General features: G+C 44.4%; 3 protein-coding genes and 1 long non-coding RNA gene across 8 annotated transcripts; 2 read left to right on the top strand and 2 right to left on the bottom strand.

Annotated features, from left to right (window-relative positions):
• The first annotated feature begins 36,032 nt into the window (after nt 1-36,032).
• On the top strand, nt 36,033-47,336 carry LOC122931862. 2 transcript variants are annotated; one of them, XR_006388245.1, is made up of 7 exons: nt 36,033-36,298; nt 37,908-38,023; nt 38,282-38,438; nt 44,664-44,754; nt 44,839-44,964; nt 45,049-45,138; nt 47,223-47,336. It is a non-coding gene; the product is annotated as an uncharacterized LOC122931862 (long non-coding RNA). The 2 variants fall into 2 exon arrangements; XR_006388246.1 differs by having other exon boundaries at nt 36,033-36,319.
• A 10,084-nt stretch (nt 47,337-57,420) lies between these two features.
• On the bottom strand, nt 57,421-105,752 carry LOC122931853 (SOSS complex subunit C). Its single transcript, XM_044285910.1, has 4 exons — nt 105,607-105,752; nt 65,955-66,057; nt 61,621-61,711; nt 57,421-57,765 (listed from the first exon to the last, which is right to left on the bottom strand). Exons 1-4 carry the CDS (start codon nt 105,629-105,631, stop codon nt 57,670-57,672), a joined length of 315 nt encoding a protein of 104 aa, XP_044141845.1. The 5' UTR covers nt 105,632-105,752; the 3' UTR covers nt 57,421-57,669.
• Nucleotides 105,753-174,521: 68,769 nt separating this feature from the next.
• On the top strand, nt 174,522-262,951 carry LOC122921111 (sorting nexin-30). 4 transcript variants are annotated; one of them, XM_044271072.1, is made up of 9 exons: nt 174,522-174,993; nt 209,529-209,717; nt 212,361-212,471; nt 217,761-217,919; nt 225,371-225,566; nt 230,098-230,309; nt 240,877-240,963; nt 242,238-242,390; nt 262,302-262,951. In XM_044271072.1, the coding sequence occupies exons 1-9, from the start codon at nt 174,823-174,825 to the stop codon at nt 262,467-262,469; spliced, it is 1,446 nt and encodes a 481-aa protein (XP_044127007.1). In that variant the 5' UTR covers nt 174,522-174,822; the 3' UTR covers nt 262,470-262,951. The 4 variants fall into 4 exon arrangements, with proteins under 4 accessions (XP_044127007.1, XP_044127017.1, XP_044127026.1 ...); XM_044271082.1 differs by having other exon boundaries at nt 174,523-174,993; nt 230,110-230,309; nt 262,302-262,949; XM_044271091.1 differs by lacking the exon at nt 262,302-262,951 and adding an exon at nt 243,534-244,624 and having other exon boundaries at nt 174,525-174,993.
• Nucleotides 262,952-265,785: 2,834 nt separating this feature from the next.
• Nucleotides 265,786-286,359, bottom strand: LOC122931847 (thymic stromal cotransporter protein-like). The gene is made up of 5 exons (XM_044285899.1): nt 286,253-286,359; nt 276,745-277,793; nt 274,640-274,723; nt 273,369-273,525; nt 265,786-266,734 (listed from the first exon to the last, which is right to left on the bottom strand). Exons 2-5 carry the CDS (start codon nt 277,766-277,768, stop codon nt 266,665-266,667), a joined length of 1,335 nt encoding a protein of 444 aa, XP_044141834.1. The 5' UTR covers nt 277,769-277,793; nt 286,253-286,359; the 3' UTR covers nt 265,786-266,664.
• Nucleotides 286,360-288,358: the final 1,999 nt, after the last annotated feature.

Genomic DNA, 288,358 nt, shown 5'->3' with positions numbered 1-288,358 from the left:
AGTTGACAGAGTACAGATCAATGTAATCTGTAAGGTGGAAACTAAAATAAAAAATACGAATATTCGTAAATCGAATTTTACGAAGTTCTAAGTATTCGCGAATATGGTGCTATACTATATGAATGCACAGGCCTTTGCCTCTCTGTTCTGGGGACAAGTGTAGATATTCGCATGTGCGTTAATAAAATCGCCTTACAAAGATTCGCAACTCAATTCAATCACTAATGTATGAATGCAAAGCCCTGTGCCTCTGTTCTGGGACAAGTGTAGATATTCGCATGTGCGCTAATAAAATCGCCTTACGAAGATTCGCACCTCAATCACTTTCTAGGCAATGTGAGACTTTTGGGAATCAATCGAGATACAGTGGGGGGGTGATGACAGTAGTTGACAGAGTACAGATCAATGTAATCTGTAAGGTGGAAACTAAAATAAAAAATACGAATATTCGTAAATCGAATTTTACGAAGTTCTAAGTATTCGCGAATATGGTGCTATACTATATGAATGCACAGGCCTTTGCCTCTCTGTTCTGGGGACAAGTGTAGATATTCGCATGTGCGTTAATAAAATCGCCTTACAAAGATTCGCAACTCAATTCAATCACTAATGTATGAATGCAAAGCCCTTTGCCTCTGTTCTGGGACAAGTGTAGATATTCGCATGTGCGCTAATAAAATCGCCTTACGAAGATTCGCACCTCAATCACTTTCTAGGCAATGTGAGACTTTTGGGAATCAATCGAGATACAGTGGGGGGTGATGACAGTAGTTGACAGAGTACAGATCAATGTAATCTGTAAGGTGGAAACTAAAATAAAAAATACGAATATTCGTAAATCGAATTTTACGAAGTTCGAAATATTCGCGAATATGGTGCTATACTATATGAATGCACAGGCCTTTGCCTCTCTGTTCTGGGGACAAGTGTAGATATTCGCATGTGCGTTAATAAAATCGCCTTACGAAGATTCGCAACTCAATTCAATCACTAATGTATGAATGCAATGCCCTTTGCCTCTGTTCTGGGACAAGTGTAGATATTCGCATGTGCGCTAATAAAATCGCCTTACGAAGATTCGCAACTCAATCACTTTCTAGGCAATGTGAGACTTTTGGGAATCAATCGAGATACAGTGGGGGGTGATGACAGTAGTTGACAGAGTACAGATCAATGTAATCTGTAAGGTGGAAAGTAAAATAAAAAATACGAATATTCGTAAATCGAATTTTACGAAGTTCTACGTATTCGCGAATATGGTGCTATACTATATGAATGCACAGGCCTTTGCCTCTCTGTTCTGGGGACAAGTGTAGATATTCGCATTTGCGTTAATAAAATCGCCTTACGAAGATTCGCAGCTCAATTCAATCACTAATGTATGAATGCAAAGCCCTTTGCCTCTGTTCTGGGACAAGTGTAGATATTCGCATGTGCGCTAATAAAATCGCCTTACGAAGATTCGCGCCTCAATCACTTTCTAGGCAATGCGAGTAAGATCTGAGCTTTTGGACTTTTGGGAATCAATCGAGATACAGTGGGGGGGTGATGACAGTAGTTGACAGAGTACAGATCAATGTAATCTGTAAGGTGGAAAGTAAAATAAAAAATATGAATATTCGTAAATCAAATTTTACGAAGTTCTACGTATTCGCGAATATGGTGCTATACTATATGAATGCACAGGCCTTTGCCTCTCTGTTCTGGGGACAAGTGTAGATATTCGCATTTGCGTTAATAAAATCGCCTTACGAAGATTCGCAACTCAATTCAATCACTAATGTATGAATGCAAAGCCCTTTGCCTCTGTTCTGGGACAAGTGTAGATATTCGCATGTACGCTAATAAAATCGCCTTACGAAGATTCGCGCCTCAATCACTTTCTAGGCAATGTGAGTAAGATCTGAGCTGTTGGACCTTTGGGAAACAATCAATTATATGTGTACTGTAATTTTGTGGGGGGGAAAAAAAAAATAAAAAAACGAATATTCGTTTTTACGAATATATAGCACTATATTCGAAATATTCGCGAAATCGCGAAGTTGCGATATTCGCAAAAAAAATTCGCTTTTCGAATATTCGCGCTCAACACTACTAATAAACTAGCAAACAATAAAAAATAGGACAGTTACCCTTTAACCTCTTCAGGACACAGGGCGTACAGGTACGCCCTGATGTCCTGGTACTTAAGCTTAAGGACACAGGGCTTACCTGTACATCCTGTGTATTTCCGATCACCCCTGTGACCCTCCATGTCGGCGATCGACGCAAACCGCAGGTCTATTCAGACCTGCGGTTTGCGGCTTTTCCTGTTGCGGGCGGCGACCGTGCCATCGGATCCCTATGGGGCTGTAGGGGGGACCTGATGGCATGGAAGGCGGCGCGATGCCTTCCTAAGGAATCGCTTCTGCCCCCTGGATCTCACAGGCCGGAAGCTGTATGAGTAATACACACAGTATTACTCATACAGTCAATGCATTCCAATACAGTATTGGAATGCATTGTAAAGGATTAGACCCCCAAAAGTGGAAGTCCCAAAGTGGGACGAAAAATAAAGTGAAAAAAGAATTTGAAAAAATAAAGTTTTCCCCCAAAATATTAAAAGTTTCAAGTAAAAATAAACAAAAACGTCATTTTCTCCAAATAAAGTAAAAAAAAAAATATATTGGTAAAAAATAGGATTTTTTTTTTTTTTACATTTTAGGTATCGCCACATGCGTATCGACCGGCTCTATAAACATATCACATGATCGAACCCCTCAGATGAACACTGTAAAAAATAAAAAATTTAAACTGTACTAAATAAACAATTTTTTGTCACCTTACATCACAAAAAGTGTAATAGCAAGTGATCAAAAAGTCATATGCACCCCAAAATAGTGCCAATCAAACCGTCATCTCATCCCACAAAAATCGTACCCTACCCAAGATAATCACCCAAAAACTGAAAAAACTATGGATCTCAGACTATGGAAACACTAAAACATGATTTTTTTTTTGTTTAAAAACTGAAATCATTCTGTAAAACTTACATAAATAAAAAAAGTATACATATTAGGTATCACCGCGTCCGTAATAAGTTACTCGATACAAGTATCACATGACCTAACCCCTCAGATGAACACTGTGTAAAAAAAGGCATTTTTTGTCATCTTACATCACAAAAAGTGTAATAGCAAGAGATCAAAAAGTCATATGCACCCCCAAAATAGTGCCAATCAAACCCTCATCTCATCCCGCAAAAATTGAGACCCTACCTAAGATAATTGCTCAAAAACTGAAAAAACTATGGCTCTCAGACTATGGAGACACTAAAACATGATATTTTTTTTGTTTAAAAAATGAAATCATTGTGTAAAACTTATGCAAATATGTACCCTAAACTAGTACCAACAAAACTGCCACTCTATCCCGTAGTTTCTAAAATGGGCTCACTTTTTTGGAGTTTCTACTCTAAGGGGTGCATCAGGGGGGCTTCAATTGGGACATGGTGTCAAAAAACCAGTACAGCAAAATCTACCTTCCAAAAACCATATGGCATTCCTTTCCTTCTGTGCCCTGCCATGTGCCCGTACAGCAGTTTACGACCACATATGGGGTGTTTCCGTAAACTACAGAATCAGGGCCATAAATATTGAGTTTTGTCTGGCTGTTAACTCTTGCTTTGCAACTGGAAAAAAAATAAAAAATTAAAATCTGCCAAAAAAGTGACATTTTGAAATTGTATCCCTATTTTCCATTAATTCTTGTGGAACACCTAAAGGGTTAATGACGTTTGTAAAATCAGTTTTGAATACCTTGAGGGGTGTAGTTTCTTAGATGGGGTCATTTTTATGGAGTTTCTACTCTAGGGATGCATCAGGGCGGATTCAATTGGGACATGGTGTCAGAAAACCAGTCCAGCAAAATCTGCCTTCCAAAAACCGTATGGCATTCCTTTCCTTCTGCGCCCTGCCGTGTGCCCCTACAGCAATTTACAACCACATAAGGGCTGTTTCTGTAAACTACAGAATCAGGGCCATAAATATTGAGTTTTGTTTGGCTGTTAACCCTTGTTTTGTAACTGGAAAAAAATTATTAAAAATGGAAAATCTGCCAAAAAAGTGAAATTTTGAAATTTTATCTCTATTTTCCATTAATTCTTGTGGAACACCTAAAGGGTTAAAAACGTTTGTAAAATCAGTTTTGAATACCTTGAGGGGTGTAGTTTCTAGAATGGGGTCATTTTTGGGTGGTTTCTATTATGTAAGCCTCGCAAAGTGACTTCAGACCTGGGCTGGTCCTTAAAGTTGATTTTTGAAAATTTCTGAGCAATTTCAAGATTTACTTCTAAACTTCTAAGCCTTCTAACGACCCCAAAAATAAAATGTCATTCCCAAAATGATCCTAACATGAAGGAGACATATGGGGAATGTAAAGTAATAACTATTTTTGTAGGTATTACTATGTATTATAAAAGTAGAGAAATTGAAACTTGGACATTGGCAAATTTTTAAAAATCTTTGGCAAATTTTTTTTTTTTTTATAAATAAAAATGATATTTTTTTTACTCCATTTTGCCAGTGTCATGAAATACAATATGTGACGAAAAAACTGTCTCAGAATGGCCTGGATAAGTCAAAGCGTTTTAAAGTTATCACCACTTAAAGTGACACTGGTCAGATTTGCAAAAAATGGCCTGGTCCTTAAGGTGAAATAAGGCCAAGTCCTTAAGGAGTTAAGCTATGGTGGGAGTTGTAGCTTCCTTACAGCTATACATTATAGTATATAACATACAGCGGGGACAGTGGGGACACAGTCCACGCCGATTAGGGACAGCAGTCATGCCAGTAAAGGACAGTTTTGGGGTCAGTTAGGGAAAATATGAACTACAATTAGCGAATGTATCCACGCCTATTAGGAACACTATTTATACCAATTTGGAATACTAGCCACCCGCCAATTAGAGACAATATCCATGCCACTTATGAACACAGTCCACGCCAATTAGGGACACTATCAACACCATTTAGTGCCAGTATCTACACCTGTTAGGTACAATCCCAGGTCAGTAAGTGACACTATCCACACCAATTACAAACCCTTAGGGACACTATCAATTAGAGATGGTATTCACACCAATTAGAAACACTATCTACACAATTAGGGACACAATGGACCCCCATGAGGGACACCACTACACCAGTTAGTTTCATATCCATGCCAATTAGGGACAGTATCCATGGTAATTACAGACCATACAGACTATGCCTACACCAGTCAGGGACACTATCACACCAATTACATACACTATCCACAGCACCTCCATGGCCTAATAGCACTTAGTACCTTTTTTCCAGATGTGCCTTTGTTCTAGCAATAGATGTTTTTTATCTTCTGAAAATCCAGTTTATTTGGTATACAAATAAACCAGTAAGGTGCCCAGAGGAGCGTCATTCTTACAGGAAGGAGCCAAAGCCCGCTATCATGCTGGGAGCAGGGAACAGGGGAGCAGAGTTATGGCTGGAATGTGATTTAGTAGGGTTGGGAGGACACATTGTGGCAGAAGGCGTGCCTGTGCTTCTTCCTGAAAGCGTGACGCCCTCTGGGCACCTTACTGGCTCATTTGCATACCAAATCAACTAGATTTTCAGAGGATAAAAAACATCTATTGCTAGAACAAAGGCACATCTGGAAATAAGGTACTAAGTGCTATTAGGCCATGGCTTTACTTCAATAGCGATTATCCTGGCGACAGATTTCCTTTAAGGTTAAGGTTTGTTTTATGGAGAGCTATACAGTTTAAGTATTATGTGGCATTAAAGGGGTTGTCCCACAAAAAATATTCTACAATTTTCAAAGGAGCACTTGGATCTGAATAGTTTTGTAATTGCATGTAAAAATTTACCATAGCTACTGAGTTATTCAATGAAATGTATCTGTATAGCGCCACCTGCTGTTTGTGTTTTCTTATTCCTTTGTCCAGCTCACTGAGATGGCCGCACATGCTCAGTTTCATCCTTCAACTGCCTCCTGAGCTGTGATAGGGAGAGCTGAGACACGCCCCCTAAGCTGTGATAGGGAGAGCTGAGACATGCCCCCTGAGCTGCAGCAGAAAAGACACTCCCCTTGAGCTGTCAGCTTGATATAAATTTAGCAGAGCAACGAATGAGGAGATCTCTGGATCATTGTGAGGTGCAGGGCTGGTTCTAGGATTGTTAGAAAGAGATTGTCATGTGCTATATGATGTCAGATTTTTTATTTTTACAATAGTTATGGAATAACCCCTTTAAAGCATAATGCATCAGGAGGGCACACACTATTTTAACGGAACGTGCACTGTGACGAACACATGATCTGTTGAGTCTTATATTCAGTGGAAGACCTTAAAGGGTAACTGTCATGCTTTCATAAAAAAATAAAATAATTTTAGTATATGTTACCGCTGCAGCAGCATTATGCATAAAGCAATCTTTAGTTTCTTCACATGCCACTGTTTTCCTTGAGTTTTTCCCTTAGTTACGGCTGTTTAAACATTTACAATGAGGACTGTAACGGACCGTTTCAGCAGACAAGGGGTTAAAATCCGTTTAGGCGATATGCCCCTTTCTGAGAGACAGGCACAGCTACTGCAGAACACCAAACTCCCGAACTGGATACAAAATAGCACTCCAAACTGGAACCTCGCGAATAGCTGCTAGCAGACGAACAGGAAAAGCATACAATCAGCTTACACTCCTGGCAATCAGTCTCTAACAGCATACAGGGAATCCCCCAATAACGAGACAAGGCTCCGTGTTGAGGGTCAAGCAGTGGTCTGACTATACTTCAAGTACAGCCTCTTTTATTCATAAAAAAACAAACATAGTACTGCCCACAGGGTTTTGAAATTCAACCAATCAATATCTTACAACACACACAATGCAAGTACAGCAACCAATCGTTCATGCCCCCCAGAGGACCAGAAGGAAGACTGCGACACAGAACAGATACAACACATCCCCACAATGCATCATGGTTTCCTCCTCTCTGTCCCGGAGACAACCGAGGGCAATCCAATTATCTCTCAGGACAAAGGGAGATCGCCAATACACATGTGGAGACAACAGGACAGACATCACCATTTAAACACACAATGGGACAATGGCACAATGGGATAATAGAAACACACCCAGCATATTCCTCCCAAGCTGACAAGTTACACTTATTATAAATTGTTACAACTTTGTGAGGTTACATTGTCCATACATATAACTTACATCAATTTAAACAGTATAACTTGGGGGACAAACCTATCCAAAATTCCCTGGAATAGGTTCAGGGGTTTTTAAAGTTAGTATGGGCCATAATCCTGAGGCAAGAGGCGTTTAAACAGGCCTCTCCAAAACCCAGTGGCGAGGTTGGTTTCGCCACAAGGACCTTCTCAAGATGGCTCCTCTGCCAGTTCTCTGAGGCCAAAACTGCTTTCCCTCACTTCCCATACACACTTGCTGTAGTCAGCAGCTCCCTGCCAGCCAATCAGATTGGATTACTGAGACACACGCCTCCTCACTCTGAAGCCTAATGCAGGCCTGCAGTGTGAAGGACCGCCCCTCTTTCTTCTGTTTATACTTAAAGGAAGACAGACAAGCCCTAGCAACGGTCTTTTAATGGAGCAGTGGAAAGGGACAGAGGACATTAATGAAAGCTGTTATTATAAGGTAATTACAGATCTTTTGACAATCATTGACAGACTAGCTCAGGTCTACATGCCTAGCTCTAATAAACTAACAAATAAAATAAATGTGACAGTTATACTTTAAATAAGCTAAAAGGTGAGAGTTAATCAAAGAAATACAATCTGTAACCTAAAAGGTGAAGTGAAAAAGTAATTAATGACATTCACATTGAAAACTATGGAACGCATCTGAACTTTTAAGAACTTTGTGAAAAGATCTATGCACAATTTTTAGGACGTAAGAGATAATTGGGAAGAGAAGAACGCTGAGGCTCCTGTCACACAATATAGCAGGCGTCACAGACATCTTTGTCAGCCGAGCAGCCAGCAACATAATGAAGAAAATTGGAAACAAAACCACTCATGAAAACTGTAAGTGACGTGTGAAACAAGAGACCTCGGCTGATGGGCAACTAATAGGGAGTAGAACTGTCAATCACTGTGTTATCTTTCCAAAGCTTTTCCATTACAGATCAGGAACGAGGGACAGAATCTCATCTTGAGAGACCTTAAGGCCTTGTTCACACGTCAGTTATTTGATCAGTTATTTCCATCAGTTATTGTGAGCCAAAACCAGGAGTGGAGCCTACTCAGAGATAAGGTATAATGGAAAGATCTGCACCTGTTCTATGTTTTTGACCCGCACCTGGTTTTGGCTCACAATAACTGATGGAAATAACTGATCAAATAACTGATGTGTGAACAAGGCCTAAGAAGTCTCGGTCTCTGTGCAGGGGAGTGAAGACAGAAATGATTCACATAAACAGCCATAAGCCAAAGCAATTCCCGTACATCAGAGCGTCTCTTCACTTTTACCAGAAGTCAGCGAAGACAAACTTGGAGAATGGCTGCCAGCTTCACAGAAGCTAATAACGTGCTTGAGAATATGCAGAAACCTTAATCTCCAAAAAAACTGAGGGTCAAGATGTGAATCTCGGCAATATAAAAATAGATGTGATGAGCAATCATCGTCTCTTAGCAAAGGTGCCGAAGCTCATTGGAGGAAAATAACAAGATCTTGGCAAGAGCTCTCCTGTGCTCAATGTCGCCCCGTGCTGTCTAATGTATGTATTTTGTATGAGATGCCAAGAGGAGCAAGGAGCTTGGCAAATGATGTTGGCATAATTATGGCTTGCAAATGTGCTTTTTAATTTTGAAAAACTATTTTTCTAAAGAAGTAAGCTGAACTAACTCACCAAATTGACACTGTATTGGCCTGTCTATTTGCCATATGAATTTTTGCCTCTAATGGGTCTTTATACATACTATGGCATAATGGTTTTCAGGCTGCATGAAACAGCATTGTCTACTGCTCTATGATATGTAGGTATTCCACTAAAAAGACTTATACAACACAATATACACTTTTAAAATAGGGCCTGAGTCAATCGATGATGTATACTACTGTATGTTTAAAAAGTGGCATACATCAGAGGCAACTGTCACATAAAACCTCTAACACACAATGCAAGCAGTGTGAAATGGCTCTAAACAGGACTTTAGGTTTCTAGGAATATAACTACTGTAATACTGCTCCTATGTACAAGAAAATAACTACTACAATACTGCCTCCTATGTACAAGAATATAACTACTATAATACTGCTCCTATGTACAAGAATATAACTACTATAATACTGCTCCTATGTACAAGAATATAACTGCTATAATACTGCCTCCTATGTACAAGAATATATCTACTATAATACTGCCTCCTATGTACAAGAATATAACTACTATAATACTGCTCCTATGTACAAGAATATAACTACTATAATACTGCTCCTATGTACAAGAATATAACTACTATAATACTGCCTCCTATGTACAAGAATAAAACTACTATAATACTGCCTCCTATGTACAAGAATATAACTACTATAATACTGTTCCTATGTACAAGAATATAACTACTATAATACTGCCTCCTATGTACAAGAATAAAACTACTATAATACTGTTCCTATGTACAAGAATATAACTACTATAATACTGCTCCTATGTACAAGAATATAACTACTATAATACTGTTCCTATGTACAAGAATATAACTACTATAATACTGCCTCCAATGTACAAGAATATAACTACTATAATACTGCTCCTATGTACAAGAATATAACTACTATAATATTGCTCCTATGTACAAGAATATAACTACTATAATACTGCTCCTATGTACAAGAATATAACTACTATAATACTGTCTCCTATGTACAAGAATATAACTGCTATAATACTGCTCCTATGTACAAGAATATAACTACTATAATACTGCTTCTATGTAGAAGAATATAACTACTATAATACTGCTCCTATGTACAAGAATATAACTACTATAATACTGCCTCCTATGTACAAGAATATAACTACTATAATACTGCTCATATATACAAGAATATAACTACTATAATACTGCTCCTATGTATAAGAATATATCTACTATAATACTGCTCCTATGTACAAGAATATAACTGCTATAATACTGCTCCTATGTACAAGAATATAACTACTATAATACTGCTCCTATATACAAGAATATAACTACTATAATACTGCTCCTATGTACAAGAATATAACTACTATAATACTGCTCCTATGTACAAGAATATAGCTACTATAATACTGCTCCTATGTACAAGAATATAACTACTATAATACTGCTCCTATGTACAAGAATATAACTACTATAATACTGCCTCCTATGTACAAGAATATAACTACTATAATACTGCTACTATGTACAAGAATATAACTACTATATCAAGACCTTGCTCCGTCTACTTTGGCCAAACGGCGCCTGTTGCGGCCCCTTCTGGATATCTTGAAGAAGTCATCGATTCCATTCCGATGGTTGTACCCTTTCGGTCTGGCAATTTCCAGAAATGGTAAATTACTTACCGTACGTTCTCCTCAAGACCTTGCCTCTGTCTGGGAATCGCTTGGGGTACCTCCTGTCGACATTCCTTCATGGCTCCCGGCTGACCAAGATGGCCCCCTACCTGCTCCACCTCGTGTCGCTAACTGGCAGAAGGTTTCGGCTGGAAAACCCGACCGTCTGGGAAGAGGCAGGATGGATAAGAACCCCACCTGAACGCCATTTTCTTCATGCACGTATGATGACCTATGAGGTTCCTGTTCGCTCTCTCCAGGCCTGGAGGTGACTGTCTTCCATTTTCATGTTTTTCAGTTTATTATGCAGGAGTTTCTCTCTTTTACAGTTTTCTGTTTACTGCTCTGTTTAGCATGACAGGACGATAAGGAAGCACTCCTTTGTTTTTTCTGGACATTACTCCTGTAGCTGCAGATATTGCCACCCCTATGAAGGGTAAAGACCGGCGAGTTCCCTGTGCTGGACATATTTTTGTTGGTCCATTGTTAGAGACCGCAAGGTGCTTTACTTGCCCCCTCGCCAGCTCAACCCTGTCTGGGCTGACGATAAGTGAAGCATTTACTTCTCTCCAGATCTCATGTTTTCTGTACTGGTTATTTACCGGTTTGTTTTATCACTGGTTCATTATTTTGTTCTACTATGTCTATCCCTCTTTTTTCCCTTCCCTCTCTCTGCTCTAGACTACTGTATGCTACCAAGCGTTTCCATGGATATTTTGTGCTGGCAATTCTGTGACCTGATATTGCAATGGCATCTATTGTAGTTGCTTCTTTAAATGCGCATGGGTTGAACGAGCCATGCAAAAGGTCCCAAACTCTCTCCCTCCTTTTGAGGGACAAAGTTTCAGTGGCTTTCTTACAAGAGACTCACTTTAAATCGGGTAAGGTTCCTAACCTTCCCCCTAGGAAGTTTGCCCAATGGTTCCACAGTACCTATAGCACTGCCAGCAGGGGGGTTAGTGTGGCTGTGCACAAAAGCCTCCTCTTCAAACACTCTGCTACTACTGTGGATCCAGAGGGCAGATACATCTTCGTATAGGGTGTACTAGGTGATTCTCTTGTGACTTTTGCCAATCTATATGCCTCTAATAGAGGCCAAGTCCCATGGCTCGTTCAAACCTTAAGCCTTCTCTCCTCGTTCACAGAGGGATTGCTTATTCTGGGGGGCGATTTCAACGTTGCCTTAGACCCTGCCATTGATACCTCCACAGGCAGACCTTCTGTTTCCTATAGGCTCCTGAGACGGTTAAAAATCTCTCTGAAGAAATTGAAGGTCTTAGATGTATGGCGCTCCCTAAACCCCAATGGTCGTGATTTTTCTTATTATTCCCATGCCAAAGCTTCCTTTCACAGATTAGATTACTTATTCCTCTCTGAGTCACATCTGCGCAACGTCTCTAAAGCTCGAATAGGCTCCATCACACTTTCTGACCACGCTCCTGTTATCATCCACTTTTCCCTTTCTGACCCACAGAAAAAAGAACGTTTATGGCGTCTAAATGACACTTTGATTTTGGACCCCATTCACGCTTCTAAGATTAAAGCCTCCATTTCTGAATTTTTCACGCTTAATGATACACCGGACTCCCCTCCCTCCCCTTCCATATTATGGGAATCTCATAAGGTAGTGTTAAGGGGTGAACTCATCGCCTTAGGGGCTTATGTGAAAAAACAAAGGACGCAGGCTCTAGATGCTCTATTGACAAAAATTGCCCGCCTTGAGTCCTCGCACAAGGAATCACTGGCCCTTCATACCCTAGCAGAACTCACGGAAGCTAGGACACATCTAAGAAATATGTTAAACGTCACGTCAGCAAAGCTGGTACTGCGCTCAAGGTTTAAGGCCTACGCCCATGGAAATAGAGGAAACAGATTGATGTCAGCCATAGCTAAGAAGCAGTTCTCTGACTCCTTTGTTTCCTCTATTAAAGATCCAAAAGGGAATGTACATAAATTCACCCCTGATATCACCAAGGCTTTCTGCGCCTTTTATGAGGCTTTATATAATTTACCTCCCCCAAACGGGGCCACCTCTAGTGACCTCTCAGATGCCACGGATAAATTTTTACAGTCTCTAGACCTTCCTTCCATATCCCCAACAAAAGCGGCTCACTTAGCTAGACCCATTACTGACTCTGAAATCCACAAAGTGCTCATGTCCATCCCCTCAGGTAAAAGCCCGGGCCCGGATGGTTTTTCCATCATTTACTACAAATCCTTTCAGGATATATTAATCCCCCGCTTTAAGAATCTATGTAATTATCTTCTCACTGGAGGTTCCCTTGCTCCCCACTCCTTATTGGCGCACATTACTGTCCTGCATAAGGAGAATAAAGATCCGACTTGCTGCTGTAACTATAGGCCGATCTCCTTGCTCAATACTGATGTGAAGTGGTGGGCGAAAATCTTAGCTACAAGGCTTCAAGATGTCCTTCCTGACATTGTCCATGGAGAACAAGTGGGCTTTGTCCATGGCAGACAGGGGTCGGAGAACACGATACGGCTTCTCCACCTTATACACTGGGCCAAGAAGTCCTCGAAACCTTTAGTATTAGTGAGCACAGATGCGGAAAAGGCCTTCGACAGGGTCAGCTGGCAATTTATGTCTCGGACCCTGGCGAGGTTTGGCCTCTCTGATCAGTTTATTGCTGCCATCTACACTTTATACTCGGCCCCCTCTGCCATGGTCAAAGTTAATGGTGCATTGTCCCCTCCATTTCGCATCACTACTGGGACAAGGCAAGGGTGCCCCCTGTCTCCGGCACTGTTTGTATTGGTGATGGAGACTCTTCTATGTAAAATCAGGGCGGATCCAGATATAAAAGGCCTCCAGGTGGGCACTGGCACTCATGTTACTGCAGCATTTGCGGACGACCTCTTAGTTATAACATCCAACCCTAGAGAGGCCCTACCTAAGTTATTAAATATATTTGAGGACTTTGGGTTCGTATCCAATTTTAAAATTAATTATGGGAAGTCTATGGCACTCAACATTTCGTGCTCCCAAGCTATGATCAACACGCTTAAACGTGACACTCCATTTGTCTGGGCACCCAGAGACATTACGTTCCTAGGGACGCATATTTCGGCCAATGTCCAGGAGTTGGCCTCACTTAATTACACACCGCTACTTCAATCAGTCCGTACCCACCTCCAGAATCTAAAACTGCCTTTTGTATCTTGGGTTGGAAGGAAAAACTACCTTAAAACTTTTATCCTCCCCAAATTGCTGTATCTGTTACAAACCCTCCCTATTTGGTTACCAAATTCATATTTCACAGAAGTCCGCCGAGTGTTCACACGCTTCCTTTGGAATGGCAAATCTCCTCGTATTGCCTATTCAGTCCTCACTAGGGATAAGAAGCTTGGAGGCTTTGGGATGCCAGATATTAAGGTATATTACACTGCTGTACAACTCTGTAGATGCGTAGCTACTATGTCTTGTCAATCTGGCTCCCTTTGCTCTCGCCTTGAATCTACACTGCTCACCAACCAAGATCGGCTCACTCTGTGGGGTGTCCGAGCCTTCTCGGCTAACCATTATGCCTCTTCACCGGTTTGGAAGGGTATGCTGGTAGAGTGGTCTAAAATGGTCCAATCCCAAACATTTAACTTCCCTAATCCATGTATGCCACTTAAACTGCTACAAAGCTACTTCCACCCATCCATTTTAAACCCCTCCGGTATTTGGTCTAGGCTCGCCGACATGTCTTTGCGTGATGTCCTCTTACCGGATGGCAGTTTGAATTTGGATTCGCTATTGGACCTCCCCGAGGTTAAGACTGCGCCATTTTTCCACTTAGCTAATTTTAAGAGAGATATTACAGGAGGTATTAGGTCCCTTCCTGGTAGCAGCTCTTTATCATGGCTCGAGAAGAAGGTTGAGGCCACTAAACCCACTCTTAGGCCGCTATCCCAGATGTACAAAGAAATACTCTCCTCACTCCCTCCGGAGCTCCGTTTTGTGACCTCCTGGGAGAAGGAGCTCTCTTTGAGCCTTACGGAACCAGAAAGAGCCTTTATCTTGGCACATTCGCACGGCTTTAACCGCTGCGTGAGGATTTAGGAGAATTCCTTCAAGCTCTTTAGTAGGTGGTATAAGACACCTGAATTCTTACATAAATTGAACCCGGAAGTTCCAGAAGCTTGTTGGAGGTGCGGCTTGGAAATTGGCTCTTTGTCACATATTTGGTGGTCCTGCCGGAAAATTCAGCCGTTTTGGAAACTAATTGAGCCTTTGATTAACCAAATATGCAATTCCAGGATTGTCCTGGATGCTAAACTTATTTTATTATGGTGCCCCAATACTACCCTTACCCCTGCCAAAGATAACCTTCCGACCATGTTGCTCACAGCAGCTAAGCTGCTTATTCCTTTCCTGTGGAAAAATGACTCTCCCCCGACTATCCTTATGTGGACAGACAAGGTAGACCAGATCTACCGTTTTGAGGAGCTAGCTCATTGGGAAACTAACTCACGTCCCCGCTTCCTGAAAATGTGGTCTTCATGGAAAACATATAGAAACTTTGCTTAGAAGAGCAGAATTCCCTACTTCCCTGTTCTCCCCCGTTCCATCCCTTCTTGTGTGTTCCCTCCCTATGTTTCCCGTCCCCTTGCTAACTCTTATTTTATGTTTGATAAACATGATTGTATATAATGTTTGTACATGATGTATATGTCTGACTCATATTGTGATTCATTGTCATTGAGCTGTAGTCATGTATAGGCATTTAACCTCTGCTTTTTCTTTCAATAAAAAGAAATATGGTTAAGAATATAACTACTATAATACTGCTCCTATGTACAAGAATATAACTACTATAATACTGCTCCTAAGTACAAAAATATAACTACTATAATACTGCCTCCTATGTGCAAGAATATAACTACTATAATACTGCTCCTATGTACAAGAATATAACTACTATAATACTGCTCCTATGTACAGGAATATAACTACTATAATACTGCTCCTATGTACAAGAATATAACTGCTATAATACTGCTCCTATGTACAAGAATATAACTACTATAATACTGCTCCTATGTACAAGAATATAACTACTATAATACTGCTCCTAAGTACAAAAATATAACTACTATAATACTGCCTCCTATGTGCAAGAATATAACTACTATAATACTGCTCCTATGTACAAGAATATAACTACTATAATACTGCTCCTATGTGTCATGGTACCATGAACCAGACGTACAACAAGAGATAAGTGGAAAATAAGAAGGTTTTATTGAAGAGCAAGCCGTAGCAAAGTCCGAACGGATGGCTAAACCGAAGCAGGGTCTTGCGGAGACAGAGGTCAGGAACCAGAAGGGTAGTCAGACGAAGCCAGGAACAGGAACCAACGGGGTAGTCAGACGAAGCCGGAATCAGGAACCAACGGGGTAGTCAGACGAAGCCGGAATCAGGAACCAACGGGGTAGTCAGACGAGGCCAGGATCAGGAACCAGAAGCAGCAGCAGTCTTGGGAGCATGTGAACACAGGAGGACCAAGCAAGGAACTGAAGCCACAGACCTCCTATATATATGAGCTAGGCATCCAGCTCCTCCCAGTGGGAAGGAGGAGCCGCAGGGTGGGAGGCTACAAGAAAACCCAGAAACCAAGATGGCCGCCAGCACATGTCAAACGAAGGGAACAGCAAGGAGGTAAGACCATGACAGTACCTCCCCCTCAAGGGCCCCTCCTCCGCGGAGTAAGGAACGGTTTCTGAGGGAAGCGTGCGTGGAAGGCTCGGAGCAAGACAGGAGCATGGACATCTGCGGAGGGAACCCAGGAACGCTCCTCTGGACCATAACCACGCCAATGGACCAAAAACTGCACCCGGCCGCGGACCAGGCGTGAGTCCAGGATATTGCTCACCTCATACTCCTCACGATTGCCCACTTGGACCGGACGAGGCCGAGGAATCGAGGAAGTGAAACGATTACACACCAGTGGCTTCAACAGGGAGACATGAAACACGTTGGAGATCCGCATGCCAGGAGGAAGCGCAAGGGCATAGGCTACCGGGTTTACCCTGCGAAGCACTCGGAAGGGACCAACAAAGCGAGGCGCCAGCTTGGGAGTGGGCACTCGAAGGTTGAGGTTGCGGGTGGACAACCATACGCGGTCTCCGACCTGGTAGGAAGGAGCGGGCGCTCGTCTGCGATCAGCCTGGAGTTTCTGGCGCTGCGCAGAGACCTCAAGGGACCTCTGGATCTGTACCCAAGAAGCACGTAGGACGGAAAGGTGATCCTCCACAGCCGGAATATCCTGGGGAGAGAATACCTCCGGTAACACGGCAGGTTGGAACCCATAATTGGCCATGAAGGGAGACGTCCCAGAGGAAGAGTTCACCGCCGTGTTCCTGGCAAACTCAGCCCAAGGCAGGAGGTCAACCCAATTGTCTTGGTGATCGGAGACATAGCAACGAAGGAATTGCTCCAAGGCCTGATTGGATCGTTCTGCGGCCCCATTGGACTGAGGGTGGTAGGCCGAGGAGAAAGAGAGATGAATCCCCAACTGGGAGCAAAAGGCGCGCCAGAACCTGGACACAAACTGACTCCCCCGATCCGACACAATCTCCTTGGGCAAACCGTGCAACCGGAAGATCTCCCTGGCAAAAATCGAGGCCAACTCTTGTGCAGAGGGTAACTTCTTGAGAGGAACACAGTGGCACATTTTGGAAAACCGATCCACAATCATGAGAATGACCGTATGGCCTCGGGATGCAGGGAGGTCCACAATGAAATCCATCCCCAGGTGTGACCATGGACGCTCCCCGGTGGCTATGGGTTGCAAAAGGCCCAACGGAAGGTGCCGAGGGGACTTACTCTGGGCACAAACGGAGCATGCCGCTACATATGCGGCGATGTCGGAACGTAGAGAAGGCCACCAGAACAGACGTGAAACCGCCCAGGACAGCTGATTCTTTCCAGGGTGCCCCGCGGCCTTGGAGTTATGGTAGGTTCGCAACAACCGAGTGCGCAACTCCTCAGGCACAAAACATCTACCGTTGGGTCTCCCACAGGGAGCACCAGATTGAGCCGCCAAAATCTGCTCACCCAGAGGAGAAGTCAGGCTGGTGCGAATAGCGGCCAGGATCTGATTCGGGGGTATGACCGTAGTCGGAATCGACTCCTCCCCGGACAGCTCGGAGTACTGCCGTGATAAGGCATCCGCTCTGATGTTCTTGGAGCCGGGTAGGTAGGAGACCACGTAATTAAAACGTGACAAGAACAGAGCCCATCTGGCCTGACGTGGTGTCAATCTCTTGGCCTCAGAGAGGTAGGTCAGATTCTTGTGGTCCGTCAGGATGAGAACCGGAACCACCGAGCCCTCGAGCAAGTGCCTCCATTCTTTAAGGGCCTGCACGATGGCCAATAACTCCCTGTCACCAATCTGATAGTTGCACTCCGCGGAAGACAGTTTCCGGGAGTAAAACCCACAAGGAAGCAGAGGACCCTCTGGTGTTCTACGCTGAGACAGGAGGGCGCCTACTCCCGTCTCAGACGCGTCCACCTCGAGGACAAAAGGCAACCCAGGGTTGGGATGCGACAGAATCGGAGCCGACACAAAGGCGGACTTTAGAGCCTCAAAAGCTCGGATGGCCTCGAGCGGCCAGACCTGAGGATTACTGCCCTTCCTGGTCAGATCCGTGAGAGGCTTGGCTAGCATGGAAAAGTCCCTGATGAACTTCCGATAATAATTGGCGAAGCCCAAAAAGCGCTGCAGGGCACGAAGCCCACTGGGCTGGGGCCACTGTAAGACAGCCGAAACCTTCTCAGGATCCATGGAGAACCCCTCAGCGGAAATGATGTAACCTAAGAAGGTTACCTGGGATCGGTGAAATTCGCATTTCTCAAGCTTACCGAACAGCTTGTTCTCTCGTAAGCGTTGCAACACTCGTCTGACATCCAGAATGTGGGCCTCCATGGATGCAGAATATACCAAGATGTCATCCAAATAGACCACCACACACTGCTGCAACAGGTCACGGAAAACATCGTTGATGAATTCCTGGAAGACTGCGGGCGCATTGCACAACCCAAAGGGCATAACCAAGGATTCATAATGACCGGTCCTGGTGTTAAACGCGGTCTTCCACTCATCGCCCGCCTTGATCCTTACCAGGTTATATGCCGCCCTCAGGTCGAGTTTGGTAAAGACCGTGGCCCCTTTGAGGCGATCGAACAGCTCGGAAATCAAGGGTATCGGGTAAGCGTTCTTGATCGTGATGCGATTGAGACCCCTGTAATCGATGCAAGGCCTCAACTCGCCGCCCTTCTTTTTCACAAAGAAAAATCCAGCCCCTGCCGGGGACGAGGATTTGCGAATGTGTCCGCGTGAAAGCGCCTCCCTCACGTACTCCTCCATGGCCTCATTCTCCGCTACCGACAGTGGATAGACTTTGCCACGAGGAGGAACGGCACCGGATTGTAACTCTATGGCACAATCGTATGGGCGGTGCGGAGGTAGGGCAACCGCGCGCACCTTATCGAATACATCCCGGTACTCTTCGTATTCAGGAGGCAACAGAGAGTCCGAGGAAGTACACAGCAACTTGACAGGCCCATGGATGCAACTAGCCCCACACTGCGGTGACCACGAGAGGATCTCGACCGATCTCCAATCGAAAGTCGGATTATGCTTCTGGAGCCAGGGGTACCCCAAGACCACCGAGTAGTGTGGAGACGAAATAACCTGGAGACAGACCGACTCTCTGTGAACGGCACCAATGGCTATCCCCACTGGAAGGGTCTCATGAGTCACGTGTGGCGGCAGAAGGGGTCTGCCGTCTATCGCCTCAAGAGCCAGTGGGGAACCTCGAGGCTGCAGAGGAATGGAATTGGCGGCAACGAACACTCTATCAATGAACAAACCACCAGCACCAGAGTCCACCAACGCCTGGGTCGTCACCGAGCCCCCGACCCAGGAGAGGACAACCGTGATCAGTGGTTTGTCAACACGGGAAACCGGGGACGAGGAGACTCCACCCAAGATCTGCCCCCGACAGGACCTCAGGTGCGAGCGTTCTCCCGGACGGTTCGGACATGCCAACCGAAAATGCCCACCGAGACCACAGTACATGCATCGGCCCTCGCGTCTCCGGAGTACCCTCTCCCCCTCAGACAGGCGAGCAAACCCCCGCTGCATGGGTTCACCCCCAGACAAGTCATCCCCAGGAGGCGTGGGAGGAGAGGGAGGCACGGGTGGGACAGCAAACGTAGGCGCCAATCTGTTAGGAGACCTCCGCAGGCTCTCCTTAAAGGAAGGTCTCTCCCTGAGTCTGGTGTCAATCAAAATCAGGAAAGAAATAAGAGACTCGAGCTCCACTGGTAGGTCCTTAGCTGCAACCTCATCCTTCAAGGCATCCGAGAGACCATGAGAGAAAGCAGCGACCAGAGCCTCATTATTCCAGCCCACCTCTGCTGCCAGGGTACGAAACTCAATGGCGTATTCAGCTACGGATCGTGAACCCTGTCTGATGGACATAAGGAGCTTCGCAGCAGAGGCAGCACGAGCCGGCACATCGAATACCTTCCGAAGAGAAGCAACAAAACCGGAAAACTCGGCAACCACCGGATTGTTGTTCTCCCATAAAGGGCTGGCCCAGGCCAAGGCCTTGTCCGAGAGCAGCGAGATCAAGAAGCCCACCCTTGATCTCTCAGTAGGAAAGGCATGTGGCAGCAACTCGAAGTAAATGCCCACCTGGTTAAGGAAACCTCGGCACTGAGTTGGCTCTCCCCCAAAGCGCTGTGGAAGGGGGGCAGAACCGGTCATACCCTGAAACACCACAGGCGCAGCAACAGGTGTCAGGGTAGACTCTGGCGCAACAACCGGAGCGGCAGTAGGAGCGGGCCCAGGAGCGACAACCGACCCATCGGCAACGGAAGCTAAATGAGCCGTGCGTTCAAGCAGGGTTTGCAACGCCACAGCGAACCGACCCAACAGGTGATCCTGCTGATCAAGTCTGGCAACCAGCGTAGGTAGCGAGGGTGGCCCTGTACCGTCAGAATTCATGGCTTGGTCCTAATGTCATGGAACCATGAACCAGACGTACAACAAGAGATAAGTGGAAAATAAGAAGGTTTTATTGAAGAGCAAGCCGTAAGCAAAGTCCGAACGGATGGCTAAACCGAAGCAGGGTCTTGCGGAGACAGAGGTCAGGAACCAGAAGGGTAGTCAGACGAAGCCGGAATCAGGAACCAACGGGGTAGTCAGACGAAGCCGGAATCAGGAACCAACGGGGTAGTCAGACGAAGCCGGAATCAGGAACCAACGGGGTAGTCAGACGAGGCCAGGATCAGGAACCAGAAGCAGCAGCAGTCTTGGAAGCATGTGAACACAGGAGGACCAAGCAAGGAACTGAAGCCACAGACCTCCTATATATATGAGCTGGGCATCCAGCTCCTCCCAGTGGGAAGGAGGAGCCGCAGGGTGGGAGGCTACAAGAAAACCCAGAAACCAAGATGGCCGCCAGCACATGTCAAACGAAGGGAACAGCAAGGAGGTAAGACCATGACACCTGGGGGCAGCAGACATCACAATAAGGATGCCAGGGGGACAGTATCCCAGCATTCACTCTCATCACAAACCACGGAATCACCACTGATTGTGTTAACTATAGAGGGTCGTCCTCTCCCTTTTCTTGTGGATTCTGGTGCTACTAGTAGTACTATATGTGAGGATTATTATAGTGGTCCAAGAGAGAATGCTGAGCCCTCTGTGGGAATTAATGGGATACTGACCAGATCTTATAAAACTCCTCCCCTCTCGATCCAACATCCATGCAAGCACCAGTCAATGTTCACACACAGTTTTAGGATCATTCCAAATTGTCCTGTGAATTTATTAGGGAGAGATTTGTTTGTTCTGTTAAGGTTGCAGTTGGGGATTAGCAAGACGGGACACCTACATGTCACATCCTCAGTTATGCCAAATTCATGTACCAAAGGGTAATTGTTTTTTATATTTGGAATGCCAACCTAGGATCCGCTACTTGATCCGATTCCTCCTGAGGTTTGGGCAAATACTGACCAAGATGTTGGCCTTATCTCTTGTACACCATATAATGCAATGCTTAAGCATGCTGCACCTGCTTATATTAAACAATACCCCCTTTCCCCAGAAAAAGAAAAGGGGATTGAGTCTATGTTGATGGAATTCCTAGAGGCAGGGGTTATTGAGGAAATTATTTCCCCCTATAATACACCTATCAACCTTGTGAGAAAGGCAGATAATACCTTTAGGTTTGTCCAGGATCTTAGAGCGGTAAATGCACAGATCATACCCATAGCCCCTGTGGTTCCAGACGTACCATCTCTGCTATCGGCTATTCCAGCCCATGCAGAGTTTTTCTGTTATTGATTTAAATAATGCATTTTTTTCTGTCCCAGATGACAAGGAGACACGGCTACTCTTTGCCTTCACATTTAAATTTCGCCAGTATACTTGGTGTAGAATGCCTCAGGGTTATGTAGACTCCCCAGTAGTCTACTCCATTGTCCTCCAAGTTACACTGCGCCCTTGGACTGCCCCTCATGGTTCTGTCCTTCTACGATATGTGGACGATTTCCTCATATGTATTTCTACTCGGGAGGCCTGCCAGGCAGACTGTGTTAGTTTATTACTGTGGTTATTTGAATGTGGTCACAAAGTTTCTAGGAAGAAATTACAATAGTGTATAGAAAGTGTTGAGTATTTGGCCTTTGTTCTCGGTAAAGGTGAGAGGAAAATCAGCCATGACAGAATTACCTCCGTTCTGGGTCTGCCCCGCCCACAAACCAAGAAAGACATGTTGTCCTTTCTTGGCATGATTGGTTACTGCCGCCAATAGATTGCTGATTGTTCCTACTATGATAATATTCTGAGACAAGCCACTAACACTGATATGCCTGACTTCATTAAATGGTCTGATGAAATGTTACAAGCTTTTAGTCATTTAAAATGTGCAATGGTTTCAAGTCCTGGTTTGGGCCTACCTGATTATGATGTGATGTTTCACTTATTTGCCAGGGACAATTGTAAAACCATGGCGGGAGTCCTGGCGCAAGAACATGGAGGCAAATACCGCCCTGTTACTTTTTTCTCAAAAGTGGTTCCCGTACAGGTTTAGGGCATGCCTGCGTGTCTCAGGAGTTTGGCAGCCTGTGCTCTGGTCGCTGAGATGGCCACGCCTATCACCCTAGGTCATCCCACCACTCTGCATAGCTCACACAATGTTCAGGCCCTATTGAAGAACATACATACACAACATATGTCAGCACAAAGACTGAGTGGATAAGTTTTGTTGGTAGCTAATCCTCAAATTTATATCAAATACTCAGAACCCACATTCGGTCCAATGGCTATACTGAATGCCCTACTTGGCTCCAAGGGAAAGCAGGGTGATTTGCCTCCTCCACAAGCATGTACTGAACTTATACATGAACATACCTCACCTAGGCCTAACTTATAGTCCACATCCATTGAAGGAGCACCTGATATTTTTGTGGATGGATCCTGTTCCTGCCCTAATGACAACATTTATCATGCAGGATACGCTGTGGTTCGACTCCCTGATATTATTCTAGAATCGATTCCTATACCTTTTCAGTCAGCCCAAGCAGCTGAACTGATTGCCCTCACTAGAGCTTGTTGTCTTTTGAGGGGAGAGATGTAAATGTATACACCGAACCCCCTTTGGGGTTGTACATGATCATGGGGTAATCTGGCAGAGAGGCTTCATAGCTGCAGATGTGAAGCAAATCTCACATTCCACCCTACTACATGATCTCCTGGCCGCCATCCAATTACCAAGCAAAGTTGCTATTATCCACTGTAAGGCACATACTGGTCTCCAAACGCACATAGCTAAAAGGAATGCCCTAGCTGATCAGGCAGCAAAAGAGGCTGCTATTAGAACGGCAGCAACAGTTCAAATGCCTTTCCTAGTTCCAGACATTCACCCATATCCCAAAAGACAGGAAGAAAGCAGGAGTATGCCCTTGTAATTGTGGATATGTTCTCTAGATTGCCGGAGGTTTTTCCTACTACCAATGAAACCACCCCCAGATGGGGGTGTCCTGTTCAAATTAACTCAGATAATGGCCCAGCTTTTGCGTCCAGGGTATGTAAGGAGCTTTCCAAAGCCCTTAGGATTGACTGGAAGTTCCAACTCCCTTATCACCCACAGAGTTCCGGGGTAGTAGAAAGGATGAATAGAACAATTAAAGAAAAAATAAGGAAAATTACTGGAAGCACGTTCACTAATTGGAAAAAGTTCTTGCTTATAGCCCTAGCAGAAATTAGGATGCAGCCTAATAAGAATACTGGTTACTCACCATTTGAGGTCCTAATGGGAAGACCCTTCCCCACCCATTGGGGTCCAAAGGCCCCCGTGATAGAAAAAGGGGATCTAAAAGTAGTACAGGCAGAATATGTGAGGAAACTTGTAGAACCTTTAGATCAAATTGAACAAGATGTTGCTCGTGCCTCTCCTTTCTCTCCACAGGAACCTACGCATCCTTTCCAACCAGGAGACGTGGTGATAGTCCAGCACCTGGCAAAAGGATGAAAACAGACTGAGTTCCCGTTTGGACCACTTACCCGAGTGGTAGCAGTCACCAGAACAGCGATTCTCATAGAAGAGGCTCCAATCTGGATTCACGCTAGCAGAGTGAAAAGGGTCCCTGAGGCTTCTTCTCCGGTGACAGACAAAGACAAAGAGGGTGAAGCAGTTGTGAAATCCCTGAACCGAGAGGGGAGCTCAGAAGAAGTTTCCCTGAAAAGTGCCTTGCCACAGGCTGAAGATGATGACCCCACAATATTCTGGGAGATTATTTGTCTGCTGACAATTATTAATCTTTGTGTTTTCTTGCCAGTCCGGCTTAATACTATATTAATTTATCACCCAGAGGAGATGAGTTTCTTCTGCGGTGCACCAAATAATCAGTCCTTTTGCTCCCGTCCCCTTTTTTTTCTGAACAGAATAGTAAAGTCAGGATGGCAAATGCCCTAAATGTTAGTTCATTGTGCCTTAAAGACTTACAGAGCCCACGGGATCTTATACAAACATGTGTTATTGCCTACACTCGATGAATCCCTCCTTGAAGTCTGGTCGATGGCTAACAATACACAATCTTTTATTCCCCTGTATGACTTCTGTGGGGAGTGTCAGAAATTAGGAACTAGCAGGGATAATATTAGAATAATTACTGTTAATGTGACTACAGCAGAGACTTGTTTTACCTTTTCCCAGGATATGACTTTATATTGTGATAGTAGAGACATAAAAAGTGGATTACCTAAGACTAGTGTATATGATTATATTGACGACACCTGTAAAAAGAATAGTAGGCTTGCTATCTCCCTGAATAATTCCATGAGTTGTAATAAGACCATTGTGACTCCCAGTTTTATCTATAATATAATGCTCCCTAAGGGATGGTTTTTGTCTTGTGGTAACAGCACTTACAATTACATTCCTGCTAATGTTATTGGAGGTCCCTGTGCGTTATCCAGGCTGACTTTGGCCCTTCCCAGTCAACCCCATATCAGGAGAGCTTACAGATCGGTTACCAAGACTTTATCAGAAAACTGTGACTCTACCTTACCCCTTCTCAGCCGTGCAGAATATACAAGTTTGGGCGCCTCTATATTAGGAGTGCCTGGACTGGCTATATATAATACTCGTAATATAAATTCTATTGCATGTGACTTGGCTAAATCTCTGAATCATACCTCTATCGCCTTATCAGACATGCTTTTAGATCTACAAGGCGTAAGAGGAGCAGTGCTAGAAACTAGATTTGCTGTGGATTATCTGTTACTTAAACATAATATAGGATGTCAAGATTTTAAAGGAATGTGTTACTTTAATTTATCTTACCATTCCAGATCAATCCAGTCCCATATTTAAGCGTTACATGAAATTGCCAATAATATCAAGAAGGATGTTGATTCATCCTCTTGGTGGGACTGGTTATTGAGCTGGCTGCCGGATTTGAGTTGGTTAAGAACATTATTTATCAGTATTATAATTATAATTGCTTCCTTGATTATCATATGTTGTTGTATCCAATGTAACCTTTCCCTCATACCAATTTTTTGTGTAAGTAGCATAAGTCATATTCATGACTTAAGAGGGGATTGAAGGGTTAAATAGAATAAGCTATATGATCTGTATTAATGACAGGATGTTGGGTGACATCATACTAGAGGGTGAGTGTATTTAGATAAGCCTTATTTACATATAAGGAATTGTTTCTACTCAGCACCATTGTATATGTGATTTCCTATATGGATGTATGTATAGGGACCCGTAATTGTCTAGATAAAATCAGAGCTGTTACAGAGACCATACTGTGTGTGTGTGTGTGTGTGTCATTGACAGCTCTCCAGGTGCCTGTCATTGGGGATGAAGGAGGAATCAGGGTGCATCCAGAAGCAGATCCCTTTCAAGAAGTAACCCAAGTAAACGGGTAGGCCCGTGACAGTGAGAATATGGCCTTAGTTGGCATGTTAACTCCCATGGCAGAGCATTTGGGGAGGTTAATTTTGAAATTAGACAGTTGTCCAAATTCTTCCAATAAGTTGAGGATCTCTGGGTCTGATAAGATCAACAACATGTCATCAGAAAACGCTGCCACTGTATGGTGCATAGAACCTATTTTAATGCTTTTGATGTTATCATTTTGTCTGATGGCTTGGATGAGGGTTTCAAGGCAAATTATAAAAATGGTGGGGGACAATGCACAACCTTGGCGGGTGCCATTAGTGATGTTAAAACAAGGGGAAAGGATTCCATTAACTCATACCCTAGCGTGTGGGGCAGAGTACAGGGACAGCACCGCTCTCACAAACTCAGATGGGAAGCCAAATTTGTGTAAGGTAGCGTCCATAAACCTCCAGTCGACTCCGTCAAAAGCTTTTTCTGCATCTTATCCTAATAAGGTGAGGTGGTTGTTGGTGCGTAAAGTATATTTAATTAGCATCTGTATTCTAAAGGTGCTGTGCCTACACTCCAGTCCACCCACAAAACCGGATTGCTCAGGAGAGATAAGATCTTGTAGAAAAGGGGAAATCCTATAAGCCAGTAATTTTGTCCAGAGTTTTGTATCAGTGTTCAAAAGGGAGATAGGTCTGTAATTAGACGGATATTCTGGGTCTTTATTTGGTTTTGGAAGGACCACAATGTGTGCCTCCCACGCCTGCTTTGCAGGAAGGGTACCACCAAGCAGTGAGTTGAAATAAGACAACAACTAGGGACCTAATATGTTGAAGAAAAAATTATAATATGTTAACGGCAGGCCATCAGGGCCAGGACTTTTGCCTGAAGGTATTGGGCCAAGTATTTTTTGTACTTATCATAGGGTAACAGGGGAGGTCAAGGACTCACCATCTTCTTGTGATAGCTTTGGTAGGTTAAGGGCGGCTAAAAATCTTTTAATGTGGTCTAATCCAGCCTGTATGATTTCAGTGGACTCATTAGTGCGGATGTTATACAGAGAAGCATAATATGAGTTAAATAACTTGGCTATACCACGTGTATCAGACAGTATTTCACCTTTGTTATTGTGCATCTGTTTGATGTAGGATTGTTCGTTGCGTTTTTTGATAAGTGCCATTAATATTCTATTCCCTTTATTACCATGGGCATATTATTTGTGCTTAACTTTTAAATAGGCTTTAGCTGCTTTTATATTTAGTAGTGCTTTCAGGTCCGACCTAAGGGTAAGCAGAGCATCATGATCTTTTATTGCCAGGGATCTTTTATGAGCCTGCTCCAATTTAGCTATCTGGGACAATAGAGTGAATAGTCGTTCCGAACGCATTTTCTTTAAATGAGAACCCAGGGCAATAAATTCACCCCTCATGACAGATTTATGTGCTTCCCATATAGAGGCAGGGGATGCTTCTGAAACGGCATTAAGAGTGAAGTAATTTAGCATTTTATTAGATAAATCGTCAATATGTGACTGGGTATCTAAGAGCGTGGGGTTAAGTGTCCAAGACCATTCTTTTCCAGATACAGCAGGAATGGCTAAGGAAAGGGACACAGGGGCGTGGTCTGACACTGTTATACAATGGACCTCCGCTTTGTTCACCTGTGCTAAAAGTTTATCAGATATGAGGAAGTAGTCAAGTCGCTGATAAGACTTATGTGGGTGGGAATAGAAGGAATAATCCCTTTTGTTCCCGTGTAAGGAACGCCAGGCGTCACTCAGACCCATACCCTTAATTCTTCTCTGTACATCTCGCAGGGCTCTGTAGGAGATCGCAGACCTACGAGGGGACAAATCCAAGAGAGGGTCAAGGACCAAGTTAAGATCACCACCTATAACCAATAGGCCAGAGGCAAATATAGAGAGTTTATTAAATGTTTTGTTCAACCATTTAGACGTATTATTATTAGGAGCATACAGATTACATAGTGTGATCTCTTTGCCTCCTATACTGCCTTTTAAAAGTAAATACCTCCGCCAAGGCAGAGAAGGGTGCTCTCTTATGCATTCCAATACTAACCCCCCTAGTTGAGGAGAGGTCATAACAGGAGTGATACCAAGTTTGGAATAAAGAGTGCGAGAGATTAGGTATATGACCTTTTTTAAAATGTGTCTCCTGTAATATTACTTTTTGTATCCTTTCCTTTTTCATAATCTGGAAATTGCGACTTCTTTTTATAGGACTATTGTACCCGTTCACTTTGAATGTAGCCACATTCAAATTTAAGGCAACCATCCTAAATATATGCAAGGCTGGCCTAAATGTTTACTATATGCTCTATGATCTAACAATAAGAACAACACATAACCTCAAAAGGACATATTCAACCAGCTATAATGTAAGAAGACTCCGCAGGGAGTCATTAGAGCTCCTCCTCATTGTATATTGCCTGATCTGCCCAAGCTTCATTGTTAAAGCCCAATGGGCGTAAGAAGAAGCAGATGGACTAGCTAGACTAAGGACAAATTGGAAACTTAACATAATAACCCAAAAAAACATATAGCACTTATGATCATAGTATGTAAAAAACATAGGAGGGCTCACATTATAGAGTGGAAACGTCTGTTCCCAGAATTGATAAGGAGGCCAAAGGGAAAGAGCCAGCGGTACATGATCTTAGAAGATCACAGGAGATCTGTGAGTGGCTTCAAAATCCTCCTTTTCTGGAGGGTTAAGGAGGCGAGGTCTTGATAGATCAGAATTTTGGAACCCAGTAATTGAACGTCACCCATGGCTCTGGCTTTTTGCAATATAGCTTTGGTGTTGCGGAAGCTTAATAGGCCACATATTATGTCTCTAGGGTTGTCAGAAGGGAGCGGTTTAGGGCATAATGCCCTATAAACTCTTTCAATAACAACAGACTTAGCTCGGCTTGGGCCCAGTAACATCGAAAACAGCTCAAACATAAGCGCGGGTAAGTCCTCCTTTTCTGTCGCTTCGGGGAGATTTCGAATTCTTATATTTCTCCTACGGCTCCTGTTCTCCTGCTCTTCCAGGAGCAATAAGGAGTTGTTGATCGCTTTACGATGTGTATCTAAAGCGGTTCTGACCGCTGAGTTAAAAGAAAGCAAAACATCTTGGTTGTGCTCCAGGGTTTCCACTCTCTCTCCAATATGACGCACCTCTGTTTTAATAACTGCAAGGTCTACAGCAATCGGGGCTAAAGCGTTCTGGAGAGCCTCATCAAGGTAACCTTTGGTAAGTATAGCTTGTTCGCTCACCTCCTGGCGGATGGAGGTCTCCTCAGCAAAGTCGGAGCTCTCCGCTTGAGTCTCAGGGAGCGAGTGCTCTGCAATTGAAGCTTGTAAAGGGGAAATATTCATCACCAATATTTATGCAAATATCGATAATTAATATTCATAAATAGGAGGATTCGTCTATTGATGACTCTGCCTATTTATACCTTTATATAACAATAACACAATACTTTCACTATACTTTACGCTAACCACTATGCTAGCTGCATGCGCCTTACTAAACTATCGTTAATAAGTGCACGTTACACAGATAGTTGTACATAAAACACAGTATTTATTAATACCTAATACACTAAGCACGCAATGCACTAACAATACAACACTAAATATACAGTACTAAACTATACTACACGTTCCCAAATTCCACCCATAAACTAACTATACAGTTCACACATACAAGTATTAGCAGCCCACCCCCTGGCTACTTTCTGTCCCTATGGGGTACAATAAGGGTTAACAGTGGCGCTGCAGGGGCGAGTGCAGGCCACAGACACAGACGGAGTAGCGGACAGCGATGCAAGGGTTAATACCTTGCAAGTGAGTGCTGAGGTACACAATGATGGGGGTGATAAACAGGGAATCAGGGGTGAACGTTGGTGGGACAGGGTAGGTAAGAGTTATTTATATCGTTGGTGGGATAGGGTAGGTAATGGTTATCGTTGATGGGATAGGGTAGGTAATGGTTATCGTTGATGGGATAGGGTAGGTAAGGGTTAATCAAAGGGGTGATCGTTGGTGGGATAGGGTAGGTAAGGGTTAATCAAAGGGGAGATCGTTGGTGGGATAGGGTAGGTAAGGGGGTGATACTCAGTGCTTGCTTGTTCATCCAGGGGTCCGCTCGTTAGTCTAGGGGTGGTCTCCTTCTAAGGGGGGGGCGGCACGGCTCTTCTTCCTGAGTGCAGGATGCGCTCTCCTTCAAGGTGGGGGGTCCCGACCCTCCTCCTGAGTGCAGGGGCCGCCGTATATTTATCCCCGGCGGCCCGCACTCCCGCACCGCCCACCAGGTGGCGCTCGCGCGCGCCCGCCCATCAGAGCAACGTGGGCCGGCGCAGTGATATGACGTCACTGCGCCGGCCCGCACATCGGGGACGCGCTAGGTGTGCTAACAGGCGGGAGATGCCTTTGATCTCCCGTCTGTAGCCTTTAGCATTCCGGACAGCGCAATGGTAATCGCGCTGTCGGAATGCGCATAATAGTAGGAGGGGAGATTTCTCCCTCCCTTCTATCATGCATAATTATCTCCAGCAGCGCTGGAGATAATTAGAACAAAGGACTCAGATTCTATTGAACCCGAGTCCTTTGTAGCCATCAGGATGACCTTTGGGGCACATTCACACTGATGCACCTTGTTGCAGATATTGGGGCCTATGGAGGCATACATCTTATATTATAAGGGGGATATCTTATATTATAAGGGGCACATATTTTACATTATAACGGGGCACATATATAAGGGGGCACATTTATATTATAAGGGGGTACAGACCTTACATTATAAGGGGGCACTCCTTGCAGGGACCACATATTTCCCACAGGGGCCACCATGATGTGTGCAGATGTTGGGCACATCTGCGCACATCCTCCTATAAAGTGACCATTAATGCATGCATATATATCATACATGCATGCACGTGTTTGCATGCATATATGTATATATATGCATGCGTCTCAACCCTTCCTCAACAAAGCTCAACCTATACAGTGAATAACCCCCTTTTTACTTGCTATCCCATGTATAAGTTTATGGGGACAATTACCGCTGCCACTAAGGGACACAGAACCCTAACCTGCAGTCAAACCCCATCTTCTCCAGTAAATACGTCCACAGATTCTATGATGGATACGTCAAAGGCGACTGCTCAGGCTATTGCTACTAATGCCAACTATCGATACTAGGTTGGCGGACTTTCAGTCCTCCTTAGATCTTATTGTCTCTCAAGTAACTGCCCACAATACCCGCCTCACAGAAGTCGAACAGCGGGTTTCTGATTTGGAGGACACTGTCCACTCCTGCCACAAACAATTGGAAGAAAAGGAGCAACTGCTTATCACTTTGCAAAACAAGGTGGACGACTTTGAAAATTGATCCCGGCGTAACAACTTATGCCTAACTGGAGTTCCTGAAAGTGTCCCCCCCCAATGAATGGTTGCCCCAGGAATTAAATTTGGGGGACTCCACATACAAAATACCAGTGGAATGCGCTCACAGATTGGGCCCCCCGCGTGCAGACAGCTCATCTAAGCTGAGGCCTGTTATTTTTTGAATCCTCAAATACCAGGATAAACTTAGAATCATGGCTGTCTTTCGCCAAGCTTCTAAAGTTAACTATGAGAATTCCAAACTTCTACTTTTTCAGGACTTTTCCTTAGCAGTGGCAGAAAAACGAAGAGCCTTCAACCCAGTCTGTAAGCTCCTGCTAGACAAATCTGTCTGTTTCAGCCTCCAGTATCCCGCCACTCACCGATTCTCCATTGGCGACAAAATGTGGGTGTTCAACGATCCCCAGAAGGCTTTAGCCCATCTTCATGCTTCAGGTCGAGCTACGCCCTCTTCGCCATCTGCAACTACTTGAACTCGCGGTCACGAGATTTTTGGTGTAAAGTTACTATTTTATTTGCTCTACTTTGTAAGCACATTCTGAACTCCGGTTATGTATTTTGCCTTACTGTATGTTCTGTTTTCTGTTGCCAGGATGCTGCATAGTGGGGGGATTTTAATTATGTTCATGATATGCTTTTAGATAGGTCTCAACAATGCGCTTCTTCCCCCACCTCTGTATCCAATGCTATTCAAACCCTCATGGATCATCTAGATGTGATAGATCCCTGGCGATTATTGCACCCCACAGACTCTGAATGTACTCATTACTCACATGTACATAACTCTCATGTCAGAATTGATTAATGATTGATTCCACATACTTCCATTCACCTTTTGAAATCGTCCCGAATTATGGATATTTATATTTCGGATCATGCACCAGACTTTCTAGAGTTGGCCTTAATTACGCCCATTCCTCTCTCTAAGAGATATCGTTTTCCATCATATTTATTCCATTCTGAAGATTTTAAGGCTATGCTTTCTGGGTACTGGATGACGTATGCCTCCGACAATGAGAGACATCGGGAAGATATTAATCTTTTTTGGGCCACTTCTAAGGCTGTTATTCGAGGTCAGATCATTTCTTATGTCTCTCATAAACGGAAAAAACTAATGGCCTCATCCTCAACCCAAAAAAACTCTTACTCAGGCATACAAGAAACTTAAGCTTTGTAATACTCCTAAAATGAAACAATACCTAAATTCCAAATTGGAAGCCGAGGCAGTTGCACATGAGCGAGCTCTATTAGATGTAATCTACCAAAAACATAGATTCTTTCGTTGGGGCAATAAACCCGGAAGACTACAAGCTTCCCTCACCAAAGCCTTTCGTACTACCACGAAAATCCCCAAGTTGAAGCTACCTACGGGATCTTTTATATATAATCCCATGGAAATTGGGGATCAATTCAAATCTTTTTTTGAATCTCTATATTCTGCACCTTCAGAGGAAATAACTTCCAGCCCACTTTTTCTCAATGCTAATCTTCTCCCCGCCTTGTCAGACGATCATCGCCAAATATTGAATTCCCCTATCAGTCAAGAGTAAATCACTGTCACTATTAAATCACTTAAGCTTTCTTAGGTACCAGGTCCCGATAGCTTTGGGAATGAATATTATAAATTATTGAGCACAACTTTGAGCCCATAGCTACATTCAATGTATAATCATATTATTACCTCTAAAATTATTCCTGATGGATTTAATGATGCTTGCATAACAGTTCTCCCAAAACTGGGTAAAGATCACCTACTGGTAGAGTCTTACTGTCCCATTTCACTCTTAAATGCGGATTTTAAAATATTCACTAAAATACTGGCAAATAGACTTCAAAACAATTCTTTCTGATATCATACACCCTTCACAAACATGCTTTATGTTAGGGAGATCCATCACTTACAATATCCGAATGGCTATTGGGGCGATATCATCTAGCAGAGTACATCGGCAAACTAAGAATCTCCTGGTTAGCTTAGACGCTGAAAAGGCTTTTGATCGAGTGTCATCGAGATATCTTCAGGAAATTCTCTGTTTACTACATTTTGGCTCCATGTTTTGTACTGCTGTCCAGATGATGTACCACAATCCCTGCTCTACCATATGGGTCAACTCCATGTGCTCCTCCTCCTCCTTTAATGTGAGCAGAGGAACAAGACAGGAATGCCCATTATCCCCTTTGTTATTTAGCCTAGCCCTAGAAACATTAATTAGAGTTCTACAAACTCTCCCCTCATTTCATGGTATTTATATAGGATAAGTCGAAACCAAACTATTAGCCTTTGGTGATGACATATTACGGTTTATCTTAAATCGGCTTCAGGCTATCCCGGAGATGGTGCCAAAAGATGCTATAACTGACATTATCTCCGGATTGAAAGTTAATTTCCATGAATCAAAAGTGCTTCCTATTTTCCGCACGGCCAGGAACCATTGGGGTACCTCACTTCCTTTTCAATGGCATCCCGAATCCATAACGTATCTGGGGGTTAAACTGGCATTCAATCTGACAATGCTATATAGGCTGAATTACCGTCCTCTCATTGCCTCGGTCATTTCCTTAATTAAGTCTTGGCAACATTTCACATAGTCTTTCTGTGGCCGATGTTGCCTGCTTAAAATAGTGGCCTTCCCTAAATTGCTATATTTGATCCAAACTCTCCCTCTATTGCTCCACCCATCAGACATCAAACTTCTTCAGAGAACTTTTAGGAGATTCATTTGGAACTCTTCATGGAGGAGTCGTATTATCCTTTACAAATTGCAGCAACATCGAATACTAGGGGGTCTTAACTTTCCCGACATTTCACTGTATAACATGGCTGCCAACTTTAGATATGTTGTTGACTGGATGCGAGGTCAATCCCATTTAGCCAATGTAGATATGGAGAAACAATTTTTCCCTCACATCTCCCTTTTAACACTATTACATTTCCCGACAGCCGTACTACCTCCCAACATAAGATATTTTCCTATTCTATGGAACACGATTCAGGTATGGCATAAAGTGAAAACATTTAGTAAACTAGATGGCATACACACCTTTTTTCTGCCATTTTTTGGTCACCCAGGGTTTTTGGGAGGTAAACCACCCAGGATATAGAACACCTTAGCATCACAAGGCTGCATTTTGATTATTGACATGTTAGATTCCAATTACTTGGTTCTCTCTTTCACAGGAGCTTCCCAACGATTTCCGGCATTTAATCATAATCAATTTATATACCTACAGGCCCGTATCTTTGTTCAACGTTCTATGAACCATATTCCGGGGGACTCGAGAGGGGCATGCTTAAACATATTTCTTAAAAGAGCTAGAACTCAAATATATCTTCCACTAGTACTATCTATAGATTCCTTAAACCAGTGATGGTGAACCTATGGCACGGGTGCCAGAGGCGGCACTCAGAGCCCTCTCTGTGGGCACCCACACCCTGGAAAAAGTCTATGGTGTACCAATATGCCTTAGGGAGCATTCACACAACCGTGTTTTTCTTCCATGTCCGTTCCGCAATTTTTGCGGACAATGCACGGACCCATTCATTTCTATGGGTCCGCAAAAATTGCGGAATGCCTTTTCATTGTCATCCGTGTGCTATCTGTTCCGTGTGTCCGTTCCTTTTATTTTAGAACATGTCCTATACTTGGCTGCAAATTGCGGTCCGTGGCCTCATAGAAAGTCATTGGGTCCGTAAAAAAAACAGATAGCACACGGAAATACGGAACACACGGATCCGTGATTTGCGGACCGCAAAACCAACACGGTCGTGTGAATGCTCCCTTAGACTTTTCCTGCCATTCAGCAGCACAGGGCGCACTATGAACAGCACAGGCAGAGCATTGAATGTAGACAGGCTATTGTAAATAAATGATAAAGAACATGGAAGATATACTATATTGGACTGTAGTATTCAAGGTAAATTGCTGTGTTGGCACTTTGCGATAAATAAGTGAGTTTATGTCTCAATTTGGGCACTCAGTCTGTAAAAGGTTCGCCATTACTGCCTTAGACCATTGATAGATTGGGATACAGTCACCACAGGCCCAAAGAAATCGATCAAAGACTTGCCAAATCTCAAAGACAAGACATTATTAGAGGCCACACTGAAAATACACAAACATTCCCCAGTCAGCAGCTATACGGACATGGCCTTGATGATTTTTTTATAGAGCTTATGCGACACCATGCATTACAAATTACATGTCTCCTCCTTATTGTTCAAAATGCAATACACCCAATACAGACCTATTCCATCATTTATGGGAATGCACATATGTTCAAGAATTATGGGAGCAGGTGCAATCTCATATATTAACTACTTACAATTTTACTGCTATTCCTCAGTGAGCTTTAATCTTTTATCCGAGGAACAGCAACGTCTCCCCAGACGAGATAAAGCTTTATTACACATTTAGGCGGCAGCTATTAGAAAGAGTATATTCAGGCATGGGATCCAGCCGGTTCTCTCCGGTTCTGCCGAACCGTTTGTTAAAATTACAGGCGGTTCGCAGGACCGGTGAGAAGCAGGGATCCCGACCCGGTCCTGCAGCTGCGCCTGCACCCCTGTATTTTTCAGCCTGCGGCTGTTACTTACAGTCAGTCAGCGTGAGCGTGGCTGTGTGTGTGTCAGCCAGTCTTCCACAGTGCTGCCGCCCTCCCCCCGCCCCCAGCCTCGCAGTCATGGCAACAAAGGGGAGTGTCTTGAGAGTGAGCAGCGCCGCGAAGCTGCCAGCCCAGAACAGAGAAGGAGAGAGGAGTCCTCTCACTGTCTGCAGAGTGCCCTAGTTGCTGACAGTCCACACCCCACACACAGCCATGAAAGATTGAAGAGCCGGCCCCTAGCCTAACAGAAAGGAGTCTGGACAGGTCAGGACTCAGGACAGCCTGGTTGGTTGAGTGTGATTTGTGTGACACTGACAAGTTGGCATTAAGGAGGGGACCACCGACCAGGGGCTGAAATTGAAATGTGACAACATAACAAAAATGGAGGGGGCCATGAATCTGTGGGGAGAAGCTATATGAGAAGTTTGAGAACATGGAGGGAGCCATGAATCTGTGGGGAGAAGCTATGTGAGAATATGGAGGGGGCCATGTGGGGAGAAGCAATGTGAGAACATGGAGGGGGCCATGAATCTGTGGGGAGAAGCAATGTGAGAACATGGAGGGGGCCATGTGGGGAGAAGCAATGTGAGAACATGGAGGGGGCCATGTGGGGAGAAGCAATGTGAGAACATGGAGGGGGCCATGTGGGGAGAAGCAATGTGAGAACATGGAGGGGCCATGAATCTGTGGGGAGAAGCAATGTGAGAACATGGAGAGGGGCCATGAATCTGTGGGGAGAAGCAATGTGAGAACATGGAGGGGGCCATGAATCTGTGGGGAGAAGCAATGTGAGAACATGGAGGGGGCCATGTGGGGAGAAACAATGTGAGAACATGGAGGGGGCCATGTGGGGAGAAGCAATGTGAGAACATGGAGAGGTCCATGAATCTGTGGGGAGAAGCAATGTGAGAACATGGAGGGGCCATGAATCTGTGGGGAGAAGCAATGTGAGAACATGGAGGGGGCCATGTGGGGAGAAGCAATGTGAGAACATGGAGGGGGCCATGTGGGGAGAAACAATGTGAGAACATGGAGGGGCCATGAATCTGTGGGGAGAAGCAATGTGAGAATATGGAGGGGGCCATGTGGGGAGAAACAATGTGAGAACATGGAGGGGGCCATGTGGGGAGAAACAATGTGAGAACATGGAGGGGGCCATGTGGGGAGAAGCAATGTGAGAACATGGAGGGGTCCATGAATCTGTGGGGAGAAGCAATGTGAGAACATGGAGGGGGCCATGTGGGGAGAAGCAATGTGAGAACATGGAGGGGGCCATGTGGGGAGAAGCAATGTGAGAACATGGAGGGGGCCATGTGGGGAGAAACAATGTGAGAACATGGAGGGGGCCATGTGGGGAGAAACAATGTGAGAACATGGAGGGGGCCATGTGGGGAGAAACAATGTGAGAACATGGAGGGGGCCATGTGGGGAGAAGCAATGTGAGAACATGGAGGGGGCCATGTGGGGAGAAGCAATGTGAGAACATGGAGGGGGCCATGTGGGGAGAAGCAATGTGAGAACATGGAGGGGGCCATGTGGGGAGAAGCAATGTGAGAACATGGAGGGGCCATGAATCTGTGGGGAGAAGCAATGTGAGAATATGGAGGGGGCCATGTGGGGAGAAGCAATGTGAGAACATGGAGGGGGCCATGAATCTGTGGGGAGAAGCAATGTGAGAACACAGAGGGGCCATCTGGGGAGAAACAATGTGAGAACATGGAGGGGCCATGTGGGGAGAAATGTGACATTGAGGGGTGATGGCTGACATGGGGGTCTGATCTGAGGTCTGATTAACAATAGGGGTCTGATTGCTGGTCTGACCTGAGGTGTAATGGAAAAAATGTATTTCTAATTGTTCTCCTCTAAAACCTAGGTGTGTCTTATAAGGCGGAATATAGGTTCCTCAAGCCAGCGATTGTTTGAGGCAGAGAGAAGATAGGAGGACCACACAGAGGAGAAGCCAACTGCTGCTGACGGGACCAGGGCCAGGTGAGCGGCGCGGGAGTGTGTGTTTTGGTTGGGGTGCGCCAAAATGTAGCTTCGCTTTAGTTTGCAAAGCCAACCTGCAGTGTGCTGTCTTCTGCCTCCCCGGTGCTGGCCATTTTCACTCAGCGAGTGAGCACACAGTTCAGTGAGGAGGAGATTCACTTGTCACTGAATGACCTCCCATTCTTTATCAATTTTATCCTTCCCTTAATAGACTGTGCACATGGCTGAAATTATTATTTTTTTCTTTTTTTTATATAGGCACATTACAGGCATTTGCTCTTCTGCATTCTTTGAAACCTATGAAGGATCTAACTACCACTGAGCAATATAGTCCATTTTCCAACGTCATTCGTCATCAACTCCAACCTGAACAGTTCTAAGGACTCTGACCTAATCATCGAAAGCAGTACATGAGGTGAGTTTTAATTTGGACTCTTTTAGGCCAGCATTAATAATTTTTGTTGTTTTTCTCAGTTACAGATGCTGAACCGTGAATTAATGTCAGTGCCAGAAGCTATCTTACATTTAGAACTGGCACTGGATGCATTGAAGTTATGTATAGGCCAGAACCTTTTCATAACTTCGGCGGATCCACCGCCAGCTTAGGGGTTTATTAACACCGGCATCTAAAATGCCAGTGTTAAAAATTGTGTGTCAGAGCTTTTGTACCACTACCTATTGCATAGTCTTAGTCACACAGTCAGCGTTTGTTCATTGATTTTAATCAGTGATTTTCAGCCAAAACCTGGTTAAGGTTTCCACTGTTTTCCACTGCAGAAACAGTTTGACATTGAATTGAATGGAGAGATTCTCACACAGGAAATCAGCAACAAAATCTGCACCATACTTTACACTCCAAAAATCCAACTTTGTAAAAACATGTACCTGTGGGTTTTCTGGTGGAATTTTCAACTATATTTAAAGTCACCTAAGGATTGGCTCAGCCTCAGCTGCATCTCTCAGAGACGTGTGGTTCCTGACACAGACTGAGTGCATGATGGTTTCTATAACATCAGGAGTCTAATTTACTGTGCTCATCACTAGATCCAAAATCAGATATGACATGGCTGTATCCCAAATCATAAATCACTATGATGCAGTCAGCTTTGGTCAGGGGAACCACATAAGTGGCTGACACATGGGGCTGTGTTTCTCTGTTGTGAGAATCAGCCTTTAGTGGTTCAGTTCTACCTTCTCCTGGGTGTAGTCCCCCGGTCAGTAGTGGGGGACCCCGGTCAAGAATCACATAGCAAAAATCCAGCAGTTTAATGACTCTGTGTCATTTGTGTGTGTGATTCTCCTTGACTATGGTGGACTACACTCAGTAATTAAAAGGTTTGTCTGTAACTAATTAACCACTTCAGCCCCGCTAGGTGAAACCCCCTTCATGACCAGAGCACTTTTTACACTTCGGCACTACACTACTTTCACCGTTTATCGCTCGGTCATGCAACTTACCACCCAAATGAATTTTACCTCCTTTTCTTCTCACTAATGGAGCTTTCATTTGGTGGTATTTCATTGCTGCTGGCATTTTTACTTTTTTTGTTATTAATCAAAATGTAACGATTTTTTTGCAAAAAAATGACATTTTTCACTTTCAGCTGTAAAATTTTGCAAAAAAAACGACATCCATATATAAATTTTTCGCCAAATTTATTGTTCTACATGTCTTTGATAAAAAAAAATGTTTGGGCAAAAAAAAAAATGGTTTGGGTAAAAGTTATAGCATTTACAAACTATGGTACAAAAATGTGAATTTCCGCTTTTTGAAACAGCTCTGACTTTCTGAGCACCTGTCATGTTTCCTGAGGTTCTACAATGCCCAAACAGTAGAAAAACCCCACAAATGACCCCATTTCGGAAAGTAGACACCCTAAGGTATTCGCTGATGGGCATAGTGAGTTCATAGAACTTTTTATTTTTTGTCACAAGTTAGCGGAAAATGATGATGATTTTATTTTTTTTATTTTTTCTTACAAAGTCTCATATTCCACTAACTTGCGACAAAAAATAAAAAATTCTAGGAACTCACCATGCCCCTCACAGAATACCTTGGGGTGTCTTCTTTCCAAAATGGGGTCACTTGTGGGGTAGTTATACTGCCCTGGCAATTTAGGGGCCCAAATGTGTGAGAAGAACTTTGCAATCAAAATGTGTAAAAAATGACCGGTGAAATCCAAAAGGTGCACTTTGGAATATGCGCCCCTTTGCCCACCTTGGCAGCAAAAAAGTGTGACACATCTGGTATCGCCGTACTCAGGAGAAGTTGGGGAATGTGTTTTGGGGTGTCATTTTACATATACCCATGCTGGGTGAGAAAAATATCTTGGTCAAATGCCAACTTTGTATAAAAAAATGGGAAAAGTTGTCTTTTGCCAAGATATTTCTCTCATCCAGCATGGGTATATGTAAAATGACACCCCAAAACACATTCCCCAACTTCTCCTGAGTACGGCGATACCAGATGTGTCACACTTTTTTGCAGCCAAGGTGGGCAAAGGGGCACATATTCCAAAGTGCACCTTTCGGATTTTGCAGGCCATTTTTTACACATTTTGATTGCAAGGTACTTCTCACACATTTGGGCCCCTAAATTGCCAGGGCAGTATAACTACGCCACAAGTGACCCCATTTTGGAAAGAAGACACCCCAAGGTATTCCGTGAGGGGCATGGCGAGTTCCTAGAATTTTTTATTTTTTGTCACAAGTTAGCGGAAAATGATGATTTTTTTTTTTCCTCTTTTTTCCTTACAAAGTCTCATATTCCACTAACTTGCGACAAAAAATAAAAAATTCTAGGAACTCGCCATGCCCCTCACGGAATACCTTGGGGTGTCTTCTTTCCAAAATGGGGTCACTTGTGGCGTAGTTATACTGCCCTGGCAATTTAGGGGCCCATATGTGTGAGAAGTACTTTGCAATCAAAATCTGTAAAAAATGACCGGTGAAATCCGAAAGGTGCACTTTGGAATATGTGCCCCTTTGCCCACCTTGGCATCAAAAAAGTGTCACACATCTGGTATCGCCGTACTCAGGAGAAGTTGGGGAATGTGATTTGGGGTGTCATTTTACATATACCCATGCTGGGTGAGAGAAATATCTTGGCAAAAGACAACTTTTCCCATTTTTTTATACAAAGTTGGCATTTGACCAAGATATTTTTCTCACCCAGCATGGGTATATGTAAAATGACACCCCAAAACACATTGCCCAACTTCTCCTGAGTACGGCGATACCAGATGTGTCACACTTTTTTGCTGCCAAGGTGGGCAAAGGGGCACATATTCCAAAGTGCACCTTTCGGATTTTGCAGGGCATTTTTTACACATTTTGATTGCAAAGTTCTTCTCACACATTTGGGCCCCTAAATTGCCAGGGCAGTATAACTACCCCACAAGTGACCCCATTTTGGAAAGAAGACACCCCAAGGTATTCCGTGAGGGGCATGGCGAGTTCCTAGAATTTTTTATTTTTTGTCGCAAGTTAGTGGAATATGAGACTTTGTAAGGAAAAAAGAAAAAAAAAGAAAAATCATCATTTTCCGCTAAATTGTGACAAAAAATAAAAAATTCTAGGAACTCGCCGTGCCCCCCACGGAATACCTTGGGGTGTCTTCTTTCCAAAATGGGGTCACTTGTGGCGTAGTTATACTGCCCTGGCAATTTAGGGGCCCAAATGTGTAAGAAGTACCTTGCAATCAAAATGTGTAAAAAATGGCCTGCGAAATCCGAAAGGTGCCCCTTTGCCCACCTTGGCTGCAAAAAAGTGTCACACATGTGGTATCGCCGTACTCAGGAGAAGTTGGGCAATGTGTTTTGGGGGGTCATTTTACATATACCCATGCTGGGTGAGAGAAATATCTTGGCAAAAGACAACTTTTCCCATTTTTTTATACAAAGTTGGCATTTGACCAAGATATTTCTCTCACCCAGCATGGGTATATGTAAAATGACACCCCAAAACACATTCCCCAACTTCTCCTGAGTACGGCGATACCACATGTGTGACACTTTTTTGCAGCCTAGATGCGCAAAGGGGCCCAAATTCCTTTTAGGAGGGCATTTTTAGACATTTGGATCCCAGACTTCTTCTCACACTTTCGGGCCCCTAAAAAGCCAGGGCAGTATAAATACCCCACATGTGACCCCACTTTGGAAAGAAGACACCCCAAGGTATTCAATGAGGGGCCTGGCGAGTTCCTAGAAATTTTTTTTTTTTGCATAAGTTAGCGGATATTGATTTTTTTTTTGTTTTTTTCTCACAAAGTCTCACTTTCCGCTAACTTAGGACAAAAATTTCAATCTTTCATGGACTCAATATGCCCCTCACGGAATACCTTGGGGTGTCTTCTTTCCGAAATGGGGTCACATGTGGGGTATTTATACTGCCCTGGCTTTTTAGGGGCCCTAAAGCGTGAGAAGAAGTCTGGAATATAAATGTCTAAAAATGTTTACGCATTTGGATTCCGTGAGGGGTATGGTGCGTCCATGTGAGATTTTATTTTTTGACACAAGTTAGTGGAATATGAGACTTTGTAAGAAAAAACAAAAACAAAAACAAACAAAAAATTTCCGCTAACTTGTGCCAAAAAAAATGTCTGAATGGAGCCTTACCAGGGGGGGGTGATCAATGACAGGGGGTGATCATGACAGGGGGTGATCACCCATATAGACTCCCTGATCACCCCCCTGTCATTGATCACCCCCCCTGTAAGGCTCCATTCAGACATCCGCATGATTTTTTACGGATCCATGGATACATGGATCGGATCCACAGAACGCATGCGGACGTCTGAATGGAGCCTTACAGGGGGGTTATCAATGACAGGGGGTGATCAGGGTAATCAGGGTGATCACCCCCCTGTCACTGATCACCCCCCCTGTAAGGCTCCATTCAGACATCCGCATGATTTTTTACGGATCCATGGATACATGGATCGGATCCACAGAACGCATGCGGACGTCTGAATGGAGCCTTACAGGGGGGTTATCAATGACAGGGGGTGATCAGGGTAATCAGGGTGATCACCCCCCTGTCACTGATCACCCCCCCTGTAAGGCTCCATTCAGACATCCGCATGATTTTTTACGGATCCATGGATACATGGATCGGATCCACAGAACGCATGCGGACGTCTGAATGGAGCCTTACAGGGGGGTTATCAATGACAGGGGGTGATCAGGGTAATCAGGGTGATCACCCCCCTGTCACTGATCACCCCCCCTGTAAGGCTCCATTCAGACGTCCGCATGATTTTTACGGATCCATGGATACATGGATCGGATCCACAGAACGCATGCGGACGTCTGAATGGAGCCTTACAGGGGGGTTATCAATGACAGGGGGTGATCAGGGTAATCAGGGTGATCACCCCCCTGTCACTGATCACCCCCCCTGTAAGGCTCCATTCAGACATCCGCATGATTTTTTACGGATCCATGGATACATGGATCGGATCCACAGAACGCATGCGGACGTCTGAATGGAGCCTTACAGGGGGGTTATCAATGACAGGGGGTGATCAGGGTAATCAGGGTGATCACCCCCCTGTCACTGATCACCCCCCCCTGTAAGGCTCCATTCAGACGTCCGCATGATTTTTACGGATCCATGGATACATGGATCGGATCCACAGAACGCATGCGGACGTCTGAATGGAGCCTTACAGGGGGGTTATCAATGACAGGGGGTGATCAGGGTAATCAGGGTGATCACCCCCCTGTCACTGATCACCCCCCCTGTAAGGCTCCATTCAGACGTCCGCATGATTTTTACGGATCCATGGATACATGGATCGGATCCGTAAAAATCATGCGGACGTCTAATGGAGCCTTACAGGGGGGTGATCAATGACAGGGGGGTGATCAATGACAGGGGGTGATCAGGGAGTGTATATGGGTGATCACCCGCCTGTCATTGATCACCCCCCTGTAAGGCTCCATTCAGACGTCCGTATGCTTTTTGCGGATCCGATCCATGTATCCGTGGATCCGTAAAAATCATACGGACGTCTGAACGGAGCCTGACAGGGGGGTGATCAATGACAGGGCGGTGATCAATTACAGGGGGGTGATCAGGGAGTTTATATGGGGTGATCAGGGGTTTATAAGGGGTTAATAAGTGACGGGGGGGGGGGGGGTGTAGTGTGGTGTTTGGTGGGACTGTACTGACCAACCTGAGTCCACTGGTGGTCGATCCTAACAAAAGGGACCACCAGAGGACCAGGTAGGAGGTATATTAGACGCTGTTATGAAAACAGCGTCTAATATACCTGTTAGGGGTTAAAAAATTCGGATCTCCAGCCTGCCAGCGAGCGATCGCCGCTGGCAGGCTGGAGATCCACTCGCTTACCTTCCGTTCCTGTGCGCGCGCGTTCACAGGAAATCTCGCGTCTCGCGAGAAGACGCGTATATGCGTCCAGGAGGAGTAAAGCAACCACCTCCCGGACGCATATATGCGTACAGCGGTCGGGAGGTGGTTAAAATTGTCTGTTCAGTTGGGGAAGGCTTTAATAGCAACTAATCATTGGCTTCTTCAAAGGGGTCTTGCAAATTATTTTTCTTACACCAAACTGACATTAGTAAATTACCTTATTTTATATATATATATAATTTTTTTTTTTTTTTTTTTTTTGCAGTTCTGCACTACAGACTGTTACTGCAGAGAAGGACCTACAGCTATAGATGTCACCCTAGGTCATAATTCAAGCTTGCTTAGCTTTCCTATAGGTGTGTATTTCTTGCTACTCCCTCCAACTTACAATCTATTCTTTGTTTATGGTGTGTTTAATAATGTCTACCTCTGTATTCCAGGAGACATCACCATCTGTATCACTTCATTAATATTGTGTGAAATTGGACCTTATTTCTGAATTAACATCTGATTGTAGCTGTCAAGAGTGATATGACTGGTTGTGTTCAGCATTACAGATTTTTCAGGTTCATTCTTCTATTTTAATTTATATTCATTTGTATTAAGAAAGCTATAAATCAGTTTTTAATACTTTTTTTATATCACCACAGGGTCATCGAATGTATACCAAGACCTACATGGCAACATTCAGCATATGTCATTCAAGTTCCAGGATTTGGGCTACTTAAGATTACCATTTGGTGAGTTTTATTCAGTCTATGTAATTTCCTGATTCTGACAGCTAGGTTCAGAAACAGGCTACTTTACCACTGTCTGGCCCTATCAATCAAAGCATTGAGGGAGGGGCTGGTCACAGAAAGAAGTTGAGCTTGGGTGCCACAAAAGCAATGGTGACACCCTCATTGCACCAAAGGCCTAATCTTCTGTATTTAAAAAAAAAAATTCTCATAATTTGGAAAGGGAGTCGTAGATCAACAAAAGAGAAAGTGTTTTAATCAGGTGAACAACAACTATGTGTCTATGACAACAGTAGGATAGGAAAGTTGCTGGTAAGAGATTTGGCCAAGCATTAACCAAAAAGTATTTACTTTACAAGCAGTGGAAAAATAATCACGTTCTACTAGGGTATTCGAGCGTTATTTTAGGTTTACTTTAACTGTATTTTTGGTACATATACAGACGTGGACAAAATTGTTGGTACCCTTTGGTCAATGAAAGAAAAAGTCACAATGGTCACAGAAATAACTTTAATCTGACAAAAGTAATAATAAATTAAAATTCTATAAATGTTAACCAATGAAAGTCAGACATTGTTTTTCAACCATGCTTCAACAGAATTATGTAAAAAAATAAACTCATGAAACAGGCATGGACAAAAATGATGGTACCCCTAGAAAACACAGAACATAATGTGACCAAAGGGACATGTTAATTCAAGGTGTGTCCACTAATTAGCATCACAGGTGTCTACAACCTTGTAATCAGCCATTGGGCCTATATATATGGCTCCAGGTAATCACTGTGTTGTTTGGTGATATGGTGTGTACCACACTCGACATGGACCAGAGGAAGCAAAGGAAAGAGCTGTCTCAAGAGATCAGAAAGAAAATTATAGACAAGCATGTTAAAGGTAAAGGCTATAAGACCATCTCCAAGCAACTAGATGTTCCTGTGAGTACAGTTGCACATATTATTCATAAGTTTAAGATCCATGGGACTGTAGCCAACCTCCCTGGACGTGGCCGCAGGAGGAAAATTGATGACAAATCTAAGAGACGGATAATCCGAATGGTAACAAAAGAGCCTAGAAAGACTTCTAAAGAGATTCAAGGTGAACTTCATGCTCAAGGAACATCAGTGTCAGATCGCACCATCCGTCGTTGTTTGAGCCAAAGTGGACTACATGGGAGACGACCAAGGAGGACACCATTGTTGAAAACGAATCATAAAAAAGCAAGACTGGAATATGCCAAACTACATGTTGACAAGCCACAAAGCTTCTGGGAGAATGTCCTGTGGACAGATGAGACAAAAATCGAAGTTTTTGCCAAGGCACATCAGCTGTATGTTCACAGACGAAAAAATGAAGCATATCAAGAAAAGAACACTGTCCCTACTGTGAAACATGGAGGAGGCTCTGTTATGTTCTGGGGCTGCTTTGCTGCGTCTGGCACAGGGTGTCTTGAATCTGTGCAGGGTACAATGAAATCTCAAGACTATCAAGGAATTCTAGAGAGAAATGTACTAGCCAGTGTCAGAAAGCTTGGTCTCAGTCGCAGGTCATGGGTCTTGCAACAGGACAATGACCCAAAACACACCGCTAAAAACACCCAAGAATGGCTAAGAGGAAAAAATTGGACTATTCTAAAGTGGCCTTCTATGAGCCCTGACCTCAATCCTATTGAGCATCTTTGGAAGGAGCTGAAACATGCAGTCTGGAAAAGGCACCCTTCAAACCGGACACAACTGGAGCAGTTTGCTCATGAGGAGTGGGCCAAAATACCTGCTGAGAGGTGCAGATGTCTCATTGACAGTTACAGGAAGCGTTTGATTGCAGTGATTGCCTCAAAAGGTTGCGCAACAAAATATTAAGTTAGGGGTACCATCATTTTTGTCCATGCCTGTTTCATGAGTTTATTTTTTTACATAATTCTGTTGAAGCATGGTTGAAAAACAATGTCTGACTTTCATTGGTTAACATTTATAGAATTTTAATTTATTATTACTTTTGTCAGATTAAAGTTATTTCTGTGACCATTGTGACTTTTTCTTTCATTGACCAAAGGGTACCAACAATTTTGTCCACGTCTGTATATCTTTACAGCTACTACTATGTATTGGAAGAAGCTTACACAGTGCCAGCACACACTGAAGACACCTCAAGGTTTGATCAAACCTTTTATTATCTGAAGAATATAAACAAAATGAAGAGACAAGCTACACGGTTTAGTTTTTTCGATTCATCCAGAAAGAAAAAAACAATACAGTCTCAGGAATTGGACTTGTGTGTAAATGACATTAATAATAATGTTGTAGCTAACACTGAGAAGGATGCTGTTCTTAATGAAAATACTATATATGAAATTGACCATGAAGTTCCAATGGAACTGGTTGATAGGCATGATATTGAAAGTGTTGTTGGCAATAATGATGGTACAGTTTCAGATGTGTTAACAGTTGAAGAGGCATGTACAAGCACTATATCATGTTGGTCCAAAAAACAATTTGAATATTTTAGCAAGTTGTTTCCATGGATCCAGGTTAAAAATTGAAAATTAGGTTGCAATGTGTGTAGTAAGGTCAGAGGGTCTTTGGGAATAGAAAAAGCTAAGGCATGCCATGTTTCAGAGGAGTGGAGTAACTTTTTAGTAAAACCAAGTGGCACCCTCAAATTGATTCAGCAGGCCTCTGTTCGCAAAAAAATTAGAGAGCACAGTGTTTCTAAATCTCACAATAAAGCAGAGAAACTTCAGAATACCGCCAAAATTGGCATATTAACAACAGCAATGGACAGGCTCAATGAGAAAGCTATAGCTGCGACAATTCATATTTTTAATATAGTATACAGTTTAGCTTTAAATAATAAGCCTATGGCTGACATAGAAGGAGAAGTTCAATTGCAGAAAATTAATGGTGTGGATGTTGGAGTAGGCCTTCACTCAAGGAAAACTGCCATTACGATAATTCAACATATATCCTCACAAATAAGGAAGGCTTTATTTTCTAAAATTGCCAGTTGTAAGAGCAAATTATGTGTCATAATTGATGAATCCTCAACTGTGGCCAGTGGCGTACCGCCAATATAGGCAGACCACGCCGTTGCTATGGGGCCCGTGGCACAGGGGGGCCCGGAGCGCACGGAAGGCCCCGCCCACACTTAGTTAATTAGGTAATATGCGGCGCAGCGGCACTTGTGTGTTCTTCCGAACCCCCTCCCCCCCGTCGGAGCCACTAGCCAATCACTGACCTGAAGAAGCGAGACTCCGGGCTGCATTTCACACTGGCCAATCAGCGCAAAGAGGCTGCTGCTGATTGGCCATACATACAGTCCAGTGAGGCGATGCGGCGCATGATCCTCTGGAGTCCCTGCGCGTTGCTCACATGTGCTGCCCGCCTGAAGTTATCAGCACTGTCAGTGCAGTGGCAGACACCCCCCCTCCCTTCCCGGACTAAAGGACCGCTCCTGACCGGACCTGGGGCCGGTTTATATGGTTGGTTCATCATGTAGTATGCATCAAGGACTCATAGGGAGCAAGAAGGGGGGAGGGGGGGGGTTCTCATAAAGGACAGTGTGCTTTCCTCCTACTTCCCCATCCCCTGGGCATTTTTGGGGGGCTTATAGAGGACTCAGGGGGGGAGGCTCATATATATGTACAGATGGTAATAGCTGTACATATATAATCATATACAGGAGATGCCCAGGTTACACAAGAATGGCCCATATCACTATATACAATAATATGTATACGGTATAACATCTTGTATATAGTGATATGGAGCATTGAGGTATAACATGGGGATCTGCTGTATATAATTATATATGTACATATTGTAACGTATATGGTATAAGTTACAGATCTTTTGGTATATTATATAGCAGAAGATGTATAACTTATACCAGCTGTACATATATAATTATATACAGGAGATGCCCAGGTTATACCAGCATGCTCCATATCACTATATACAAGAAGATGCAATACCATATAAATCTTCTTGTATATAGTGATATGGAGCATGCTGGTATAACCTGGGTATCTCCTCCTGTATATAATTATATATGTACAGCTGGTATAAGTATTGCCCAGGCCAATGCACTGCAGCCTTTCCCGCACTGGCTGTTCTATTGCGCCCCCATCTGCCTGCAGTTCTTCACCCTGTGTCTCCTCAACCTCTATTTTTCACAGGGGCGTCTGACTGCTGACTTTTATCATCCGGGGAAATGCTGTTCTGCTTGTGGCCGTCAGGGGGGCGATGTTGTCGTCTTCCCCCTTCCTGTGAATCCAGTTTTCAGAAACGTTCTTGTTTTGCAGAAGGAGGTGACGTCACTGCTTTAACTCTTTATTCTCTGGGGCTGTGTGTAAGTAAGCTTGTACCCACTGTGGCCTGCGTGCTTAACGTGGGGCACAGGGATGGGCCAAGGGTTGGCTAGTGGGCGGAGTTAGGGGGCCCAATTCAGATTCTTGCTATGGGGCCCAATGATTTCTATGTACGCCCCTGACTGTGGCACAGAAAAGTGTTTTAGTCATCTATATTCGTTGTGAGCTTTCAACACATCAGGATCCTGTCAATGTATTTGTGGATCTTAAAGAGCTTGACTCAACCACTGCTGAGGTGATAACTGAAACACTTTTCAACTGCTTAAGTGAAAATGGATTTGATAAAGATTATTTACAAGATAATCTGATAGGATTTTGCTCAGATGGTGCTAGTGCAATGCTAGGTAGCAAGTCTGGGGTTGCATCTAGAATTGTAAGAGAATTTCCAAACATAGTCATATGGCACTGTTTGAGCCACAGGGTTCAACTTGCTCTTGATGATGCAATTAATTCTGTATCCCAAGTTAATCACTTTAAAATGTTCCTAGAAAAAATATATAGCATATATCATGTATCTAACAAACATCAGTTAGAGCTTCATAACATAGCAGCAGATCTAGAGTTGGAGATAGTAAAGATTGGTAGAATCCTAGGTCCTCGGTGGGTGGCTTGTAGTGCTCGTGCTGCCAAGGCAGTATGGAGAGCGTATCCAGCTCTGTATAAGCACTTTTCGAATTATAAGAATTTCTTGGGAATGAAGAAAAAAATGGAAAACTTGTGTTTCCTAAAAGATCTCGCTTTAATGATCGAAATTCTTGAGGAGCTCTCCCTTTTATCCCTTGCTTTACAAGACCGGGATGTTTCTCTTGTCAAAGCAGACAGACTTCTTTGTCGGTGTATTAGGGCCCTTAAAAACATAAAAGAAAATCCAGGGAAGCATGAAGTTCAGATTGATACAATGATTAGAACAGAGCCATTTAAAGATATTCCTTTCCAAGTGAGTGCTAAAAACACTGGTCTTCCAAGAGCACAGTTAATTCAGAGCGTAATAGACAATATGAAAAGTAGGTTGTTTTCCACTGCAAATACAAGACAAATGGACAGTGGTACAGTTGTCCAAAACGCAAGCCGCTACAAAAAGTTATTGTCCTTGTTCTCTTTACTTGAACCCAATTCTTGGCCATCTGACCTCACACTATCTCCGTGGCCAGAAGGGGAATGTCAATTAAGACAGTTAAATGAACTGATAAAATGTAACATTCCAGTTAATGATTTCCGGGATTACATAGACAACAGATATTTTTCAGATTGCAGCCTGCCACCCTCTATTCAACAAGCCAAGAAAATTATTCGGGTCATAGCTGTCAGTAGCTCTGAAGCTGAAAGAGGATTTAGTATCATGAATAACATTGCCACACATGAAAGAAGCAGACTTACAGTTTCTAATATATCACATCTTATGACAATCAAAATTCTTGGCAAACCAATATCAAGCTGGGGTCCGGAAATATATGTTAAGTCTTGGTTACGGAGAAACCACCACACTGCCACAGACCTCAGAGTTAAAAAAAAGGCAGCCAAACAATACGATGAAAATTCCACAGCTATTTGGTCTTTGTTTTAATGGGATAGCAATGGAGTTTATTTGTGACACTAAAACAAGCACACCGTAGCTGCAGGAGTGACGTCACGAGCCGGCTCCAGAACGCGCGCACGCGATCCCTTACCACTAGCAGTGCAGCGCTACCGGCCAGGGCGCTAGCAGCATAAAATAAGTTTCTCCCACAGCATAGCCGCTAGTCAGCTGCAGCAAAAATCTAACCCTGAGGTGTGCTTTGATCGGGCACACAGCGTAAAATCAGGTAATACAGCTGTATAGACCAGATCTAAGCATTTGTACAGTCTTTATCTGCAGTGGTGGTTTGTTTTCCTTGTTTTTGGTACTGGTGGTTACCACGTGTGCAAATTCTGGAGTTTATTTGTGGCTTGGGCATTTCCTCATTGCCTGCTGATATAATCTCTGTAGAAAGTGGCAGGTAATAGTTCTGAAAGATCTCAGTTCTTCTCCCTTTCATTATATGCTAACACCTGACAACTTGTGTTTATGGATCACTATATTCAGCTTACCTTATGCTTGTTCATCCTTATATATGTAATCAGCGGTAGTTATCCTTCATAGGCACTTATCCTACCACACCACATTCATGTACCCAGCTTGGCCCTTGGGCAGTTCATTTCATGTATTCAGCTCAATTTTTGGGTGTGTGATTTAACCGTTCAGTTTCTTTTTACATGTATGTATTCAGCTTGGCCCTTGGGCATTTAACCTTATGTACTCAGCTTGACTTCTGGATATGTAATGTATTTTCATACATATATTTGTATCCCACCAGGGTGGTGCTTTTTCTTTCTCTGTCCACCTTGTCTCTTTAACAATGTTGATATTTAGTACCATTTTTAACATCGAATGTGCTCCAGTTATTTTACAGTTTTTTTTTGCTGTGTTTAGGGAGCATACACTCTAATTAATCTTCTTTGAGTAGTCCTGTAAGCCCGGCCACAACTATTTATGTTGCGCCATGACTAATGGCAGTTTAGGCATGTGGGTTTATTTTGCATTGGTTTTCTCTGTATTAATGACTGGGAGTAGCAGAGCTGAGACCTGGTTGTAGCTTGGCCAGTCCTCAGTTCTTCTCCCTTTCATTACATGCTGACACCTGACAACCTGTGCAGCACTGGAGAGTCCAGTAGATCTAGCTGGTGAAGTGTACTGCATGGCATGTCTGGTGCCACCAGGTAATGTCTGGGAGTAGCAGAGCTGAGACCTGGTTGTAGCTTGGCCAGTCCTCAGTTCTTCTCCCTTTCATTACATGCTGACACCTGACAACCTGTGCAGCACTGGAGAGTCCAGTAGATCTAGCTGGTGAAGTGTACTGCATGGCATGTCTGGTGCCACCAGGTAATGTCTGGGAGTAGCAGAGCTGAGACCTGGTTGTAGCTTGGCCAGTCCTCAGTTCTTCTCCCTTTCATTACATGCTGACACCTGACAACCTGTGCAGCACTGGAGAGTCCAGTAGATCTAGCTGGTGAAGTGTACTGCATGGCATGTCTGGTGCCACCAGGTAATGACTGGGAGTAGCAGAGCTGAGACCTGGTTGTAGCTTGGCCAGTCCTCAGTTCTTCTCCCTTTCAATGGATGCTGACAGATTTTCTGTATGTAATTTTTTTTTTTTTTTTAAATCAGATCATTTTTATTGTACGAAAATACAACAATGCGGCATTGTTACAAATATACGCATATCAAGTCCCACAATGTGACATATAAATTAACACCACTGTATGTAATTTTACTGTTGTTTCCAAACCATTATCTTTAACTTTCTTTTGATGATACATCATCAGCCAGCTTTAGTTTTTGATGGAATTCTGTCAATGTGTTCACTAGATCCGGCATCCATGATGGAACCCTACTGTGGCATCAATCCCCTATCTGGAGGAGCTCACGGATCTGCTGCAGGAGGTCCGAAAAGCCCCCTGGACCCTTCAGGCCTACTAGGGTCCCCACTGCTGGAATCTACTGCACTAAGGACCCCATCAGACAACCATCTGTGGCAGGCGCAGCACTATGAAGTGCCTTTTGCGCTGTGGCATTAGAAGAATTTTGGTATCTCTGACTTTTAGTCTAACCAGACTGTCTATTACTCTGTAATTGCTCTAGCACCGTTCTATGAAAATAGTAGGTTTAAAGAGCAAACCAAATGCTTGAAATAACTTATTTATTAACTTAAACTTTTCTTCATATATAACACCGCCGCCTCCGCAGCAGATAGTCCATGTACATAACACGTGTTGAAAAGATATCACAAAATGGCAGTATGCATAAGATGGTGTTCAATCTTGTCATTCAACATAAAAAGGAGTATATGCACTCTTGAGTATCTGTACTCTCACTTTAAGTTAAGCACTTTTTGATCTCTCTGAGGTCTAATAGTTCACTTGCTGAATTTGGTCACAATTTGCAATATGCAGTTAGCAGTAACTATTGTCAGATTGGTATGATCTGGTATGGTTGGATGCATATTGAAATTTGAATTGTGAACTTTGTAGTTTGCAATTGGTGGAACTGTAAGTAAACACACATAACTGGTTCAGTATACAGTTCTAAATCACTATATTAACAGTAGAAACATTATATAACTGTTTTAAATACCTATTTTGGCCTCTCTGCTTCCATAAAACACAGCTCTTAGAGGAGTGAAGGTCGGTTCAGCTTCTCTCTCTGGTGAATAATAATTTCTAGCAGCTCCTGCTAGGGAATTTCCCACACAGGATGTGTGTGAGGCTGGCTGTGATTGGTCTAGACTCCTGCCCAGCGACAACAGTTTAACTATGCTTTCTGTTTCTGCTGTCATTGACCTTACATTATATAATGAATCTTAAAGTCATACTATCTTTTCTGCTTCTGTGAACACAAAATATAAAAAAGTTATATGACATCCAAACATGAAGTCACTATAAATAACTCTGCTTTTGTCTTTAAGACACAAACATAGGAACTGTATTAAGGTTATTGGCAGGTCTAGCTGTATAAACATATAAGCTATGTTAGCAACCTAGGGCAGGTCTTAGCTGGCCAGCTACACCGCCGGCCCTCCAGGGACTCCCTGGGAAGTTCTAGATTGGTGAAAAGTATTTATTGGGTTTTGCTGGTGAGCCATACCTCCTGTAAGCCATCCAGATTAAATGGACCAACCCATCCTCTTACTCCTAACCAGGAGCCATAAAGGACTTTGTTGGACTTTATTTTATTACCACAGACTCAAGGCAGTGAACCAGAAAGGCCCAGGCTCCCAGGCAGCCATCTTTTTTTAGGCATGGACCCAAAGGGGTAACAAGCCAACCAGGCATATACTCAAAAGACAGTTAGCAATGAAAGGCAGCCAGCCTGCTAAACAGAGACTCAAGGCAGCCAGACAGGCAGATACTCAAAGGCAGTCAGCCAAACAGACAATTGTACCACCTCTTACAATCTTATAAATCCTGTACTTTAAAACCAGCACATACCCAATTAAGTGACTGGTTATACTCCACCACTTTAGCAAATAGGGGTATTTTTAGGGGCTACTAACTGCTGAAGATTCCCCCTCTTGAGCCCCTTGAGTCATTAAAAACTATTTGGCAAAAAGACAGAAGGGAGCGGTTTAGGGCATAATGCCCTATAAACTCTTTCAATAACGACAGACTTAGCTCTGCTTGGGCCCAGTAACATCGAAAACAGCTCAAACATAAGCGTGGGTAAGTTCTCCTTTTCGGCAAAAAGACAAACCTCTATTTTCCCTGGCAAATGGACGGAATCCTTCACCATTTCCTCTCTTTTAAAAAGCATCACTTAGAAAATGCTAGAAAAATGTTCTACCACTGGTACTATACTCCTACGTACCTGAATAGATTTCTCCCCGAAACTTCTACAAATTGCTGGAAATGTCATGTTTAAAAGGGAACTTACCTAAATCAATGTTAGTCTTGTCAAGTGATCCACAGTCTCTGGATAAAAGCCTTTGACCTCATATCCCATTTGTGTTCATTTACAGTCACTCCTACACCATCTCTAGCTCTTCTCGCAATTGGCCCCATGCCTTTGCATAAGAACTTCAAACAGTAATTGCTCATATACTATTTGCAACACGGCTAAAATTGCCTTCTGTTGGAAGCAGGAGAGTGTCTCTTCCCTCCAAAGAATTACTGGAGAAGTCAATAACAATTGCTGGTACAAGGGTATATTTGCATCAATTTTAGGATGTTCTATACATGGAAAGGAGGTTCTAGTACCCTGTTGGGCTGCCTATGAGATACAGTTGGGAATAGAGTCACAGGTTTCGTATGGTATCCAGTGGCAAATTTGCAGACAGATGTTGCCGCTCGGCCTGCACACTCATCACTTGTCGAAGCTGGCAGCCCATAAATCTGGGTGACTGGGCAGACCAAGGAAGTATTGCAATCTGGCAGAGACATTTAAACCCTAAGTGTCTGTGTGCAAGAATTATCCTGCTTAAAAATGCTTTGGAAGTCCGAGCACGAGAATCAACACGTGGCTGCAGATGTCGCTGAGCTGTTAGTGTCCCTCGTATCACTACAAGGGCTGACTGACTGTCGTATGTGGTGCTCCACAGCAAGGTGGAAGCCCTCACCAACAGGCCTCCATACTCAAACCCGACTGTCGTGGGATCTCAAACCTGGATTCGTGGCTAAAGATTACACAGTTCTAGTCTGTACCATTACAGGTTTCTTGCCAACTACACCACTGCAAACTAAGAAGAGGATGGATGGCTGTCAATGGCAGGACATTTAATGGGTGCCGTGACACTAAATGTCCTTGTTCTAAATGCATATATATGGTTTAGGCAAAGAGATGCAGTCTGACAACTAGGCAAAATGTCTTCAAGTGTGTCGTAAAGGCATGTCTAGCAGTCAGCAATGTCTCAACAAGAGGTATACTACCCAAAAGTAGCCTCTGAAAGCCTTTTTTATAAGGAAGCAGGGGAAACACTCTTGTGGCAAGACTTAGGCCCCTTTCACACGGACGAGTATTCCACGCGGATGCAATGCGCGAGTTGAACGTATTGCACCCGCACTGAATCCCGACCCATTCATTTCTATGGGGCTGTTCACATGAGCGGTGATTTTCACGCATCACTTGTGCGTTGCATGAAAATCACAGCATGCTCTATTTTGTGCGTTTTTCACATAACGCAGTCCCCATAGAAATGAATGGGGTTACGTGAAAATTGCAAGCATCCGCAAGCAAGTGCGGATGCGGTGCGATTTTCACGCACGGTTGCTAGGAGACGATCGGGATGGAGACCCGATCATTATTATTTTCCCTTATAACATGGTTATAAGGGAAAATAATAGCATTCTGAATACAGAATGCATAGTACAATAGCGCTGGAGGGGTTAAAAATAATTTAGCTCATCTTAAATCCACATCTCTTCTGTCTTCTTTCTTTGCTTTGTGCAGGAACAGGACCTGTGGTGACGTCACTCCGGTCATCACATGATCTTTTACCATGGTGATGGACCATGTGATGACCGGAGTGACATCACAACAGGTCCTGTTCCTGCACAATGCAAAGAAAGAAGACAGAAGAGATGCCGGCTGCGCGATCAAGTGGATTAAGGAGAGTAATTATTTTTTTTATTTTTTTTTAGCCCCTCCAGCGCTATTTTACTATGAATTCTGTATTCAGAATGCTATTATTTTCCCTTATAACCATGTTATAAGGGAAAATAATACAATCTACAGAACTCCGATCCAAAGACCGAACTTCTGTGAAGAAGTTCGGGTACCAAACATGCCGATTTTTCTCACGAGAGTGCAAAACGCATTACAAAGTTTTGCACTCGCGTAGAAAAATCGCGCATGTTCCCGAAACGCACCCACACCTTTTCCCGCAACGCCCGTCTGAAAGAGGCTTTAGGGTGTAGATTTCAGTTAGAATCTGCACCAGTACTGAAGGCAGACCACCCTCTGTTTTTATTTACTAAGCTACCATTTTAGTAATTAGCACGCCAAAGTCATTTTAATTATTTTCATCGTAATGCAGATGTGATAATGTGAGTCCTACCCTACTGTGAATTCTAGCACTAATCAATATTGATATACCTGATCCATCACACTTGAATGTTATAAAAGACTCACTGAGACTGGGTTTACAAGTTTTTGGAGCAAAAAGAGAAAAAAAAAAAAAAGAAGAAAAAAAAAAAAGGAAGAAGGAGAACTTTATGTTCTCTCCCTTTATGATCCACACCTGGTTTGGCTTCAAAAACTGTATATGAAAACGTGAAAGTGTAAACCCAGCCTTTTGTGGTTGCAATTACTTTTTTACAGCTTTGAGACTGTCAGCAACTAAACTCATGTTCTATCATTTTCAATAGATTCTGTAGCAGTTGTGGAGTAAACAGATAAGTTACAGAAATGAAAGATTAAAATGAAATTATTTCATTTTTATTGCTTTAGGCAAATAAATCTGCTGTGTTTTGTTACATTGGTCTTAAGTCTACAGTTTGGCATAGTTTATGTCTGGCACATTTTTAAATCATGACTTGTGAGGAAACATCTGTATAAAAAAAATAGCATAAAAGTAAAAAAAACTATATATACACACATAAGTTACATAACGCTTATGGACAGCTTAAACAACAGTGGCTTAAGTTCTGTCCTTGTGTGAAGTGTTAATCAGCCTCCAGGCGTGGGATAACGGGAAGAATTAGGTTTCCAAAAGCAGAGTCTTGGGTAATGAAGTATCCAGTTGAATGTGCATGTGCATGCTGCGGAGAGAAAATACATATTATTAGTTGCAATAATTGTTAGAAACTATTTGAAACTGAGCATTTGTAATCAAAAGCAAAGAATCTTCAAACGGTAAGCCATTAGTCTAAAATATTTTCAGATCATTAACCCCCATAAAAGGAATCTGTCATCATCTTGGACTATTATCTGCAGTAATACAGGAGTAGTACTGCAGATAAGGAGTTCAGATCGCTGTTATTGTTTTCCTACTGCCCCACGATACCCCAGTGTCAGTGCTCAAAGATGCACTACAATACACAGTCCTGACTGTTGTGCTAGCATTATGGAGAAGACTCCTCTCAGCATGCACAGCAGTCCCGACAATTTATTTCAGCGCAGCTCTGAGTGCTGGTAGGGTAGTATGAAAAAAATAAAAAATAAAAAATAATAGTCTGGTGCTTTTGTGTAGGGACAGAGATGCTAAGCATTTTTGTTCTGTGTATTTTAATAGAAAACAGTACTCATGTATTGCTGCAGATAATAGTTCTAGACTGTGGTGAGAAACTCCCTTTATAGTGTAATTGTCATTTGTTTATTTTTAATATTGTGTAGGAAGGGACAGAGATGTTAAACTTTCTTTGTAATATACTTCATCAGGGAAAGGTATTTAAAAGGGGTTATCCCATCTTAAACAATGGGGGCATATTGCTGATTTTTTTATTGTCTGATATGTGCGGGTCCCACCTCTGGTGGGAGCGGAGAAAGTTAAGGAAGGCGCACTGCGCATGCGCAGCCGCCCTCCCTTCATTTCTATGGAGCCGCCGAAAATAGCCAAGAGCTGTATCAGCCATTTCCGTCGGCCCCATAGAAATGAATGGGAGCGGTGGCCACGCATATGCGGTATGCTCCCATTCACTTCAATGGGAGAGGTGGGGAGCTGCGCCTGGTGGTGGATGGACCCCGGGGTCCTCCAGCCACAATAATCTCTGGCTCCGTTCTCCTTGCAGGTGCGGGTTCCAGAGGTATGACCCCATTGTCTAAGATGGGATAACCCCTTTAATTCTGACTAGAAAACAGGGTGTAAAAAGTCTCCTTTGGAACACAGAGTATTGCTAAGGATCTACTGAAAGCTGAAGACAGCTGTATGTAACATTCAGCCTGCGTTTTATCTAACTAGCCCAGGCCCTGACTCCCTATGTGTCCACTAATGATCTCTACCTATGTCTGACTTGCTGCCAGGGCTTACCTCCAGCAGCTCGGCTCCTTTATCTCTTTTCCCCAGCCTTCTCTGTTAGATACTGAGTGCAGGGAAGAGAGAGGTGAACAGGACTGAGAGCAGGTATATGGGAACACAGTTACTGTCAGCACTAAGCACTGTCAGTCCCATTACCCTTTCTCTTCCCTGCGCTCAAGTAACTAACAGACACAGATTGTTAGGGCACATATAGGGAGTCATAGGTCAGTGAGATAAGATACAAGTTGAGAAGTCTGCCTCTCTATGTTCCACATAGTTGTCTTCAGCAGATGCTGAATACGGACTATTCTTACCAACACTCAAAAGTGTTTCTAAGTAAACTGTTTTCTAGTAAAATACACGTTTTCCTAATAAACCACAGAACAAAAATGCTTAGCATCCCTGTCCCTACACAAAAGCACCAGCCTATGTGAGCTCCAACGGTACCGGCCACCAGAGGCCAGCACTTTTTTCTATAGTGTCCAAGCACGACCACTGCTGATGGACTGCAGGTTGGTCGCAACCATGGAAGCGAGCAGTGTATAAATATGTGATGGAAAAATTCATCCAGCCAGCAATGGAAGCACTATGGATAACAACAATACATTAGTAAGCGACTTGTATTAACTTTCTCCACATAATAAATGCCGTTTGCTGAGGGGAGACAACCCCTTTAATGATCTGGCACTTTTTATTTGCTACCAAAATAATATTTCACAGGGTTTTTCCTTTACACATAGGCATGTTTATTCATTTGTATTTAAATAGGTTCCCTAATTTGTGTTAGTCATTTAGATATAAAATATGCAAACTATCTTGTATACATTTGTTACATAATATGTTCTGCAAGAGTTCTTGAAAGACCTCTAGGGACATTTACACTTTTTTTTATTTTGCACTTTTCCACTGGAACTGCGGCATCCATAAATGCCCCACTTACAGAAAAAAAAAAAAAAACAACAACTCGCAGAGCTGATCTGGGGTCTGCTATGCCTACAGATACCCAGCAATCGGGATCACTGGGTCCAATTGTTGAAAGTGGCATTGCAGCTTCCTCCATTAACAGCACAGCGCTCATTGAGAGCTACAAAAGCTACGAGAAGACAAAATTGTGGGGAATTTATCAAGCCCTGCACCCCAGAATTCTACAAATAGTCACAAAATAGGGCTTTTGGGACTTTTTGGCATCATTTGTGCAAAAATGGTGGGAAAGTGGACAATGTAAGCTATATTAAGGAGTTTCACTCCAGATTGATTCATCATTGGGACCTTTTTAAAAATTTGCATAAATGTCCCAAAGTCACAGTAGGGGGTAGTATATAAAACTGCATTTCTAGACTACTGTGTTAGTTTTAAAAATGTGTAAAATTTAACAAACAACCTGCCGCATTTGATAAATTTGGTCCCCAGCAGTCTGAGGAGCAGAGCTTTAAAAGGGTTTTACCATCACATACAATGGGGGCATATTGCTAGGATATGCCCCCATTGTCTGATAGGTGCGGGTCCCACCTCTGGGACCCACACCTACAACAAGAATGGAGTTGGGAAATAAATGGACGGCGCACTGCGCATGCGCAGCTGCCATCCATTCATTTCAATGGGGCCGCCAAAAATAGCTGAGCGCTGCCATTTCCGTCTGCCTATAGAAATGAACGGGAGCATGGGGCCGCGCGTGCGCAGTGTACTCCCATACACTTGTATGGGAGTAGCGCTTGGTGGTGAACGGACCCCGGGGAACCCGGTGTTCTCCAGCCACAGCTCTCCCCGCTCCGTTCTTCTTGTAGGTGCGGGTCCCAGAGGTGCGACACGCACCTATCACACAATGGGGGCATATCCTAGCAATATGCCCCCATTGTATGTGATGGGAATACCCCTTTAACATCACACCATATATTTTCAGCAGTCTTTTATTACAAACTTGAAGCATGTACTGGTAACTTCCAACATAAGCAAATCAATGCAAGGCCTGGGATGATTTTTCATGTGAAAGATTATTCCTATGATTGTTGTAGAGTAAGTTCAGTAAGAGTTTAATTGGCTTTAATATGCATTTATGTCAGTAATCAACTATTTACTGTACCTAGTCTAGTTTGTAGACTGTAAGATGGTTAACATCATTAGGCTACATTCACACATAAGTAGTGCACTGGTCCAACGACTGTTAAAAACAGCTACAAGGGTCTCAGGAGTTAAAATACAAAAAACTTGCCTCATCCACTTGACCGCTCGGGGACACTCTCTTATCAAAACCTTGCTATTTACTGAACGCAGCAGGACCAGCGTTGTGAGGTTACCAAGCTGGAAACGTAAGGTTCTGCTGGTTTATTACTTTTTTAGGTCGGCACACGGTCAGTTTTTCATGGCCATTTTGTGCATCCATTTTCTGTAAAATCATGAGTTATAAATAGAAAATGGATGCACAACCGTTGAATAGAGTGTCCGTTTTTACCAGGCTTTATTTTCATTGTTGTGTGAATGTGGCCTTACAATGGATCCTGGAAATTATGTTTATTTCTCCCTCTAACACCTGCCAATAGTTCATGAAGAAATGAATGAGTAGACCCTACTAAAGTACTGCTGTGGAGGTTGGCCATTAACAGGTCCCACATCGTGTGCCGCAGACAAACTCAGCTGATATCCTTTTAAACACAGAACGTACCTGAAGTGCAGCTTTTTGTTGGGCAGCTATATGCTGCTGCTCTGCGTGGTCACGGAAATCCTTGTTAACATTTGGCCTTGACAGGGCTACACTGTGAGAAGATACAAGAAATACAAATAATAAAAAGAGAAGTAATTTTGCACTTTATAATACAGCCTGTAAAACATAGCCCCAGTCAAAAGGTACTTTCATTTCCTATGACATCTATACTCAGCTAGTGGGCATGGTCCAGCTATGGAAGCATGAGGCTGTGTCTTCTAGAGCTCCTCAATCTCCTCTGAGCAATTCTTCTGCATCCTACTGCTAACAATGGGGAAATATCCCCCCCAAAAAACGGAAGAGCTAAGCCTGCCTGCTGCTCTCTTTATATCTTGATTAGGTGGTACATATAGGTGTGCGTGCGCCTCCTCTCACTGGATGCTTGATGCACACACAGAGGTAACTAGGAGCAGCACACTATATGTGCAGGGTCCGCGCTCCTGAATGTGGATGCCCAACGGCATAGGTAGGACCTGCATGACTGAGACCACTTTGGCGCTGCACAGATGTGTTTTGATCACAATATATTGGCTGAGACAACGGCAATAAACCTTAATTGACTTTTGCGAAAGAAAGAGCTTATAGCAGAGATAACTGAAGACCACATATATGCTTTCTGCTCTCCTCCCACATTTCTTTCCAAACAACTATCTGCACTAGTATCGCTCATTCTTCCCCTTCATTATTTTCCCTCCTCTCTTTTCCATATTTTTATTTTCTGTATGCTTTTCCTTTCTTTTTTCACTCTAGGTTGCAGTGATGTACCTCATCACACCATGCTAGCTTTTGGTCACTGTTACTGTATCTATTTGTTGACTATTTTTGCCATTTGTTTCATTAGAATGCTTAGCTATCCTGTGGATCGGATCAGATGGGCTAGCCTCCACCCCCATATGCATCAGTGACCCTGTGAATGCTCACTGGTGGTCTTTCCTTGGACTACTTAATGTAAATCAAGTACTAACCACTGGATACCGGGATTACCCCACAAAACCTGCCAGTCATATAGCTAACACATGTTGGCCCTTGTCAGCGTTAGGCCTCTTGCACACGACCATATGCCCTCCGAGAGATACGGTCCGTGAGCAGGCCATATGTCCCGGCGCGGCATTGATCGTGCGCACAGCATCAAAGATTACAATAATGCTTTGAACGTCGGGCCGCCCGCCACTCATAAGATCGTACGAGTGTGGAACAATAGCCCCGCGGGCGGCTCGACAAGCACAGCTTAATTGTAATGCATGATACTGTACACTCCCGTGCGCACAATCAATGCCACTCCGGGACATATGGCCCACTCACAAACCGTATATCTCGGGGGAGGGGGGTGTCATTACTCAGATCTTTACGCTTGCCCATTATTTTCTGCTTCCAACACATCATCTTCAAGAACTGACTGTTCCCTTGCAATGTAATATATCCCAACCCTTGAAAGAAGTAATTGTCACAAGATGAATGTTATTCACAACGCCTGTGGTTTTGATGTTATATTAACTGAAGCAGCCTCAGAGTGCAAAACTTGGACGTGGCTGGAACCCAGTGACATTTATCAAGCGTTTTACTCCACCATTGTGGCACAACTCATACCTTCACCGTAATTTGTGACTCCAGTTCTCTGACCACTTTTTTCAAATCTAATGAGAAAAATGCGTTGGGCTTAGCAGGGCGCGGGGCCTCCCATGGCCCGACAGATTTACTATCATTTAACGACGACCTTTCACCGATTTTTACACTGTGAACTAAGTATACAGACATGGAGAGCGGTGCCCGGGGATCTCCCTGCACTTACTAATTATCCCTGGGCGCCGCTCCGTTCTCCTGCCATGCCCTCTGGTATCTCCGCTCACTTAAGTTATAGTAGGCGGAGTCTGCCCTTGTTCTGCTCTAGCGCTGGCCAATCGCATTGCAGAGCTCACAGCCTGGGAGAAAATAACCTCCCAGGCTGTGAGCTCTGCGCCGGGATTGGCCAGCGCTAGAGCAGAACAAGGGCAGACTCCGCCTACCATAACTTTGTGACTGAAATCTCTGCTTACTATAACTTAGTGAGCGGAGATACCAGAGGGCATAGCAGTAGAACGGAGCGGCGCCCGGGGATAATAGTAAGTGCAGTGAGATCCCCGAGCGCCGCTCTACACGTCTGTATACTTAGTAAAGTGTAAAAAAAAATAAAAAAAACCACACATTTTAAAAATCGGTGAAAGGTCCTCTTAAAAGGGGTATTCCCATCTTACTAAATCATATCTGATAAAATTGTTTATTCCCCTGTGTACTTTTCTCTAAATATATGTTATAAAAGAAAAAAAATGTAGCAGAGCTGAATATGCTGCTGTTCTGCCATAGTTCTAGTGGGGAAGGCAATAGACGGATTTAGCAGAGATGTATATGTGGCGGTTTAGAATCAATGCATGTGAAAAATAGAATCACATGTAGCAGAGCTGAATAAGCTGCTGTTCAGCCACAGTACTAATAGTGAAGGAAATAGATGTATATGTGGTGGGTCAGCATCAATGCTGATGGAAGAGAGAAACAGATGTAGCAGAGCTGTATATGAGACTGTTCAGCCACCGTGCTAGTGGGGGAGTAGAATAAAGATGTAGCAGAGCTGTATAGGAAGCCATTTAGCCAAAGTGATGTTAGGGGACTGGAGTAGCCACATGTAGCTGAGCTGTATATGCATCTATACAGATACATAGTGTAAGGTTTATACACAACTGGAGTACAGCTGTAATGGAAACAAATCTGCATCAGTGCTGGGGAATGGGGGATGGTCGTGTTTTACGGGAGACAAAGGCACAGATTAGAAGTCTACTAGCTGACAAGCTTTTGAGCCAATGTATAATATGGAATTATAGTTTTTGATAAACAAAATGGGTTTGTAAGAGATCAGACAGAGATTTTGTGTGTAAAACTGCAGAACAGCCACATGTTCCTGTACACTGAGCTCACTTCACATGGCTCTCTGATTCCCCAGCAGGGGGAGGGGCCTCAGACACTGCAGGCTGCCAGACTGATGACTCATTCTCTTCACATGAGCTAGCATATAAGAATAAGTGCGATGTCATAAGGTGGTGTGGCCGGCCTTCACTCTAGCTGCCTAAGCCCACCCAGCCTTATCTGCAGAAAACCAGGAAGTTACCAGCAGAGTGACTGCAGGGAAGGATGAATAAGCGAGATGAGAATACCCCTTTAAGCTAGAAGGTTCATTATGACTGTGGTCTATAAAAGGGAAACGGTCATCCACTTTATGCTGCCATTATTGAGGGCACTATAAAGTAATGACAGGCATGCCGATTTCATTGGGCTGCCACTTAAAGCAGCACTGCAACAAAAGGTTTTATTATTTTGCCTATTAGTTACAGGGCATTTTGTAAACTGTGTCAGTCGAATGAAAGGCACCAGGATTGGCATTTGGTCGATTGTAAAGTTACAGTCCATAGTGCTCAATCACACGGCCCAGTCAATGAACTAATAGCAAAACAATATTGAGGTAGTAGAAAGGGTATAAAGCATTATTTTTAGGCCAGCATTCCATTGTTACCACTATTTAATCATATCGGAGTGATGCTGGACAGGCCGCAAGAGGGGGAGGGAAGAGGATCTCTTGCTAAAGGTAGGCACTCACCAGCATGTATAGCTAGATTCTTAAATAGACAGCAGAGGTCTGTTAGGAAGAAAGCATTCCACCCAAGGTGTGCATATTTAAGAATTGATCATGACGGTCTGCTAAAATAGAGGTCAATTTTTTGCTGACCACATAAAAATCTATGGGGTCTTTTATCAAACTGGTGTAAAGTAGGATGGCTTAGTTGTCCATAGCAACCAGATTCCACCTTTTATTTTGGACAGCTCCTTTGGAAAATGAAAGGTGGAATCCGATTGGTTGCTGTGGGCAACTAAACCAGTTCTACTTTACACCAGTTTGATAAATCTCCCCACTAGTCTGCGCTTTACTTCGGAGAAGTCCAGAGAGGGTTTTTTCCAGGCCGCTACAATAGTCTGGTGGTCAAGAAATAGAAACAGTCGGGAGAGTGGAGGGATTCTCAGGATTCTCTTATTAAGTAATGCCTCATACCTGTTCATCTGGATATTAGAACCCATTACTAAGTTAATAAGGTTATAAACTCTGATCCAAAGTCTTTTCACCAGAAGGCAGGCCCACCAGATATTTTGTTCAGATTTAAAAACGCACACATATGCCTTGTATGTCTATGAATTTCTCTCCATACTAATCATCAAGGTGAAGAAGACAACCACAAACCGTAGTCATTCTATGTCTCAAATTTACTTTTTCTTACCTTGCCCCTGGATTGTTTGTTGAAGACTGATTTTGCAGGAGCAATTTTCTCTTCTCCTTGTCTAGTTCTGCCAAAATAGCAACTCTGTTCTTGCTTGCAAAGCCTATGGACAAACAAATGGATATGCAATAACCCTTGATAAAAATTATCTTGATTTTTAAATAAAAAAAATAAAAAATACATTTTAATTGCATGTTTAATTGCGGTTGTCTGGTTGTGGATGTGAATCACAGAAAAAAAAAAAAAAAAAGATACAGAACATCCTGCACGATACGATAATGAATGTTGCGGGTGTACATGGCTACATTTATACAGTCACAGAAAATAATGCACTATAGTAATAGATGCAAACACAACATATGGACTAATGTAGCGAGAGAGCAAGAAATATGCGGCACTCACCGGAGCACGTGAATATCTTGTATCTTTATTCAGTCCTCAGCATTCGGACAGATTGGTGGGGTGGCGGGGCGGACACGCTCCTGCAGATGCGTGGCGGCTACGGCCGTTTCGCGCAATGTATAGCGCTTCTTCTGGCCGCTGATCGTCAGGGCGCAGTACTGCGCCATATATACGCGACGCCCGTCAGCTGGCATCATGTGCAGCAGCTGTGCGCCATAAAGGGAATGACGTAAAAGCAAATGAATGTGATCGAGGGGGAGGAGGAATATATCCAAATACAAACTTAGAAACAAAAGCACATTTAACATGTTCGGCAGCAGTTACTGATTATATAAACAGAAGTTATTCCTAAGGACATCAATATTAGATTAAAAGGAACATGGATGCAGACGGGACAGAGTACACAGGGAAGGTTGTCTTAAAGGGCCATGGGATCCAAGGAGGATAAACAGCCCATGATGGTTATATTATAGTATGCCCCCGTTATTGAAGAAATACGGACATGTCATTCCTATCGTTGAGACCGGCAGTGCCAGTGGCTTTGGTGCGGAGAATCCATCTTGCTTCCCTCTGCAGGAGTAGCAGGTGCCGATCCCCTCCCCTAGGGATGGGTCGGACCTGTTCCACTCCCGCAAAGGAAAGACAACGGGGATGACCGTTATGCGCGTCCCTAACATGCTCGATAAGGCGGGGACACCCTTTACCAGAACGAATGGAATTTACATGTTCCCGTATCCGTTCGAAGAGCGGGCGAATGGTTTTACCTATATAGTACCTTTTGCAAGGGCAAAATACGGCATACACGACGTATGGCGTGCGACACGTTATGAAGTCCCGCACCGTGTGCTGGACCCCTCCTATCACTAACCATTTGCTGCACGTGTTTAGTGCGCAAAAGGAACAATGCCCACATTTATGATTACCCTCAGGTTTTTTACTGGTGAGCCAAGTCTCCGCCTTAGGGGTGCAGAATACACTGTTCACCAGTTTGTCCCTGAGGGTTGCGCATTTTTTGAAAGTGACCAATGGTCGCTGACTGGAGAGGTTGCTTAAGGCTGGATCTCCCTTAAGGAGGTCCCAATTATCTTGTATTACTCGCTTGATGATATCTGCAGCTGGACTGTATTTAAAAGCAAAAGCAAAGCGGGGTGATTCAGTTTTCCTATTCCTTTCTACCAGCAATAAGTCTAGCGAATCACCCCCAAAATTGAGGGTGAAGCGCATATTCATCCTGTTGTGCGTGTTAAGGTGCTCTACGAAAGTGCGACACATCTCCTCGCTGCCTGACCAGACCAGGAAGATGTCGTCCACATAACGTAAAAATAAATGCATGAACCGTAGGAAGGGGTTACCCACCGAGAATATGTATGTATCTTCAAATACCGCCAGGTACAGGTTCGCAAATGTGCACGACACGGGTGTGCCCATCGCGGTACCTAGTACCTGGCGGTACCATTGGCCGTCAAACTGAAACACATTGCTGGTGAGGATGAGGTCAAGTGCATCAATGACAAAGCTCTTAAACATAGGGTCTTTGTCACTTCTATTCAGGACAGTATTGACAGCCCGAAGTCCCAGATTGTGCGGGATTCTGGTATATAGACTCTCGACGTCCAAGGACACCAGGCTGAACTCCCTCCGCCACTCGAAATGTTGGAGTGCTCGGAGGAAGTCCCCGGTGTCCTTGAGATACGTCGGAGTCCCCAAAAGAAGAGGCCTGAGGAGCCAATCCACATACCCAGACAGTGGTTCGGTCACTGACCCGACCCCGGCTACTATGGGGCGGCCAGGGGGCCGGGTCAGTGATTTGTGGATTTTTGGTACAAAGTACCAGACCGGAGCTTTGGGATGAGGAGGGATGAGTCGATTGGCCATGCCTTTAGGCAGGAAACCAGCTACTATATACTTCTCAATGAATGCCCGAAGTTTTTCTAATATAGCTGGTACCGGGTCTCCCTTTAATCTGCAATATACATCGCTGTCCCCCAGTTGCCTCCCCGCCTCCTCCAAGTAATATTCCCTGGTCATCAGGACCACATTGCCTCCCTTGTCGGCCGGCTTAATAATAATGCCATCCTGTTGTCTTAAAAACAAAACACAAAAGGGCCCGATATTCTTCCCCGGTAACATTCGGGGGTGCTGCTGGATAAATCAGCGCACGTATATCTCTAAGCACCCGTTTGTGGAACAGGTCAATGGCAGAGCCGGCCGGCATGGGAGGAAGGAAGGTGGACCCGATGCCACCGGTATATGTATCCACCTCGTGGCCACCACTGTCTAGGGTGTCTGTCTCTATGTTGGCCAAGAAGTGGATGCACTGTATCTCCTCTTCACTGAAACGACCCTTGAGATGAAAGTCAGTCCCTGTGATGGTCGCCGGGATCTCTCCAGGCAAAGGTGCGGCACTTCTAAGGGGAGATTCAGCAAACAGTTTCTTCAAAAATAGCTTACGGATCGACAAGAATAGGTTGACTCGAAGTCCACAGGGCAGAACTGCTCCGCTAGGCTGAATCCCAGTCCTCGATTGAGGAGTGAGATGCAGCCCGGGGGGAGTTCAATGTCCGTGAGGTTCACCACTAAGTCAGCAGTGTTGGTGCGGGTGTCATGTTCTTCTATTGTCGCCACGAGACCTGGCGTCTCCGTCTCGTAGACTTGCGTGGTACTTTTAGTTCTTCCTGTGCGCCTGCCACGCCCCCTTCTCGTTCTCCTTCTAAAGGGGAGGGTGCTCCAGATACCGCAGGTAGCTTGACACAGGGAAGAGAAGGGGCGGACACGTTCTTTGCGGTGTGTGATGAGGGGGATTACACACATACCATCAGCACGAAAGCCTTGGAATTGAAAATCTTCCAGCTGGCAGACAGAGAAGTCCGTCTATTTTGGACAATTAAGTCCCTAAAATCCTACCAGGACTGTGACCGGGTCCCAAGAGGCCTGCGTTTATTTAAAGATATCGTCCAGTACGATGACGACCCTGTATTTGTGAATGCGTGGAAGGATGCACACCAGCAATTTTCCATGCAACTTATGGGTCTCGTATTGACAAGGGACGAAGCGGAATACATCGCAGTAACAGAGGAACTTAGCAGAGCAAGAGAGGAATTACAGAGGAGATTGTTGGAGTCTCAATTTTCCAACTTTGAAAAACGACTGAATAAAAAGTTGTTGGCCACCCAGATGGAAGTTAAGGAAAAGAAACGAGACAAGTTCATTAGAGACAAGAATGACTATGAACTGGATCGAGTTTTTGATTGGGGCAAAAAGAGAATACGCCCTAAACGGACCCCACGACGAGGACGCAACAATTTTTGGGCAACCGATTCAGATTCAAGTCTCTCAGAGGGAAATGGGATCCATTCATCCACTAACCCCTCCCCTTTAGAAGGAGAACGAGAAGGGGGCGTGGCAGGCGCATAGGAAGAACTAAAAGTACCACGCAAGTCTACGAGACGGAGACGCCAGGTCTCGTGGCGACAATAGAAGAACATGACACCCGCACCAACACTGCTGACTTAGTGGTGAACCTCACGGACATTGAACTCCCCCCGGGCTGCATCTCACTCCTCAATCGAGGACTGGGATTCAGCCTAGCGGAGCAGTTCTGCCCTGTGGACTTCGAGGTCGACCTATTCTTGTCGATCCGTAAGCTATTTTTGAAGAAACTGTTTGCTGAATCTCCCCTTAGAAGTGCCGCACCTTTGCCTGGAGAGATCCCGGCGACCATCACAGGGACTGACTTTCATCTCAAGGGTCGTTTCAGTGAAGAGGAGATACAGTGCATCCACTTCTTGGCCAACATAGAGACAGACACCCTAGACAGTGGTGGCCACGAGGTGGATACATATACCGGTGGCATCGGGTCCACCTTCCTTCCTCCCATGCCGGCCGGATCTGCCATTGACCTGTTCCACAAACGGGTGCTTAGAGATATACGTGCGCTGATTTATCCAGCAGCACCCCCGAATGTTACCGGGGAAGAATATCGGGCCCTTTTGTGGTTAAGACAACAGGATGGCATTATTATTAAGCCGGCCGACAAGGGAGGGAATGTGGTCCTGATGACCAGGGAATATTACTTGGAGGAGGCGGGGAGGCAACTGGGGGACAGCGATGTATATTGCAGATTAAAGGGAGACCCGGTACCAGCTAGATTAGAAAAACGTCGGGCATTCATTGAGAAGTATATAGTAGCTGGTTTCCTGCCTAAAGGCATGGCCAATCGACTCATCCCTCCTCATCCCAAAGCTCCGGTCTGGTACTTTGTACCAAAAATCCACAAATCACTGACCCGGCCCCCTGGCCGCCCCATAGTAGCCGGGGTCGGGTCAGTGACCGAACCACTGTCTGGGTATGTGGATTGGCTCCTCAGGCCTCTTCTTTTGGGGACTCCGACGTATCTCAAGGACACCGGGGACTTCCTCCGAGCACTCCAACATTTCGAGTGGCGGAGGGAGTTCAGCCTGGTGTCCTTGGACGTCGAGAGTCTATATACCAGAATCCCGCACAATCTGGGACTTCGGGCTGTCAATACTGTCCTGAATAGAAGTGACAAAGACCCTATGTTTAAGAGCTTTGTCATTGATGCACTTGACCTCATCCTCACCAGCAATGTGTTTCAGTTTGACGGCCAATGGTACCGCCAGGTACTAGGTACCGCGATGGGCACACCCGTGTCGTGCACATTTGCGAACCTGTACCTGGCGGTATTTGAAGATACATACATATTCTCGGTGGGTAACCCCTTCCTACGGTTCATGCATTTATTTTTACGTTATGTGGACGACATCTTCCTGGTCTGGTCAGGCAGCGAGGAGATGTGTCGCACTTTCGTAGAGCACCTTAACACGCACAACAGGATGAATATGCGCTTCACCCTCAATTTTGGGGGTGATTCGCTAGACTTATTGCTGGTAGAAAGGAATAGGAAAACTGAATCACCCCGCTTTGCTTTTGCTTTTAAATACAGTCCAGCTGCAGATATCATCAAGCGAGTAATACAAGATAATTGGGACCTCCTTAAGGGAGATCCAGCCTTAAGCAACCTCTCCAGTCAGCGACCATTGGTCACTTTCAAAAAATGTGCAACCCTCAGGGACAAACTGGTGAACAGTGTATTCTGCACCCCTAAGGCGGAGACTTGGCTCACCAGTAAAAAACCTGAGGGTAATCATAAATGTGGGCATTGTTCCTTTTGCGCACTAAACACGTGCAGCAAATGGTTAGTGATAGGAGGGGTCCAGCACACGGTGCGGGACTTCATAACGTGTCGCACGCCATACGTCGTGTATGCCGTATTTTGCCCTTGCAAAAGGTACTATATAGGTAAAACCATTCGCCCGCTCTTCGAACGGATACGGGAACATGTAAATTCCATTCGTTCTGGTAAAGGGTGTCCCCGCCTTATCGAGCATGTTAGGGACGCGCATAACGGTCATCCCCGTTGTCTTTCCTTTGCGGGAGTGGAACAGGTCCGACCCATCCCTAGGGGAGGGAATCGGCACCTGCTACTCCTGCAGAGGGAAGCAAGATGGATTCTCCGCACCAAAGCCACTGGCACTGCCGGACTCAACGATAGGAATGACATGTCCGTATTTCTTCAATAACGGGGGCATACTATAATATAACCATCATGGGCTGTTTATCCTCCTTGGATCCCATGGCCCTTTAAGACAACCTTCCCTGTGTACTCTGTCCCGTCTGCATCCATGTTCCTTTTAATCTAATATTGATGTCCTTAGGAATAACTTCTGTTTATATAATCAGTAACTGCTGCCGAACATGTTAAATGTGCTTTTGTTTCTAAGTTTGTATTTGGATATATTCCTCCTCCCCCTCGATCACATTCATTTGCTTTTACGTCATTCCCTTTATGGCGCACAGCTGCTGCACATGATGCCGGCTGACGGGCGTCGCGTATATATGGCGCAGTACTGCGCCCTGACGATCAGCGGCCAGAAGAAGCGCTATACATTGCGCGAAACGGCCGTAGCCGCCACGCATCTGCAGGAGCGTGTCCGCCCCGCCACCCCACCAATCTGTCCGAATGCTGAGGACTGAATAAAGATACAAGATATTCACGTGCTCCGGTGAGTGCCGCATATTTCTTGCTCTCTCGCTACATTGTTACATTTGATATCGCCTCCTATCCTTTTGCTGAGCACCACGTACGAAGCACTCAGCTACACTGCCGTCACTCCAGCCTGCATCTAGGACCGAAGTCCACACCTGTTGTCAGCAGTGCCGCCGTGCTCTACTCTTGTTCAACATATGGACTAAGCCCTCACTCTAATGATAAAAATCTGAGACTCTTAGGCCCCTTTCACATGGGCAAGTATTCAGCGCGTGCACCCGCATCGAATCTGGACCCATTCATTTCTATGGGGCTGTGCACACGAGTGGTGATTTTCACGCATGACTTATGAGTTGCGTGAAAAGCGCAGCAAGCTCTATATTGTGCGTTGCAGTGCGATAATCCACGCAACGCAGGCCCCATAGAAGTGAATGGGGTTGCGTGAAAATCGCAAGCCAGTGCGGATGCGGTGCGATTTTCACACACTGTTGCTAGGAGACAATCAAGATGGAGACCCGATCATTATTATTTTCCCTTATAACATGGTTATAAGGGAAAATAATAGCATTCTGAATATAGAATGCATAGTAAAATAGCGCTGGAGGGGGTTAAAAAATAAATAAATAAAAAATAATTTAACTCGCCTTAGGGCTCTTTCACACTTGCGTTCTTGTCTTCCGGCATAGAGTTCCGTCGTCGGGGCTCTATGCCGGAAGAATCCTAATCAGGATTATCCCAATGCATTCTGAATGGAGTGAAATCCGTTCAGGATGCATCAGGATGTCTTCAGTTCCGGAACGGAACGTTTTTTTGGCCAGAGAAAATACCGCAGCATGCTGCGCTTTTTGCTCCGGCCAAAAATCCTGAACACTTGCCGCAAGGCCGGATCCGGAATTAATGCCCATTGAAAGGCATTGATCCGGATCCGGCCTTAAGCTAAACGTCGTTTCGGCGCATTGCCGGATCCGACGTTTAGCTTTTCCTCAATGGTTACCATGGCTGCCGGGACGCTATTAAAGTCCTGGTTGCCATAGTAGGAGCGGGGAGCGGTATACTTACCGTCCGTGCGGCTCCCGGGGCGCTCCAGAGTGACGTCAGGGCGCCCCAGGCGCATGGATGACGTGATCGCATGGCACGTCATCCATGCGCATGGGGCGCTCTGACGTCATTCTGGAGCGCCCCGGGAGCCGCGCGGACTGTAAGTATACCGCTCCTCCGCTCCTACTATGGCAACCAGGACTAATAGCGTCCTGGCTGCCATAGTAACACTGAAAGCATTTTAAAGACGGATCCGTCTTCAAATGCTTTCAGTACACTTGCGTTTTTCCGGATCCGGCGTGTACCTCCGGCAAGTGGAGTACACGCCGGATCCGGACAATGCAAGTGTGAAAGAGGCCTTAGTCCACTTGATCGCGCTGCCCGGCATCTCGTCTGTCTCATTTGCTGAACAGGACCTGTGGCGACGTCACTCCGGTTATCACATGGTCCTGTTCCTGAAATGAATGCTCACCACAGGTCCTGTTCAGCAAAGGAGACAGAAGAGATGCCGGGCTACGCGATCAAGTGGACTAAGGCGAGTTAAATTATATATTTTTTTTTTAACCCCTCCAGAACTATTTTACTATGCATTCTGTATTCAGAATGCTATTATTTTCCCTTATAACCATGTTATAAGGGAAAGCCGGAATTAGACTTATCGGTAATTCAGTTTCCACAAGATCACCATGACGGCTACTAGGAGATTGACCCCTGACCTCTGTAGGGGCAGGAACAGAGAGAGGGTTTAAATCCCCCCCCCCCCCTCCCACCACCAACACCAGTCTGTCCAAAATTACAGATAGAAAATAGGTGGTGAGAACACAAATAAAATAAGTAGAGATGGTATTACTTCATAACCTCTCAGCTAAGGCTAAATAAAGGGTAGCGAATATATGTGCCGTCGTGGTGATCTCGTGGAAACTAAATTACCGGTAAGTCTAATTCTGGCTTTCCACCTCATCACCACGACGGCTACTAGGAGATATAAAAAATTACAACTTAGGAGGGGCGCGACCGCCTGAAGGACTTTATGTCCAAAAGACAAGTCTGAATTAGATAGGTCTAGCCTGTAGTGTTTTGTAAAGGTGTGAATGTTGGACCAAGTAGCAGCTTTACAGATATCCTCAAGAGAAGCTCCAGCCCGCTCGGCCTGGGAGGAGGACATAGCTCGGGTAGAATGAGCTCTTAGATCTGAGGGGCAAGACAAGCCTTGGGTCTCATAAGAGATAGAAATGGAATCCTTAATCCAAAGTGCTAAGGAGGACCTGGAAGCTTTTAGACCCTTATTCCTACCTGAGTATAAGACAAACAGGTTGTTGGATTTACGGAATCCTTTTGAAACTTCAAGATACCGTAAGACTGAGCATCTTACTTCTAGCGAGTGGAAACTAGATTCTCTATCATTAGAGGGATTACCACAAAAGGAAGGCAAAACTATCTCCTGGTTACGGTGGAAATCGGATACTACTTTAGAATAATTCTATTATCGGTGATACGGAGATAGGGTTCTTGTATCGATAGAGCTTGAATATCGCCTAGCCTTCTTGCTGACGTGATGGCCCCCCAAAAACGCGGTCTTTAGAGATAGATGTTTCGTGGAACAGTTTGACAGGGGCTTAAACGGGGCAAGTGTTAGGCCTGTGAGGACCGTATTGAGGTCCCGGTTGGGGATCCGGGATTTTAGAGAGGGGCGTAGACGGGCGAGAAGCTGCTTTCATAAATCTTCTGATCCAGCGATGATTGGCTAGATCTTGATAAAAATTAAAAAAAACACAAGCTAGGACAGAGACCTGTACCTTCAAGGTGGAAGGTCTAAGACCTAATTCGAGTCCCTGCTGGAGGAAGTCCAAGATTTTCTGAAAGTTGGGCGGCTCTAAGTTTGGGGCAGGGTTACCGATCCAAGAACAGAATCTCTTCCAAATCTTTAGATAGATGGAGAAGGTAACCTTCTTCCTACACGCTTTCAGGGTAGATATTACTTTGTCAGAAAGTCCTTGTGACTTCAACCTCTGGACCTCAGGATCTAAGCTGATAACTTGAGGAAGCTCGGGTTTGGGTGTAGGATTGGCCCTTGATGAAGCAGGTCCCTCCTGGAAGGAAGAGGCCATGGGTCCTCTATTGACAGGTTTTTTAGGGAAGGGAACCAGCGCCTTTTCGGCCAATAAGGGGCTATTAGTATTAGAGTCGTGTCCTCTAGGTCGAGTTTCTGAATTATCCTGGGAAGTAGAGGCAGGGGTGGAAACGCATAACAGGTCCCAGTCCCAATGTATCGTGAGCGCATCCAGCGCCCAAGGATTGTCCCGTGGGTTCAGTGAACAGAATGTTGGTACCTTTGTGTTTATCTTGGAGGCGAACAGGTCCACTTGTGGAGTGCCCCATCTTTCTACCAGAACCTGAAACACGTCCTAATTTAGAGACCATTCGGTATGGTCTAATAAATGGCGACTGAGATAGTCTGCTTCCACGTTCAGTACTCCTTTCAAGTGAATCGCGGAGATGAATCTCACGCGGGACTCCGCCCAATTGAAGATCTTCCTTGCGACGGACATTAGCTTCTCCGATCTCGTCCCTCCCTTGTGAGAGGTATGCTACCGTCGTAGTATGGTCTGAAATAATTTTTACGTGCCGACTCACGAGAAGGGATTCTGCAGCCTTCAAAACTTTCCAAACCGCTTCCAGCTCTCTGAAGTTGGAAGATTGAGAGCGGGTTGTTGGCATCCAGGAGCCCTGAAAGAAATGATCTCCCACTTTCGCTCCCTATCCTTTTTCGCTTGCATCTATAAGCACTTGAATGTAGGGAGACTTCTCCCAGGTAACTCCCAAGGACAGATTGTCTGTGCTCTTCCACCAGTCAAGGGAGGTCTTCACCGCTGGAGGGATCAGAACTTTGTGATCCAAAGAAGACTGCTGCTTGTTCCAAATTCTGAGAATCCATGACTGGAGAGATCGGAAGTGGGATTGGCTCCATGGGACAGATGGAATGCAGGACGAGAGAAGACCCAGGAGACTCGTAGCTTCCCTTATGGGACAAGACCTCCTGTTTTGAAACTGTCGAACCTTCAACTGGAGGTTTCTGACCTTGTCTGGTGGGAGAAAGGTATGTTGAACCCGGGAATCCAGGACGACACCCAAGAACTGAATAGTGTTGGAAGGTACCAGATTTGTTTTCTTTGGTTCACCAACCACCGTAGATCTTGGATGAGAGACAGGAAGGTTAATAAGTCTGTTCTAAGTTTGTTCTCTGAATTTCCGATCAGGATGAAATCGTCCAGGTATGGTATAATCACCAGTCCCTTGCGCCTCAGAAAGACCACCATTTCGACCACCAGTTTCGTGAAGACTCTGGGAGCAGATGATATCCCAAAGGGAAGGGCCGTAAACTGGAAGTGACAGGTTACCCCCCCCCCCCCCCCGTGGTCTTGGATGGCAAATCTCAAAAGCTTTTGAGAGTCTGGATGGATAGGGACGTGGTAGTAAGCGTCCTGAAGGGAGGCCTCCCTCCTCCACCCCTGCCCAGCGTTAGTACAAAGACCGCAGGAGGGCAGGGGGAACACCAGGTAAGGTGTTACGAAGTTAACCATCTTCATCTCCACACAGGGAGACTCTCTGCCCCTGTCCTCTGTAGGGACAGGAAACACTGGTGTTGGTGGTGGGAGGGGGGGGGAGGGAATTTAAACCCTCTCTCTGTTCTTGCCCCTACACAGGTCAGGGGTAAACCCTCTCTCTGTTCTTGCCCCTACACAGGTCAGGGGTCAATCTTCTAGTAGCCGTCGTGGTGATGAGGTGGAAAATAATAATGATCGGGTCTCCATCCCGATAGTCTCCTAGCAACCGTGCGTGAAAATCGTACAGCAGCCGCACTTGCTTGCGGATGCTTGCGATTTTCACGCAACCCCATTCATTTCTATGGGGCCTGCATTATGTGAAAAAACGCACAAAGAGGAGCATGCTGCGATTTTCACGCAACGCACAAGTGATGGGTGAAAATTACCGCTCGTGTGCACAGCCCCATAGAAATGGGTCGGCATTCTGTGCAGGTGCAATGCGTTCAACTCACGCATCGCATCCGCACGGAATACTTGCCCGTGTGAAAGGGGCCTTAGTTTAAGCAGACTGTGATGGTCTACTGTTGTGACTTAGATGAAGATCAGATCATATTTTATGACCATTTTGTGCAGAAATCCATATCATTCCAAAGGGTTCACATACAGTTGCAAGAAAAAGTATGTTCAGGAGCGCAGACCCAGCACATATAGCGTGTTGCTCCTAGTTACCTCCATGTGCAGCAGCAACCGGTGGGAGGAGGAGCACACACACTTATATGTACCACCTTAACCCACTCTACCCCGGGCCAGTTTTCGCTCTTTGACCCAGGCCATTTTTTTGCAAATCTGACATGTGTCACTTTATGTGGTAATAGCTTTGGAACACTTTTCACTTTTACTTATCCAAGCCATTCTGAGACTGTTTTCTCGTGACACATTGTACACGATAGTCATAAATCTGAATCAATATATTTCACCTTTAAAAAAAAAAAAAAAAAAAAAAAAAAATTATATATTCCTACATACTCTACTTTTATAATAGATAGTGATACCTCATAATAGTTATTACTTTACATTTCCCATATGTCTACTTCATGTTTGGAATATTTTGAAAATTAAATTTTATTTTTTGGGGACGTTAGAAGGCTTAGTATGGAAGCAAATCTTGAAATTTTTTGGAAAATTTCCAAAAAACACTTTAAAAAAGGACCAGTTCAGGTCTGAAGTCACGTTGTGAGGCTTACATAATAGAAACTACCCAAAAATGACTCCATTTTAGAAACTACACACCTCAAGTTATTCAAAACTGATTTTACAAACTTTGTTAACCCTTTAGGTGTTCCACAAGAATAAAATTAAAATGGAGATGGAATTTCTGAATTTCACTTTTTTGGCAGATTTTACATTTTAATAAATTTTTTCCAGTAGCAAAGCAAGGGTTAACAGCCAAACAAAACTCAATATTTATTACCCCAATTCTGCGGTTTCCAGAAACACTCCACATGTGATCGTAAACTGCTGTATTGCCACACGGCGGAGCGTAGTAGGAAAGGAACGCCATATGGTTTTTGGAAGGCAGATTTAGCTGAACTGGGTTTTAGATGCCATGTCCCATTTGAAGCCCCCTGATGCACCCTTACAGTAGAAACTCAAAATAGTTACCACATTTTGGAAACTACGGGATAAGTTGAAAGTTTTATTGGTACTATTTTGGGGTACATATGATTTTTAATTAATACTTTTTTTGTGAGGAAAGGTTAAACCCCCCCCCCCCCACATTCATCTGACAGGTTAGATCATGCACTATTTTTATAGAGCAGGTTGTTACGGACGCAATTATATCAAATATGTCTACTTTCTATAATGTTTGTTTCAGTTTTACATAATAAAGCATTTTTGAAAACAATTAGGTTTTTGTATCCATTTTCTGAACGCCCTATTTTTTTTATTTTTCTGCCGATCGTTTTGTGCAGGGCCCTTTTTTTTTTTTTTTTCCAGGAAGAGTTGATGTTTTTAATTGGTACCATTTGTCTTAGGTAAGGACTTTTTTGCGGGATGAGGTGACGGTTTGATTGGTACCATTTTGGGGGGGCATACGCCTTTTTGATCACTTGCTGTTGCAATTTTTGTGATTTAAGGGGCCAGTTTTTTTTTTTACGGTGTTTATCGGACAGGGTGGATCATGTGATATATTTATAGAGCCGGTCATTACGGATGCAACGACACCTAACGTGTGTTTTTTTTTCCATTATAAAATAAGATAAAAGGGGCGTTATTTTTCTTTTTTTACTTTATTCATTTTATTACTTTACTAAAACACTTTTTTTTTTACTTTACTTTATTTCTGATGTTCATTTTTGGGGGGTCTGATCCCATCTGCATTGCAATACAATACATCTGTATTGTAATGCATTTCCTGTTGTGTACTACAGTGAATAGTACACTAACAGGTTGCCTAGGAGACGCAGCCTGAGGCTGGATCTCCTCGGCACCCGTAGATAGCAGGTCCTCTGGCTGCCTTCTAACACATCGAGTCCCCGCACCCTCACCAGACACAAAGCGCGGACAGCTGCATAGAAGGTGTTAAAAGCCAGTGCCGGCGGATTACAGCGATGCCGGCGGATTACAGCAGGGGACAGGCTACCAGGGACTGCTAGGCCCATCCGATCACCATGAGGTACTATTACGTCAAATTGCGGGAACGCAGTGGCTTCCATAATGTAATAGTACGCCATGTGTCGGGAAGGGGTTAATCAAGGTCGCCTATTAGATAGGTGGGGCAAAAGTGCACATGAATACTACTCCCAAGATAGGAGCGTATTCAGAAATAAAGGTGCCACTCCTTCAGGACAAGTTAAACAAATCACGGAAAAAATATACAGAACATCCTGCACAATATGATAATATGCGGATGTAAATGGCTACAATGTACATCATTGGTTGCTGATGAACATAGAGGTAACTCTGCAATCTAATGGGCGCAGCTTGGATCCTTTGGAGAGAAGTAAAGTCCCATGGGTTCTTTTTTTCTTCATTTGCATATTTACCAAAAACCTATTTTTCAGGGCTAAAAGAGGGTTGAGGATATAAAGGGTATATTCGGAAATTACATAAGGAATGCTACAGTGTGATGCAAATGGTGAAAAACAGGCCACACTGGAGACAGACTCCCTTAAAACACCTGCAATCAGCTGTTTCAAGTACAAACATGTCCTATACAATGTAACTATAAAAGGTTTAGATGAATTTTTAAAAGTAAATTACATTAAGGCTCCATTCACACGTCCGCAACATGTTTTGCGGATCCGCAAAACGGCAGTGTGCGTTCCGCATTTTGCAGACCGCACATTGCCAGCACTAATAGAATATGCCTGTTCTTGTCCTCAATTGCGGACAAGAATAGGACATGTTCTATTAATTTGCGGAACGGAAGTGCCAACCCAGAAGTGCAGATCCGCAATTACGTGTCTGGGCAGCACATCGTGCTGCCCAATTGGAATGAATGGGTCCGCTATTCCGTTCCACAAAATGCGGAACGAAATTGCGGACGTGTGAATGGAGCCTAAGGCCGAATGCACACTGCCGTGTTCCACGGCCGTGAGCGGTCTGTGGCATCCCGGCCTGGATTCCTGCTGACAGCAGGAGCGCACAGCATTTTTGGTTGCCATGACGCTGTGCGTTTCATGCCGCCGCACTACAGTAATACACTCGTATAAATCATACGAGTATTACTGTAGTGCAGCGGCGGCATGAAGCGCACAGCGTCATGGCAACCAATGACGCCGTGCGCTCCTGCTGTAGCAGGAATCCAGGCCGGGATACCACAGGCCGCTCACGGCCGTGTGCATTCCATCTAATGCTTATGAAAATGTGTAGAAATCTTCCTTCTTGGATTCACATCCCCACCTAACCCTTGGATGAACGTGATGGACATATCTTTTTTTCAACCATACTAACCATGTTACTATGTAACAATCCATTTGGAAAGTTTTCAGACCCTTCCACATTTTGTTATGTGCCAAAATATAATAAAAAATAAACAAAAATAATAATCTATTTTCGTCTACCAATCTGAACTCAATACCCCATTAGGAGTATGTAAAAACAGAAGTTTAGAAATTTTAACAAATTTATTAAAAAGGAAATACTTTTGCATGGACATAAGTATTCAGACCATTTGCTATGATCCATGAAATTTAGCTCCGATTTCTCTTGATCTTCCTTGAGACTGCACTTTGATTGGAGTCCTCCTGTGGTAAATTCAGTTGACTGGACAGGATTTGGAAAGAGACACCCCTGTCTATATACGGTCTAACAGCTGACCATGCATATCTCAGCAAAAACCAAGCCATGAAGAGGAAAGAACTGCCTGTAGGGCCCAGAGATGGGATTGTGTGGCGGTGCAAATCTGGAGAAGGGTACAATAACTTTTCTGTGACACTGAAAGTTTCGAAGAGCACAGTGGCCTCCATAATTCATAAATAGAAGACATCGGGACTCTTCCTAGAGCTGGCTGTCCCACCAAACCAGGGTGGATAAAAAATAAAAAAATCTATGATTTTTTTAAAATAAATAAATAAATGATTTGATTTAAATCGAATTTTTTTTATTTAAAATCAGATTTTTTAATATAAAATGCTTTTTGAGGAAAATATATTACCATCCAAAAGGTTATTTCATTATGAAATAAAGATTACTTTTTTAATTATGTAGAATAAGGCTGTATATGTTTAATTTTTTGTTAAATTCCATTAATCCATTCACAGTCATGCTCTTCCAGAGGTTTTTGTAAGATTACTGGGTAGTTTCTCTGCCTATAAGATATTATCACAGATGCTTGGTTTAAATTTTGGAGTTCTCAAAACTGAATTTATAACCTGAAAAAAGTTGAGAAAAAGATCTTAATCCTATAAATACAGAATTCAGTGCCAAGTTTAAAGTTCAGTGAATAGAATATACACAATATTTCTTCATCACTTTCACTTCAAAATATCACTTTCTTGTGTAGGCTGGGCTGACAGTTTAAGTTTCTTAAAATTATATATATATATATATATTTTCTTTAGCCAAATTAGTTAACAAACATGGATGTTTAGCAAATAACATGCTGTAATGTTATTGTTTCAGTTGAATAAATCCTATTTAAATTGTTATTAAGGTAATGAATATTTTTCTCCTTCCTAAGTACAACAGAAAAATTGTCCAAATATGAATCTTTATGTAAAAAACTATGATTTAAATCAAGCCTTACTTGCAAGTGATTTAAATCGGTTTGATTTAAATCAAATCCACCCTGCACCAAACTAAGTCAATCGGAGAAGAAGTACCTTTGCAAGCGAGGTAACCAAGAACCCAATGGCTGAGATCCAAAGATCCTGTGTGCAGATGTGAGAAACGTCTGGAAGGGCAAGCATCACTGCAGCATTACATCAGTCTGGGCTTTATAGCACACTGGCCAGAAAGAAGCCTCTCCTCAGTAAAACTGTTATAATATGAGAAACAAGATTCTCTGGACTGATAAAACCAAGATAGACCTTTTTGGCCTCAATTCTAAGTGTCACATCTGGGGGGAAACCAGGCACTGCTCATCACCTTCCCAATACCATCCCTACAATAAGGCATGGTGGTGGCAACATCACACTGTGTGGTTGTTTTTCAGCAGGTGGGACCGGGAGACTGGTCAAGGTTGAGGGACAGCTGAATTGAGCAAACTACAGAGATATTCTTACTGAAAACTTGATCCAGTGTTCTCTGGACCTCAGACTGGGCCAAAGGTTTACCTTCAACAAGACAATAAACCTAAGCACACAGCCAAGACAACACATGAGTGGCTTAGAGACAACTCAATGAATGTACTTGACTAGTCCAGCCAATCGAATATCTCTGGAGAGACCTGAAAATGGCTGTCTATCAACCATGCCTATCCAAGCTGACAGAGCTTTGAGAGGATCTGCAGAGAATACCAGAAAATCCACAAATCCAGGTGTGGAAACCTTGTTGCATCATACCAAATAAGGAGGCTGTAATTGCTGTCAAAGGTGCTTCAATTAAATACAGAGTAAGGGCTCATACACACAATGTCTGCCAGCCATGAAGGGCATTGGGGAATGCAAATTGCAGTCATCAATGCACGGGCAAAGTCCGTGTGGCCAGAGCTGACGGATGCAGATCCATTCAACTTGAATAGGTCCGTGATCCGTCCACACAGCAAAAAATTAGAGCATGTTCTATGTTGTTGCAGTGCAGAGGCATGGACAAAAATGCCAGGAAGCACTCCGTAGTGCTTCCATGGCCTTCCACTCTGTATCTTCCGTACTGCAGACCCATTCAAGTGAAAGGGTCCGCATCCGTGATACTGTGCGCACACGGCCAGTGCCTGTGTATTGTGGACGCGTTGTTTGCAGGCTGCAAATACGGGAACAGCTGACACACATTTATGTATGAACCCTAAACTGTATGAATACTTATGTCAGTTAGGGATCAACCGATTATTGGATTTACTGATATTATCGGCCGATATTTATGATTTTCAAAGTTATCGGCATTAACCTTGCCGATAAGCGACCAGCGCTGGACGCATCATGAGAAAACATGGCGCTTGGCGCGCGCTGCCATGTTCAGTGGAGAAGGAGGGATGAAGGGAATCCCTCCCTCCAATGACATGGCTGCCGCAGAGCCCAATACAATGAGTGGGCTCTGAAGCTGCCTGCACCACTGCCACCAATGAATGTCTGGCTAATATTAAAAGCAGGAGGAGGGACAGAGGAGGGTTTACCGCTGCACCATCTCAGCTAGTGTGCTCAGCGAATGGCAGTAGCCTCCCAAGTGTCCTCCCCAAAGTCAAGCAGCCAGCATAGCACTTGCCTGGCTACTGTGCCACCAATGACAATTTTTAATACAACTATAGGAGGCGGGTGCTGGCTATACCAGTTCTGATCAGAACCCCAGCAGTGTAAACCTGGGCTGCCATGGTAATCTCCCTGCTGCTGTGTGGACTATGCACAGGGCAGCAGGGAGAGTGTGAAGTCCTATTCACCTTAATAGAGCTCTATCAGAGTGAATAGGGAATATATATATTGGTATAAAAGTTATCGGCTATCGGTCTGAAAGTTCACAGGTTCGATCCCCAATGTCAGTGGAAGATTTTAGTTTTTCATTTTCAAACCTTTTGTTTTCGCTTTCTCATTATAGCAAAGTGCAGATTGATGGGGAACAATTTACAATTTTTTTCTGTTTCAGCTCAAGGCCACAACATAAGATATGAAAAAAGGGAAAGGGTCTTCCTGAATGAACTGTATGTCAGAAACTTCATACTGGTGGCTGCGGTTTGCAGGTGATAGTGACTAATGGCCAATGTAGGTGCTGTCCCACAGCTGAATATGGGTATGTCTGAGTCTACACAGAATAGTGTGGATTTTGGGGCAGAAATGCTGCCGATTTATCGCAGATTTCATCTTTGTATTGCCAAGGATGAAATTCGCAATATAAATTGATAGGCTGCAGATTTGAAATGTATACGTCAAGTTGTGATTTCATAGCGGACCCTTTCTGCAGCATGGGGACTGAGACTAAACGCTGTGGAAAATCTGCAGCACTTAAAACTACGCATGGCCATATCCTTAGGCTACCTGGACACATTATGGATTTTCACGTGGGGAAAAAAACAAAAAAAAACAAAATGAAAACACAGCGTAGTACAGCACTAGCAAAGTGAATGAGATTTAACAAACCTTACGTACACTTTGCATATTTATTGTGTGCCGATATTGACCTGTTATGTGGATTTTAAAATGGTTTGTGCGATTCTGCACCTTTATAGTGGTTTCCATAGACTTCAAGCCAACTGTTAAACAGAAAATCCACACCAAAAACCATGATAAATAGTTTGGATTCATGTGTATTTTCTGCATACAAATCCACACCTTAAGGCTGGGTTCACACTTGAGCGTTGCGCAAACGCGCGTTTTACGCGCGTTTTTGACGCGCATTTTTATGCGCGTTTTTGTAATAGTAAACGCGCGTTTGACGCGCGTTTGTGTGATTCACTACAGTGTCCTATGGCCACAAACGCCCCAAAAGTCGCTCATGTACTTTTTGGAGCGTCGGGCGTTTTACAGCGCGATCGTACGCGCTGTAAAACGCCCAAGTGTGAACCATTCCCATAGGGAATCATTGGTTTCTCCTTGTTGAGCGTTTTACAGCGCGTAGGAACGCGCTGTAAAACGCTCAGGTGTGAACCCAGCCTAAAGGGAACCTGTCACCTGGATTTTGTGTATAGAGCTGAGGACATGGGTTGCTAGATGGCCGCTAGCACATCCGCAATACCCAGTCCTCATAGCTCTGTGTGCTTTTAACTTTGTATAAAAACCGATTTGATACATATGCAAATTAACCTAAGAGGAGTCAGAGCTTGAAAATATGACTCTTCTCTGGTCACACAAGTAAGATATGACTTTTATGTTAATTTGCATATCTATAAAATCGTTTTTTTTACACAATAAAAGCACACAGAGCTATGGGGACTGGGTATTGCGGATGTGCTCAAAATCCCGGTGACAGGTTCCCTTTAAGGTAAATTTACGCAACAGATTTGTGTGTCAGTGTTCCCTATGGATTCTGCTCTGCGACAAAAAACCACCTCGCATTATGGCTGAAGATCTTTTACATGTCTATTTTTGGTGTGGTTACTGCATGGACACCACAGGGAATCTGCTCGTGGTTTAGCTTCAATCAAAACGTACTGCCGACTACCTAATGAACGAGCGAAATGCCCGTTTGTCAGGTAACAGGCTAGTTTGTGCAGGCACCCAAATCGTCGTTTGCTGGCGGCAACAGATCACGTTGTCTGATAACGCTGTGCTGCCAGTAAACAACTAGTCGGTATGGGGACTCCCCATACTGTTGAGGAGATTTACATGCAGCCGTCCCCTCCACTGACGAGCAGGTGATTGCCAGGAAGGAGCGCTTCCTTTACTTTAGTTGCCCATAGCAACCAACCAGATTCCACCTTCCATTTTCCAAAGTAGCTCTGAAAAATGAAAAGGTGGAATCTGGTTGCTATGGGCAACTAAGCCAGTTTTGATAAATCTACCCCCAAATCCTTTTTTACAGCGAACCTGACCTGAAGCAAACACATGAAATGTCACATACTATCATCCCTTAGGGCTCTTTCACACGAGCGGATCCAGTGCGTGGAACCCACTACGAGAAAGAGCCAAGCCCCGTTCCGGACTGCAGAGACATTAACATGATTGATAATACTCCGTGCCTCTCTGATCTTTTTACTATTAAAAAAATAAATAAAAAATCAGTGACAAATTTATCTCACTGCGATTTTGTAGTAAAAAGATCAGAGAGGCACAGAGCATTATTAATCAGGTTAATGTTCCGTGTCTTTGCTGTCCAGAATGGGGCTTGGCTCTCTTTTACGCAGCAGATTACCCACACAGCATCCGCTCGTGTGAAAGAGACCTTAGGCTACCTGGATTATATATAGCCAGTGCTGCTAACACTGAGCACTAATGGAAACTAGATGCAAGTGCACTCTTAACAGCGTATTTACAGCTAAGTGCTACACAACATGATGGAAGTGGACACAGAAGTATCTTAATGACATTACACTGACATGGCGCAAACATCTGACTCATATTATTGACCTTTGGGCTGTTTTCACAATATTCTTATGCAGGGCTGAATACAACACACGTCACAAATGACAGCGGGTGTACTCATCAACATAAAACCAGCAAAAGCCTACGATTTTATCATTAACCCTTTCGCTGAAGCAGTCTACACATATTGGGGCCATCATGCAGTTCTGCAACAAAACTATTTTGTGTAAAAAATAAAAATGAAAAAAAGGAATCCACATAAAAATGTATGTTTACAGCTAAAAGTCTGACCCAAGCTATGCCTTAGGGCTCATGCACACGAATGTATTTTGCGGAACCATTCATTTCACTGGGTCCGCAACCAAAAAAAATGGAAGTTACTCAGTGTGCATTCCGTTTCCGTTCCACAGAAAAATAGAACATGTCCTATTATTGTCCACATTACGGACAAGAATATGACTGTTCTATTGGGGCCAGCTGTTCCGTGGCGCAAAATACAGAATAAACACAGACTTATTTTTTGCAGACCACAAAATACATACGGTTGTGTGCATGAGGCCTTAGACACAGAGTACCTCCTTGTCTGGACAGCGTCAGAGGATGGATGGTCACTCCCCACATAGTACAGGGGACGGCATTTTGGCTAACCGGCAATGGAACTACCGGCCCCAAAACTGAAAGTAAACAGCATTGGTTTAGTCGGTAGAGAGGTACTTAGATTTAAAAGTTGGAACTGGTGACGGGTCCTCTATAAATGGAGCAGTAGCAAGCATTCAGGATTCCAGCCTTGTGATCATCCCGTTCCCGTTTACAGCCTCATTTACTTCAATTGGGCAGCAAAAGATGGGGACAGCACTTCAGTATGTTCAGCTCTGCTGCCGGAGATAGCTGAACACTTGTAAGCGATCCCCAGTAGTCCCATAGAGCTGAATGGAGCACTAGACACCCATTTGTGCCTGTCGCCCCATTCAAATGGCAGGGACCCCAGTGGTCACACCCTTGGATAGGTGATATGTTGTCTCAATGGCTTTAAAGGGATTGCCCTGCCTCCCAAATAAAAAAAAAAAAAAATAATATATTATATATACACTGGTTGCAGAGTGCGATTGCATTTGTATCTGTATTTCGCCATAGCAATGAGCACCTGCATACAAGGTTGTGCGGGCTGAACCCCCCCCACATTTTTTTCTTTGTAGTATGTATTGGAGGCGTGGCGATCTCCATGCAGTCATACACCTGACCAGTTAATCTGCCCTGGAGGCTGGTTTTAAAGTCAGTATAAAACTGAGTCTGCTTATATAGCACCTACCAGTAGCCATTTGGCTCCAGGAGAAGTATATAGTGGGCTCAGCATGCATGTTGGTACTTGCATCCCTGGATCAGATGAAAGCTGTAATGGCACCGGACGGGGTTAAAAGCAGAGTGTGCTTGGCGTCATGGCCCATAACAGGTAGGAACTAGTGTTAGGGACCACTCATGGAGGCGACCTTGACGTGGTGAGTGGCTTATTACGCTTTGGCCAAAATGTACACCAATGCCTCATTCAACATCCAGCATAGAAGCAGGGCAGAGTGCTGGTTGCAGAGTGCGATTGCATTTGTGTTTTTGCGTTTGTATCTGTATTTCGCCATAGCAATGTGCACCTGCATACAGGGCTGTGCTGACTGAACCCCCCAAATTTTTTTCCTTTATATATACACTTACCTGCTCCCAGCAGCTGCAGTGTTGCCTCCGGTGTCCACACCTGGTGCACCATGGCCAAGGTCACATGCTCCACTACATCACAGCTAAAGCCAATCATTGGCTGCAGCTGAGCATGTGACTGTACCCATGCTGTGTCGGATGTAAACACTCCAGGGACCCAAACATGGAGACACCGGAGGCAGTGTGAAGGATCGGCGTGGCACGGAGCAGGCAAGTGTGAATCCTTAGCTTATTGGGGCAGACTGCTGGCACTTGGCAAAATGTTATTACCGGAGAAACCATTTAAAGGGGCTGTCAAAATTGAGCTTGTAACGACCCAAACAGTTATGCCTTTCAAGGCCTTTGAAGTTGAGGCTAGTATGGTCGTTACAAGCTCCATTTTGAGATGGTTTTTACTATTTTATAACATCTTGTATTTTGAATAAATACAGCAGGTTTTACCTTACATATCTCTGTATAAGGTTCTGTTTCGTTGTGTCTCCATATACCTGATGCAAAACCCGCAGCTCCAGCTACTAAAAAAGGTACCTGAAAGTGTGATGGGGCTGCGGTGTGGCCATCTACAGCAACATTCTGGTCATCTATAAAAGTCTACAGGAAAGAACATCAAAGAGCATGCTACAAGGAGGCTAATAAAAGGGACAGTGCCTGCATGGTTGGTGAGAAGATCACTCCCCTTGGAGTAAAGCGAGTGCTTTGACACTAAGGCCCCTTTCACACGGGCGAGATTTCCGCGCGGGTGCAATGCGTGAGGTGAACGCATTGCACCCGCACTGAACCCGGACACATTCATTTCTATGGGGCTGTGCACATGAGCGGTGATTTTCACGCATCACTTCCCATCTGGGCCATTTGCCCCCTTCCTGACCAGGCCTAATTTTCAATTTCTCTGCTTTTAAAACAGAAAGTGATACCTCATAAAATATTTATTACTTAACATTCCCCATATGTCTACTTTATGTTGGCATCATTTTGGAAAGGTCTTTTTTTTTTAGGACGTTTAGAAGCAATTCTTCAAATTTAAGAAAATTGCCAAAACCCACTTTCTAAGGACCAGTTCAGGTCTGAAGTGACCGTGGGGCCTACATAGTGGATACTTTTTAGAAACTACACCCCTCAAGTTACTTAAAACCGATTTTACAAACAAATTTTGTTAACCCTTTAGGCATTCCACAAGAATTAAAAAAAAATGAAAAATGGAGATCAAATTTTAAAATTTCACTTTTTATGGCAGATTTTCCATTTTAATCAAATTTCTTCTTTAACACATCGATGGTTAACAGCCAAACAAAACTCAATATTTATTACCCAGATTCTGCGGTTTACAGAAACACCCCACATGTGGTCATAAACGCCCCCATTGACTTCCATTGCAAGTCTGGACGGATCCGTTTGCCTCCGCACGGCCAGGCGGACACCCGAACGCTGCAAGCAGCGTTCAGGTGTCTGCCTGCTGAGCGGAGCCCAAATGCTGCCAGACTGATGCATTCTGAGCAGATCCGCATCCACTCAGAATGCATTAGGGCTGGACGGATGCGTTCGGGGCCGCTTGTGAGAGGCTTTAAACGGAACTCACAAGCGGAGCCCCGAACGCAAATGTGAAAGTAGCCTTCGATGCCATGTCCCATTTGAAGCCCCCCTGATGCACCCTTAACAGTAGAAACTCCCAAGAAGAGACCCCATTTTGGAAACTAGGGGATAAGGTGCCAGTTTTATTGGTACTATTTTTGGGTACATATGATTTTTTGATCATTCATTATAACACTTTATGGGGCATGGTGACCAAAAATGATGATTACACTTACCGGTAATCGGATTTTCCAGACCCCACGACAGCACCATAGAGAGAGAGGGGGATCCACCCCCAGGGACAAGAAACCTACAGAAATAAAAGGGTGGAGCCTCTCCTCCTATTCAGTGGATTACAGAGCAAGAGAGGGACTCCTACACCATTAATCAGTCTGAGCTGAACAGCATATATTCACATAAACAATACAAATCTTGAAAATTAAATTATTCTTTTTTTTTTTTTTTTTTTTAAACCACCACCAAGGGAGGGAATTAGGAAGGGTGCTGTCGTGGGGTCTGGAAAATCTGATTACCGGTAAGTGTAATCATCATTTTTCCCCTCCCCCACGACAGCACCATAGAGAGAATTACAGAGGAAGAACCCTTCCTAGGGAGGGACCACCGCTTGCAAAACCTTTCTACTGAAAGAAAGATCAGAAGAAGAGTGCAGATCCAAATGGTAGTGATGGAAAAAAGTAGAGGGAGAAGACCACGTGGCTGCCCTACAAATTTGCTCGATAGAGGCCCCTGATCTTTCTGCCCAAGAAGTGGAAACAGAGCGAGTAGAGTGAGCCTTCACTGAGACTGGAGGAGACAGGCCCTCCTCCAGGTAAGATTGTATAATGCCCAGTCTAAGCCACCTAGACAGGGTACTTTTGGTAGCCTTCTTCCCTTTATTTGGTCCTGAAAAGAGGATGAATAAAGCAGAAGACTTTCTCCATGTCTTTGTAATTTTGAGATACTGAATTAGGCATCTCCGCACATCTAGAGTATGAAATGTCAATTCTCCAGAGTTTCTGGAAATGGTCACAGAATGAGGGAAGAATAATCTCCTGAGACCTATGAAATTTAGACGACACCTTGGGTAAAAAGGCTGGATCAGGCAATATGATAACTCTATTCTCCAGAATTGTAGTGAAAGGGGGGTTAATGGAAATGGCCTGTAACTCGCTTATCCTTCTAGCCGTAGTGAGGGCCACTAGCAAAACAAGCTTGAAAGTAAGAAGCTTTACACTTACAGAATCTATAGGCTCAAAGGGTACTTTGGTTAAGGAGTTAAGTACAACATTAAGATCCCACGGGGGAATTCTAGGGGATGAAACTGGCGTCATCCTATCTACCGCTTTGAAGAATCTAGTGATCCATGGATTGGAGGCAAAGTTCTGCTCGAATAGAACCGACAGGGCAGAGACCTGTACCTTAAGGGTACTCTTAGCAAGACCTAGGGAAAGGCCTTTCTGTAAAAATTCAAGAACCTGAGAAATAGGGACAGACAAGGGTAAATGCCCTGGGCTCAGTTTACTGAATTCAATAAATTTCTTCCAAGTTCTGGCATAGATGGAAATGGTAACAGGTTTTCTACTTTTAAGCAAGGTCGTAATAAGCTCCTGGGAGAAACCTTTTTTAATCAATAGGCTCCGTTCAAATTCCATGCAGTCAGATGGAGACCATTGACCGCCTGATGAAAAACTGGACCTTGGGACAACAGATCTGGTAGGACCGGCAGAATCCATGGTTCTGAGACTGACATTGTCCGGAGCAGGGTGAACCATGCCCTCTTGGGCCAAAAGGGGGCAATAAGGATGACCCTTGCCCTGTCCTCTTTGATCTTTCTCAGGACTGCTGGAATCAACTGAAAGGGGGTGGGGGGGAGGCATATGCTAGGGGAAAAACCCACTTCAGTAGAAAAGCATCCACCCCATATGGGGATTCTGTTGGATTTAGGGAACAAAAGACTTCCACCTTCTTGTTCTGGCTTGTACTGAAGAGATCTATGACTGGCATGCCCCATGACGCACTGATCCTGGAAAATACTGAGGAGTTCAGGGACCATTCCCCCTGCTTTAATGGATGTCTGCTGAGAAAATCTGCTTGAATATTCTCCTTCCCTTTTATGTGGAGGGCCGATACGTGTCTGACTTGTTTCTCTAGTAGTGCTAATAATTTTTCTGCTTCCCACCGTAGGGACGCTGACCTTGTCCCCCCTTGATGGTTCACATATGCCACAGTCGTCTGATTGTCCGAAAGAATTCTCACATGGCCTGTGCCTAGTAAGGGCAGAGCTGCTTTTACGGCTAGTCTTACAGCTACCAACTCTTTCCGGTTGGAAGAGTATGATTTTTGGACTGGGGACCAAAGACCCTGAAAATTGTATTGTCGAATGTGGGCACCCCACCCCCCAAGGGCTCGCATCCGTGGTCAGGACCATAGGATCTGGGTAGGACCATGGAACCCCCTGAACTAGATTGTCCCTGTCCAGCCACCAAGATAGACTCCTTCTGGTTGTGCCTGAAATTTTTATCCTGACATTCAACATCCCCTTGTGTTTTTTGAAAGCTGTCAGGATCTCCGACTGTAACTGACGGGAATGAAGTTGGGCCCACTCTACCGCCGGAATGCAGGAGGTAAGGGATCCTAGGACTGACATGGCCTTTCGAAGAGTCAGGGATGTGGAAGAGAGGGATCTGACTTTATTCCGGATTTTTATAATTTTTTCTTCTGGGAGATACACTTTCTGAGTCTCTGAGTTTAAAATCAGGCCAAGGAACCGCTGAATCCTGACTGGTTTTAATTTGGACTTTTTGTAATTCACTATCCAACCCAGTTCTTGAAAGGTCTGAATGACAGTCTGAACATTCCTTTCGCAATCCAGCCTGGAATCCGCTATAATCAGAAAGTCGTCCAGATATGGAACTATCAAGATGTCTTTGATTCTTATGAACGACATCATCTCCGCTACCACTTTCGTAAATATTCTTGGGGCCATAGTCAGGCCAAAGGGCAATGCCTGGAACTGAAATTGCCGAATCTGACCATCCATCTGAATCGCCACTCTCAGGAATTTTTGAAACTGCTGGTGCATTGGTATGTGGAAGTAGGCGTCTTTTAAATCCAACACCGCCATGAAACAATGAGGAAAAAGAAGCTGTATCGTATTCCTCATTGTTTCCATCTTGAACTTTTTGAACACCAGAAATTTGTTCAAATCCCTGAGATTGATGATCGTCCTGTGAGTACCATCTGGTTTTGGAACCAGAAACAGGTGGGAGAAGAACCCTTTGAATTGTTCTTCCGGAGGAACGGGAATCAAAACATTTTTCTTGATAAGGTCTGAAACTTCTTTTATTATGGGAAACCGACCTTTTACACAAAAGCTTTTTGTAATGGTGAATCTTTGCGGAGGCAAAGAATGGAATTCTGGTTTTAGACCTGAACGAATAATATCTAGAACCCAAGGCCCTGCAATCCTTCCCCAGGCTTCCTGAAAGAATTTTAGCCTTCCTCCCACCTCTAACCTGGCGTCATTGTTGGGGTTGTTTCCTATTAGTAGAGGAAGGATTTCCGAACAGGAATCCCTTTCCCCCAAAATTTCTGGATCGGAATCTCTGGTCCTTATCCCTGTTCTGCCTTCTGCCTGCATAATTTCTATAGGGACGAAAGGACTGCCTGTTCCGGGAACCAAAGAGAGCAGCAGGATTAGGGACTGGAAACCTTTTCTTTCTATCGGCTGCCTTTTCTAACAGATCGTCTAACTCTGGCCCAAACAAAAATTCTCCCTGACAGGGGATATTACATAACCTCTGTTTGGAGGCTAGATCACCCCCATTCCAACTTTTTAACCAAAGAGCCCTACGCGCAGAATTGGTGAGGGAGGCTGACTGTGCGTTAAGCTTAATGGAATCAACCGACGCATCTGTTAGAAAAGTCAGCTGCTTTTTGTAACGTTGGCAACGAGGCTAATATCTGATCCCTAGGGGCTCTTTCTTTTAACTGCACCTCTAGCTGCTGTAACCAGAGAGATAAAGTCCTAGCCGTAACTGTAGCTGCTACAGCGGGACAAAAGGACAAGGTAGAGGCCTCCCAGGCACCCCTAAGGAAGCCTTCCGCTTTTTTATCTAAAGGCTCTTTAAGCATGCCCGTATCTTCAAAAGGGAGAGAAGATTTCCTAGACACCTTAGAGATGGCCACATCAATTTTTGGAGCTTTCCCCCAAGAGGAAGAGGCCGCTTCTTCAAACGGATATTTTCGTTTAAAAGCTTTAGAGGCAAATACTTTCCTGCCTGGCTTCCTCCATTCTCTCTGAATCAAAGCGGGAAAGTAGCGACCCTTCCTTTCCTGTAACCCCTCGAACAATGAGTCTGCTACAGATTTATCCTCCTTAACATCCTCAATGTTCATGGTGGATCTTATAACCTTCAGCAATTTGTCTGTATCTTCTGAAGGAAAAAAGGTGTTGGATATAGACTCATCTTCAGATGATAAACCAGACAAAGACGACCCTTGTGATGTGTCACTGTCGTCTGGGGAGAAGTCCCGAGGCAGGCCAGATCTTGCATTCTTATCCTTAACCGCTTTTTCCTTCTTGCCTGACTTAAGGGTATTTTTAACCTCCAGTCTTAATGAGCGATCTAATGTTTTCCAATAAGGATGGGGACTCGTCCGAAATGGTCTTGTCTATGCATTTTTGGCATAATTTCTTCTCATAAGAGGAGGATAGAGAAGTTCTGCACAGCGCACACTCCTTGTTTTTTCTCTTTGCCAGCATTTTCTTTGGGGGCTGGAAAGGAGAGAGCACAAGGCATAACTTTAAAAAAAAAACAACCATAAACTGAGCCACTTACCCCCTGAAGATCAAAGAACTACCGGGATGGGATTCACTTCACCCTCAGCAAATTCCTGTCTTCCTTCTTCCTCCATGAAAAACCGGATGGTAGGAGGTATGGAGTCTATACGCTTAGTAGAGAAAAAAGAAGAGGGGGTATAAGTAATCCATTTGGCCCATGGTACCTGTTACCCATGTAACAACCGCCAGGAGGCTCCTACATGCGATATCGATAGGCGCAGACCGCTGTATAGCTCACTGTTGGTCTGGCCTGCCTCCTTTAAATACAAAAAGTTCGGCATCTCCTGCCGCTTTAGAAGCGCGTCACATCCGGTGTCTAAACCGGAAGCCGCGCTTGCGTTCCACTCGTTTTATGGAGCTGGAGGGCAGACCGGAAGTGCGTCATACCCTCCGCGCGTACGGAAGTGACCTCCACGTGTCGGAGGCGCTCGGCTGCTCCAACCGAATCCAGGTGGCAGAGCCTCGCCTGTCCAGGATACCACTCGATCGCATGTCTGGCGTTCCTCATGGGGCAGAGCTCTCCCTGAGAGTTACCCACATGGCTGCCGCAAGATACGGAGGGCCCCGGAGCACCTCCGTACCCTAGGGTCCTGTCAGCCCGCCCAGCGGCGCGATGGACCCCAGCAGCAACCGACGGCCCTCTAGGAAACTCCTAGGAAGCAAAACAAAGACCGCCGGTAAGACCTGAAAGAGAAACTGTAGGTCTCCCACTCCAGGGACAGGAAACCACTGAATAGGAGGAGAGGCTCCACCCTTTTATTTCTGTAGGTTTCCTGTCCCTGGGGGTGGATCCCTCTCTCTCTATGGTGCTGTCGTGGGGGAGGGGATTTTTTTTTTGTTGTTTTAGCACAGTTTTTATTTATTAATTTTTTATAGCGTTCACCTGAGGGGTTCGGTCAAGTGACATTTTTTCATAGAACAGGTCGTTACAGATGTGGCGATACACAATATGTATACTTTTTCTTATTTATTTAAGTTTTACACAATAGCATTTTTAAACAAAAAAATAAAAATAAAAAAAAGTTATGTTTTAATGTGTCCATGTTCTGAGAGCTATAGTTTTTTTTATTTTTTTTAGAGATTTTCTTATGTAGGGGCTGATTTTTTGCGGGATGAGGTGACGGTTTTATTGGTGCCTTTTTGATCACTTGGTTCTGCACTTTGTGATGTAAGGTGACAAAAATGGCTTTTTTTGACAGTTATTTTTTATGGTATTTATCTGACTGGGTCGATCATGTGATATATTTATAGAGCCGACCGTCACAGACGCGGCAAAACCAAATATGTCTATTTTATTTTTTCTATTGTTAACATTTTCTTATTCCTTACTTGGGGAATTAATTTATTTTATTTTATTTTTTTACACTTTTCGTCCCCCATAAGGTCATACAAGACCTCTGGGGGACATTGACTTCTTTTTTTTTTCCCACTGTTGATTTCTCCTGTAACTGGGGCTGACATAGTAGCCCCAGTTACAGGAGAAACCCCCCCCCCCCCCCCACCCCAAGAGAGGCTGTACAGCCTCAGTGCAGGGCTGATCGAGGTCTCTGAAAGACCTCACACAGCTCCTGCACTCTCCGGTCCCGGCGATCACATGACCGCTCGGTGAGCACTGTGTATGCAGCAATCCAGAAGGCAGGCACACCTGGGCACTGTCCCTGCCTTCTCTAAAGGTTGCCCTGCTGTCACTGACAGCGGGCAACCCAATCAGCGTGCAGCTGCAGTTTCTGAATGGACGTTCTTGAACGTCCATTCAGAAATAGAGAACCACCTCCCGGACGTTTATAGTCTATGGGCGGACGGGAGATGGATACTTTTTTTTTTTTTTTTTTTACAAAATGTGATGAGCTCAGTGACTTCACCACAGGTCCTGAAGAAAGAGCAGAGACCGGCAGCTATGGAGGAGGCGATTTATTTTTATTTTTTTAACCCTCAATTGACTTTCTACTAAGCACTCTGTATGAAGAATGCTATTATTTTCCCTTATAGCCATGGTATAAGGCAAAATAATAAAATCTACATAACCCAAACCCAAACCCAAACTTCATTCAGTTTCTCACGCGCGTGAAGAACGCATTGCACTCGCGAGGAAAAACTACGCAATGCAATCAAAACTGACTGAAATTGTGTGCTCACTAGCACGATTTCCCTGCCACGCACCCGCATCCTATCCAGCCCCAATCCGTAACGCCTGTGTGAAAGAGGCCTAACTGCACTGCTCCTTATTATTACCATTGCAAAGACGTTCCTACTTGGTTTATGGTTGCTCATTTATGTTGTGTTTGCAGAGAGGAGCGAGACCTGTTTGAGCAGATTGTTTGAGCTCAGTTATTACCATACTTGTGATTTTATTTATTGCTTCAACATGCTGTGCTTAGAGAACGTGACTGGAATCCAGTCCCGGAAAATGTAACAGCAGCATTTACAGGCGTAAATGTTAGCGAAAAACTAGTGTTTATGCCAGCTGCAAGGACTGCCACGTCTCATCAAAAGTTAGGACAAATCTAACATCAGTGCAAGGGGCAAACTAAGACCGACGTAAAAAGCTGGTCTTAGTAAAGGTGCCCCAGTGTGTTGTCAGTGATTTCCATCAGTGATTTTGACCCAAAACCAGGTGCGGCTCTAAACACAGAACAGGTGCAGATCTCTCCCTTATACCTTATGTCTGTGGAGGCTCCATTCCTGGTTTTGGCTCACAATCAGTGATGGAAATAACTGACCAAAACACTGACGTGTGAATAAGGCCTCTTGCCCATGACTGTATGCTCTCTGAGATATATGGTCCGTGAGCGGGCCATATGTCCCGGAGCGGCATTGATCGTGTGCACGGAAGTACATAGGATCATTGTCCTGCACTCATGATCTTAGTGCAAGACAATAGCCTCGCGGGCGGCCCGACACGCATAGCATCATTGTAATCTATGACGCTGTGTACTCCCTTGCGCACAATCAATGCTGTTCCAAGACATATGGCGCGCTCGCGGACTGTACATCTGAGCACATACGGTCGTGTGCAAGAGGCCTAAGGCATAAGTTGGTATGCTGGGAGTGATCGTTTCACAGCAGATGGCATGCCGAGGATTGCTGATCCCACTGTAGAACTTCAGCTATCATCTGAAGCTGGCGTTTTTTTCCAGCAAAATGCAGCATTTTGGTGTCCACCTCCAGAGCGACGGATCGGAGGAAAACTGATGCATTCAGAATGCATTAGGGCAAACCTGATATCCGTTTTGGACCGCTTGTGAGAGCCCTGAACGGATCTCAGAAACTGAAAGCCAAAATGGCAGTGTGCCACAGGTAGCCTAAAAAGCCAGAATGTGAAAGTGCAAGCGTTTTAGGTTTTTTAGCGGCATTTTTTTTCTGGTATGTTTTGCACACAGTGGAGCAGATATATCCGTCTCATGGTGCTTGGATTGTGCAAGAGTGTGCAGCACATGTTTGCTACACCAAATATATGAAGTGCATGCACCACAATTTCCTTTCATTTACGACATGCTAGACATAAGTTTTTTTTCTTTTAGATAACTTCTGCACTAGATTTTTGCCTAGCCCTATGGTGCAGTCAAACGAGTACTACACCAGCTCCAAGTGGTGTAACTTTCTGATAGTATAAAGCCCTATGTCGCATTGTGTCACAAGTAGGGTTTTTGTGGCGTACTACCGGTATGTCACATCTTCCCTTCACCACTTATAAAACATCACAGATTTAGGGCTCACGCACACGGCCATTGCTGGGCTGTTCCGTGAATTGGGGACAGAAACTTGCGATCCCCAATGCACGGGCAACATCCGTGCGGAATCCGCAGATGGATCCATACCTGTTCAACTTGAATGGGTTTGTGGTTCGTTTGCAAAGTAAAAAAAAATTGCGCATGTACAACTTTTTTTAAGGTGCGGGTGCACGGACAAACACCACAGAAGCAGTGTTGAGCGAACTTGTGTTTTAAGTTCGGCGTCTAAAGTTCCAGTTATCGAAGAATGGAGTTATGGATTCCACTACCACGGACCATAACGCGGTTCTTTAGATGCCGAACTGAACTCCTTTAGGACACAGCCTTATTTCACCTTAAGGACCAGGCCATTTTTTGCAAATCTGACCAGTGTCACTTTAAGTGGTGATAACTTTAAAATGCTTTGACTTATCCAGGCCATTCTGAGAGATAGAGAGAGATAGAGAGAGATAGAGAGAGATAGAGAGAGAGATAGAGAGAGAGATAGATAGAGAGAGAGATAGAGAGAGAGATAGAGAGAGAGAGAGAGAGATAGAGAGAGAGAGAGAGATAGAGAGAGAGATAGAGAGAGAGATAGAGAGAGAGATAGAGAGAGAGATAGAGAGAGATAGAGATATACACACACACACACATACATACACACACACACCGTATATACTCGAGTATAAGACAAGTTTTTTGGCACATTTTTGTGCTCAAAAAGCCCCCTCGTCTTATACTCGAGTCTCGATTTGGCCGAACCGAAAATGCCGCGATTATATATGAAGGGGCCCCGCGCACATAACTGTCTTTGTGTGTAAAGTATGTTACTCCTGTGTGAAACAATCTCTCTCCTATTGATAACAGGTCCGGCCTCTCTACTCACTGTCACGATGAATGCACTGCAGCGAGCGGACCGGCCAGCGCGTGACTGACGTCACTCCTGCTTCCTGAAGTGGGAGGAGCGTTACTTAGTGACGTCAGTCACGCGCCGGCCGGTCCGCTCGCTGCAGTGCATTCATCGTGACAGTGAGTAGAGAGGCCGGACCTGTTATCAATAGGAGAGAGCTTGTTTTACACAGTAGTAAAATACTTTACACGCAAAGGCAGTTATGTGCGCAGTTTAGGACACATAGGGCCATGAGGGGGACCAGCATAAGATGCTAGATGCGTGTCTTATGCTGGCCCCCCTCATGGCCCTATGTGTCATAGCACACATCCATCCCATAACAGCGTCCTCCACAGATCCACCACATATGCTGCTTCCCACAGATCCCCCACATATGCTGCATTTCCCACCCTAGTCTTATACTAGAGTCAATAATTTTTCCCATTTTTTGGGGGTAAAATTAGGGGCCTCGGCTTATATTCGGGTCGGCTTATACTCGAGTATATACGGTAGTAATACCTACAAAAATAGTTATTACTTTACATTCCCCATATGTCTACTTCATGTTAGGATCATTTTGGGAATTACATTTTATTTTCGGGCGACCTTACAAGACTTCGAAGTAAATCTTGAAATTTCTCAGAAATTTTCAAAAACCAACTTTTTAAAGGACCAGTTCAGGTCTGAAGTCACTTTGTGAGGCTTACATAATAGAAACCACCCAAAAAATGACATTCTAGAAACTACACCCCTCAGGTTTTCAAAACTGATTTTACAAACTTTGTTAACCCTTTAGGTGTTCCACAAGTATTAATGGAAAATAGAGATACAATTTCAAAATTTCACTTTTTTGGCAGATTTTCCATTTAAATATTTTTTTTCCAGTTACAAAGCAAGGGTTAGCAGCCAAACAAAACTCAATATTTATGGCCCTGATTCTGTAGTTTACAGAAACACCCCATATGTGGTCGTAAACCGCTGTACGGGCACACGGCAGGGCGCAGAAGGAAAGGAATGCCATACGGTTTTTGGAAGGCCGATTTCGCTAGACTGGTTTTTTGACACCATGTCCCATTTGAAGCCCCCCTGATGCACCCCTAGAGTAGAAACTCCAAAAAAGTGACCCCATTTTAGAAACTACGGGATAGGGTGGACGTTTTGTTTGTACTAGTTTAGGGTACATATGATTTTTGTTATTTACAACACTCATCTGACAGGTTAGATCATCTGGTATTTTTATAGATCGGGTTGTCACGGACGTGGCGATACCTAATATGTATACAATTTTCTTTATTGATGCAAGTTTTACACAATGATTTCATTTTTGAAACAAAAAATAAATAAAATATTTTAAAATATTATTATTATTAATGTTTTAGTGTCTCCATAGTCTGAGAGCCAGTTTTTGCGTGATTATCTTGGGTAGGGTATGATTTTTGCGGTGTGTATGACTTTTTGATCGCTTGCTATTACACTTTTTGTAATGCAAGATAACAAAAAAAAAAAAAAAAAGTTTTTTACCTTTTTTTTACGGTTTTCACCTGGGGGGTTAGGTCATGTGATATGTTTATAGAGCCGGTCGCGGCGATACCTAATACCCCTATTTTTTACCAATTTTTTGTTTCACTTTATTTGGGGAAACTGACAGTTTATTTTTATTTGAAAGCTTTTAATTGTTGGGGGGGGGGGGGACTTTATTTTTTCAACTTTTTTTTTGTCCCATTTGGGACTTCAACTTCTGGGGGGTCTAATCCCTTTAACAATGCATTCCAATACTTCTGTATTGGGATGCATTGGCTGTATGAGTAATACAGTGTGTATTACTCATACAGCTTCTGGCCTGTGAGATCCAGGGGTCTGGATCTCACAGGCTCGTCACAGGAAGGCAGCGCCGATGCCTCAGGAAGGCATCGCGCTGCCTTCCATGCCATCAGGTCCCCCCTACAGCCCCATGGGGACCTGATAGCACCGCCGCTGCAACATTGAAAAGCCGCGAACTGCAGGTCTGAATTGACCTGCGGTTTGCGGCAACCGCTGACACGGGTCCCCCCCGCGCATTTAGCCAAGGTGCCTGCTCAACGATTTGAACAGGCACCGGGTTCCGATCACCGCCCGCCGGTGATCAGAAATACACATGACGTACCGGTACATCATGTGTCCGGAAGAGGTTAAAACACAAGCTCGCTCAACACTACACAGAAGCACTCCGTAGTGCTTCCATGAAGTTCCATGCCTCCGTTCTGCACCGGACCTTCCGGATTGTGGACACATTCAAGTGAACGAATCCGCATCAGTGATGCGGGTTGCTTACAGCCGGTGTCCGCATATTGCGGACCGCAATACAGGCATGGCCAGGCAAAGGCCGTGTGCATGAGCCCTTAGACACATTTAACAACCCAAATCATAAATCTGGAGCCATTTTAAGATGCAGCATACACAACATTCTGGCGCAAAATAAATATGTGTCCGAGTGTGTCCTACCACAAATATTTTCTTCATGGCATTTTTTCCCCATGTGACACAGTGACAGGTTTGGTCTGGAAAACAGGTATTTTACTCCCATCATGTGCTGCTGAGCTGATTTACAGCCAGGTGGGGTCAAAAACCGGACCGGATTTTAAGTGCTGGTCTGGGTTTTGGCAGCTGGGCTCAGAAGCAAGGTCTCTGTGTTGGGATCTTGGAGCCTTGTGCTGGGATAAAGGCGTGCTACCTGTTTGGCGTGAAAACAGGTTGGTGCTGCTATGCTAAAGGACTCTGAGGTACAATTGCTGCATGGTGTGAATTACCACCAACACCACAAGGTGACTTTTTGTTGATTATGACTGCTTGTTTTGTCACTTGCCTGAAGTGTGAATAAAACACTGAACTGTTTGATCCAAAGAACTTGTTGTTGGCACGTCTGAAGCTGGTGTTTTTTTTTTTGTTTGTTTTTTTAATAGTAAACACGAGTGCAGAAAAGTGTGACAAAAAAATAAATAAAAATATACAGGGAAAATGTATCACTCCCCAGGGCTCCAGATGGCGACCAAAATGGTCGCCAATGCGACTTAGAATTTACAAATGGCGACAAGACTTTGCGACTAGACCCACCGCCGCAGCTCTGCCGTTGAATACAACGGCGGGGCACAGGAGCTGATAGTTCTCTGCCCCGCCGCCGATGTTCTCCTCAGCAGCACAATGGAGGAGTCTCTCCCTCCGCCCTGTGATGCTGCTGCCGCCGCCTCCGCCATGAAGAAGAGAGACGGGTGGAGGAGAGGGAGTGGCTGTGGCCACCAATGAAGATAACCGACCTGTTAATACAAATACAGGAGGTGGGTGCTGGAATCAAATAGCCGGCACCCGACCTTTATGACACGGAGCTGCGATCAGTGGCAGTTAACCCTTCAGGTGCGGTACCTGAGGGGTTAACTGCCGCGGATCCCAGCTCCCTGTCATAAAGGTCGGGTGACGGCTATTTGATTCCGGCATCTGCCTCCTGTATTTGTATTAACCGGTCGGTTATCTTCATTGGTGGCGCAGTGCGGCACCCCCCCCCCCCCAGTGTAAGAAACATTGGTGGCGCAGTGCACCCCCCCCTCCCCCGTATAATGAACATTGGTGGCGCAGTGGGAAGTGCCAATGAGGGTTAAAAAATAAAATAAAAAATTAACTCCCCTCCTCCAATTAATCGCGTAGCTGCCGGTCTCCTGTTCTTTCTTCAGGACCTGTGATGGATCATGTGATTAGCACAGTGATGTCACCACAGGTCCTGAAGAAAGAACAGAGGAGACCGGCTGCTACACGATCAATTGGAGGAAGCGAGTTAATTATTTTTTTATTTTTTAACCCTCAATGGCACTGTCCACTGCGCCACCAATGTTTATTATACTGGGGTGTTGCGGGGGGGGGGGGGGGAATAATACAGTGAATAGACTTTCATCCTAGCAACCATGCGTAAAAAAAAATAATAAAAAAAAAAAATATCGCACTTGCTTGCGATTTTCACGCAGCCCCATTAACTTCTATGGGGCCTGCGTTGCGTGAAAAACGCACAACATAGAGCATGCTGCGATTTTCACGCAACGCACAAGTGATGCGTGAAAATCACCGCTCATGTGCACAGCCCCATAGAAGTGAATGGGTCCGGATTTAGTGCGGGTGCATTCCGGTATTTTGAATGCCGGATCTGGCACTAATACATTCCTATGGGGACAAATGCCGTATCCGGCATTCAGGCAAATCTTCAGTTTTTTTTCGCCGGAGATAAAACCGTAGCATGCTGCGGTTTTATCTTTTGCCTGATCAGTCAAAATGACTGAACTGAAGACATCCTGAACGGATTACTCTCCATTCAGAATGCATTAGGATAAAACTGATCAGTTCTTTTCCAGTATTGAGCCCCTAGGACAGAACTCTATGCCGGAAAAGAAAAACGCTAGTGTGAAAGTACCCTAAAATATTAAGTTTAAATCCCCCCCTTTCCCAATTTTACATATAAAATATATAAACAATAAATAAACATATTACATAGCGCTGTGTCCGAAAAGTCCAAACTATTGCATTTGCCATTTTTTGTCACCCCAAAAAAAAAAAAATAATAGGATAGGACTGTTCTATTATGGGCCGAACGTTTCATAAAATGCGAAATGCGTTTTTTTTTTGTGTTTTTTTTTCTTTTGCAAGGTATTGAGTATTGCAATACTTTTTTATGGTGACGAAAGGGAATCAAAATTTGGGTATCGAAACAACCCTACCCCAATCTGATCGGCTTAGCATTGTCACGATACCAAAATTTTGATTCGGTTTCGATTTGGCAACTAAAAATTTGACTTGGCTCCAAAATTTTTCAGTTCAGGAGCCAATGGCTACTAGGTATTTTTTTTAGTCTGGAGCACTGCATCCACTAAGCCAGTTTCCTGGAGGGCAGGGAGGAGGCATGGCTAACAGGCCTGCCACATTTCTCTCCTTTTACAGGAGTTTTCTGGTGTAAATGAAGCGGTAGATTTCAGTTTAGGCACATAGACCCCCCCGAGGATGTCCCTAGTTTATACAAGGCCGGCAGTACAGGGGATAGCGACACCATCATAAGCGCATGCCAGTCCTGATAAATCTCCCCCATAGGTTTTATACTGTATAACAGAATCCACAACGCAGCAGCAGTTTATAACACTGTGCTTTGTTCTAATAGAAATAATACTGCAGATCCGCTTTTTGTGTCATCCGAAAGAATTAAGAATAGTTCTCCCAGCAGGACAGTCCTGGAGTGTGGTACCGATGACATGAACACGATGGTAGATGTATGTCCCACTTTAAACTGTATGTAATCCCTGAAGACACAGACAGTTGAGTGCAAGAAGGGAGCCATCAGCTCCACCATTCACGCTGCAAGTGCTCTTCCCCGAGTGGTGACCTCACTGGCCAGGGACTGACGACTATCTGCTCTTGTGCGCAGCGAATCAGGCACGGTGACGTCAGACCTGCTATTTATTTTTATTAGCAGTAAAGGCCGTCTCGCACTTTGGGGACATATCGCTAGGGTATGCCACAAATGTCTGACCGGTGCGGGTCCCACACCTAGCTCCTAGCTCTAGAATGAGGCCCCCTCAAAGCGAAGGAGAGCACCTGTTTAAGTCGTGGGAGTTCAAAAAATTGCCAAGCTGCAGCTCAGCTATTTTGGGCGCTACCACAGAAGTGAATAGATGGTGGCCACGCTTACACAATTCTAGAGGTGGAATCTGCACCTATCTGACATTGGGGGCATTTCCTAGCGATATACCCCCAAAAAAAGTGCGAGATGGGCCAACTAGTGTTGAGCAAACTTGTGTTTTAAGTTCAGCGTCTGAAGTTCAGGTTCGGATTATCGAAGTATGGCGTTATGGATTCCGCTACCACGGACCGCAAAGGAATGTAGAATCCATAACGCGATTCTTCGATAACCCGAACTTAGTTCGCTCAACACTAGGGACAACCCCTTTAAGCAGACATTCTACTCTGTGAGGGCATAACTACTGTGTGGTGGCACTAAGTGGATTAAGCAGGGTAGCAATCAATCACAAATTCCAATTGCCATGGATCGGCTGTTCTGGAGAGGGGAAGCTGCAAGAGGCCATTGCACTCATTGGAATGAGAGAAAAGCTCCACTACTACAAAGTCCCCTTTGACCCGCCCCCGCACTACGAGGCTGTACACCGCACTAGGAGGAGCCACAGCACAGACGCAGGCTGCTATGGAGCGCCTTCATTGTAGGCAGTTATTCCTAAACCGAGAGCAAGGTCCTCATATCGGCGCATTTTACCTGTAGCCGCAGGCGGTGCCGCCATCTTGCTCAACCGCTAGTAGAAGGGTAAAGATCCCATGAACGGCAAGGACCTTCTGACGTCCAGGAGGCACGTAGGGTAATGGCTAAATACTATACCCGGAAAGGACCTGCTGACGTCACAACATCACGTGGCACTCCTAGATCACGTGGGTCGGGAACAGGAGACTCGCGCGCGTTTTCACATTGATCATGAAGCTCAGGAGTGTCTGCAGCGCGGAACCTTACTAATATACTTAGTGTGTGCTATGAGAGGTTGTACACTGAGATGTAGGGGGAAATGGCGCTCTGTGTAGCACCCGTGTGATTTTATACGGTGAACGTGCTGCTGGGGATGTGATTTGAGGGATTGGACACAGCTGTGTGGAATGGATGCTGAGGGAGGGGATATCTGGTTGTATGGGGGGGCTATATTGTACTTTATGCTGAGACTGGGGGTCTTGTGTTCTCGGTAGGTGTCTGCCTGTGGGGTGTATGTGAAGGGGGCTGTGTGGGATTGTACACTGAGATGGGGGGCAGCTGTGTGGATGCCGAGTCTTTTGAGTGGCACTGTGTGGGATTGTATGTTGTTGGTGGTGTGTGTAAAGGCTGTATTACAGAGGCATATTTTCCAGGCGATAAGGAAGGAATCGCTTGCTGAGGAGACCACTCCTATTACATGCAGCGATCTTGTCCTCAGTATGTGGAGGAGCGATCGTTGTACCATCACTTGTCTCCATGCTGCCCAGTTATTTGCCAGCGGCAGATTGTAATTAGCACAATCTGCCGTTTTCGTGTTCATCGGGTAATTACCGGCGGTATTACGCTGTATTGATGATATGGGAATGTTCGAATGACTTCAGACCAGAGGTCGCAATAACACCTGTACAAGCGCTGAAAAAAGTTTGTGTATCAATACACCATAGACTTTTCCACCTGGCGGGAGCTGTAAGGAGTAGGGGCTAGCTCCCGGGGTTGTTGTAGTAAGGAGAGCGGTGGTGGAGCTGAAGACTACATCCCAGACATCAAGATGGACGCGTAGAACAAGGTGACAGCAGTGTGTGATCTATCGCTGTGGTGCAGTGTGTGATCATCACATGCTGCTCCTCACGCATTTCCCCACACGCTTCTCATACATCACGCGCTGCCCCACATGCACCACACACTGGTGTGTGTGTGTGTGAGGTGCATGTAGTAAATGCAGGCTATTAAAGTCAAGTGGTAAAGTACAGGGAGGATCCGCCACAGCCATATATTCATATATCGCTGTATAGGGATTAGAAGAAGCCCAAAAAAAAAAAGTTTAATGGGGTGACAGAAGCCCTTTAAGCATTGAATGAAAGGCTGTGGCGCACATTAATTAATGAATAATTTAATACATTTTATTCCCTGTCACCTATGCATAGCAGGTGTTTATTCACGTCTAAAATTGTATAATGTCAACCCAAGAATGTAACAGAAAAATTATTTAAATTTATTAAGCTGTCAACTAGGTAGAGGACTTGTTTAGGCCTCACCATTCGCCGAGCCGCATTAGCGCTCTCCTCATATTTCACGAATTTAGGATCTTGACCTAAATGGTTGTTTAATTAATAGAACGACAGTATGTAAAGGGTATATCTCACACAGCCTGACCCACAGTAGGCCTCAATTAAAGATTTGTTTGCCCAAAATGGCTGTATTTCGGACCTCACCATTCGCAGAGCCGCATTAGGCCCGACCAAATACCGCTGCAGGTTCTGTCGCCTACTCGCACCTGAGGAAGGGTTTTCACTTGTGCGTGTAGCTGGCACAGATCGACCACGTCCTCTCCCTGCAACAGGAGCTCCACCAGCAGCACCACGACCTGGGCCACTTCCCTTATTTGAACCTCTCCTCATATTTCATGAATTTAGGATCTTGACCTAAACGGGTGTTTAACCACCTCAGCTCCCCTAGCTTAAACACCCTTAATGACCAGACCACTTTTTACACTTCTGCACTACACTATTTTCACAGTTTATTGCTCGGTCATGCAACTTACCACCCAAATGAATTTTACCTCCTTTTCTTCTCACTAATAGAGCTTTTATTTGGTGGTATTTCATTGCTGCTGACATTTTAACTTTTTTTGTTATTAATTGAAATTGAATGAAATTTTTCTCTTTCAGTTTTAAAATTTTGCAAAAAAAAGACATCCATATATAAATTTTTCGCAAAATTTATTGTTCTACATGTCATTGATAAAAAAAAAATGGTTTGGGTAAAAGTTATAGCGTTTACAAACTATGGTACAAAAATGTGAATTTCCGCTTTTTGAAGCAGCTCTGACTTTCTGAGCACCTGTCATGTTTCCTGAGGTTCTACAATGCCCAGACAGTAGAAAACCCCCACAAATGACCCCATTTCGGAAAGTAGACACCCTAAGGTATTCGCTGATGGGCATAGTGAGTTCATAGAACTTTTTATTTTTTGTCACAAGTTAGCGGAAAATGATTATTATTTTTTTCCTTTACAAAGTCTCATATTTCACTAACTTGTGACAAAAAAAAAAAAACTTCCATGAACTCACTATGCCCATCATGAAATACCTTTGGGGTGTCTTCTTTCCAAAATGGGGTCACTTGTGGGGTAGTTATACTGCCCTGGCATTTTAGGGGCCCAAATGCGTGCAAAGTAGTTTGAAATCAAAATGTGTAAAAAATGGCCGGTGAAATCCGAAAGGTTCTCTTTGGAATGTGGGCCCCTTTGCACACCTAGGCTGCAAAAAAGTGTCACACATGTGGTATCCCCGTACTCAGGAGAAGTTGGGCAATGTGTTTTGGGGTGTCATTTTACATATACCCATGCTGGGTGAGAGAAATATCTCAGCAAAAGACAACTTTTCCCATTTTTTTTTTATACAAAGTTGGCATTTGACCAAGATATTTATCTCACCCAGCATGGGTATATGTAAAATGACACCCCAAAACACATTGCCCAACTTCTCCTGAGTACGGCGATACCACGTGTGACACTTATTTGCAGCCTAGATGCGTAAAGGGGCCCAAATTCCTTTTAGGAGGGCATTTTTAGACATTTATATTCCAGACTTCTTCTCACGCTTTAGGGCCCCTAAAATGCCAGGGCAGTATAAATACCTCACATGTGACCCCATTTTTGGAAAGAAGACACCCCAGGGTATTCAATGAGGGGCATGGCGAGTTCATAGGAAAAAAAAATTTGGCACAAGTTAGCGGAAATTGTTTTGTTTTTTTTTCTCCCCTCTCTCACAAAGTCTCCCTTTCCGCTAACTTGGGACAAAAATTTCAATCTTTCATGGACTCAATATGCCCCTCACAGAATACCTTGGGGTGTCTTCTTTCCAAAATGGGGTCACATATGGGGTATTTATACTGCCCTGGCATTTTAGGGGCCCTAAAGCGTTAGAAGAAGTCTGGAATATAAATGTCTAAAAAAAATTTACGCATTTGGATTCCGTGAGGGGTATTGAGTTCATGTGAGATTTTATTTTTTTACACAAGTTAGTGGAATATGAGACTTTGTAAGAAAAAAAAAAAAAAATTCCGCTAACTTGTGCCAAAAAAATGTCTGAATGGAGCCTTACAGGTGGGTGATCAATGACAGGGGGTGATCAGGGAGTCTATATGAGGTGATCACCACCCTGTCATTGATCACCCCCCTGTAAGGCTCCATTCAGACGTCCGTTTGTGTTTTGCGGATCCGATTCATGGATGCGTGGATCCGCAAAACACCATATGGACGTCTGAATGGAGCCTGACAGGGGGGTGATCACCCCCCCTGTCAGGCTCCATTCAGACGTCCGTATTTGTTTTGTGGATCCCATCCATGGGTCCGTGGATCCGTAAAACACATACAGAAATCTGAATGGAGTCTTACAGGGGGGTGATCAGGGGTTAATAAGTGTAGTGTGGTGCTTGGTGCTACTTTTTACAGAGCTGTCTGTGTCCTCTGGTGGTCGATCCAAGCAAAAGGGACCACCAGAGGACCAGGTAGCAGGTATATTAGACACTGTTATGAAAACAGCGTCTAATATACCTGTTAGGGGTTAAAAAAAAATCGCATCTACAGCGTGCCAACGAACGATCGCCGCTGGCAGGCTGCAGATTCACTCGCTTACCTTGCGATCCTGTGAACGTGCGCGTTCACAGGAAATCTCGCGTCTCAGACGCGAGATGACGCACGGATGCGTCCAGGAGGAATGAATAGACTGCCACCAGGACGCATCCGTGCGTTAGGCGGTCGGAAAGGAGTTAATTAATAGAACGACAGTATGTAAAGGGTAATCTCACACAGCCTGAACCAGTGTAGGCATGAATTAAAGATTTCTTTGCCCAAAATGGCTGTATTTTAATTGCCTGAATCAATCCCCTGTATATAAAGGGTGTATTTCACACGGCCTGAACCAGTGTAGGCCAGAATTATAGATTTCTTTGCCCAAAATGGCTGTATTTCAAATGCCTGAATCAAACCCCTGTATGTAAAGGGTGTATCTCACACGGCCTGAACCACTGTAGGCCTGAATTAAATATTGGCGCACCAAATAGCGGTATTTCAAATCTCTGAATCTAACCTAAATGTATTAAGGGTGTATATCACAATGACATATGCAGCAAAGGCTGCCAAATGAATTTTTTTTTGCCCAAATGGGTGTTTGTTTAATAACTCAATATAGCAGCGGTATATAACCCAGGAATTTCAAATGTGCTTATGCTGCAAGGCCTGAAATATTGTGTATTTTGCCCCAAAAAGGGTGTTTTATTAATAAAAGAATATAAGCCCTGTATATACAGGGTGTATCTCACGTGGCCTGACCCACTGTAGGCCTGAATTAAAGATTTCTTTGCCCAAAATGGCTGTATTTCAAGTGCCTGACTCAAACCCCTGTATGTAAAGGGTGTATATCATACGGCCTGAATTAAATATTGGTGCACCAAATGGTGGTATTTCAAATTTCTGAATCTAACCCAAATGTATTAAGGGTGTATATCACAATGACATCTGCATAGACGGCTGCCCAATTTTTTATTTTTTTTTGTCCAAACGAGTGTTTGTTTAACAACTGAATTTGACAGCAGCATATAAGCCTGTAATTTCACATGTGCTGATGCTGCAAGGCCTGAAAATAGTGGGGTTTTTTTGGCAAAGAAAAAGTGGTTTTAAAACCCCAGAAAATGATGGGTGTATTTCTAGCTTAAATGGCACACTGACTAATCAAGATGTTGTATATTGCCAAAAAAGTGTTTTTTTTTTGTAACAGAATATGAATGCTGTAAATATTAAACTTGAATCTAACACCTGCAGATCAGTAAAATACAGGTTTTTGGCAAAAAAAAGTGTATTTTTAAAACCCCAGAAAATGATGGGTGTATTTCTAGCTTAAATTGCACACTGACTAATCCAGATGTTGTATATTGCCCCAAAAACTGGCGATTTTCAATGTCCCAAAAGCTCAGATGCAGTGCATAAAATGGCCGCCGCCCACCTAACTAACAGACGGATAAAAGTAATTTTTTATTTTTTTTTGGTCAATGGGCTCAGGGCAGGGTAAAAAGATCGTGCCCTGCACCCACACAACTATTTGTATGTAGATCGCTGAGTTAGATTCTCTCCCTGAAATCACCAGTCCAGCAGCATCCTCTCCCTACACTAGTAACAGCAGAGTGACGTGCAGCGCTAGGTGACTCAAGCTTATATAGAGCCTGGGTCACATGCTGCTCTGGCCAATCACAGCCATGCCATTAGTAGGCATGGCTGTGATGGCTTCTAAGGTCAGACAGTTAAATGCTTGTTGATTGGCTGCTCTGCAGCCTTTCAAAAAGTGCAGAGAAATCGCCGAACACTGAACCCGAACCTGAAAAATCCTAAAGTTTGGTACAAACCTGAACTTTACAGTTCGGGTTCGCTCAACCCTATTTGTGAGGTGTTGGGGCAGCTGTATACCTAAGTATTTTAGAGATGTAGGGGTCCATGGGAAAGACGATTTGTGCTTCGCCTCCTGTAGTATTCGTGTGGGTACGTTATGTTTAGGATATCTGATTTAGAGACATTCACTTAAAGGAGGAAATGGATCCGTATTCTTCTAAGAGTGACAATAGCATTGGGAGGTCAGAGGATGGGTTGGAAAGTAAGAATAATAGATCATCCGCAAATGCTACACATACGTGTCGGGCCCATCTACCAGGCGTCAAGGTGGCTTACTTAAGCCTAAAATACTTTGGACTTGCTTAAGCCTACAATATTCAGGGCAGTGTAGGAACCAGCTACAAACATTTTCTGCTCAGAAGTCCAAGGTAGATGGGCATGTCCAGTCTAAAAGGGGTGCCACCCCCAATATATTGCAAGAAAATTTTGACTAAAACCTTCAGGATCACAGATGCATATCCATGAAGCAAACATAATTACAAAAAACAAAATGGCTGCACACCATTATATATACAAACAATAGAGCTAATAAATGGGGGTCATTCTAGATAAAAGTGGTACAATACAGACTATAAATGAGTATACATGAATAATGGAAGCTCTTAGCGCACATACGTGTCAGGCCCATCTACCAGGCATCAAGGTGGCTTCCGCAGATGGGTCCCTATCACTAAAGAAACTGCCTCACTTTGGACTTACTTAAGCCTACATTTAAGATGTGCGGTACCTTTGCGGAAGCCTTTGAATGATGTGTTTTGCCTTATGCTCAGGATCAGTGTTTCCACCACGAGTATGAACAGCGAAGGGGAGAGAGGGCAACCCATTGGTGGTTTTAAAAGCTGGGGACAAAGTGCCATTGATTTTATTACGAGCGGAGGGTTGAGAGTATAGGGTGAATATAGTGCGTATTAGGCCAGGGGGGAATTTAAATTTGTTCACTGTGGCTTCCATGTACGCCCAGTTGACCCTGTTGAGCGCTTTCTCTGCGTCTACTAAGAGCGCCAAAGGTATTTTATGTTGATGCGCTGAATATATAATGTGAAGGAGTTTACATGAATTGTCTCTGCCCTCCCCTTCACAAACCCCGCCTGTTCTGTTCCAATCAGCCGTGGAAGAAGGGGACTGATGCGGGTCGCAATTAGTTTGGCCCATATTTTTAGATCCAAGTTTAGGAGTGAGATCAGGCGGTAATTTCCGCAGGCCTGAGGATCTTTACCAGCTTTTATGTATAAGCGTAATATGTGCTTCCTGTGTTTGTGGGAATAATGAGCCTCCTTTCAATAAATAGTTACCGAGGGAGACTAGATGGGGTAATAAGATATCGCTAAATTTCCTGTAGTATAGAAGTGGGAGACCAACTATAAGTTCTTTTTCAGTAATTGGGTTTAGTAAGTTGGAGGTTTCTTCCTCGGTTATTACAGGTATGTCTAAAAAGTTCTGAATGTGTTGCGGAAGAGATGGGTCAGGGCTGGGGGTGAGATTATATAGGCTGGTGTAGTAAGCATGGAAGAATTGAGCTATTTCAGTCATGTGGGTATGAATTGTCCCCTGGGAACCTTTGATTTTATGTATGAATGTTCTGTCCCGAGTCTTCTTGATTAAAGAGGACATCAGTTTACCACCCTTATTTCCGTGCACATATAGTTTATGCTTGAAGTACTGCTGTTGCTTGGCGTGTCGAAGGTCTAGAACAGTGATGGCTAACCTTGGCACTCCAGCTGTGGTGAAACTACGACTCCCAGCATGCTCCGTTTATTTCTATAGAGTTCTGAGAGCAGCCAAGCAAGGGGGGCATCTTGGGAGTTGTAGTTTTACCACAGCTGGAGTTCCAAGGTTAGCCATCACTGGTCTAGAATATGCTGAGTACTTTTAGTTCCTCTAAGACCCTCATGTGTGATAGTGTTTATTGTTTCTTTCTGTGGTTGCAATACTGTCTAACAGTTCATCTATGTCTTTTTGTCTATATTTTTTGGTCTTAGTTCCCACCGCTACTAGCACTCCTCTAATGTATGCCTTTTGTGTCTCCCACAATAACGAGCAAGAGACCTGTGGAGATGTGTTCTCCTGAAAGAACGATTTCAGATGATTTCCAATGTACGCTTGGTTTTCCTCTGAACCCAACAAAGTTTCATTTAGTCTCCAAACCCATTCACCTCAAGGTAGCTGGGAAATTCGATATGTCGCTGAGCAAGGTGCATGGTCCGAGACTGTTATGCTACCTATTTGTGCTGATGTGAAGGAGGTGAGAGTCGACGCTGAGGCGAAGATGTAGTCTAATCTTTTAAAAGAGTTGTGGGTGGCAGAGTAGAAACTGTAGTCTCTAGTGGAGGGGTTGCAAGCTCTTCACACATCAACTAGACGTAAATCCTGTAATTTGTCGTGCAACCTCTTGATCTCTCTAGCAGAGGTCTGAGACCTTGTTGTGGAAGAGTCTTCCGCGGGGTGTAAAGGGAGATTTAAGTCAGTGCCAAGTATCACCATGCCTTCTGCAAATAGCTGTAGGGTATTTAGCGCACCCACTAACCAAGCAACCTGGCTTGCGTTGGATACATAAAAGTTTGCAAGCGTAAGTTTTTGTGAGCCCAAATCCCCTTTTAGTATCAGTATTCTGCCATCTGCATCCTAATATTGGCCTGAGCAACTAAAGGGAATGGAATTATGTATGGCAATGGATACCCCTCTGGAGACTAAGGAAGTACTGATGCTATGGTACTATTGAGTAAAAGGTGATCTGGGTAGTTTTTGCATGTTTTTGGCTCTAAAATGCATTTCTTGAAGAAACACAATTTGTGATTTGAGTTTTTCGAGAAGGAGCAAGATATGGCTCCTCTTGTTGGGCGAGTTTAGGCCCTTAACATTTAGAGTGGTTACAATGCACTCAATTGACGGCTCAGAGAGTTAAATCACTAGTGGATGGGGGGGGTATCAAGGTGTAGGCAGCGGCTTAGTTAGAAAGGGAAGAACTAGGCAATTGTGTTATAGCCTAGTTACAATGATTTTATAAGGTGACGTCTAACTGACGTTAGTATAGAGTATGCGTGTGTGTGTGGGGGGGGGGGGGAGATCAGGTAGCAAGACAACGAAATTGTCCTGACTAGCGGTGTGCAGGCTGTTACTTTGAGTATTACTATGGTAAGCTAACTGGTGGGAGTAGGTAGGCAAGGGTATAAGTATTCAAATAGTAGTTGCTGCGTGGAGATCATTGTATGGGCCGGGGGGGGGGGGGGGGGAAGACTGATACTATTACACCAATGACAATCTCATCAACTTAAGCATTGATATCTGGGGAAAAGCAAACCAAATTCTGCATACTAGATAGAGCGGCGCATTCATGAAGATGTTCTTAACACACCAGTGCTCAACTCCAAATACAGCTACTTTCATCTGACGTGAGCAAGATCGATCCGTACATTGCTAAGTAGGTGATTTCTTGAAGATAGTGCAGTCTCCAAAACCGAGCTCTGCAGCTGCCTCCAAGGCTGAAGGGATGCCAGATCAATAACCTTCAATATCTCCTGGTATAAGGGTGGAATTAAACTGTGATGCCTTAAGAGGATGGGGTGAGATATGTACTATTGTATCTATGACAATCTCAGCTACCCAAGCGTTCATAACCGAAGCATAGTGGGCCGACCCCACCCACCAGACAGAACAAAGCATTCGTACAACGGTGAATGTATAGTAGAAAATGCTCTTAGAACACAAGTATTCAACCCTAAAAACAGCGTTTTTCATCTGAAATAGGCGGAGTCGATCCACACAACATCAAGAAGACGGTTTCTTGAAGACAGTGCATCTCCAAGAATGAACTTTTTTTTCACATTTTAAAGGTCTGCGCATGCGGTTTTCCAGAACACTTGGTACAGGATCCGGCATTAATCCATTTCAATAGAAATTAATGCCGCAAGTGTTCCGGAATTTTGGCCAAATGCTGTAAGAGTGACTGAACTGAAGACATCCTGATGCATACTGAATGCTTTCCATTCAGAATTAATTAGGATGAAACTGAAGCGTTTTTTTCCGGTATTAAGCCCCTGTGACGAAACTCAATACCGGAAAACTTTAACGCAAGTGTGAAAGTACCCTTAGTTTCCCATAGCAACCAATCAGAATCCATCTCTCATTTTCCACAGGAACTGTGAAAAATGAATCTGATTGGTTGCTATGGGCAACTAAGCCAGTTCTATTTTACACTAGTTTGATGAATCTACCCCATAGTGTAAGAGCCCATTCAGATGGCCGTATGCAGAACGGGTGCGGACCCGTTAATTTTAATGGGGCCACAAAAGATGCGGACAGCACAACGTGTGCTTGTCACATCCGTGGTTCCGTTCCGCGGCTCAGCAGAAAGGATAGAGCATGTCCTATTCTTGTCCACAATAGCAGACAAGAATAGGTATTTTCTGTTATGGCTGCGCCCATGTGCAGCCCGCAGAACGCACACAGCTGGTATCTGTGTTATGCGGATCCGCAAAACACTACGGCCATCTGAATGAGGCCTAATTCTCATAGACACCAGTGCTAATGCATTGGGATGTATGAGAGAAGCAATCTAATGATCGCTTTTTCAAGTTCCCTATGGGAAACAAAAAAAACGATAAAAATAAACATCATGGGTATTATTGTGTGCGAAAAGGCCAATACTATTGAAATCTAAAAACATTTATCCCATACAGCGAAACGGAAATAAAAAAACTCTAAATGGCCAATTTGCCATTTTTTGGTAGCTTCATTTCCCCCCAAAAATAAAGTCATATAGACCTCAAAATGGTATCACTGCAAAAATTAGCCCTCACAAAGCTCTGTACACATAACTACAAAATAGTTTTAGGGGTCAGGATGTTGCGATGAAAGGAAATTTTTTCAAGGTTTAGACTTTTTTCAGCATTAAAACACCACAACAAAAAGTTTTTTCCAATTCCACCCCATCTGGATTTTTTTCCAACTTTCTACTACATCTTATGCAATATTAAATGGTGCAACTTGTCCCATAAAAAAACAAGCCATTATAAGGCTATATGAACGGAAAAGTAAAAAAGTCATGGCCCCAGAAAGGCAGGGAGTAAAAAAAAATCAAAAATTAATAAGGGATCATGCACACGAACGAAAGTATTTTCTTTCTGTGTCCGTTCTGGGTTTTTTTGTGGACCGTATGCGGAACCATTCATTTCAATGGGTCCGCAAAAAAACAGAAGTTACTCCGTGTGCATTCCGTTTCCGTATGTCCATTCCGCAAAAGAATTGAACATGTCCTATTATTGTCCGCATTACAGACAAGGATAGTACTGTTCTATTAGGGGCCAGTTGTTCCGTTCCGCAAAACAAGGAATGCACATGGACGTCATCCGTGTTTTTTGCAGACTGAAAAATACATAGGGTCGTGTACATGAAGACTTATTAAAATAAACATTTCTAAATGGCAGTGAAAGGGTTAAAATAATATAAGACATTATACTTAAGGGTGCACTCTAGCACATTATATAGCGCACATGATTAAGGGCTCATTCACACGACCGTAGGCCGTCTGTTCCCATATTGCGGATCGCAAACAGCGGGTCACCAATATACTGGCACTGGCTGTGTGAATTCCTCATCGCGAATGCAGATCCATAGACTTGAATGAGTCCACAATCCGCAAGATATGAAGCGGAGGCACGTATTAGAAGCCCACAGATGCGCTCTAGTGGGCTTTGGGGGTACGTGCCTCCTCACTACAAAAGATAGGATATGTCCTATCTCTTGCAGTGTATTGCAGATCGCGGACCCATTTAAGTCAATTGGGGATTCACATGGCTGGTGCTTGTGCATTGCAGACCGCAATTTGCGGTCCGCAGTATGGGCACGAACGGCCTACAGTGATTGGCTACAGCTGTGCTGTCATGTGCAATATACAAGCACGTTAATGCCATGAAAAGCTGCCAAGTGAACAAAGAAAGCCTAGGAGGGCTGGAGCTGACGGAGTTTGAACCCCCGTTTTATTATTTTAACCCATAGGTGTTCCTACTTTTCGCTCAGACAACCCCTTTAACCCTTTCGCTACCAGAGCTGTACTTATATGGCGCTGGGCAAACATGGCGCTCGCTCGCACATGCAGCGGCCGTCATGGTGGCTAATTGCACAATTTCGCAAGCAAGTTCATTCAGTTTTGTATGCGATCGCGCTCAGTTTTTATTGCGCGGGTGTAATGCGATTTAATGCGTTTTTCAGGCGTGTGATAAAAAACTGAAGGTATACAAACAACATATATTAACATGGAATATTTTCGAATATAGAACATGCTGTCATTTTTCTGCAACACACAAGTGATGTGTGAAAAACAACGCTCATGTACACAGACCCATTGAAATGAATGGGTCCGGAATCAGTGCGGGCACAATGCGTTCACATCACTCATTGCACCCGCACGGAATACTCGCTCGTGTGAAAGGGGCCTTACCGGCATCTTCTGCGGCCAATGAGGATAATTTAATTCAATGCCCTAGGTCTCGCTGAAGAGACTAAGGGCATTGAAGCTGCAGTTCTTATTTTGTTCGTTTTGCCCAGCAGGTGGCAGGCTAACATAAGAAATGAGCAATTCTGAGCAATAAATGGATGTAAAAAAAATCCATGTATGTTGAGAATTTTTCTTAAAAAATTTGATTTTGTATGCTCAAATACAAGATTCAAAATCATAACAAAAAAGTAAGAAAAAACTGTTACAAAATATATATAAAAATAAAAAAATATAAAAGTTTAAATCGCCCCCCTTTCCGTAGAATAAAAAAATGCATAAATAACAAAAATTTAAACATCATGGGTATCACCGCGACCGAAAACGTCCCTACTATTAAAATATTACAATATTTTTTTCAATACGGTGAATGGCGTAATGGAAAAAAGGGTCAAAACAGCCCCGCAAAAAAAAGGCCACCACACAGCTCTGTAGATATAACTATAAAAAAGTTATGGGGGTCAGAATATGGTGATGTAAAAAAAAATGTTTTTCTTAAAGTTTAAATTTATTTTTACACTATTTGGACCAAAAAAACTATACATATGTGGTATAGTTGTAATCATACTGATCCATAGAATGAAAGGCAAAGGTCAGTTTTTTTCCAATTCCACTCCATTTGGATTTTTTTTTTCCACTTCCTACTACATTGTATGCCATATTAAATGGTGTCATTAGAAAGTATAACTTGTCCCACAAAAAATAAGCCCTCATACAGCTATGTGAATGGAAGAATAACAAAAAGGCTCAAGAAAGATAGGGAAGAAAAATGAAAACGCAAAAATGTAAAAACTCCGGTATCCTAAGGGTTAAAAGGGTTTTTTTAAATTTTGATACTGATGTCCTACCCTCAGGATAGGTCATCAGTATCTGATCGGTGGGGGTCCAACACCCGAAACCCCAGCTGATCAGCTGTTTGAGAAGACACCTGCGCTCGAGTATATAGCTGTGCTTTGTATCGTAACTAAGCCCCATTAACTTCAAAGTAACCAGTAACCAAAATATCTTCTCTTATTAAAATATAACTTTTATTTCAATAACTAAAAATATTTGAAAACCCCTATTGTTATATAGAACAATAATTATACTAAACTTGATAGTTCACCACAGTCGGAGTCAGTATATGGACAGGTTATCATGAGGTGGGACTGTATTGTCCTTCTTACTCACGGTTCGATGACACGTGTATCTTAACAGCTGTACTCTCTCGTCCAGGTTTTTGGGAACAACATTCCTATCCCTGCAATGTCCCTGGAACTCACAGAGCAGCCGCCCTGAAAGGGGTAACCCCACCTCTTGGTGGCTAAATCCATGCCGATACTTGTCCGAGCCCTATTGGTGAATTGTTGTCCTAAAGAATCATAAAGATTGTAAAGTCCCGACGCTGCGTTTCCCCAGCAAAGCGACTGGTTCCTCAGGGGACAGTAATTCCAGATATGAAGGAACATGACTGGCAATAATCCTATAGTTTTGATCGCCAGCCTAGTACCACCTCAGAAAAGGCAATACTCTATGATAAGGGAAATAAACAGGGACCAAAAACACAGGTGTGGGCTACTGGATACAAGGCGTCTGTGTGAGTACTACAGTATTATAATATGTATTTTAGGGTCTGTATTACATCTTAGATGCTAGATCCTATAACTACTGCTAGTTATTCATTAGGTCTGCATGTTGGTATTGTGGGCGTGAAGGTAGGGCCACTCAGTGGCTATTACTGATATCTAGTAGTTAAACGGCTGATGCCAGTATTTGGCTGCAGTGATCACTTGGGTGTACAGGTATGTAAGAAAAGACTGGTGGGGACCACTAAAGTAACAGTGCTAGAGCAGAAGAGGATTGAACTTTTTTGTTGTGAACAAGAGAGTTTGGGACTCAAAAAGCTTATGCAGATTTCTCGCTAGTCACTGATTATGTAACCCAATACATTTTAACCACCTCAGCCCCCCTAACTTAAAGAGGACCTTTCACTAGTATATAAACTAAAAACTAACTATATCTGTGGGCAGAGCGGCGCCCAGGGGTCCCCCTGCACTTACTAGTATGCCTGGGCGCCGCTCCGTTCGCCCGGTATAGGCTCCGGTGTCTCAGCTCCGTCTGTTGTACTGGACTGATTTTTTGTAGGAGGCGTGTCCCTTGCTGCAGCACTGGCCAATCACAGCGCACAGCTCATAGCCAGGCTATGGCCAGCACTGCGATTGGCCAGCACTGCAGCAAGGGACACGCCTCCTACAAAAAATCAGTCCAATACAACAGACGGATTTTTATTTTTTTTATATACAAAGTGTTTGCCAAAGCATATGAACACCGCCGCCACCTGCCCAAAAAAAAAAGAGGGGAAAGGCGTCTGCCAGGACATAGGAGCTCCGCCCAATATCCATACCCACTTAGCTCGTATGCCCTGGCAAACCAGATTTCTCCATTCACATCAATCGATGTGGATGAATAAATCATTGCCGGGATTTATTTTTTTTTATATACAAAGTGTTTGCCAAAGCATAGGAACACCGCCGCCTCCTCAGCTCATATGCCTCGGCAAACGTATCTTTTACTGCAGAGGAGAAATCTCGTCTTGTAGCGCCGCATACACCGACTTTTGTGTAATCTGAAAGCAGCGCAATGCTTCTGTCAGAATGCACATCAGTGCTGCAGCTAGTCAATCGGTTGGTCCACCTGGAAGGTAAAAAAAAAAAACAGGCCGTAACGCAATAAATTTATTAACTTTATAATAACATTTGAACGGAACACATAAACTTTATTTAACTTTTTGAACAGAACGTTAACTTTTTGGCTTACTGGTGTTTTTTTTTTTTTACCTTTTATAGGACAAACCTCTCCTTCCCTATGGGAAAATGTGCAAAGCGCCCAAAGATGTGGTGAAGTACATTATGCACTTTGTCCCAGGTGAAAGGAGAGGTTTGCAGCAGCTCTGTGTGAATGGGCCCTAATAGCCCTGTGTGCCTGTCCTGTGAGATGCAATCCCTATGCTAAGTGTACCTGTGTGTGGTACTTCCGGAAACACTCCACAAAGCATAGGGCAGGGTGGTCAGGGCAGTCAGGACAGAAATAGCGGGTGTCACGCCTTATTCCACTCCTGCTACAGACACGACATCTTTTTCGCGGTGACGGTTGGGTTGAGGTACCAGCAACGACATTGGTCACTACACTGGTGGATGGGGCCACGGAACCTCCTGGATACAGGAGTTTCTCAACGATCTCGTCCTGAAATTTGAGGAAGGATCCTGTTCTCCCAGCCTTACTGTAGAGAACAAAACTATTATATGCAGCCAATTTAATTAAATATACAGACACCTTCTTATACCAGCGTCTGGTGCGTCGGGAAACTAAATAGGGAGACAACATCTGGTCATTGAAGTCCACCCCTCCCATGAGCGAATAATAGTTGTGGACACAGAGGGGCTTTTCAATGACACTAGTTGCTCGTTCAATTTGTATTGTCGTGTCTGCGTGAATGGAGGAGAGCATGTAAACGTCACGCTTGTCTCTCCATTTCACCGCGAGCAGTTCTTCATTATACAAGGCAGCCCTCTCCCCCCTTGCAAGACGGGTGGTAACGAGCCGTTGGTGCCACAGCAGCCAATCTGTTCTAGGAACAAATGCCTGAAGAGGGGCACACTTGTGTAAAAATTGTCCACATAAAGATGGTACCCCTTGCCAAATAAGGGTGACACCAAGTCCCAGACTGTCATACCACTGCTCCCCAGTAGTCAGGGCAACCGACCGGCTCCAGGGTCTGATCTTTACCCTCATAGATCCGAAATTTGTGGGTATAGCCTGTGGCCCTTTCACAGAGCTTATACAATTTGACCCCATACCGGGCGCGCTTGCTTGGGATGTATTGTTTGAAGCCAAGGCGCCCAGTAAAATGTATAAGGGACTCGTCTACGCAGATGTTTTGCTCAGGGGTATACAAATCTGCAAATTTGTTGTTGCAGTGGTCTATGAGGGGCCGAATTTTGTGGAGCCGGACAAAAGCTGGGTGGCCTCTGGGACGGGAGGTGGTGTTATCGCTAAAGTGCCGGAAACGCAGGATGGCCTCAAATCGTGCCCTGGACATGGCAGCAGAGAACATGGGCATGTGATGAATTGGGTTCGTGGACCAATATGACCGCAATTCATGCTTTTTTGTTAGACCCATGTTGAGGAGAAGGCCCAGAATTTTTTTTTATTTGGAAACTTGGATGGGTTTCCACCGGAAAGGCTGGGCATAATAGCTTCCCGGGTTGGCGGCTATAAATTGAGTGGCATACCGATTTGTTTCTGCCATGACTATGTCCAAGAGCTCCGCAGTCAAGAACAGCTCAAAAAATCCCAGGGCCGAACCGATCTGAGCTGTCTCAACCCGAACTCCAGACTGGGCGGTGAAAGAGGGAACTAATGGTGCGGCTGAAGTTGGGGACTGCCAATCAGGGTTTGCCAGCATCTCAGGGACTCTAGAGGGTCTACGGGCCTGTCTGTGTGGTGGCTGCGACGGGGTAAATATTGCACGTGCTACCGTACCAGCTTCAACTGCCCTTCTGGTGCTCGCCACTTCACCATGTTGTACGGCAGTGCTGGTACTAGGTCCAGGGTGGGCTGCGCTGCTGGTGTATGCCTCACCACGTAATCCGACAGCGCCAGCCCCACTCTGCTGCCCTTGAAGCGGATCCTGCGCAACCTGTGGTGTAGCAACACGGGGCCGGGTACGCCTGTTGGTATCAGGGACCTCAACCTCCTCGTCCGAACTTTGGATCAGACTGCCACTGCTTTCTACAGGTTCATATTCTGACTCGCTGGATTCGTCAGATGAGGGTTCCCATTCCTCATCCGACTGGGTCAGAATCCTGTAGGCCTCTTCAGAAGAATACCCCTTGTTTGACATTTGGACTACTAAATTTAGGGGGTATTCCCTGAGACTACCCAAGATAAAAAGCAAGCCTGTCTTACAAATGGGAGGCTAGCGAAGTACCGGAGGCCGCTGCGATTGATAAAAAATATCAAAAATGATTTTTTTATCGCCGCAGCACTTGTAAAGTGATTGTGCAGTGATCAAAAAAATATATATATTTTGTCACTGCGGCAGGGCGGGCGTGGGTGAACGCACGTGTGGGCGACCGATCAGGCCTGATCGGGCAAACACTGCGTTTTGGGTGGAGGGCGAACTAAGGTGACACTTATACTATTATAGATCTGACTGTGATCAGTTTTGATCACTAAGGCTGAGTTCACACGGGCGAGATTTCCGCGCGGGTGCAATGCAGTAGGTGAACGCATTGCACCTGCACTGAATCCTGACCCATTCATTTCAATGGGGCTGTGCACATGAGCATTTTTTTTCACGCATCACTTCTGCAATGCTTTAAAATCGCAGCATGTTCTATATTCTGCGTTTTTCACGCAGCCCTGGCTCCATAGAAGTGAATGGGGCTGCGTTAATAACGCATTGCATCTGCAAGCAAGTGCGGATGCAATGCGTTTTTCACTGATGGTTGCTAGGAGATGTTGTTTGTAAACCTTCCGTTTTTTATCACGCGCGTGAAAAACGCATCAAAACGCATTGCACCCGCGCGGAAAAAACTGAACAACTAAACGCAATTGCAGCCAAAACTGACTGAACTTGCTTGCAAAATGGTGCGAGTTTAACTGAACGCACCCTGAACGCATCCGGACCAAATCTGTCACGCTCGTGTGAACTCAGCCTTACAGATACTATAAAAGTACAAATGCTGATTAGCGATACGCTAATCAGTGACTGTGGTGCGGTGGGCTGGGCGCTAACCGATTGCTAACTACCTAACCAAGGGGCCTAAACTATCCTAAAACCTATCAGTCAATACCAGTGAAAAAAAAAAGTGACAGTTTACACTGATCACTTTTTTCCCTTTCACTAGGTGATTGACAGGGGCGATCAAGGGGTTAATTGGGGTGATGGGGGGTGATCTGGGGGCTAAGTGTTGTGTCTTGTGTACTCACTGTGAACTGTGCTCCTCTGCTGAGACTAACCGACGAAAAGAATCAGCAGAGGAGCACAGCAGCCATTTAACACACTATATTTATAAATATAATGTGTTAACTGGCTTCTGATTATTTTTTTTGAAAATCATCAGCCTGCCAGCGATGATGTAACCCCCCTCGAACTTTTGCCGGCCCGCGATGCGCATGCGCGGGCCGGCTGTGAGCGTCATCTGCGTTAGGCAGTCCGGAGGCGGTTAATGAATATCAGAATAAAGTAAGCCTAGCGCCATTAACCAGATGCTGGATTTTTGAGTAATGTTTTTTCCCCTGCTTTCAGTTATATTTTAACATATCCTGGACAAGCCCTTTAAGACAACAGAGGCATCTTTTACAGGAGCATGTTCTGTCCAGGGAACACACTCCACATGATGGCTGCATTTCTTGGACTCAACACTGCTTCTCTGACCCAAGATCACTGTATCATAATGATTTCTGATGCTGTCGGTTCCTACCTGATGAAGCTGTCAGTTCCTACCTTTTTACAGTAGACCCACTATCAGGCAGGAACTCACAGCATCATATCATTATGATGCTGTGAGGTCAGGTCAAAGGTGCAGTGTTTGGTCTAAGAAATGCAGCAGATTTACATTTCTGATTTCTTAGAACTGCTTTACATAATGTGACATGAAACATTTGACAAAGTATTATGTTTTTGAGGTGGCCCCAACACTATGCGGGATCCCCCAGACACTGTCAAGGTGTCACCATGTGTTGCTGCTCTCTGGAGGGGACAGTAAGGTGTGGTGCACCCCAATGGGAAATAAGTCCACAGAATCAGGGTTTGCAGTAATCCAGTGTGCTTCTTTACTGGAGTAACTCAAGTGAAAAATTTCCGTATGAAGGAAATGCCAGAGCTAGCAGTGCCTCTCTCTCTCTCTCAGAAGGCTGGTACCCTGGCCAAAGGGTTAGTGGCCCAGGATCGGTGGCTAAGTCATCGGGCTGGGTATCTCCGTCTCAACGTCCTTCTGGTCACTCATGCAGTCTAGCAAATTCTCACCTACTAAACACTGTTCCCTATCTAAAAACAGTTCATGGCTGCCATAGACTTGTATTGTGCCTCAATACAAGTCTGTGGGAATGACTAAGCAGTTTCCAATGGTTAACCACCACCTGACAGAGCTAAACCAGAGGGTGAAAAGATTACTGTGTCTGATTGTTTATCTCCCAAACTCAGCTCCTCATAGTCCCTAGCTTCTCAGTGTACAACTGGAAAGTCCCAAAGTCTCTTAGTATTAGTGAACTGTGCATTAACTCTTACCACAGTGCAGTGCTATAACAGTGGAAATGAATGGAATATATTACAATAAACACAAAAAATGCAGTTCTATAAACCAGTATAAGCATCAAAAACTGCATGCAAGTTAATTCTTCAAAGTGCAGTAAAGTAGGGAGATTATGGCTTTGCATAGTAGCAATAGGGGCAAATGTCACTACACAAGAATGTTTTCCATTGATATTTCTAATAAGACAGTGGGGCTGTGCAGTCTGTTGCCTGAATCGTGGGTTCTGTGTTGAACTGTAGAAAATGTAACACATGGTGAAAATAGATAAATGTACAATCTTGAAATGAGCAGACAACCACTGTGTCACGATCATTGTGGGGGTGAAACTCCACACTGAACACAGGAGGGAAGGGTAACAGTTACTGGGCCTGGAAACTAGGGAAGAAACAAGTCACCTCCTAGACAACACTAATCCGGGCCCTGTCTACCTATCAATATGAATAGACTTTGAAGGTAGGAATATTCATAAGCAGGATACCTAGGCCCTGATTTCCCTATAAGGCCCTGGAATAAGTATAGGACCAGAGACAACCTATTCCTCCCCAGATGGACGAATGGAAGTCTCTGTCTCAGGCCCAGATACAACAACATGGAATATAACAAATACAAACAAACACAACACTTAACTTCTGTAGAGATGGAAGAACAGGAACACCAGCGAGGATCTCACACCAGCTCAGCCAAACCCAAATGAAGCTATCAACCACATAGTCAGAAGGGTGGAAGTGATGACCACTGAGCAACAGCAGAGAAAATGGAAATGGTCATTAACCCTATCAACACTGAATCAAGAGAAATCAAGGAGGCTGTTAGATTCCTCCACGCTCAGCCAATCTCCTTGATTTCCTGACATCACCTGAGGGACCGTGACACACTGCTGGTCAGACCTGCTACAGTTATTACTACCAAAAGTAATTCTGTCTTCCTTCAAGACATTTAGGTATAATGTATCATGACAGTGTAGATAGAACAAGAGTGTGGGGGTGGTCAGAGGAGACCCATGATGGCTATCAATTAATGCAGAATCTTCTCCCTTTTCACTAATACCTTTCATACTATAACTGATGGGCTGCAAATGAAAACTTTTCAAATATGTTGATATTGGAAAGTGGATATTACTAAATCAGTTTGTTTTTCTCATTTGTTTTCAGTTATCAGTTTTTCCTTTAGGGTATGACCACATGACACAGTCGTGATGTGTCTGCTCTGCAGTCGAGTACTAATGTGGCCATATGTACAACCTACAAAAACATACGAGTCTACATGTAAAGAACTATGTAAACACAGTATACGTATCAAAAGGATATTTTATTAGTACATACATTCAAAATTTCTATTTACATGATTGACTGACAATACACAACAATTAAAATGAAGGTAAAAACAAAAAAAATACTGGTGGTGCATGACTGTTAACAGGATAATAATCTACTAGTTTATCACGGTCAGTAAATAAGCTACTCACTGCAAATACATATGGCTAACTCATTTAATGCCTGATGAGAACCCAGGTTAAGGCTCCATTCACACGTCCGCAATTTCGTTCTGCATTTTGCGGAACGGAATTGCGGTCCCATTCATTTCTATGGGGCAGCGCATCGTGCTGCCCGGACACGGAATTGCGGACCCGCACTTCCGGGTCCACACTTCCATTCCGCAAAAAAAGAACATGTCCTATTCTTGTCTGCAATTGCCACCCAAATCACGATTCCTATTCAACTCTCGTGGCCCGAAATGGGGCTCGATCCATTGTGGTCATTGCAGTGTGTGCAAAGTTGTGATGAAAACGGATAGTTTTTGTGATTCAACAGGTCAATAAGTTTAAACATAGTAGATTTCATTAATTGCACCACAACTGGAGTTATCTATTATGCCACTTGCCCTTGTGGGCTCATATACAGACGTGGACAAAATTGTTGGTACCCTTTGGTCAATGAAAGAAAAAGTCACAATGGTCACAGAAATAACTTTAATCTGACAAAAGTAATAATAAATTAAAATTCTATAAATGTTAACCAATGAAAGTCAGACATTGTTTTTCAACCATGCTTCAACAGAATTATGTAAAAAAATAAACTCATGAAACAGGCATGGACAAAAATGATGGTACCCCTAGAAAACACAGAACATAATGTGACCAAAGGGACATGTTAATTCAAGGTGTGTCCACTAATTAGCATCACAGGTGTCTACAACCTTGTAATCAGCCATTGGGCCTATATATATGGCTCCAGGTAATCACTGTGTTGTTTGGTGATATGGTGTGTACCACACTCGACATGGACCAGAGGAAGCAAAGGAAAGAGCTGTCTCAAGAGATCAGAAAGAAAATTATAGACAAGCATGTTAAAGGTAAAGGCTATAAGACCATCTCCAAGCAACTAGATGTTCCTGTGAGTACAGTTGCACATATTATTCATAAGTTTAAGATCCATGGGACTGTAGCCAACCTCCCTGGACGTGGCCGCAGGAGGAAAATTGATGACAAATCTAAGAGACGGATAATCCGAATGGTAACAAAAGAGCCTAGAAAGACTTCTAAAGAGATTCAAGGTGAACTTCATGCTCAAGGAACATCAGTGTCAGATCGCACCATCCGTCGTTGTTTGAGCCAAAGTGGACTACATGGGAGACGACCAAGGAGGACACCATTGTTGAAAACGAATCATAAAAAAGCAAGACTGGAATATGCCAAACTACATGTTGACAAGCCACAAAGCTTCTGGGAGAATGTCCTGTGGACAGATGAGACAAAAATCGAAGTTTTTGCTAAGGCACATCAGCTGTATGTTCACAGACGAAAAAATGAAGCATATCAAGAAAAGAACACTGTCCCTACTGTGAAACATGGAGGAGGCTCTGTTATGTTCTGGGGCTGCTTTGCTGCGTCTGGCACAGGGTGTCTTGAATCTGTGCAGGGTACAATGAAATCTCAAGACTATCAAGGAATTCTAGAGAGAAATGTACTAGCCAGTGTCAGAAAGCTTGGTCTCAGTCGCAGGTCATGGGTCTTGCAACAGGACAATGACCCAAAACACACCGCTAAAAACACCCAAGAATGGCTAAGAGGAAAAAATTGGACTATTCTAAAGTGGCCTTCTATGAGCCCTGACCTCAATCCTATTGAGCATCTTTGGAAGGAGCTGAAACATGCAGTCTGGAAAAGGCACCCTTCAAACCGGACACAACTGGAGCAGTTTGCTCATGAGGAGTGGGCCAAAATACCTGCTGAGAGGTGCAGATGTCTCATTGACAGTTACAGGAAGCGTTTGATTGCAGTGATTGCCTCAAAAGGTTGCGCAACAAAATATTAAGTTAGGGGTACCATCATTTTTGTCCATGCCTGTTTCATGAGTTTATTTTTTTACATAATTCTGTTGAAGCATGGTTGAAAAACAATGTCTGACTTTCATTGGTTAACATTTATAGAATTTTAATTTATTATTACTTTTGTCAGATTAAAGTTATTTCTGTGACCATTGTGACTTTTTCTTTCATTGACCAAAGGGTACCAACAATTTTGTCCACGTCTGTATGTGGTTAATTGTTGTGTATTGTCAATCATGTGAATAGAAATTTAGAATTTATGTACTAATAAAATATCCCTTTGATACATATACTGTGTTGACATAGTTCTTTACATGTAGACTTGTATATTTTTGTAAATAAATAAATAAAAAAAAAACATCATAGGCATCGCTGTGTACAAAAACAGCTGTACTGTTAAAATATAAAATAAGGGCGCATTCACACAACCGCTCCATGTTTTGCGGTTTGTAAATTGCGGATCCAAAAAACACGGATGCCGCCCATGTCCGTTCCGCAATTTTCAGAACGGAACACATCCGGTGTCGGGGGGGAGCCTCCAGTAGTAGGCGGGGACAGGGACGAGCCTCCCTAGCGTCACCCACGATGGCTTGTCCCCGGCTGCCATTGGCTGCTCCCCTCCGACACCTGATGTTTTTATCTGTGTACAGGGAGGAGCAGCAGCGGCGGTGCGGGCACCAGGAGTGGCGGAGGGCGCAAGGTAAAGGGCGCAAGGTAAGTATATTACCTGTGAGGGGCCCTGAACATGGGGGGTTGTTTGTGAACTTGGATAACCCTTTTAAATATTACTTTATTATAAATATATTTTCAAATACCTTTCATTAGTAATAATAACTCATTTTGTTTAGGGAGCAATCATCAGTAAAAATAAAATGGCTGCCGTCCTATTACTACACACAAAACCTGTCCTAATCACACAGGAGGACAAGTTACTTCATAACACTGAGCTAAAGAGCTGCCTCATCCTCCTCTCTGCTTTACTCCTCAGGGATTATGATCCTGAATACAGTTTAATATAATATTCAGCTGAATCTCTGTAGTAATGAAGTTCATGAGGAGACATAAAGTACAGAGAGGACGGACAGGACAGACTGTGATAATGGAGACTGCATACAAGTGCTGCTGCTCATAAGCCACATCCCCACCTTCTTCTCAGTACTTCATGTCTCCTCATGAACTCCATTCATAGTTAATACGGTTGAAAAAAGACATAAGTCCATCAAGTTCAACCAAGGGATAGGTGGGTACGCGAATCCCAGAAGGAATTGAGACTCAGATTTCTACACATCTTCATAAGCATTAACGTTGTTTACTTTTAAGAATTCATCTAAACCCTTTCTAAAACTGTCCACTGTTCCTGCTGTGACCATGTCCTGAGGAAGTCTATTGTAAAGATTCATAGTTCTTACAGTAAAGAAGCTTTGACGCTTCTGAAGACTGAACTTTTTCTTCTCCAGTCGGAGGCAGTGCCCCCTTTTCTTTTGAGGGCATTTTACATGGAACAGTTTTTCAACAAATTTTTTGTATGGCCCATTTATATATTTGTATAGGTTAATCATGTCCCCCCTTAGATGTCTCTTCTCAAGGCTAAATAAAATCAATTATTTTAATCTTTCTTCATAACTAAAACCCTCCATGCCCCTTATCATTTTAGTCGCTCTCCTCTGTACTTTTTCCAGCTGCAGTGCGTCCTTTCTATGGACTGGCGCCCAAGGATACCCAAATCCTTCTCTACAAGTGACTCACCTAGGACATATGAAGCACAGAGATTATTACTACCAAGATGCATAACTTTACATTTATCCACATTGAATCTCATTTGTCAAGTTAAAGCCCAATAACTCAGAGTGTTCAAGTCAGCTTGTAGTATATGGACATCTTCCATAGACTGTTCAGTTCTACACAGCTTAGTATCATCTGCAAAAATAGAAATGGTGGGGGGGCGGAGCTTGGCAGCAGAGCGAGACACACATGCCGCTGTGAGCTCTGCTCTGGGTCCTGTGAAAACTAGTTTCTATTGAGCGTTTACAAGCCAGAAAATGGGCAAGACGTTGAGAGATAGGTCCAAAGACACTCTGGGACCGAACAAACCCGGCACCGGGCACGGGGAAATGGACAAATTTGTCCGCAAACAAAGCGCGGCAGGAGGCAAGCAGGCTTCCAAGATGGCGCCGATAGCGGAAACTCCTGCAGCGTCGGAGGTTTCGGCAGACTCCGACAGAGAAAGCGACCATGAGCAGGAGCTGGAAGGAGAAAATCTGCCGATATTGCGGAGGTTTATGAAGGAACTCCTGGCAGACACTATTTCCCCCCTCCGTAAAGACCTGCAGGACTTTAAGCGTGATCTCAGGCAAGTGAAGGAGAAGGTGGAAGGGGTGGAAAGTCAGCAAGAGGCTATTATATTGCACAGTGCGGCGGTGGCTGGCAGCCTGGACAGAACACAGGCACACATTAATCACCTGTATGAGATGGTGGAGGCAGTGGCGTACCTACCATATAGGCAGACCACGCAGCTGCTATGGGGCCCGTGAGGAAGAGGGGCCCGCAGTGGAGGAGAGGCCCCGCCCCCGTCTATCTTCCTAATTGTCTCCCGTCTGCTAGCCCCGCCTCCTAGCCCCGCCTCCCGTCGGCTAGCTCCGCCTCCCGCCTGTTAGCTCCATTATGCCTGATTCCTCTCTGGATTGCCAGTAATGAAGTAAGTGACCGCTTGTAGGTGAGGACAGTGGAGTGGGGGGTCACTCAGCTTTCCCAGGCTATTCCTCTGCACATATGCCATTCAGAACAGGAGGAAAGCTGGGTGCTATTATGTAATGTGACTCAGCTTTCCTGATGTCCTGCATGGCACAAGTGCAGAGGCCTGAGGAGATATGAGGGGAGGTGGGAGCTGTGTCACTCAGCTTTCTCAGATTATTCTCATGTCTCTCCACATGTGCAGGCAGGACAGCAGAAAAGCTGGGTGCTATTACATCATGTCCCTCAGATTTCCTGCTATCCTGCAAGGCATAAATGCAGATAATAAGAAGATGGTAAGGCAGGGGGGAGGGGTTCACCCAGCTTTCCCAGAGACTCCTGTCTCTGCACATGTGTCATGCAGGATAGCGAGTAATGTCAGTGTCTCCCAGCTGTCCTGCATGACACAGAGGATATGGGAAGGGGGGCACTCGCTTCCTCAAACTTTTCTCATGTCTATGCGCATGTGCATGTGCCATGCTGGACAGCAGGAAAGTTGGGTGGTATTACATCATGTAACGCCCCAGATTATTGTCAATATATGCTGAACACCGCCGGGAACTATCAGATCCCATTCTCTATAAGGCGACTTTCACACTTGCGGCAGGACGGATCCGACAGGCTGTTCACCATGTCGGATCCGTCCTGTGGCTATTTCGCGCGACCGCCGCTCCATCCCCATTGACTATAACGGGGGCGGAGCTCTGGCGCAGCATGGCGGTGCACGGCGAAAGCCGCCGGACTAAAAGGTACTGCATGTCTGACTTTTTAGTCCGGCGACTTTCGCCGTGCACCATATAGTCAATGGGGACAGAGCGGCGGTCCGGCGGCACGGCGAAATAGCCACAGGATGGATCCGACATGGTGAACAGCCTGTCGGATCCGTCCTGCCGCAAGTGTGAAAGTAGCCTAATGGGTCTGTTGGGATCCGGCATGAGTACTGCCATTTTGTAGAACAAAATACTTCTGCATGAGGTGGGGCAGGGGAGAAGTTAGGGAGGGTAGTAAGAGGAGCCAGGGTGCATAGTAGGAGGGACTAGGAACGGGCATGGGGGCCCAATCTAAATTCATGCTATGGGGCCCAATGATTTCTGTGTACGCCCCTGGGTGGAGGATCAGGACAATCGCGGTCGCCGCAATAATCTCAGGCTGAAAGGCCTGCCGGAAGACATAGGGCCTGAGGCCTTGCGGGGTGCGGTGACTGAAATGTTCACAGCGCCCCGATTCTGTGGGGGATCTCACCATGGATAGAATACATAGGGCCTTGCGCCCTCCTCCGAAACAGGTGGAACCTCCAAGAGACGTGATATGCCGGCTATCCAGCTTCTTATCTAAAGACCAGATAATGAGAGCAGCCAGATCCAAGAAATCTATTCCTTTTGGAGATGCAGAGGTGCAGATCTTTCAGGACTTATCCCCGATCACCCTTCAGAAAAGAAGGATGTTGAAACCGCTCCTGGATGTTCTAAGAGGCAAGAGCATTACTTATCGTTGGCTCCATCCTTTCGGATTACTGATTAATGCGCCAGGCCGAAAGTTAACTGTGCGTTCTCCGGCAGACATTCCATTAGTGTGCGATGTTTTGGGAGTGGACTCTATGGACATCCCTAATTGGCACTCAGCGAGAGACCTGGCCGATTTACCGGACTTACCAGGAGTGGAACCGTGGATCCCGGTGAGCCGTCCAAAAGATCGCCGCAGGGGGAGGAGATCGGGAGACCCCATGATGGCGGCACCAGGAATGGATATCGAGTGAAGAGTCTCGCTACGTTCCTCACCTGATGTGGGACTTTCTTAAGGGCTTGACAGGGCCTGTATCTGGGCCTGAGTTCCCGTGAGTTGTCCGTCACTATGGACAGTTGGGAATTAAGTTTTTTATGCATAATCCTTCTTAGTTGGTTATGTTCATGTTCCATGTGCTGCGATAGTATCAGCATTGCCCCCTGGGCGTTTTCTTCCATCTTGCTGCAGGGTGAATTCACTATTGATTCTACTGACATGTGATTTTATAGATGTGTCTTACCATTAACATTTCTATACTCGTTCTTCACATTTAGGACCCGTTCTCTGGTCCTCTTTACCCCCTCTTGATGACCACAGTAGCATTTCAGGTTTTCAAATGCGCTGTTAGAATCAGACAGTGGGTCATTGAAGCTTTATCTTTGGTAATCTTAATGAGGTTTATATGTTTCGTATGTTTTGTACCTTTTTCCCCCCTTTTTCCTTTTCCTTCCCCTCCTTCCTACTCCCGAGGCAATATCCCGACGGTATATTGGTAAAATGTATTATGGGCATGTAATGATTGCTATAACTACAGTATGGCTGAGTTAAAACTGTGTACTTATAATGTGAGAGGATTGAATGCACCACCCAAGTGTACTCAAATTTGCCAGCTTCTTAATAGACAAAAAGTGAGCATCGCTCTCTTGCAGGAGACCCATTACAAGAGAGAACATGTTCCGCGTCTATCACACATGGTATACAACCAGTGGTTCCACAGTACTTCTTCTTCTGGGGCCTCGAAAGGGGTTTCTATAGCGATTCATAAAAATGTTCCGCTGGTGGTGCATTCAACCCTCCAAGATGAAGAAGGCCGTTACCTGTTTTTGAAGGGAACCTTAGGTAACCAGAAAATTACAATAGGCAATCTGTATACTCCTAATGTGGCCCAGGCAGTGTGGATGGAAAAAACTTTAGCAAAGCTGTAGGATTTTGCTGAAGGTATCGTAGTAGTAGGGGGTGACATCAATGCAGCATTGAATCCGCAGCTAGATACATCAACGGGCTCCTCGTCACTATCCCAGGTCACTATTAGGAGAATTAAGAAAAAATTAGCTGATTTGGGACTAGTGGATGTCTGGAGGGCTATGAACCCTACCTCGAAGATTACACATACTATTCAGTGGCACATGTTTCATACCAGAGGCTAGACTACTTGTTTGTCCCCCCTGGGTCTCTGGGCGATTGCTCTCAAGCGTCAATAGGTAGTATTCTATTGTCAGATCATGCCCCTGTATACTTGACGATTAGGGTTAGGTCTCTCCCCAGAACGCAGTTTACCTGGAGATTGGATGAGACTTTGCTGAGCAAACATGACTATGTTCTAGGTATACGTAAGCATCTTTAGGAATACTTCAGTCTCAACTAGACGGAGGATATGTCGCCGGGTCTGGTCTGGGAAGCTCACAAAGCGGTTGCGAGAGGGCATTTTATTGCGCTGAATTCACATATTAAAAAGAAAAGGGAAGCCTCTATTGTGTTGTTGCAGGACCAGATACAAGCATTGGAATTATTGCACAAAAAACAGATTTCGCCAGAAGTATTGGATAGATTGAATAGGTTGAGGGCGGAGCTTAAGAACATACTAAATAACCGGGTGGCCAAACTTTATTTGTCGGCGCAGTTTAAATACTATGCGCATGGGGATAAGGCATCGAAGTTCATGATGTCCAGTCTGAAAAAACGTAGAGTCAAGTCTTATATTCACTCTATTCAGGATGCATCTGCTAGATCACTTATGTCAACTGACCTTATTGCAAAGCAATTCTGTACCTATTACAGCTCGCTATATAACCTTAGGGAGAATGGTAGAGCGACGGAAATTGGAATAAGGTCAGAGGATATTAAAAAGTGTCTTTCAGGTTTGCTCCTCCCGGTTATTTCCCAAGATCAAGCTCAGTCCCTTGCTAAGCCATTTTCGTTGCAAGAATTGAACAAGGCGTTAAGCACAGTCCCTAGACATAAGTGTCCCGGGCCAGATGGATTAACCGCGGGATATTATACCACCTTTTCCTCAATACTGTTACCCAGAATGCTTAAAGTATATAATGAGGTGTATAAGGGTAACCCGCTACCGACACAAATGTTGTCTGCCCTAATTATTATCCTGCCGAAGGAGGGTAAGGATCATTCATCCTGTGCCAGCTACCGCCCTATTTCGCTTTTGAATGCAGACCTGAAGTTGTATGCCAAAATGCTTGCTCTTAGGTTACAACCCTTTTTACCCAGTCTGATCAATGCGGCACAGGTGGGATTTGTGGCTGGCAGGGAGGGAAGGATGAATACTGCTAGAATAGTCAATATTATACACCATGCTAGGGAAAAATCCATTCCTCTAGACCTCCTAGGGACAGACGCAGAGAAAGCGTTTGACCGAATAGACTGGCTTTTTATGCGTCTGGCCCTGTCTAAGTTCGGGATTCCGCCCCAGTTCATTAGTGCTACAATGGCTATGTATGCTTCCCCCACGGCCAGAGTAATAGTAAATGGCATTCTATCTCCCAGCTTTACTATTGGCAATGGTAGAAGGCAGGGTTGCCCCCTGTCCCCCCTGCTCTTTATCCTTGTGGTAGAGTGCTTGTTTCAAGCGATACGTCAGGAGGATAAAGTCCAGGGACTGAGGGTGGGAAGCACCTATCACCAGTTGGCGGCTTTTGCCGATGATCTTTTGGTTATCATAACCAATCCAGCTGAGGCGTTTCCTGCTATACAGGACCTGTTCCAGAAGTTTGGGACCATGTCCAACTTCCTTATTAACCGAACGAAATCCCAAGCTTTAAATGTCACGGCCGGTAGGGAATTGCAGTCGACCTTGGAGAAGCAATATGGATATGGCTGGACAACGCGCTCCATTAAGTTTTTAGGGGTAAACATAACCTCAGATCCAAGTGATATATTTGAGGATAATTTCCATAATCTACATAAGTCAATTTCAGCCACTATCGACTCGTGGAGCATCCCCTTCACCTCGTGGTTTGGAAGGCGTACATTGATTAAGTCCGTATTAGTCCCCAAAATACTGTACTACATGTCGGTATTGCCTGTCCACCTGCCAAAATACTTTTTTGCCCAACTGAGACAATGTTTTTCTAGATTTCTCTGGAAAAAATCCAAACCCCGTATCCCGCACTCAACAATGATACAGCCAAATAGGCTAGGGGGGGATGGGTCTTCCTGATATGGCAGAGTATTATAGGGCTATTCAGGGGACGAGATGTCTGGAATAGATTAGGGGCTCAGAGAACAGACTTGACATTCTGACAGAATCTGGTGATACGAGGCTCCCGCTGAGATCATTCCTTCTTTCGCCCCCTAGAGATATGCCTCAGCAGATCAGGCCACTTAGCCTCATGACGAAAAATACTTTGAAGCTATGGCATTCTGATTTATCTAAGGTGCTACTTTCAAGCCACAAGGTGTCGCCTGTGCTTCAGGTGAGGGATATTCTGTGGAGCTCTGGGGGAATCTTTGGCTCTACTTTGCCAGGGGATCTTAAAAAGTTGTCCTTCCAGTTAGTTGACCTATTAGACCCATCGGGTCATTTAGTAGACGGATGGGAAACTCACCCTAAATTGCAAACGTTATCCTTTATCCACAAACTGTATATTAAAGGGCTTCTGTCACCCCACTAAAGTCATTTTTTGTTGGGCTAGTTACATTCCTTATAGTGCGATATATGAGAATATAATGGTGTTACTTACTTTCATTCAGCCGTTTCTTATAAAAACGAAGTTTTATAATATGTAAATCAGGTCTCTACCAGCAAGTAGGGCGTCTACTTGCTGGTAGCCGCCGCAAAAAACCGCCCCCTCGTCGTGTTGATTGACAGGGCCAGCCGCGATCTCCTCCTCCGGCCGGCCCTGTCAGCATTTTAAAAATCGCGCGCCTCTGTTCATTCGGCGCAGGCGCTCTGAGATGAGGAGGCTCGTCTACCTCAGAACTCCCTCAGTGCGCCTGCGCCGATGACATCACCGAAAGAGAAGACGTCATCGGCGCAGGCGCACTGAGGGAGTTCTGAGGAGACGAGCCTCCTCATCTCAGAGCGCCTGCGCCGAATGAACAGAGGCGCGCGATTTTTAAAATGCTGACAGGGCCGGCCGGAGGAGGAGATCGCGGCTGGCCCTGTCAATCAACACGACGAGGGGGCGGTTTTTTGCGGCGGCTACCAGCAAGTAGACGCCCTACTTGCTGGTAGAGACCTGATTTACATATTATAAAACTTCGTTTTTATAAGAAACGGCTGAATGAAAGTAAGTAACACCATTATATTCTCATATATCGCACTATAAGGAATGTAACTAGCCCCCCCCAAAAAAATGACTTTAGTGGGGTGACAGAAGCCCTTTAACCCCTTAAGGACGCAGGGCGTATCGGTACGCCCTATTTCCCGAGTCCTTAAGGACTCAGGGCGTACCGGTACGTCCTAACTTTAAATCGGTATTCCGGCGCCACGGGGGTTAATCGGAACGGGATGGCGGCTGAAATCATTCAGCCGGCATCCCGTAACAACGCAGGGGGGGTTATTTGACCCCCCCGTATCGGCGATCGCAGAAAACCGCAGGTCAATATAGACCTGCGGTTTTCTGCGTTTCCGGTCCATTCGGGTGTCCTGTGACCCAATGAACCTGAAAAAGACTGCGATCGGTGGCGTAATTATACACCACCAATCGCAGTCCGAGGATTTGGAGAGGCGGTGCTGGCCCTGGTGCTGAACACTGCTGTCCAGGGTGCTGATTGGTGCAGGGGAGAGAGGCGCGAGATTCAAACTTCCTGCGCTCCTCTCTCCCCTCCTCTTCCTGTTCTGCACGAGCACCCGGCAGCATCGTCCAGCACCAGCTCCTGTGTCCCCCTAATCGCCATCCATCACCCTCCTGCACCCATCGCCACCCAGGTAGGTTAGGGTCAGTGAGGGAGAGGCACCGTTAGGCAGGGAAAGAAGGGAAAAGTTAGTTAGAAAAAATATATATATATTTTATTCCTAACTTTTTTTTATCCATCTATCAGACCCCAGCCTCCCCCCTGCCACTTGCCCCCCCCCCCCTACCAGATTCCCACAGTGGGGTTTACTGAAATTGACTATTTTAGTTTTTTTTTCAGTAACCCACTGGTGAATCTGATGGTGGAGCAGACGAATCTGTACGCCCAACAGTTCGTCGCTCAAAACCCAGGCTCATTTTTGTCTAGACCCGGTGGCTGGACGCCGGTCAGTGCAGCCGAAATGAGGACATTTTGGGGCCTCGTGCTGCATATGGGTCTAGTCCAAAAACCCAGTGTCAGGCAATACTGGAGTGGGGACGTCCTATACCAGACCCCACTGTACAGTATGGTCATGACACGTCCCCGGTTTGAGACCATCCGGAAATGTCTGCATTATTCCGATAATGCAGCATGTCCACCCCGAGGTGATCCTGCCTATGACCGGCTGTATAAGATACGGCCGGTCATCGATCACTTTGGGGCCACATTTCAGCAGGCCTACGTACCTGGAAGGGAGGTCGCGGTTGATGAGTCTCTCGTTGCGTTCAAGGGGAGACTCAGTTTCCGCCAATATATTCCCACAAAGCGGGCGAGGTATGGCGTGAAGCTATACAAAATTTGTGAGAGTACCTCAGGGTACACTTACAAATTTCGTGTGTACGAGGGGCGAGATTCCCGTATTCAACCCCCAGAATGTCCCCCCACTCTGGGTGTTAGCGGGAAACTCGTGTGGGACCTTATGTACCCACTGCTGGATAACGGTTACCACTTGTACGTGGATAACTTTTATACCAGCATTCCCTTGTTCAGGTCCCTTGCCGCCAGATCCACGTTCGCTTGTGGGACCGTGCGGAAAAATCAACGCGGCCTCCCTGCCTACCCCCTCCAGGTACCTATCCCCAGGGGTGAGACCCGTGCACTTACCAGTGGAAACCTGTTGCTGGTCAGGTATAAGGACAAGAGGGATGTCCTTATGCTGTCCACAATCCACGGTAACAGCACCACCCCAGTCTCTGTGCGAGGTACCACGGCAACGGTCCTCAAGCCCGATTGTATCGTCGACTACAATCGGTATATGGGAGGAGTTGATCTCTCTGATCAAGTCCTCAAGCCATATAACGCCATGCGCAAAACCCGGGCATGGTACAAAAAAGTTGCGGTCTACTTGGTGCAGGTTGCCATGTACAACTCTTTTGTACTATCCCGAAGCGCTGGCAGCACAGGGACATTCCTCCAGTTCTATGAGGCAGTCCTCAAGGCCCTGATCTTTTCGGACCGGGAAAGAGCAGGCCGGAGTACCTCGGGAATTGGAGGCGCCCGGATCGTCCCTGGCCAACACTTTCCAGGTGTGGTCCCCCATACTGGAAAGAAGGGACGAACCCAAAAAAAGTGCAGAGTGTGTCGCAGGAGGGGGATACGGAAGGACACCACCACTCAGTGCGACACGTGCCCCGATCATCCGGGCCTCTGCGTTATCGATTGCTTCAGGGAGTATCACACTTCCATGGAGTACTAAATTTTTATAATCCCCAACAGTCCACTAGAGAACATAAAAAACTATGGCTCTCAGCCTTTGGAGACACGAAAACAATTTTTTTTCCCCAAAAAATATTAGTTTTAGTGCAGGCATCCTCAAACTGCGGCCCTCCAGATGTTGTAAAACTATAACTCCCAGCATGCCCAGAAAAACCTACAGCCATCAGCAGGGCATGGTGGGAATTGTAGTTTTACAACATCTGGTGGGCCGCAGTTTTAGGATGCCTGCTTAGTGTCTCCAAAGTCTGAGAGCCATACATATTGGGCATCGTCGCGTGCGTAAAAGTCGTCGCTATAAAAATAACTTTTGACCAAACGCCTCGGATGAACGGTGTTAAAAATATAAAAAAAAACTGTGCCAAAACAACAATTTTTGGGCAAAATAACCATTTGAATCCTTTTTGCCGGTAATAAAGCAAGGGTTAACAGCCAAACAAAACTCAATATTTATTGCCCCGATTCTGTAGTTTGCAGAAACACCCCATATGTGGTCGTAAATGGCTATATAGCCGCACGGCAGGGCATAGAACGAAGGAAACTCCATACGGTTTCTGGAAGTCAGATTTTGATGGACAGTTTTTTTGACACCATGTCCCATTAGAAGCTCCCCCTGATGTAGCCTAGACTAGAAACTCCAAAAAAGTGACCCCATCTAAGAAACTACACCCCTCAAGGTATTCAAAAGTTACTTTACAAACTATGTTAACCCTTTAGGTGTTCCACAAAACTAAATAGCGAATGTAGAAACAATTTTAGAATTACATTTTTTTGTTACATTGCCTCAAAAAAGAGTAATATAGAGCAACCAAAAATCATATTTACCCCTAAAATAGTCCCAAAACAACAACCCCCTTATCCCGTAGTTTCCTAGATGGGGTCACTTTTATGGAGTTTCTACTCTAGGGGTGCATCAGGGGGCTTGAAAGGGTACATGGTGTAAATAAACCAGTCCAGCAAAATCTGCCTTCCAAAAACCATATGACGTTCCCCTTCTTCTATGTCCTGCCGTTCGGCCTAACAGTAGTTTACGACCACATATGGGGTGTTTCTGCAAACTACAGAATCAGGGCAACTCATTTTGAGTTTTGTTTGGCTGTTAACCCATTTTTTCCAGTAATAAAGTAAGGGTTAAATTGGAAAATTTTCCCAAAAATAGAAATTTCTAAATTGTTTCTCCATCTTGAGGGGTGTAGTTTCTAGAATGGGGTCATTTCTGGGAGGTTTCTATTATCTAAGCCCCACAATATGACTTCAAACCTGAACTGGTCCATAAAAAGTGGGATTTTGAAGATTTCTGAAAAATTTCAAAATTTGCTTCTAAACTTCTAAGCCTTGTAACATCCCCAAAAAATAAAATATCATTCCCAAAATGCTACAAACATGAAGTAGTCATATGGGGAATGTAAAATCATCACAATTTTTGGGGGTATTACTATGTATTACAGAAGTATAGAAACTGAAACTTTGAAATTTGCTAATTTTTCAAAATTTTGGGTAAAATTTTTATTTTTTTATGCAAAAAAATTAACTTTTTTGACCCAATTTTAGCAGTGTCACGAAGTACAATATGTGACGAAAAAATAATCTCAGAACGGCCTGGGTAAGTCAAAGCGTTTTAAAGTTATCAGCACTTAAAGTGACACTGGTGAGATTTGCAAAAAATGGCCAAGTCCTTAAGGTGAAATAGGGCTGAGTCCTTAAGGGGTTAAACAATACATGGGAAAGAAGAAAATTTCTCCATGTGCCTCTATGACACAATTCGTAAAAATGACACTTTCCAAGGTACCCCCTATGAAAAAAGTAGCGCGGTTATACTCTGTGCTTGTTTCCCAGACCAGACCCGACTCATATTGCTTCATCCGTAGGTGGGAAAAGGATTTAGATGTCCACTTCTCAGACAGGGAGGTCGCGCAGATCTGCTCTAACGCACCCAGGGTATCCAGATGTGTAAAATTGCAGGAAAACCTTTATAAGTTGATCACTAGGTGGTACTACACGCCCCAAAGATTACATCTCATTTACCCGGACTGTGATTCAAGATGCTGGAGGTGCTTTAATGCAGAAGGCTCCCTACTGCACATATGGTCCCACTCTGGATCTTATCTTTACCGGCCTCTGCTCCCGTGCACACCAAACATAGAAAGTGAACACATACAAAGACACGTTGCAGATGCAACCGCATGCCTTGACAGCGAGCTGCCTAGCAACCAGCTCAGGCTGCTACACTGCCAACAAACATCATGTTGCCAGCGGCAACCACACGTGAGACAATATACTAACTGCCCTCACCTGCGGTAGACAACAAGCAGACCACTGACAACTGCATGCGACACAAAGAGTCATGACCAAACACATAGTCGTGACACTCTCTGGACACGATCCTTCAGCCAGTTTTTAATCCAATTACAAACTATACTTTCCAAGCCTATAGACCTTACTTTACCTATTAAACGTCTATGAGGGACAGTATCAAAAGCCTTTGCAAAATCCAGAAACACTAAATGTATGTTATCACTTATAATATTGTTTACAGTAACATACATACTGTATATAGTATGTGTCCCGGATTTGCTCCGGATGCGTCGCGTGTGCATTTCGGGAAACCTGCGCGAGTAGGCACGCAATTTCAGTCAGTTTTGACTGCGATTGCGTGCCGATGTTCAGTTTTTTCAGCGCGAGTGCAATGCGTTTTGCACGCACGTGAGAAAAAACTGAATGTGGTACCCAGACCCGAACCCGGACTTCTTCACTGAAGTTCTGGTTTGGGTTAGGTGTTCTATTCATTTCATTATTTTCCTTTATAATATTGTTATAAGGGAAAATAATAGCATTCTTTATACAGAATGCTAACTAAAATGTTGCTTGAGGGGTTAAAAAAAATAAAATAAATTAAATCACCTCATCCTCTTGTTCGCGCAGCTGGCATGTCTTCTTTCTTCTTCTTTCAGGACCTGCAAAAGGACCTTTGATGATGTAATCGCGCTGACCACGTAGTTTGCGCGATGACGTCAGCAAAGGTCCTTTTGCGGGTCCTTCAAGAAGAACAAAGAAGAGGATCCCGGCTGCGCGATCAAGTGGATGAGGTAATGTTTTTATTAATTTTTAACCCTCAATTGACATTTGACTTTGCATTCTGTATTAAAGAATGCTATTATTTTCCATTATAGAGCTTCAGCAGATGAAAGATTTCCAGCACGTAGTTAAATGTGATCTTGCACAGTCTTTATTTCATATCCAAAAGGTACCTACAGTGTGGTGGACACAGACTCCCGACATCAGACCGACATGTTTCGAGCCAGCAGGCTCTTAGTCATGGACACAGAGTGATCCTCAGGCCGCAAGTTTTATACACAAAAGTAATAACCTGTATAACAAGTTTAGAGCTAGAGAATATCCCAAAAAGGTCCTACAAGAGTGTGAGGCATGAGGACTTGCTGACTAAGGAACCGGCCGCCCCCCTCCACAAAGGTCGTTAGATGTATCGGTACCTTTGATGCTCAAAATCAACAGATTTTTCAGATCTTAACAAAGCACTGGCATGTGTTGAGGGCTGATATCGATCTTAGAGCGGTTACAACTGAACATCCCGGAAGGGGAAAAAATCTCAAGGACATTTTGGTCCATAGTCTCTTTCGGTCAGAACCTCCAAAGGTAACTTGGTTGAGATCGGGGACTGTTGTCACCTTTCCCTGTGGAGACTGTGGTTTTTGTCCGTTCATCAAAAAATCTAGGACATTTGTCAACCCTGTGGACCAGGGAGGCAATCTTGGAATACATATTTATGGTTAGTTTTCAGTTTAGTGAGCAAATAAACATAGATGACAGCTAGTGGCTGGCATGGTGGGAAAGTCACAATTATGCAGTTTGTGCTGGCAGCACAATTTGCCTGAGTCATACTGTGGCAGTCAATACTAGAATGCATTTTTATATATTTGGCACCAGTGGATGATGGATGTCAATTTTTATTTTATTTTTATGGTTATTATATGGTTCTCCGTTAGTGACATTACATCTATCCCTTACCGTAGTTAAAGTGTCAGCGCTTCTATTGATAGAGAAGGCTATGCGCCACAGACCATTTCATATTGCTATCATATTCTAAGTCGTCACGCATGGGCAGCAGAGCACTTAAAAAAAAAATATATATATATTTTTTTCTTTTAATTAATTTATTTGTTAACCAAGTGCTCACGCATTGGCTGCCGGAGCAGGACATGCGCACCGGGCATGTCTTGATTTCCCGTACTTTTTAGTTGGTGCGCATGGGTAAAGGCACTTAGTGTCTCGGTTACTAGAGATTGAGTGCTCACGCACCCGCTTCCTGCGCAGGACATCCTCTCGCTGATTTTCTAAGTTGGAGCGCAGTGACAGCTTGCACATGATGTCATAAGGAGACCTCCTCTGCCCTGTTTTCATTTGTCAACAACAAAATAGGGAGGGCAAATATTCAAAATCTCTTGCGTTCTCATTTGTCACTTGGTATAGCTTGCTTAACAGTAATTGGCTACCACACAAATCAATCACAGAATTGCAGCATATATACCACCATCGTGTCTGTTGTCTTCAATTCTGCCCAAACCCCTGAATAAGCCAGTGATCTGGTTGGGGGGCAGTTGATTGTTTTAAACAATCGTTGTCCATTCCAATGTTGCTTATTACCTTAGAAGTCCTTGTGTAGGACATTTCATTAAATATAGCAAGGTTTTTTGAGCTAGGTGGAACGCTTAGCAGCGTGTGTGCAGTGTGTGAATGCGTCTTGACAGCTACTGATGTAGTGTCAGACAAGTGTGCTGTGCTGTGAACGTTTGTGTGTAGGAGCACAGTAACCTATTCCATTTAATCCGTTTTTGCAGGCAACTACAGGTAGTTTGATTACATTAGTCCATCCACACATTGCCCCCCAATGTTCAAGCTCTGCACATATAGTTGTGGTAAATAGGAGATAGTTGCTGCCAAGGTGAGGGAGATGTGCACTAAGTCGTCAACCCTTTGGGGTGGAAACAAAGTGTTTTAATTGTTTGTTATGGCTCACAGCCGTTTTATCATTATGTCAAATTAAAAGTGAAGTTTTAATATACACTTTATACCTGGGTCAAGATAGGTCTAGGCCATTCTTGGCATTAATATATATGTGTATACAAATACCTTTACCCCCCTTTTTGTAAACAACAGGCCCCAACATACTTACCTGTTCTGCGCCACTGCTACTATTCCTCGCCGGCAGAAGTTGTGCTCCTCTGTCTTCCCGGCTGGCACTGCACTGTCACCTGACATGTGCGTTCCGCATTTTGTCTTCCTCCTCCGGGGAACCCTGACACCCCCCTCTCGGAGGGAACAACGTTAGACGGGGGAATGTCTAGCAAACATGTTGGACACCAAACACCACCAGACATGTAACAACGACCAGACATAACACATACCCATACAAAAGACATGCCCCTGGCAACAGCATGCACGGCTATCGTATCATGGCGTACAGCAACAAAACTGTGACACATGTTCAATTTTTGTGAAACGGAAGTGCAGATGCGGACAGCACACTGTGTGCTGTCCACATCTTTTCCAGCCCCATTGAAAATGAATGGGTCCGGATCCGTTCTGCAACGGATTAGGATCAATTTTGCGGATGTGTGAATGGACCCTTAACTCGCTCGTCTGAAACTGGCCATAGATGACCCTGAAATTAGTTGCCCAGCACTGGTTGGATTAGTGTAGAACTAATAGGGGAAAATATGTACAAACCGGATTCCCAAAAAGTTGGGACACTAAACAAATTGTGAATAAAAACTGAATGCAATGATGTGGAGATGGCAAATGTCAATATTTTATTTGTAATAGAACGTAGATGACAGATCAAACGTTTAATCCAAGTAAATGTATCATTTTAAAGGAAAAATACGTTGATTCAAATTTTCACGGTGTCAACAAATCCCAAAAAAGTTGGGACAAGTAGCAATAAGAGGCTGGAAAAAGTAAATTTGAGCATAACGAAGAGCTGGAAGACCAATTAACACTAATTAGGTCAATTGGCAACATGATTGGGTATAAAAAGAGCTTCTCAGAGTGGCAGTGTCTCTCAGAAGCCAAGATGGGTAGAGGATCACCAATTCCCACAATGTTGCGCAGAAAGATAGTGGAGCAATATCAGAAAGGTGTTACCCAGCGAAAAATTGCAAAGACTTTGCATCTATCATCATCAACTGTGCATAACATCATCCGAAGATTCAGAGAATCTGGAACAATCTCTGTGCGTAAGGGTCAAGGCCGTAAAACCATACTGGATGCCCGTGATCTCCGGGCCCTTAAACGACACTGCACCACAAACAGGAATGCTACTGTAAAGGAAATCACAGAATGGGCTCAGGAATACTTCCAGAAACCATTGTCAGTGAACACAATCCACCGTGCCATCCGCCGTTGCCAGCTGAAACTCTACAGTGCAAAGAAGAAGCCATTTCTAAGCAAGATCCACAAGCTCAGGCGTTTTCACTGGGCCAGGGATCATTTAAAATGGAGTGTGGCAAAATGGAAGACTGTTCTGTGGTCAGACGAGTCACGATTCAAAGTTCTTTTTGGAAATCTGGGACGCCATGTCATCCGGACCAAAGAGGACAAGGACAACCCAAGTTGTTATCAACGCTCAGTTCAGAAGCCTGCATCTCTGATGGTATGGGGTTGCATGAGTGCGTGTGGCATGGGCAGCTTGCATGTCTGGAAAGGCACCATCAATGCAGAAAAATATATTCAGGTTCTAGAACAACATATGCTCCCATCCAGACGTCATCTCTTTCAGGGAAGACCCTGCATTTTTCAACAAGATAATGCCAGACCACATTCTGCATCAATCACAACATCATGGCTGCGTAGGAGAAGGATCCGGGTACTGAAATGGCCAGTCTGCAGTCCAGATCTTTCACCTATAGAGAACATTTGGCGCATCATAAAGAGGAAGGTGCAACAAAGAAGGCCCAAGACGATTGAACAGTTAGAGGCCTGTATTAGACAAGAATGGGAGAGCATTCCTATTTCTAAACTTGAGAAACTGGTCTCCTCGGTCCCCAGACGTCTGTTGAGTGTTGTAAGAAGAAGGGGAGATGCCACACAGTGGTGAAAATGGCCTTGTCCCAACTTTTTCGGGATTTGTTGACACCATGAAATTCTGATTCAACATATTTTTCCCTTAAAATGGTACATTTTCTCAGTTTAAACTTTTGTTCCGTGATTTATGTTCTATTCTGAATAAAATATTAGAAGTTGGCACCTCCACATCATTGCATTCAGTTTTTATTCACGATTTGTATAGTGTCCCAACTTTTTGGGAATCCGGTTTGTATCTAAGATTCATTGGCTGATAAGCTTAGAAGAGGTGTATAAGAAAAGAGGTACAGTCAAAGAAATGATGGTCACTTTGGATTGATTCCTCCAGATTGGCTTTCCATAAGTTGCTGAGATATCATTTGGACTTAATATAGGGTGTAGCCTAAATTTTAGTATTTGTTCCTTTTTTTCATCCATGGGCATATGGCTGGGCTTGGTGGTAGGTGGGTCTCCCTCTATGTTTGTAATATGAGAAGTACTATAGATCATTGTGTACATTTGTTGCAATGCTAATGTGATGGAAAAACGAATCAGGCCAGCAAAGGAGGCAATATGGACAATCACAATACATTAGTAAGTGGCTTATATTAACTTTCTCTACATGGTAAATGCCATTCGATGAAGTGACACAACCCCTTTAAAATATAAACTCTTGTATGGTTAACACTGTAACAAAAAATCAAATTATTTTTGATTTACCTCACAAAAAACTACAAACCGGATTCCCAAAAAGTTGGGACACTATACAAATCGTGAATAAAAACTGAATGCAATGATGTGGAGGTGCCAACTTCTAATATTTTATTCAGAATACAACATAAATCACGGAACAAAAGTTTAAACTGAGAAAATGTACCATTTTAAGGGAAAAATATGTTGAATCAGAATTTCATGGTGTCAACAAATCCCCAAAAAGTTGGGACAAGGCCATTTTCACCACTGTGTGGCATCTCCCCTTCTTCTTACAACACTCAACAGACGTCTGGGGACCGAGGAGACCAGTTTCTCAAGTTTAGAAATAGGAATGCTCTCCCATTCTTGTCTAATACAGGCCTCTAACTGTTCAATCGTCTTGGGCCTTCTTTGTTGCACCTTCCTCTTTATGATGCGCCAAATGTTCTCTATAGGTGAAAGATCTGGACTGCAGACTGGCCATTTCAGTACCCGGATCCTTCTCCTACGCAGCCATGATGTTGTGATTGATGCAGAATGTGGTCTGGCATTATCTTGTTGAAAAATGCAGGGTCTTCCCTGAAAGAGATGACGTCTGGATGGGAGCATATGTTGTTCTAGAACCTGAATATATTTTTCTGCATTGATGGTGCCTTTCCAGACATGCAAGCTGCCCATGCCACACGCACTCATGCAACCCCATACCATCAGAGATGCAGGCTTCTGAACTGAGCGTTGATAACAACTTGGGTTGTCCTTGTCCTCTTTGGTCCGGATGACATGGCGTCCCAGATTTCCAAAAAGAACTTTGAATCGTGACTCGTCTGACCACAGAACAGTCTTCCATTTTGCCACACTCCATTTTAAATGATCCCTGGCCCAGTGAAAACGCCTGAGCTTGTGGATCTTGCTTAGAAATGGCTTCTTCTTTGCACTGTAGAGTTTCAGCTGGCAACGGCGGATGGCACGGTGGATTGTGTTCACTGACAATGGTTTCTGGAAGTATTCCTGAGCCCATTCTGTGATTTCCTTTACAGTAGCATTCCTGTTTGTGGTGCAGTGTCGTTTAAGGGCCCGGAGATCACGGGCATCCAGTATGGTTTTACGGCCTTGACCCTTACGCACAGAGATTGTTCCAGATTCTCTGAATCTTCGGATGATGTTATGCACAGTTGATGATGATAGATGCAAAGTCTTTGCAATTTTTCGCTGGGTAACACCTTTCTGATACTGCTCCACTATCTTTCTGCGCAACATTGTGGGAATTGGTGATCCTCTACCCATCTTCGCTTCTGAGAGACACTGCCACTCTGAGAAGCTTTTTATACCCAATCATGTTGCCAATTGTCCTAATTAGTATTAATTGGTCTTCCAGCTCTTCGTTATGCTTAAATTTACTTTTTCCAGCCTCTTATTGCTACTTGTCCCAACTTTTTGGGGATTTGTTGACACCGTGAAAATTTGAATCAACGTATTTTTCCTTTAAAATGATACATTTACTCAGATTAAACGTTTGCTCTGTCAGCTACGTTCTATTACAAATAAAATATTGACATTTGCCATCTCCACATCATTGCATTTAGTTTTTATTCACAATTTGTTTAGTGCCCCAACTTTTTTGGAATCCGGTTTGTATAATAAAAAGTGATTAAAAAAATATGCATACCCTAAAATATTATCATTAAAAAACTGTGATGCCTGTGGTCTGTATCTCCGGCAGTCTGTGCCTGTTGGTGTCTAGCTACTCTTTGCCTGCAGCGTCTCTGTCTGCCTGTAGGGCATGCGCTACCTCCAGCTTTTAAAGGTCCAGCAAAGGTGACCTGGTATGTTACACGCATTACAGGTCTATTGTTGTCTGTCTGTGTTTCGTGTTTGTAAGGGGTCCATTTTACTGCACCTGGGATTTTTTTACTGGCATCATTAAATGTTAAGTTTAAAAACACATTGCTGCCCCCTTTAGTTTCACATCCTAATATGTCCAGCCTATGGCTAGCCTCCCTTGGGTTTTTAAGACTCTTTCCCCTGTGGAAGAGTGCCTTAGCAGTAGGTGTGACTAGCCCTTCTAACAACTTCAGTCTGTTAACTGTATTTGACCCTTTGTTGCCTGATCTCTGCCTGTTACTAGTGTTGACCCTGTGCACCTGCCCCCACCTTTGGACTGTTTACTGAGATCTGCTTGCGCTAACCTCAGCTTCTTCATGGCTAGTTTTGCCTGATCCTTTGGTCCTTCACAGTGAACTCTCTGAACAGAGACTGCTCCAAGCGGTAGCAGCCTGGTGTTTCCCCTGCAGTGTAGTCCAGATCCCTGTAAAGGGGTTGAATGGCGAAGACCATGGGGGCCACTTAGATAATACCCTTAGGAGTAGCCCCAAGCAAGATCTACAGATCTCCATGTGCTTCTGTTACAAAAACATAACAAAAGTCTAAACATTTTGTATTGCTGTAATCATACTGACCCACAGAATAAATGTAATTACCCCAAAATGAATGTCATAAAAACAAAACCTGTAAACTATTGATGCGATTGTGTTTTTTTTAAATATTTTACCACATTAATAATTTTTTTCAGGTACCCAAAACATAATATGGAATATTAAATAGTGCCGTTACAAAGTACAATCTGTTCCGCAAAAACAAGCCTTCATGTGGCTGTGTAAAAGGAAAGATAAAAAAAAGTTATGGATTTTGGAAGGCATGGAGCAAAAACGCAAATGTGGAAAATGACAGTGGCAGGAAGAGGTTAAAAGGGTTGTCTGAGATTAAAGAGAACCTGTCACATTGTTTTTTTTTAAACTCTTTTATTGATACAAAAAAATGACATCAACAGCATACAATCATATTGCATGTCATAATACACACGGGTACAACAAATGAAATTACAAAAAAAATTTAGTCATCCACTGCACTATTATAGAATTCCCCATCCCTTGTTGGAAGTTTGAATAAAGCATTGATGTGACTCAGTGGTGTATCTTGGTTTTGTGCTGCCCTAGGCAAGACTAAACTCGGGCACCCCCCTAATATACATTTGACCCGCCCCATCCTTGTTAAAAAACAATGTACAGCTAGAGTTAGTACAGTATTAATCCCTCCCTAATTCTCCCCCCCCCCTCTAACCACCCAACGGGTCCCACCCCCCTTACCCCCAAAAAAACTAAGTAATTGAATTTTTGTGAGTTACTGTAATTTAAGTACTTGCAGTTTTTGAAGACAGCAGGCTCAGGGATCAGTGCATTGGTGGCCGGGGCCTGGCCTCAGTTTTCACGGTGACCGTGTGCAGGATCCGCTCTATACTTGGAGGAGATAAGGCTCACCCTAGCGTTGCCGGCCTGTGACTCCACCTCCGTGTGACGTCACGACGGCAACGTGAGGACGCAAAAGGCAGGGGAGGTCGGGAGGAAGTAAGTTTTTCAACTCCTTCACTATGCGGCGCCTCGCATAATGAAGGATCGGACAAGGGGCAAAAAATATATTTAGCATATTGTGTAACTATCACTAAGCAAACAAGGCATTTTGCCGCCCCCTTTTCAAGTGCCGCCCTAGGCAAATGCCTTGTTTGCCTTGTGATAGATACACCCCTGATGTGACTCCACTATACCAACCGACCCCTTGTTCTCTGAGCTGCAGTCAACACCTGTCGCAATCTCGAGTCTGAGTATAATGTATTTGGAGAATTGCACCACAATACCCAGACCTTTTACGATGTTTAAATACCAGTACTAGATATGGTATAATTTGATTTATCTGTAGTTTCCACATGGATAGGGTCGGCGTATTAGGGTCGTACCATCTCAAGGCAATACATTTACGGTCTATGAACAATGACTCTCTCACAAATATTGTCATGCAGTGATCCCAGTTATCTTCATTCACCAGTCCCAGCAGACAGATGTCAGGAGTGCAATCTATCTGCACCGGCAACAGACTGGAGAGAAAGGCAGTCACCTCCCTCCAGAATGTGGCAATTGGGCTGCAACTCCATATCATCATCTCCATGTCAAAAGTCTGCTTCCAGTTCTCCACATCGTGAATACGCTGTTGTTGATGCTCTACCCATTCTGTGGAGCCTAATTGGGGTTAAATATGTTTGGTGTATAATATATAATTGTATTATTGTATTAATAACTGCTGGCGATACCTGTAAACGCGATTCCAGTAAATCTGTTATGGAATCTTCTGTGAGCGTGGGTATCATTCTTTTCCATTTATCTATTACTTTGAGAGGGCTGTTCTTGATCTTTGCTTGTACTAAATGGGAATACATTGCTGACACCAGTCCTCTGGGGCCCTGGGTTTTAAAAACCCCTATTAGTGGTAATTTTGAGATCACGCTGTTGGTGCTTGAAAATGCGGCCTGTATGGCTGACCTAAGTTGTAAATATGAAAAGAAGTGCAGGGAATGTTATACTTCTGAGACAATGCTTAAAACGTCATTAATACACCCTGATCATATACAGTGCCTTGCAAAAGTATTCAACCCCTTGATTTTTTTCGTATTTTGTTACATTACAGCCTTAAGTTCAATGTTTTGTTAATCTGAAATTTATGTGATGGATCAGAACACAATAGTCTAAGTCGGTGAAGTGAAATGAGAAAAATATATGAATAAAACTTGTTTGGAAATAGAAAACTGAAAATTGGCAAGTGCGTATGTATTCACCCCCATTGTTTGGAAGCCCATAAAACCTTCAGTACCTTCAGTAGTCACATAATTAGTGAAATGATGTCCACCTTTGTGCAATCTAATTGTCACATGATCTGTCATTACATATACACACCTTTTTTGAAAGGCCCCAGAGTCTGCAACACCTAAGCAAGAGGCATCACTAACCAAACACTGCCATTAAGACCAAGGAACTGTCCAAACAAGTAAGGGACAATGTTGTTGAGAAGTACAAGTTAGGGTTAGGTTATAAAAAAAATATACAAATCTTTGATGATCCCCAGGAGCACCATTAAATCCATCATAACCAAATGGAAAGAACATGGCACAACAGCAAACCTGCCAAAAGACGGCCGCCCACCAAAACTCACGGACCGGGCAAGGAGGGCATTAATCAGAAAGGCAGCAAAGAGACCTAAGGTAACCCTGGAGGAGCTGCAGAGTTCCACAGCAGAGACTGGAGTATCTGTACAAACATAGGACGACAATAAGCTGTACGCTCCATAGAGTTGGGCTTTATGGCAGAGTGGCCAGGAGAAAGCCATTACTTTCAACTAAAAACAAAAAGGCACGTTGTAATTTTGTGAAAAGGCAAGTGGGAGACTCCCAAAATGTATGGAGGAAGGTGCTCTGGTCTGATGAGGCTAAAATTTAACTTTTCGTCCATCAAAGAAAACACTATATCTGGCGCAAACCCAACATATCACATCACCCAAAGAACACCATCCCCACAATGAAACATGGTGGTGGCAGCATCATGCTGTGGGGATGTTTTTCAGCAGCCGGGACTGGGAAACTGGTCAGAGTTAAAGGAAAGATGGATGGTGCTAAATACAGGGATATTCTTGAGCAAAACCTGTACCACTCTGTGTGTGATTTGAGGCTAGGACGGAGGTTCACCTTCCAGCAGGATCATGACCCCAAACACCCTGCTAAAGCAACACTTGACTGGTTTATGGGGAAACATGTAAATGTGTTGGAATGGCCTAGTCAAAGCCCAGATCTCAATCCAATAGAAAATCTGTGGTCAGACTTAAAGATTGCTGTTCACAAGAGCAAATCATCCAACTTGAAGGAGCTGGAGCAGTTTTGCAAGGATAAATGGCAAAAATCCCAGTGGTAAGATGTGGCAAGCTCATAGAGACTTATCCAAAGCGACTTGAAGCTGTGATTGCCACAAAAGGTGGCTCTACAAAGTATTTTTAGGGGGGTGAATAGTTATGCACATTGGCTTTTTTTTTTTTTTTTTTTTTAATTCTTTATTTATATGTTTCAAAAGTATTACAAAGCTTGCGACATGTTACATCACATATCACAAATATGCATAGCCGAAACCCGTCCAGCATATTAATACAGGTGACACACAGGTATCCTGACAATATAGTCTTAATATACATTACCGACGGCAATCATGAAAGCAACCAAACAAAATAATAAAGGACATGGCGGACAAATAGAAACCATCCTCCAAAAGTAGCTAGTCTTGAAGAACACCTATCAAGACCTGAAAACAGTAATCAGACCGACAAAAAGGAAAAGACACACCACATACGGAGAAAAAAAAAAAAAAAGGGGGGGGAAGGGGATACGCCAACAAGGGGAGACTACATAGAACAATCAAGCATAAAGGACAGCTCAGGTAAGTAACGACTTGTACTCCGCTGAAGCTTGGAAGGTGAACCAAGGGGTCCAGGACGTAACAAAGGTCTTATTGTTGCACCTCAAGGATGCCGTGAGTTCCTCCATTCTCCGGATCTCCTCAACTTTTTGAATCCACATTCCAACGGAAGGTGGAACAGGGGATTTCCACTTCACCGGGACGCAAGACCTAGCCGCAATGACCGTATGTCGCAAACAGGAGCGTCTGAGTAAGCTCATGGGCAAATCCGAATGGAGTAGTAAGAAAAAAACAGGCGAATTCGGAATGTCGAAAGGGAAAATGGAAGACAAAGCCCTGTGAATTGAGTCCCAGAAGGGCCTAATTTTGTCACATTGCCAGAAAATATGTAGAAGCGAACCCTGAGACGATTCACAACGCCAGCACAGAGGGGACGCTGTCGGAAACATCCTTTGGAGACGTGTCGGAACATAGTACCACCGTGACAGAATTTTGTAACTAGCCTCTAGATATTTACTGGCAATGGAAGACTTATGAGCCAATTGGAAGATTCTAAGCCATTGGTCAGAGGAGATATCCAGCTGCAGATCCTGAGTCCACTTGTGTACGTAAGAAGGGCGGAAATCCTTGTCAGGCAGTACCAGTGTCTTGTATACCTCAGCGAGAGAGTGGCGATAGACACCTGAACCTATGCATATTTTTTCAAAGGGAGTGAGGGCTCTATCAAAATCCGGAGAAGATGGAATAGAAGAAAGGAAATGATGCAGTTGCATAGCTCTCCATGGACCGAAAGAACATGGCTCGAATTGCTCCAGCAGTTCGGTGTGAGTAAGCCACCGTCCCGTTTTCCTAAAGAAAGGCGCCCGACACCTCCCACTCCGTCTCCACTGCACAAAAGGGCCTCCCGAAATACTTGCCGGAAAGTCCGGGTGCCCCAAAATTGGGAACAATGGGGATGGCGTAGGCGATATCGCAGGAATGTTTCGGTATTTACTAAATTGGAGTAGAGTAGGGCCTATGATAGGGTGTGCACATTGGCTTTTTCTGTTATTTTGTCCTATTTGTTGTTTGCTTCACAATAAAAATAAAAAAACATGGGCATGTTCTGTAAATTAAATGATGCAAATTCTCAAACAATCCATGTTAATTCCAGGTTGTGAGGCACCAAAATACAAAAAAAGTCAAAGGGGTGAATACTTTTGCAAGGCACGGTATATCACCAAGAGCTTTAACCCCTGCTGCTTGCCATCTTTCAGCCCCCATGACTACTTGTACCTGTGGCAGCAATTGATTGGTCCACAGAGGTATATCTGAAACAACCCCTGTAAACTGGGTCAATGATTTGGCTTCCCTCCAGATTGTACCAGCTTAGGCTACCTTCACACTGGCGTTTCTGGGTCCGCCTGTGAGATACGTTTCAAGGCTCTCACAAGCGGCCCAAAACGGATCAGTTTAGCCCCAATGCATTCTTAATGGATAAGGATCCGTTCAGAATGCATCAGTTTGCCTCCGTTCAGCCTCCATTCCGCTCTGGAGGCGGACACCAAAACACGTCTGAGGAAACTGAGCCAAACGGATCCGTCCTGACTTACAATGTAAGTCAATGGGGACGGATCAGTTTTTACTGACACAATTTGGTACAATTGAAAACGGATCCGCCTCCCATTGACTTTCAATGCAATTCAAAACGGATCCGTTTGCATTATCAAGAACAAACAAATAATATTTTTGTTTAGTTTTTTTGTTCATGGTAATGCAAACGGATCCGTTCTGAACAGATACAAGCGTTTGCATTATAGGTGCGGATCCGTCTGTGCAGATACCAGACGGATCCACGCCTAAACGCAGGTGTGAAAGTAGCCTTATGAGGTGGCAGCAGCTGGAATTTAGGAGGCTGTCACCACCAGACATCTGAGAAGCTCTGACAAATGCCTTTCAGAACCTCCTCCTTGAGCTTCCTTTGTTTTGCTTTCAGTTCCTCATCTCGTTGGCCTCCCTCAGCTGTCATGTAGTTGTACTGATTGCATCCCTTTAAATTCCTCCTCATAGTGCATCAGTGTGCGGTTTATAGTTCTTCCTGGAGTGTGTGTGCATGCTGATCCTACTTCCCAGTCTTCTACAAGATAAGTGTTGTGCATTCATTTGTGATTTTCTGTTTGCTGGATCCCAGGTGACCCTGACTCCCTCCGTATCTAGTGTAGGGAGCCGGTGGTCGTGTCCCCTCACTATTATACGTTCTCCGGGGGTAGTGAGAATTTTGTGCGTTTTAAAGAGGCTTGCAAACTCCATTTTCGCCTTCTTCCCCATTCCTCTGGTGATGAGGAACGGAGGGTGGGGATCATTATATCGCTGCTCAGGGGTAACGCTCAGTCGTGGGCCTCTTCGCTGCCGGTGGGGGCACGGCCCCTCCGTTCAGTGGATGAATCCTTTTAAGCCCTGGGTCAGATATATGATGATCCGGATCGTATTGCTTTGGCTGAGTCTAGACTACGTCTGTTATGCCAGGGTAAACAATCCGCAGAGATATACTGCTCAGAATTTCGGAGATGGGCAGCTGATACTGGTTGGAATGATGCTGCACTCCGAAGTCAATTTTGCCATGGTCTTTCAGAGGGATTGAAAGATGCATTTGCCTTTCATGAGAGGCCTACTTCCTTGGACTCTGCTATGTCTCGGGCCGTTCGAGACAGGCGTCTTAGAGAGAGAGGAGAGATCACTCCTTCCTGTCATACTCAATCCCAGGACAGTGCAGCGGTCTCATTCTGTGCGCAGGGGTCTCAGTCGCTGTCAACCCCTTCTGAGCAGGAGCCCATGCAGCTGGGGTTGATTGCCTCTGACAATAGAAGATTCAGCCTGCATGGGAAGGTTTGTTTTTGTTGTGGAGGTATAAATCATTTGGCAAATGTTTGTCCCTCTAGGAGATTCAGGCAGTTTTTTGGGAGTAATAAAGAAACAAAAAGGAAAAAATCCTTTAAAAATGTTCCATCTGTTACCATTGGCAGGGTTGAGGCGGAAATTGAAGGTTTTCCGTTTGCTTGTAGTTCCCGTTTTGTCCTGCCTGCCAGGGTGGCGCTAGAGAGCAAGAACATTTTTTGTGAGATTTTTGTAGATAGTGGAGCAGCTGTCAATCTCATTGATAATCAATTTGCGATAACTCGTGGTTTCCAGGTATGCATTTTGGGAAAGGATATTACTGTTTTTGCTATTGATTCCGCTCCACTTTCTCAGAAATCATTAAAGGGCATAGTTCACAATATCCGTTTAATTGTGAGGATGTTGAGGATGTGTCATGTTTCGTCCTTAGCGGATTGCCTACTCCTCTAGTGTTGGGGCTACCCTGGCTCACTAAACATAACCCCACCATTGATTGGCAAGCGAGGCAAATAAATGGTTGGAGTGACTTTTGCAGAGAGAATTGCCTCATAACATCTGTTTCTGAGGTTTCTACTAAGACTGTACCATCCTTTCTCTCTGAATTTTCGGATGTCTTCTCTGAGAGTGGAGTTCAGGATTTGCCCCCGCACAGGGAGTACGATTGCCCTATTAATCTCATCCCAGGCGCCAAGCTGCCTAAATCTCGTTTATACAATCTCTCCCAACCTGAAAGGGTCGCTATGCGTGCTTATATCTCTGAGAGTCTGAGAAAAGGACACATACGACCCTCGAAGTCACCTGTTGCCGCTGTTTTTTTCTTTGTTAAGAAAAAAGATGGTTCTTTAAGACCTTGTCTGGATTTCAGGGAGCTGAACAGTATCACAATTTGTGACCCTTATCCGCTTCCTCTGATCCCGGACCTGTTTAACCAGATTGTTGGGGCTAAAGTTTTTTCCAAATTAGATCTAAGAGGGGCATACAACCTGGTCAGGGTCAGAGAAGGAGACGAATGGAAGACAGCCTTCAATACCCCTGAGGGCCATTTTGAGAATTTGGTTATGCCTTTTGGTTTGATGAATGCTCCAGCCGTCTTTCAGTATTTTGTGAACAGCATTTTTTATCATTTAATGGGGAAATTTGTATTAGTGTATTTGGATGACATTTTGATTTTTTTCTCCTGATTTCAAAACTCATAAGGAACACTTACGTCAGGTCTTGCTCATCCTGCGGGAGAATAAATTGTACGCGAAACTGGAAAAATGTGTGTTTGCGGTTCCAGAAATTCAATTTCTGGGGTTTCTTCTCTCCGCTTCTGGTTTTCGCATGGACCCCGAGAAGGTCCGCGCTGTGCTTGAGTGGGAGCTTCCTGAGAATCAGAAGGCGCTGATGCGTTTTTTTGGCTTTGCCAATTATTACAGGAAGTTTATTTTGAATTATTCCTCTGTTGTTAAACCACTCACTGATATGACCAGAAAGGGGGTAGATTTTTCTTCCTGGTCGGTAGTTGGCTTTTGAGGAATGGCGCCATTGGTTAGAGGGAGCCAGACACCCTATTACCGTGTTTACTGACCATAAAAATCTAGCCTACTTGGAGTCAGCCAAGCGACTGAACCCGAGACAGGCCAGATGGTCTTTGTTCTTTTCAAGGTTTAATTTTGTTGTCACGTTCCGCCCTGGGGTTAAGAATGTGAAGGCAGATGCCCTGTCACGTTGTTTTCCGGGAGGTGGGAATTTTGAAGACCCGGGTCCCATTTTGGCTGAAGGTGTGGTGGTCTCTGCTCTTTATCCTGAATTGGAGGCAGAGGTGCAGGTAGCCCAGTCAGAGGCTCCTGATCTTTGTCCTCCTGGGAGGTTGTTTGTGCCTCTCTGTCACGACTTTAAGTGAGCAACACACAGTAAATAGCAACTGACCAGACCCAAACTAGGGAGGATAAAGGGTGACCCCTGTCAGACCCTAAAAGCTCTCCCTAAACTGCTATGCACATGTCCTGATCCATATGGTGGATCGAGACATGTCCGCGTACCTCAGGCTGATGACCACTGAAACCCCTACAATAGTGGAAGGGGCACGGCCACCGGTGCCCTGCTCAGTATATGGACGGAACCGGGGTCGCCTCGGATCCAGTCAGCAAAGAAACAGAAACACACAATATCTGAACACTTATCTGACGGAGCTGCGGCTGCAGTGAAAACAGATCCAAAGTCAGCAGACAATATCCGAAGTACTTGCTTCAGCAGAACTCAGATCCAGTGAAAAGATATCACACAGGTGAAGCTACTCAAGAGAGAGATACAGCTCAAATGAAAAGTATAATCCGCACCTCTACAAAGGAGGAGGGGTGATTTAAAGGCAGCGAAATCAAACACAGGAGAGACAGCTGGGAGGAAGGAAACCGAAAGTAAAGACCTCATCACAGGGGCGGAGAAGCAGGGCAGAGGGAACTCCTCCAAGCTCTAGTAGTGACATCATCACAGGGGTGGAGAAACAGAGCTGTGAGAACGTCTCAAAGCTCTGGTAGTGACAGTACCCCCCCCCCCCTCTACGGGTGGACTCCGGACACCCAGGACCCACCTTCTCAGGATGAGCCCTATGAAATGCCCTGATGAGGCGAGTGGCTTTAATGTCCGACACAGGAACCCACATCCTCTCCTCAGGACCATAACCCTTCCAATGAACGAGGTACTGAAGAGAACCGCGGACGGTGCGAGAGTCCACAATTCTGGAAAACTCAAACTCCAGATTGCCATCAACCAAAATCGGAGGAGGAGGCAAAGAGGAGGGTACCGTGGGCTGGACATATGGTTTTAAAAGAGCCCTGTGAAATACATTATGTATCTTCCAAACCCGTGGAAGATCAAGACGGAAGGCAACAGGATTGATGACTGACAAGATTTTATAAGGCCCGATAAACTTGGGACCCAATTTCCAGGAGGGAACCTTCAGTTTAATATTTCTTGTAGACAACCACACCAGATCACCCACATTCAGGTCCGGACCAGGCACACGTCTCTTATCAGCCACACGCTTATATTTCTCACTCATCTTTCTAAGATTACTCTGAATCTTTTGCCAAATGGTAGACAAAGACGAGGAAAATCTCTCCTCCTCAGGCAAACCAGAGGGAGCCCCTCCCGAGAATGTCCCAAACTGCGGATGGAACCCATATGCACCAAAGAATGGTGACTTATCAGAAGATTCCTGACGACGGTTGTTCAGAGCAAACTCAGCAAGAGGGAGAAATGAACACCAATCCTCCTGGTTCTCTGCCACAAAACAGCGCAAATATGTCTCCAGATTCTGGTTGACGCGTTCAGTCTGACCATTCGACTGCGGGTGAAAAGCAGAAGAGAAGGACAGCCGAACCCCCAGGCGAGAACAGAAGGCCTTCCAGAATCTGGACACAAACTGCGTGCCTCTATCGGAAACAATATCCGAGGGAATGCCATGCAATTTAACAATATGGTCGACAAAAGCTTGCACCAACGTTTTAGCACTGGGTAAACCAGGGAAGGGTACGAAATGAGCCATCTTGCTAAAACGGTCCACCACCACCAGGATCACCGACTTCCCTGAGGAACGAGGAAGATCCGTGATAAAGTCCATGGAGAGGTGTGTCCAAGGACGGGAAGGTATGGGTAACGGGAGAAGGGGACCTGAAGGCCGTGAACGAGGGACCTTAGCGCGAGCGCACGTCTCACAAGCAGCCACAAAACCCTCCACCGACTTACGAAGAGCCGGCCACCAAAATCTCAGAGCAATGAGATCTACCGTGGCTCTACTCCCGGGGTGACCAGCAAGAACAGTATCATGATGCTCCTTGAAGAGTTTGTGACGTAACTCAGGAGGCACAAACAACTTCCCAGGAGGACAACGGGCAGGTACCTCAGTCTGGGCAGCCTGGACCTCGGCCTCCAAATCAGAATACAGAGCAGAAACAACCACCCCCTCCGCCAAAATGGGACCCGGGTCCTCGGAGTTTCCTCCTCCCGGAAAACAGCGAGAGAGAGCATCAGCCTTCACATTTTTGATCCCAGGGCGGAATGTAACAACAAAATTTAATCTGGAGAAGAACAGAGACCATCTGGCCTGTCTCGGATTCATACGCCTGGCCGACTCCAAGTACGCCAGATTCTTATGGTCGGTAAAAACAGTGACAGGGTGCCTGGCCCCCTCCAACCAATGGCGCCATTCCTCGAAAGCCAACTTGATGGCCAACAACTCTCTATCTCCCACATCATAGTTTCTCTCTGCCGGGGAGAGTTTTTTAGAGAAAAAGGCACAGGGTCGCCACTTGGCAGGAGAAGGGCCCTGGGACAAAACCGCACCCACACCCACCTCGGAAGCATCCACCTCAACGATGAAAGGTAAGGAAACATCGGGATGCACCAAGACGGGAGCAGACGCAAAACTCTCTTTAATCTTAGAAAAAGCTGCAAGCGCCTCCTCCGACCAAGAGGAAAAATCCGCCCCCTTTTTTGTCATGTCAGTGAGGGGTTTGACAACAGAGGAATAATTCAAAATGAACTTTCTGTAATAGTTCGCAAAACCCAGAAAGCGCATCAATGCCTTCTGATTCTCAGGAAGCTCCCACTCCAGCACAGCACGGACCTTCTCCGGATCCATGCGAAAACCAGAAGCAGAGAGGAGAAAACCCAGAAATTGAATCTCCGATACCATAAAAACACATTTCTCCAGCTTGGCGTACAATTTATTCTCTCGCAGAATCCGCAGAACCTGAAAAAGATGATCCTGATGGGTCTGAACATCAGGGGAAAAAATCAAAATATCATCAAGATACACCAATACAAATTTCCCCATTAAATGGTAGAAAATACTGTTAACAAAATGCTGAAAGACGGCCGGAGCATTCATCAGGCCGAAAGGCATAACGAGATTCTCAAAATGCCCGTTAGGGGTATTAAAGGCCGTTTTCCATTCATCCCCCTCTCTGACCCTGACCAGGTTGTACGCGCCTCTCAAATCCAATTTGGAAAAAACCTTGGCCCCAACAATTTGGTTGAAGAGGTCCGGGATCAGAGGAAGGGGATAGGGATCGCGAATCGTGATACGGTTCAGCTCCCTAAAATCTAGGCAAGGTCTCAGAGAGCCATCTTTCTTTTTAACAAAAAAAAAAAACAGCGGCAACAGGTGATTTTGAGGGACGAATATGCCCCTTATCGAGACTCTCAGAGATATAAGTTCGCATTGCGATTCTTTCCGGTTGTGAGAGGTTGTAGAGGCGTGCTTTTGGCAGCTTGGCGCCGGGAATGAGGTTAATGGGACAGTCAAACTCCCGGTGAGGAGGTAGCTCCTGAACACCGCTCTCGGAAAACACGTCCGAGAAATCAGAGAGAAATGATGGCACCGTTTTAGTAGACACCTCTGCAAAAATCGCTGTGAGACAATTCTCTCTACAAAACTCACTCCACTCATTTATTTGCCTTCCTTGCCAATCAATAGTGGGGTTATGTCTAGTGAGCCAGGGTAACCCCAAAACTAGAGGAGAAGGCAATCCGTTAAGGACAAAACAAGATATATCCTCCACATGAGTGTCACCTACCGCTAACCGGATATTGTGAACAATGCCCTTCAGGGATCTCTGTGAGAGTGGAGCAGAGTCAATAGCAAAAACAGGTATATCCTTTTCTAATGTGCAAACCTGAAAACCATGCATGGCTACAAATTGAGTATCAATAAGATTGACGGCCGCTCCACTATCGACAAAAATTTCACAAGAAATGACTTTGCTCCCTAGCGCTACCCTGGCAGAAAGGAGAAAACGGGAACTGCAGGTCAGAGGAAAAGCATCAATTCCTACATCAACTTTGCCCAAAGTAGCAGATGAAGCAGAGTTTGATGATTTACCTTTTGAGGTTTTTCTCTTATTATAACTCTTAGTACAGTTCAAGAATTTCCTAGACGGACAAACATTTGCCAAATGACCTATGCCCCCACAACAAAAACACACCATTCTCTGAGGACTAAATCCTCTTTTATCAGGGGCAAGTCGACCTAGCTGCATGGGCTCCTCCACAGAGGGAACCGAGAGAGGATGAGGCCCCTGCACACTGAATGAGTCCGCACCACTGCCCCTAGACTGAAAATGACTGGACAGAGAGGTCTCGTTTCTTTCTCTTAGACGCCTGTCAAGGCGTACCGCCAATGACATGGCAGACTCTAAGGACGTTGGTCTCTCATGGAAAGCAAACGCATCTTTCAATCTCTCTGAGAGACCATGAGAGAACTGACTCCGGAGTGCAGCATCATTCCAACCTGAATCAGCTGCCCATCTCCGAAATTCAGAACAATAAAGCTCCGCAGACAGTTTGTTCTGGCATAAAAAACGTAAGTTAGATTCGGCCAGAGCAACACGATCCGGGTCATCATATATCTGCCCCAGGGCCACAAAAAATCTTTCCACGGATCGAAGGGAGGGATCCCCCGATGGCAACGAAAAAGCCCAAGTCTGAGCATTACCCCTGAGCAGGGAGATGACAATCCTCACCCTCTGTTCCTCATTACCAGAGGAATGGGGACACAAGCAAAAATGGAGTTTGCATGCCTCTCTGAAACGAACAAAATTCTCACTGCCCCCGGAGAACGTTTCCGGAAGTGAGACCTTTGGCTCGCAACAGACTCCATGGGCCGGAGCAAAGCCCAATGCTTGAAGCTGAGTCATAGATTGACGGAGATCCGCTACCTCCAAAGAAAGACCCTGCATGCGGTCAACCAGGTCAGAAAGCGGATCCAAGTAAAAAAAATGACGGTTTGGCGGATTATAATGTCACGGCTGTAAGTGAGCAACACACAGTAAATAGCAACTGACCGGACCCAAACTAGGGAGGATAAAGGGTGACCCCTGTCAGACCCTAAAAGCTCTCCCTAAGCTGCTATGCACATGTCCGGATCCATATGGTGGATCGAGACATGCCCGCGTACCTCAGGCTGATGACCACTGAAACCCCTACAATAGTGGAAGGGGCACGGCCACCGGTGCCCTGCTCAGTATATGGACGGAACCGGGGTCGCCTCGGATCCAGTCAGCAAAGAAACAGAAACACACAATGTCTGAACACTTATCTGACGGAGCTGCGGCTGCAGTGAAAACAGATCCAAAGTCAGCAGACAATATCCGAAGTACTTGCTTCAGCAGAACTCAGATCCAGTGAAAAGATATCACACAGGTGAAGCTACTCAAGCGAGAGATACAGCTCAAATGAAAAGTATAATCCGCACCTCTACAAAGGAGGAGGGGTGATTTAAAGGCAGCGAAATCAAACACAGGAGAGACAGCTGGGAGGAAGGAAACCGAAAGTAAAGACCTCATCACAGGGGCGGAGAAACAGGGCAGAGGGAACTCCTCCAAGCTCTAGTAGTGACATCAACACAGGGGTGGAGAAACAGAGCTGTGAGAACGTCTCAAAGCTCTGGTAGTGACACTCTCGCTTTAAGACACAAGATTTTTAAGGAACACCACGATACGGTCCTTGCTGGGCACCCGGGGGCAAAAGCCACAGTGGATCTCATCGCTCGGAGATTCTGGTGGCCTGCGCTTCGTAAGTCGGTTGAGGGTTTTGTGGCAGCCTGCGAGACCTGCGCTCGTGCCAAAGTCCCTCATTCACGGCCATCAGGTCCTCTCCTTCCCTTACCCATTCCTTCCCGTCCTTGGACACATCTGTCCATGGACTTCATAACGGACCTGCCTCGTTCCTCGGGGAAGACTGTGATTCTGGTGGTGGTGGACCGTTTTAGCAAAATGGTGCATTTCATCCCTTTTCCTGGCTTGCCCAATGCTAAGACGCTGGCGCAGGCATTTATTGATCACATTGTCAAATTGCATGGTATTCCTTAAGACATAGTCTCTGATAGGGGCACGCAGTTTTTTTCCAGATTCTGGAAGGCTTTCTGTTCTCGCTTGGGGGTTCAGTTGTCATTCTCTTCTGCTTTCCACCCGCAGTCGAATGGCCAGACAGAGCGCGTCAATCAGAATCTGGAGACATATCTGCGCTGTTTTGTGGCGGAGAATCAGGAGGATTGGTGTTCTTTTTTGTCCCTTGCTGAGTTTGCTTTAAATAACCGTCGTCAGGAGTCCTCTGATAAGTCACCATTTTTAGGTGCATATGGGTTTCATCCGCAGTTTGGGACATTCTCGGGAGAGGGGTCTTCTGGTTTACACGATGAGGACAGATTCTCCTCGTCTTTGTCATCTATTTGGCAAAAGATTCAGGATAATCTAAAGAGCATTAGTGAGAGATATAAGCGTGTGGCGGATAAGAGACGTGTGCCTGGTCTGGACCTGAATGTTGGTGATCTGGTGTGGTTGTCTACTAAGAATATCAAATTGAAGGTTCCCTCCTGGAAGTTGGGTCCTAAGTTTATTGGGCCTTACAAAATCTTGTCTGTCATCAATCCTGTTGCCTACCGTCTTGATCTTCCTCAGACTTGGAAGATCCATAATTTTTTTCATAAGTCCTTATTAAAACCTTATGTTCAACCCATTGTACCTTCGTCTTTGCCTTCTCCTCCGATTATGGTTGATGGTAATCTTGAATTTCAGGTCTCTAGGATTGTGGATTCTCGTGTTGTCCGCGGTTCTCTCCAGTACCTCGTTCATTGGGAGGGTTATGGTCCTGAGGAGAGGATGTGGGTCCCAGTGACGGACATTAAGGCCACTCGTCTCATCAGGGCTTTCCATAGGTCTCATCCTGAGAAGGTGGGCTCTGAGTGTCCGGAGTCCACTCATAGAAGGAGGGGTACTGTCACCACCAGACATCTGGGAAGCTCTGACAGATGCCTTTCAGAACCTCCTCCTTGAGCTTCCTTTGTTTTGCTTTCAGTTCCTCATCTCGTTTGCCTCTCTCAGCTGTCATGTAGTTGTACTGATTGCATCCCTTTAAATTCCTCCTCATAGTGCATCAGTGTGCGGTTTATAGTTCTTTCTGGAGTGTGTGTGCATGCTTATCCTACTTCCCAGTCTTCTACAAGATATGTGTTGTGCATTCATTTGTGATTTTCTGTTTGCTGGATCCCAGGTGACCCTGACTCCCTCCGTATCTAGTGTAGGGAGCCGGTGGTCGTGTCCCCTCACTATTATAGGGTGTTCAGGTGTTATACAGTCGAGGTACGAGGATATGCGATCATCTACCATTGGGATTTTCGCATAGGCTGAGCAGTCAGGGAGAGTACCAGGTCTGATGCAGGGGTCTCCCTTTTTGTTCCTTAGTTTTGGATCCAGTGAGTCGTATATTCATTTTGTGTTGTCTTGTTTCCTGTACACCTTCCGTGACAGAGGCATTTTCAGGACCGACCATATTTAGTGACAATTTAGGAAACACTTTAGAAAATACTCTAAAATGGGTAGGTCTTCCGCAGTATACCAGGTTTTGATAAGCCTCAGCTGACCCGCTAAATAGTATACATAGTAGTCTGGTAAAGCCATGCCTCCATCTGTTTTTGGCCTTTTTAATGTGTCTAGACTTAGTTTAGCACGTGATCTTCCCCATATAAAAATTCTAGTCAAAGAGTCTATTTCCCTAAATATTGATTTAGGTATATGAACCTCCGAGTGTTGAATGACGTATAACACCTTAGGGAGTATAATCATTTTAATTAGATTGATGTGTCCTGCCACCGAGATGGGTAATGTTTTCCAGTTCTGGAGCTTATTTTGTATATGATCCTTTAAGGGGTAAATATTAAGACACAAAGCCTGTGAATATCTTTTAGTAATGTGTACCCCTAGATATTTGAATGTATCCACTACTTTTAATCTCTCAACATGGGGGGCACCAGTCCAACCAGCCTTGCCCAAAGGCATGTAGACAGATTTCTCCCAGTTAATTCGTAGGCCTGAATACTCCCCAAATTCATCTATTAAAGCCACAGCATTTTTAAGGGAAGAGTCAGGTGACGATAAATATAAAATCATGTCATCTGCATAGAGACCCACACGGACTTCTCTGTCCCTCATGGTGACCCTGGATATAGTGACGCTGCTCCTTATCCTAATTGCCAGGGACTCAACAGGAGCCAGTGCAAACAGGAGTTGAGACAGGGGACAGTCTGTCTCTAACCCCTATGAAGAGGACATTTTCCGGATAACTCTCCATTGATCAATAACCTGCTGATGGGTTACTGTACAGCATAGTAATCCATTTGAGGAATTGTGGACCAAATCCAAACCCCTTAAGACAGTGAATCAGATAGGCCCATTCTATATAATTAAATGCCTTGGCATCGTCTAACGAAGCCAAGGCCTAGTCCTCGTTTAGGGAGAATCCAATTTGTGTAACTACCTGAACCCGTCTAATGTTCTCAGTGGTAGATTTCCCGGGTATAAATCCTGTCTGATCCGGATGAACCAACAATAGGATTACCTTATTTAAACTAGTGGCCAGAATTCTGGTCAAGATTTTGTAATCTACATTAAATAATGCTATAGGTCTATATGAACCAATGTCACGGAAGGTGTTACAGAAAACTAGAAGACACAAATGAAGATCCGACTGACTTGATCCAAAACTAAGGAACCAAAGGGTAAGCCCTGTAACAGCCCTAGCTCTCTCCCTTACTGCTCAGCCTATTAAAAAATCTCTATGGTAGATGATTGCATACCCTCGTTCTTCGACTGTATGACACCTGAACACCCTATAATAGTGAGGGGACATGACCACCGGCTCCCTACACTTAATACGGAGGGAGTCAGGGTCACTTAGGATCAAGCAAACAGGAAAACACAAATAAATGAACAGACTTATCTGTAGAAGCATCAGTTGTAGCATCCAGCATGCACACACTCCAGGAAGTTGTATAAACCGCAAAGTGATGCAGTATGGGAGGGTATTTAAAGGGATGCAATCAGTGCAACTAGATGACAGCTGAGAGAGGGAAACGAGATGACAAAACAAAAGCAAAACAAAAGAACCTCAAGCAGGAGGTTCTGAAGAACGTCTGTCAGAGCTTCTCAGATGTCTGGCGGTGACAACCACACTCCAAAGGGTCCTTATCAGGTTTAAGTAATAGTACAGTAGTGGCTTCCATAAAAGTCTCGGGCAAGAGTCCCCTTTCAAAGGAGAATTGGAGAGTGGATAACAGTTGAGGGGCTAGTAATTCCACATATTTCACATACACTTCCTTAGGGAGCCCATCTGGGCCAGGCAATTCCCCATTATTAAGGTCTGATATTGCTTGCGTTATTTTTTCTAAGCTAATTGGTTGATCTAATTGGGCATGTTGAGTGGGAATTGGACCTTCATCGCACTTTCTCCCCAGCGGAGGTTGATAAAATGTGTACACTCTCTCACGGTCTATCGATTTCGACTCAGGCTCAGGAAAAGAATTTCAAAATACTGTCCCGATGGTACTACTGCCCTTCCACCCTCTATAAAATGTTTCCTTCAACTACTGATATTTGTTGGAGATGCAAATCGGAAGTTGGCACTATGCTTCACATTTGGTGGGGTTGCCCTAAGATAAAAAGATTCTGGGATCAAGTGCTAGACGTCTTTAAGCAGTTTTCAGGGAAAGTGGTTACTAACTCACCTGATCTTACGCTTCTCTCATTGATACCTGGCTCGGTTTCCATGGTAAAGAAAAGTGCTTTAAGATTTTTCCTCACGGCGGCCCGGATGACTATTCCGAGGCACTGGAAGATGGATCGCGCTCCCTCTCTCTATGAATGGGCTGGGGAATTAAGGTTTCTGATTAGAATGGAGGAACTAATTGCTACCTCACATGATTGGGATGATAGATTTGAGGCTAGGTGGAGGCCCCTTCTTGATTTTATTGGTTCTCCTGAGTTTCCACAAGAATACAGGATCTGGGGTCTTCAAAGTAATAGATTATAGTGTTTGGCTGGTTCCTGAGACTAGAAATACCTGGTTAGTGAGTAAACCGGGGTGTTGCACTCGGAGTTTCTCTCCCTTACCCCTCACCTTCCTTCCCCGTTTTCCTTTCCTCCCTCCTGTTTCTTTTCTATTCTGTCTATCTTTGTTATTCTTTATTAGCTCACTCAGATTGTGATTGGTTCACAGATTCTTATTTCACCGTATTGCTATTAACAGGGGATCCTATTTGGTCCTTTAAGGTCATATACTGCTTTGACTTGGATGAACACCTTGTTTACCAATTTGTAGCTACTGGCAGAGGAGTCTCTGTGTTCTCTTAATGCCTGTATATTGTTATGGCATATTTGTAAAACATGAAAATTGTTCTTTTTGCTTCTTGATTGTTATCGACTAAGGATCCTGCGTGTTCCTTAGTGACTATATTCTGCTTTGATTATTCTGAAAACTTTAATAAATTCAGAGTAAATATAATTGGGCACGTTGCGTTATAGTAAGAGTGGGTATAGATATGCAGTCATCTCTGCCTTAGTCGCTGTTATGCTAGATCTGTATAAACCTTGATAAAAGTGTGCAAAGGTGCGGAGAATCGCCTCTTGTGTGTTGTGTAAGTGTCCTGCGTGGTCTCTAACTGCTAAGATCGTTGAAGAGGGTGAATTATGACGAACTAATTGAGCCAGTAATTTAGCTGATTGATTGCCCAGCTCGAATGCTGTCTGCCTCATGAAAAATAGTTTCCTATCGGCTTTGTCCCTAAGTGTTGCTAAATATTGTTTGCCCGCTTGAAGCCAAACAGTTCTGTTGGCTTCTGTTGGGTGATTAATATATTGCTGTTCTAGTGTAGTGCATAAGGCCTCTAGCTCTCCCTCTGAACGTTTGGTAATCTTTTTTATAAAACAAATGCTGGAGTGCAAGGACCCTCGAAGAAATGCCTTTAAGGTGTCCCACACAAGTGCTAAGTTAGACTCATTTGTGTGTAATCCCAGAAACTTTCGCAATTGGTAAGAGATTCCATCCGCTGATCCCAAAAGATTCAGCCAGAATGGATGTATATTCATCCAATACATTAAGGGTGTGCTCCGCATCAGAGTGCCCAGTATTGGCGAATGATCTGATATCCCCCTGGGTAGGTATGCTATCACACGAAGGTTTAACATCACTATCTCATTACCTAACATATAGTCTATACGGGTCAGGTAGTTGTAACGGCCCAGATGAAGCAAAGGCGAAACCCGGGTCGGGCATCTACACGCGCTTTTTACCTATTGATGTTTGTAAGTACAATAAACCTTACTTAATATTAAACACCCTGGGTATTGCACTATGTTCTGTTTCTCCTGAAGGAGAGGAGGAAAGAAACTTTGCTGGTCGGTATCGGGATTGTTATTGGAGATGTGCCTGTAACATCGTGGAATCTCCATAGAATCTTCCTGTGAGTGAAAGCCTGCCTGTGGAAACATAGCGCGGACCCATACATATGTACTTTGGGTCAGGTAGTTATGACTGCTACTGTGGCAGGAGTACACCCTGTCTGTGGGATATTCAGCTCTCCAGAGGTCCAACCATCTAAATTCCATCAGAAACCTGCTGAGTCGATAGGGATTCCCTACGGTTATTGGATCTGCATTGTCCAAAAAGCGGTCAATAGAGGGATCCAGTGTCATGTTGAGATCTCCCATGCAGAGGACCTTAGCTTGTGGATACGTGGCTGCAAAAGTAGCCAACATATGTAAAACCTGCATGGAACCTAGGGGTGGGTTATAAATTCCTAATAATGCATATCGTACATTGTCAATTAGAGAATGTGCAGACATATCTGCCGTCTGAATCAGTGACCAGGTCTTTCACCTCCCAGCATAGTTGTTTGTGCACTAGCAGAGACACTCCTCGCGAAGAAAAAGTATGGTATGAGTGTGCGGCCCATTGCACCCAAGGTTTCCTTAATATGTGGGATGTGTTGGCAATAAGATCCGTCTCTTGGAGGCATACAATCTGTGGGCTAGAGTGCTTGATGGAAACAAGCACCATAGATCTCTTTTGTGGAGTCCCCAGTCCCCTAACATTCCACAATAATATTTTTAACTCAGCCACGGGCTCAGAGACAAATATATGAGATCAGAGATAGGGACTAGTGCAGTTGATATATTAGCATGCAATCTGACATGAATAACTTTGAACAATGATCAGAACATACTTATTGTAGAACCCAAGAAACAAAAGTTCACCTACATTATTTTAACAATGATAGGTCGGCAATAAATTCGTATTGCAGACTATAGGCCAGTAAGTCCGGGATGCCCCTGCCTATAATGTTTGTGGCAGAGGCATACGGGCTGCAGTCACAGAAATGGGTTATCTATTGTACATAGCTCTATACATATATAGAAGCCCTATGTCATTAGCGAGAGTAAGACGAAATATGAGGGATGAGTTATGGAAAATTACAACAAGCATATGACTCAATAAAAGCAAACCAGTCCGTGGATGTCATATGATATGATGACGGGGTCTAGAGGAGCAGGGTGTCTTAGCGTCACAGGGATCTTTGTCGTAGGGTCAGCCATTCGGAGACCTCTCCAGGAGAGGTAAAGAAGACCGCTCTGTCGCCGCCTATCACTCTGAGCTTGGCAGGATAGCCCATAGAGCAGGGGTGCACAACCTGCGGCCCGGGGGCCACATGCGGCCCTTGATATCATTCTATGCGGCCCCCATCTGGTGACAGACATGTATGTCTATGTCTTGTGGCTGCTCACACGCATTTTTCATGTATTCTCCCATTAAATGGGAATCCTGTAGGTGTAACCAGACATTTATAGTATATACAGTACGTACAATACGCCATAAATACAGTATTTCAGTTGGTAATACCCCTTTAACTTTTATTTTCGGCCCTTGGGATTACTTTAGTCTGATAATGTGGCCCCCAACCAGAAAAGGTTGTGCACCCCTGCCATAGAGTATGGGATGTTAGCTTCTCTCAACATCCATTAAAGTAGCGCGTTGTTTCTGTAATTCCATAGAGAAATCTGGAAAGATGGAGACTCTGGCATTTTCATATTTCATTTCTTGTCGCCTGCTAGCTAGCGCCAGTATCCTGTCTCTGTCCTTGCAGTTGAGGAATCTTGCAAGCATGGGGCGAGGTGGTGCCCCTGGTGGAGGAGGTTTTGCTGGTACCCTTCGTGCCCGCTCCTTTGCATATGCTGAAGAAAAATTTGCATCTGGAAAAAGCTCCTTCATCCAATTTTCTACAAATTCATCCGGCACAGCTCTTTCAGGCAAACCGATGATTCTGATGTTGTTTCTGAGGAGCCTATTCTCTAGGTCGTCTTCTTTCTGTTTCCATACCTCTGCTTTGGTATTTAGGTCAGAAATGGCTATTGGAACAGAAGCGGTGGAATCCTCTATGCGAGATATGCGTTCTTCAGTGCGCTGAACCCTTTCTCGCAGATTATGCAGGTCTTGACGTAATAGTCCCAGATCAATCTTCGTCCAGTTTTCCTGTGAGGGAAGTCTTGCACGCAGTAATGGCTTCCAGAACCTGAGCAGTTACTTGTTTAAGAGTAGGTTCTTCATGATCACCTTCATGGGAAGTTGCTTGAGTCGGTACGTCAGACGTTGTACTTGCTCTAGTGTGCATATTCCTTTGCGGTAATGGCGACTGCTCTTCATCTTCCGGTTGTCTAGCAAATTCACGCAATTTATCAGCAGCGCTCTGAGCTTTTTGTGGCCCCATTGTTGTATCAAAAAGGTAAACAGTTCTGCAGTAATCGTGGCAGTTTTCAAGGCACTGAAGGCATAGCGTACTATATATTTATAGTAAGGTTGGTAGCAGAGTTAGGGTTTATAATGGATGTCTGGCACTTTTGCACTTGTCTCAATAAGCCGGGTATATTATCGGGCAGTCTCATCCTGCCTTATTAGATTTCTAAGCAGGGAGCTATATCTAGACCGAGGGGAAGTCAGGAGGAGTCCTGTGTATATTGCCGCAGGAGTTTGTGTGCAGACTCCTGCTCTCTCTCTATTAAAACTTTATTTAATTCTTACTTACCATTTAATAGTTCTAAAGGGGGACTTTGACAAGCAATCCCTTAATCACTCACATAATACACTGTACTATTTTATAATGCAGTTTATTATGCTGTCAGTAGGACAAGGCATAAACAGAATGCAGACCTAGGGGCCTTTAACAGATCCCTGGCTGCCATGTAAAAACATTTGCACCCCGTGATCGTATTCGCTGGGATGCCCATGGATGACAGAGGAAGCCCCCCATGCTCTAAAACCACTTAGGGGTTATACCATGATTTATGTAAAATCATACAGTACATGACAATCTCTTCCTAACAAATCTAGAACCAGCCCTGTACCTCACATGGATCAAGAGATCTCCCCATTCATTGCTCTGCTAGATTTATATCAAGCTAACAGATCAAGGGGAGTGTCCTTTCTACTGAAGAAAACGGAGCGTATCCATGTTCTCCTTATCACAGCTCAGGAGGCAGTAGAAGGATGAAACTGAGCATGTGCGGCCTTCTCAGTGAGCAGGACAAAGAAAGAAGAAAAAGAACAAACAGTAGGTGAAACTATACAGATACATTTCATTGAATAGCTCACTGGCTATAATACATTTCTATTTACATGCAATCACAATAGTATTCAGATACATGTGCTGGTTTGAAAACTGTAGAATATTTTTCATGGGACAACCCCTTTAAGACACCACACTTGTTATTGCCTGCAGCATCTAAGGGCTTAAAGGGGTATTATCAGCTTAATGATCACTGTTAAATCTGTTAATGATTTAACAGTGATCATTTTTCTAAATATATTTTATTAACAAATCCCCACCCCTTAGAAAAAAAATAAACCTATACTTACCTGACTGTTGTCTTCCGTCTCCCCTGGTTACGGCCACCGCTCTTCTCAGGAATCGCGGTGGCCGTGCGTGCGCAGATGACTTTTCGTTTCTTCTCCCGGCCGGCCGCGCGCTGTACTGAACGCGCACGCCGAGTCCGCACATGCGCCCTGGTGACTTCTTCCTGGCAAGTATACTATACTGGCCAGGAAGAAGTCACCAGGGCGCATGCGCGGACTCGGCGTGCGCATTCAGTACAGCGCGCCGCCCGGGAGAAGACATCAATCAAGATGGAGCCCGCCCCCTGCCGAAACCAGGAAGTGGACGGCGCGCCCGGACCAGGTAAGTATCAAATAACCTGTTGAGAAAACCCATTTAAATGGCCAGGATCTGCGAATATGGGATGTTAGAGTTGGAGCCTGGCAGTCATAACAGAACTGAGTTCCTGCTCCTCCTTGCACACGAGACCCGTTAGGCCACCGTGAAAAGAGTATTTGCTGGGCACTAAGGGGTTAAGCAATAAATAATCATATAATATTAATTTGGAGCAACTGTTTCACTGTTTTGTCCACAACCAGATATATTTTTTTGCTCCCATAATTGGACAGACCCGTTTAGGACATGCATAGAGTTTCTTGGATTGGCCAAACGGACCTGTGGGGGAATAAAATACAAAAACAGTAGTGTGAATATCACCATTGACTTGTACGGGTCCATTTTTTTAAAACCACACATGGAAGAGAAAGAAAAGGCCATGTGAAAAGGCCCTTAAGGCTCATTAAGATGACCGTGTTTGTTTTGCGGAATAGGTCTTTTTTTGCGAGGCCATAGAAAGGAAGAACGGATGCGGACAGCATTATTAAATTGACCTATTGAAATGAAAGGGTCGGCAATTTGCGGACCCATCAATACAGTCATCAGATATAGGCCCTTAGGCTCTCTCCCACCAATGCAAATCTAGTCCTCTCTCCAGGAAGCTGGGTGGCTGTTCCTGTCAGGTGGCCATCTTGTTGTCACTTGTGGGAGGGCAACAATAGAAAAAAACTGATATGAAGAAATAAAAAATAAAAAAAAGTCAGAATTTGACAATAAGGGCCTATGTTTCAGTAGGAAGAAGGTATCCTATCCCAAAAACGTGTTCCCTGACCCCATGGGGGTATCCTGAGTGCCTCTAGCTTCCTGCAGCTGAACACTTCCTGGAACCATGGCCGAGGGTTAACTTCCTCTTAGTCACAGAGAGTGGGAGGGTGATAAAACCGGGATGGAGGAAAAAAGAGAGAGAAAGCGAAAAAGGAGGAGTCTGTGAGAAGCTGGAAGTGGCCGAGCTGTCCTTCCTCAGGACTGCACCCATTACTCCCGGGGACAGACAGCCGGTATGATGTGGGGGCAGCAATCCCGTGGGCCGCCTGCCAGCTGCTAGTTCTCCTCCGCCGTATCTAACGTTGTGGAGCCTCCGCCGCCCACCGCCTTTCTGCCTCTCTTCTGAGCTCTGGGTGGCAATGGCTCCTCGGTGCTGAGGCTCTGTTCATCATGTCAGGTTCGAGTACTCCCAAGTCCTTGCCGTCGTCTGGCCAGAAGTCGCTGCATGACATCAAGCACCCTCTGAGCTGCTCCCCTGGGGCTGAAGACGATGGATTTGTGATTGGTGACACCCCTAGCCCCGACCTAATCCACACTGAGCCCAGCAGCATAGGTGACAAGGTAAGAGACTGAGAACATGGCAACAGTTGTCTCAGGGGGTTTGGTGGCTTTACAACCATTGTCTTGGTCCGGCAGCCAAACTGCTCTGCATCCGCAGCTTCTGGCTGTGGTTAAAGGGGTCCTCTGCCTTTACCACTTTCTGACAGCTATGCTTCACTTGTTGACCCTTGTGACCATATGACACTTTTATTATGAGTAAGGCCACTGTCACACGTCGGGGATTGTGAGCCAGAACCTTGTGTCTGTGGAGACACAATCACTGACCAAAACAGGGAAGTGTGAACTACGCCTAAATTGCCCGAAATGATTGCTGACTGACACGATACCACCTTCTTACATTTAGATGGACTTTTAGGTCAGCACAAGGCCTCTTTCACATGTCTACATCCACGATGATGTCGGTGACAATATACGACATGTCTGACATTTATTCCGGCAGCCTCTCGCCGTGCCTCCACCGGAACCCCGCCCCCCGCTATAGTCAATGGGGACGGAGTGGCAGTCCGGGGGCACACGTTCACTAGCGGCAGGACGGATCCGACAGGCTGTTCACCCGACGGAACAGCCTGCCGGAGGTCCGTGTCGCTAGTGTGAAAGTAGCACACGTGAAGGATCCGGGTGTCCATTTTTACCCTCCATGTATCATCCATATTTCATGGACACTGCTGGGCTGAAAATGAGTTTCTAGAACATCTCCTACCAATGGTCCATGAAAATCTCTGAGATTCCGCTAGTAGGGGGTCATTTATTAACGGACTTGCGACTGTTTATGGAAAAATAGTTACCAGTCCCATTATTAACTGGCCATGTGACAATATTTAGTTACACGGCCAGCCGGTTTCATGCCATGTTCGACAGTTGGGTGGCATAGGGCATGCACATTTACTTAAATTTATGCCAGGCGTAAACGTTGGCGAAAAGCTACTCCAGCCAGAGTCGTTTTTACACCAGGCGTAAGGACTGCCAGAGCTGTGGCTAGTTTGTGACGAGGCGCATGCCTTATCATAATTTAGACAAATCTTATGGCAGCGAAAGGGGAAACTAAGACTAGCTTAAAAAGCTGGCCGAACGTAAGGCCTCGTTCACATTTCCGTTTTTCACTGGCGTGTGCTGTCCGCGTTTTATGCGGACACCATTTATTTTAATGTGTCTGTGCACATATCAGTTATTTTTTTTGCTGACCGTCGGTCAGTAAAAAAAAAGACATGGGGACATGTACTACTTTAGTCCATGATGTGGATCAAACACACCCGTGAAAATCATGGTATCCATGTTGCATCCGTTTTTCACTGAAGACTGAGAGAAGTTGCTTTGGAAATTAACTTTCAGCTGAGCAGTGTCTGGACTACAGATGACAGATGGAGGGTAAAAACGGACACACGGATGAAACATTGACCCCTTTTTTTTTTTTTTTTTCATGGACGTCAAACTGACATGGAAATGCGAACGAGGCCTAAATGTGCCCCATAGACTTTAATGGGCATGTTTTGGTTTTATTGCCGACAAAAGTAGGGCATGTCTTGGTGGAAAATCATTGATGTGTAAATTACCCCATCACCGTGTGCTGTCCATGGAGAACACTGATGCACATGGCCGTGTCCATGTTTGGGTCTGCCATCAGCGGATCCGCAAAAACAGTGTGAACAGCGCCTTACTCTGTATACTCTACAGGATTAGCAGCCTCCTGAACAAGCAGGCAAATATTTTTATATTCCTGTATATAAACCATATTGCTGCTTCTGGTACTGATCTTGTTTCCCCCGTGACAGATCATGAGATCACGTGGATTCTGGTATATGGGCTAAGGTGGTGTCTCTAAGGCCCCTTTCACACGGGCGAGAATTCCACACGGGTGCAATGCTTGAGGTGAACGCATTGGACCTGCACTGAATCCGGACCAATTCACTTCACCTAACCCAAACCCGAACTTCAGTGAAGAAGTCCAGGTTCGGGTCTGGGTACCGCAATCATTTTTTTTCTCACGTGGGTGCAAAACGCATTGCACTCGCGCGGAAAAAATTGAGCAACGCAATCTCAGTCAAAACTGACTGAAATTGCGTACGCACTTGCACGATTTTCCCTGATCGCAGACGCAACGCATCTGGACCTAATGCGGACACGCTCGTCTGCAAGGGGCCTAACAGTTTCGACAGATGCCTACAGAGAAGTGTTGCCTTGTGACAATATATACACACAGTATTGGGCAAAAAGGCAGGTGTGCAAAAAGTGCTGCAAATAAAGAATGCTTTCAAAAATAGAAGTGTTAATACTTGATTTATCAACAAAATGCAAAGTAAATGAACAAAAAAGAAATCTAAATCAAATCAGTATTTGGTGTGACCACCCCTCAAAACAGCCTCAATTCTTCACGATACACTTGCAAAACTGTTTTTGAAGGAACTGTGCAGGGAGGTTGCTCCAAACATCTTGGAGAACTAACCACAGATCTGTGGATGTAGGCTTGCTCAAATACTTCTGTCTCTTCATGTAATCCCAGACATGCTCGATGATTTTGAAATTGGGGCTCTGTGGCTACCATATCAGCAGGACTCCTTGTTATTCTTTACCCTGAAGATAGTTCTTAATGACATTGGCTCTATGTTTGGGGTCATTGTTCTGCTGCAGAATTAATTTAGAGCCAATTGGATGCCTTCCTGGTAGTATTGTATGATGGATAAGTATCTGCCTGTATTTCTCAGCAGTGAGGACACCATTAAGACCTCATGCACAAAACCGTTTTTGTGGTCCGCATCCGAGCCGCATTTTTTGTGGCTCGGGTGCGGATCTATTCACTTCAATGGGGCCGCAAAATATAGCATGTCCTATTCTTGTCTGTTTTGCGGACAAGAATAGGCATTTCTACAATAAGGCCGCACGTTCTGTTCCACAAATTGTGGAAGGCACATGGGCGGCTTCTGTTTTTAGCGGATCCGCAATTTGCGGACCGCAAAAAACGGCACGGTCGTGTGCATGTAGCCTAATTCTGACCAAATCCCAAACTCCATTTGCTGAAATGCAGCCCAAAACTTGCAGGAAACCTCCACCATCCTTCACTGTTGTGTGCAAACACCCATTGATATTGTTTCCACATCGAAAGTATGGCTTTTTTCTCGCAATTCGGCCTCATGCACACGACAGTTTTTTTTCACGGCCCGCAAAAACTGGGTCCGTGGGTCCGTGATCCGTGACCGTTTTTTCGTCCGTGGGTCTTCCTTGATTTTTGGAGGATCCACGGACATGAAAAAAAAGTCGTTTTGGCGTCCGCCTGGCCGTGCGGAGCCAAACGGATCCGTCCTGAATTACAATGCAAGTCAATAGGGACGGATCCGTTTGAAGTTGACACAATATGGTGCCATTTCAAACGGATCCGTCCCCATTGACTTTCAATGTAAAGTCTGGAGTTCTGTTATACCATCGGATTGGAGTTTTCTCCAATCCGATGGTATATTTTAACTTGTAGCGTCCCCATCACCATGGGAACGCCTCTATGTTAGAATATACTGTCGGATATGAGCTACATCGTGAAACTCATTTCCGACAGTATATTCTAACACAGAGGCGTTCCCATGGTGATGGAGACGCTTCAGGTTAGAATATACAAAAAAACTGTGTACATGACTGCCCCCTGCTGCCTGGCAGGTGCTGCCAGGCAGCAGGGGGCAGACCCCCCCCCCCCCTGTTTTTAACTCATTGGTGGCCAGTGGGCCCCCCCTCCCCTGTTGTTAACTCGTTGGTGGCCAGTGTGCGCACCCCCCTCCCTCCCTCTATTGTTTTAATACATTGGGGCCAGTGTGCGCGCGCCCCCCAACCCCCCCTCTATTATTTTAATACATTGGGGCCAGTGTGCGCGCGCCCCCACAACCCCCCCCCCCTCCCTCCCTCTATTGTTTTAATACATTGGGGCCAGTGTGCGCGCGCCCCCCCAACCCCCCCTCCCTCCCTCTCTCTATTGTTTTAATACATTGGGGCCAGTGTGCGCACCCCCCCAACCCCCCCCCCCCCCCCCTCCCTCCCTCTATTGTAATCATCATCGGTGGCAGCGGAGTAGAAGATTTTCATACTTACCTGCTTCTTGCTGCTGCGATGTCTGCGTCCGGCCGGGAGCTCCTCCTACTGGTAAGTGACAGCAATGCGCCGCACAGACCTGTCACTTACCAGTAGGAGGAGCTCCCGGCCGGACGCAGACATCGCAGCAGCAAGAAGCAGGTAAGTATGAAAATCTTCTACTCCGCTGCCACCGATGATGATTACAATAGAGGGAGGGAGGGGGGGTTGGGGGTTGGGGGGGTGCGCACACTGGCCCCAATGTATTAAAACAATAGAGGGAGGGAGGGGGGGTTGGGGGGGCGCGCGCACACTGGCCCCAATGTATTAAAACAATAGAGGGAGGGAGGGGGGGTTGGGGGGGGGGCGCGCACACTGGCCCCAATGTATTAAAACAATAGAGGGAGGGAGGGAGGGGGGTGCGCACACTGGCCACCAACGAGTTAACAACAGGGGAGGGGGGGGGCCGCACAATGATATTCAAACTGGGGAGGGGGGGGGGGGGGGTCTGCCCCCTGCTGCCTGGCAGCCCTGATCTCTTACAGGGGGATATGATGGGGTTAATTGTACTATCATATCCCCCTGTAAGAGATCGGGTGCTGCCAGGCAGCAGGGGGCAGTCTTGTACAAAGTTTGCAGTGTATTCTAACTAGAAGCGTCCCCATCACCATGGGAACGCTTCTGTGTTAGAATATACTGTCGGAAATGAGTTTTCACGAAGTGAAAACTTAGATCAGAAAAAGCTTTTATGCAGACGGATCTTCGGATCCGTCTGTATGAAACTAAAACCTACGGCCACGGATCACGGACACGGATGCCAATCTTGTGTGCATCCGTGTTCTTTCACGGACCCATTGACTTGAATGGGCCCGTGAACCGTTGGCCGTGAAAAAAATAGGACAGGTCATATTTTTTTCACGGCCAGGAAACACGGCTCACGGATGCGGCTGCCAAACGGTGCATTTTCCGATTTTTCCACGGACCCATTGAAAGTCAATGGGTCCGTGAAAAAAAACGGAAAATGGCACAACGGCCACGGATGCACACAACGGTCGTGTGCATGAGGCCTTCCTCTGTGAAAACCACATCTGGCCAGACTTCTCCGAACAGTAGATGGTTGTACCTGTGTCCCCCTGGCTTCTCCCAGTTTTGAGCTGCTAGACGTCTTCAGTCTTCAAAGGGAAGTAAGCATGATGTCTTTCATCTGCTGCACTAAGTTTTTAGCAAAAGGAGTTGGAGATTTGGTCAGGGCAGGGGTCTAACTCGCAGCACCTCCACCAATCGGCTGTGCTGCAGAAGCTCTGGCACCAGGACTCCACTACACTCAGGGCTGTAGTGTCAGAGTTGTGTTATGGAATTGTTGATTTATTAACCCCTTCCTTACCAGCGCCGTAATAGTACGGCGCAGCGGGACGTGACTTGCCACCCAACGCTGTACTATTATGGCGGGCTAATCAGGCGGGTGCAGGAGCTGCGCCCGTCCGATCAGTGGCATGGGTCGGGCAGTGACTAATAGCCGGACCTCTGCTGTATGCGCCTGCATCGGTGAAAACACTGGTGCCGGCGCATTAACCTTTGATGTGCCGCGGTCCGCGATGTATGGGGGGGAGCAGCCATCAGATCCCCACGCTGCTGTAACGGGGACCCAATGGCAGGGAAGGCAGCCCAATGCCTTCCTTAGGCATCGTGGCTGCCTTTCGTGACAGCCTGTGAGATCCAGCTTCCTGGATCTCACAGGAAGCTGTAAGTGTATTATAGTGACTAATACACTTACAGCCAATGCATTACAATACAGAAGTATTGTTATGCATTGTAAAGGGGATCAGACACCCAAAAGATGAAGTCCCAGAGTGGGACAAAGAAAAGTGAAAAAAAAAATAGTTTTACAAAACAAAATTAAGTTTCAAGTTAAAAAAACTAACAAAAAACATTTTTACCTAAATAAAGTAAAAAAATATTGTAAAAAATGAAAAGTAGACATATTGGGTATCGACCAGCTCTATAAAAATATCACATGAACTAACCCCTCAGGTGAACACCGTAAAAAAAAAAAAAAAAAAAAATTTTGGTCACCTTACATCACAAAAAGTGCAATAGCAAGCAATCAAAAAGTCATATGCACACCAAAATAGTGCCAATCAAACCGTCATCTCATCCTGCAAAAATCAGCCCCTACATAAGACAGTTGCTCAAAAAATAAAAATAAACTATGGCTTTCAAAAAAAATCATAAAAAAAAAAAAAGATTTATTATGTAAAACTGAAACAACCAAAAGGTGTCATATTTGGTATTGTCACGTCCGTAACAACCTGCTATATAAAAATACCACATGATCTAACCTGTCATATGAACACTATAAATAACAAAAAATAAAAACTGCCCAAAAAATTGATTAAATTGGTAAATCTGCCAAAAAGTGAAATCCTGAAATTTCATCTCCATTTTCCATAAATTCTTGTGGAACACCTAACAACAAAGTTTGTAAAATCTGTTTTGAGTAACTTGAGAGGTGTAGTTTCTAAAATGGGGTCATTTTTGGGTGGTTTCTATTATGCAAGCCTCACAAAGTGACTTCAGACCTGAACTGGTCCTTTTTAAAAAGTGGGTTTTGGAAATTTTCTTAAAAATTGCAAGATTTGCTTCTAAACTTCCAAGCCTTCCAACGTCCCCAAAAAATAAAATGGCATTAACAAAATGATCCAAACATGAAGTAGACATATGGGGGATGTAAAGTAATAACTATTTTTGGAGTAATTACTATCTATTATAAAAGTAGAGAAATTGAAGTTTAGAAATTTGCAAAAATGTGGTAAATTTTTTTTATTTATTTTTTATAAATAAAAATGAAATTATTTTAACTCAATTTTACGACTATAATGAAGTACAATGTGTCACGAGAAAACAATCTCAGAATTTCCTGGATAAGTAAAAGCGTTTTAAAGGTTTTACCACATAAAGTGACACGTGTCAGATTTGCTTAAAATGGCCTGGGCAGGAAGGTGAAAACTGGCCTGGGGTTGAAAGTGTTAAATAACAGCTTGTTGCACATTTACTTTCATAGGCAATTAGGAAAGTTTTGAAATGTTAGTGTACCTGTAATTTCATATAACTAAATAACAAGGCGCTGTGTGCACACATGGGTGTGCAATTTTATGACATGTACAGTAGCAGAGTTAGCACTCAAGCTCTTAACTCAAATTTCTTAACTCATCGCGTTATCTTCAGACAAAAGCCATTGAAAAGCAATGGAAGGTGTTTGATTAACGCATTCAGTTTAGATAACACGTCTCATAAATCATGGGTGTTAACTCTACTACATCCGTAGTAGAGAGCTATGGGGACTGGGTACTGCAGATGTGCTAGCGGCCATCTAGCAGCCCATGTCCCCAGCTCTATGCACAAAATCCTGGTGACAGGTTCCCTTTAAATGTGATGTAGGAGGGCTGGGTGGACACATTGTGGCAGGAGGCGTGCCTGGGTTCCTTACTGCAAGAGTGACGCCCCTCTGGGCACCTTACTGGCTCATTTGCATAGCAAATAAACTATTTTCAGAAGATAGAACACATCTATTGAAATAAGGTACTAGTTGCTATTAGGCCATGGCTTTACTTCAGTAGCGATTATCCTAGAGACAGATTTCTTTTACGCTGGGTTCACACCTGAGCGTTCGCGATGGAGCGCTCTGTATGCGCGATTGTACGGGCGTTTGCAATCGCTCATACAGAGACAAGCGAACGCCCATTGTCGCGCGTTCCCGGAAGTCTATGTACGGGAACGCGCGACAAGACGCCCCAAAAAAGCTCATGTACTTCTTGGGGCGTCGGGCGGTTTACAGCGCGGTCTTGCGCGCTGTAAAACGCCCAGGTGAGAACCATTACCATAGGGAAGCATTGGCTTCTCATAGTTGAGCGTTTTACAGCGCGTAGGAACGCGCTGTAAAACGCTCAGGTGTAAACCCAGCCTTAAGATTCTACTTCACTCACTCAGAATCATTCCAATGTAGGTACATTATAGAAAAGTACTAAGCAATATAGATGTAATTAAAGTACCGTAATCAGGATTAGCTATAACAGATGATGTAATCTGATTCTTAAAGGCTATATACACCTTCAGGGTGTGGTGGGCTAATGAGCAGCAGCACTTGTATGCAGTCTCCATTACCACAGTCTGTCCTGTCCATCCTTTCTGTACTTCATGTCTCCTCATGAACTAAATTTCCCAGAGATTCAGGTAAAGTTCTTATCTGTATTCAGGATCATAATCCCTGACAAGTAGGCCCCTTTCACACGGGCGAGTTTTCCGTGCGGGTGCGATGCGTGCGGTGAACGCATTGCACCCGCACTGAATCCTGACCCATTCATTTCTATGAGACTGTGCACACGAGCGGTGATTTTCACGCATCACTTGTGCGTTGCGTGAAAATCGCAGCATGCTCCTCTTTGTGCGTTTTTCACGTAACGCAGGCCCTATAGAAATGAATGGGGTTGCGTGAAAATCGCATGCATCCGCAAGCAAGTGCGGATGCGGTGCGATTTTCACGCATGGGTTCTAGGTGACAGTCTATTCACTGTATTATTTTCCCTTATAACATGGTTATAAGGGAAAATAATAGCATTCTGACTACAGAATGCTTTGTATAATAGTGCTGGAGGGGTTAAAAATAATAAAAAAGTTAACTCACCTTCTCCTCTTGTTAGCGCAGATGCCGGTCTGTTCTTTATCTGTGGGCTAAAGGACCTTTGATGACGTCAGATCACATGCTCCATCACCATGGTGATGGACCATGTGATCTGACGTCACCTCAGGTCATTCAGTCCACAGCTAAAGAACAGAGTGGCATCTGCGCGAACAAGAGGAGAAGGTGAGTTAACTTTTTTATTATTTTTAACCCTTCCAGCACTATTATACAAAGCATTCTGTAGTCAGAATGCTATTATTTTCCCTTATAACCATGTTATAAGGGAAAATAATACAATCTTCAGAACATCAATCCCAAGCCCGAACTTCTGTGAAGAAGTTCGGGTCTGGGTACCAAACATGCGCGATTTTTCTCACGCAAGTGCAAAACGCATGACAATGTTTTGCACTCGCGCAGAAAAATCGCGCATTTTCCCGCAACGCACCCGCCTCTTATCCGGGCAAAAAACATGACGCCCGTGTGAAAGAGGCCGTAGAGAGGCGGAGGAGGCGAAGGCAGCTCTTTACCTCAGTGTTGTAAAGTAACTTGTCCTCATGTGTGATCAGGACAGGTTTTGTATGTACTAATCGGACGGTGGCCATTTTGTTTCCCCTGATTATTGCTCACCAGACAAAACGAGCCATTATAAATAATGAAAGGTATTTGAGAATATATTAATAATAAAGTAATATTTAAGTATTTTCACTTTCTTAATTCCTGGAGAACCCCTTTAAGTGAGTAGGCAGCCCTTCAGTCCTGTTACACGGGCCCATTGTTGGGACTGAACATTCTTATGACTTGCTCTGCGTAAGGCCTCATGCACACGACCGTTGTGTGCATCCGTGGCCGTTGTGCCGTTTTCCGTTTTTTTCGCGGACCCATTGACTTTCAATGGGTCCGTGGAAAAATCGGAAAATGCACCGTTTTGCAGCCGAGGCCGTGATCCGTGTATCCTGTCCGTCAAAAAAATAGGACCTGTCCTATTTTTTTGACGGACAACGGTTCACGGACCCATTCAAGTCAATGGGCCCGTGAAAGAACACGGATGCACACAAGATTGGCATCCGTGGCCGTAGGTTGCTTTCGTACAGACGGATCCGAAGATGGGGACATGGTGATGGGGACGCTTCAAGTTAAAATATACCATCGGATTGGAGAAAACTCCACTCCGATGGTATAAAAGAACTCCAGACTTTACATTGAAAGTCAATGGGGACGGATCCGTTTGAAATGGCACCATATTGTGTCAACATCAAACGGATCCGTCCCCATTGACTTGCATTGTAATTCAGGACGGATCCGTTTGGCTCCGCACGGCCAGGCGGACACCAAAACGACATTTTTTTCATGTCCGTGGATCCTCCAAAAATCAAGGAAGACCCACGGACGAAAAAACTGTCACGGATCACGGACCTACGGACCCCGTTTTTGCAGACCGTGAAAATAAACTGTCGTGTGCATGAGGCCTAAAGGTGCCACTGAACACCTGATGAATGAGCTAACATGCGGTCATCGGATGAACGCATCAGAGGTGATTGCTACTTGTATTTCAGTAATCAACTCTGCTCACAATCGGACAGTTAGTGGACTGCAAGGAATCTTGCTTCTTCTGACCCGCATGGCAGTTTTTTAACCTTTCTATGGAATCAATAAAGTGAAAAGTTACATTTTTATGGGTGAGTGCCATATGAATCTTTTCTTCTGTTGGACAAATTGCGAATTAGCGGGAATGTTCAGTACGACAGTGATAATTGTCTGTGCTTCTGCCCTTGTTAAGGATCATTTAGACTAAGGGCTCATGCACACGACCGTATGCAATTTGCGGTCCGCAAAAATGAATCCGGAAAAAATACGGATGATTCAGTGTGCATTCCGTATTTTGCGGAACGGAACAGCTGGCCTCTAATAGAACAGTCCTATTCTTGTCCGTAAGGCCTCATGCACACGGACGTTTTTTTTCACGGTCCGCAAAACGGGGTTCCGTTGGTCCGTGATCCGTGACCGTTTTTCCGTCCGTGGGTCTTCCTTGATTTTTGGAGGATCCACGGACATGAAAAAAAAGTCATTTTGGTGTCCGCCTGGCCGTGCGGAGCCAAACGGATCCGTCCTGAATTACAATGCAAGTCAATGGGGACGGATCCGTTTGATGTTGACACAATATGGTGCCATTTCAAACGGATCCGTCCCCATTGACTTTCAATGTAAAGTCTGGAGTTCTGTTATACCATCGGATTGGAGTTTTCTCCAATCCGATGGTATATTTTAACTTGTAGCGTCCCCATCACCATGGGAACGCCTCTATGTTAGAATATACTGTCGGATATGAGCTACATCGTGAAACTCATTTCCGACAGTATATTCTAACACAGAGGCGTTCCCATGGTGATGGAGACGCTTCAGGTTAGAATATACAAAAAAACTGTGTACATGACTGTCCCCTGCTGCCTGGCAGGTGCTGCCAGGCAGCAGGGGCAGACCCCCCCCCCCCCTGTTTTTAACTCATTGGTGGCCAGTGGGCCCCCCCTCCCCTGTTGTTAACTCGTTGGTGGCCAGTGTGCGCACCCCCCTCCCTCCCTCCCTCCCTCTATTGTAATAATAGCATTGGGGCCAGTGTGCGCGCCCCCCCAACCCCCCCCCCCTCCCTCCCTCTATTGTAATAATAGCATTGGGGCCAGTGTGCCCCCCCCCCCGATCATCGGTGGCAGCGGAGTAGAAGATTCATACTTACCTGGCTGCTGCGATCTCTGTGTCCGGCCGGGAGCTCCTCCTACTGGTAAGTGACAGGTCTGTGCGGCGCATTGCTGTCACTTACCAGTAGGAGGAGCTCCCGGCCGGACGCAGACATCGCAGCAGCCAGCAGCCAGGTAAGTATGAAAATCTTGTACTCCGCTGCCACCGATCTTCGGGGGGGGGGGTTAGTGCGCACACTGGCCCCAATGCTATTATTACAATAGAGGGAGGGAGGGGGGGGGTTGGGGGCGCGCGCACACTGGCCCCAATGTATTAAAACAATAGAGGGAGGGAGGGAGGGGGGTGCGCACACTGGCCACCAACGAGTTAACAACAGGGGAGGGGGGGGCCGCACAATGATATTCAAACTGGGGAGGGGGGGGGTCTGCCCCCTGCTGCCTGGCAGCCCTGATCTCTTACAGGGGGATATGATAGTACAATTAACCCCTTCAGGTGCCGCACTATCATATCCCCCTGTAAGAGATCGGGTGCTGCCAGGCAGCAGGGGGCAGTCTTGTACACAGTTTGTAGTGTATTCTAACTAGAAGCGTCCCATCACCATGGGAACGCTTCTGTGTTAGAATATACTGTCGGATCTGAGTTTTCACGAAGTGAAAACTCAGCTCTGAAAAAGCTTTTATGCAGACGGATCTTCGGATCCGTCTGTATGAAACTAAAACCTACGGCCACGGATCACGGACACGGATGCCAATCTTGTGTGCATCCGTGTTCTTTCACGGACCCATTGACTTGAATGGGCCCGTGAACCGTTGGCCGTGAAAAAAATAGGACAGGTCATATTTTTTTCACGGCCAGGAAACACGGCTCACGGATGCGGCTGCCAAACGGTGCATTTTCCGATTTTTCCACGGACCCATTGAAAGTCAATGGGTCCGTGAAAAAAAACGGAAAACGGCACAACGGCCACGGATGCACACAACGGTCGTGTGCATGAGGCCTTATGCGGACAAGAATAGGACATGTTTTATTTTTTTGCAGAACGGAAATGTGGAGAAACGGAATGCACACGGAGTACCTTCAGTTTTTTTTGGCGGACCTATTGAAATGAATGGTTCCTCATACAGTATGCAAAAAAAATGGAACTGACACGGAAAGAAAATACGTTTGTGTGCATGAGCCCTAAGGGGTGAATTTATCATTTATTTTGGTGTTAGTCACAAAACCCTAGTTTTGCAACTTTTTAAATGCCATGGCAACTTTTTTAGTTGCAACTAGCATTTTTATGCTGCCCTCGCCAGTTCCCAAAAATGGGGTGGGCGTGGGCAGGGCCACTGGCCATGACACATTCCTTATTATTTATGAAAATTTGGTGTAAACGAAGACTGAAATCTACAGCAGATCTGAGTTGGCATAGATCTCAGACTGGATTGTGGGCAGTGTAGCATAGGCCAGTCTTGATAAATCAGGGCCTTAGTAGCTTCATGCTGCTGCTCCAAGGCCCTTAGTTAAACAGAACCTGTCACCTTGGTTATGGCTTTCAAACTGCCCACAGTTCCTATGTCAAGTGCTTATGGTGCTCTTTAAAGGGGTTATCCCATCTTAGACAATGGGGGCATATCGCTAGGATATGCCCCCATTGTCTGATAGGTGCGGGTCCCACCACTGGGACCTGCACCTACAAGGAGAATGGAGCGGAGAAAGTTGAGGAGGGCGCATTACGCATGCACAGCCGCCCTCAATTCATTTCTATGGAGCCGCCGAAAATAGCCGAGCGCTGGCTCTGCTATTTCCGTTGGCCCAATAGAAATGAATGGGAACGGTGGCCGCGCATGCGCGGTGTGCTCCCATTCACTTCAATGGGAGAGGCGGGGAGCTGCGCATGGTGGTGGACGGACCCCGGGAAACCCGGGGTCCTCCAGCCACGACTCTCCCCGGCTCCGTTCTCCTTGTAGGTGCGAGTCCCACCTCTAGTGATATGCCCCCATTGTCTAAGATGGGATAACCCCTTTAAGTGGCCTTTGTTGCCTTTTTCTAACTTATTGTTGTGCAGTAAATCGACTTTTATTCTTCTTCCCTCCACATGCACATAATCTTCAAGTCAAGGAGGTGATCTCTTTCCACCTAGAAGTTGAAGTTTCCCCATCAGGCCCCTGCCTCCTGCATCTTGAGTGCTGAAAGTCATCCCTTGGTCTCCTGAGATTCCTGTGCAGGCGCCGTTCATTCGCATTTTTGGTATCTGCCCAGTGAAAGGGTGTACTGTCCATGGTTTGAAGTCCTCACTACACATGTGCCAGAGACTTGAAAAGATCATTTGCATGCAACAGGAAGAGGAATACAGGTTGATTTTCTGCACAATAGCAAGTTAGAAAAGGGCAACAAAGGTCTCTTCAGGAGCACCATAAGGGTACTTTAACACTGGCGTTTTTTTTTTTTGGCGCTGAGTTCCGTCCTAGGGGTTCAACGGGGTTCAAATCCGGAAAAGAACTGATCAGTTTCATCCCCATGCATTCTGAATAGAGAGTAATCCGTTCAGGATGTCTTCAGTTCAGTCTGTTTGACTGATCAGGCTTTTCAGAAAACTGTAGCATGTTGTATTTTTATTTTTACAAAAATCCGGAACACTTTCGCTGAATGCCGGATCTGGCCTTTTTTCCATTGACTTGCATTAACGCTGGATCCGGCGCCGTGTGTGCCGTCAAACCGGATCCGGCTTTTGCATGTTAAACCCGAAAAATTTGACACATGTAATCTGTTTTCACACGTTTTTCCGGATCAGACGGGCAGTTCCGGTGACGGAATTGAACGCCGGATTCAAGCAACGATAGTGTGAAAGTAGCCTGAGCACATGAAAAAGGTACTGTGGGCAGTTTCAGTCATAGATGAGGTGACAAGTTCCCTTTCTGTGATGCACATGCTCAGTTCCTTTTCCTACATTTATTGAATTTATAGTGTGCGGCATATTTACTCATAGGAATTATATTGTTTTCCCCAGAAATTGTATTTTAACCCCTACCAGTCCAGTATTTAAACATGGCACCCTCTGAGAAGTTGAGTGGGCGCCATAGCCGCCTGCTGTTATCGTTGTTCACTGACATTTAGGCTAGGTCTACACGACGACATTTGTCGCGCGACATTTTGTTGCACCAATGTCGCGCGACAATTTTTATAATGGCAGTCTATGGTGTCGCACTGCAACATGCGACATGCTGCGACTGCGACGCGACAGTTGCAGAAAATCCATTCAAGATGGATTTTTCTGCGACTGTCGCGTCGCAGTCGCAACATGTTGCATGTTGCAGTGCGACACCATAGACTGCCATTATAAAAATTGTCGCGCGACATTGGTGCAACAAAATGTCGCGCGACAACTGTTGCGCCCTATCTGTCGCGCGACTTTTTGTTGCGCGACAAATGTCGTCGTGTAGACCTAGCCTTAATGCCTGAGATGCCGTGGTCAGTTGTGGCAATGGCATCTTAGAGGCTTTTCCCTGGAAGCACAATGCTCCTTGGGCCTGAACAGCCTCCCCTGGGCTCCATAGGAATGCACTACATCTCCCATAGGCTGCAGTGGTAATTCATTGCAGTCTGTGGGACAAGCGATCAGATGATCGAATGTTTGAAAAAAAAAGCAAAAAAACAACAAAAAGCTTTAAAAAATTGAAAAATAAAACATTTCAAATCTGACAACTGACTCCCTGCTGCTTGGGCAAAGTCCTATATCATGCCATGCCATACACGTGTAGTTTTGGCCAACCTTGTGTTAAGTTTTTTTCCAATGATAGCCAGCCAAAATTGGCCATGTTGGCCCACTGTCATCTTGTGAATGGACAGCATTAAGCTCTGTTCACATAACATGTTGGTGGGCATTGAGTGGTTTTCAGGAGGCATACAGGGGCCTAAGATCTCCGAAAATCAGCAGAACCAACTTTATCTGTCATCAATGGTCATTTGATCCACATTTCTTCCAGTATTCTACTGGTGTTAAGTGATTGGCATAAAAGGGATGTTACAGTAAAGTAATTTGTTCTATGGCCCTGGAAATATAAGGTGACGGTAGTTTATAATCCCCTGCTGCTGCTGTTCCAACAGTGCCCAGGTTGTAGCTGCATTCCACTTCCTGTTAACAGTACGGCACGGCAGGAAATGGCTGGGAAATCCATGCAGTCACTGGTTGTGACAGGTCATCACTGCAGCCAGTGATTGGCTGGACTCCTTTCCCAGTGGATTCAAGAGCAGGAAATGTAGAGCAGTACGGACCCAGGCACCATCCAAACGGCAGTAGCAGGGCATCAGCAAGGCGATTAAAAAACTAATTTTTTGTTTTTATTTTGAGCAATTTCATGGCCATCCCACATACTTAATTTTCTCCTGTAATACCCCAAGTAACATTTGTAATGTGTTACCAAGGGATCTAGTGTGGATCTTTCACAGCAATTTTGTGGGCGTGTGTGGAGGGGTGGTACTTATCTATTTTATTTTATTTATTTATACTTCCCCCCCCCCCCCCCCCCCCCCCCCCCAAGTTGGCTCAGGGTAGCAGGGAAACTATAATGTCTGTATCCTCAGCAAAAGGGCTCATGCACACAAATGTGCTATGTTTTGCGGCCCACAAATTGCGGATCCACAAAACACGGATGCCGCCATTTGCGTAACGGAGTGTCCCATAATGCCTATTCTTGTTCGCAGAACGGGCAAGAATAGGACATGAGCTATAATTTTTGAGGGGCCACTGAACGGAGCAATGGATGCGTAAAGCACATGGAGTGCTGTCCACATCTTTTGCGGCCCCATTGAAGTGAATAGGTCTGCATCCGAGCCACAAAAAATGCGTCTCGGACGTGGATCAAAACACGTTTGTGGGACTGTGCCCTAAGGCTTAGGTTACCTGCAATTTTTGGTAAAAGCCACAGTAAGGGTCCATTCACATGTTTGCAACATTGCGGAACAAATCCGAACCTATTCATTTTCAATGGGGCCGGAAAAGATGCGGACAGCACACAGTATGCAATTATCAGGTGAAACAAAATGGCCGCCATCCTATTAGTACACACACACAGCAGGACAAGTTATTTCACAACACTGCGGTAAAGATCTGCTTGTCAGGGATTATGATCCTGAATACATTTTAATAAGCTCTTCAGCTGAGTCTCTGCAGGAATGGAGGTCATGAGGAGACATGGAGTACAGAGTGGACAGACAGGACAGACTGTGGTAATGTGTTGCTGTGGTAATGGAGACTGTAAACAAGTGCTGCTGCTCATTAGCCACACCTCACCCTCCTCTCATGTCTCCTCATCATCTCCATTCCCACAGAGATTCACCTGTATTCAGGATCATAACCCCTGACAAGCAGAACAGAGAGGAGGTATTTTCAGTAATTTTATTTTCTTAATTCCCGGAGAACCCCTTTTAAAGACCTCACATGTCCTGGTGAATAAACACCTTACGCTTGTACTTTGGGATGATGCAGTCTTTTCTGCAGTTGTTCATTGGGAAATTTGTTTTCTGCATCCAGCAATACAGTGCTCTGACTGTTAAGGTCCATTCACTGGTCCACAGAATAGGTCCGCATCTGTTCCGCAAATTGCGTATTTTGTGGAACGGAACAGCAGGCCCCTAATAGAACAGTCCTATCATTGTCCGTAATGCGGACAATAATAGGACATGTTCTATTTTTTTTTGCGGAATGAACATACAGAAACGGAATGCACAAGGACTAACGCCCGTCTTATTTTTTATTTATTTTTTGCGAACTCATTAAAATAAATGGTTCCACATACAGTCGTCGCCCCCCCCCCCCCCCCAAATAAAACAAAACAAAAAAATGAACGGACACAGAAAGAAAATACGTACAAGTGCATGAGCCCTCATCCTGAGGATATGTCATCAGTATTATTCCTGGAGAAGTACTTTTTATGTGATTAAGCACATGGCTAATGGGATATCAGCCTTCTTTTTTAGCCTTGTGACTAATTAATTTTTATTTTATTTTTCTAAGCAAATGGGAGGTTTTGCTAGGTCTTTTTTTCAGAAAGTGACAAAACCTTTCCTGATTTCATATATTAAGATCATCTAACCAGAATAGTTGGCGATTGCAAACAAACCAGCCTTGCAAGGCAATTGGATGTATTTTGCCTTATGGTGGCATAGCTGTGTTGCTCGTGCTTATTTTGTCGGCAGCAGACATTGCATGTCAAGGGTACCCTTTATAATCAATAGTCTATTTACACAGCTCAGTCATATTATCACATATAGATGTGCGTATATAAACCAACACAGCCATGCAAAGCAGTCCTCATGACTTCAGCTTGAGGGCAATTTTTTAAGTAAATTTTGCAGGAGTACCAGTGTTGCTGTAATTTGCTCAAGTGTATGGTGTGTCACACATTGATAAATGTGGTGCATCTTTAAGGCTAACTCCTCTTTTAAGATCTTTCTCACCTTCGTAAGTCGTTTACTTACACTAGACCCTTAGCGATCTTGTTATATTGAACTGCTGGTTTGAAATATCTTTCTCACCTTCCATGTTCTCCTTTACAGGAGTAAGATTTTGACAATTTTTGACTTTTTCAAAAGTCGCAGTTGATAAATCTGGCTTAAAGAGGACCTTTCATCGGTCCAAACATTGTGAACTAAGTATCATGACCTGTACAGCGGCGCCCAGGGATCGCACTGCACTTACTATTATCCCTGGGCGCCGCTCTGTTCTCCTGTTATGTCCTCCGGTATCTTCGCTCTGTAAGTTATAGTAGGCGGAGTCTGCCTTTGTTCTGCTGGGCGTCTCCTTCTCCTAGGCCTTAGCGCTGGCCAATCGCAGAGCAGAGCTCACAGTCTGGGAGGTTTTTTCTCCCAGGCTGTGAGCTCTGCGCTGCGATTGGCCAGCACTACAGCCTTGGACAAGGAGACGCCCAGCAGAACAAGGGCAGACTCCGCCTACTTTAACCAAGTCCCCGAACATACCGGAGGACATAACGGGAGAACAGAGCGGTGCCCAGGGATAATAGTAAGTGCAGCGAGATCCCTGGGCTCCGCTGTATATGTCACGATACTTAGTTCACAATGTTTGGACCGATGAAAGGTCCTCTTTAAAATTTATTTCCTGGAATTTTTATGTTGATGACTTATCCTTAGGATAGCTCATTAGAAAACACGGCACTTCAGAGATATTTTATTTGGATGTGGCAAAACCTAATACTTTGTTTTTTTTCGCCCTATAAGATGACCTAGGTTTTACAGAAGTTCAATAGGAAAAACATATATTTTTCATTAGATCCCAGATAAGGCCAGCAATCAGACCCCCAATGTTAATAAGCCCCTTAACCAGACCTCAGATCAGACCCCTAATGTTAATAAGACCTCAGATTAGCCCCCCCATGCCAATTATGAGCCCCCATTATTATGCCTCCAGTGCCATTTCAGATGCCCCCACTGCCACAGAGCAAATAAAATAAAAAACCCACTTACCTCTCCTGCTCCTGGACGACGATGCTACTCACCTGCAAATACTGAGGAGGGTGGCACTGTGGCCACTGCACCACCAATGAGTATTAGGCCTCATGCACACGACAGTATTTTTTCACGGTCCGCAAAAACGGGGTCTGTAGGTCCGTGATCCGTGACCGTTTTTTCGTCTGTGGGTCTTCCTCGATTTTTGGAGGATCCACAGACATGAAAAAAAAGTCGTTTTGGTGTCCGCCTGGCCGTGCAGAGCCAAACTGATCCGTCCTGAATTACAATGCATGTCAATGGGGACGGATCCGTTTGACATTGACACAATATGGTGCAATTGCAAACTGATCCGTCCCCATTGGCTTTCAATGTAAAGTCAGGAGTCTCAGACGGATCCGCTCATATAATGCAGACGGTGGCTCCGTTCAGTACGGATCCGTCTGCATTATATTGTTAAAATATTTCTAAGTGTGAAAATAGTCTCAGACGGATCCGTCCAGACTTTCAATGTAAAGTCAATGGGGGACGGATCCGTTTGAAGATTGAGCCATAGTGTGCCATCTTCAAACGGATCCGTCCCCATTGACTTACATTGTAAGTCTGGACGGATCCGCACGGCCAGGCAAGCAGCGTTCAGGTGTCCGCCTGCTGAGCGGAGCGGAGGCTGAACGCTGCCAGACTGATGCATTCTGAGCGGATCCACGTCCACTCAGAATGCATTAGGGCTGGACGGAAGCGTTCGGGTCCGCTTGTGAGCCCCTTCAAACGGAGCTCACAAGTGGACACCCGAACATTTTAACTTGAAGCGTCCCCATCACCATGGGAACGCCTCTGTTAGAATATACTGTTGGATATGAGCTAGATCGTGAAACTCGGATCCGACAGTATATTCTAACACAGAGGCGTTCCCATGGTGATGGGGACGCTTCAGGTTAGAATATACTGAAAAACTGTGTACATGACTGCCCTCCCCCCTGTTTTTAACTTATTGGTGTCCAGTGGGCCCCCCTCCCTCCCCTGTAGTTAACTCATTGGTGGCCAGTGGGCCCTCTCCCCTCCCTCCCCCTCCTAATTAAAATCGCCCCCCCTTTCATTGGTGGCAGTGGAGAGTACCGATCGGAGTCCCAGTGTAATCGCTGGGGCTCCGATCGGTAACCATGGCAACCGGGACGCTACTGCAGTCCCGGTTGCCATGGTTGCTTAGCAATTTGTAGAAGCTTCATACTTACCTGCGAGCTGCGATGTCTGTGACCGGCCGGGAGCTCCTCCTACTGGTAAGTGACAGATCATTAGGCAATGCGCCGCACAGACCTGTCACTTACCAGTAGGAGGAGCTCCCGGCCGGTCACAGACATCGCAGCTCGCAGGTAAGTATGAAGCTTCTACAAATTGCTAAGCAACCATGGCAACCGGGACTGCAGTAGCGTCCCGGTTGCCATGGTTACCGATCGGAGCCCCAGCGATTACACTGGGACTCCGATCGGTACTCTCCACCAATGATAGGGGGGGCGATTTAAATTAGGAGGGGGAGGGAGGGGAGAGGGCCCACTGGCCACCAACGAGTTAACTACAGGAGAGGGAGGGGGGGGGGGGTCTGCCCCCTGCTGCCTGGCAGCACCTGGGGGCAGTCATGTACACAGTTTTTCAGTATATTCTAACCTGAAGCGTCCCCATCAGCATGGGAATGCCTCTGTGTTAGAATATACTGTCGGATCTGAGTTTGACGATGTAGCTCATATCCAACAGTATATTCTAACATAGAGGCGTTCCCATGGTGATGGGGACGCTTCAAGTTAAAATGTTTGGGTGTCCGCTTGTGAGCTCCGTTTGAAGGGGCTCACAAGCGGCCCTGAACGCATCCGTCCAGCCCTATTTCATTCTGAGTGGACGCGGATCCGCTCAGAATGCATCAGTCTGGCAGCGTTTGGGCTCCGCTCAGCAGGTGGACACCTGAACGCTGCTTGCAGCCGTGCGGAGGCGTGTGGATCCGTCCAGACTTACAATGTAAGTCAATGGGGACGGATCCGTTTGAAGATGACACACTGTGGCTCAATTTTCAAACGGATCCGTCCCCCATTGACTTTCAATGTAAAGTCTGGACGGATCCGTCTGAGGCTACTTTCACGCGGATCCGTCTCAGACGGATCCGCTCTGAACGCAAGTGTGAAAGTAAAGGGACTCCTGACTTTACATTGACAGTCAATGGGGACGGATCCATTTGCAATTGCACCATATTGTGTCAACGTCAAACGGATCCGTCCCCATTGACTTGCATTGTAATTCAGGACTGATCCGTTTGGCTCCGCACGGCCAGGCGGACACCAAAACGACTTTTTTTTCATATCCGTGGATCCTCCAAAAATCAAGGAAGACCCACGGACGAAAAAAAACGGTCACGGACCTACGGACCCCGTTTTTGCGGACTGTGAAAAAAATACTGTCGTGTGCATGAGGCCTAATACTGAGGTGGGTGGAGGGGCCTGAGGCCACTGCACCACCAATGAATATAATTAAACCTGAGGGGTTAATTGATGGGTTTCGGCGGGACTGCCGTTCCCCTATAATTGAGGCCAGATGCTGTCTGTATGGTACAGCTGGCACTCGCCGTGTACATTTGTATTAGGGGGTTGATTATATTCATTAGTGGTGCAGTTGCCACAGGCCACCCACCTCAGTGTTCTCATTATTGGTGGCCAGTGGGAGCTTTACAGGTATGTTCACACGATGTACTGAACCAGTTCATCATTACTTGCTCCACTGTGGATTCATTTATGTACTGTATTAGCACTTTATGTACTGATCCTAGAGATGTCGCCCCTTTCTGTACACTTGTTTTCCCTATCAAGTTTTCGCTTGTTGTTAATTATATTGTATAATTTAATGAAGTTACTGATTTGTATCTAATTGGAGTGGAGTGCCTTTGTTTATAGGACTTGTACATTGGTGGGCTGCCAAATGCAGAGACCTCTGATACTTGGCATCTCTATGTTCTGGCCAGAAGGTCCAGAGCCCCCCTCCCCCATTGTATTTATTTAACGGAAAGAGGTTCTTTATATCTGGATGCTCTCAGAACTGCACACGTGTATAGACAGCTGGACAAAGGTTGGCATGGTCTGTATTCTAGGCAGATGAACGTCCTCGGAACTGTTATTGACGACCTGTCCTGAGGATAAACCATCAATGCTTAAATCCTGGTGTCTGACATGGCCTAACAACTGTCTGCACACAAGCAGTACCAATAATGCTTTGTGATCACATGTGGCAGAAAACTGCACCATCATGAGAACACAGACTTACAGATTTTGAACTCTGGCCCAGGAGATTCAGGTCACTTCCTAATATGTCCATGTATTGGGCTCTGTAATGCTACAGCATCTGCTGTGGGTCCTTCTACAGAGCCGTATTTAGATTCCCACAGAACTGTATTCAGATATGTAGTGCTAAGCCACATTGTTTGCAGCTACCCGAGACGAAGGCTACATGCACACGACCTTATGTGTTTTGCAGTCCGCAAATTGCGGATCCGCAAAAAAAGGATGACGTTCCGTATGGCATCCGTGTTTTTTGTTTTTGTTTGTTTTTTGGCGGATTCATTGTACTAATGCATATCCTTGTCTGCAAACTAGAAAAAAATAGGACATGCACAACTTTTTTTGCGGAGCAAAGGAACGGACATACTGATGCGGACAGCACACAGTGTGCTGTCTGCGTTTTTTGCAGACCCATTGAAATGAGTGGGTTCGCATCCTATCCCCCAAAAAACGGATGGGACACGGAAACAAAATACGGTCGTGTGCATGAGGCCTAAAGCTAAAACCTCGACTGTCACACTACACAAATATGGTTGTGAAATCGCTGTCCACATGGAAGGCATTGAGTAGCTTGAACAATTTAATCGCTAGAGATTAAAGGGGTTCTCTTACTTCAGCCAATAACATTTATTATGTGGAGAAAGTTAATACAAGGCACTTACTAATGTATTGTTGTTATCCATATTGCCTCCTTTGCTGCCTGGATTAATTTTTCCATCACATATTCTGCTTGTTTCCATGGTTACTACTACCCTGCAATCCATCAGTGGTGGCCGTGCTTGCACAATATAGGAAAAAGCACTAGCGTATGTGCACTTCCACAGTCCCAGCCTCCAGAGAGGCCAGTGCTTTTTCCTAGATGTGAAAAAAAGTTCCAGCACCAGATAAAATTTTCATAGCTTGTCTTTTATTTTGCGTTCATAATCGTAGAAAACTAACAGTGGATATCGCCTCCCACCACCTCCGGTCAGGTTTACATGTTTCAAGCAGTGTATAATGTGTATTGTATTAAAGGGAGTCTGTCACCAACCTGACCGGTTTTAAACCAATCGCATAGTTCAGTGGAACACAAAGACATGACACAGATGTTACCTTTTTGTTTTGTTTTTTAGATCATCGTTTTAATGATATGCTAATGAGCTGTCGCAAGTGCCCAGGGGCAGAGAGTTTGCTGAAAGTGCCCAAGTTCCCCCGCCTCACTTGCGCCTAACTCCGCCCCTCAGTAAGCTGAGGCCAGCCCTGTGGCTCTGTGACATATTTCCCTATAGGCTGTTCGTGCATTGCCCAGTAACTGGCGCATGCGCACTGCATATCTCTGTGCCTCTACCCACTCTGGGCAGAACACTGCGCATGCCCAGGCCCGGCAGTGATGCGCTAACGGCCTATAGGGATATATGATGGCGTAGAGCCACAGGGCTGGCCGGAGTTTACTGAGGGGCGGAGTTAGGCGCGAGTGAGGCGGGGGAACTTGGGCATTTTCAGCAAACTCTCTGCCCCTGGGCACTTGCGACGGCTCATTAGCATATCGTAAAAACAACTTTTTGGGCGATTTTGGATGATCTGAAAAACAAAACAAAGGTAACATCTGTGTCATGTCTTTGTGTCCCACTGAACTATGTGATTGGTTTAAAACCAGTCAGGTTGGTGACAGACTCCCTTTAACTTTCTCTACATTATAAAAGCAACTTGCTGAAGTGAGACAACCCCTTTTTAAGTAGTGATTTTGCAGCGATTTTATTGGTAAGAGATTTTCATGTTACTCTACGGCCTCATGCACATGACCGTGGTGTGTCTTGCGATCCGCAAATCACGGATCCGCAAAACATGGATGGCCTCCATGCACGTTCCGCAATTTGCAGAACGGCACGGACAGCCTTCAATATAAATGCCTATTCTTAGCGGGGCCACGGAACAGAGCAACTGATTTGGACAGCACACGGAGTGAAGTGAATGGGCGGCTCGGATGCGGACCAAAACAGCGGCCGTGTGCATGAGGCCTAAAGAGGAAAAAGTAGCTTGGAAACGGCTCTGAAATCCGAGAATGTGACAATTTATGTAAGTTCTCTAGCTACCAATTTAACATCAATGTCTAGCATATAATTCGCCCAAGCAGCACTCGCCCGCATTCAGCATTCCTGATTATTGCCTGCTCGTCATAGAAGGTGAGGGTTACATTTACATGCAGCAATCACTTCTGCTGTAGGGGGGTAAATGATTGCTCTTCCCCATAGAGAATCATTATTTACACAGCACGATCGCCTGTCCAGAAATGCTGCTTTAAGGGCTGTTTCACACGAGCGGATGCCGTGCGTGACATCCACTCCGTGAAAGAGTGCCAAGACCCGATGCGGACTGCAGAGACACGGAGCAGTAACATGACTGATAATGCTCCGTGCCCCTCTGTAACCTCTTTACTACGAAATCACAGTGACAACTTTATCTCGCTGTGATTTCGTAGTAAAGAGGCCACAGAGAGGCAGGGAGCATTATCAGTCATGTTACTGCTCCGTGCCTCTGAAGTTTGCATCGGGTCTTGGCACTCTTTCACGGAGTGGATGTCACGCACGGCATCCGCTCGTGTGAAACAGCCCTTAGGTTTCTGCACCTGCGATGCCTTTACCCGATGAACAAGCATGTGATCAGCGACACCTTTACACAGGGCAATGATCAGGAACAAGCTTTCCTAGGAACGCACGCTCCTTGCGATTATTGCTCCAGTTGTCAGCCTGTCTAAAGGGTCCTTTAAAGCTGCTTACCCACATTAGCTAAATTGGCTGAACCCACCAATTTCTCTTGTGTATAGGGGCTACTTGGCTGTCAATCATAGATTGGGGTCAAGGGGGGTGCAACAGCACACATTTGATTGGATGTCAGCATGCCTGATTTGCTTTTCTGCTGGAATGTAAAGCATTATACTCCCAGAAAGGATAAATAAGGATCAGAAGTGCTTATTGTGACAGTTTGTGTCTCTTCTGTGGAATGTGAGAATGACATAGACCCTGTGTCTAATAGCTGTTTTTTGAGTAGCACATTTTTTTGTGAGAGTTGCTGAATTTCTCAACTGTTTAATAGAACTCTGCCAGTAAGCTGATCACACTAGTGTGGCAGTCCTAATCCACAGCAACATGCTGAAAATGCAGGTTCGGGAAGAAGAGCCACACATGACCGCTGCTGTTCAAGTTCTTACAGGACAAAAGCCTATCTGCTGTCATCACCTTATTCATAAACTACCATAGTTTGTAAGGCTGTAAAAAGACATCTGTCCATCCAGTTCGGCCTGTCATCCTGCAAGTTGATCCAGAGGAAGGCAAAAAAACCCTGTGAGGTAGAAGCCAATTTCCCCCACTTTAGGGGAATAAAAAATTCCTTCCCGACTCCAATCAGGCAATCAGAATAACTCCCTGGATCAACGACCCCTCTCTAGTAGCTATAGCCTGTAATATTATTACACTCCAGAAATACATCCAGGCCCCTCTTGAATCCCGTTATTGTACTCACCATCACCACCTCCTCAGGCAGAGAGTTCCATAGTCTCACTGCTCTTACCGTAAAGAATCCTCTTCTATGTTTGTGTACAAACCTTCTTTCCTCCAGACCAGAGGATGTCCCCCTTGTAGCAGTCCTGGTGAGTACTATGCCCTGGGAACAGGTATTTAATTTATGACAAGATACAGGCCTGGTCATAAATTAAATGCCTTCTCTGGCAGTCTGTGCACCAAAAAGAAATCTACAAAAGCTCAGAGAATCTGTAGATTACGGTCATTTGCACCAGTTTCTGACGTCAATAATGATGAATGTGCTGGGCTGATGGCCCTGCCCTCACCATGTCCCCTTTTCAGAACTTGGCAAGGGCAACATAAAAATATGCTAGTTGTGACTAAATAAGTTGCAATTGTATTTAACCCCTTTCCGACCACAGCCATACATGTATGGCAGAAGTTGGTCTTTTAAATAATGCTCCCTCCCGAGGGGCACCATAGCTACAGATTTTCTACTATTTTACACAGCAGACATCTGAGGCTAATGCTGTGATTAAAGGGGTTACCTAGAAATTAAGAAAATACTTCAATATTACTTTATTATAAATGTATTTCCAAATACCTTTCATCAGTTATAATGGCTCATTTTGCCTAGGAAGCAATCATCAGGGGAAATAAAATAGCTACCGCCTTATTAGTACACTCAAAACCTGTCCTAATCACATAGCGGGACAAGTTACTTCAGAGCACTGAGCTAAAGAGCTGCCTCATCCTTCTCTCTGCTCTACTTGTGAGGGCCCCCCAATGAACAGAGCGGCCGGTAGGGCATTTGCCCAGATGTTCAGTCATTTCTATAAGAAAGAGAGAGATTTTAACTTGGCATGGACTTCCACCACAGATAGTAAGGCACAGGTACGAACTTGGTCTGTCTTGTGAAGCCCAAGCTGTGTCTCCCTCATTTAACTTTATACAGTACCTACTTGATAATGGGAAGTTCATATCAAAATTTCATTTTCTGTTCTTCTGATCCATCAGAAAAATAAACAAAACAGGATCCTGAAAAAATAAAAATAAAAAATCATGCGCATCAGTTATGCACATTTGGCATCTATTTGAGCAATTTCCCTCTGAGATCTGTTTTTTTTTTATACAGAAAAGTACTGCATGCAAGATTTATTTTTTATTTTTTTTTCGTCTAAAAAAAAATTGATTTCAAATTGAAATGGCTAAAAAGGATGATAAATGTGCATAATTGATGCACAGGATCCATTTTTTTTTTCCTCTTTAGATGGATCAGAATAAGAATAAATTAAACGGTCATGTGAACTCCTCGAAGTTGACAAAGTGGAATTCGATCCGAATTTTAGGAAAAATTCGATTCGCACAGAATCCAAATTTCCTCACGCTTCGTGGTAACAAATCAAATTTTTTCCTAAAATGGCTGCTGCATGTGTGAGGACATGGCGAAAAGAACTCTCTAGAAAGGCGGGATCACCCACAATGCCATGCATGCAGCCAATCAGCAGCCAGCCCTGTGATGTGACAGCCCTATAAATAGCCTCAGCTATCTTGGATTCAGCCATTTTCCAGTGTACTTAGTGCAGGGAGAGACGTCAGCAGGCGCTAGGGACAGTGCTAGGAAAGACTTTATAACTTTTATTTTGCTGTATAGAAGTTCAGGGAAAGGATAGAGAGGAATCATTCTACAGTATTGAAGCAGAACAGTATTACAAGGAAATATTTCTACATCTTATGTGCGGTGCAGTTAAATGTTCTAAAGCATTTTTTGGCTTGTATTTAGGGGGGGGGGGGGAAGGCTTATTAGCCGTTGTGTGGTGAAGTGAGAAAATGACAGCCCTTTTTGTCGCGTATTAGTGGCACAAAATGTTTTTATTTGCCGTTCAGCGGTGCAGTTATATGTTCTAAAGCCCTTTTTTGCATATATTAGTGGCAAAAAAAAATAAGTATTTGCTGTTGTGTGATGAAGTGCGAAAATTACAGCCCTTATTTGGGTGTTTTAATTTCCTTTTTATTTATCTGATCTAACAGTATGTCGGGCAGAGAAGTGCCAGGCCCTGCACAGAGGAGTGACAGAGGCCTAAATGTTTCTGGCACAGGTCGCAGCAGAGTAAGGGGGAGTGCCGCGTGGCAGCAGGAGTCACAGCGAGAGGCCTGAGCTCCAGGTGTCATCTAGCGGTCGTGTCTTGACCAGCAACCCAGCGGTTCTTGAATGGTTGACTCGGTCATCTCTATTTTGGATCCACTCCTGTGGGTTTTTTGTTTTGTTTTTTTGTTTTTTGCATTAGCATTACTGATGGATAACTGACAAAATGCTGACCGAGTGAAGGCGGATGCTCAACAGGCAGGATCCGTTTTTGGGGGGATATTGTTCTGACGGATCAGAGGAATGGCAAAATAATCAGTGACGTCAACACAAACTTACTGCTGACACCCTCTCCACTCTGTCGGGGGGGGGGCTCTACTTGTATCAGCATTTAATAGAGCAGGTTCTGTAGATCTATGTGGCATCAGCTGACAACGGTGTAAAGGGAGTGCGCTTCTTCTATTGACCGGTAAGGCTAAGTTCATACTAGTTATTTGATCTGTTTTGGCCCCATGACTGCCCAAATAAGTGAAATGTGCAGTGATTCTAAGGCTACTTTCACACTTGCGTTTTGTGCGTCATGGACGGATCCGTTCAGATAATCCAACTGTCTGCATCCGTTCAGAACGGATCTGTTTGTATTATCTTTAACATGGCCAAGACGGATCCGTCATGAACACTATTGAAAGACAATGGAGGACGCATTCGTTTTCTATTGTGTCAATGTAAATGGATCCGTCCTGGCACACAATGTAAGTCAATGGGGACGGACCCGTTTGGCAAGCAGCGTTTTGATGTCCGTCTTTAAAGCGGAATGGTGACTGAACTGATGCATTCTGAGCAGATCCTTTTCCATTCAGAATGCATTAGAATGCAAACTGATCTGTTTTGGACCGCTTGTGAGAGCCCTGAACGGATCTCGCAAACGGAAAGCCAAAACGCGAGTGTGAAAGTAGCCTAAGGCTAAATGCACACGATCAGGATTTCGTGTGGATTTGTGTGCGGAAAATCCGCACTGTAGGTCATGTACATTGTATTCTATGAGAATTTGAAATTCTCAGTGCACACGATGCAGATTTTTTTTTCTGCGCAGATTTTGACCTGCGGGCCGGATTTTAAAATCCGCAGCATGTTAATTTATTTTTATTTTTTTCCTGACCGGATTTTCCTGATTCGCTTACGAAAATCCGCATGCAAATCTGCACCAGTTGTATGTGGATTGACCGCACAGATTTGCCTGCGAACACCTGCGGATTTCAGTGCAGATGCTCCACACATGAAGAGCGACGCCTGTCATCTGCATGTCATACGGACTCGCAGTATTGTTTCACTAACACAGCGGACTCCCTATGCGTGTTACTGCAAGGCACAGGGTTCTACACCACTATACAGGCTCTCTGCAGACAGGAAATAGCCGATTTTATTTATATATATATATATATATATATATATTTATATTATATTTTTATTCGGATGGAACCAAATTTTTTCAAAGAATTCGGCGAATTGAATTTTGGAAAAAATGTGCTCATCTCTAGTGGTATCATCCTTCCGTCATGATAAGCATATGTTGCACTTTTCTGCCCCAATTGTTATTCTTTCTGTATCTTTTCAACTTCCTCTGTTATCTAGCTTCACTTTAGCATAATAAGTCTTCCGGACACATGTTCACTTTTTTGCTGACTGGAAGCTTCCATGTCTGCCCCTCGTGATATAAAGTGTTGTGTAAGTTAGTAACACAGCATTGACCACACATGCACTGCCTTACATATTGCACTATGTATTATGTTGAGTAATTTTGCAGGTACATTGCTTTATGTACATGTTTCTAATCTTAAAATGTAATCCTCAGTCTATAAACGTTACAGTACAATGTCTATTAAAATCGCCTGTCCAATTTTTATTAGCTACAAATGATATGTAAATCAGTGTCTAGAGGTTTTTATAGTGTTTTTACCTGCTGTCTATTTTCCGCAGTGCTTGCTGCTTATTAGCTCACCCCCATTAGGACAGAGCTTTGACTTGTGATTGCAGTGCCTGTCCCTCGCCCTGAAGCTCTGCCTCTTCTAATTGGCTGAAGCTGCCTAGGGGATAAAGCCCAGCGGGAAATTGGTGTATTTAGAGCAGATGTTACCAAGAGCCAGCTACATTAAACCCCTAGTGACCACCAATAGTTGTTTTTATGGCTGTTTATATGGCTATAGGGGGACTTGGGCTATGCTACAATTTTTTTTGTTTTTTTTTGTTCTGGTCTTTTTTTAACTGTGGTATAATCTGTCTTTGCATAAGTCTCCACTCCATGGAAAAGCAGGAGCTCATCGGGCTTATGACAGCCAAGCTTCTTCTCGAATGGGAGTGGGCTGCTGCGTGACCCCTGATGCGTAGAATGCAGCAGGCACCCAGCCGCAATGACCGGGATCGGTGATGGCGCAGAAACTGGTCATCTGACCCCTCAGACGCTGCGTTCAATAACTATCTTGGCATCTGTGAGGTTAGCTGCATCCTTCTGTCTTCCAATTGGAGCCTCTGCAGTGAAATAGCAGGGCTCCGATTGATTACCATGACAGCCTAGGGCCTGCTGAAGGTTCCCAGGCCTGCCATGGCAGTCTACCTGCTAAGCTGTCCACGAGGCACAGTTAAGCAGGTAGAGTGCCAGAATTCCATTCACCACAATAGATCTCTATTATGGTTAATGGGACAAGGAATTAAAAGATCCCAGGTTCTAGCCCCCTAAGTGTAAAAAGAGAAGGGGGGAAAAAAAGGTTAAAAAAAACAACAAAAATATTGAAAGTTCAAATCATCCCCCTTTCCCAATTTTACATATAAAAAATTAAACCTAACAAGTATCACTGAATCCACGAATGAACTTGTGAAAAATATTTTTCTTGCTCGGTGAACACCGTAACAAATAATAAGTTAAAAAAAATTCAGTTCCTGTCCAAAGGAGGAAGATGTCATCTATGTATCTCCACCACCTCAAAACGTGTAAAGTGGTGGGATACATAGATCACATCCTCCTCAAACCGACGCATACAAATATTAGCATATGTCGGGGCCACGTTGGACCCCATGGCCACACCCCCTTGTTGTATAGAATAGGTGTCCTGAAACAAAAAGTAATTATGTCTCAGAATGATATTCCAAAGAGACATTGCAAAATCACAAGCCTGTGATGAAAGGGACGACATTTACAACCTCCGTAATACAGCCAACATACCCTTGTTGTGATCAATAGTTGTGTACAAAGAAGTAACATCAAGGGACACCAAAACGATAGACCCAACATTTCATAAATCAACACCAATAAATGACTCGCGAAGGTGAGTGCCCGTGCCAAGCCTGCACGTGAAGTAAAACGCCAAAAAAGGAGATGGGGCCAGCACAAATAGAAAAGAATATAACCTTTATTACAGTCTTCACACGAGACCGGATATGGTAAAATACAAGTAAAAGACAATACTGTGGTGGGTATGGGACACACAGGAAGAAAAGCAACACCACTAGTAATGGACATATACATATAAATATCAATCTAGATATCCAGGCTGGTAGGATCATATAAATATAACATAGTATATAAATAAATAACAAAGACTGGATAACCAGAATAGCAGGCAAAGTCACAGGTAATGAAACCGGATGGAAATCTAAAAACAGTGCAAAAGGCCGAGATACAAAGTACAAAAATCGGATTGATAAGACATCCACAATAACGCTATGACCTTAAATACCTGAGTGGTGAACTGAATAACCCCAACGCACGTTTCGCGTTCGCTTCTTCAGGGGGAAAGATATGTGTGACATTTCATAAATCAACTTGTTCCAATTTACACAGAAATTCAGAAGTGTCTTGTATATATGAGGAACCCTCAATGGCAAAATTGCGTAATAATTTATCAAGGAAGATGGCTATATGACTGAAGATAGAATCCGTTCCTGAAACAATAGGTCGCCCCGGAGGGTCAATTAGCGACTTATGGATTTTTGGTAACATGTAAATAACCGGATGCAAAACAGTAAGATAATCAGCGAGCTATATATCTACAGAGCGGTCTGAAGGCTCATGTTTTGCGTGGCAATCTGAAGTTTTTTTTATGGGGTGTGTATGACAGCAAATTGCCCATTTAGATTTTTATTTTTATATTTTAATTTTTTTTCTGCTGTTTACTGTGCAGGATAAATACTTTTATATTTTCAATAGCTCAGGCATATTTTTGAAACTTTTTTTTTTTTTTTTAAATCTCTTTTCCCAAATTATTATTTTTTGTCTCCCTAGGGGACTCGAATATACAATTGTGTGATGGCAGTCTATAGCAGAAGCCAACAGCTCCCGCGATCTTGTCGTGGGGGAGTCATTCAGTCACTTTGAGCGCAGCCTCCCAGTAATTGACTGATCAGATGTCGGGGTCACAGCTGACCAAGGCATTATTGGGGGTTTAAAGTCCATGATCGGCATCGTCGCCAATCACGGAATATGCCACAGAGTTTCTGTTATGTAAAACAGCAGGCACTCGGTAACCCCATCATTCTTTTACAATTTTTACTGTTTGTGTTTTAAGGGTGCCAAACAAAAGCCCTCATTTCTAAACGGAAAAATAGGTGAGCGAAAAAATTGAAAACCTTGTCAAAAACTGACTTTTGTAACATAGTTTATAAGGGCAAAAAAAGACATTTGTCCATCCAGTTCACCCTGTTATCCTGCAAGTTGATCCAGAGGAAGGCAAAAAAAACTCATGAGGTAGAAGCCAATTCCCCCCCCCCCCCCCCCAAAAAAAATAAAAAATTCCTTCCTGACGCAATCAAAATAACTCCCTGGATCACCGACCCCTCTCTAGTAGCCATAGCCTGTAATATTATTACACTCCAGAAATACATCCAGGCCCCTCTTGAATTCCTTTATTGTACTCGCCATCACCACCTCCTCAGGCAGAGAGTTCCATAGTCTCACTGCTCTTAAACATAGAAGAGGATTCTTTACGGTGTGTACAAACCTTCTTTCCTCCAGACGCAGAGGATGTCCCCTCGTCACAGTCCTGGGGATAAATAGCTGATGGGATAGATCTCTGTGCTGACCCCTAATAGATTTATGCTGTACATAGCTATTAGATCTCCCCTCAGTTGTCTTTTTTCTAAAGTGAATTCACTTGGGTCCGCGGAAGCACGGATCGGAACCCCATGGAAGCACTACTGAGTGCTTCAGTGGTGTTTCTGTTCCTGCCCCCCGCATTACAAAAAAATAGAACTTGTTCTATTTTTTTATTTTAACGTTGTGGATGGATCACAGATTCATTCAAGTTGAATGAGTCTCGATCCATCCCGGCCGCCGCATGGACAGATACACAACATTTGTGTGCAAGAGCCCTAAGATTTAGGTTTCAGTGCATGCTTACTTTTGCCTTATAGCCGACCGGTGAATACAGGCAGTAACAGCGCCATGCTCTTGTGTATGCTTTTTATTATTTGTAAGGGTACATTCACACGACCGTGTGTATTCCTTTCCGTTTTGCGGTCTGCAAATAACGGAACCGTGTGTCCGCATTTTGTGGACAAATGACTTCCGTTTGTGTTCCGTATGTCTTCCGTTTTTTACGGTCTGCAAAAAATGGAAGGAAAAAAAAAAGCATTATTAAGGCCTTCAAGAATACGGATCCGCAAAAAACGGATGACATACGGAAATCATTCCGTATGTCATCCGCAATTTGCGGATCCATTGACTTGAATGGGGCTGCGGACCGATCTGTGCGTACAATAGTAGAACAAGCTTCATATTTTTGCGGACTAGAAATGCGGAAACACGGATGCAGACAAAATACTGAATGTTGTCCGCACATTTGATTCACCCATAGAAATGAATGGATCCGCATCTATTCCGCAAAATGCAGAACGGATGCGGATAAAATTATACGGTCGTGTGAATGTACCCTAAGGGTTATGATAAATGGCTGCTTTCCCTGCTGTATATGTTTACCATATGCTTTCTCTCCTATATGCAAACATAAAAGCTGCTGGGAACTAAACAATATGTCACCCACATGAGTGCAGCACATCTATAAATAAATGTGCCAATAAGTTCAGCAAGTCTGTGCTCTCCAGTAATTGCCGCATAGTGTGCACAGTCAGAAAAATAAGGTGTTTTTTCCCGTTACTAGGGTACTGCTTTATACTGAAAACTGATTCATTTTGGATGAAAACATTAATGTTTCTATTCCCGGGTGTAAGAACATAGCTTTTTATTTACGGTGCCACAACTGCAGCATTTTTTTATTTTATTTTTTTATAAGGCTTTGTTTACATCACCGTTCAGCCTTTCCATTCTCCTGCTCCGTTTAGGGGAAAGAAAACAGAAAGGACGGAGACGGCACATAACGGAGCCTAAGGACCCCATAGAATATAACGCTCAGAAGATCATTTTGGAGCTGAGACAAAAGTTGTGCACGGAGGACTTTTGTTTGCGCTTCAAAAATCTTCTTCTGAGTGGAAACATAACGGACCCCATTATAGTCTATGGGGTCCTAAGGGCTCCGTTAGGTTTAGTTATGCGCGGAATCCGTCCTTTCTGTTTTCCTGCCCCTAAACGGAGCAGGAGAACGGAAAGGCTGAACGGTGTTGTGAATGAAGTCTAGACTGTATTAGTATTATTAGTAGTGTTGATGATAATTTTTATAATGTTACACCTTTTTGCTTTACTGTATACATAGCCATTATTAAATTATGTAAAAAGTGATGGACCACACACATACTAATACATATCCTTATTTATTTATTTTTTCCTGCCATAGGACCTTAGTTTGCCAAATGGTACCCCTGCGGACACCTCAAGCCCAGCTTCTTCATCCTCCCTTCTTAACAGGCTGCAGCTAGATGATGACATGGACGGCGAGACAAGGGACCTATTTGTTACAGTTGATGACCCAAAGAAACACGTGTGCACTATGGAAACCTATATAACCTACCGGGTTATGACCAAGGTAAACCACGGAATAAGTGCATTAGTATTGTTCCTCACTTTGCTCTCTTCAGGTTTATTACATTTTTCATAGGTGCTGAAAAATAAAGTTCTGTTTTCCCTGAGAATTTTGTACTGTAGTTATTAAATGGAACCTGGCATTTTTGCTGCTCAATATGCGGTAATGTCAGGCCCGCAGATTGCAGACCTTTTTTCTGTAATCTGTGTGTGTGTTATGGACCAACTCATATTTGTTTTGGTGCACCTCCAGTGCTATGAAGCGGGATCCATAGTATTCTTCATATAGGGGCTCACCCCGCCTATCCGCTGACTACTGACCTCTATCTCTCTACGCAAGGTAATAGGGCTGTCAATTAGTGGTAGGAGGGCAGGGGTGCTCACATGTCCTGACAGGTTTCCATTAACCCCTTCAGGACCCTGCCATTTTTCACCTTAAAGTCTATGGAGACCTTTTGTGCGCTGAAAATCAATAACCCCATATTTTACCGTTAGGCCTCTTTCACACGATCGACCTGGTTCCGTTCCGTGCAACGTTCGTCAACTTGAATGGGTCCATGATCTGTCCGTTCTATTTTTTTATTTTTTTTTGCAGAACGGAAGCACAGATTGGAACCCCACGTAAGCATTCCGTAGTGCCTCCGTGGGGTTCCGTTCCGTGCTTCCGCACCGCATCTCTGGATTCACTTAAATGGGTCCGCATCCGTGATGCGGAATGCACACAGCCGGTTCCCTGTGTATTGCGGAACCGCCGTATGCGACCCACAATACTGCCACGGGGGCACTACGGCTGTATGAAAGAGGTCTAATGCAGCACATAATATAATTGCACTTGTTTGTTTATTGGTATCGGCTTTGCTTCAACTGCACTCAGAAATACTTAGTGCTGTCAGGCACCAGCATCAGCAGGAGAAGTAAGCATTTGCACTTGATTGTAAGTAACCCATGTGACAACCCCTTGTGTAACAGGGATGATATTCAAGAAAGAGATGCATTAAAGGGGTTGTGCACCTTTTTGGGGGGGGGGGGGGGGGAGTTTTGGCAACACCCTACCCCTGTGCTGTATTGTGAAGGGATGCATACTTACCTGCTTCCCATTGCTGGCTACCAGCTCCTTCCCTCCCCGGTCTCTGCTGCTACGCTGAGCCCTGTGGACGTAAACTTCATGTTTGACACCACTGCAGCCGATCGCTGGCCACAGTGGTGAATTGCTCCCTTTGCGTCATGACAAATAGTCACGTGACGCAAGAGGAGCAGGTTTGTGAACGAGCTGGGAAACGGGTAAGTATGTTTTCCTCCTCAGGTCTGACAAAACACCCAAAAGCTGCACCTCTCCTTTAAAACATCTCACTTGGAGGCATCCTACACCTTTTATTTAACAGCTGGCTGCACTTCTTTGCGTTGCAATAATCCTTGGTTTTATGGTTAAACCTGAGATGCAGGGAGTCATATTTAAACAGTATAATGGGATTCTCAATAAAGAAAACACAGTACAACACTAATCGTGATATTCATGAGGTCCCTGCCTCCCCCTATATCTAAAGCATGTTTAAACATTCTTAAGTGTAACAGTCTTTAAAGGGGTTTTGCCATCTCAGACAATGAGGTTACACCGTTAGGATATGCCCCCATTGTCTGATAGGTGCGGGTCCCACAAATGGTAGGGGTTATTTAACATATTTTTATTTTACTGTTTCTAACTTGTATTGGTTAACCCCATCACTTGCAGGGGCTACCTGTTTAATCCAGCTGTTACTGCTCAGATTAGAGAGAACTCTGTTCCCAGTAGTTTAACCCCTCCGATGCGGCAGTTAATACCAACTGTGGCTTCTGAGATGTTAGACAGAGGGAGCAACCTGATAATGCAGTCATGGGGTGCGAAGTCGTTTTGATGGCAGCCAGGGGCCTTCTCGACCTACCCTGTCCCTGATGATATTACATCTGGTCTTTCTCTACTAAGGAGGCCCCAAACAGAGCCTCAGACACAGAGGTGAGCATGCCATAACTGAGGCAAATAAAATATCATGTACTACAGCCAAGGGACAGACTATGTCACTGGAAAGATTGAAAAAAAAAACTTTTTGCATTCCAATTAACTTGTTTTTAAAGCTCTCAGAAGAGATATGCAGACATAAGTATATTTTTTTTCTCATTACTATTTGTAAAAAGGAAGATGCATATCTTATTAGGGTCCATTCACACGTCCGTGTGTGTTTTGCGGATCCACGCATCCGTGGATCCGCAAAACACGGACATCGCCGGCATTCTTATAGAAAATGCCTTTTCTTGTCCGCAATCGCGGATAAGAATAGGACATGTCTTATTTATTTTTTTTCAGGATCGGAATGGCGGACCCAGAAGTGCGGATCCGCGATTCCGGATCCGGGGCAGCTCATCTTGCTGCCCCATAGAAATGAATGAATCTGCAATTCCGTTCCGCAAAATGCGGAATTAAATTGCGGACGTGTGAATGGACCCTTATTGTGATGGTAGTGAGATTAGAGAAGGTGGTAATGACCACACCAGTCAAACGTAATTAGGCTCTTTCAACTGGATAACCACTGCGATAAAGGAAACCACCTAGTATTCCACTTAAATGAAATCTGCTCAATTTATATATTTTTATTTTATTTCTATTTTTTTACAGACCACAAGATCAGAATTTGACCTCCCTGAGTATTCCATACGAAGAAGGTACCAGGATTTTGATTGGTTACGGAATAAACTTGAAGAAACCCAGCCCACTCACTTCATTCCCGTAGGTAGTATTCTGCTGCTGACAGGATTAGATACAGAAGTCTTTAAAGAGCCTCTGTCAGCATGATCAACCCTATTAAACCAAGCATTCTGCCTTGTAGGGTTGTTTGTGCTGATTAAAACAATACATTTCTTTTGTCTGTATGTTAAGCTAGTTTCACACTAGCGGCAGAGGAGTCCGGCAGGCTTTTCCGGCGGGTGAACAGCCTGTCGGATCCGTCCTGCTGCTAGTTCACGTGTGCCCCCGGACTGCCGCTCCGTCCCATTGACTATAACAGGGACAGAGTTTCGATGGCAGCACACAGTGAGAGGCAGCCGGACTCAAATTACTGTGTGTCGTACTTTTAGTCCGGCTGCCTCTCGCCGTGCTGCCGCCGGAACTCTGCCCCCGCCCCCCCTTATAGTCAATGGGGACGGAGCGGCAGTCCGGGGGCACACGTGAACTAGTGGCAGGACGGATCCGACAGGCTGTTCACCCGCCGGAACAGCCTGCCGGACTCCCCTGCCGCTAATGTTTTAAGTACCCTTAAACAGCTGCACAGATCTACATTTTTATTCATATCCAAGAGATCACGTTTAAGCACCAGTGGGCTGGAGTGAGTCCTTGGAGCACTGCTTTTATAACACCCCTGTGCTCTAAGCACGCTCCCTCCCCTTGATTGACAGGGCTAGACCAAGCACAGTGAGGGCAGAAGCAGCAGATGGAGTCATGCTTCTCCTATCTATGACACTCAGCTCTGGCTCAAAAATTGCCTTCACATTGAGAAACAAATCTTGACATATACATTTTTTCTTCACTTAATTTTTATATGCCTTTTTATAAGCCTCATTCACACATCAGTTGAATCCCTGATTTCCATCAGTGATTGTGAGCCACAACCAGGATTGGAGCCTCCACGGATATGAGGTATAAGGGAAAGATCTGCACCTGTTCTGTGTTGAGCCGCACCTGGTTTTGGCTCACAATCACTGATAGAAATCACGGACGTGTGAATAAAGCCATATACAATATATGCCTGTGAAGAAACCAATAATATGTATTAGCTTTAAAAGCATAGAGAATTATTATTCTCAAATTGGTAGGGCTATAGCCTGGCGGTAAGTGATCTACCTTCCATATAGAGGATCTCAGGTTCAAATCCCAGAAGAGAATCATAAACCTTTTCTTCAGTTACTTTTTTTCTCCCTCATTCACATTACATAAGTTTATTCAAATTAAAATCTTATGTGTATGGCACAATGGCCTGATGCAAGTAAAGCTATACCTGCTAGGCTGTAAGGTGTGTGTGTGTATATGTATGTATGTGTAATATATATATATATATATATATATATATATATATATATATTATTTTTTTTTTTTATAATCTCATACTAAGACACAGCTCTGGGATGAATTTTATTTCTTTAATAATACTCATACATAATACTCTCTATATCAAGTTCAATATTTGTTTCTCAGTGTAAAGGCAAAGTTTGAGCCAGAAGTGAGGGTTAAAGATACGAGAAGCATAATTGCATCTGCTGCTTCTGCCCTCACCATGTTTAATGTCTTTCCTTGTCAATCAAGGGAAGGGGAGAGTGTGCAGAGCACAGGAGTGTTACAAAGGCAGTGTTCCAAGGACTCAGTCTGGCCCCCAAGTGCTCAAACTTGATAAATTGCATATGAATAAAAATGTAGAAATATCTGCAGCTGTTTAACATACAGACAAAAGAAAGCTGTGGCATACACTGTTACGGGTCGGGAAAGTACTGCATGCTCAGTCTTTCTCACTGCATGCTCAGATTTCTGCACAAATTGGTCATAAAATGTGATCTGATCTTCATCATAGTCACAACAATAGACAATCACAGTCTGCTTAAACTAATAACACACAAAGAATTAAATGTTACCATGTTTTTATTGTAAACATTCACAGTGCAGGTGGAAAAAGTATGTGAACCCTTGGATTTAATAACTGGTTGAACCTCCTTTGGCAGCAATAACTTCAACCAAATGTTTCCTGTAGTTGCAGATCAGACGTGCACAACGGTCAGGAGTAATTCTTGACCATTCCTCTTTACAGAACGGTTTCAGTTCAGCAATATTCTTGGGATGTCTGGTGTGAATCGCTTTCTTGAGGTCATGCCACAGCATCTCAATCGGGTTGAGGTCAGGACTCTGACTGGCCCACTCCAGAAGGCGTATTTTCTTCAGTTTAAGCCAGGCATGTCCAAAGTGCGGCCCTCCAGCTGTTGCAAAACTACAACTCCCAGCATGCCTGGATAGCTTACAGCTATTAGGGCATGCTGGGAGTTGTAGTTTTGCAACAGCTGGAGGGCCGCAGTTTGGACATGCCTGGTTTAAGCCATTCAGTTGTTGATTTACTTCTATGCTTTGGGTCGTTGTCCTGTTGCAACACCCATCTTCTGTTGAGCTTCAGCTGGTGGACAGATGGCCTTAAGTTCTCCTGCAAAATGTCTTGATAAACTTGGGAATTCATTTTTCCTTTGATGTTAGCAATCCGTCCAGGCCCTGATGCAGCAAAGCAGCCCCAAGCCATGATGCCTCCACCACCATACTTCACAGTTGGGATGAGGTTTTGATGTTGGTGTGCTGTGCCTCTTTTTCTCCACACATAGTGTTGTGTGTTTCTTCCAAACAACTAAACTTTGGTTACATCTGTCCACAGAATATTTTGCCAGTACTGCTGTGGAACATCCAGGTGCTCTTGTGCAAACTGCAAACGTGAAGCAATGTTTTTTTTGGACTGCAGTGGCTTCCTCTGTGGTATCCTCCCATGAAATCCATTATTTTGTAGTGTTTTATGTATCGTAGATTCGCTAACAGTGATGTTAGCATATGCCAGAGACTATTGTAAGTCTTTAGCTGCCACTCTAGGATTCTTCTTCACCTCATTGAGCAGTCTGTGCTGTGCTCTTGCAGTCATCTTTACAGGACGGCCACTCCTAGGGAGAGTAGCATCAGTGCTGAACTTTCTCCATTTATAGGCAATTTGTCTTACCGTGGACTGATGAACAGCAAGGCTTTTGGAGATACTTTTATAACCCTTTCCAGCTTTATGCAAGTTAACAATTCTTAATCGTAGGTCTTCTGAGAGCTCTTTTGTGCGGGGCATCATTCACATCAGGCAATGCTTCTTGTGAAAAGTGGTGTCCGCCTGGCGATGCAGAGCCAAACGGATTCGTCCCTATTGACTTACATTGCAAGTCAGGGCGGATCCGTTTGACTTACACTTAGACTTAGACTTTTTTTTTTTTTTTTTGGACAGAGTAATGCAGACGGATCCATTCTGAACGGATACCAGCGTTTGCATTATAGGTGCAGATCCGTCTGTGCACATACCAGACGGATCCGCACCTAAACACAGGTGTGAAAGTAGCCTAAGATGAAGATCAGATCACATTTTATGACCAATTTGTGCAGAAATCCATATCATTCCAAAGGGTTCACATACTTTTTCTTGCAACTGTATTTTATGTTCCGTATACGGGACGTTTTCTGCGTTCCTCATACGGTCCGTATACAGAACCATTCATTTCAATGCTGTCCGCATCCGTTGCTCTGTCCCGTGGCCCCGCAAAAATGATGAGTCATGTCCTATTCTTGTCCGTTTTGCGGACAAGAATAGGCATTTCTATAATGGGCCTCCTGTTCTGTTCTGCAAATTGCGGAAGGCACACGGGCGGCATCTGTTTTCTGCGGATCCGCAATTTGCAGACCGCAAAAAAAAAGGCACGGTCGTGTGAACAAGCCCTAATTCAGTTGAACGATAGGTCATCAATATTTTAAAGGGGTTGTCCAATCCCTCTCCCCTCCAAGTAATTTTATTAATGGCCCTAATTCAGCAGCTCCCTGTTTTAGTGCCGAAGGTCTCGTCTCCGCTGCTTCTGGTCCCTGTGGCAGTGAATGAATGCACCAGTGCACGTGATGACAAACTGTATGTCAAACTTCAGTCTACAAGGGGACTGGAGGCAGCTGGGTTGTCGCTGGAACGGAGCTTCTGTGAATAGGTTAGTGTCTTTTTTTTGTTTTGTTTGTTGCTTTATGTGAACGATTTTAAGGTATTGGACAACCCCTTTAAATCCCAGAAATCCGTTTTAAAGGGTTTCTACCACTTGCATATCACATATTTGGTGATCAGACACTAGCGATCCGCTAGTGTCTGATGTAGCTTACAAGCTAATTATTACCTTAATCCGTTCGGCCCATACCTCAAAAAAAGCACTTATATCTTTATGCAAATGAGCCTCTAGGTGCTATGCAGGCGTTTTTCCAGCACCTAGAGGCTCCGTCTACCTTGCAGTTTGCCGCCCAGCGCCTCGCTCCAGCACGCCCATCTTCAACTCTATTCGATCCTCCCCCTGCTTCTGCCTTCCGAAATCTCGCGCCTGCGCCGTTCGTCGCGGCATTCGGCGCAGGCGCAGTCAATGTCTGACCGCTCCGTGCTCAGACATTTCCACTGCGCCTGCGCCTATGACATCGGCGCAGGCGCAGTGGAAATGTCTGAGCACGGAGCGGTCAGACATTGACTGCGCCGAATGCCTCCGAATGCCGCGACGAACGGCGCAGGCGCGGGATTTCTGAAGGCTGAAGCAGGGGGAGGATCGAATACGGTAAGAGATGGGCGTGCTGGAGCGAGGCGCTGGGCGGCAAACTGCAAGGTAGACGGAGCCTCTAGGTGCTGGAAAAACGCCTGCATAGCACCTAGAGGCTCATTTGCATAAAGATATAAGTGCTTTTTTTGAGGTATGGGCCGAACGGATTAAGGTAATAATTAGCTTGTAAGCTACATCAGACACTAGCGGATCGCTAGTGTCTGATCACCAAATATGTGATATGCAAGTGGTAGAAACCCTTTAAACAGTCATTCCCCTATAAAATACTAATAGTTGTGCAGTAGCCAGTATTCTAGCAATCTGGAACAGCTGCATGAATGATTCAGGAGCGGTGCAAAAAACGGCATCTTGCCCCTTTTCAAGTGATTGGGACTTAATTTCAGGACATTCAGAGCGCCTGGACAGCGGTGGTGCTATGCCGGAGAAACATCATTTCTGCACTCAGTGGGAATATGCTGGAAGTTGCTTACATTGGGACATAAACTTGCTTTATGCTTACTCAATAAAAACCTGTGCATATTTCTATAACTAGGCCTTTTTACTGATAGATTTGAGTTTTTAGGCCTTTTAATTGTCATAATGATTTAAAGGCCTCATTTGAACTTTATGGTGGTTTATAGTCCGTAAAACAGTTTGCCATACCCAGATATGGTTTGTGTTTTCTTTTCAGCCTCTTCCAGAGAAATTTGTTGTTAAAGGTGTTGTAGATCGTTTTTCAGAAGAGTTTGTGGAAACCAGGAGAAGGGCTTTGGACAAGTTCCTCAAAAGGATTGCAGACCATCCAGTACTCTCCTTCAATGAACACTTCAATGTTTTTCTTACTTCTAAGGTTAGCTTTTTCAAAAAAGAAAAATGTTGTTGCTAGTCATGAAAATTCTCCACGGTTTTATTCACACTTTGTGATTGAATCTGTTTTATTGCAGTTTTTCTGTGATTTTTGCAGATCCATGGAAAGACTCCAGTAACTATCCTTTAAAAAAATAATAATAATGACATATCAAAGTTTTTGATCTGTGTTGAGACCCCGACTGATAAGGAGAACAAAGCGCTTACACAGAGCCCTGTCTCTCCTCGTTGCTGAAGACGGACTCAGAAATTGTATGCGCCTGTCTCCGGTTCATCTTCAGCAACGTTCAGTGTGGATCTCAGCACTCAGACTCCTTGGTTCTAAGGAGACAATTGTATACCACCCTTCCAAAAGAAGACAGCCTCATCCCCAGTGAACATGCACCTGTTCTGTATAGATGGAGGTTGGGCTTACAATGATTTGCTCTTATGGTTCCTCCCAAGAATCCCCAGTCTGACACTGACCCATATAATTGAATAAGCTACATGTTTGTAAGCCCTCGTGTGCAGTTTCCACTCTCCTTCTGTACCAGTTTGTAATTTGTCGTGTTTGTGCTTATTGCAATTGTCTGTATTATGTATATATACCCCTCTTCATATGTACAGCGCTATGGACTGAATGGTGCTTTAATAATAAATAATAATGTCTTTTTCTCGTGCGTGGCATTGGGGGACACAGCACCATGGGTATATGCCCAGCTGCCACTAGGAGGCTGACACTAGAAACAAAAAAGTGTTGGCTCCACCCAGGTGGGCTATACCCCTCTGCTAGAGCCAGAACAACTCAGTCTAGTTCTAGTGTCCGTAGGAGGCAGACATGACCTGCTAGCAGGTCCTTTTTCTGCTAATTTTTTATCTTTTATTTTTATTTTTATTTCTTTTAATTTTTTCCTCTACAGGTAGCAGGGGCGGCTCCATCGTGTTCCACCTTAGTTGTCCCCCTGCGGGCGCGTACTCGGTACCTTGCAGCCACCCAGTCCCCAACGTGACCTGCTTCCGCAGTGGATTCCGGCGGACCCACGGTTTCCGTGTTGAGTCCGCCGAGGGGGTGGTCATGCTGCGCCTGAACTAATCGGAGGGTGAGTATGTGCTTCAGCCCCAACCCCCTCCCCCACCCCCCCACCTCCACTTAGTAAGCTGGGCCTTTGGGGGGGGGCACCTCTCCTTCTTGGGGTCTCCCCCGCTCTCCTCTCAGGGGGGTCGCCATTCTGGAGCCCTTTTTTAATGGTGTCGGCCCCTTTAAGACGGCCGGTTTCGGCCCTCGCTCTCCCTACCTCGGTGGCTGTGTCCCCTCCTCTGCCTTCCCTCGGCGCTGGCTGTTTGTTAGCCGCTTCCGCCCCCTGCGCTGGCGGGCGGGGGCCTGCCGGCGGCGGCGCTTTTCTCCTCCGGCGGCACCCTGGCATACTAGAGGCCGCGGCTTTTGCCTGGCCTAGGCCGCGGTCACGTGGGCGGGCGTCGTCTCCGCCTCCTGGGCTTCCCGGGCTTCCTCTCTGCCTCTCCCCTTGTGGGCGTTCCTCCGGAGGCCTCTCTTCTTTCCGCCCAATCCTGCGCCAGCGCGGGCTGCTAGGGGGGCGGTTCTTCTGCCGGACGCTCTCTCTCTCTTCTGCCTGAGCTGTGCGGCCGCGTGCGTCCTCACTCTGTGCGCTCCGGATCCTCCAGCTTCGGTTTTTTCTGGGACACAGCACCATTGGTCGTGGTAGGCAGCCTCTGGCTGACTCCTTCCTCTTCTTTTCAGGTTCCACCACCGAGAGGCCATCATGTCTTCCTCTGGTCAGGCCCCCACTCCCCCTGCCGCCATTTCCACTCATTACGCCTGCTCTGTGTGTAGCAGGAAGTTCCCATGCGGCCAGCCTACGTCCCTCTGTGTGCAGTGCCTCACCCCCGGGCCCGCCCAGTCCGCTCCTGCGGCCTCTACCTTGTCGGTTCTCCCGGAATGGGCTGCTACCCTGTCCCAGGCCATAGGTAGCCTTGCTAGCCTCTCCCAATCCCTGGCGCAGTCTCTGGACAGTCTCCCTGCCCAGATTGCGGCCGCCTCTGGCAGGGCCTCTACCGCTGGTGATACGCCTGGCGACAGTTCCCAGCCTCGCTCCGGCTCTCGGTCCCGCAAACGACCACGTACGGTCTCGGCTGGGTCTCACTCCTCCTCAGTTTCCCCGGATCACTCCCCGGCTAGGTCTGAGTCCGGTGAGATTTCTTCTTCAGCCGCTTCCGCCGCTCCTGGGGACTCCTCCGCTTCAGATTCTGAATCTGAGCGGTGTTCGGCGATGTCGGCAGCAGTGCAGGATCTCATCAGAGCCGTGCGGGACGCACTCCACGTGCAGGATGTCCCCTCGTCCTCCTCCATGGAGGCAGTGTCCTTCCGACGCTCTAAGCGGTCCACTGTGGTTTTTCCCAATCACGAGGATCTGGACGCTCTCCTTGCCAGGGAATGGCGTCACCCTGATCGGCGCCTTCATCTCACCAAGGCTTCTGATGTTCCTTATCCTTTCTCTGAGGATTCGGTCAATCTCTGGACGATGCCCCCCCTGGTGGATCCTCAGGTCGCTCGTCTGGCGAAGGCTACTACGCTTCCCCTGGCTGATGCGGCTTCCTTGTCGGATCCCGCTGATAAACGGGTCGACTCCTTGGCCAAGTCCGTTTTCATCGCAGCGGGCGCCGCCATCCGTCCTGCGTTTGCCGCCTCTTGGGTCGCCAAGGCATGCGCCGTTTGGGCAAAGCAGCTTCTCCGTGCTTTACCTGCTGACTCTGAGCAGGGGGACTTGGCAGTGCTTGCCTCCCAGATCTATCAGGCCTCCAAGTTTCTTTGTGACGCCTCTATGGAATCGGCTCGCCGCTCTGGGCGCGCGGCCGCCAACTCTGTGGCTATCCGCCGCACCATCTGGCTTCGTTCCTGGGCGGCGGACGCCGCCTCTAAGAAGGCTCTTATCTCTCTTCCCTTTCTTGGTGGAAAGCTCTTTGGGAAACGCTTAGAGGAGCTCATCTCCGAGGCCACTGGAGGTAAGAGTTCTCTTCTTCCTCAGAATCAGCCTCGCCGCCGTCGTTTCCCCGGATCGTCCTCCCGGACGCAGTCCTTTCGGTCCTTTCGGGCCCCTCCTGCCCGATCTGACAAGAAGCCTTCCAGGCCTTCCTTCAAGTCCAGGCCCTCTTGGCACGCCAAACCCAAGCCCGCTCGTCCCCAGCCCACTAAGCCTCCTTCAGCATGACTCGATCCCCGTCATGGTGGGAGGGCGCCTGCTCGTCTTTCGGGACGTTTGGCGGGCAAACGTAGAAGACGCTTGGGTTCTCGAGGTGGTCTCTTCGGGGTACAAAATCGAATTCACCGACCTCCCACCCAGTCGGTTCTTCTTGACGTCCCCCCCCATGTCTCCCGCCCGGGCAGACAGTTTTTTTCAGGCCATTCATTCCCTGCGCGCTCTGGGGGTCATCGTTCCGGTTCCAGAGTCAGAACGTTTTCGGGGCTTCTACTCGAACCTGTTCACCGTCCCCAAAAAGGACGGCTCACTCCGTCCTATCCTGGATCTGAAGGCGCTCAATCGGTTTGTCCGGGTCCGTCATTTCCGCATGGAGTCCCTCCGGTCCGTGATCGCCTCCCTGGAGTTGGGCGAGTTCCTGTCGTCGGTCGACATTCAGGATGCCTATCTCCACGTTCCCATCGCCCTCTCCCATCAAAGGTTCCTTCGCTTCGCGGTGGGTTCGCTTCATTTCCAATTTGTAGCCCTTCCCTTCGGTCTGGCCTCCGCACCAAGGGTTTTCACCAAGGTGTTAGCTCCCCTAGTGGCTCTTCTTCGTGCCAGGGGGGTCGCCCTGGTGCCTTACCTGGACGACCTTCTGATTCGGGCCCCGTCTCCCGAGGACAATCTGTCCAGCCTGAGCATCACCCTCTCGGCTCTTGCTCGGTTCGGGTGGCTTGTCAACCACTCCAAGTCCTCCCTTGTCCCACGCCAGAAGATGCTTTTTCTGGGAATGCTGTTCGATACTCGCCTCGGGCGGGTGTTCCTTCCCCCGGAGAAGGTGTCTTCTCTTCATGCGGGGGTACATCTTCTCCGCAGGCCGTCCTCTCTGACCATCAGGACGTGTATGCGCGTCCTGGGGAGGATGGTGGCCTCATTCGAAGCCATTCCTTATTCCCAATTCCACTCTCGGGACCTGCAGATGTTCATCCTGTCCAGGTGGGACAAGTCCCCGGAGGGTCTCGAGCGCCTCGTTCGTCTCCCTCCTCAGGTTTGTCTGGATCTCTCCTGGTGGTTGCTTCCCCGGACGGTGTCCCTGGGCCGGTCCTTCCTCCCCCCCAGTTGGCGCGTGATCACGACCGATGCCAGCCTCTCGGGATGGGGAGCGGTGTTCGAGTCCCTCACGGTTCAGGGTCTGTGGTCTGTTCAGGAATCTTCCCTGCAGATCAACGTTCTCGAACTCAGGGCGATTTTCTTAGCACTGTCGCACTGGACTTCCCGTCTGCGCGGCCTCCCGATCCGGATTCAAACGGACAACTCCACCGCCGTGGCTTATCTGAATCATCAGGGGGGCACCAGGAGCGTGATGGCCCTGCGAGAGGCCTCTCAGATCCTGCGATGGGCGGAGGAACACGTTCCCGTTCTCTCCGCCGTCCACATTCCCGGGGTCGACAATTGGGCGGCAGACTTTCTCAGTCGTCAGCTCGTCGACCCGGGCGAATGGTCTCTCCACCCGGAAGTGTTTCATCAACTGTGTCTCCGGTGGGGAGTTCCGGACGTGGATCTCTTCGCGTCTCGCCTGAATCACAGACTTCCGCGCTATGTTGCGCGGTCCAGGGATCCGCAAGCTCTTGCGGTCGATGCCCTGGTTCTGCCTTGGTCCCAGTTCGACCTTCTGTATCTCTTTCCGCCCATCCCTCTTCTGCCTCGAGTGCTCAAGCGTCTCAAGGCGGCCCGGGTGCCGGCGATTCTGGTGGCCCCAGATTGGCCCCGCAGGGCGTGGTACGCAGATCTCGTGTTCCTGCTCGCCGACGTTCCATGGCGTCTTCCCCTGCGTCGCGATCTCCTTTCGCAGGGCCCTCTGTTCCACCCGAATTTACCGCAGCTTCGTTTGACGGCGTGGCTGTTGAGACCGCGATCCTGAAGGCCCGTGGTCTCTCGGACTCTGTCGTTCAGACGATGCTTCGCGCTCGGAAGCCCCAGTCGGCCCGTATTTACTATCGGACCTGGAGGGCGTATTTTGCTTGGTGCGAGTCCGCACGTTCTCGTCCTCTCCTTTTTTCGGTCCCTAATATTCTGGCCTTTCTTCAGGCTGGTTTTGATAAGGGGCTTCGCCTGGCTTCTCTCAGGGGGCAGATTTCTGCCCTTTCGGTCCTTTTTCAACGTTCTGTGGCCACGCGGGCTCAGGTTAAGACTTTTCTGCAGGGTGTCGCTCGCCGAGCCCCTCCTTTTCGTCCTCCGGTGGAGCCGTGGGACCTGAATCTTGTTCTTGATGCTCTTCAGTCCTCTCCTTTTGAGCCCTTGGCAGACATCTCTCTGTCGTTTGTGTCATTTAAGGTTGCCTTCCTTGTGGCTATCACCTCTATCCGTCGGGTTTCCGAACTGGCGGCGCTTTCCTGCCGGTCGCCTTTTCTGGTGTTCCATCGGGACAAGGTCGTTTTGCGTCCCGTTCCTTCTTTTCTCCCTAAGGTTGTCACCCCGTTTCACATCAATGAGGAGATTATCCTTCCTTCCTTCTGCCCTAATCCTTCTCACCCTCGGGAGAAGTCTCTCCATTGCCTGGATGTTGTTCGGGCTCTCCGCTGGTACCTTCGCCTCACGGAACCCTTCCGTCGTTCGGATTCTCTTTTCCTGGTTCCGGCGGGTCCTCGTAAAGGTCTGCCTGCCTCCAAGGCCACCATCTCTCGCTGGGTTCGGTCGGCTGTCAAGGAGGCCTACGCCGCGAAGGGTCGCGCTCCCCCTTCCAGGTTGACCGCTCATTCGACTAGGGCAGTCGGAGCTTCCTGGGCGGTGCGTCATCAGGCTTCGGCTGCCCAGCTTTGCCGGGCCGCCACCTGGGCGTCAGTTCACACTTTTGCTAAATTCTACCACATTCATTCCCTGGCTTCTGCTGATGCCAGCCTGGGGCGTAAGGTTCTGCAGGCAGCGGTGCTTTAGGTTGCCGTCTGGCGATCTTCTTCCCTCCCTCAGGGACTGCTTTGGGACGTCCCATGGTGCTGTGTCCCCCAATGCCACGCACGAGAAAAATGGATTTTTTGTACTCACCGTAAAATCCTTTTCTCGTAGTAGGCATTGGGGGACACAGATCCCTCCCTTTCCTTGGAGCATTTGTTCTTGTTCGTGGTTCCGGCGTTTGCTTGTGGTTGTCGGGTTCCCCAGTTCAAGACTTGTTGGCACTCCGTTTCTTTTTGGTTCAGGTGTGGCGTTCCTACTGCTTTTGGTACTGACTGAGTTGTTCTGGCTCTAGCAGAGGGGTATAGCCCACCTGGGTGGAGCCAACACTTTTTTGTTTCTAGTGTCAGCCTCCTAGTGGCAGCTGGGCATATACCCATGGTGCTGTGTCCCCCAATGCCTACTACGAGAAAAGGATTTTACGGTGAGTACAAAAAATCCATTTTTTATCTTTAAACCTTTTTTTTTTTTTTTTTTTTTTTTCATTTTTACTATTTTTTTCTCCCCAGCCATAACTTTTTTACTCTTCTGTTCATAGTTATTTGAGGCCTTTTTCTTTTGTAGGGCAAGTTGTATTTTTTCATGGTGCCAATTAATTTACCATTTGTACCCTTGCTCAGTGAGTAGCATGCCCCTCTGAAGTTTGTAAATCGTCCACAATATTCCCTAAGGACCCTACATATGGGCAATATGTTCATATTTGTCACCCTGGACCTCCTGCTCCAGTCATGCATACATTTGGTAAAGTGTGCACTGAAGAAAACCTCCAATCTTGCCAGTCATTATCCCAGTTACAACAGTAAACAGTAATAGGAAATTAGAGCACTTGTCAGGATTATGGGGGAGATTTATCAAATTGGTGTAAAGTAGAACTACAGATCGTCACACGCTGTTACACCTCAAAGCTCTTTTCTTTCTGAAACTGCCATGCCCTCTCCACTTTGACAGGGCCAGGTGTGATGATATTTTCATTGCCTGGCCATGTCAAAGTGCAGAGGGTGCGGCAGTTGTAGAGAAAGCAGAGCCTCTAGGTGTAACAGTAACGCCCCCGTTGCTCCTAAAGGCTCATTTTCATATATTAAAACTTTTATTTTTTTTCTCAGCAATGCAGGCACATATGAACATGGAACGAACACAGATGCCTTCAGCTGCCAAGCGCACTAAGGTCATAGAAAGGATAGCCTGAGTGAATACTTTTCTGTAACATGATTGCACTATTTTACAAGCTGAGATGATGTACCATTTTATCGCTCGAGTTAAATGCTTGAAAGTAAGTCTTTAGTAAACCCAGTTTAATTTTGGGCCCCTCTAGGATCTGAACAGCCACAAAAAGCAGGGTGCCACTTTGCTTTCCAAGATGGGGGAGTCTGTACGATATGTGACAAGTGGTTACAAACTGAAAAATCGACCTATGGAATTTTCAGCAATTACAGAGTATTTGGACACATTTGCACTGAAACTTGGAACCATTGACAGGATAGCACAACGCATTATCAAGGAGGAAGTAGGTATGTTCTTTTCTTTTATCTGTGATCTAAGTAATCTTATTTTCTTAATTGATGATTTTGTTTTAGGCTACTTTCACACTTGCGTTTTTGGCGGATCCGTCATGGATCTGCAAAAACGGATCCGTTACAATAATACAACCGCATGCATCTGTCATGAACGGATCTGTTTGTATTATCTGTAACATAGCCAAGACAGATCCCTCATTAAATCCATTGAAAGTCAATGGGAGACAGATCAGTTTTCTATTGTGTCAGAGAAAACATATCCATCCCTATTGACTTGCATTGTGTGCTAGGACGGAACCGTTTGGCTCAGTTTCGTCAAGCGGACAGCAAGACGCTGCAGGCAGCGTTTTGGTGCACGCCTCCAGAGCGGAGTGAAGACTGATAGGAGGCAAACTGATGCATTCTGAGCGGATCCTTTTCCATTCAGAATGCATTAGGGCAAAACTGATCCGTTTTTTTTATAGCTTGTGAGAGCCTCGAACGGATCTCGCAAACGGAAAGCCAAAACGCGAGTGTTAAAGTAGCCTTACATGGATAAAACTAACACTGAACATACAGCTTATTGCAACTTGTACTTAAAGCGGGTTTAGACACTCCAATCCAGCCAATTGTTGGGAATGAAGCGTTCCTTCCCGACAGTCGGCTGCTCGTTCAGTGAAGGTGAAGGTCTTCTTTGAGAGCTTTGTCGAGCTTTATAAAAAAAAAAAAAAAATTGGCATTGTAAATCTGATGGTCAGATATATATACATAAGCTAAGCAAGTGTTAGGCAAAAAAAAATGTGTGTGTATGTATTAATATAAATATATATAATATAATATATATTCCTTAGTTCTGTTCTGGCCCTTTGTTGACCTGCAGTTGCAGAGCTGTGGGGTGTGTAACAACAATCTCTGAGGTTTTTCTCATGAATATTTGTGGGTGTCTACAAAGACTGCCTTTCCCCTCCCCCTGCTTTGCTAAGGGAGTAAAAAAAATTGCTGCCCTGTTTGCAGTCTAACTGCTGGGATACCAGCTGTTACAGTACAGGGTCATTGCTGATGCACACAGGATCTTCCCCCTACCTGTTCTTGTGCAATGTTCTGCAGACACTTCCTCACAGCCCACAGAACAGTACAGAGTCTATGTCAGCTCTGTGTTTGCAGGGTGAGGGGAGGGAAGATTCTGAGCACAGCATTTGCCTCCTCAGTGCTTGGAGAAGCAGAAACCCTGTAGCTGCTCAGTACCTGAGGCAGAGCCTCCAGACCTGAGTCTGTGCTGCTGATAGTAGAATGGGTTAAACTTTTCTAAAGAATCCAGTGGGAGGGTAGACACAGGGCAGCAGTGGCGTACCGCGGGGGGGGCGGGCCGCCCCGGCTCCATCCACTGCTGCGACCATGCGACGCGACTCGGATTATTGCGGCGGCGGGCGGTGCGCAACATGACGTGACGACGTCACGACGCTGACGCCGCGCCGCCGCCTTCACGGATCAGAAGAAGGATCGGATCACATCCATCTTATACCAGCGGTCGGACAGCGGGCAACGGGCATCATTCAAAATAAATGTGAGACACACAGTAAAAGTAAAGTAAATAATTGTGTAATTAAGGTGGGGAGGGGGTGTAATTAAGGGGAGAAGAGAGGGTGTAATTAAGGGGGGGGTGCAGGATTTGTTCATTTTATTGATGGGGATTTGGATTTTTTTTCTTTTTGGTGCAGATGGAAAGTGATTTTTTTTTTTTAAGGGGGTGCAGGTTTTTATTTTATTAACCACCTCCGGACCGCCTAACGCAGATGTGCGGTCCGGAGGTGGCAGGGATGCGCACAGCGACGCATATACGCGTCATCTCGCGAGACGCAAGATTTCCTGTGAAAGCGCGCACACAGGCGCGCGCGCTCACAGGAACGGAAGGTAAGCGTTAGCGAGTGGATCTCCAGCCTGCCAGCGGCGATCGCTCGCTGGCAGGCTGGAGATGTGATTTTTTTTTTTAACCCCTAACAGGTATATTAGACGCTGTTTTGATAACAGCGTCTAATATACCTGCTACCTGGTCCTCTGGTGGTCCCTTTTGTTAGGATCGACCACCAGAGGACACAGGTAGCTGTGTAAAGTACCACAAAAGACCACTACACTACACTACACCCCCCCCCCTGTCACTTATTAACCCCTTATGAACCACTGATCACCCCATATAGACTCCCTGATCACCCCCCTGTCATTGATCACCCCCCTGTCATTGATCTGAATGGAGCCTTACAGGGGGGTGATCAATGACAGAGGGGTGATCACCCATATAGACTCCCTGATCACCTCCGTCATTGATCACCCCCCCTGTAAGGCTCCATTCAGACGTGCGTATGATTTTTACGGATCCACTGATGCATGGATCGGATCCGCAAAACACATGCGGATGTCTGAATGGAGCCTTACAGGGGGGTGATCAATGACGGAGGTGATCAGGGAGTCTATATGGGTGATCACCCCTCTGTCATTGATCACCCCCCTGTAAGGCTCCATTCAGACGTCCGCATTTGTTTTGCGGATCCGAAAATTTGTAATAAATATTATTGAAAACATTGAAAAAAGTTTGTGCATGTTTTCTTAACTTTCTTGGGGGGGGGGCGCCAAACAAAGGGTTCGCCCCGGGTGCCAAATGCTCTAGGTACGCCCCTGCAGGGCAGACAACTTAGCCAACATATCGGGCAGTGCATGGGGCTTGGCCTGTCTCTCCAACCAGCACAGTCTTCACAGTGATGCTCGGTGCACAGAGGCAGTGAATTGAAAGTCTTTGAGGCTAGTTTCACACTTGCGGCAGGACGGATCCGACATGCTGTTCACCATGTCGGATCCGTCCTGCGGCTATTTCGCCGTGCCCGCGGACCGCCGCTCCGTCCCCATTGACTACAATGGGGACGGGGGCGGAGCTCCGGCGCAGCACGGCGGTGCACGGAGAAAGCCGCCGGACTAAAAAGCCTGACATGCAGTAATTTTAGTCCGGCGGCCTTTCTCCGTGCTGCGCCGGAGCTCCGCCCCTGTCCCCATTGTAGTCAATGGGGACGGAACGGCGGTCCGCGGGTACGGCGAAATAGCCGCAGGACGGATCAGACATGGTGAACAGCCTGTCGGATCCGTCCTGCTGCAAGTGTGAAAGTAGCCTGACATTTGCTTAGATAGAAACATCCAAAAATTACTTGGACAACCCCTTGAAGGCCCTCATACACATTATTGTATATTCTGTCAGACCCACTGGGGACAGTGGTTTGGGCTTGCAGTCTAATGTGTATGAGGAGCTTCTGACTGTCTGGATTTTTCTTTTGCCTGATCCTTTTGTTCTTCTAAGAGAAAAGGTTCTGCCAGGTCTCTTTCCCTATCAGCAACACATACTGTACACAGTCAGTCAGCATCTGGGTTGTTTTTAGGTTTTATTTTAGAATATTTGTGCAACTGGAAAAAGATCTGGCTTATTGAATATACTCTTCCAACATTTACATTCCTTTTGCCCAATTTACAATATACTGGCTAGAATATTATTTTACAAAAGGACACCTTTTTTTCCAATCTATAGTGTAGTGTGCTGCAGATTTTCAGTGTGGAACCTGCACTGAAAATCCACCTACTGTAAAAATGCATCCTTACTACTTTGTGATCCTTTTAAAGTATTACTATTTGGTTTCAGTATGCTCTTCGTCTCAGGATTGTGAGCCCACATGTTTTTTTTGTGGTGATAACCTACCCTGTGTACACTGGCAAACATGTAGGGCATGTTGGCTTATGTTTTTTATTGGTTGCAGAATGTAAGCATTGCCTTAACAGCTTTGTGCCAGTTTTTTATATATTATATATTTTTTTGCATGAAATGAGCAAAGTCTGAGGCCCGTTATATTAGCAACACAATTTGTACCCTTTCTCACATGTCGGCACTTTTGAAAGGAGGACAGGGCTATCTTGCAAGTTTCTGAACAGAGTTAGGGCTTTGCACACAGCTGTAACCGCTTTTGCAGTCCGCAGACTGCGGGTCCGCAAAACATCGATACTGGGCTTGTGCATTCTGCATTTTGTGGAACGGAACGTCCCGCCCATAATAGAACTGACCTATCCTTGTCTGTAATACGCAGATGAATAGGACATGTTCTATTATTATTATTTTTTTTTGCAGGTGCCACGGAACGACATACTGATACGGACCGTGTTGTCCGCATCTTTTGCAGCCCTATTGAAGTGAATGGGTCCACAACCGACCTGTAAAAAATGTGAATCAGATGTGGACTAAAACAACGGTCCTGCGCAAATCTATACCCTTTCATGGAAGGCATGGATTTTATTTCCTGTTTTTAGGACAGCCCAAGATGTGCAAAATTATTAGGAAGCGCGCTCATCAATTTAGGACTGGCATATGAGATGCCAGTCTTAATATCCCCCAATATTGTTTGTTAATGTAAAGAAAACTGTTAAACTTCTTCTAAAGCTTGTGTTAATCTTGCTGTCTTTTGACTGTAATGTTGTTTGTATTAACGATCGTTACTTAGTAGTCTCTGATTGACTTAAGGTCCTATTTCAGAATATCTGGTGGAGCTTCGAGAGTATGGCCCAGTGTATTCTACTTGGAGTGGCCTAGAAGGGGAGCTGCGTGAACCCCTGGAGGGAGTGTCTGCTTGCATTGGAAACTGCAGTACAGCATTGGAGGAGCTTACTGAAGATATGACAGAAGATTTCCTGCCAGTACTGAGAGAGTATACCCTCTACTCTGAATCTATGAAGGTAAACGCTACCGGGTCTGCATTACAGGGTTTTTCTCATATAGACATTTATGGCCTATACTGAGGTGGAACCTGTGGCCCCATCTCGTGGCAGCGGTGAATGGAGAGGTGGTTTCGCATGCACAGTCCTCTGTTTTATGGGAGTGCCGAAAACAGCTGAGGGTGCTTACTCGGCTATTTTTGGAACACCCATAGAATACGCATACGCAACCACCTCTCTATTTGCTGCTGCCACGAGACGGGACCCTGTTGTTGAGATAGTTGAGGGTACCACCTCTGGATATGCCATAATTGTCCAGATGAGAATAACCCTTTATTGTAGCCAATAATCCATGTGAGTTAAAGGGGTTGGCCAGTTTCCTATATGGATGACCTTTCTCTAGGATAGGTTATCAATATCAATAGGGGTCTGACTCCTGTCACCCCCGCCAATCAGCTGTTTGAAGAGAATACAGCACTTCAAAGCTGGTCAGGTTTAAAATCATTAATATACAGTATAATAAAGTAATGATTGGCTCAGTCAAAAAACCTAATACCCGAGAATGGGGGACCTGTTTCTGATGTGACAGGCCAAGCATGCACTTTGCCGCCCTATTCATTCACATTCTATGGGACCAGAGGAAATAGCCGAGCAATGTAAGATGTACATGATGTAAACAATTACATAATCAAATCTACTAAACCTTAGATTTTCTGTTTTCGTGTTTGGGTTTCACTCCCCAGCTTTCTTGAGCCATAATGATTTATTTTTCCAATCACATAGTCTTATGAGGGCTTATGTTTTGTGGGACAAGTTGTACTTTCTAATGGCCCTTTAAGGACCCTGCCATTTTTCACCTTAAGGACCAGGCCATTTTTAGCAAATCTGACATGTCACCTTATGTGGTTATAACTTTAAAACGCTTTTACATATCCAGGCCATTCTGAGATTGTTTTCTCATCACATATTGTACTTCAAGACAGTGGTAAAATGGAGTAAAAAAAAAATATCATTTTTATTTATAAAAAAAAATACCAAATTTACCCAAAAAATTTAATACCAAATTTCAATTTCCCTACTTTTATAATAGATAGTAATACCTTCAAAAATAGTAATTACTTTACATTCCCCATATGTCTACTTCATGTTTTGAATCATTTTGAAAATTGCATTTTATTTTCTGGGGACATTAGAAGGCTTAGAAGTTTAGAAGCAAATCTTAAACATTTTAAGAACATTTCCAAACCCCAATTTTTTTCATGACCAGTTCAGTTATGAAGTGACTTTCTGGGGCTTACATATTAGAAACCGCCCATAAATCACACCATTTTAGAAATTACACCCCTCAAGCTATTAAAAACTGATTTTACAAACTGTTAACCCTTTAGGTGCCCCACGAGAATTAAATGAAAATGGGAATGAAATTTCAAAATTTCACTTTTTTTTTTTAGCATATTTTACATTTTAATTTATTTTTTTCTTTAACACATTAAGGGTTAACAGCCAAACAAAACTCAAAATCTATTACCCTGAATCTGGAGTTTACAGAAACACCCCATGTGTGCTCAAAAACCGAAGTATTGGCTCACAGCAGGCTTCAGAGTGGAAGGAGCACCATATGGCTTTTGGAGAGCGGATTTAGCTGGAATGGTAATTGGCAGCTATGTCGCATATGAAGACACCCTGAGGTGGCCCTACAATGGAAACCCCTAAAACGTGACCCCATTCTGGAAACTACACCCCTCAAGGAATATTTCAAGGTGTGTAGTGAGCACTTTTACCCATTTACCCCTGAATACGCCAACATCCCATATGTGCTCAAAAAATTATAGCCTGCTGTATTGGCGCACAGCAGGCCTCTACAGGCAAAGTGCAAAATATGTTTTTTGCAGGTCTGAATTGCCAGACATGGATTTTAGCTGCCATGTCGCATCATTTTTTTTTCCTGAGGTCCCAAGAAATGAAAAACCCCAAGAAGTGACCCCATTTTGGAAACGGCACCCCCGTACAAACATTTTAAGTGGTGGAAAGGGTACTTTTTACTAAACGAGCGTTTCACAGAAGGCAGAAAGACTAGAGAGGATTTCAAAGCACACATTTGTATAAATGAAAAATTGCTAGCAGACCCTAATTTTTCACTTTCACAAGGGGTTAATGGAGAAAATGCACCCCAGTATATGTTCCCCATTTTGCGAACACCCCATATGTGCTCGTAACCTGCTGTTTTGGCGCACATCAGGCCTCTACAGGCAAAGTGTAAAATATGTTTTTTGCAGGCCTGAATTGGCAGACATGGATTTTAGCTGCCATGTCGCATTAAAAAAAATTCCTGTGGTCCCCAGAAATGAAAAACCCCAAGAAGTGACCCCATTTCGGAAACTGCACCCCCGTACGAACATTTTAAGTGGTGGAAAGGGTACTTTTTACCCAACAGGTGTCTCACAGAAAATAATATGTAGTGGTTGTTGGAAAGTGGATATTGAAGCGTGGTGGATTAAATCCGATATAAAGTGGAAATATTTCAGGGAGCATAAAAATTAATATTCCATGGAAGAATGGTAGATTCTGAAGCAGTCCTGCATGCACAGGCCAGGTTTTTCAGGTCAGGTTTTGTATTGGTAAATGGTGTCTTTCCTTATCCCTCTTTTGTGACACACCCGTCCTTGCTGTCTGGGGGACTTGACCTGGAAATGTTGCCCCGGGATAACTCGGGCACCATGACTTCCTGAAGTACTGGGACCCTCCCCAGCCTGGGTTTGAAAAATTAGGGCCTTGATTACCACCACTTGGAACTGAAGGAAAGTTCCTCTGTGGCCTGAAGATTGAAATAAAATGTACACATTGCACATATCCATGGGATTTTAGATGTTCCACAATCCTCTCCTTAAGAATGGTTTCCATAAATGTCCCCACTATTGATGTCAGGCTTACTGGCCTATAGTTGCCAGATTCCTCCCTACTACCTTTATTGTGAATGGGCACAACATTTGCTAATTTCCACTCTTTTGGGACGACTCCTGTTACCAGTAATTGGTTAAATAAATCTGTTAATGGTTTTGCTAGTTCACCGCTAAGCTCTTTTAATAGCTTTTGGGTGTATCCCATCATGCCCCTGTGACTTATTTGTATACATTTTAGACAGCTGACTTAGAACCTCTTCCTCTGTAAAGACATGCTTCAAAAGATTAATTAGTCTTCTTTCCTAACTGAGGTCCTTTTCCTTCATTTTCCTTTGTAAAAACTGAACAGAAGTATTCATTGAGGCAGTCAGCTAGTTCTTTATCTTCTTCCATATAGCTTCCTTCTTTGGTTTTTAATTTGGTAATTCCTTGTTTTAGTTTCCTTTTTTTCCATTTATGTATCTGAAGAATGTCTTATCGCCTTTTTTCACTGAATGAGCTAATTTCTCTTCTGCCTGTGCTTTAGAAGCTCTTATAACATGTTTGGCCTCTCTCTGCCTAATCTTATAAATTTGGCTGTCATCCTCGTTGTTGTTTTTTTTTATTATAATTACTAAATGCTATCTTTTTGTTTTTAATGGTTTTGGCCACTTCTGCTGAGTACCACAATGATCTCTTCCTTTTTTTTTGCTTTTACTGATAAGCCTAATGCAATTATCTGTTGCCTTCAATAGTTCCACTTTTAAGTAGTCCCATTTCTCCTGGACTCCATTGAAACTGTTCCAATCTGATAGGGACTCTCATACCACTAATCTAATTTTAGAAAAGTCTGTTTTTCTAAAATCTAAAACTTTAGTTTTTTTTGTGGTGTGACTCAGTCACTGTACTTATAGTAAACCACACTGACTGGTGATCACTAGATCCAAGCTTTCCTCTACAATAATATCAGATACCAAATTCCCATTTGTGAATACTAAATCTAAAATGGCCTCCTTCTGTGTTGGCTCCTCCACTCCACTTGCTGTAGAGATAATCCCAGTAGGGAATTTAGAATATCTGTACTCCTGGCAGAACTAGCTATTTTAGTTTTCCAGTTTACATCAGGCAGATTAAAGTCTCCCATAATGATAACTTCCCCCTTCAATGTCATTTTAGCTATTTCCTCAACTAGTAGATCATCTAATTATTTGACTTGGCTAGGTGGTCTATATATCACACCTACACGAGTTACCTTATGATTATCAAGCTGCAACGTAACCCAAACTGACTCTAAATTGGTCTCACTAACTTGTATTAAATTAGAATTTATGCTATCTTTCACATACAGGGCCACCCCTCCCCTTTCTTGCCTTCTCTGTCTTTCCTATATAGAGAGAACCCTGGTATTGTTATATCCCAGTCATTACTCCCATTGAACCATGTCTCAGTAACAGCCACTAAATCTATATTCTCAGATGCCATTATAGACTCAAGTTCATTGATCTTATTCCCTAAACTGCGAGCATTTGTAGACAAGACTCTGTGCTAGTGGCATCTTCTGGCATTGTTCCGGGGGCAGTCGGACTGCTGGATTATCACTCTTTTGCCCCCCTTCTTAGTTTAAATGCTCCTTAGCAAATACATTTGTTCCCTTGAGAGAAAGATGCAAACCATCTTTCTTGTACAGTTCTTTTCCATTCCAACGAGAGCTAACTTGAGACACAAAGCCAAACCCTTGGTTCAGACACCATTCACCAAGCCATACATTGAATTCCTTAATGCACATCTGCCTGTCTTGCTGAAGGTTATGCACAGGCAAAACTGCAGAGATTGAAACATCTGTACAATGTGTGCGGACAGCTTTTTGTACCACACTTTTGTTTTTCGTGTGGCACTTTAAGGCTTCATAAGTTGATCTGCAAGATCCACCCCTCCCATGTGCCTGTTGTAATAAAGGATGCAGTCTGGTTTGGGGACAGTGGTAGTGGTGCCTCGTACAGCGGCAGGGGAGCTGGCATTAGTGTGAATGGTGGTCAGTACAAGGACATCTCTCTTGTCCTTGTACTTAACCACCAGCATATTCTCATTGCGGAGAGCCCTACTTTCGCCCATTCTCAGTGGTTGCCCTACCAGGTTTCTAGGGAGGCCTCTTTGAATTGCGTACTGTGCCGCAAGCCACAGTACCCCTGGCAGTTAGGGACCTGAATAGGGGGATACTGGTATAATAGTTATCCACATATAGGTGGTAACCCTTATCCAGCAGTGAGTGCAGTAATTCCCACACAATCTTCCCACTAACTCCTTGGACGGGGGGCATTCTGGGGGTTCTATACTGGAATCTTTCCCTTCGTAAACGCTGAATTTGTGGGTGTACCCGGATCTACTCTGACAGAGTTTACACGAACCAAAGATAAACTTAGACTAAACGGGTTTTTGTAACAAAATATAGATAAACTTGATTCAATAATTATCATAAAATATTAGATGTAATACATTGGATAAAAAAAGTGGACTACACCTGAGGGGACATAACACAATAGACCAGTAGTTGGAGGGCAGTAAAAAACAACCACAATTGGCTGGAATACGCACTGGGTACACTGATGTGTATATACAGATATCCAAGTCATATCAAAGTGCAAGTGTATATCTCTGTGAGCATAAAGGAAATGACCATCGAGCAGAGATGTATCCATACATATAGGTCAGTCACTTAAATGGCCGTGTCCACTATTAGTGAGCACAAACTCTCTATATAAGAAAGGGATCGCAACAAGTAATTGCAAACGGTGATCCCTCTATCACATATAACAAATGGCCAAGAGTACTAGATATTTAGCATATGCAAGCACCCACCACTAATACAAAAGCATCACACCCTGGAATAACATACCGATGAACCAGTAGTGTCCAGCTCAAGGAAGGCATTATAGCCAAAACGCGCGTCTGGGTACGTGGTTCTCTTGAGATGGACACTATTGGTTCATGGGTATGTTATTCGATGGTGTGAGTCTTTTGTATTAGTGGTGGGTGCTTGCATATGCTATATGTCTAGTACACTTGGCCATTTGTTATATGTGATAGAGGGATCACTGTTTGCAATTACTGAGGGGGTAGAGGAATAGAGGAAAGTGGCATCCTCTTCTCCCTCACTGGCAGACTCCGTATCGGAGGCAAGCATGGCTTATGCCTCTTCAGCTGAGTATACTCGTTGGGCTGAATGGGACATTTTATTTTATTGGGGTGTGATGTGTGAAACGTGTAAACCCTTATTTAGTGTGGGGTGTGTATGTAGTGTTTTCACACTCAAAAAAGGTTTTCTGCACAAAAAAGTCTTCTGTAGAAAAAATTAATTATTTTTTGCAGAAAAAAAAACTTATCGGTAATGGACACTACTGATCGGTGCTCAGTGGTTGCAAAATGCACGTACGCTGATATATATATAAACTACCACTAACTGCAGTTATTTTTTCACACACACATTTTATTTAATTTTTTTTACTCAAAAATGTGCAGATGCTACTACTGAGTACACTACTGATTGGTGCTCTGCAGCACACACGCACACAGATCGTGTGTGCGTGCACAAAGACTGTAGTATAAAACTTTACTACACTGGCTAAAAAATTCTAGATATAGAGAGAGATATATATATATATATATATATATATATATATATATATATATATATATATATATATATATATATATATATATATAGCCCTAACTAACAGTCCTTTTTTTAACCACAAAAAAAAAAATTGGCAAAAACAAATAGTCCGCAGGTGCTGATCAGGTAGGTACGTACTGAAAAGCACTTGGCGGTCACAGCTCGCAAGCAGAAAAAGTGATGCAGAGCTGGAAAATGGTAAAAAAAAAAAAAAGTTCACAAACCAAATGGCGTCCGTAAAGAAAAGGATGGGGGGGAAAGGGACAGGCACCGAGGGATCTAGAACAGCTGCAAATGAAAAAAAATAATCTGTGCAGCTATTCCAGATGTTCTTATTTCTTCTTTTTAGCAGCAAAGGGGTTAAATTCGCAGTGGTGGTACACCACAAGTCCCAGCAAGCAGCACAGAAAGGCACAGAACCTCTCTGCAAGCAGTCACCAGCTAGATTGGCTACTTGCAGGGAAGTTTTGCCTCTTCCTGTGATGCTAATAGCGCTGCCATTGGCTGGAGCGTTGTTCCAGCCAATCGCAGCACTGGCAGGGGACCCAAAACACTGGTGTCCCATGCCTGACCTAGGAGAAGACAGGTGCTGACCAGTTCAGCACCGGCCACTGACCTCCTCCCAACCCTCCCTATAGCTGCTGACAGCTTCCTGCGCTGCAATGTGACACACATTGATCAGCCAATTGCACTGCTTGGATCTGCAAGGGGGTGGATCGGCACCATGCTGCTCTTTCCCAGCATGGCTGCCTGCCGGTAAGAGCAGTCATGGTGCCGCGATTCCACCCCTCAGAGCCCCGCAGACCTCATGAAGTACATGTACGTCATGGGTCTTTAAGTCCCGTCAAGATATGATGTACATGTACATCATGGGTCCTTAAGGGGTTAATATTGCATATGATATAGTGGGGAGAAAAAAAATCCAAATGGTGTGGAATTAGAAAAAAGAATGCAATTCTGAGTCTGACACAGTTTAGTTTTTTTACAGCATTCCCTATACGGTAAAATTGACCTGTTACCTTAATTCTCCAGGTCAATACAATTACAACAATACCACACTTGCATATAGTTTTTCTTTGTGTTTTAATCTGAAAAAATAAAATAAAAACTTTTCATCGCCGTATTCTGACCCCTATAACTTTTTTGTAGTTATGTGTACAGAGCTGTATAAGAGCTCATTTTTGTGGTGCAATCTGTACTTTTCAGTGATACAATTTTGAAGTGTGTGACAGTTTGATCACTTTTTTATACATTTTTTTTGGGGGGGTGTAGTGACAAAAAATGATGAATTAGCAATTTGTTTGTATATTTTTATTGGCGGTCGCCAAGGAGTTAAAATCCATGGTAATCCAGAAAACCAATTTAATTATGAAACATTGTAGACCCTGCTTTGTACCATAGGAATGTTTATTGCACTTACAAAATATCCATAAAAAAGTTAATATTGGGGCAAAAAGCTGCCAGGCGAACTCATTGGGCATGGATACACATCCGACTCTTGATGTCCCTGCATTGTTTTATTGTGATATGCCCTTTTTAATGGGATTTTGTGAGTACAATAAAAATCTTTGGATCCCTAAGCGGAGAACAATTATTTCTGACACCCTGATGAGTTATAGAGTTAAGTTTTCTGACTGTGCTGAATGTTACTTTATTGTATATTTGGAATACAGCCATATAGTCTCTGCTCCTCTGCACTCCCTGTGTATAGAGAGATTTCCCACTAGATCAGTGTCTTTAGGGCAGACTATCTCTGCACATGTCCTTTATAAAATCCTATATGCTATGTAGGCATATGTAATCAGAAGCATATCAAGGCACACTAAAGGGCTGTACGGTAATCTTTGACTAGTACTACAGATAAAGAGTCCAGATCACAATTTTTTTTTTTTTTCCTCCTGCCCCGCCCCCCCCCCCTTCTCCTGCTGTCAGCACTCAAAGCTGTACTGAAATATTTTATCAGGAGTGGTGTGCATGAGTGGATTGTGTATTTCAGTGCAGCTTTGAGTGCTGACAGCGGGGGAATGGGGAGGCAGTAGGAGAAATAAAAATAGTGATCTGGACTCCTTATCTGCAGTACTATGCATGGATTACTATAGATAATAGTCCAAAATCACAGTCACAGACTCCCTTTAATTACATACCAAATATTTTGCAGGAAAAAATGTAGCTTGTAAAACAAAGCCTTCTTCCCTGCTGATGTACAGGTCCTTCTAAAAAAATTAGCATATTGTGATAAAGTTCATTATTTTCTGTAATGTACTGATAAACATTAGACTTTCATATATTTTAGATTCATTACACACCAACTGAAGTAGTTCAAGCCTTTTATTGTTTTAATATTGATGATTTTGGCATACAGCTCATGAAAACCCAAATTTCCTATCTCAAAAAATTAGCATATTTCATCCGACCAATAAAAGAAAAGTGTTTTTAATACAAAAAAAGTCAACCTTCAAATAATTATGTTCAGTTCTGCACTCAATACTTGGTCGGGAATCCTTTTGCAGAAATGACTGCTTCAATGCGGCGTGGCATGGAGGCAATCAGCCTGTGGCACTGCTGAGGTGTTATGGAGGCCCAGGATGCTTCGATAGCGGCCTTAAGCTCATCCAGAGTGTTGGGTCTTGCGTCTCTCAACTTTCTCTTCCCAATATCCCACAGATTCTCTATGGGGTTCAGGTCAGGAGAGTTGGCAGGCCAATTGAGCACAGTAATACCATGGTCAGTAAACCATTTACCAGTGGTTTTGGCACTGTGAGCAGGTGCCAGGTCGTGCTGAAAAATGACATCTTCATCTCCATAAAGCTTTTCAGCAGATGGAAGCATGAAGTGCTCCAAAATCTCCTGATAGCTAGCTGCATTGACCCTGCCCTTGATAAAACACAGTGGACCAACACCAGCAGCTGACATGGCACCCCAGACCATCACTGACTGTGGGTACTTGACACTGGACTTCAGGCATTTTGGCATTTCCCTCTCCCCAGTCTTCCTCCAGACTCTGGCACCTTGATTTCCGAATGACATGCAACAGTCCAGTGCTGCTTCTCTGTAGCCCAGGTCAGGCGCTTCTGCCGCTGTTTCTGGTTCAAAAGTGGCTTGACCTGGGGAATGCGGCACCTGTAGCCCATTTCCTGCACACGCCTGTACACGGTGGCTCTGGATGTTTCTACTCCAGACTCAGTCCACTGCTTCCGCAGGTCCCCCAAGGTCTGGAATCGGTCCTTCTCCACAATCTTCCTCAGGGTCCGGTCACCTCTTCTCGTTGTGCAGCGTTTTCTGCCACACTTTTTCCTTCCCACAGACTTCCCACTTAGGTGCCTTGATACAGCACTCTGGGAACAGCCTATTCGTTCAGAAATTTCTTTGTGTCTTACCCTCTTGCTTGAGGGTGTCAATGATGGCCTTCTGGACAGCAGTCAGGTCGGCAGTCTTACCCATGATTGCGGTTTTGAGTAATGAACCAGGCTGGGAGTTTTTAAAAGCCTCAGGAATCTTTTGCAGGTGTTTACAGTTAATTAGTTGATTCAGATGATTAGGTTAATAGCTCGTTTAGAGAACCTTTTCATGATATGCTAATTTTTTGAGATAGGAATTTTGGGTTTTCATGAGCTGTATGCCAAAATCATCAATATTAAAACAATAAAAGGCTTGAACTACTTCAGTTGGTGTGTAATGAATCTAAAATATATGAAAGTGTAATGTTTATCAGTACATTACAGAAAATAATGAACTTTATCACAATATGCTAATTTTTTTAGAAGGACCTGTATAGTTTGCTGCAGAGCTTTGTGTTATATAAAGATGGCTTATGGAGTCTCAATTTGGTTGATATGCCATATATTTCATGCTACTGATGAGTACCTCAAGCGCTAATGAATGTTGTGAACCCGATGACTTTCTGCATCACAGCTGACTATGGAACAGCTTTAAGGGCCTTGTTTGGACAGTTTTCATTTGCAACACATTGATAAAATCCAATCTGTTGTTCTTTTTGGGAAAACTAAGATGACCAGTAACTGAATACATGTATTTCTAGAATGTACTGAAGAAAAGGGATCAAGTACAAGCGGAGTATGAAGCCAAGCTGGAAGCTACAGCCTTGAAAAGAGAAGAGAGAACAGGAGTGAGTTTCCGTGTTTCATTTCCATTTATCACTAGCTCTTTATGTCTTGACTTTCTAAGTGATTGCACTTTTTATTTCTTCTATGAGTGTTTACCAGTAGTAGATTACCGCTATCTGGATGCTTTTATATTATGTTTAAAAATTCCTAATTAGGGAGGCTGTTTATATGTATTATTAGAATTGTGCTCTTTTTAACAAAACTATTCTAATAATAAGCAGTCCGAATGAAATGAGTTGACTCAGACAACACTTGCCACCTACCACAGCATAGATAAGTATGTGACTCTTGGAACCCCCACCGATCAGGGGAATCGGGGTCTTTGGGTACCCTGTGTCACTGGAGTGGTGGTGGACCACAGCTATCCGACTCGACCATCTCCATCAGTCCCTTAGAAGTAAATGGACCAGTGGTCCTGTATACATTTGGACCACTTTCTCCTGGACATTGCATATCGAGTGTTTGGCCTTCCATGTATCATACATTTACCCCCTATCCTAGGCAAGAGCATATAACTGCTATAAATTTTTGCATGTCCCTTTTTCAGAAATTCCATTGCCACCATAATATTGATGTCAGCAACAGTTAAATATTTACAGCTTTTGCGCCATAGTCTCCCCCCCCCCCCCCCCCCCCAAACAAGACTGTTCATACCTGCAGAGTGGCAGTTTTCCTGCTACTTTTGTTGAAGCCGCACAGAGAACAGCCTGGTAGACTGACAGGAAGATTTTCAGGTCTCTTTCCTGAGGTCTACCGGTTATGTGCAGTCTTCTTTTGGCCACCGTAGGTCTAAATATTTTAAAGGAGTTACCCAAGACTATAAAATGCTCCCCCATATGCCGGGACCCCTCAACCCCTCACAATGAATATACTTACCTGGCTCCCCTCTCACTGTGCCGCTCCTGGTCCCCGCACCGCCGCTGCTGCTTCTCTGCGTGCGCAAATGAAAACGTCCAGTGTCTGGGGCGGGGGGAGCAGCCAATGGCAGACGGGAAAGAGCCTCCTTAGCATCACCCGTGATGTTAGGGAGGCTCGTCCCTGTACCCACTGGCCCCCCGTGACACCGGATTTTTTCATCTGTCCATGTAGAGAAGCAGCAGCGGCTGTGTGGGGACCAGGAGTGGCGCGAGGAGCCAAGTAAGTATATTCATTGTGAGGGGTCCCACATATGGGGGAGCATTTAATAGTGTTGGATAACCCCTTTTAATATTAGAAACCTACAAGCTATTTCTGTCTTTTAATAATTCAATTTTTTTTACCCTACTTCTGATGTCAGGTGCCAACAGAGGTAGAGAAGTGCCAGGACAAGGTGGAATGCTTTAATGCAGATTTGAAGGCCGACATGGAGAGGTGGCAAAATAACAAGAGACAAGATTTTCGCCAGCTGCTCATGGGAATGGCTGACAAGAATGTCCAGTACTACGAGAAGGTAAAACAACAAGCTCCCGGACCATAATCATATATCTGCTGTCTGGTAATATGAATATTCACATTCTGCTAGCATCCCAGATATTAGCAGTTGCATGCTCGTGCAAAGCGAGTATCTGTGATGGGGAATGATCACTAGAGATTTGACTTCTCCAAGAGCAAATTATCGTCAAGGTTTCCCCACAGTAATAATGTTGGGAACTACTGTAGCGGAGCACTCTACAGTATCTTATTTTTGTAATTTGTCGTTTTATATGTCTGTCTAAGCATACATATTATTATTATTTATATTGTTTCAACCCTTCTAAGACCAAGGGCATTTGAAGACTGAATGTCCACAGCAACGTTTAAACTTTTGGAATGCTACATAATCCACTGTGTATAACAGTACGAACTATGTGTACTGTGCCCCACCTAATGTACATCGGTGCTGTAATACCCAAGAAGAAACGTCTGTCTTTTTCTGGTGTGCACCCTGCCTTTAGCTGGTTGTGAGATATGTTGGTGGTTATGTAAATGCATATCTGTATGCGGGGGAGACAAAAACTTATGAATTAATGATTTGTTTGGATTTAATATAACATGCAGTATCTTCTGTGATGTTGACACATGATTATAGGCTTCTGTGATGCCCATGGAAAAATATATTTTTTACAGAAAATTTGCCACTGCCCATTAGATCTCCATTAGCAGTGATCCGTATATAGAGGCTTTCTGGGAGAGCACAGGTCATGTCCTCCAGCATGTGTTTGGTGTATTTTGTGATGGGGAGCTCACTTCAGGACTGTCAGGCTGACACCCTGCCCACCCATCTTTTTTGAATGGCATAGCACTATGCAGCGTGATTTGCCTTTTAAAAGGATCAGATCCATTTATGTTGCTATAGCACATATAGCTGGATTGATTACATGAAGGGGTTAATGGGGATCACTTCAAAAGGGTCCCTTTTGATTAAAGACTAGCTCTTGTATCGGTTAAAAGTTTACACATCATGTATAATGACTGTAATGGTGGAAACATCCATCTAGTTGTATCCGTTTTTTATAGTACTGATCATTTGTCTCTGGCTTGTACTTGCAGATTAAATGTGATTTATTTAATGTTCTTTTTTTTTTTTTTTTATAACTAATTCTCTCCCCATTAGTGCCTTACAGCATGGGAGTCTATTATACCTCTGCTGCAAGACAAACCAGAGCCCAAGTGAAGAAGCTGGAAGAAACTGGGGACCGTCTTGCACTAAGCTTGAGTCTACTAAATCTCACACTGTACAAATCTGTGATGTGGGACTAATAAGCTAAAGACGTTTTACTTAAATTTATGTTACAGTGCAAAAACAACAACTTTTTCTCATTTTCATTTCCTCCCCTATTTCTATGATTATAATGTGTATAGAGCTCTCTCATGGAATATTTCAACAGCAGCTGGTTTAACTAGGCCGAGAAGAGGCTTGAACCCATCTTCTGAATCGAGGGTCAACCACTTCAATCTGAAGGAGCTTTTCCATTTCCTTAACACTAAGTGAAAACGAAATCAACAGTTGAGAACGTGCTGCGTGCAATTAAAATGTCACCATAAAGCTGGATTCACACACGTTTTTGCCATGTTTTGTAAAAATAATATTTTTTTTTGGGGGGGGGGGGGGGTTCAAAATCACTGCGACCAGGTGTTACTTTGAAATCTATAGCAAATTATCAGAATGTCTACATGCACACTGTTTTGTGGCATGCTCTGTGTATAATTTTTTTTTTTTTTATAATTTTTTTTATTTTTTTTTTGCTGTGTGTCCCATTGGCTTCTCTATAGGATGTCAGAAAAATGTTAGCCACAAAAAAACAAGCTTATAAACACCGAAAACATGTGTGTGTGAAGGAGGCCGAACACAGCTTACCGTAATTTTTTAACCTACCTTGGAGAGCCGTTTGTACTGAAAATTGGTGTATAGTCCTTCTCCTTCCTGTTCGCATGAGCTGTAATGGTGGCATGAAGTAGTTCCTCTTCAATGTTATTTTTTTACTTCCCCAGAGATCGATGTCGTAAAAACCGCTAAATGTTTTATCTCTGCCCATCTCGGCCAGGTTATTGAGGGAAAATTAAGTTTACATTGGGGCCTTAATTAAAGCGCATCAAAGGGAACAACTGATTGAGACTTTTTGTTAATGTTTTTGAAGTCTGTGCAGAAGCAGAAATGAAATATGTTTATGACTTTTTTAAATAATAAAATATATTTGAAAGCTTGTTTGCATTAGTGTTTTATTAGATTTTAATTTTACAGTCGAACACTGAAGGATGAAATCTATCACACGAACCAGCAAAATGAACTTGTGAACAATTGTTAAAAAGTTTGTCAGAGTTGAAACTTTTTTGGAGGGGCAAACTGCAGGGAGGATGATAAAAGAGAAAATGTAAATGCTCCTTCCTGTGTCTCTCAGCTGTGGTGTATTGCGGCTGAAATGGTGACATCCTGTATACTGCTGCAGCCAATCGCTGGGCTCAGTGGTCTCATGTAGTGCATGGCTGAGGCCAGTGAGTGGATGAAGCAGTGTGTGGAACGTTACTGCTGCAGCCAAAAAAACATTTCATGGCTGCAACCCAGCTCAGAGGGCAGTGGCGCTGGATTAAATAGGAGCTTGGAAAGGTATTTTTATCAGTGTCATTGCAGTTTGTCCCCAAGAAGAAAATCACAGAAGTTTCAACTTCTCTTTATCACATTGATCCTCCTATAAAATTTTCCACGGCAAAAAGGCATAACAACCATTTTCTTTATTAGAAAAATATCAAAACAGCTTCATCAGGGATAATAATTTACAATATAAAATCACATAAATACCCCTGGACAAGAACCCCCATAAAGATGTAATAACTACCAAAAGATGGCAATAATAGATATCTAAAGGATAGTAAACAAAGCTTATACAGATAGTATGAGCTTAATTTACTATAAATTACTATCTATATGAGCTTCATTTACTATACATTTACTCTATTATTCCTATCTTTTGGTACATGTTATTACATATTTATGGGGTTCTTGTCCAGGGGCATTTTGTCTTTGGTACAGCTTAGAATGAGTATGTTATCATTAGTTTTGGTGTTATTCCTTTAATATTCTGTTTTGATATAGGGAATTATTCTTATCCTTAATAAAACCTTTTTGATATATATTTTTATAGTAAATAAAAGTGTGTTTTAGCCTCTTTTTCCAAATGGGGAATTTTTTAATGTAATCTTAATGGTTAGAGGAGGCTATTTATAATTTTGTGTTTTTCAAGACATTTAGTCTGTATTTGGATTCAAGTATTAAAGTTCCAATATTCAAAATCCAGTCATTCTCAAACCAGAAAACACAATACAACAGCACTGTCAAGTGTTTCTGATTGGGACAGAATGGTTCTTACAGAATGATCTTTACATGGTAAACAGTAACAGTGTGTAAGTAAAGTTGATCATGAGGTAGAAGCAAATATTTATCATTTTAAGGGGAAAATGTTCTTCCACACTCCAAAAGCCAATCAGAATAACTCCCTGGATGAACAACCCTTCTCCAGAAATCTATTCGCTATAACCTGTAGCATTACAATACATCCAGCCCCCTCTTGAACGCTTAATTTTAGGGAATTCACCATCACCACCTCCTCAGGCAGAGAGTTCCATAGTCTCACTGCTCTTACCGTAAAGAATCCTTTTCTATGTTTGTGTACAAACCTTCTTTCTTCAAACGCAGAGGATGTCCCCTTGTCACAGTCCTGGGGATAAATAGATGATGGGATAGATCTCTGTATTGACTCCTGATATATTTATACATAGTTATTAGATCTCTCCTCAGTCAACTTTTTTTCTAAAGGGGAAAAACCCTAATTTTTATAATCTTTCAGGGTACTTTAGTCATTCCAGTTATTACTTTAGTTGCCCTCCTCTGAACCCTCTCCAGGTCTATGTCTGCCTTGTTCACAGTAGCCCAGAACTGTACACAGTACTCCATGTGTGGTCTCACTAGTGATTTGTAAAGTGGCAGGACTATGTTCTCATCACTGGCATCTATGCCCCTTTTGATGCACCCCATAATCTAATTCAGTGTTTCCCAACCAGTGTGCCTCCAGCTGTTGCAAAACTACAATTCCCAGCATGCCTGGACAGCCTTTGGCTGTCCGGGCATGCTGGGAGTTGTAGTTTTGCAACAGCTGGAGGCACACTGGTTGGGAAACACTGATCTAATTGACCTTAACAACAGCTGCCTGACACTGGTTGCAACAGTTAAAGAAGCACTCCCACATAATTTTTTTGACTCTCACCTGTTATAAAGGTACTTGATGTAAACTAGTGAAGGTAATCTTCTTTCCAGCTACAGTATTTCAGTTATAATCTCTCTTCTGATCCTCAGCTGTCATGTGACTGACACACTGACTTTTCAAATAACACAGCATCTTGTGTGTGGATAGGAAGCAAATTCCTCTATGTATTCTTATAGGAGCCTCTATGTCGGTCTTCTAGGAAAGAACCGAGAGTAACAGACTTCCTTTCCTGTACCAGTTGGCGATCAGAGTGTTGGTCACATGACACAGCTGGGGATCAGAAGGTAGGTTATAACTGACAAATAGAGTCACTGGTAAGATTACCTTCACTATAGTTTACATCACATACCTTTCTAACAGGTCAGAGAATAGAAAAAAGTGTGTGGGAGCACTTCTTCAAGTCCATTGTCCTCTAAAATTCATAGGTCCTTTTCCATGTGAGTGTTAGGCCTCTTGCACACAAACGTATTTTCATTCCGTTTCCATTCCGTTTTTTTTGCGGACCGTATACGGGACCATTTATTTCAGTAGGTCCGCAAAAAAAAAAAATGAAGGTACTCAGTGTGCATTCCGTTTCTATATTTCCGTTCTGCAAAAAAATAGAACATGTCCTATTATTGTCCGCATTACGGACAAGGTTAGTACTGTTCTATTAGGGGCCAGCTGTTCCATTCCGCAAAATACGGAATGGACGCGGATGTCATCTGTATTTTTTGAGGATCTGTTTTTTGCTGACCACAAAATACATACGGTCGTGTGTAACAGGCATAACCTAGTGTTTTACCATTTAGTATGTACAGATGACTTGCATTATTCCTTCCCATGTGCATCACCTTATATTTGTCAGTGTTAAACCTCATCTGCCACTTATCTGCCCAAGCCTCCAATCTATCCATATCGCTCTGTAGTAGTATACTGTCCTCTTCAGTGTTAATTACTTTTCACAGTTTAGTGTAATCTGCTAAAATTTTATATTTTACTGTGCAAGTCTTCTACAAGATCATTAATAAATATATTGAAGAGAATAGGGCCCAATACTGACCCCTGAGGTACTCCACTAGTGACAGTGACCCAATCTGAGTGTGTACCGTTAATAACCACCCTCTGTTTTCTATCATTGAGCCAGTTACTTACCCACATACAGATGTTTTCTCCCAGTCCAAGCATTCTCATTTTATATATTAACCTTTTATGTGGTACAGTGTCAAATGCTTTGGAGAAGTCAAGTCATCCATGGCTCACCCCGGTCCAGTCTAGAAGTTATCTCCTCATAGAAACTGATTAGATTAGTGTGACAGGACTGATCCCTCATATACCCTTGGTGAAATGACGTTACATGCTCATTTGCATTGAGCTAATTCAGGATAGCTTGACAGGGCTGAGTGTGACGACGTTTTCACTGCCTGATCTTGTCAAAGTGCAGAGAGCATGGCAGCTGCAGAGAGAGCCGAGCCTTTAGGAGTAATGACAACGCCAATTTGCATATATTAAAAAATAATTTTTCTCAGCAATACTGGCACATATGAACATGGGACCAACACAGATGTCTTCAGCTGCCAAGTGCACACGTAACAGGTTTCATTGGTAAAAATCTGAAAGATGCCTACTTCACTGGCCAGGAGACACACAAAAGGTGATGGCATACATGCTAAGGCCTCATGAGCACGACCGTAGAAAATAGTGCCTCTCACCTGAGTCCTTGGGCATTGGCCACACCACTCAAAATGTGAAATGATGAATAGAACATATGTATGCATACATTATTACTGTATGCAGCCTTTAACCTTAAGTTAAAGAAAGGAATCATTGTGTGTAGCAGGACGTATACATTTAAGGCCTGATATTCAGGGCGATTATCATGTATGAACATTCATACAAACGCTCGTTCACGAAAATTGGCCAGTTAAAAGGTGCTGTTGATCCCTCATGAACGCACAAAACATTTGTTTATTGAGTGCACCCACCTACGTGTAGATCATCACTTGTGGGCAGCAGATTGTGCTGTCTAAACAATGCCTAGAAACAATGATTCTGTATGGGGACGAGAGGTGGCATAGCGATCGCTCCTCCTCATACCATGGAAGGGATTGTTGCATGTAATAGCAGCAGTCACTTCCACGGACAAGCAGGAGATTGTCGCGAAGGAACGCTACCTTCCCAATAACTGCCTGCTCCATGTAAATGGGCCTTTACCTGCAGTCTGACGTAACACCACAGATAACACAGTGATAACCCCCCAAGTAGAGATAAGGTAGTAGACATTACCTGCAGTCCTAGTTAGTCCATTTTTATTTATTTTTTCTGATAATGCAGTGCTGTGACTTTCATTCATTTTTGGATGTAACTTTTTATGTAGTCCTTCTTTTCTAATGTGTATCACAATTTTTCTTTCTTTTTTTTGCCAGTCCCTATGGTGGTGCAGGTTGGGACTCTATTTGCTCATTTGAGCTTTACATGGCCCCATATTATCTATTTACTTATTTAGCATTTTTAATGTATGCGCCTTGATGAACATCCTCACATAATGCAGGGGCTTTATTTGTTATGCGCTATATTAATAATAATATTATTAATATTTATATAGGGCTTTATCTAATTTTTCTCATTGCTAGTGCTTTTCTATTATTTTTTTTTATAAAGCGCATGAGCTACATCTGTCTTGCACTATGTCTATCAAAGTGGTACTTTGGCACATGTGCTGGCTAAGCCTATATCTGTCCCTTTGCCACGACTGTATTTGTCCTTATTTTTTATTTGCATTTTTGATCACCCTGTTATGGGTTTATATTTTGTATTGTTATGCACCTTACTGAAGGTCTTTCCATAATGCAAGGGCTATATTTGTTGTGCGCTACATTAATACTATTAATATTATTTATATACTGCTTTATTTAATTTTGTTATCTTTATATAGTTATATATATGGTATTTTGGCACAAGCACTGGCTAAGCCTATAACATTTATGTGAAAGGTATGCATCATATTCGCTGTAATTTTTTTTCCTTATTTTTAATTTATATTTTGCTTGCCGTGACTGTATTGGCCCTTATTTTTTTTATCATCTTCTTAGGGTTGTATTTATTGTATTAACATTGGTATGTTGTTACTTTGCATACACTATGCATTCCTTTATGTGTATTCTAAGGAGTTCTCAGACTTTATCCTTGCATTGCACATGCACTTACGGTACATTTATTTCTTTCCCGTGACCTACTTCCTTTCCCTGTGCTCCACCATAGGTATGAGCAGTGAGGATCTTCCAGGTGCTGTTGTGTCACCATGTATATCACTTATCTAAGTTGTACTATACACTCACCTAAAGAATTATTAGGAACACCTGTTCTTTTTCTCATTAATGCGATTGGTAGACTAGATAATCACATGGCAGTTGCTTCAATGCATGTAGGGTTGTGGTCCTGGTCAAGACAATCTCCTGAACTCCAAACTGAATGTCAGAATGGGAAAGAAAGGTGATTTAAGCAATTTTGAGCGTGGCATGGTTGTTGGTGCCAGACGGGCCGCTCTGAGTATTTCACAATCTGCTCAGCTACTGGGATTTTCACGCACAACCATTTCTAGGGTTTACAAAGAATGGTGTGAAAAGGGAAAAACATCCAGTATGCAGCAGTCCTGTGGGCGAAAATGCCTTGTTGATGCTAGACGTCAGAGGAGAATGGGCTGACTGATTCAAGCTGATAGAAGAGCAACGTTGACTGAAATAACCACTCGTTACAACCGAGGTATGCAGCAAAGCATTTGTGAAGCCACAACCTTGAGGCAGAAGGGCTACAACAGCAGAAGACCCCACCGGGTACCACTCATCTCCACTACAAATAGGAAAAAGAGGCTACAATTTGCACGAGCTCATCAAAATTGGACTGTTGAAGACTGGAAAAATGTTGCCTGGTCGGATGAGTCTCGATTTCTGTTGAGACATTCAAATGGTAGAGTCCGAATTTGGCGTAAACAGAATGAGAACATGTATCCATCATGCCTTGTTACCACTGTGCAGGCTGGTGGTGTGGGGGATGTTTTCTGGGCACACTTTAGGCCCCTTAGTGCCAATTGGCCATCGTTTAAATGCCACGGGCTACCTGAGCATTGTTTCTGACCATGTCCATCCCTTCATGACCACCATGTAGCCATCCTCTGATGGCTACTTCCAGCAGGATAATGCACCATGTTACAAAGCTCGAATCATTTCAAATTGGTTTCTTGAACATGACAATGAGTTCACTGTACTAAAATGGCCCCCACAGTCACCAGATTTCAACCCAATAGAGCATCTTTGGGATGTGGTGGAACGGGAGCTTCGTGCCCTGGATGTGCATCCCTCAAATCTCCATCAACTGCAAGATGCTATCCTATCAATATGGGCCAACATTTCTAAAGAATGCTATCAGCCCCTTGTTGAATCGATGCCACGTAGAATTAAGGCAGTTCTGAAGGCAAAAGGGGGTCCAACACCGTATTAGTATGGTGTTCCTAATAATTCTTTAGGTGAGTGTATATTATCCAATTATCTAGGCCAGTGGTGCCTAACCATTTTTCGTCTGAGGGCCGCACTAGACTTGGTATAAATTTCGCGGGCCGGAAGCAGGTAGCTTTGCCAGAAAGAAATGCAAACGCTGTGAGGGGACACGTGTGAGCATTACTACTGTGAAGAGGGCACATATCTGGCATAACTACTGTGAGGAGGGCACATATCAGGGTATAACTACTGTGAGCTGTGAGGAGGGCGCATATCCCGGCATAACTACTGTGAGGGGGCACGAGTGAGCATAACTACTGTGAAGAGGGCACATATCTGGCATAACTACTGTGAGGGGGCACATATCTGGGCATTATTACTGTGGGGGCATGTGATGTATACATGTGTGTAATGTATGTAGTGCAGTATGTGATGATCACACACTGCACTACATACATTACACACATGTATACATCACATACTGCGCTGTCACCTTCTTCTGCAGGTCTACCTTGATGTCTGATCTTTAGACTTCAGTCAGATCCTCCACCGCCATGCTTGCGCCGTGCCCCCGACACCACCAGGAGCTGGCCCCTCCTCCATTCATCTCCCGCCGGCTTCTCCTACAGCAGGGCGCTCTATCTCTCCAGTGCCCGCCCAATCTTACCAATCAGGGGCGTAGCTAGAAATGACTGGGCCACATAGCAAAAACTGGGCCCCCCCCTCCCGGATCTCCCACCCCAAACATACCCATCGGACCTCCCACCCCAACATCCCCACAGCCCTCCCTTCAGTGCCGTCCACAGATATCCCCGCCTTCAGTGCCATCCACAGATATCCCCCCTTCAGTGCCATCCACAGATATCCCCCCCTTCAGTGCCGTCCACAGATATCCCCCCCCCCCACCCAGAGCCGCTTCCTAGCTAATTTATTCACTGCACTTGCCTCTGTAAAATTGAAGAGAAGCGCCGTAATCTCACACAAGCGCACTGGCAGAGGCCAGGAAGACGGTGCATGCGCCATTCAGATGCCTCTGCCAGTGCGCCTGTGCGAGATTACGGTGCTTCTCTTCAATTTCACAGAGGCAAGTGCAGTGAATAAATTTGCTAGGAGGCGGCACTGGGCTGGGAGATTGTAGGCACAGGCAGCATCGCTTTGCTGCCTGTGCCGTTCGCAGCGCGCCCTGTGCTGATAAAGTCCGGTCACTGCGGGGGCCGCATGACACAGCTTCGCGGGCCGCAGGTTTGGCATCACTGATCTAGGCTATTTTATGGACCATTCTACCTAATGATATTACTTCAAATGAAGCTGTATAATTCATAGCAGTGATATGCATGGGGATTAAGGCTACTTTCACCCTAGCGTTTTTACTGGATCCGGAACGGAATGCATTTTGGAGCATTCCGCTATGTTCAGTTTTGTCCCTATTGACAATGAATGGGGACAAAACTGAAGCATTTTTTTCCAGGATTGAGCCCCTATGACGGAACTCAATACCGGAAAACTAAAACACCAGTGTGAAAGTAGCCTAATCCCACAGTGCTCTGAAAGAGGCATTTTTCTTTCTCAACAGGTTATATGATGTTTATACCATAAATTTGTAATAAAAAGAATCCTAGTCTCAGAGATAAATTGGTGCATGCAGATTTAGGGAGTAAAAAAGAGCACATTGAGGACTGGAAAAAGGCACAATTCTGTGCCTCCACTGTCTGCAATGTTCTCACATAATTAAAGGTTCGGAGGTTTATCATCCCCACACAGGGCAAACCTTTAAAATAGAAGGATTCTTTACATGATCTATCTAATTAAATGGCCATGTGGTCTTGTCTATGTGGGAGAAACGATGCAGTCAGTGGCGTCTCTAGCTTTCAAATATTTGGGGGGCACACTGGGGGCCAGGACAAAAGTAGGGGGGGCAGCTATATCAACGATACATTTACACAAGTACGCTTAGAAATGCTGCGATACTTTACCTAAAATCGCAACAGGGAAGAAAAGTCCTGCTGTCTGTGGTTTAAAAAAAATAAAAAATCACTCAGATTTCAACATGTCCTAGTTGCCTGTGGATGACACTTTTATAGGGAGGGGGATCTGTGGATGACTCTGCTATGGTGGGATCTGTGGATGACACATACCGTATATAGCATCTTATGCTATATGTGTCATCCACAGATCCACCCCATGACAGTGTCATCCCCATTTCCCCCTCCATAACAGTGTCATCCACAGATCCCCCTCCCTATAACAGTGTCATCCACAGATCCCCCTCCCTATAACAGTGTCATCCACAGATCCCCCTCCCTATAACAGTGTCATCCACAGATCCCCCTCCCTATAGCAGTGTCATCCGATCCCCCTCCCCGCCTCTCACAGGAGTGTACATTTGACATTTCTAAACTGTAATCCATATCCTGCAGTAACTTTAACTTAAAATCAGGATTAAGCGGCCGTCATCTCTACTAGTACCTTAACCTTACACCACTCGGCTAGCTTCGGTAACAGGGCCAGGCTACAGCCTACAGGCACTGCCTGTTAGTTGTTACCGAGCGAGTGCTGATTTCTGCAGGTCAGAGGATACGGATTACAGTTTAGAAGAAATGTACACTCCTGTGAGCGGTCCAGACCAATGGTGGATCCAGAGCCTGGTCTCGGGAGGGGCACTTCCAGATTATTTTCTGTCCGCCGCCACAGAACAAGGGTGCTTATAGAACAGACTACACAGTGTAGAAGTATACTGTACATTGTGTGGCACAGTGTAGAGGTATACTGTATATTGTGTGGCACAGTGTAGAGGTATACTGTATATTGTGTTGCACAGTGTAGAAGTATACTGTACATTGTGTGGCACAGTGAAGAGGTATACTGTATATTGTGTGGCACAGTGTAGGCTATATCTGTATAACATAAACATATTTCACATGAAAACTTACAATTACTTGGCTTGGCCTTGGGGATCTCGGACACCACTTCAACACTTTGGCCGGGGGCTCGGCGGAGCTGATGTTTGGCAGATGGTGTTTTATCCTAATGAGAAAGATTTCATAATAAGGATTTGGAGATGGGGCAGAGGGATAGCAGAGCAGGGAGAGGCTGGTGCTGCTACTAGGGGGTCATACCATGGGGGAGTAATAAAGCCCACCATAATGCCCCCCCCCCCCCCCGTAGAAATAATTCTCCTTATAATGTGACAATGCAAAAAATACCCACTTGTAATGCCCTCAGTTGAGCTAATGTCCCCCATAATGTGCCAGTATAAAATACCCCTATATAGTGCCCCCAGTAAATGCCCCCATAGTGCTCCTCTCCCCTTCCTCCTAGTGCCCCCTATAATGTACCAGTATAAAATGCCCCATATATCGTGCCCCAGTAGATGCCCTCAGTGTCCCCCATAATTTGCAAGTATAAAATACCCCTTCTTAGTGCCCCCCGTAGATGACTCCATAGTACTCCTCTCCCCCCTTCCCCATAGTACCCACCATAATGTGTCCCAGTATAAAATGCTAATGTACAGAGCCCCCCATATAAAATACCTCTTCTTTGTGGCCTCAGTAGATGCCCCTATAGTGTCCACCAATAATGTGCCAGTAATAAATGTCCCTCAATAACGTGCCAGTAATAATTGCCCCCAATAACGTGCCAGTAATAAGTGCCCCCCATCACATGTCAGTAACAAGAGCCCCCCAATGTGAAAGTAATAAGAGCCCAGCCCCCCATCATGTGCCAGTAATAAGAGCCCCCCCAATGTTCCAGTAACAAGAGCCCCCCATCATGAGCCAGTAATAAGCCCCCCATCATGAGCCAGTAATAAGCCCCCCATCATGTGCCAGTAATAAGCCCCCCATCACGTGCCAGTAATAATCCCCCCCAATGGGCCAGTAACAAGAGCCCCCCTAATGTGCCTGTAAAACTATTGTAAAAAAAACAACCAAACACTTACACTTACCTCCATGTCAGCGATGCAGGCCTCTTCCGGCCTGTGTCCCGCGTTGTATGGCTTAGGCAGCGTGATGATGTCATCGCGCCACCTGCGCCGGCCTCTGATAGGCTGCCGGCCTAGTGCCTGCAGCCTATCAGAGGAAGGGGAAGGGACACGCCTCTCCCTCCCCTGCACCGCCGCAGCACAGGCAGATGACTATGGAGATGAGCGCAATGGAAGCGCTCATCTCCCTGTGCCTGACTGCGGCGGCTCACTTGGGGGGGCATTTTAGTTGGGGAGGCACAGCGTGATGTATGGGGGGCCGTGGCCCCCTCTGGCCGCCCCTGGCGACACCAATGCAGACAGTGAGGGACAGGATAAGTAAGCACAAGTCCAGGATAAGGACAAAAACTCTATTACTGTTGCCTCATCATTTTGACAAGTGCAAACATTCAGTGTCTCAGTTGAGGTTTCAGGTTCTTGATCAAGTTATGAGACCAAGGAGAGGAAGAAATATAAAAAAAAACTCCTACTCCGTAGGGAAGCATACTGGATACATACTCTCAATACATTACATCCCAGAGGTTTGAATCGTGACTATGAGATTGCAAGGCTATAGGATTATAATTACTTGGTAGAGCTGCAGATATATTATTTTATTGATGTGCTTATTTTCTTTTTTTTTTATAGACACAATCAGCACGCTGATCTTCCACTCTTGCGATGTAATATCCTTTTGTGTTCATTGTTTGTCCCATGTGGAAGTGAAACTTAGTTCCAGATTGGTGCTAGACATGTTTCCGCCCATTGAGGGGTGGATGATCTCACTTATGTTGGATAGGATATACTCTATATAAAGTTGGTTTGATTCATTGTGGTATATCTATTGATAAAGGCTGTGTGCCGAAACGCGTTATTAATTATGGAATTAATATGAAATAAAGAAGAAATTTATTTTCAAGCATAACAGCAGTTGCTGGGATTCTTTACCTGTTCTACGTGGAGCTTCGCTCCTCCCGCTGCAACGCTAATCTTTAGAGCGAGTGCCGGCTGGATTTGTTTCAATTTCATACCACAGTACATCCATCTGTGGAATCCCCTGTCCTAGTCTGCGTAGCACTGACCGGGTCGCATAGCATTATATTGATTTATAATGCTATGTAACCCTTAGAGGTCTGGAGTTGTCACGGTCCCTCCTGTGAGAGAGGTGAGAAGATCAGATAGACTTGCTGCACGTAAGGCTATCTGACAGGTCTCTCTGTTTTCCTCTATGTATGTTATTGTTTGGCAGGATCTCACCTCTCCTCAGGTGCCGCTCGTTATCAGTGATGAGGCTCTATTTAGATCTGCCTCACACTGCTGACCATGCGGTTGATAGTTTCTGCTTGGAGTTGCTAGTGCTGGTTTGTCTTGGATCTCCTGCTTCTCCATACATCTCTAAGCGAAGTACTTGTTGCCTTCGCGGTCTCTTATTATCTGGTGTGTGTTGTTTCTAGGCCTCAGTGAGTCGCAGGTTCCTTTATTCTGGAAGGAAAAAGCTGTCTCATCCCCTGCTACCTATCCTAGGACTCGTCAGTTTTAGCAGGGCTTTAGGTGTCCGGTGTATGAGTATTTCCACCATCAGGATCTGCTCATACTGGCATACTTTTGCTGGACTTATAGTTGGTAACTCTTGGACAGATATTCAATGAGACAATCCTGTCACCTGTCTTGAGTTTGCAATCTGATGTTTTCCTCCAACAACACCCCATCCTAGATCAGTTTGAACAGCGTAGGGTTCACCCTTTCCTCCTGTGATTACCTTTCGCGGTACCAAAGCTTCGGGATAATCGTAGCCTATCAACAGTCCAACACCAAACTCCTTCAGCGGGGGACATTTCATGAGATATGACAGATAGGTGCTCCCATTTATTGACTGTTTCACAGGTAGGTATGCGATCTTGATCTAGAGGTATATCATCTTTTGTATAAGCTGGAGGTAGATCTAATGTGACGTTTGAATGAAGTCCTCTAACTCTCAGTCCTTTGACTCTTTGACTGTTCACTAATGTGTCTCTCCCCGTCATTTTGGTGAGTTTGAGCTTCACTGGTTCTGTAGCCATTTGTAATTTCTTGCAGATTTCTTGATCAAGGTGATGTCACTCTGGGCAGCCAGTAGTGCATAGGCGTATACCTTCTTGTTCCTCCTTTTAGGATTTGAAATATCTTTAGGTATTGAGGATTTATCTTTCTTTGGACGTTCTTCATGTAGTGGTGTAGGATGACGTCCGTTGCAAATACTGCATGTGCCCTTTTTCTTACATTCCTTAGTAACATGGCCTTTTCTTAGACATCCAAAACCAGTTGGTTATCCAGTACAAACATTTTCTTTTCCTATGGGGACATCTGCTTCAATTGTTGGCACTTGTGTATGGAGTAGTTCTCTCCACAGAACATACATTTGAAGGTAGTCTGAAGATTTGTTGGTTCTGTCTCTCTACTGATCCCAGTAGTGACTTTGGACTTGCTCTCGTAGATATCTGGATCTTTAGCTGCTGTGTTGGTAGCAAAGCTAATTGCTCTTGTGCATCTTATATCTCCCACAGGATTTTAAGACGTAAGATGCTGTTACTGGATTACATGCTATCCGTACTTCCTTATTGATGAACTCAGAGAACTCTTTTAAACTTGGGAAGTCCTTACCTTGATCTAACTGTTCAGTCACATAGCGATTCCATCTAGAAGCCACTTCTTCAGGTAGCTTAATTAGCGTCCTGTGGTTTTCTAGATAATCGTTCAGTGCTTCTAGTCCTCGTACATGTGGGATGGCATTGCTGTATGCTTGCAGGAAGTCACCATACTTTTGGAGTTTGAAGTGTTCTTTAGGACCTATTTTAGGCCAGTTATTCAGTTTTTCTCTAAAGGCTCTTGGTACTAAGAAAGGATGACCATATCTTGCATTCAGTTTTTCCCAAGCTTGCTTGTAGGCTTCTTTGTCTTTTCTATAGAAGTTACCTTCAAGAACTTCCTTGGCTTCTTCACCAACATATCTCTGAAGGTAGAATAACTTGTCAACTGGACTGAAGCAATGATGCTCAATGATCATCTCAAAACTTGCCTTCCACTCTATGAACTTCAGTACATCTCCCGAAAATACAGTAGGTTCCCGACCGGGAAGTCTAGCTAGGACTGTTCTTTGTGGTCTTGCTGGGACAATGGTTGTAACATTCTCCTGAGCATTGCCTTGGCATCTAGGAATAGAATCATCCGGTTCTATTTTCTCACTTAGTTTTGAATTAGGTGAGTCCATTTCTTCATCTTTTCCGGTTGAGATAGAGGATAAATTCACACACCTTTTTCCTAACATTCAACTAGGCCTCTTTGTTTTTCTGAGCAGGGATGGAAGCATAATAACTTATTTCTTCACTACATGCTGGAAATTTCCTTTCATTCTCTTAAGCGTACAAAGGAAAATAGGAGTCTTTTTCACTTAGTAACGATTTGAACCTATGACTACTCTGACTCATATCCTCCTCATGTAATCTGAGCCTGGCTTCTATGATCTTAACTTCTTTCTGCCTTTCCAGACTTTTCATGTGTTGCCGCTGTGCTTCCATTTCAGCTTCAATTTGATGGCGCTGTGCCTCCATTTCAGCTTCAATCTGATAGCGTTGTGCATCCATTTTAGCTTCCATCTGATGGCGTTGTGCATCCATTTCAGCTTCCTTTTCAGCCATCAGTTGGTGCTGCGCCTCGATGGCAGCCTCTATCTCAATCTCTGCTCTCTTGACAGCAAGTTCTTCGGCTAATGCCTTTCTTTTGGCTGAAGTATTTGAGGACTCTGATATTGAAGGAAGGTGTCATAAATGCTAGTGTTGGAAGGTGTCATAAATGACCGCAAGTTGACATATGCTGCCATAAGCTCTGATTCAGATTCTTCTACGGTCTCTACCATATCACTCAAGTTCCTTTTTATACTTTCTTGCTTTAGCTTTCTACGAATGTCTTTAATGTATGATTTCCACCTATCATACATCAGGGCGAACTTTTTCTCTTTTAATGCTGCTACTTGCTCCAAATTTTCCTGCATCTTTGGGGTAGGTTTTCTGGCATGTGATGAACGTCTTAGTTCATTTGTTTGGACTAGATTTGTTTGAGGCAAGACTAATGCTGCATCAGACTCGTCTAACTCAGACAGGTTCTCTTGCTCTTCCCCCTCTACTCTATCTATCTTTGTATACTCTAACAGTGGCATGGTAATACTAGGCTCAGACATTTTACTTTAAATGATATAACAATCAATTTGAATATTAAAGGAACTTTCACTTTAAATGCAATATTGACAAATGCAGAAATAAATGACTTTCACTTTAAATGCAATAGCAATAGATGCAGGCAATAAATGACTTTCAATTTAAATCCAATAGAGTCCATGTATTACAAACTGTCCTTTGTCTTTTATTCCTGAACACGAAAATGTCTCTTTATACCAAAACCTATGTGCAATGATAAGTAATAAGGAAAGCTCTAACCTTATTCTGAAGAGCAGGAACAAATATCAGTCTTAAAGGAGACGTGTCTTATCTTGACAATGCGATGTTCTGCGATGACTTGCGATGCTCTGCGATGACTTGCGACTGTCTGTGATGACTTGCGATGCTCTGTGCATACTTTCGATGTGCTGGCTTGGATACGCTGCTGCAAGCTTTGGGCCTAGTGCCGGGAAACTAGCTGGCTTCAGTACGTGGCCTCTTCATGGATAGTGGTGCGGGCACTCTAGCTCTGGACTTTGGCCTCCCACCATGCGTCTCTTTCTCTTTCTAGGGATCGCAGGAGGGTTGGCGCTCTTTCTCTGACTATTTTGCCTTTGCCGTTCTGCCACTTTAAGAGTCGTCTGCAGTTTGACTAATGCACCCGTTCTATGGCCTCTATGGTAGCTCCACTGAGGTGTCTTTGCTTGCTCACTCAGGGAAAAGTTGCTGCGCGGCGGTATATGCTGGCGCCCTGCTGCTCTAATGTGCTCTTTAGGCCTCTTTCCCATGGGCGTGTGCGCCCCGTTGCCGTATTGCGAACCGCATTTGCGGATCCGCAATACACTGGTGCCGTTTTTTGGGCATTCCGCATCACGGATGCGGACCCATTCACTTCAATGGGTCCGCAAATCCGGAGATGCGGAATGGTGCGGAACGGAACCCTACAGAAGCACTACGGAGTGCTTCCGTGGGGTTTCGTCCCGTACTTCCGTTCCGCAAAAAGATAGAACATATCTTTGCGGAACGGCCGGATCGCAGACCCATTCAAGTGAATGGGTCCGCGATCCACTGTGGCTGCCCCACGGACTGTGATCGTGCATTGCGGCCCGCATTTTGCGGGCCGCAGCACGACCACAGGGCGCACATGCCTGTGGGAAAGAGGCCTTACTGTGCAAGTTGAGGAGTGCTATCACTTCGCCCTCTGAGAGTAATAGTTCCACTGTGGCAGACGCAGCACTATGAAGTGCCTTTTGCGCTGTGGCATTAGAAGAATTTTGATATCTCTGACTTTTAGACTAACCAAACTGTCTGTTACTCTGTAATTCCTCTAGCGCCGTTCTATGGAAACAGTAGGTTTAAAGAGCACACCAAATGCTTGAAATAACTTCTTTAATAACTTTAACTTTTCTTCATATATAACACTGCCTCCTCCGCAGCAGATAGTCCATGTACATAACACGTGTTGAAAAGATATCACAAAAGCATGGTGGTTCAACTGTTCAATCTTGTCATTCAACATAAAATGGTGCATATATTTATCTCTTGAATATCTGTACTCTCACTTTAAGTTATTTAAGCACTTTATGATCTCTCTGAGAGGTATATCTGTGGTATGTGGTATAACATAGCTCACTTGCTGAATTTGGTCGCAATTTGCAGTATGCAGTTAGCAGTAACTATTTGCAGATTGGTTGAGTATGATCTGGTATGGTGAATGCAATTTGGATTGCAATATGGAATTTGAATTTGGATTTTGAACTTTTGCAATTGAATTCGGTGGAACTGTAAGTAAACACACATATAACTGGTTCAGTATACAGTTCTAATCACTATATTAACAGAAGGAACATTATATAATTGTTTTAAATACCTATTTTTGCCCCTCTGCTTCCATAAAACACAGCTCTTAGTGGAGTGCCCAGCAACAACAGTTTAACTCTATGCTTTATGTTGTTTCTGCTGTGTCATTGAGCTTACCTTACATTATATAATGAATCTTAAAGGCATATTATCTTTTCTGCTTCTGTGAACACAATATATAACAGTTATATGACATCCAAACATGAAGTCACTGTAAATAACTCTGCTTTTGCCTTTAACACACAAACATAGTAACTGTATTAAGGTTATTGGCAGGTCTAGCTGAATAAACACACAAGCTATATTAGCAAACTTGGACAGGTCTTAGCTGGCCAGCTACACCCCTTTCTCAGGATTGGGGGGGTTTCAGCGATCATTTAGTTACCCCCTATCTTATGGATAGGTGATAACTTTAAAAGTTGATGCAACCCCTTTTAAAATGTCACTGAGTTTTGGTAAAACTTTTGATATGTCATAGAGACATATCAAAAGTTCTGATTGAGGTGGTGGGGTCTGAGTGCTGAGACCCCCACTGATTGCTAGAAAGAGGACAAGCATGCATATATTGCATTCGCTGTCCTTGCTGCACAAGATGGGCTGAATAGAAGTCAATAGGTCTGTCTCAATTCTGTCCTTTACCATGAGGAGCAACATGCGTGCACTTCTCCTCATTCTAGTAATCGTTGGGGGTCTCAGCACTCCCACTGATCAAAACATTTAATATGTCTCTATGACATAGCAAAAGTTTTACCAAAACTCAGTGACCCTTTAAACCAATAAATGTGAAGAAATTGGTCTTTGTTTCCCCTTTGCGCCGTTAGAGACTGCAAATAATTTATGATGAAATGTACGCCTCATCATATATTAGTTGCACCTCTGGCAGTCCACACGCCAGCAGGAAAAACTACTCCAGTCCCTGAATGGAGTAGTTTTTCCCTAACATTTACACCTGTTTTTTAGAAGTTATTGTTAGTAAATTTGTTGGGACTGTCAAGTGGTGTCCCAAAAAAATGGTTGTGACAAAATATTGTCATACGGGCATCCAAATAGTTGCAAAAATGGTCTTGTGCCAAAAACAGGGGTTAGAATATTCATAAATTAACCCCATTGTGCCTGTTTTAACTGTGAATTTCCTGCTGATAGGAAACCTTGGCTCTTCTGCTGCTGGAGGGTGAAGGAGAAAACTGTAGGGCCAGACTGAAGGGACGGAGCAAGAGAAAAGCACAGAGGACAAGACCACAGGGAAGTCAGGTGGAAACTGGATGCAGCTGGACTGGAAAAGAGAGGAGGATGGAGAGAAAGAAACAATAAAGATGAAGAGAAGAACTGGTGACACTGAATAGGGGAGCATAGTGGCTGTAAATGGAAGTATAATACAGCATGGCATGAGCTTAATTATAGACACTCTGTGGCGGCTACTATGTGACAGATAGATATAACTATTGTTTAGATATTGCTTTGCTGCTGGCACATTGTTATGGGTGCTACTAGTGCTACTACTAATTTGATATTGTTAGTGTGCACAGCTGCAGTATGTCACTGACACCTTTTTATGAATATGCAATGTGGCATAGTAGTGCCTGCCACAAAATAGCACTCATCCATTAACCCATTCCTGACCAGCATTGTACATGTAAGGCGCTGGCTCAGACTTTAAAGATGGCGCCTGCTCACAAGCAGTGCTCCAGAGGAACACAGTATAATTGCTATAGACTGCATTGGAGTCTATGAAAGAAGCAATCTAATGATTGTGTGTTATAGTTCCCTATACAAACTATAAAAAAGTGTAAAAAAATTTTTTTTAAAATAAAAAAAAGTATAAAAATTCAAATCACACCCATTGCATTTAATGTATTTTGGCTGCTTCTCCTCCCACAAAAAAATAAATAAAAAGTGATCAAAAAGTCATACACACCCCAAAATGGTGTCACTGAAAAGTACAGATCACCCCATAAAAAATGAGCCCTCACACAGCTCCATATACATAACTACAAAAACGTTATAGGGGTTAGAATTTGAGAATGAAAAGAAAATAAAATTTTTACGTTTTTATTTTTTTCAGTATTAAAACGCAAGAAAAACTATACATATCTGGCATTGCCATAATCGTACTAACCTGGAGAATGAAAGTAACTGATCAGTTTTGCCATATAGGGAATGGTGGAATTAGAAGTGCAACTTGTACCGCCAAAAAAAAAAAAAGCCCATATACGGCTATGTGAATGGAAAAATAAAAATGTTATGGCCCCAAAAAGGCAGGGAGGGAAAAAAACGCAAAAGAGAAGGGGGGGGGGGGGGAACCCCACCAGGGGTGAGGCTAAACACTAATTGTATGCCCCTCATAGATCTGTACTGCAGGTAACATCTACTACATTATCTGTACTGAGAGTTATCACTGTGTGTTGTAACATGAATTCAATGATTTGAGAATAAAATAGCCATACACTGCATGTGATAAATACATAAAAAATTAAATAAACAAACAACTCACATACATAGCAAAAAAAGAAATCACTCTGAGCTATGGTCACTGGGTATGCTCTTGTCAGCTGTCTGGTTGCAGGCACATAGTAAACATTCTTGTAGACCATCTTAGCAGTGCAGTGATCTATAGCTGACACCCAGTCATGGAGGGAATCTTCTGACATCCTCCTTTACAGATGTTCCAAAGGAGCTTAAATTGGCAATCCAGTTATAGAACATTATACCCTATCCACAGAATAGGAGATAACTATTAGATTGGTGGGGGTCCTACTTCTGGGACCCCCACTGATCACGAGACCGGGATACCCCGTACCCTATGAAGCTCCCCTGAAGTAGAAGGATCATCTGATTAGAAAAAGACCGTCTTGGCTCAATTAATTTCTATGAGACAGTACTCTTCTTGTTTCTAAAGGCTTTAAACCAAATCAACTGTCTAATGTCCCACTCGCAGCTTTTAGTACAGATTAATAAAAAAGAAATAAATAAAATCAAACCAACTGTCTAAAGCCCCACTCATGGCTTTTACTGCAGATTAAACAATGCAATAATCCCTCCACAGGTTATTATTCATCCGGTAAGTGCCCAAGATCCCATTCGGAGTGGCCAGACATCTACTACTCTCTTTATGTAACACCCTATTAACTAAGTGTATTTATTTGACCCACCACTGCCACCATGTGTTCTAATGTAAATTCAAAGATTCGAAAATAAAATAGGCTTACACATGAAAAATGAATAAGAACATTTACTAAGTGTGGTAAATACATAAAATATAAAACAAACAAACAACTCACATACATAGTAAAATACAATCACTCAGAGCTATGGTCACTGGGTAGGCTCCTTTCAGCTATCTGGGAGGTGCAGTCACATAGCTGACACTCTTTTTGAGTAGAAGTGCACAGACCCATAGCCAACACTCAGTCATTGTGGAATACAATAGAGGGAATCTTCTGACATCCCTCCTTATGGATGTTTCAAAGGAGCTTAAGCCTTTGTTTTAGATATATGCAAGTTTATACCTTTTAAACCCCTCCTCTTAAGGGATGTTTCTGAGATAATTATGTCTCTGGGATAATTGTTCATGAATATGGACTATCCCTAACTCACTGCCTTACAAGGAATATCATTAAAACGATACAACAGCATTGGAATGCTAATAAGTAAAGGTAAAATTATAATTAAAGGACAAGAACCAATGCGAATAACAAAAAAAATACCCTGTATTCTGTGGTGTTATATAGGACTGCAGGTAACATCTGTTACATTATCTGTACTCCTAGAGTCATCACTGTTTTATCTGTGGTGTTACATAGGAGTGCATTATGTGTTTGTTGTGGTGTTAGCCATCTTAACCCGGTCACCATGTCAGATGAAGTGACCATTTTATGGCGCTTTGTGGGAATGTCCTGCCTGCAGCACTGTACATGTACGGAGGATATCGGGAAGTGATTAAGAGGAGAAAAGCACTTTTTTTAAAGAAGATCTGTCACCACTTTTGTAGGAAAAAATTCAGTAAAACCTGTAAGTTATACATTTATATCTCTGCTTTTTCTAATTCCTATGAAGAGCTATCGGTACAGGGAGGAGGTATCAGTGATTGACAGATATCTCTTTATGCACAATGCTATTGTTAAAGGGGTTGTCCAGGTTCAGAGCTGAACCCGGACATCCCTCCATTTTCACCCAGGCAGCCCCCCTCACATGAGCATCGGAGCAGTTCATGCTCCGATGCTCTCCTTTGCCCTGCGCTAAATTGCACAGGGCAAAGGCATTTTTCTGAGTTCCAGTGACGTACCGGGCTCTCTATGGGGCTGACAGGAACCCCGGTGACGTCACCGGCACTGATGGGCGGGATTTGGCTCTGCCCTAGCCAGTAAAACGGCTAGGGCAGAGCTAAAGCCCGCCCCTCAGAGCCGGTGACGTCACCGAACACACTGCTGGGCGGGAGTTACCGCCCGGCAGTGTGTTATTGAAAACACAAGAGCCTGTGCCCTGCGCGATCTAGCGCAGGGCACTGGAGCGCATCGGAGCATGAGATGCTCCGATGCTAGGCTCAGGGGGGCTGCCGGGGTGAAAATAAGGGTATGTCCGGGTTCAGCTCTGAACCTGGACAACCCCTTTAAAGATGCCCTCAATTGGGGCTGCTTATGTTTGCTCTAGTACTCCAGATTAATAGTAACCCGAGGGTTTTACGTGCACAGAAGAAAATAACTGTGACACACACATTGGGGTCAAAGCAAATTCTCATTTATTACAGGAAGTACAGCAGTTTATATAGACATCAGAGAGGCATTCCCCCTGAGGCTCGTGGCATTGTTACATTGGCCGAAATAGGAAAATAGGAAAAGATATAACACTTGGCATCTGCCGAGTGTGCATTGCTTTACTAACTCTGGTTTGTGAACTATGTAAATATCTAACTATAGGGGCCATCTTGTAATGGCGTCTTCACTAACAGCAGAAAAGCATATATGATGTAGCAAGGAGGCATGTTCTCTTGGGTAAGATGGAACCTCCGTGCTTTGGTGGGGATAAGGTGTTTTCTGAGAGCTGGAGTATATGGGAGCTTTCTTAGCTGATTCAAAGAATCTTTATCACTATCAATCACTGATAACCCCTCCCTCTTATACAAATAGGTACTCATAGGAGGTGGAAAAAGCAAAGATATAAATGTATAAATTAAAATTTTACTAAATATTTCCATTTGTGGTAACAGGTCTTCTTTAAATCAGATAGTTAAACATTTTATAAAACATAACAACCAAGACAACACCAACATCACCTTACACCCACCCCACATATTGTTTTTATTTCTTAATGACATGGTAGAGGGGAAATGAAAAAGAAAAATAGCCAAGAATTCTAAAAAAATAGATTTCAATGAATATTGCGTTTTAAAAATACCCCATTCCAAGTGTCCCTTTAATGTCTAGTTGATGACCGTATGCCTCTTGTTGTGCATAGTCTTTAGGCTGTTGTTCTGCACGATGATAAAATGTTTCGGCATTCATCAGAAACCCTATTGTGGGTCTGACACCGCTACAATATTCTGTTGAACTCTTCTTGACCATTCATAGTAGGCCACAATACTGGAAAAGTGAGACAAAAAGAATAACAATTCCTTACAATTTTCAGGATCTCTGCTTGTAATCATTAAACTGGACTCTTCATTGGTTACATGTAAGGCTAGTTTCACATCTGTATTGGAGGCTCCATTATAAATTCTATTCCAGATAAAATAGCACATTATGCATTATGCTACATTCACATCTGCATCGGAAGCTCCATTTGGGTTTTCCGTCACAGAGTCTTTCTAAAATAGCAGAGAGAAAAGACTTGCATGCAGGACTTATTTCTCTGCTAAGAAAACTCTCCAGAATTGAAAATTAACAGATTCCATTATAGTACTTCCTTTACTTGAGTTCTTCGGCTGCTATAACGGAGCAGAAGAGTGGAAATAATATAATATAAATGTGAAATTAGCCTTAAAGAGTAACTAAACTTTTATAATAATTAATAAATTATAAACAAGAGCTGACATGCAGTTCTCTTAGCTTGGAGGAGCAGGTAGAAGCAGGAGCCCACTCTGCTCAGCTATTCCTGGCATAGTACATGGGTACAGGGTACCCATGTATTATGCCAGGAGTTAGTAATCATCTGGGGGGTGTAGGGGCAGTATCGCGATTGATGCATTCCAGTGAATTCACAGACAGACAGCAGGTATTTTTGTTGAAATTATGACAGCAGGAATTTCTGTTGAAATTATTACATTTGGTATTATTTGAAAACTATTTTCTGTTTGGAGATGTTTTTTATTTACAGAGACGTGGGACCATGATGGGCTCGAATGTGGCCCCACACTACGCAAATGCTTTTATGTTATCATTTGAAGAAACCTATGTATGTGACAATTTACATTATCGGGAGAATGCCCTACTATTGAAGAGATACATAGATGATGTTTTTTGCGTGTGGCGGGGCCACTCGAGTCCCTCGTGGCCTTCTTCGGAAAGTATGTGCTGGATTCACGTATAGCCTTTACACACAAATTTAATTTTTTCAATAAACAGTTTGACCAAATTGTTCGCAAACACTGGCCACTACTACATAAATCATACCCGCAGATAATGGAATTCAAAAATCCCCCACTGATTTGTAACAAACGGAATACAAGTTACTGTGACCAGCTAGTCCATGCCGATACAGGCACCATGAAAGTGACTCCTCGTCAGAGGACAATAGGTAGCTAGAGAAACGGTACCTTTTCTTGTTTGCATTGTGCGCAGTGCTTGCATATAATTAAGGGAGAATTTTTTCATCATCCACGCACACAGGTAGGGCCTTTAAAATCAAAGGCTTTTTTACCTGCGAATCTACGAATGTGATTTATTTGGTTAAATGTCCTTGTGGCTTGTGCTATACTGGTGAAACCATACAACCAGTGAGAGATCGGATTTGCAAGCATACGTCCAATATACGCACTGGCACCTTATTACTACCTTTGCCAGCCCACTTTCACAATTCCCATCACTCCATCTCCCAGCTCAGGTTTCAAGTGCTGGAGCAAGTCAAAAGACAGAGAAGAGGTGGTGATATTAAAATCCAATTACTGCGTAGAGAAGCTTATTGGATTCACACCCTGGGAACATTACATCCCAGATTATTGAATAGCGAATATGAGATTGCCCATTTGACATAAGGTTATATTTTCTAGATTACTGTGATATTTACTTTATTTATTTTACAGACAGCAAATCTGCGATGATTCACTGCATGTTAGCGATATCTATATTTGTGCATTTGTAATTTTGTATCTTGTGGTAAATATGTTAGTCATGTTTATCTATTTGGCTTGGTTCGTTTTTTTGACGGTTTGGTTCATTTTTTTTTACGTCTGGTTGAAATATCGAGAGTCCTGCCCGATTGTGGGCGTCTGACGTCATCGCACATGGGAGGGAAGTTGTATTTAATATTGTAAATTAGTTTATAATGCTAGCTGATGAAGGCTGGATGGGCCGAAACGCGTCCTTATACTTGTACATTTATCCTGAATAAAGAGCATACAATTTGAACAGAATGAGCGTCCGCTGGGAATCTGTCACATAGTAATCATCCGGGGGCACGGGCAGGAGCAGCAATGTGCACTCCTGCCCGTACTCACTGCGTTGCTGCCCATTCATACAATATGTACTCCGTACTGAGCTGTCAGCAGTGTACGGAGATCTGAGTTTTAAGTGCACACTTGATTTAACTTTAATTACCCTTTAATGTAAAATTTCCTCATAATTCACGGTAACATATTTTACTGGCAGGAGACATGTGCATCTGCAGACCTAACAGGGGTATTCATAAAAAAAAAACATTTCCCTTGTGCCTGGGGACATCCTCAGGCTCCTATAAAAACAGCACTATATGTGGTTAGCACATAGAAGTAATGACACATAATGCCCAATGCCAGATTTAAAATCTATTTAAATGGCACACAGTATCATAATATTCAATAGAGCAGCATGTGGTATCATTTACAGCGATGTGCCCAAGCATTAGTTATGCACCAGAGCCTTGGCTTAAATTGCTTTTCCAACACAAAACAAAAAAATGGGATGGCCGTCAAATGGTTCAGTAAAATAAACTAGATCAGGGATCTGCAACCTTCGACACTCCAGCTGTTGTGAAACTACAATTCCCAGCATGCGCCATTCATTTCTATGAGAGTTCTTAGAAGAGCAGAGCAAATATGCATGCTGGGAGTTGTAGTTTCACAACAGCTGGTGTGCCAGAGGTTGCCTACCCCTGAACTAGATTATACTAACCTTGCTGATCCCCTGCCACTGCATTTCTGAATGTGCTGAGTCCCTACTGTGCTCCACTTCCTGCTGATGTCTCAAATCAGCAGGAAATAGCTGTGAGTGCTGCTCAGTCAATCACTTGGCAGAGGCAGGTCATCATTGAAGCAGTGATTGAGTGGCATTGACAGACATTTCCTGTGGTCAAGACAGGAGCAGGAAGTAGAGTGCAGCGGGACCCAGTCACCATCGGAAAAGCAGCAGCAGGTGATCGGTGTCGTCAGTATAACAACATTTCATTTTTTTACATTTTTATGTTTTTGTACTGGAAAACCCAATCAAGCCAAGGCTTTGGTGTATAACCAATGCTTCGACTTCTCAGCTATCAATGATATGTAGTGCACTGGAGCAAGGGTACTTGAATGTTTGTGGACATTTTGCTCCTATTGCTACTATGCAAATCCTGCAACTCCCTAGTTTACTGCACTTTGAAGTATAAACTTTCACTAGGATTTATGCTGTTCTGTACACTTATTCTGTTGTATATTGTTGAACTGCATTTTATACATTTACTGTAATATATTGCACTGCACTGTGGAAAGGGTAATACATGGTCAGCTAATACTAAGAGACTTTGGGACTTTCTACCTATGCAATTATAGATTTCTAGATTTCTATAGTTACTATAAGGGAACATGTAAAGCTTAGGCTACTAGCGGCAGGACGGATCCGTCAGGCTGTTCACCCTGTCGGATCCGCCCTGCCGCTATTTTGCCGTGCCGCCGGACTGCCGCTCCGTCCCCTCTGACTATTATAGGGAAGGGGTGGAGCTACGGCAGTGCACAGCGAGAGGCAACCAGACTAAAAAGTCGGATATGCAGTACTTATAGTCAATGGGGACGGAGCGGCAGTCCAGCGACGTGGCGAAATAGCGGCAGGACGGATCCGACAGGGTGAACAGCCTGTCGGATCCGTCCTGCCGCTAGTGTGAAAGTAGCCTAAGTTTTGTAGGGAAAAACAGACACTGTGACCTTTTGACTGTCTGATTAAGCTCTGTCTAGACTGTTGATTATGTCTGAAAACTGCTTAGGCCTCTTTCACACTTGCGTTGTCCGGATCCGTCGTGTACTCCATTTGCCGGAATTACACACCGGATCCGGAAAAACGCAAGTGAACTGAAAGCATTTGAAGACGGATCCGTCTTCAAAATGCGTTCAGTGTTACTATGGCAGCCAGGACGCTATTAACGTCCTGGTTGCCATAAAAGTAGTGGGGAGCGGGGGAGCAGTATACTTACCGTCCGTGCGGCTCCCGGGGCGCTCCAGAATGACGTCAGAGCGCCCCATGCGCATGGATGACGTGTCCATGCAATCACGTCATCCATGCGCGTGGGGCGCCCTGTCGTCAATCTGGAGCGCCCTGGGAGCCGCACGGACGGTAAGTATACTGCTCCCCACTACACTTTACCATGGCTGCCAGGACTTTAGCGTCCTGGCAGCCATGGTAACCATTCAGAAAAAGCTAAACGTCGGATCTGGCAATGCGCTGAAACGACGTTTAGCTTAAGGACGGATCCGGATTAATGCCTTTCAATGGGCATTAATTCCGGATCCGGCCTTGCGGCAAGTGTTCAGGATTTTTGGCCGGAGCAAAAAGCGCAGCATGCTGGGGTATTTTCTCCGGCCAAAAAACGTTCCGGTCCTGAACTGAAGACATCCTGATGCATGCTGAACGGATTTCTCTCCATTCAGAATGCATTGGGATAATCCTGATCAGGATTCTTCCGGCATAGAGCCCCGACGACGGAACTCTATGCCGGAACCAAAGAACGCAAGTGTGAAAGAGCCCTAAGTCGTCCCCATTGACTTGTATTGAGTCTATGTCAGGCTTAAATTGCAGCATTGTTTCTTTTAGGCTGTGCTTCTTCCCTCCACTACTCCCACTAGAAGGTTTTAGCTCAGTTAGAAACTGTCACGGCTGAGGATGGGGAAAACCCTCAGCCGTGCGATGCCGGAAGATGGTCGCTGCTCGACAAGGACAACTGGATTAGGGAGCAGGTCACCTCCTATTGTGTCCCTAACCTGACCCTAACTCCTAGCTGCATGGGCCGACCTTTAAGGTAGGAGGACCCATGCTCAGGAACCTCGGATCCCTAACTCACCCTCCGACCGGTCCCTGGACTAGGAGTCAGGGTAAGACGGCCTGTTCCTTCTGGATACGGAGGAACAGGAGTCTCACTGGCCAAGCTGCAGGGAAAAGGGGAACACCAACAGACTTACGGATATGGCAGGTGAACAGTACTAGTTCCACCTACCTGCCACAGCCTTGCTGACTGGATCCCTGTGCTGGCAAGCTGATGTCCACACAACCTGAGATGAACCCAGCAACCACACATCCACGCACAGGAACCCAGATCCATAAGCTGCAATAAAGAAGCATAAAGACAAACATCTTCCAAACACCAAACAACATTATTTTTTGCTTTGACCAGAAGGATGGCCCCCACTGGCAGTTGGTAAGTAACCAGGAGGATGTCTCCAGCCAGCATAGCTGAAGCACCCTCTCTGGCTACTGCCTACAACTGAGGCTTTATAGGGCCAAGAGGCCACACCCAACGGTCAGACACACCCCGTGACTCACACACACAGAAAGGGAGTTAACCCTTCCAATACCACAGAAGGGAAAACACAACTAAAAGGGGAAGTGTCCAAACCAAGCACACACTGGGAAGGGAGTTAACCCTTCCAGCACCAGGGAAGGGAAAACACAACTTAAAGGGGAAGTGTCCAAACAACGAACACACTGTGGCTGTTGCCGCAGGCAACGACATGGGTGACACTCATGTCCTGGGAGTCAGCCCGAAGGCCGGGACACTGCCACCACATGTACACACAACGACCAAACGTTGCCACGGGCAACCACAGTGAGGGGAAGATGTAAGTGCACACCACACATAACACAGAGTGCACACAGACATACGAAAGTGCATACAAACACGCACACAACTCCAAGGGAACCGCACACATAGCTGTTGTCCGCGGCATCCGCACTTGAGGCCAACAACAAAATGCCTCCAGCTGCGGTTGACACAACAACCCAAAAACCGCGGGCAACTGTATACGGCTCCCAAGGAGTCACGGCCATAAACATGGTCGTGACAGAAACAGTATAAGGGCTCATGCACATGAGCGTATTTGCTTTCCATGTCCGTTCCGTTTTTTGCGGACCGTATGTGGAGACATTCATTTCAATGGGTCCACAAAAAAACTGAAGTTACTCCGTGTGCATTCTTTTTCTGTATGTCCGTTACGCTAAAAAATAGAACATGTCCTATTATTGTCCACATTACGGACAAGGATAGTACTGTTCTATTAGGGGCCAGTTGTTCAGTTCCGGAAGATACAGAATGCACACGGATGTCATCCATATTATTAGCTGATCCGTACATATGGTCGTGTGCATGAGCCCTACTTCTCTGAACATATGGTCGTGTGCATAACCCCTACTTCTCTGAACATATGGACCATTACTTAGTAGGAGAGACTCTACAGACCACACTAGTGACCAGAAGAAGACACTGAGACAGGGATACTCTGCCACACACCCTGGGTCACCAGCCCTTTGACCAGGGACAGGAATAGTGGAACCGAGTAGGTAGTTATTCAGATATTTCTAGAAGGATTTACAATAGACTGAAGACAGTTCTTCTAAAGAAGCTAAATTTATTTTATTTTTTATCTGGAATACAAGTACTATAGAAGACATGTGAAAAGTGCAGGCAGGTTCTCTTTATAGCTATGACACAAAACTATATTGTATGCCTATTTCTGTTATAGTCACAAATACAATCTAACAAGTACAATTGAGTGTATACCCTTACAAAGTAGGTATAATTGCGGTATACAGAGTTATGTATGATTGTATGACATCTACATACCTAATTGGAATAATGCTGATGAATGCCAAGGCACCAAACAGGATGAAACAGAATCCGCTGAACCAATCTAAGGTGGCTTGATAAAGCTTGTTGAATCCTGCAGATGAACTCACTGCTACAATTTCTATCGCCAACTGTAGTACAGCAAATACTTTGCCTACAAAAACATATTAGAAGATCTAATGGGCTGTTTATATCACGTTTTTAGTCCACTATGTTTTTCCATCCTGCAGAGTGCAGCACACACACCAAAAAAAAGTACACATTAATGGATTTTATACATGCTTTTTATACAATGGAACCCTATGTTAACGGAAGCCACTGTATGACATCTGTCTGAGGAATCCGTTTAATCTTTCGAAAAGTTTATTTCAGTAATTCAAGTCAAAAAGTAAAACTCATATTCTATAAATTCTTTACACACAGAGTGATCTAGAGTGTGGGAAAAATGGCAGTACATCTTATAGCGTAAATGCTAATGACCGCTGCCATTATGGAAGCATTAGTATGCAGGGGGCACAGGGAGCAGGACACCACTGAGTTGGCTGTACTCACCCTATCTGGTCTTCTTCCGTTCCCCGCTCTGCACTGTGTCCTGACTGTGCACAGCATCAAGAAGACCAGGCAGTGGTGAGCCCTGGATCTGCAGGCTAGGTAAGTTTATTTTTTTTAATGTCTGATGTCTGATGGGGGGTCTGATCTGAGGTCTGATGGGGGTCTGATCTGAGGCTGTTAGAGCTTATCAAACAGTATCAACTATGCAGCACATCTCAGCTAGAAGTTTTAAGCAAATTTCCCTGTTTCTTCTTTTAGATAATAGTGAATAAAAGTTAAGTTTTACACTGTAAAAAAAAAAAAGAGGCAAATATAAAGAAATGGTGATCTACAGTGCTCAACCATTGACACTGGGGACCTCCCACCTGATAATTCATCGCTACTAGCTGCCAAAACAAAAGTACTGATACCTGCAAAACGGAGCAAGCTAATATAGAAAAAAAAACCAGGAAGATATGGTTGCAACAGTGTACAGGGAGCCGGGAGGTATACTTCTGTGGGACATGACTGTCCTCAAATTTTAGTGTAAACTATAATCTCTGTGAACAGCTCTGCATAATAAAAGGGAAAGTGCTAAATACAAATAATACAATATCCAAAGGGAAAACAAAATCATTGTAGAGTGCACCATGGGTCCAGACATACTGTCAGTATCTGCTCGATTGTAACCATCAGTTTCTTATTTTTAGTTTATGTTTAGAATTGTGACATCTTACCATATGAGGATCCTTGAATATGCTTAGATATAACTGATCTGATGGTTGGTGTTGGGATTAAAGAAAAAATCATCACCACTCGAGCTGAAAAATATGTTTAAAATAAAGGTATACAAAAAGTATTTCAGAAGGAAAGTGCAGGCTATAATGTGTCAACATGCATTAAGTTTTTCCGTTATCCTCTATCCACGGAATAGCGAATAACTAACTGATCGTGGGGGTCTAACTACTAAGACCCCCATGATCCAGCGAACAGGGGTACGATTACCCTCATCTGATGAAGGGTCCGGTCGGGCATGCGTCCTGACACTCCTTGTCTATGGGACTGCCAGAGGTAGCTAAGTACAGAGCATTATATTACAGCATTGCATTAAAAGCTATTCAAACTATATTTACTGTAGATAAAAGGGATCATATACAGTTGCAAGAAAAAGTATGTGAACCCTTTGTAATGATATGGATTTCTGCACAAATTGGTCATAAAATGTGATCTGATCTTCATCTGAGTCACAACAATAGACAATCACAGTCTGCTTAAACTAATAACACACAAAGAATTCAATGTTACCATGTTTTTATTGAACACACCTTGTAAACATTCACAGTGAAGGTGGAAAAAGTATGTGAACCCTTTGATTTAATAACTGGTTGAATCTCCTTTGGCAGCAATAACTTCAACCAGGAGTAATTCTTGACCATTCCTCTTTACAGAACTGTTTCAGTTCAGCAATATTCTTGGGATGTCTGGTATGAATCGCTTTCTTGAGGTCATGCCACAGCATCTCAATCGGGTTGAGGTCAGGACTCTGACTGGGCCACTCCAGAAGGCGTATTTTCTTCTGTTTAAGCCATTCAGTTGTTGATTTACTTCTATGCTTTGGGTTGTTGTCCTGTTGCAACACCCATCATCTGTTAAGCTTCAGCTGGTGGACAGATGGCCTTAAGTTCTCCTGCAAAATGTCTTGATAAACTTGGGAATTAATTTTTCCTTAGATGATAGCAATCCGTCCAGGCCCTGATGTAGCAAAGCAGCCCCAAGCCATGATGCCCCCAACACCATACTTCACAGTTGGGATGAGGTTTTTATGTTGGTGTGCGTGTGCTGTGCCTCTTTTTCTCCACACATAGTGTTGTGTATTTCTTCCAAACAACTCAACTTTGGTTTCATCTGTCCACAGAATATTTTGTCAATACTGCTGTGGAACATCCAGGTGCTCTTGTGCAAACTGTAAACGTGCAGCAATGTTTTTGTTTTACGTATCGTAGATTCGCTAACAGGGATGTTAGCATATGCCAGAGACTTTTGTAAGTCTTTAAATGACACTTTAGGATTTTTCTTCACCTCATTGAGCAGTCTGTGCTGTGCTCTTGCAGTCATCTTTACAGGACGGCCACTCCTAGGGAGAGTAGCAGCAGTGCTGAACTTTCTCCATTTATAGAAAATTTGTCTTACCGTGGACTGATGAACACCAAGGCTTTTGGAGATACTTTTATAACCCTTTCCAGCTTTATGCAAGTCAACAATTCTTAATCAAAGGTCTTCTGAGAGCTCTTTTGTGCAAGGCATCATTCACATCAGACAATGCTTTGTGTGAAAAGCAAACTCAGAACTGGTGTGTGTTTTTTCTAGGGCAGGGCAGCTGTAACCAACACTCCAATCTCATCTCATTGATTGGACTTCAGTTGGCTAACACCTCAATCCAATTAGCTCTTGAAGATGTCATTAGTCTGCACTGTGAATATTTACATGGTGAGTTCAATAAAAACATGGTAACATTTAATTCTTTGTGTGTTATTAGTTTAAGCAGACTGTGATTGTCTATTGTTGTGACTTAGATGAAGATCAGATCACATTTTATGACCAATTTGTGCAGAAATCCATAACATTCCAAAGGGTTCACATACTTTTTCTTGCAACTGTATACATGTAAAGGGTTGTCTATTGGCATGTACAGTAAGTAAAGTCTTTCTAGAAAAATGCTAAATATCAGGTTAAATTTGATCAGTACCAGTTTGAGTATTCCCATGCAGGTCATCATATTAATATGGTTTATGAGTGAACAGCTACATATTATTATTCTACTGATTCAGTAATATATACTTACCAATATAATACATATAGGTTGAGCGCACAAAGCCCATTATCAGGAGTCCAGAACTAAATGAAAGGATTCCAATAGCAATCATTCCCAGATCACCTGTAAATCGGGAGAAAATAAAAACCCCTAGAAAGCTGGTGATGTAGGTCATGTAGAATGCAGCATTGCCGTAGCCAACATCTACTGGACCCCAATTCAGAGGCTTCTTTAGTACAAACACATTGGCTACGTCATCAGTTGCTGTAAAAGCCACATTAAACAGGATAGTACTGACAAACATTGAAGTAAGGATAAGATTGGATGTCGATTCAATAGCTGAATCTTTAATTTCATTCCCTTGTATTGTATTTCTAGATTCTTTTAAAAGTCTGGTGGACTCTGTATTATCATGTTCTTCTGGGGTTCTCAGAATAAAAATGCAGTATATAACACAAAGTGCATAGCAACCCATGCTACAAATCATAAGGATAGTTCCCTGATGGCTTGTTATATGTAAGATAACAAATAAATGTCCTGAAGCCAAGCTGCCTACAAATCCTGCCAGTCCGTACACCAGTTCAATGTGAATAAGTTGTAGAGATCGTCTCGTTTCAGAAGAGCATAAGGAAGTCCAAGCTGCCACACCAGCCCAATAAGTTGTGAACCAACCAGTTAAACCATTCAGTGCTGCGGAGCCAAACATCACTTCCACTGGCCAATCCCAGATGATGATAAACAGTAAAAACATTCTTGATATGAGGTATCCAAGTAATGGCACGCATATTGTGACCTTCCTGCTGGTCTTGTCTCCAATTTTTGCTATGATATAGGCAGACAGAAGAGGCGTTAATCCCATGATGACATTATAAATAATGTAGAAGTTTGAAATGGCCTTCTGTAACATGTCATCGTTACTAGAGTTGGAAGGAGATTCTTGGCTGTTAATTGATTTGTTATAATGATTCCTTACCACCATAAGCAGTGCAGTGTCATAGAATGAGCTGGCAATCTGAGCTCCTGCAACTACTGGAACAATGGACATCCTATTCATCTCTGCAGTCTTGGCTGTTTGTGTCCTTGAAGAAAACACATATTGTAAATCAATGTTATTCATTGCATAATGGAACATTGTCTACTATCTGTACTCCCCAAATCTCCAAGATTGGCTAAAAATCTGTGCTGGTCGTCTGTTGGAAACACCAGTGCACAACTTGTTAGATTTCTGCAGTGGAAATTCTGATGATTTTGTTGCAGGTATGCAACAGATTTCACTTTATGCATTGCGCTATAGTTATCCCAACCCACCTCTTCAATCTATCATTAACCACTGGCATCTTCCTTTTGAATGTGAGACCATCCCACCCATACTCAGGAAGCCTTTCCTGGACCCATCCTCCAGCATGTCACTACTTCCATCTGAAGTAGAGGAACAATCCGACTTGCATCCCAATTACTCCACTTAAACCACCATAACCAAAGTTCCCAATGATCTGCTAGCTGCCAAAGCTAAATTTCATTACTGTGCACTTCTTGACCTATCCTCTGCTTTTGAAACAGTCGACCACTCCTGTTGCAAACCCGCTCATCCTTCAGCATCAGAGACCTGGTCCTCTCCTGAATCTCTTCATACATCATCAACAGAACCTTCAGCGTTTCCTATCCATACACCACCTCCTCATCACACCCCTCTCTGTTAGTGTCCCTCAAGGATTTTCTCCATTTATACATTCCGCCTGGAACAGCTCACACAGTACCATGGCTTCCAATAACACCTCTATGCTGATGACACTTATATCTACCTCTCTGGCCCAGCCCATTCTATCCAGAATCCCATCATGTCTATCATTTATATCTTCATTATTCACCTGCCGCTTCTTAAATCTCAATTATGGAGAAAACAGAATTCATTATCTTTCCACCATGTCACTCAGCTACCCACACTCCCTACTAGACCTATCCATTACAGTGAACAACATTATGCTTTTTCCAGTCTCACACGTCCGCTGTCTGGGGATAACATTTAATTCTGCCATGTCCTTTAAGACACATACAAACCCTTACCACACTTTTGTGCCACCTTATGAGTAGATGAGAGGGAGGGTGACAGAGAGGAGGCTGAGGAAAGTGAGGTAGCTAGCTGGGTAACAGTTAGAAAGCGGGGTAGAGGGAAGAGTGCCAGGGAGGCTAGCCCTGATCTGACACACCCCAACAAGTTTGCACGTTTGGCAGATGAGGGGGATGTCAGTCCAGGGATGGCACTGCCGCAGCCAGACACTTCCTCTGCCAGTCAGGGGAATGTCAGCTCCAGTAAGCAGGGGACCAGGAGAGCAGGGCAGGCCAGACAGGTGCTGGTAGTGGGAGACTCCATTATTAGGGGAACAGATAGGGAAATCTGTCACAAAGACCGTGATCGCCGAACAGTGTGCTGTCTTCCTGGTGCTACAGTTCGACACATCGCGGATGGGGTTGACAGATTACTGGGAGGGGCTGGAGAAGATCCAGCGGTCATGGTCCATATCGGAACCAATGACAAAGTTAGAGGTAGGTGGAGAGAGTCCTTAAAAATGATTTCAGGGATTTAGGTGAAAAGCTTAGGGCAAGGACCTCAAAGGTAGTATTTTCCGAAATACTACCTGTACCACGAGCCACACAAGAAAGGTAGTGCGAGATTAGGGAGATTAACAAGTGGCTCAAGAACTGGTGTAGGAAAGAGGGGTTTGGGTTCCTGGAGAACTGGGCCGACTTCTCTATTGGCTACAGGCTCTATCATAGGGATGGGCTGCACCTCAATGGGAAGGGGGCAGCTGTGCTGGGGAGAAAGATGGCTAGAAGGTTGGAGGAGTGTTTAAACTAGGGGGAGGGAAATTACACTATAGGAGGGGAAGATAGTGCAGATAGAGACCGGGGGCAAGGTAGTGGGACTAGGGGAGGAATGGAAGGAGGGACTAGAACAGTTCAGAAGGAATAGGTGTAGGGTAAAAAATATACATAAACCTCTCAAATGTATGTATACTAATGCCAGAAGCCTGACTAATAAAACTGGGAAGCTGGAATTAGTGATGTGTGAGGAGAACTAGGACATAGTGGGAATAACTGAGACATGGCTGGATGATAGCTATGACTGGGCAGTTAATGTACAAGGTTTCAGTCTGTTTAGAAAGGATCGTCAAAACCGGAGAGGGGGAGGGGTTTGCCTTTATGTAAAGTCTTGTCTAAAGCCCACACTCCGTGAAGATATAAGTGAGGGACATGAACATGTGGAGTCACTGTGGGTAGAGATCAGTGGCGTACCTCCAATAGAGGCAGACCACGCAGCTGCTATGGGGCCCCTGGGAGAAGGGGGCCCGCAGTGGAGGATAGGCCCCGCCCACTAATTACACTTGTATGGCTACCTGAGAAAGTAAGAGGTGGAGAAGGACCTTTGGTGATGTCATCAACCATGTGACCAGTGCAGGAAGCCAATGAATAGCAGAGCAGCAGAAATCTAAAGGACCTTTGGTGATGTCATCAACCATGTGACCAGTGCAGGAAGCCAATAAATAGCAGAGCAGCAGAAGTCTAAAGGACCTTTGGTGATGTCATCATCATGTGACCAGTGCAGAGGACTGGTGAAAGACCTGTGGCATATCACTGTGAGGGGGCGGAGCTTCTGTGTGGTGCCTGGAGAAGAGGTTAGTGGTGTTCTGGGATAACCCATAACATCCTAGAAAAGCTGGGAGTTGTAGTTTTGTCGTATTATATGTTTCTCAATGTAATTTAAACGTATGCCCTAGTACAGGCTGGTAATGCTGGGAGTTGTAGTTCCCTCCTCCTATACCCCCTCTTTTAAATGTATACTGATGCCCCATAATAAGTCTGGCCATACTAGGGGTTATAGTTATTTCTTTTTAAAGCTCTTGCCTGGTACAACTAGATGATGTCCTATAATCTGGACATGCTGAGAGTTGTAGTTCTCTTTTCTTAGGCTGGATTCTCATCACAGTTTAGTTTTCCGTTTTGCATGCAGGACTTTTTTCTGTTTAAAATAACGGATCTCCGACAGATATGGCATAAACGGATGCCAAATGTGCAGAACTGATGCTTGAAATACAGGATCATTTTTTTTCTTTATTTTTCTGTTCCATCTGACGGATCAGAAGAACTGAAAACTAAATGGTGATATGAACCCGGCCTTATACTCTGTGTAATATCTACTTGTATCTGATCATAACAGCCTGAACATGCTGGAAATTGTAGTTCTCTCCACTTTCACCTCTCCCTGTGTTGCTCCCTAATTTCCAATAATAATCTGGTGATGATGAGACTTGTAGTTCCCTTGTCACTATTATAATGTTCTGCAGCAGCTGAGGTGAGTATTAGGCTTTGTTCACATCTGTGCTGGTGACGTTCGCTGTTCTGCCGTCATAGGAGCAAATCAACGAAAATCACTGCAGTTCCGGATCTGGCACTTCATGGACGACAACACCCGACGGATCCCGCTGACTATGATGAGATCTGTCAGGTTTCCATCTTCCAGGCTATAAAATTGTGTCTAGCATTTATGGCTTGATCCACGAATGAGGACCCAACACAGATGTGAACGAAGCTTTTTATGTTCTAGGTATGCATTAGGAGGTTCTGACAGTTCATAAGGTAAGGGTGGCTATGGTGGCACTGGTATACTATTATGGTGGGCCAGTGGACGGAGTTAGTGGGGCCCCATTAAGATTCTTGCTATAGGGCCCAATGATTTCTATGTACGCCCCTGGTAGAGATACATGGAGCTAAAAACAACAATAAATTACTAATAGGAGTTTACTATAAACCACCTAATATACCAGAGTCCACAGAAAATCTACTACTAAATGAGATTGACAAGGCGGCAAATCATAATGAGGGGGACTTCAACTACCCAGATATAGACTGGGAAACTGAAACTTGTATATCTCATAAAAGAAACAGGTTCTTGGCAATAACCAAAGACAATTACCTCTCCCAACTGGTTCAGGACCCGACTAGAGGGATGGCCATACTGGACTTAGTATTAACCAATAGGCCTGACAGAACAACAGACGTGCAGGTTGGTGGACACCTGGGAATTAGTGACCATAAAGTAATAACCTTCAAATTATCATTCAAAAGAGCGTTTCTACAGGGATAAACAAAAATACCAAGCTTCAAAAAGCTAAATTTAGCCAACTAAGAGAGGCCATAGGCCTAACTAACTGGGACAAGGTCCTCAAAAATAAAAATACAGCTACAAAATGGGATATCTTTAAAAACATCCTAAAATCTCATTGTGAGAGGTACATACCGTATGGGAATAAAAGGTTAAGGAACAAAAAGAAACCAATGTGGATAAACAGAACTGTAAAGAAAGAAATAAATGACAAAAAGAAAGCATATCAATCACTAAAACAGGAGGGTAGCACGGAAGCACTGAAAAACTATAAAGAAAAAAATAGAACATGTAAAAAACAAATAAAAGCGGCCAAACTAGAGACCGAGAGATTAATTGCCAAAGAGAGTAAAACTAACCCTAAAATGTTCTTCAATTATATAAATGTTAAAAAGTATAAATATAAAGGTGTCAGCCCTTTAAAGAGTAATGAGGGGGGAGTCGCAGAGAGCGACGAGGAGAAAGCAAAGCTGTTAAATATTTCTTTCTTCAATGTATTCACTGAGGAAAATAAATTGTCAGATGACATGCAGAATGTAAAAATAAATTCCCCATTAAAAGTGTCCTGTCTGACCCAGGAAGAAGTACATCAGCGACTTAAAAAGATTAAAATAGACAAATTGCCAGGACCGGATGGCATACACCCACATATCCTAAGGGAATTAAGTAATGTCATAGCCAGACCCTTATTTCTGATATTTGCGGACTCTATACTGACAGGGAATGTCCCACAGGATTGGCGCATGGTAAATGTGGTGCCAATATTCAAAAAGGGTCCAAAAACAGAGCCTGGAAACTATAGGCCGGTAAGTTTAACATCTGTTGTGGGTAAACAGTTTGTAGGTTTTCTGAGAGATGCTATCTTAGAGCATCTCAACGGAAATAAGCAAATAACGCCATATCAGCATGGCTTCGTGAGGGATCGGTCATGTCAGACTAATTTAATCAGTTTCTATGAGGAGGTAAGTTCTAGACTTGACAGCGGCGAATCAATGGATGTCGTATATCTGGACTTCTCCAAAGCATTTGACACTGTACCACATAAAAGGTTAGTATATAAAATGAGAATGCTCGGACTGGGAGAAAACGTCTGTAAGTGGGTAAGTAACTGGCTGAGGGATAGAAAACAGAGGGTGGTTATTAATGGTACATACTCAGATTGGGTCACTGTCACTAGTAGGGTACCTCAGGGGTCAGTATTGGACCCTATTCTCTTCAATATATTTATTAATGATCTTGTAGAAGGCTTACATAGTAAAGTATCAATTTTCGCAGATGACACTAAACTGTGTAAAGTAATTTACACTGATGAGGACAGTATACTACTACAGAGCGATCTGGATAGATTGGAGGCTTGGGCAGATAAGTGGCAGATGAGGTTTAACACTGACAAATGTAAAGTTATGCACATGGGAAGGAATAATGCAAGTCACCCGTACATACTAAATTATAAAACACTCAGTAACACTGACATGGAAAAGGATCTAGAAATTTTAATAAACAGCAAACTAAGCTGCAAAAACCAGTGTCAGGCAGCTGCTGCCAAGGCCAATAAGATAATGGGTTGCATCAAAAGGGGCATAGATGCCCATGATGAGAACATAGTCCTACCACTTTACAAATCGCTAGTCAGACCACACATGGAGTACTGTGTACAGTTCTGGGCTCCTGTAAACAATGCAGACATAGCAGAGCTGGAGAGGGTTCAGAGGAGGGTAACTAAAGTAATAACTGGAATGGGGCAACTACAGTATCCTGAAAGATTATCAAAATTAGGGTTATTCACTTTAGAAAAAAGACGACTGAGGGGAGATCTAATTAATATGTATAAATATATCAGGGGTCAGTACAGAGATCTCTCCCATCAGCTATTTATCCCCAGGACGGTGACTGTGACGAGGGGACATCCTCTGCGTCTGGAGGAAAGAAGGTTTGTACACAAATATAGAAGAGGATTCTTTACGGTAAGAGCAGTGAGACTAAGGAACTCTCTGCCTGAGGAGATGGTGAGTTCACTAAAAGAGTTCAAGAGGGGCCTGGATGTATTTCTGGAGCTTAATAATATTACAGGCTATAGCTACTAGAGAGGGGTCGTTGATCCAGGGAGTTAGTCTGATTGCCTGATTGGAGTCGGGAAGGAATTTTTTATTCCCCTAAAGTGGGGAAATTGGCTTCTACCTCACAGGGTTTTTTGCCTTCCTCTGGATCAACTTGCAGGATAACAGGCCGAACTGGATGGACAGATGTCTTTTTTCGGCCTTATGTACTATGTTACTATATTATTATGTTACTATTTCCTCAGAGATTGCAAGCTATCGCAAGCAGGGCCCTCATTCTTATAGTTTGACTAAATTACTGCTATTTGTTTGTACATGTACCCACTTGCTGTAAAGTGCTGTGGAAAACAAATATAAAGATAATTATTAGGGATTCTGGTCTGTGGTCTTTTGTTATTAGGAGTTTGTATTCTTTGGTCCAGTCTGAAATATGAAGTTTTTGTATTATGCATATTTATTTTGGTCTGTTCTACGGTCTTCATATATTTAAGGGATCTGTTATGGGGTCTGTATCTGTTCGTGGATCTGGACTAGAATCTAGAACTATTTTGGGTCTGTATATTTATTATTAGATTTGTTTTTATTATGTTATTTATTTATTATTTGTTATTAATATTTATTTTGAGCTCTGATTTGCAGTCTGTATTTATTGAGGGGTCTATTTTTATACGGGGTCTGTATTTTGTGGTCTAACCTGAGGTATGCATTTATTCTGGGATATTTTGACATCAGTGTTTATAATGGAGTCCTGAAATCTCAGAGCCTGATATGGCTACTCAAACTGCCAATCCATATGACCGGATCATCGCACTTTCAGCTCCTGATGGCAAAGTTGTGAACCAATGATTGGAGTACAAAAGAGCCCTGGAACCTGATGAGGTGTGTAAACCACCAGATACTGGTCATAGACTAACCACCTAAAGGGTTTGTCTCATCTGGGACTTTAATGGCATATCATTCCTGTGGGAGTGCTAAAATAGCTGACCGTGCACACTTGTCTATTTTCAGATGTCCCATAGAAATGAATGGAGAGCACACCGTGCAAGCACGGCCACCTCTCCATTTACCTCTGTGGGACTACTGGAGAGAGCCAAGCCAGCACTGGAAGGCAGTGGCACACTTACCCTGGTTTCACACCTAGGCGTTTCTCAAACGCGCGTTTCTATGCGCGTTTTTGTCGCGCGTTTTTATGCGCGTTTTTTTTTATAGTGAACGCGCGTTTGACGCGCGTTTGGGTGATTGACAGCAGTGTTGTCCAAAGAGTCTATGGCCCAAACGCGCGTCAAACGCGCCAAAAAAAGCTCCTGTACTTGTTTGAGCGTCGGGCGTTTTACAGTGCGATCGTACGCGCTGTAAAACGCCCAGGTGAGAACCATTCCCATAGGGAATCATTGGTTTCTCTGTGTTGAGCGTTTTACAGCGCGTAGGAACGCGCTGTAAAACGCTCAGGTCTGAACTTAGGGTTAGGGTGTCCCATTCTGGAGATAGGTGCAGGTTGCAGAGGTGGGACCCACACCTATCCTACATTGGTGGCATATCCTAGAGACATGCCACCAATGTTTCAAATGAGACAACCCCTTTAAACTTACATAGACCACCAGTGAAGTTTATATTAACCACTTCTCTACCAGTGATCCAGGCACTATCATTTATAATTATTTCAAAGTTTTGGTTGGGAGATATATTCCTTATCTGCCTATAGCACCAAAATAGCTTACCCTGGCCCTGCATGAAGATAAACGTATAGCTAGAAAGGAATACAGTGCTCATCGGTGATTTCTGTTTCAATAGTTTTTTTTATTGGTTTAACATCAATAAAAGATAATAGAGGACAATAAAATGCAGTTCCACCTGCAGGTGGAGGAAATGATGTGTTTGTCTTTACAGCATGAGACAAACAGCCGAATAAGTATTAAGATAATAGTAAAGACACGTTATCAAAATTGCTAACCATTCCTCGAGTATACAGTGTTATACTGTATCTCTTTTATTTTATTTTATCTTATGGGATTTCTATCATCCTTCATTCATCAGTGATTTCTAAACGTTGTTTGACACATCTTTCAAAGTACAGCAAACTGTGCATTATCATTTATCTGCGTGTCTACGTGACGGGTTAGCAGCCTTTGACACGGCAGTTGCTGTGAAGCTACAGGTCCCGGCATGCACAGCTGTTCTTATAGAAGTGAATAGAGGATTCTGGGACTTATAGCTTTAGAACAGCTGGCGTGCTAGACGTTGATCCCTCGTCTACGTGTATACATGACACAGTGATAGAATCATCTATAGCACCTAATCAGTAGGACATGAGAGTACTTACTTCCATCTGCTTAGATGATTGTAGGTAGAGAAGAAACTGCTTCTGTGCAGGTCAGAGATGATCTTTTTATGGTATGGGAAGGCAGCTTGGAGCAGACGGAAACCACACTGTGCTTTCCTACTTCTGGTTTCCTTAAAAAAAAAAAAAAAAGCTGAAGAAAATCCCTCCCCCTTAAGTGATGTGCGCTGATCTTTTTTCCAAGCATTCCCAGAAACTAAGGAGAAAGCAAGTAAGGAGCTAAAATTATGATCAGATGTTCAAATATGAAAATACTTCAGCTCATCTGTGTGCCTTTCTTACCAGGTTACATTCTCAATTCTATTAAGGGCTCATGCCAATGAACGTAAGGGCTCTATGCCCGTACTGCGGAACGCAAATAGCAGTCTGCAATATACAGAAACTGGTCATGTGCATTCCGTGCTGCAGATACGGACCCGTTGACTTGAATGGGTCTGTGATCAGCAACATACGGCAAAAGATAGGGCGTCTTATCTTTTGCGGTGGGGAGGCACGGACCTGAAAGAAAATGGAAGTGCTTCATAGTGTTTCCGTGGGCTTACGATCTGTGCCTCTGTTCCGCAAAAGGCTAGAATACACTATGGGCCAGGTGATCATTAGCTCAGGTCAGAATAATGGAGTGAAAAAGTCCCCCCAAAAAGTCTCAAATGCTAAAACTGCGCACAAATTTGCGACTTTTTTCTGCTCTGCACTATGCTCGCCAGTTTTCTGAAAGAGGGCGTGTTTTCTTATGTAAATGAATCTGTATACGGATTTACTATTGGGACTATTTAAAAAGTCGCAAAAAAATTTCACTCCAGTGAGGACCATGCTTATCTTATGAGACTTTTTAATAGAACATGCGACTTTTTCATAAAAACGTGCGACTTTTTCGTAAAGATGTGCGACTTTTGTAAAGCTGCTTACTGATGGATAAACCACATTTATTACAGTCTTAAAGGGCCGATCATAAATCTGACTTGGCTAAAACTGACTTTAGCCATATGTTAAAGTGGAGTGAGCTGTCAGAGTCGTGATAAATCTGGCCCTGTGTCTTATCTTTGGCCGTATGTTGCTGATCGTGGACCCATTCAAGTCAATGATTCTGCATCCACAGCACAGAGTGCACATGACCAGTGCCTATATTGCAGACTGCAATACAGGCAAAGAGCCCTTAAATTTGTGGGGAAGAGCCCTAACTTTAAAGCAAGTTAAAGGGGTTATCCCATGATTAATGTAAAACAATGAAAATGAGAGATCATGTAGTAAATTATAGTATCTTTATAGGGGCTCAGGCACATGAACGTACAGCATTTTTGGTCTGTATTTGATCCACATTTGTTTGCGGGTCAGATGCAGACCCATTCACTTCAATGTAAAAAAATCAAACATGTCCTATTCTTTTCCGTTTTACAGACAAGGATAGGACTGTTCTATTAGGGTCCCGAACATTCCGTTCCCCAAAATGCTGAATGCACATAGCTGGTATCTGTGTTTTGCATATCCACAATTTATGGACCGCAAAACAGCCGACGGTCGTGTGCATGAGCTCTAACAAAGCTAGAACCAGCCGTGTACCTTACTTGGATTCAGAGATCTCAGCATGTATTGCTCCAATTGTTCCTCTAGATCAGGGATGCCCAGCCTGCAGCCCTCCAGCTGTTGCATAACTACAACTCCCAGCATGTCCGGACAGCGTACAGCTATCAGCCTACAGCAGGGCATAGTGGGAGTTTTATAACAGCTGGAGGGCCGCAGGTTGAGAATCCCTGCTGTAGATTTATTTCAAGCTGGTAACTCAGGGGACGTGAACTTTCTGCTACAACCAAGCAGGGGGCATCTTTGATCAGGGGGCATGTCCTTTCTGCTACTGTTCTCTTCCTATCACAGTTCGGGAGACACGTCCTTTCTGCTGCAGTACTCTCTGTAACTAGTGATGAGCCAAGTTTAAAAAAATTCGATTCAGCTGCTTTGCGGAATTTCACTATAAAATTCGCTTCGTGACAAATTACTTAGTCAAAAAGCACATTTCTTTGTAAGTAGCAGGCTCAATGACGGGGAACGGCGATTGCACTGCACCCCATCATTGAACCCCTCAGACACTGCGTT

This window comes from Bufo gargarizans, chromosome 1 (genome assembly GCF_014858855.1).
Source record: "Bufo gargarizans isolate SCDJY-AF-19 chromosome 1, ASM1485885v1, whole genome shotgun sequence".
NCBI lineage: Eukaryota > Metazoa > Chordata > Amphibia > Anura > Bufonidae > Bufo > Bufo gargarizans.
Note: the sequence above shows the minus strand (reverse complement) of the source record. Positions and strands in the feature narration are given on the sequence as shown.

Coding starts and splice junctions, on each gene's coding strand:
- LOC122931853 (XM_044285910.1), bottom strand. CDS start 105,631: ATGGCGGCACCGCCTGCGGCTACAG. Junction 61,712..65,954: donor ACAAACAATCCAGGGGCAAG/GTAAGAAAAAGT, acceptor ATCTTCTCACAG/TGTAGCCCTGTCAAGGCCAA. Junction 57,766..61,620: donor AACAAAAAGCTGCACTTCAG/GTACGTTCTGTG, acceptor TTCTCTCCGCAG/CATGCACATGCACATTCAAC.
- LOC122921111 (XM_044271072.1), top strand. CDS start 174,823: ATGTCAGGTTCGAGTACTCCCAAGTCCTTGCCGTCGTCTGGCCAGAAG. Junction 217,920..225,370: donor ATGTTTTTCTTACTTCTAAG/GTTAGCTTTTTC, acceptor GGGCCCCTCTAG/GATCTGAACAGCCACAAAAA. Junction 242,391..262,301: donor ATGTCCAGTACTACGAGAAG/GTAAAACAACAA, acceptor TCCTGCTGATAG/GAAACCTTGGCTCTTCTGCT.
- LOC122931847 (XM_044285899.1), bottom strand. CDS start 277,768: ATGAATAGGATGTCCATTGTTCCAGTAGTTGCAGGAGCTCAGATTGCC. Junction 274,724..276,744: donor AACCTATATGTATTATATTG/GTAAGTATATAT, acceptor CATATTTTTCAG/CTCGAGTGGTGATGATTTTT. Junction 266,735..273,368: donor ATCAGCATTATTCCAATTAG/GTATGTAGATGT, acceptor TCACTTTTCCAG/TATTGTGGCCTACTATGAAT.